At 38.8% G+C, this 264,198-nt stretch overlaps 3 protein-coding genes and 1 long non-coding RNA gene across 6 annotated transcripts; 3 read left to right on the plus strand and 1 right to left on the minus strand.

Annotated features, from left to right (window-relative positions):
* Nucleotides 1-42,369: 42,369 nt before the first annotated feature.
* Nucleotides 42,370-141,052, minus strand: LOC306641295. Its single transcript, XR_013758113.1, has 3 exons — nt 140,905-141,052; nt 134,269-134,419; nt 42,370-42,489 (listed from the first exon to the last, which is right to left on the minus strand). It is a non-coding gene; the product is annotated as an uncharacterized lncRNA (long non-coding RNA).
* A 1,059-nt stretch (nt 141,053-142,111) lies between these two features.
* Nucleotides 142,112-143,782, plus strand: RRS1 (ribosome biogenesis regulator 1 homolog). Its single transcript, XM_079104130.1, has one exon. It carries the CDS (start codon nt 142,232-142,234, stop codon nt 143,327-143,329), a length of 1,098 nt encoding a protein of 365 aa, XP_078960256.1. The 5' UTR covers nt 142,112-142,231; the 3' UTR covers nt 143,330-143,782.
* Nucleotides 143,783-144,838: 1,056 nt separating this feature from the next.
* Nucleotides 144,839-176,625, plus strand: ADHFE1 (alcohol dehydrogenase iron containing 1). Of its 3 annotated transcripts, XM_079103611.1 has the most exons (14): nt 144,839-144,986; nt 148,751-148,788; nt 150,572-150,618; nt 151,953-152,006; nt 152,180-152,334; nt 152,494-152,690; nt 154,380-154,457; nt 155,668-155,773; nt 160,838-160,990; nt 163,556-163,654; nt 166,109-166,187; nt 166,434-166,530; nt 169,381-169,538; nt 175,962-176,625. In XM_079103611.1, the coding sequence occupies exons 1-14, from the start codon at nt 144,928-144,930 to the stop codon at nt 176,043-176,045; spliced, it is 1,404 nt and encodes a 467-aa protein (XP_078959737.1). In that variant the 5' UTR covers nt 144,839-144,927; the 3' UTR covers nt 176,046-176,625. The 3 variants fall into 3 exon arrangements, with proteins under 3 accessions (XP_078959737.1, XP_078959738.1, XP_078959739.1); XM_079103612.1 differs by lacking the exon at nt 148,751-148,788 and having other exon boundaries at nt 144,891-144,986; XM_079103613.1 differs by lacking the exons at nt 148,751-148,788; nt 150,572-150,618 and having other exon boundaries at nt 144,903-144,986.
* A 17,847-nt stretch (nt 176,626-194,472) lies between these two features.
* VXN (vexin) lies at nt 194,473-220,112 on the plus strand. Its single transcript, XM_079105279.1, has 6 exons — nt 194,473-194,877; nt 199,449-199,504; nt 208,483-208,636; nt 213,650-213,711; nt 216,885-216,976; nt 219,198-220,112. Exons 1-6 carry the CDS (start codon nt 194,811-194,813, stop codon nt 219,379-219,381), a joined length of 615 nt encoding a protein of 204 aa, XP_078961405.1. The 5' UTR covers nt 194,473-194,810; the 3' UTR covers nt 219,382-220,112.
* The last annotated feature ends 44,086 nt before the right edge of the window (nt 220,113-264,198 follow it).

Genomic DNA, 264,198 nt, shown 5'->3' on the forward strand with positions numbered 1-264,198 from the left:
CGGACACAAACCCAAATAAATACAATTTTCTCATACTAGACAAAGGTGCCAAAAATATGCAATGGATAAAGATAGCCTCTTCAACAAATGGTGCTGGGAAAACTGGAAATCCATATGCAACAGAATGAAACTAAACCCCTATCTCTCACCATGCACCAAAAATCAACTCACAATGGATCAAGGACCTTGAAATCAGACAGAGACCTTGCATCTTATAGAAGAAAAAGTAGGTCCAAACCTTCACCTTGTTGGCTTAGGATCCGACTTCCTTACAGGACTCCCATAGCACAAGAAATAAAAGAAAGAATCAACAACTGGGATAGATTCAAACTAAATAGCTTTCTCTCAGCAAAGGAAACTATTCAGCAATACGAAAGAGAGAGCCTACAGAGAAGGAGAATATCTTTGCCACTCATACTTCAGATAGAGCACTAATTTCCAGAATATATAAGAACTCAAAAAATTCTACTCCAAGAATACAAATAACCCAATCAACAAATGGGCTAAGTAAATGAACAGACACTTCACAGAAGATCTACAAGCAATCAACAGATATATGAAAAAATGTTCAACATCTCTAGTAATAAGAGAAATGCAAATCAAAACTACACTAAGATTCCATCTCACCCCAATTAGAATGGCGATTATCAAGAATACGAGCAACAACAGGTGTTGGCGAGGATGTGGGGAGAAAGGTACACTCATACATTGCTGGTGGGATTGCAAATTAGTGCAGCCACTCTGGAAAGCAGTGTGGAGATTCCTTAGAAAACTTGGAATGGACCTAACATTTGACCCAGCTATCCCACTCCTTGGCCTATACCCAAAGAACTTAAAATCAGCACACTACAGAGTTACTGCCACATCAATGTTCATAGCGGCTCAATTCACAATAGCCAGACTGTGGAACCAACCTAGATGCCCTTCAATTGATGAATGCATAAAGAAACTGTGGTATATATATACAATGGAATATTACTCAGCCATAAAGAATGATAAAATTATGGCATTTGCAGGCAAGTGGATGAAATTGGAGAATATCATGTTAAGTGAGATAAGCCAATCTCAAAAATCCAAAAGAGGAATGATCTCACTGATAAGCGGATGATGACACTTAATGGGGGAGGGAGGGGGACAAGAATGGAGGAAGGAGGGACTGTATAGAGGGAAAAGAGAGGTGGGAGGGGCGGGGGGGATGAAAAAATAATGGAATGAATCAAACATCATTACTCTATGTAATATATGAATATGCAAATGGTATGCTGTTACTCCATCTACAAACTGAAACAACATGTATCCCATTTGTTTACAATAAAAAAATAATAAAATCATAATTTACTGCTTTGGCAAAAAAAAAAAAAGAATTATGTAGAATACAAGAAAGAGGAGACGAGGTTTCAAGATGATGTCCTAGAGGGTGGCTGCATTTCATGTTGCTCCAGGACTCAGGATTCAAAAGAGGAGAAATTGAGAGACTTGGGACCAACTCAAAGCAGCCGGGTGAGTCTCTCCCGTTGGGGAGGCGTCCCAGATGGGGCGGTAGTCCCGGAACGCATGGAACTTTGTGAAGTAGAGCTGCCAGCGAGACGCCCCTCCCCCCGCTGGAGCAGTGAACTCGGACAACTGGGAGCATCGTAGAGGAGGCCGCTCAGCACAGCGCTGGGACTCGGAGCCACCACTGGGGCTCCGGAGACTGCCTAGGGGAGGAGCAGTGAGGAGAGCTGTGTGGACTCAGGACACTGGGGCCTGCCCTGAGGAGGAGGAGGAGGAGCGTGGCCGCTTGGATTCGGAGTGACTACACCAGAGCTACAGGCAGTTGCCAGAGGAGAAGCTGCGCGGCGAGCTGTTTGGACTTAGAGCGACCGCTTCTGAACACCGGGGCCTGCCCTGAGGACGAGGAGGAGGAGGAGCGCGGCCGCTTGGATTGGTGGCTATACCAGAGCTACAGGTGGTTGCCAGAGGAGGGGCTGCGTGGCGAGCTGTTTGGACTCAGACCACTTCTAAACACCGGGGCCTGCCCTGAGGAGTAGGAGGAGGAGGAGGAGGAGCCCGGCGGGTCGTGTGGACTCGCAGTGACTGCATTAGAGCTCCAGGCGGCTGCTCAGAGGAGAAGGCGAGTGGTGAGTTGTTTGGACTTAAAGCAACCGCTCCTGAACACAGGGGGGCTGCCTGGAGGAGAAGCGCGGTGGGTCACTTGGTCTCGAGTGGCCGCACAAGAGCTCACGGCGGCTGCCCAGAGGGATGCGGGCAGGGGGTCACGTGGATTCAGAGCCACTCAGAGTGACCGCATCCTGAACACCCGGGGGTTACCTGGAGGACGAGGAAGAACATAAAGGGTCATTTTGACTTGAGTGATTGATTGCCCTGGGCTACGAGTGGTCGGTGGGAGAGGAGGCACGCAGTGAGTTGCTTGGACTCCGAGTGACTGCACCGAATACTGGGCGGCTGTCTGGAGGAAGAGGCGTGTGGCGGGTCTCTGGGACTCAGAGCGATTGTACGGGGCCCCAGGTGCTGCTCAGAGGAGGGGCCGCATAGCCGGTGATTAGGTGTAGAGGAGGGTCCCAGGATCTAGAGGCTTCTTGGTGGAAGAGCCGCACAGAGACAGGCTTAGGGCAGAGCGAAGGTTGCAGGCCTGCAGGCTGATAATCTGAGGAGGGGGCAGCCTAAGGAGATTCATCTGCGAAGGGTGAGGCTCCCAGGCCAAGGAGGTAGGGCCGGGCCCCTGGGAACTTTGGAGAGGAAGGCAGCCCAGCCCAGGCGGTAGCTGTAAATTGAGGGGAACCTCTAGGAGGGAACTGACCAGCGAGACCTCCCCACTGGGTGAGTCTCCCTGCTGGGTGAGGTTTCCCCACAAGGACGGTAAAACCAGAGACACAGGCCCAAACAGGCCTTGCCTCAGCCTGCACCCTAGTTCCCCTTTGGATGAACATTGGTCAACAAGTGGAGGCACCTCTGCCCACTAGCAGGGAATATACCCCACCTGAAGGCCACCACTCCTAGAGAGGCAGATTCCTTGTGGAGCACCGCATTATCAACTTCCTCCAAGACGTCAGCCTACTGAAGGCTAAGAGGGGATATAATAGAAATCTTCAGGGACATTTTAAGTCAATAAAGGAAATCTGCAATATCTCAGCGGTCCACTGACACCTGAACAATATGAGAAAAAAAGGAAAGAAAATGCTGCAAACAAATCTAGATGTTACATCAATAAAACCCAATGACAGCATGGCAGAAGAAATGACAGAGAAGGAGTTCAGAACGTACATAATTAAAATGATCAGGGAAGCAAACGATGAGATGAAAGAGCAAATGCAGGCATTGAATGATCGCACCAATCGACAGTTAAAAGAGCAAATACAGGAAGGAAAAGATCATTTCAACAAAGACTTAGAGATATTGAAAAAAAACCAAACAGAAATCCTTGACATGAAGGAAACAATAAACCAAATTAAGACTCCATAGAAAGCATATCCAGTAGGATAGAACACCTGGAAGACAGAACTTCAGACATTGAAGACAAAATATTTAACCTTGAAAACAAAGTTGAACAAACAGAGAAGATGGTAAGAAATCATGAACAGAATCTACAAGAACTATGGGATATCATGAAAAGGCCAAATTTAAGAATTATTGGGATTGAGGAAGGCTTAGAGAAACAAACCAAAGGAATGAACAATCTATTCAATGAAATAATATCAGAAAATTTCCCAAATCTGAAGAATGAAATGGAAAATCAAGTTCAAGAGGCTTATAGGACTCCAAATACACAAAATTACAACAGACCCACACCAAGGCACATTATAATGAAAATGCCTAACATACAAAATAAAGACAGAATTTTAAAGGCTGTGAGAGAAAAGAACCAAATTACATTCAGGGGGAAACCAATACGGATATCAGCAGATTTTTCAATCCAGACACTAAAAGCTAGAAGGGCCTGGAACAACATTTACCAAGCCCTGAAAGAAAACGGATGCCAACCAAGAATCTTATACCCAGAAAAACTTACCTTCAGATTTGACGGTGAAATAAAATCCTTCCATGATAAACAAAAGCTAAAAGAATTTACAAAAAGAAAGCCGGCATTACAGAACATTCTCAGCAAAATATTCCATGAGGAAGAGATGAAAAACAAAGAAGCAAATCAGCAAAGGGAGGAATTATCATATAGGAATTGTCAAATAAAGGAGGAACCAAGTTGTGTCAAACAAATAAATAAATAAAATTTAAAAAATGAACCAAATGACCAGGAAACCAAATCATATCTCAATAATAACCCTGAACATTAATGGCCTAAATTCATCAATCAAAAGACATAGACTGGCAGATTGGATTAAAAAGAAAGATCCAACAATATGTTGCCTACAAGAGACTCACCTCATAGAAAAAGATACCCATAGAATAAAGGTGAAAGGATGGGGAAACACATACCATGCACATGGACTCAGCAAAAAAGCTGGAGTATCCATCCTCATTTCAGACAATGTGGACTTCAAGCCAAAGTTAGTCAGAAGGGATAAAGAAGGTCATTTCATACTGCTTAAGGGAAGCAAAAATCAGCAAGATATAACAATCATAAACATCTATGCCCCAAACAGTGGCTCATCCATGTATGTCAAACAAATCCTTCTCAATTTCAGAAACCAAATAGACCATAACACAATAATACTAGGTGATTTTAACACGCCTCTCTCACCACTGGACAGATCTTCCAGACAAAAATTGAACAAAGAAACCATAGATCTCAATAAAACAATCAATAATTTAGATTTAATGGACATTTATAGAATATACCATCCAACCAAGAGCGAATACACATTCTTCTCAGCAGCACATGGATCCTTCTCTAAAATAGACCATATATTATGCCATAAAGCTAATGTTAGCAAATACAAGAAGATAGAGACACTACCTTGTATTCTATCAGATCATAATGGATTGAAGTTAGAAATAAATGAAAGAGTAAAACAGAAACTATTCCAACATCTGGAGAATAAACAACATGCTATTATATGATGAATGGATAACAGAAGATATTAGGAAGGAAATTAAAAAATTCTTAGAGGTAAATGAGAACAAAGAAACATCATATCAAAATCTCTGGGACACTATGAAAGCAGTACTTAGAGGGAAATTTATTTCATGGAGCGCATTTAATAAAAGAAGTAAAACTCAAAAAATAAACGACCTAACACTACAGCTCAAAGCCCTAGAAAAAGAAGAACAGACTAGCACCAAAAGTAGTAGAAGACAGGAAATAGTTAAACTCAGAGCTGAAATCAATGAAATTGAAACAAAAGAAACAATACAAAAAATTGACAAAATAAATAGTTGGTTCTTCGAAAAAATAAACAAAATTGATGAACCTTTAGCCACACTAACAAAGAGAAGACGAGAGAAAACCCAAATCACTAAAATTCGAGATGAACAAGGAAATATCACAACAGACAGGATTGAAATACAAAACATAATTAGAAGCTATTTGGAAAATCTATACTCCAACAAAATAGAAAATTTCGAAGACATCAACAGGTTTCTAGAGACATATGAATTGCCTAAACTGAACGAGGAGGACATACACAATTTAAATAGACCAATTTCAAGTACTAAAATAGAAGAAGTCATCAAAAGCCTACCAACAAAGAAAAGTCTGGGACCAGATGGGTTCTCAGCCGAGTTCTACAAAACCTTTAAAGAAGAGCTCATTCCAATACTTCTCAAAGTATTCCATAAAATAGAAGAGGAGGGAACCCTCCCAAACTCATTCTATGAAGCCAATATCACTCTGATACCTAAACCGGACAGAGACTCATCAAGGAAAGAAAATTTCAGACCAATATCCTTAATGAACATTGACGCAAAAATTCTCAATAAAATTTTAGCAAATCGCATACAAAAACATATTAAAAAGATAGTGCACCATGATCAAGTGGGTTTCATCCCAGGGATGCAAGGTTGGTTCAACATCAGGATATCAATAAATGTCATTCACCATATCAATAGACTTAAAGTCAAGTATCACATGATTATTTCAATAGATGCAGAAAAGCAATCGATAAAATACAGTACCCCTTCATGCTCAAAACACTAGAAAAAATAGGGATAGTGGGAACATTCCTTAACATTGTAAAGGCCATTTATGCTAAGCCCATGGCTAATATCATTCTAAATGGTGAAAAACTGAAAGCATTCCCCCTAAAAACTGGAACAAGGCAGGGATGCCCTCTTTCACCACTTCTATTTAACATCGTTCTTGAGACTCTAGCCAGAGCAATTAGACAAACCAAAGAAATTAAAGGGACACGAATTGGAAAAGAAGAACTCGAACTATCCCTGTTCGCTGATGACATGATTATATATTTAGAGGAACCTGAAAATTCCACCAGAAAACTCTTAGAACTCATAAGTGAATTCAGTAAAGTAGCAGGTTACAAGATCAATGCTCATAAATCCAATGCATTTTTATACATAAGTGATGAATCTTCAGAAAGAGAAATTAGGAAAATTACCCCATTCACAATAACATCGAAAAAAATAAAATACTTGGGAATCAATCTCACAAAAGAGGTGAAAGACCTCTACAATGAGAACTAGAGAACACTAAAGAAAGAAATTAAAGAACACCTTAGAAGATGGAAAGATCTTCCATGTTCTTGGATAGGAAGAATTAATATTGTCAAAATGGCCATACTACCTAAAGTGCTATACAAATTCAATGCAATTCCAATTAAAATCCCAATGATGTACCTTACAGAAATAGAGCAAGCAATTATGAAATTCATCTGGAAGAATAAGAAACCCAGAATAGCTAAAGCAATCCTTAGCAGGAAGAGTGAAACAGGGGGTATTGCAATACCAGATCTTCACTCTACTACACAGCAATATTAACAAAAACAGCATGGTATTGGTACCAAAATAGAAAGGTAGATCAATGGTACAGAATAGAGGACACGGATACAAACCAAAAGAAATACAATTTTCTCATACTAGACAAAGGTGTCAAAAATATGCAATGGAGAAAAGATAGCTTCTTCAACAAATGGTGCTAGGAGAATTGGAAATCCATATGCAACAGAATGAAACTAAACCCATATCTCTCACCATGCACGAAACTAAACTCAAAATGGATTAAGGACCCCGGAATCAGACCAGAGACCCTGCAGATTACAGAAGAAAAAGTAGGTCCTGATCTTCAACATGTCGGCTTAGGACCAGATTTCCTTAACAGGACTCCCATAGCACAAGAAATAAAAGCTAGAATCAACCACTGGGATAGATTCAAACTAAAAGCTTTCTCTCAGCAAAGGAAACTATCAGCAATGCGAAGAAAGAGCCTACAGAGTGGGAGAATATCTTTGCCAGTCATACTTCAGATAGAGCGCTAATCTCCAGAACCTATAAAGAACTCAAAAAACTCTACTCCAAGAATTCAAATAATCCAGTCGATAAATGGGCTAAGGAAATGAATAGACACTTCACAGAAGATCTACAAGCAATCAACAAACATATGGAAAAATGCTCAACATCTCTAGTAATAAGAGAAATGCAAATCAAAACCACCCTAAGATTCCATCTCACCCCAATTAGAATGGCGATTATCAAGAATACGAGCAACAACAGGTGTTGGCGAGGATGTGGGAAGAAAGGTACACTCATACATTGCTGGTGGGGCTGCAAATTAGTGCAGCCACTCTGGAAAGCAGTGTGGAGATTCCTTAGAAAGCTTGGAATGGACCCTCCATTTGACCCAGCTATCCCACTCCTTGGCCTATACCCAAAGGACTTAAAATCAGCATACTACAGAGATACAGCCACATCAATGTTCATAGCTGCTCAATTCACAATAGCCAGACTGTGGAACCAACCTAGATGCCCTTCAATTGATGAGTGGATAAAGAAACTGTGGTATATATATATACAATGGAATATTACTCAGTCATAATGAATGATAAAATTATGGCATTTGCAGGCAAATGGATGAAATTGGAGAATATCATGCTAAGTGAGATAAGTCAATCTCAAAAAGCCAAAGGACGAATGATATCGCTAATAAGTGGATGATGACACATAATGGGGGGAGGAAGGGTTAGTGTTAGGGTTAGAGTTAGGGTTAGGGAGGGGGGCAAGTATGGAGGAAGGAAGCTCTGTATAGAAGGAAGAGGGGTGGGATGGGTGGGGGGAAGGGAAAAAATAACAGAATGAATCAAACAACATTACTCTATGTAAATTTATGATTACACAAATGGTATGCCTTTATGCCATGTACAAACAGAGAAACAACATGTATCCCATTTGTTTACAATAAAATAAAAAAAAAAAAGAGGAGAAATTAAAAGTTGAGTAGGAGAAACCAACTGCATGGAACTGGAAAGCGGGAGGACATGGAGGATTTCCTAGTAAATACAGACAATGCAACATGACTCTACACTAAGAGGTCTACAAATCAATCAATTAATATAGAAAAAGTTGGATTGCTGCTTAGAGATGTCCCCTGGGAAAGACCCCAGGGTCTTCGGGACTCACAGCTGAGTGTTACCTGACCTCTCACAAATTCCAATTTTGTTTCTAATGTTCATGATTGAGAGAAAAGAGATGACTTTCCTAAATTCATTTTATGGTATATCGAAGCCTGATAAAGTCAAGATATTTCATCCAATGAAGGATGTCCTTGTTTATATAAAAGACCATTTTGTATATAAAAAATAAATAAATAAATAAAACTCTTGAATTGTGTGACCTTATTTCAGTTACTTAACCACTCTATATTTCCATTCCTCTGCTGTTTAAGGCAAGGATGATAATCATATCTACCACAATGAGCTTTTGTGAAGATCACATGAAATAATATAAGTGAAGTACTTAAAATAGTGCCCAGAATACAATAAAAGTTATTTAAGTGACACCATACTGTTTTCCACAGAACCCTCATACAAGCACCTGAGAATATCTCTTCATGTAAGCCATCTAGATTTGATGGCATCTCTAGGTCTGGAATCTACTTCTGGGAAAATCAGGCTGGTGCTTGTCTTATCTCACACTGTGTTCATCAGGAAAGTAAATGTAAATATGTCATGATTACAACACAATGAGGTCAGCCTAATGAGAAGACAATACGCAGTGTTACCATCTCCAGCTCCCTCCTCTATTGTCCGTCCTGTGACTCACCACAATTGTACTCTTCTCTTAACTCAATTCTTATTCTCTACAGAACTGATTTTACTGATTTCTTCAATTAAAGTTGTCTTTTCTCCCTCCCTATCCAGCTTTAAGCACTCTGTATTTGTTAGCTAGCTTCTGAGCAAATGCACTCTGCCTCTCCATGCAGTCTCCAGTCTTAGCTAAGAACACATCATCCTGATGTTTTAAACCAGAGCTCACACATCCAAACCTCACTCATCAACACCATCTGTATAGCCAGCTGCTTCCCTCCAAGATCTTCCTCTATTATCTACATCTGAAGGTAGGAATTATGAATAATGATAAGAGACACTGTCCATTTTGTGCTGTTATAACAAAATAACACAAACTGGGTAATTTATAAATAATAGACATTCATTTTGTCATAGTTCTGGATGCTGGAAAGTCCAATATCAAGGTGCCACTAACACAGCCTCCCCCATTCCAACAAAAGGAGCAAATACACTCCAGGGACCTTAAGTCATAACTTGTTAGCTATTATAAGCATGGTATATAGTTTTCCCCGTTTGTCCACCTTAACGCTCAGTTCATCAAACACCAAAAGCTTGGTATGTGCCAAGGTAAATCATTAGGGCCAATATGCTCTCAACATGTTGGTAAACAATCTAAAGGATAAAGTTACTAAGGAGACACCAAAGTGGCAAAATCCCAGGCCCTTAAGTGGTTACTTGCCATGATTTGTGTTCTCTTCCATTTCCCATCCAGTGTTCTCTTCACAGCTACAGCTACTTATTCCTATCTCAGGGCAAAGATATTTATACAAGATGCAACATCAACATCAGAAACTAAAATTTGATTCTAGGATTGCAGACTTACCTTGTAGTGTCCCTCAGAATTAAAGGTGACCTCAAAGGAAAATAAAAGCAGTTTTGAAATACACGTAAAACCAATTAATATTGCTAAACCTGAATGCCCTTTTGCAAACAACACTTCCACATGAATAAAACTAGCTCTCTCCCTTTGTCCTGAGAGTCAGCTTTAACACTCTCTTGGTCAGTGCTGTGTCTCCCTTCTGCTCAAGCTATAAGTCCCAATAGAGTCTTGTTCCCATTGCAAGTGCACTTTTATCTGATCCTTCTGATGGAGCATATGAGGACCCACCAAGCCAGTAACATCAGCATCTGACAGCGATCTTCTTGGTGCATCCTAATATGGCAGAAGGCATCCTACAGCAGAAGCCATCCTATGGTAGAAAAGCAAAGAGAGGGCAAGAGAGAGCAAGAGAGCAAACTCACATCAAGCCCTTTTACAATTGGCATTAATTCATTCATGAAGGTGGAGTCCTCCTGACCTAATCACCTTTTAATTCCATCTCTTAATATTATTAGAATATCAATTAAATTTCAACATGAGTTTAGGAGGGGACAGTCATTCAAACCACAGCAGTCACTGTTATGATTTAGATATGAGGTATCCCCCAAAAAGTACATGTGTGAGACAATGCAGGAAGGTTTGGAGATAAAATTATTAGTTTATGGAAGCTATAACCTAATCAGTGGATTAATCCATTAGATAGATTAATAATTTGAAAGGACTAACTGGGTGGTACCTTTAGACAGGTAAGGATGTGGCTGGATAAAGTGGGTCACCGAGGGCATGCCTTTGAAGTTCACATTTTGTCCCTGGCATCTCTTTCACTCTCTCTCTGTGCTCCTCTGCTGCCACGAGTTGAGCAGCACTCCTCTCACCCTCCTGCCAGGATGCTCTACCTTATCTGGGGCCCAGAGCAATGGAGTTGTCCAACTAGGGACTGAAACTCTGAAACCGGGAGCCCAAAATAAACTTTACTTCCTCTAAATTCTTCTTGTCAGGTATTCTGGTCACAGGAATTAAAAAGCTGACTAACATAGTCACTTTTTGCTGAATGCCTACTATATGCCAGGGAGTGAGCTCAGGACTTCTCATTCTTGATCTCTGATCCTGGTATCATAGGTATTAATATTACACTTGGGATTTCTGATGCAGTGTTCTCCATAAACTCAAAGACAAGAAAATTAAAAATGCATTCAGAGTTACACTGTTAAATCAATACAAAATAGACCAAACACACTGTCACCTTCAAAACCCAGAGAATAAGGTGTCTTAAATTGGTTGACCATTCTAATGAAAGAATGTGCCACAAAAGCTATAGCATAAAGAAACTAACCAAAAGTTGGTTGATCCAAGAGTCATTCTCAACTCTTTACTCTTTCGTCAATTCCTACTGTATGGAATCCAAAATCCAAACACCTGCCTTCCCAGCTGCTATGGTTTGTTCCCTCCAAAACTGAAACAAAGTTACCACTGTGGTAGGCTGGACTCCAAGTGGCAGCTCTGAGATTGACACATTTTAATCAGAAGGCACTCTCCTTCATTGCTAACATTCTGGGAGCTTCTCCATCCCTGGCTGATTTCCTTATCCCTGCCCATACATCCAGGAAAATTCCATTCATTAAATTATCTTCAATTGACCATTTCAGCATACCATCTATTTCCTGATAAAGTCCCAACTGATGCAACAACTGAACAAATATCATTGACTGTAGTGGCTTTGCTCTGATAGAGAAACTAACCACTCCAACCAGACCCATAAGGCAACCCTTGAATCAAAAGCTTACGAGCCAGACCCTTCCATTTCCTTTTATGTCTGCAGCTGACTGGGTAACTTGGTCTCCCTGTTAAAACCCTGTTCCACCCCCTTCTATCCCACCCTAACCAAAGAAAAGAAAAGAGCATCCAGGGAGAGTCAATAGATATATCAAACTTTCAGAAGAAAAATGGAAAAGTGGGAAGAACTAAACATTCCACCTAGTTTCATATTATATTCCTAAAACCTAGTACATGCAGTCATTAAGCACAATAAATATTTCTTCAATTAATGAATTGAACATGGTAAGGAATCCCTCTCTGTTCACCTTCCCACCCCAGGCCAAGAAAGGAAGAAAAGCAGAAGTGGAAAGGAAAAGCCTCCCTATAGTTGTGCTGAAGAGAGAAGAAGGGGGCCAGCAATTGATAGGTAACCCAAGTAGTTTGGAAAAATTTTCTATTACATATCAGTGTACACAGCCTCCACTAATTTTAATCAAGTTATCAAAATCTTGAACTTCCTTATTTGCATTTGGCATTACTTCTCCTGTTTTATCTTAGGTTCATTCAGAATTCTGACACTCTGAGATTTGAGAAGAAACTTTTCCCAAGCTTGGTGGTCAATATACATTTATCTTTTAGCAGGAAAATTAATGTATGTGGAGTCCCAGTTTCTGATGGACTCCTGTCCCTTATTTCTGTACTTCTTTGTTGCATTGAGCTCCCAAGAGAGTTTTTTCTTCGGGGCTTCCCTTGCTTGGCAACTTGGGGGGCCACCTAGGCAATCTGGGCTTCTATTCTGGCACCCTGTGCCATTTAGACCATCTATCCCTACGCCTTCTATGCTTTTGTTGCTGCCAGGACCACTATTTGCTGTCGTCAGCAATTTACCAGCAATCAGTAGCAGTTAGCAGCAGCCTGAGTTGACACATGTTATAAATACTCACAAAACTCAGATGGGGAAATCTCTGAGAATATTAAAGAATAGTTTACCTGTTCCCATACTGCAGTTGCAAAAACAGTCTCATGCCTACTTCCCCAAAACTCTAAAGAGGTTTCCTGTGTACGCTAGATCCTATAAACTCATAAGAGCCAACCTTTCTTTAGAGCTGGCAACATATTTTTCTGGCACTTCCTCCTTTAAAATGATTTGGAATATCCAGGTGTAGTCAGGTGCAGGTGGCCAGTTTCATGCTGTCCTTGGTCATAAAGGCTACATTAACTCTTCCCTTTTGAGTGAGCAGCTACTGGTTTCCCTGGCTGTTCAGTCTGCAGACAGCCACTGTGGGACTAATCAGTCTCTGATTGTAGAAATCAATCCAATAAATCACCTTTATAATAATATGTGCATTCTATTGACTCTGTTCCTCTAACATGTAATATAGGGTTATATGTATAACCCTAGTACAGATGCTTAGGAAGAGGCAAGGGATGACACCGAAGAAGAATCAATGCAGGCAAAAGGCAAGAGATTCTTGGTGAATTCTAGCCTCTTTCACCCACTATCTCTATTACCGTTAAAAAAAAAAAAAAAAAACTCAGAAGAATAGAATTTTAGAAATAGAAGAGAAAGTCAATATCAACTAATCCCATATATTTTATAGACAAATAAGCTAAGACCTACAGAGAGAAACTGTTGGGTGACCATACAGCAAGTTAGGACAAGAAGCAATATGTAGATGATGACAGTAGCTCACACACAATATTTTATAGTCCATCAAGCTCTTTCACTTAACATATTTCAGTAGAGTGGAAGAAAGTGAACAAGTCAAGAGTTAAACTGAAGTATGTTTCAGCTGCTGCTTGACTGGATACTTTAGGACTCTCATTTTCCTTTCACATCTACAGGACAAACAGAATGGATTACCAACGCTCTTCCCAGATCTAAGGTCTGCATTTTCAGAATCTCATTTTGCCTCATCAAACAGAAACTTCCTCTATAAGGACCTAAAGCTATAGTTCTCCGAAGGCTTTCAGGGTGACTCTTTAGCCTACTCTTAATCACAAACCATTTATCACTTAAGTACATCAACCACAAATATTTAACATCACTGGTGAGGGTTCATTTTATGTCTCAATATAAGTGAGTCATGGCATGCCCAGGTATTTGGTTTAACATGATTCGGGTTAATACCAACACTTCTCAAATTATTCCATGAAATAGAAAAGAAGGGAACCCTTCCAATTTCATTCTATGAAGCTAGTATCACCCTGATAACAAAACCAAAAAAAAAAGACACATCAAGAAAAGAAAACTTTAGATCAATATCCCTAATGAACAAAGAGGCAAAAGTTCTCAATAAAATTCTGACAAATCACATATCACTAAAACATATTTTAAAGATAGTGCACCACAATCAAGTGGGGTTCACCCCTTGGATGCAAGGTTGGTTCCACATATGGAAATCAATAAACATAATTTATCACATCAACAGACTTAAAGACAAGAATCACATGATCATCCCAACAGATGCAGAAAAAGCATTTGACAAAATAGAGCACCCCTCATGTTCAAAACACTAGGAAAACTAGGGACAGTAGGAACATAGCTCAACATTGTAAAAGTTATCTATGCTAAACTCAAGGCCATTATTCTAAATGGAGAAAAACTGAAAGCATTCCCTCTAAAAATTGGAACAAGACAAGGATGCCCTCTTTCTCCACTTCTATTCAACATCATTCTTGAAACTTTAGCCAGAGCAATTAGACAGAAGAAATTAAAGGGATACAAATAGGAAAAGAACTCAAACTATCACTATTTACCAATGACATGATTCTATATTTAGAGGATCCAAAAAATTCTACCAGAAAACTTCTAGAACAAATGAATTAAGCAAAGTAGCAGGATATAAAATTAATACCCCAAAATTAAATGTGTTCCTATACATCAGCGGTAAATCCAGTGAAAGATAAATTAGGAAAACTACCCCATTCACAAGAGCATCAAAAAATAAAATAAAATATTTGGGAATACTAAAGAAAGAAATTGAAGAAGACCTTAGAAGACAGATAGATCTCCCATGCTCTTGGATAGGCAGTATTAACATTGTCAAAATGGCCATACCACCAAAAGCATTATACAGATTTAATGCAATCCCTATTAAAATCCCAATGACATAATTCATAGAAACAGAAAAAGCAATCATGAAATTCATTTGGGAAAAATAAGAGAACCAGAAGAGCCAAAGCAATCCTTAGCAAGAAGAGTGAAGCAGGAGACATCACAATACCAGACCTTAAACCTTACTACAGAGCCATAGTAACAAAATGGCATGGTTTTGGCAACAAAACAGATATGTTGACTAATTATACAGAATAGAAGACACAGAAACAAACCCACATAAATACAGTTATCTCATACTAGACAAAGGTACCAAAAACATACATTGGAGAAAAGATAGCCTCTTCAACAAATGGAGCTGGGGAAAAACAGAAATTCATATGTAGCAAAATGAAATTAAATCTCTATCTCTCAACCTGCACACAACTCTACTCAAAGTGGATCAAAGACTTAGGCACTAGAAAAGAGATCCTGCACCTAATAGAAGAAAAAGTAGGCCCAAATCTCTACCATGTTGGCTTAGGAACTGATTTCCTTAACACAAGACTCCTAAAGCACAAGAAGTAAAATCAAGAGTCAATAAGTGGGATAGAATCAAACTAAAAAGCTTCTTCATAGCAAAGGAAATAATCAATAACATGAAGAGAGAGTCTAAAAAATGGGGAAAAAAATTCCCACTCATCCCTCAGATAAAGCATTAATTTCGAGGATATATAAAGAACTCAAAAAACTTAACACCTAAAAAACAAATAATCCAACCAATAAATGGGCTAAGGAACTGAACTGACACTTGACAGAAGAAGAAATATAATCAATCAACAAATATATGAAAAAATGTTAAACATTTCTAGCAATTAGAGAAATGCAAATCAAAACTCCACTGAGATTTCATCTCACTGTAGTCAGAACAGCAATTATCAAGAATACAAGCAAAGATAAATATTAGTGAGGATGTGGGGGAAAAGGTACACTCATACATTGCTGGTGGGACTGAAAATTGGTGTACCCACTCTGGAAAGCAGTATGGAGATTCCTCAGAAAACCTGGAATGGAACCACCATTTAACCCAGTTATCCCATCCCTTAGTTTATACCCAAAGGACTTAAAATCAGCATACTATAGTGACGTGGCCACATCAATGTTTACAGCAACTCACTTCACAATAGTTTAGCTATTGTGGCATATATACATGATGGAATATTACTCAGCCTTTAAAAAGAATGAAATTATGGCATTTGCAGGTAAATGGATAGAACTAGAGATTATCATGCTAAGCAAAATAAGCCAATTCCAAAGAAACTAAGGACTAATGTCTCTGACATGCAGAGCTAATTCACAGTGGGACAGGGGGAGGTCTAGGGAAGAATAGGGGTACTTTGGATTAGACAGAGGGGAGTGTAGGGAGGGGCATGGGTATGAGGATGGGAATGATAGTAGAATAAAGAGGACATGATTACCTTATGTGCATATAGGATTACATGACCTGTGTAACTCTATATCATGTACAACCAGAAGAATGAGAAGTTATACTCCATTTATGCATGATGTATCAAAATGCATTCTACTATCATTTATAACTAATTAGAACAAATTTTTAAAAGGAAGTAAATTTCTGTTGTATAAAAAAAAAATCTATGCTCTCAAGAATAAAAAAGGGAAAAAATAAAAACATGATTCTGGGTACGTGTGTGAGGGTATTTAAGAGTTAACATTTGACAGGAATGGTGGCACACATCTACCAACCAGTTACTTAGGAGGCTGAGGAAGGAGGATCACAAGTTCAAGGCCAGTCTGGACAACATAGCAAGACCCTGTCTCTACTGTCATGTATAGCTAATTAGAACAAATAAAATTTTTAAAAATTAAATTAAAAAAAAAGATTGAGGATGCAGATCAGTGGTAAAGTACCCCTGGATTCAATCCCCAGCACCACAAGATAAAGGAGTAACATTTGAACAAGTAGAATAAAAGCAGATTGCCCTCCCCTGTGTGGGTGGGTGGGCTTCATTCAATTCACTGATAGCCTGCATAGGACGAAAAATGCTGAGTCAGGGGGAGTTTACTCTCTCTCAGCCTCTCTATCCTTCCAGTTAAGACACTGGTCTTTTCCTACCGTGGGACTCAGACTTGGACTGGAACTTATAAAGGCTCTCCTGGTTCTCAGACCTTCAGACACTGAGACTATATCCCTAGGTCTGTTGGTCTCCAGCTTGCCAACTTTGGGGACTTAGTCTCCAAAACTACATAAGTCAATTCTTTTTAATAAAGATGAATAGATAAGAGAGATAAATAGATAAATTATTTTGGGTTCTCTGATAGAACATTACTAACACAATCACTCTTACTGAAACTATCTACAATTAAACAAAAAAACAACGTACATCCATAATCTCTAGAAATCCCTCTGATCCCCAAGAAGTCATTATCTCTATCCAAACTGAAATTGTTTCATACTATGCACTCAAAGGCCCAAAATAATAACTTTCTTTTCTTTTTTAGTTTACATTTGGGCACTGAAAATCTATAGAGAGTTTTCCACAAGAAAGAAAGAAATGCATCATAACTTCTTTCTCATCATCAATTATTAAAGGTATTTGCAGAAGAGTGGGCTAACATTTCTTAGGAAATGCATTCAAGCCTACTGGTAATTCTCATTATGGGGTCAGGAGCACAATATTAGGGGCCTTTCATCTTATCCTGAACAGAAGGAAGCGGCTGTCACCTACATAGGATTGAAGATGCAGGCAGCAGGAACTGCTCAGCAGAAGAAAAGGATCCCTCAACAGAACTGATCATGTTTCATGCAAATGCTCTGAGAAACAAGGGAAAAGAAAAAACAGAAAATGTAACTTGCTAAGTTTTCAAAAATAGCATTTATTTAAAAATAATAATAAATAAGGGTTATATGCTTCACAGCACTGTGCACCAGTATGGAATCCAAGCAGGGAAAAAACTCTGTCCCTGTAATCGGAAGTTTGTGGTTTGGGGGATGGGGGAAATTTTAAAAAATAAAAAGAAGAACACAGAAGGCAGAAGGAGAGAGATGCCACAAACCAGAATGTGCTGAGTTAAAAGAGAAAAAAAGACCATTATACTGAGTGGTCATGACTGTTGCTGTGCACAGGGGCAGGACTTGACTAGAGTGTTGGTGCTCTTAAGTCACCATTGGCCACCTAACTTCCACCCTGAGTTCTCCTTCTCTTAATTATTTTCCTCACAGCATGTATTACCCTCTGGTTTTAATGACATTCTTCCTTCTCTTTCCTTGCTTCCTGCGTGCCTGTCCTTATTCCTGTACTTGTTTGTGTGTATCCCTCATTAAAACAAAAGCTCCATGAGAGCAGGACTTTGCCTTGTTCTCTTCAGGATGTAGAATAGTGTCCAGCATAGAAGAGGGGCTCAATAAATGTGGGAAGTCAGGAAGAAAAATCAGGCATGCAGGAAGCAAGGAAAGAAGGGAAGGAGGGAGGAGACTATCCAGAGAAAGGAATTTGACCCCCTACTCATCTTTATTTTATATCCTAGTGAAGCTCCAAAGAAGAAAGGGAGGGAGGGAGGGAGGGAGGGAGGGAGAAAAAAAAATAAAGAAAGTCAGCCTGAAAGTAGAAGAGGATACATCAGTCATCAGGGACTGAAGGAGACCAGAGCAGGGGGTAACAAGGGAGACAGGAAAACAGAAGTGTGGGTGGATATAACTAATGCACTATATATGCACGTCTAAAAATATCATAGTGAACCCCATGCACTTATATAATTAGTATATGTTAATAATTATAGTGAAAATATTTTAGAGCATAATTTTTATTTCAATTTTAAAACAAATTGCTTGATTAATTACCAAGTACTTTACTGACAGGCTGATGGGGCCACTCAATAAGGTCAACCTAAATTTCTTTCCTGTCAGAAGGTATGCCCAGAAGCATTACTCTTGTGTGGCATCACCAGAAACTTGCTCGAGTACCCTGCATCTTAGGGTAACTTGAAATAGTTAAGAGGTAAAGGAGTTTCCCAAATTCTGAGAAGCCCACTTGCTTTTTGTCTGGTAAACTACCAACTACATTTACCAAATCCTGAGAAACCCACTTGCTTTTTGTCTTATAAACTACCGATTTCACTTTGGCTTGAATCAAAAGGAGACACTGAGCACAGGCTTTAAGATGACTGCAGGATAATAACAGTGGCAAGAATATGGTAAGAAGAAATCCAGAACAGTGTGGATCCTGGCAAACAGCCTTGAGCAAACTGAATATATGAGGAATTATCAGCTACAAGATGGTGATGGACATATTTTGGTCTATCTGTTTATCTTTTCCCCTCTTTTCCTGGAATATCACCTTTTTTTTTTTTCCTGGGACTTGTGTGGAATTAATTCAGTTGGCCCTCTCCTGTAGCACTGGGGGCAGAAACAAGACATAGTTATGCCCAATAAAATACCTAAACTTCTTGACCACAGTGATCCAAGAATGGTCATAGCCCAGGTTGAAGCAATCAATTAAAATACTCTCTATCCCATTTTCAAAGAGATGTTAAGGAATACACTCTTTGTCAGGACACTGGGTTTGCTAGGCCAGTTCATGGGCAACTGGAAGCTATTTTGGAGAAACGCCACATGGAGATAAGTCTAAGACATGGGGAAAAAAGAGACACACACAGAAAGTTCTGATGACTTATTTTGAATGTCTGAATCCAGTCATATCTGAAGGTACTCATCAGAATGCCCCATTATATGAGACTAAAATACCTTTTTTGCATAGTCTAGTTTTTCAAGCTTCTATTGCTGGCAATTATATCATTAATATAAGTACCAAACCAAACATTAAAAAATTTCCTTCCTTGGGAAGCACCCACTTTAAGTTATTAGTTTAGAGTCATTCAGGTAGGAAGTATAAGGCGTTATTCTAGATACTAAAGGACTACTAAGATGCATTTTTTCACCTGTTAATAAGCATTTACTTATTTATTTTATCCTGAATTATACACAAGACTTAAGTGCTGTGGATATAGACATTATTATAACACCTTTTTTGTTGAGGGTGGGGCTTGTAGGACACCATAATTTAGGAAAACATAAACAAATCACTAAAGACTGCAAGTGTTTTGAAAGTTCACAGCATGAGGATATGTTTAGAAATTACTTCCAAAATCTGAAAAAAGTATAAAAATCAGATAAAAATGTCTTAAAAAGTAAAATGAAGTGAATTTGAACTTATTAAGATTATTCATTTAGAAAGACTATACCTAACAGAAGTGAATTATACACAACCTCTGATTTCAGATTAATTGAACAATATATATGTCAGATGTATTCAATTGAAACACTTGTCCCTGGATATTTATACTAAAATGCACTAAAACCAAAAGCCAAAGTATCATGTTAGTTAGTAGGAAATTGTTCTAATATATGCAATAAAGGGGAATTGAAAGTATTATTTCCAAATCAATTGCACCATATAAAAAATTCAGTCAAATATAATCCAAAAAATTGTGATGAACTCCTCTCATCATTTTTTTACTTTCCATTTTTTCTAATAGAACTCAATGTTTTGGATATACACATCAAGAGGTGATACAAAACCAAAGTTGGTATGATTATGGTTAGCCTGAGCATATTGGAAACTAAGGAGAAGCTAAATGTAGTTTGCAGTCCATGGATTACTTTGAACAGCAGAACCAGGTTGAATTATGCACTGCAAAAATAGGAAGTAAATTTGGGGCAGAATGGTCACCAACAATATCCAAACAACCAATGGAAAGGTAGTATCTATGACACCAAATTTATTTATTGAAGAATCAACTGAAGAAAATGACCCACAGGGACAAATTGTTCAGTCAATCTCTTAATTCTCATATCTCTATTTTCCATTTCATAGTGATCTTATGGAAGAGAATAACTTATCATTAGAAGAAGTAAACCTTCAAAAAGAAAACATTAATGTTTCTTTATAAATTAATTTCAATATTCTAGTGAATATTGCAGGAAATTGATATACTAAATGAGTAATATTGGGAGCATTTAATGCAATAACAAATCTAAAATAACTTCTCTTAGAGAAAAATATTTTCTCAAAAAAATTTTTTTTGAGGTTCATGGTTTTAGAGATCTTAGTTCATAGGTGGCCAACTCTGTTGCTCTACACCCAAGGTAAGGCAGAACATCATGCAGAAGGACAGCAGAACAGGGCATGACTTCCAGGAAGCAGAGAGAGTTATTTCCTCAACATTAACCTATAATAATCCTATGACACAAAGGCATGCAGTAATTTAATCTGGCTATTACTCTTTTAACAGCTTACATTTCTATATACCAATATGATCATGAAAAAAAAAAACCTGTTTTTAAAAATGATAATCACAGTTACTTCAGAGAAAATGGAGTACTTAGGCATAAATCCAACAAAGCATATCCAGGTCAGTATCCTGAAAATTACAGAAGTCTGACTTTTTTAAAAAAATCAAAGACCTAAATATATGGGGACATACATACCATGTTCATGAACTGACATTTCAATATCTTAGTTGATCATAGATTTAATACAGTTCCTATCAAAATCCCAGCAAGGATTTTTGTACATACAGACAAAATTATGTTAAAGTTTCTATGGAAATACAAGGAAAAGAATAGCTAAAACAACTTTCAAAGGAAGAACGAAGTGAGAGGAATTGTTCTCCCCAATGTTAAGTTTACTATATAACTACAGCAACTGAGACATTATGGTATGAGCAGAGAGACATACAGATCAATGGAACATAACGGAGAGCCCAGAAATGTACCCAAAAGAATATGCCAAGTTGACATTTTACAAAGGGGCAAAAGCAATCCAATACAGGGAGGGTAACCTTTCAACAAATAGACCTAACACAATTAGGCATTCAAAGACCAAAGGAAAAAAAGAAAAAGAAAGACCTCAACCTAAAGATTACATTAGACAAAAATTAACTCAAAACAGTTTATGAACTTAAAGGTAAAACATAAAACTAATTGACTTTTAGAAAAAAACAGAAGAAAGTTCTTCTAGATATAGAGCAAGATGTAGAGTTTTTAACCTTGACATTAACAGCATAATTCATAAAAGGAAAATGGACAAATTGGACATCATCAAAATTAATAACTTTTGCTCTGCCACTTTGGAAAACTGTCTGCATTTTCTTAAATGATAACATAAAGTTACCATATGACCCAGCAATTCCACTCCTAGGTATCAACCCAAAAGATATGAAAACACATATCCATATAAAAACATATATATAAATGTTTATAACAGCATTGTTCATAATAATCAAAAGTAAAAATAACCCAAACATCTATCAATAGATGAGTAGGTTTAGAAAATATGGTACACCCATATAATGGAATACTATCCAATCATAAACAGGAATGGGTACTGAGATATGCTACACACTTGGATGAATCTTGAAAATATTATGCTAAATGAAAGAAGCCAGTCACAAGACTGTATACATTTATCCTTTCATTTATGAAAGTCCAGAATAGGGAAATCTATAGAAGCAGAAAGTAGATTAGTGGTTGCTTGAAGGGGAGGAATGGTTAACTGAAAGGGGGTGTTAGCTAAAGGTACAGTGTTTCCTTTTGAGTTCATTAAAATGTTCTGTAATTGATTTGTAATTGACAGTGATGGTAGTTACACCTATCTGAAATGTATTAAAAACTGTTGAGTTATACAATTTAAGTAAGTGAATTGTATAATACATGAATTATTTCTCAGTAAAACCACTTTAAAAAAACTGAAAAACTTCAGGAAGAGGATAAAATGGCAATCTACCCACTGAAAGAAAATGTTTACAAAGCAATAACCAACAAAAGACAAAGAATTCTCAAAACTTACCAATTTTTTTTATTGTAAACAAATGGGATACATGTTAACTTACCAATTTTTTAAAAGCAAATTTAAAAATAGTCAAAAGCTATGAAGGGATATTTCATTAAAAGGGATATGCAGATGTCATTTAATTATAGGTAAAGTATTCTGCACCATTAGGCATTAGGCAAATGCAAAATAAAACTGCAATACAATATCACATGTTTTAAAAAAAGATAATACCAAACACCAGCAAAAATGCCGAGAAACTATACATTGCTTTTTAGAATATAAAAGGGTACAATCACTGGAAAACAATTGACTCAGGATTTGGACTTTTGGACATTTATTTCAGAGAAATTAAAATTAAAATTCACACAAAAAATCCTCTTCAAAAAGTAAATCATGGAATTACTATATGGCCCAGCAATTCCACTGCAAGGTATATACCAAAAAGGTATAGAATAGAAAATGGGATTCAAACAGATACTTATGTGCCAATTTTCATTGCAACATTATTCATAATAGCCCAAAGATGAAAGCAATCCACTTCTATCAATGACAGATGAATAGATTAATAATATATGGAATTTTAGTCATAAAAAGGAACAAAATTTTGATATATGCTATCACATGGAAGAATCTTAAAAACATACTAAGCAAAATAAGTCAGACACTAAATGACAAATATTATATGATTCAACATATATGAAATATCTAGAATAGACAAATTCATGGAGACAGAAAGCAGACTAGAGATTACCAGGGCCTAAGGAAAGGAGGAAAATAGGAAGTTATTGCTTAAGAGTTTCTAATTGGGGTGACTATTCATTGAAATGAATAGTGGTAATGGTTGAACAGATTTGAATGTAATTAGTATCATTAGGTTATACATTTAGAAATGCTTCAAGTGACAAATTTCATGCTATGTTTCATCACAGAAAGAAATGCAAAATAAAACCAAGCAAATAAAACTAAACATCTGCTTACTGTATAATGCATCCATTTAACCCTTAGGCATTTATTTCAGAGAAATAAAACTTATATTCACACACACACAAAAAAAAAACCCTGTATATCAATATTCCCAGAAGCTTTCCCCATAATAGCCCCAAACTAGAAATAACCAAAATGTCCTCTGAAGAATGAGTTGCAAACAGATTAGTGCAACCACACCATGGAACACTATTCAGCGATAAAGAACTATTGAGGCATTCTCTGGATATCCTGGAAGAATCTCTAGAGAATTATGCTGAGTGAAAAATACCAGTCCTAAAAGGTTGCATTTTACATGATCCCATTTACATACCATTATTAAAAAACAAAATTATAAAGATGAAGAAAAGATTCATGGTTGCCAAAGTTTGAAAGGTTGAGAGGGAAGGAAGGAGGTTGCTGTGGCTATAAAAGAATAACCCAAAGTATCCTTGGGATGGAACTTCTCAGTATCTTAACTAGAGTGCTGGTCACATGAATCTACATGTGATAAAACTGTCTAGAGTTAAAAATACATACAAACACACACAAATAAGTGCATGAAAAACTGGTGAGATGTGAATAAGGTGGATGGATTATATCAATGTCAATTTCCTGGTTGTGATAGTCAGCTTTTTCATCACTGTGACTAAAGGACCCAACTTGAACAACTGTAGAGGAGGAAAGGTTTATTTGGGGGTTCACGGTCAAGATCTCAATCCCATAGATAACAGGCTCCATTCCTCAGGGCTCAAGATGAGGCAGAAAAACATGGCAGAAGACTGTGGCAGAAGGAAGCAGTTTACATGATAAAGCAGAGAGAGAGGTCTCCACTTACCAGATCCAAATATATATATATACCCCAAAGCCATGCCCCCAATGTCCCACCTCTTCCAGCCACACCCTACCAGCCTACAGTTAACAGTTAATCCTTATTAGGGTATTAATTAACTGGTTGTGTTAATACTCTCACAACCCAATCATTTCCCCTGTGAGCCTTCTTGAATTGTCTCACATGTGAGCTTTTGAGGGACACCTCATAGCCAAACCATAACAGATAGTGTATAAGAGTTACACAAAATGATAGCATGCGGAGCAACTCAATGCAGAGTACAGATGGTCCTTGACTTAGGACAGTTCAATTTGTGTATGTGTGTCTTTTTGTTTTACTTTACAAAGGGGTTATCAGGATGTAACTTCATCATAAGCCAAGAAGCATCTGTATATTGAATCTCTCTGTATTATTTCTTACAACTTAGGATCAACAATTATTAATCTATAATTATTGTAAAATACCATAAATTATTCTAAAATAATAAGATTCTTAAAGGAATACATACAGTATGAACCCATTTGTGTAAGATTTTTGGAATGGCAAAAATAATCTATGGGGACAAATCAGAATAGTGAGGTGTCACAAAATGACGAAGAAGGAAATCTAAGAGACCTTTCTAAGGTGATGGTAATGCTATTATCTCGATATGTATTTGGGCATATGTATTAATCAAAACTCACTAAATGTTACATTTAAGGTTTGTGATTATCACTGAATATTAAATTTACCTTAAGAAATAACTAAATAAATATTGAACCCTAATGATATGCCTACTGAGTGAAATATTTAGAGGTAAAGTATATTAATGTCTGCATTAAAAAAAAATAGTGATGGACTGATAAATGGACAGAGATGGACACATGTATAGTTAGGTAATAAAGTAATTTTAAAATATTAAATGTGAAATCTAGGTAATAGGTATATTAACATTCACTGTAAAATTCTTTCCATATTTATTCATGCTTAAAATGTATGGTACAGTGATGGGGGATGTTAGGAGATACTCAATAAATATTAGTTGAATTTGGTAATAAAGATGGCATGAGAGCATTAAAATTAGGTGGCAATTTATTAATTCTTTTCCAGGTTAAATACATAGAGAGACAGAAAGAGAGACAGATAATTTAAGTTTGATCCATTCAGTGTTTTCAGTAAACTAAGGTAAGTGGGGAAGAAGGGCAGGATGGAGGGAATTCATTTTGCTAGCAGGGATTATAATGGTGGCTTCCCAATTATAAACCATGGGTTTGGTTCTGGGGCCAGAAATTCTAACCATGGCTTTCTGATTTGGCTGAAACAGCTTCCTAATTGTACCTTAGGCAATATGGCTTCGGAGCCAGAACTGCACTGGCAGCTTTCCATTTCAAACATAGCTTCCCCTTGAAGGAAAAGAGAAAGCTTTCTTGGGGGTCCAGTCCTTTGTTGCAGTTTTATGAACCATTCACAGAAATTCAGTATGGAGTCTATTTTTTCAACCTTTTCAAAAGTTATGTAAATGATTAATAAAATAATATATTCTTTTTGTTTTAAGGGAAAAAGAATAAAACTGAAAGTCTTATATACAATATTTATTATAAAGCTACGGTAATTAAGAGCATATGGTATTAACATAGGATAGAAAAACAGGCCAACAGAATACGACAGAGACCCCTGCAAAATGGAGACACATGTGGATGCTTGTTTTCTGACAAAGGTGACAAAATACAACAGTGAGGAAAGTGGCCTTTTCCCTAAATGGTGCTGGGTCAACTGACTATCCATATGCGGGGGAAAAAAAGGGAATCTTGACCACTATTTTATACCTAACACAAAAATCAACTCCAGATGAATTGTTGATCTAAATATGAAAAGTAAAGCATAGGAAAATATCTATGGCATTCAGGGTTGTGTGTTTTGGGATTAAGACCAGCACCAATTTTTAATACGTGTTTCGGGTTAGAATGCATTGCTAAATGTGAAAAAAAAAAATCAGTGACCTTTGATTTATATAGATCCATAAACACAAAAATTGCCTGGCTGCCCTGCTACAGCAGCTGTTGATTACACTTTTCACCTTATCCCTTCAAAAGCAGGAGCAGAGTGATTGATTAGGTCAGGGACCATGAACAGCTAAATGGTTTAACTCATCACTTCCCTATTACACAGGCCTGTGGGTACAGGTGATGAAACACTGACCTTAAAATGTAATCTCTGGGCTTCACAACCAGTGGAACAGAAGAGATTTAAAAAAAAAAAAAAAAAAAAGGCCTATAAGGAGATGGTGCCAAATCTGCTTGGCTACATGAATAAACTGTCAAAATTGAGGATCAAATCATTTTATAAACACTTAGAACTTTTCAAAATCATTTCTTCTCAAATTTCAAATTCTTCATTACACTAATCCTTATTTGCTCTCTCTTAGAAGTTAACTATCCTTAGAGGGTCTCAGTGGGATTCTTTATTTTATTTTTTATTATTATTATTACTGGGGGAATACTGGGGATTGAACCCAGGACGCTTAACCACTGAGCCACATCCCCAACCCATTTTTATGTTTTATTTTGAGATAGGGGCTCACTGAGTTCCTTAAGGCCTCACTAAATTGCTGAGTCTGGCTTTGAACTTGCCATCCTCCTGCCTCAGCCTTCCAGACCACTGGGATTACAGGTATGTGCCACTGTACCTACCCTAGCTAATTAGATTATGGGGGTACCTACAGCAAGTAAGCCAACTAGAATCTCGCTCAACAATCTAAACAGAGAGCCACAGCACAGAATCACTGTGAACTGATTCACATTGAAGGCCAGCTTCTCCAGTAACAATGGAATCCCAAAATTCTCAGAGCTGTCCTGCTTAGCCTCTTTCTGTACCCAGGTTATTCTGGTTTTCCTAGAATTTCATGAGTTTTCTCTTCATTAGTTTAGGTTCCACAAGAGTCCTAATTAGATCATCATCATTTAGTCATTGAACAACCTTTTTGAAAATCTACTATGTTCCAGCAATATAAAAAAAATTTAGTGGGTAAAAGCAAACATCAAAGCATGTACCCCCACAAATACATAGTGCCAGTTGTAAAAAGTGCTACAGCAGAAAAGTATGGAGCTAACTGTGTGTGTAAAGCACTTGGCACAGGACTTGGCTCCTAATTAGGTTCTGAGTGTATATTCTTTGTTCATATTCTCTCTCGGTAATAGTCCTGGCATAGTGCCTTCCCAGTTGAGGCCAATATAGTACCAAACTGCTCTAATCAGCTGCTAATTTACTTTATTTCTTTAGTCTCTGCTGCCAGATTATTTTCCCAAAATATCACTTGCATTAATGCTGCCTATTTGTATCCCATGCTCAAGAATTTGGACTCTTTCCTATACAAGTCAGCCTCAGGTCTTAGAAGAATGAGATGGAGGTAAGCAGGATTGTTGGTCATCTGCCTCCTCACTCCAAAGGAAAATGCCACAAAGGTGCTACCCAGGGTGGTGGAGTGGTAAACAGATGTCAGGCCACTATAGCACTATTTCCACTGAAGTAAATAAGAAATCTAGTAGTCCAAACTGCCCAGATGAGTTTTAGAGAACGGGGGAAGTAAGGAGAAAAAGAGAGGAGGACTGAGGCAAGCACTGGTGTATGAGTCAGTTTTTCGTCAATGTGACCAAAATACCTGACAAGAACAACTTAGAGGAACAGAAGTTTACTTTGGCTCACAATTCCAGAGGTTCAGTCCATGCTTCAGAGTCCAATGCTCTGGACCCAACGTGAGGTAGCACTTCATGGCAGAAGACATGATGGAAAGAATCTGTTCCATTCATGGCATCCATGAAGGAGAGGATGGGGAGGGGACATAGGGAAGAAGAACCCTTCCAGAATGTGCCCCCATTGACCCACCTCCTGCAGTCCTGACCCACCTACCTACAGTCACCACAGAGTTTATTCAAACTAGAATGAACTAATTAGGTTACAGTTCTCACAATCCAATTATTTCACCTCTGAATATCCTGCATTAACATAGGAGCTTGGGGGGTGGGGGAACACCTCATATCCAAACCATAACACCTGGAAAGAGTGCTTTGATCATGCAGAGCAAACTTCTACAGAAATGGCCATTTCAATGAAAAAAACTCAACCATCTCCTCCATCTTCCTCCCCAGAGTACCAATGGATATGTGGATATTGAAGATAGCCTCTTTAGGGAGCCCCAGCAAATGTCTCTCTACTTTCTCTTCTCTACTACTGCTTCTCTTTCTTCTCTTTCATCCCCCAGGGTAAAGCATCTGTGCCATTTACTATGGCTAAATAAAAATAGCAGTCAATTGCATAATGTTATAACAAGGACCTAGCTGGTTTACAATAGGAATGAAAGCTACAGGAAAATAGGGTTTATTCCTGGAATGATAGAACATAAAAACTTTATTTTATTAATCATACCATCCTAGGTAGAAGCAAAACACACTTTATGAAAAAAAAATCATTACTGTTTATAAAACCAAATCCAAGTTTACCCTTGAAGGAGTATAAGTTTAATGGAAAACATTCTACTCTCCAGGGAAACACTAGGATATCTACTAAATGGCAACTTTGAAATGACCTAAGACTTAGAAATATTGCTTATAAACTGACACTTAAATGCACAGCTCCTGGACTGTCAGCTATTTTTTCCCTCCAACTTTTAAATATAAGTTAAAAGCAATTCTCAGAGGAAGTTCAGGAAATGGGCAGAATTAAAGCACTTTAGCAGAATTAAAGAATTTCCTACCTCCACAGTGGCCAGTCAATCCAATGCATTAAAAATGTTTTGAGCATCTCACTCTAAGTCCAGGAACCTCTACTTTCCTCCTTATTGCCAACCTGAATCCTACCAAGCACAGAGGGTGCTTGTCCTTGGGGTCATGGGTTTGGATTCCAGCTGCATGGTCTGCTGCCCTCCCACCACTGACCTTTACATTCTACCATGCCTTCCTCAGGAGGTCAAATGGAGAGGAGCTGATTTAAAGATTCTCAAAGACTTTTTCTGGTTGGTGACAATTTCAAAAGCTATTGTAAAAAAAAAAAAAAAAAAGAAAGAAAGAAAGAAAAAAATCTTTCATCCTTAAAGTCCTGGGAACTTGACAGAATAAAGCAGAAACATTATAGGAAAAAATGAATGCTACTTATAATAGATCTCAAAATTAAACTCATATCTTTAAGTCTGAGGGCAGAAATCCTTCACTCAAGCAAATTCCAGCACTTAATTTGGAACAGTATTCAAAGACTAATACCACACAATATTTTCTGTTAAGGAACTCACCATCTAACTATATCTGGGAACAATATAAGTTTATACAGAATTTAAAAAGTACTTGTGTTGTTTTGGTCCCCACTATGCCCCTCTGATAAGAGAGCCCAATTTTGCCACCCTCATTGGATTCAGTCTAGGTGGCATAAGTGACTATAGGCATTCTGCTCAAGATCAAAACTTAAGTCAAGTGGACACCAATCATTGTGAATTATGTACAAGATGCTATGGAAACTTGGGAAAGGACTCAACTCTGTCATGAAATGTCAGGGAAGCTTCCTAAAGGAAACAATGCTAGATTTGACTTATGATAGCTGTAAGCTCGGGCACGGCTAGTGGCCAAATAAAATCAGACAGAAAGCAGCGGAAGCAAGCTTTATTGGAATTTGGCTCTCGGGCGAAATTCCCAGCCCCCTGGGGTACAGGTCAGGGTAGGGAGCGGGAGAAAATCGCACATGGCCTCAGCTGCCCAGGGTCTTTATAGGCAGGAAGGGCGGGGGTTCTGCTGAGTGACAGGTGGAGGTAAGGGTCAGTGATTCGTAGCCGCGCACTGCCCTTTCCCTCAGTTGCTCCGTTCTCCATCATATAGTCGCCCAAATTCCAGCCTAACAATAGCCAGTTCAGAGTTAGAGAAACAATGTAAAAAATGATTACATTCTACGAACAGCATTTGCAGAAGAGACACTGGCAAATTTTTTTTAAAAACTGGATTGCAGCTAGTTTGACTGGAGTAGAGGTTAAACATGAATATATTATATATTCCAATAAAGAGTTTAAAAATAATTTTGATGTGGGGCTGGGGAGTATCTCAGTGGTAGAACACTTGCCTAGCATGTGCAAAGTACTGGGTTCATTCCCTACCATTGCAAAAATAAAAATATTTTTGATGATCAGGCCTCACTGTACACCTATTGAATTAGAATCTCTGGGACAGAGCTAGGTATAGGTCTTCTATAAAAGTTCTCCTGATAAGCCTTCTCAAAGACAGAAAACCAGAACTTGAGGTAATAAAAGACCAACACCCTTCCTTACACAGCAGACCTTTCACAGTCTGGTCCTAGAGTTCACAATTTACTTTTTTTATTTAAGGTTTTTTCCTTTTTTATTTTCATAGAGGCCATTCAAATCTAGAAAGATTGTTTAGATGGTATTGAAATTGAAATAAATGATCTTAGTATCACAAGGTAAAAACTGTTAACTTATTTTGTATATTTCAACACAATTTACTTTATATAACTCTCATCCCTTTTATGTTTGGTGTCAACAAAATAAAACTTCTTGTAAATCCTCAAACATGCCACATTGCATGTTCATCTTTGTAGCAGGGCTGCCCTCCTCCTGGTTGGTCAACCGGGCCCAGCTCAAATCCCAGTTTCTCTGGAAAACTTTCACTGCCTCCACTGCAGATGAGAGTTACCTTCCCACGTCCCCCAGCACCTTCTCCCTTGGTTCATTGATGCAACCCTCTTACTATTGTTTTGCAATAGTTTTCACATCTTCCTTCACAACAGACTCCAGGAAAGGATCTTGTCTCACTCTTGTTATCTCTAGCCTAGGCGTATGATCATTACCTGACATGTATTTGTGCAAATATGGCAAGGAAAAAGGAATTCATTCACCTCTTCTTCCTGGTGGACATTATTATACTAGTCATTGTGTCTTCTACTTAAGTAAAAAACCTTAAGATTTTTAGAACTCCTTTATAGGTAGTCATGCAAACAGAATTCTTGCTTAAAATTGTTAAGAACCAGCTACTCTTACTTCGTTTTGATCTCTTTGGATGAGTTCAAAGTTGAGGAGGTGGGACACATTGCCCTGGATCGGGTCATCTTTTCAGTGTTTCACGTAGCAACCTCTTGTTCTTGGCCAGGGTTTGAGATTATACAAGAATACACAGATCATTAGTTTGGTATCAACTAAACACAGGCCCTTTAGAGACAAAAGCTGCATCTTACTTTAAATTCACAAGCCATAACATGGTGTCTGGCTTGAAGAGAAACTCAATAAATGTACAGGAAATAAAGTAGTATATAAATCTTGGTCCTCTTGCCAAAATATACAGAATATTTTAAAAAGTTAGTCTGCTCTCACATCCTTCTTACAGTTGCCACCATCTTTTATACCTCTCAACTTTCCTCTTTTCTTCTACAAATATTTATCGAGAACCTACTTTGTCAAGGTGCTAAAATACAGCAGTAAATTTTTTAAAATACTACTAATAATCTCTGTCCCCACAGAGCTATATCCCAGGTGGGAAACAGACAATGAAAAAGAAAAACAATAAATATCATTTTAGATACTAGTTCCTTGAGGGAAATAATCAGGGTGTTGGAATATAAAATTTCTGGGTTGAGTAATCCCAGTAGAAGCAGCAAGAACTTTCTAGGGCCCAGCTAAAAATAAATGGCCAGGGAAATACCTTCCTTCCCCTCTGGGCCTAATACCCTCTCTGAAAGATACCAGGCAGCTAAAGAGGCCCAGGATTTCAATACAATAAGCACTCAGCCCAGGAAGTACTCTTTGTTGAGGACCCTAATCATATTGGATGAGGGCTTACCCTAATAATCCCATTTTTATTATATTGTGTTTGAAAAGATCCTAACTTCAAGTAAGGTATCATTTCAAAGTACTAGGGGTTTGGACTCTAAAGGGGTTTGGTGAGGGTATGTAGGTGACAAAGATCCTCTTCTTCACCAAACTTTCTCCTTTGAACATCCTTATAAAATTAGTTTTAGCAAAGTATTCTTCTAAATCAGTTTAATTTTTTTTAAAAATCAACTCTTGATATCTGGTTAGTCTAGATAGCTGATCAGGCCCCTTATCCTCTTCTATATGCCAGGTGATCACCCTGGCCTGTCTTCAGTAAGATTCCTTTTAAGTCATCTCCCCTTATGCTAGATGTTTCCCTTAATAATTTTTCATTCATTGATCCCCACCCTGCTCTATGGCTATAAATTCTCAACTACCCCTGCAATATTCAGAGCTAAGCCCATTCTTTTCCCTGCTGATAAATCCCATGGCAGAAGTCCCTCTTCCTATCATGATGAACCAGAACAGTCTTTCTTACTATGCTTTAACAAGTATCACTGAATAATATTTTTCTTTAACAAGGGACTACAACACAGTGTAGTCCAAATTCTTTGTTTTATCCAGTGTTATAGTCTCCCGAACTAAAACATTTTTCTCCAGGGCTGTTAGTGAATAATGAAAAGGACATACTTGATGTTGGCTACTTGATATAAAAGCTATCAAAAGATGGACAGTAGGAGGGAAAAAAGAAGAGAAGCTGCATGCTGAATAACTGGAGGCTAATTATAGGCATTTGTACTTTCCAAGGGAAATAAACTGAGCTATCACAAACATGTCAACATTACCTTCAGATTCAGTGTGACAAGAGTTTAGGCAAAGGGCAGTTGTTCTTCCTACTGTCAGAAACAATCTCAAAGTATGCCAGGTCTCAGACACAAAGTTGACATCTACTGAGAGAACATTTGTGTTGGTCCCTTCAAATCTATCCATCCCCTACACCTGCTACCATTTGTCACATTCAATGGCATTGCAAATAGTAACAATCATGTGGATCCTGACCTGAAAGTTACCATACTGATGCAATCCTCTTCACAGACATTGAATTCCCTAGAGTACAGGCTAACACACATTAAGAATTATAAGGTTTTAGAACTTATTTGGGGTAGGTGTGGACAGCCGATAAATGGGAAAATAAAGTCAATGTGCTCTGGAGTTGGAGTCATAACAACAGAGAGAAGTCATTCCATATCAACTGTCACGTAATGTCAAATGTCCGCATGTTTCACTCCTCCTCTCTGAATTTTTTTCTATATTTAAGAAACATTTATAATGTCCTTAATATGTGTCAGGGACACAACAGCTCTACAAGATGGATACAACTTCTATTTCCATTTTACAGATGGGCTCTTCAGCTCAATAACTTGACCAAGGTCAAACAGCCAAGTAATGAAAAAGCTCATATTTGAACCTGGCATCATAGTTTCAGAATTCACATTTTAGCCATCAGGCTTTGTGGCCTGTACATGGACTTTGAGGTGAGAAAGTCAAGGTGGGAGATTTCTAAAGTCACATGACAGGATTTGTTTAGACATGATTATGGAAGCAACTCCTTAGTGTTCAACCCTAAATTCTGAATATATAGACACTATTAGGAGCAACACTATGAGATACATATTATTTCTATTCCCATTTCACAGTTTGATAAATTGAAAGACACAAAGAATTTAAATAACCTGTCCAATGTCACTTATAACGTATCCTCAAAATAGTGCTAGTTGTTGAGAAATATAACCATGGTAAAGAAGGTTCAGCAAACAAGGTAGCCATAGTTCCTGCCCTAAATGAGCTTATACCACATATGAAGTATGTAAAAAAGCAATTGCAACACTATGGTAAAGGCCAAGGTAAAGCCTTGTGTAATATGTGAGCACATGGAGGCAGTAGCACATGGACCCCTCCTTTGGGATCCTGAAGTGACTTCCTTGGGGTCTGATATTAAGGCTTAAATTTGAACAGTGAATTAGGCAGGCACAAACATTTTTTAAAAGGTGAGAAGATATTACAAGGAAAGAAACTGCACTTGTTCAATCAGGAAGCAAGACAAATAAAAGTGTTCGTTCCAGGAATTGAAAGGCATTTAGTATGGTTTGTTGTGTGGGATGCAAGGAAAGAGAATGGAAAGTGAGATGGGAAAATAACAGTTACATCTAAGAGCAGAGCTGAGTTTTAGGAGACAGAGTAACTAGAGCAGGTATACATTTCAGAAAGGCAAGGCTCTAGAGTATGGATTGATAGAAGGAAGATTAGAGATAAAGAAACCCTCCTGGGAATCACCATAGTAAACCCAGCATAATATATAGTGAGGGCCAGAATTAGACTTAGTGACTGATTGTTTATAGTGGGAGGAAAAGAGAAAAGTGTCCAGAGGACTCCTAAGTTTCCGATTTGAGCAATTAGATAAATAATGGTGCCATTTTCTGGGTAGGGAACACCAGAATAGACACTAATTGGAGACAGCAGTAAAAATGAGTTTCATTTTGAACATATTTGGTTTCATGGGCCTGTAAGACCTCTAAAAGGAAAATGATAGATCAGAGCCAGTTAGAAATGTAGACCTGAAGTAGTTTTTAGAGATACCAGCAAACAGGTAGACATGGAAGCCCAGAGAATGGACATATTGGCTAGAAAGAATGAATTAAGGAAAACAGAAGAGAGCTTCAGGAACCATCACAATTTAAGAACTAGCCAAGAACAGCAGCCTAAAAGCAGATTATGGAGAAGGAGGAAGGATCCCAGGAAAGTGAGTATCATGAAACCCAAGGAAAACCGAAGGAGGACTTTTTACACTATTTTGTGCTCCAGAAAGGTCAATTAAGATAATGACTGAGATGTCATTTAACCACCAGAGTAAACCACACTGCAGAAAGCAAAATACTTGTTTCTGAGTGTTTTTTGGTAAAATAACAAAGAGCTATCTGAAAAGAAATGGAAAACTCAATAATCAATCACCTGTGCCCTTCACTATTCTAGATGTGGCTGGTAATTTGAGACCTAGGTGATTCTTGCAACATAAAGAAAAAAAATCTTCAACTTTATTTGGAGGCATTCTCATAATAGTATCTAATGCTAAACTAATTTTCTATCTTTGGGTTCTTTGTCAGAAATTTCTAAAGAAACCACATTACAGTTATAGACAAAATTGAATAAAAATGTGAAAGAGAAAACTGACTTAAGATTCCTAATGTTCCAATGAAAGAATGGACATTTTTTTAAGCTGTCTGAGGTCACCCTGCCAGTTATCTTAACTCCCTAAGGTCACCCTCCCAGTTATCTCAACTCCCTAAGGTCTCCCTCCCATTGTCTCAACTCCCTAAGGTCACCCTCCCAGTAAAGGGAACAAAGCCCCTAAAGCTGTTCCAAGAAACAGCCCCAAACAGAGAATAAAAGGGTAAATTGAGCCAGATAGCCAGATAGTGATCAAACAGAATGATTACCAGAAACTATTGACCAGAATCTATGCCCTGTTGTAAAACATTGTGAAACATGTTGTATGTTATCAGCAAACCCAGACCCCCTTTGAAATTTCCCGGCAGCTTTGTCCCCCTTTTCCCTTTCATGTGCGACCCCTCCGGATGTGTGGTTTCTGCCTTTATAAACCTACAAGATTTTCTGCTAGGGACTCCACTCCTCGAGTTGGGTCCCAGCGCGCTGGAATAAACACCTCTTGCGGTTTGCATCAAGTGACGCCTCCTGCGGTTGATTGGGGTTGCCATCCATCCATGGGACAGAGTTGGGGTTTCCTTTTTGGGGGCCTTACACCAACACTGCCAATGTTCTAGTGTCCTACATTTTCCCATTCCACCTCCCAGGACACCACGATCCATATAGGCAATAGTTTCCACAGCTGTGTGGGCTGGCAGCCAAGTAAAAACTTTCCTCTATATTCTTTCCTCCCTCTACCCTACAGGAGTGATATATCAGACACATCTTTCCTCTCACCCTCTTCTTTAGAGCCCCATGAGTGTGAGAGAAACCAGTCAGAGGCACTGTAATGTAATGAACAAAGCTATTGCCTTTAGGATCAGAAAACCGGGACTGAGTCCCCAGTTTCACCACCATTTGGCATTTGGCAGTCATTTATCCATTAATCTCTATGAACTTCATAATACCTACTTCTCAAAGACATACAGATTAAAATGAATGTGGGTAGGTAGAAAATTATTTTATAATGTAATATAGGCTCATCTACAACTCAGAATTTTTTGCAAAGTTGAAAGCTTTCTAGTATGGAGTCAGATTTGTTTTGGTATTTGTTGAAATTATGAAGCTTTTTCATATAAGTTTCTGTGAGAATGTTATTTCTGAAACTCGCTGAGTGGGAAAACATTTTGTCTCTGGGTGGGCTGAGTCCTGGGTGTGTCTGACTCAGAGAAGGCTGATAAGCCCCAGAGGAGGAATGTCCTGCTACTTCCTGTATCAGCAGCCTTGTATAGAAACAGCTAACACCCAGTGACTTGATGGTATTTTACTACCTCCAAAATCTTCCACACACAGGATGTGAAAATACTCCAGAGTAGCTATTCCAAAAGCATAATATCAGAACAGATTAAGGAAGAGTAGATATGGAAAATCCAATTGTCTTCTATTTAGCCAAATATGAAAAAAAAAATGGTTAAAATGTAAAACAAGGTGACTTCTTTTTTTGTTTTGAAAAATAGCTTTCATGAAAGTATGTTAATTCTATTAACACATAATGAATTACTATGCTGAATTAATGTATAATTTTTTAATTCCTCAGTTTTATTTTCTAACGGGATTAATATTAATAGATATGAACTGCATCAACAAAAGCAAGGAGACTCAATAATGTTTAAGACTAAAGGGGTCTTCAGACAAACTGAAGACTGCTATCCTAGCACAATGCTAGGCAAAATGGAATTTCAAATTTTTTTATTGAAAGATTAGCCATTTGGAAATTGCTACTTGTTGTCTGGTTGCTAACTGTAGTGACATTGAGTTGCCTTGAAGTTTGCTTTTCCTGGACTGTCACCAGAATGGCCCCAGAGTCACTCAGCAGACACTGAACTGGGATCAGGGCCCAAGTCTCTCACCCCACCCACATTCCATTAACAGAATAAGCTTAGAGATTCCCAAAGCCGGTGGGTAAATTTGTATAAGAAGCCCGCCCAGAAGCTTTACAAAAAAGAACTGAGAACCCCAACTCCTTTCAGCTTCAATTACCATAACTATCAACTGACCACTGCTGGCAGGCAGGTAAGCTCAATCATGGTCCTCAGAGTGACTCTGAGGTCATGGGTCATATGCTCAACAGGGTTCTCACCAGACCACAGAGGCAGTTAACTCTAGAGAAGAACCTGCTGATCAATGAACAGACTTTAAAAAGCCATGTTGATAAAGAAAGTTTTCACAGAGAAGCTGGGGCTGGTTGGACATGGGGCATCCATGGATGAAGAAAGAATTGCTCTTCCCCACCCTGACCCAAGGCACTACTGCTAGAGCAAGGAGGCAGTGGCAGGAAGCTTGGTATCGGACAACCTCCATATCCTCTTGCTTTCTGTGGCAGAAAGCCCTTGAATGATCCTACTAGATGCTCAGAGAAGGGTGGGGATCTCATGCTCAGTGTACTGACCATTTTACTCTCTTCAAGGCAACATTAACTAAGGTTGACAGCCTGGATTAAACCCCTAGGGATCCCTAGGTTTATTCCAGGCTGTCAACCTTAGTTGGCAACACTACCATATTGAAGAATTAAATTGCTAACACAGGAACTTTTGGATTTTGGGGTTTTTTGTTTGTTTGTTTGGGGTTGTTTTTTGTTGTTGTTGTTGTTATTTTTTTTTGGTGGTTATTTTTCCACCAAAATTTTTTATTGTTGTATTATAGTTGTGCATAATGATGGGATTGTTTTTACATATTCATATATGCACACAATATAACATTATAATTTGGTCAATATCACTCCCCAGCACTTCCCCCTTCCCTCCCAGCCTTCCACCCAATCTACTGATCTCCCTTTGATTTTCATGAGATTCCCACACACTCCTTTTATTCCTTTCTCCTCTCTAGCTTCCACATATGAGAGAAAACACAACCCTTGACCTTCTGAGTTCATCTTATTTTACTTAACATAATGGTCTCTATACCACATTTTCTTTATCCATTCATCAAGGGACACCTAGGCTGGTTCCACAGTTTGACTATTGTGTACCATGCTGCTATAAACATGGGTATGCATATTTCACTGTAGTATGATGACTTTAATTCTTTAGGATAAATACCAACCAGTAGTGTAGCTGGGTCATATGATGGTTCCATGCCTAGTCTTTTGAGGAACCTTCATACTGATTTCCATAGTGGTTGTACTAATTTACAATCCCAAAGTGTAAAAATGTTCCTTTTTCTCCATATTCTCTCTAGCATTTATTATTATTTTTTTTCTTGATGACTGCCATTCTGACTGGTGTGAGATGAAATCTCAGTGTAGTTTTGATTTGCACTTCCCTAATTGCTAATGATATTGAACATTTTTTCATATATTTGTTGGCCATTTGTATTTCTTCTTTTGAGAAGTATGTTTAATCATTTACCCATTTATTACTTGGGTTATTTGGGGTTTTGGTGTTAAGTTTTTTGATTTCTTTATATAGTCTAGATATTAATCCTCTAGCAAGAGTAACTAGAAAAGATTTTCTCCCATTCTATAGGTTCTCTCTTCACAGTCCTTGTTGTTTTCTTCACTATGCAAAAGCTTTTTAATTTGATGCCACCCCATTTATTAATTCTTGGCATTATTTCCTGAGCTTTAGGGGTCCTATTGAGAAAGTTGTTGTCTTGCCTCTATGCTGGAGTCCAACACATAAACTTTTGAGGGACACAATTAAACAACAGCTGTTGTGTACTCTTTTGGGTCTTCATTAATTTTTGGAGTTACCCAAGGATTCATCTAGTCCTTTCCTAGTGAGGTGTAAGTTTCATTTTCCTAGGATTTGATCATATAAGTTAGGTTTTAGTTTGCATGTATAGGAACACAGGGACCTCAATCTAATGAATTCTCAATTAATTATTTTAACAATGGGAATAAGCAGCACTTCCTTGTGAAAGTTTAATTAAATGACTTATATAAAGTACCTACAGCATCACCACAAAAAGTGTTCTTATTATGATGTAGCCTAGGGACACAAGGGTTACACTGACTTCACTACAAACCAGACAAATAGTCCTTAAGGAAAGATTTTTCTACATGTTCAAGCTTCTCCCATCAGTACAACTGACAAGTAAGCAGCTGCCTGCCAAATTAAAGTTGGATCATGATCATTCTCAAGAGCAGAAAAGTTATCCTGATTGGCCATGTGCCAGGTGCTATTCTAAGTCATATATAAATATTCACTTAATCTTCAAAATAACCCTCTACTAGAGGACTTTACCTACTCCCATCTTACAGATGAGTAAAGTGAGAGACAGAGAAGTAATTTCGCCAAAAATCACACAACTGTAAAGTAGTGGAGCCAGGACACAAACCAGTCAGTTTGCTGGAAGGCCCATGTCCACTCACTTATTTGTGCTATCTTAAAATCAAGCCATACCATGAAATGTAAACTGTGATAAATCCCATCTCATAAGTACTGACCCTAACTAAGAAACAGGAAATTGATTGGTTATTACTAATTTAAAGGAGTTTACCTTCTCAAAGAGCCAATTCCTGATAACTTCAAAATCATAGTATGAATCAGATTTAACTGATCTTATTTAACCACTTCAGTTAGTAATGCTTTAAATTTTTGAACAAAACTAATAATATAGTAATAAGTCTCAGAACTTTCTATATCAAAATATGGCGCCTTGGTATACTGAATATTTTAAGCTGAAGGAATTTGAGAGAGAACATGTGCCAGGTGTCTCTGACCATCCCCCATCCTTTTCCATAAAGCAAATCATAAAACCTAGGAAGATTTTCTGAACTTTCTTTTAAGCAGGTTATAAAATCCTCCTGTGAGAGCTGCCCTCCCTATACCCAGAAAAAGAAAAGAAAATTCTTTTTTCTTTAGCAAAAAGCAAATAGCAGAAAGAAAATTAACAAATGGGCCTGGCTAAGTTTCCCCCAGTTTATTACACTTACCTCACATTCTTATCACAGTTCTCCAATGACTGTCCACTCTTTATCAAACCTACTATTTAAAAAACCACTCAAGTTTAATGGTTTCTTGGAATCTTCATTTCCTTATGAAGGCTCCCCATGTCCAAGTCCAGAAAACTCATACCAAACCAATTTGTGATCTTTTGTCTTGTGAAATATATCTTTTGTTGTTAGGGGCCTATGCCATGAACCTAGGATGAAGAAAGGAAAATATATTTTCCTCCCTTCTGTTACCTTTTTAAATTATTTCAGGAAAAACATGAGAAGTTCTTTTCAGATGAGTTATTCTTCTTGGCTATATGTGGTCAGCGCATCAACCAAAGAAGGAAGTTATGAAAAGGAACTATTAATCCAGGCATAGGTACAGGAATCGAACATATCAATCTCTTTGTTTTTTGAGTTTCTCCTGGTCATTCTACTAATACCTTTTCCTTTCTCTTGCTGAATAGTTGGTTATTTTGCTTTTTAATGCTTGTTCAGTGAATCCAGCTATGTTGTTAGATGACCTCATTCCTAAGACATTGTTTGGTCCTTTTCCTAGGTGGATCTCAAGAAGTTACTTAAACACATATTACTTCTCATGATCCCCTTGAAATAAGACAGGAGAAATAAGAAATAGGTAGAAAGGAGACACAAAGGAAGGACAAAGAAAAAGTTTAATTCAGAAGTTCCACATATATTTCCAGTTCTGTTACCCCCTAAATCCATCTCCATTCCAGACCTGTTACTCCCAAATTCCTAGAAAATCTGTAAATCTACCTGTATACTGTTGATTAGTACACCAATAAGTCAATTAGGCAAAGAGAAATAGAGTATCTTGAGGAACCTGTAATTTAGGAGACTTTCTGGTATTCTCAGATAATGAAGACTTTATGAGCCTGAAGATCCTGAGACTGACCAGATCACCAGAACCCATCTTGAGATCACTGTACTGATATCATTCCTATATACCTTTCCATTCCTACCCCTTGCCGATTTTCTATAAAAAAAGAGCCAGGAACCCAAAAGCACATCTCTCACTCAAGATGACCCATGTTCTCCCTTGAACGTGTATTTCTCCCTTTACCCCCAAAGCATCTCTCTCTTGAGGTTTCCCCCATTCTTTCTTGAATATGTACCTACTTTCCTGAACAAATCTATGTCCATGCCTCTGACTGGCCCATGCCAAAATTCTTTTTTATCATTTAGGCCAAGAATACCCCCACCCTCCTGTAACACCCTGAGAAGCAGACCCCCTCTGAGATCAGAGAAGAGTCTGGGGTCTAAATGAAAGAAAATATCATGAGAATGGGGGAATTTGAGGCCCCTGCCCTCTGCCTGAGACTTTGTAGTTGCCTGTCCAATGAGTGTTTGTTTGGCCTCCTGGGTGATTTTCCTTCTCCTCCTCCTTGGGTTTCTTCACACTTATCTAAGGTTGTCAGGATATTTGAGTGAGACTATAATTTAAGTTCTTTACCCTTAGTTTTCTTCTTTCTCTTCACTTCCCTTCCACCATCTCAGCAGAAGCAATTCTCCAAAATACTCTAAAAAAAAACTTTAACCAAAATTTTCTCATGTGGTAAAACTTGTTACTAAAGATTCTACCCCAGATAAAGCAATGTATCAGTTAATAATACAATTTGGGAAGCAATTGGTCCTTTGTGTCTAAGCCAGTCATTTCCTACCTAAATCACAGATAATATAAATGGCACAGGTAAGAAAACCTGAGATCATTTTTTAGATGTACATATGGATTTAAAAGTAAAATAGTATGATGTCTATAAAGTGTTTAAATAATTAAAAAAAAAATAAATGAAGCAAATATGGTAATGTAAATTTAAAAATCTAGGCAATGTATATATTGCATGTTATTATACTACTTTCTCTCCTAATTATCATATTTGATTTTTTAATCAAAAAATTATTTAATGAATAAAGAAAATATAAGAATATAAGAAGAAAAAAAAGATATGCTGCGATATAGGACAAATTCTGATGGCATACCCTATGGTTCCCTTTAAGTCAATCCTTTGAGTCCACACTGTAGGGATCCAGTTTGACATTTCTACAGCCATCTTGTATGTGAACACCATCTTGCACACTAGGTGATCCTGGCACACATTTCAAATCCTACAGAATAAAAAAGTCATTAAGATAGGTGAGTGATTCATGCTGGCCACTGACACTCAGAAACATGGCAATGGGGTTGAACCCATGGCCTCATTCATGCTAGGCAAGCACTCTACCACTGAGCAGCCCCCACTACCACCCCAGCCCACTCAAACTATTTCTTAACTGACATTTGACAAGCAAACAGTTTTCGAGAAAGCCCAAGACATTCCAGTTGACCCCAACCCACCTCTGTCTAATTTAGCATAGTATCCTCCTGTCTCACTGCCACCCAAGATATGCTTCTGTCTGTAAGTCCCTAATAAATTGCACTCTGTGCAGTCCTGGATTTGTCTACCTCTTTCTTCAGTCTCTTAGCACCTTTTGCCTCTGGCACCTAGTTTTTGCACCCTGAGTTTTTCCAAAACACCATACCAACAGGATGTTTGGTGTGTGTATTTCCAAAGACTTTATTATCTCAACAAAACTAAAACACAGTGGGCTTGGAATATAGCTCAGTGGTACAGCACTTGCCTAGCATCTAAGAGGCCCTGGGTTTGATTCCCAGTATTAAAAAGAAAAAAAAAAAAAAAAGAAAAGAAAAACCTAAGGCATGCAACTTGTCTGCTCATTGTACTTGATGGCAGCTAATTAATTATAGTTCCAAAGTTGTAGACAGGGCACTCCAAGGTAGAGACAACTGTGTGTTCTGAGTCTCTCAACTATACACTGACCTACCAGAACCAGGTAGGATCAGATAGCTGCAACTGCAGATATTTCATGATACCTGGCAAAGGCTACGCTGCCAGGCCTTTCTTAACACTGTCCATGTTTATTCTCAACACCTTCCTGTGCTCAAGCTTTCTCTAACCCTGGATGTCCTCCATCCTTTTCCCATTTTCCAAATCCTGTCTTTCCACATTCAACCAAATTAACATACTTTAGTCTTCAATAAATCAATGACCACACTTATCCGCCTTTGTTGCCACACTTTAGCCAGGTTTGTTCTCTTCTGGATAAAGCAGCAGCTATCATTCCCCAACCTCCACACTGGAATAACTAAGGTTGGATTACCCAAATATAACTTTTGACAGCCAGCTGAAGAGACTTTGGACGTTCATCCAAAGGTAAGCTATGCAGGTACTGGTGGGCAAGGTAAGACTGACATCATACAGAAACTTTACCATGTCAATAGTCAGGACCCAAGATGGAGGGTGATCTGAGACCCCCCCATAGGACTTGGAAAAGAGTAACATAACTGGCTAGTGGTATCTCCCACGAACAGAGGTAGAGAAAAGTGCCACGTTGGAGCTCAGAAAATGATACCCCCAAATTATGCCATTTTAACATGTTGAGTGTTTTGAATAAGAGGAAAACCAAGGTCTCTCTGACTCTCTTGCCTCCCTGTCTCTTAGGCCTCCTTTCCTCTCAAAGTACAGGAAGGTGCTTTCTCTTAAGTTCTTCTATTTACCCAAAGGTTGAATCCTGCAGAAGATTGATTCCCAGAAAAGAAGACTGGAATTGATACATTACCAAAGCGTAGAGGAACTTTTTCCCAGGCTATGGTATATTCTTCAGCTCCATTTATCTCCCCTCAAAGTCATTCACTATCCCTCTGAAGGTGCTTACCACCCCCACTTCTCTCTCCCCTAAGAGGAAAGGTATATAAACTTCTAGATCTCATTGGGTTATTCAGTATTTGCTTTGTTGAGATGTTTCCAAGCACATAATAATCATGTACACATTTTCTCCTGTCAATCTCTTTGGTCAGTTTATTTCAGAAGACTCAAGTTGGCTTCAAAGGGCAAAGGGAAGTTCCCTTCACCCCTATAGCGAGATATCACATTATTTGCCATCCCTGACTCAGTCTGTAGGATACCAAGAGTTCACTGTAGCATATAACAAATAGAAATGAAAAAAGCTAAGGGGATTAAAGCATCTACTAGATGATTCACTTTGCATTTAAGGCTTTGGGGAAATGCAAGAGCAATCTGGAAAAATGAAATCTTAAATCATCTGCCACTAATACCACAGCAATTCATTAATGTAACTATTGCCTTGGGTCACCATTTTATTCACTTATCTACTCATTTATCCCTTCACATCCATTCAACAAATGTTTACTGAGCAGCCACATCAAAGTTTATAGCAGCTCAACTCACAACAGCTAAATTATGAACCAACGTAGGTGCCTTTCAACAGATGAATGGATAAAGAAATTGTGGTATATATATATATATATATATATATATATATATACACAATGGAATATTACTCAGCCTTAAAGAAGAATGAAATTATCATATTTTGCCAATAAGTGGATGGAGCTGAAGAATATCATGCTAAGCAAAATAAGCCAAACCCAAAAAAACCAAAGGTCAAGTGTTTTCTCTGATACGTGGATGTTAATTCACAATAAGGCGGATAGTGCTAGGGAAGAATAGAGGTACTTTGGATTAAACAGAGGGGAGTGAAGGGAGGGGAGGGGTATGGGGGTAGGAAGAATAATAGAATGAATTGGACATTAATACTCTATGTACATATATGACTACACAACCAGTGTGATCCTATATCATGTACAACCAGAAGAATGAGAATACTCCATTTATGTATGATGTGTCAAAATTCATCTACTGTCAAGTATAACCAATTAGAACAAATTTTAAAATGTTTACTGAGAACCTACTAAATGCACAACATACCAATAGAAACAAAATTTAGGGGATGCCACAGCACAGTAGTTAAACACTGGCTCTAAATGCCTCACTTCAAATCCTGACTCTGCCACTTACTAATAAGTTTCCTAAAGTTACTTAAAACAATGTCTAACACATTGAAAACTCTCAACAAATGTCAGTGATTATTTTTAACATCATCATCATCATGATCATCTGGGGATGATAAAGAGAAGCTAGTGATCTAGTAGAGGAATAAAGCACAGGGTGAAGAATGTATCTACTTTGTTCTCCACTATATTCCTGGCCCATAGTAGATGCTCAATAAATATTTTTTGACTGATAGAGTTACTGAATTAGTAGTGAGAACTTATAAAGAGAAAAGTGGAGTATAAAGGGATCCAGATAACTGAGGGGCAACAATCAGTCAACCCCTGCATGAGTGTGTGTTGAGGATAAAAAGTTGTAGTCACCAGAAAAATCAGTATTCACTTCAATATTTTGAATCCTACCAACATCAAAAGAATATAATTTCAATAGATATTTTTAATGCATTCCATAATTAATTATATGAAGGTTTTAAGATTTTCCATGAGTTTCAGTGAAATTCAGGAAATTTTAGTATATATGTAATTGTACAAAGCAATGAAATACTTTCTCTTCTTTTCTGTAAAGGCACAGATATATTTTCCAATTCATTTTTTGCTGTAGCCTCCAAAGGGGAATTCAAAGCTTGCCAAACTCAAATATTGTTAGAACTCAAACAATTTTAAAACTCCAAGGAAGACCAGTTTTTAATCACCTCTGGGATGTTCACTTTCAGTAAGGATATTTAAGGCTAAAAAAGAATAAGTCCAAATATAGCTCTAAGATGTTGAGCTATCTACTTTTGTAACTCTGTTGGTGATAGAATTGTTGTTGCCTTGTGAAATCTTTCTGCAGTTTGACCCTTCTCAGCAGGAACTTGATTAATAATGCCCTTAATTGCTTTTCCTCCTGCCCTCACAGCTGGTAGGAAAAGTGATGTATATCACAAAAAAGACTGAACCCAAGTTTTAAGGACAGAAAGGAAGTAGGTATGTGGTTGTTGGGCTCTGCCTTCTTCCTACATGGTGGGAGGCTGTGAAGCCTCTCCCAAACTAAGGACAGGAGCTCAGCCCAGCACTGAGCAGCCTCAGGCCTCATTGTGATTGTAGGCCAGTCTATAACTGACAGAAAGGCTTTGGAGAGCCCCAGTCTTTGGTCCAAGCTTCCCCATCAGCTTCACAGACCTTGAGAGCTGTGAGCTAATGAGCCAATGAACTGGGTTTCCTTCCTCACATCCTTTACTGATAATTAGTTGATATAAGAACTTAGTGACTCAAAATACTTTTGAGGTCACAGGGAACCATGAACTTTCCAGTGTAGTCAATCATTTCGAGTGTTCAGTAGGAGTAAAAACTACACTGATGGTGTTATGACTCAGTGGCTGTGATGAAATCTAATCAAATGGGGGAAGCAGTTGGGAGTGGAGGGAGGGATGCTGGGCAGTGAACATGACTTTGATTTTGAAAATGATTTATTTTATCATTTGAGGTAATTCAGTAGCTTTCCAAAAAGACAGATTGAAGTTATGTGATTAGTTTCCCCAGACTAGTGAAATCCTTTCTGATAACTTTATTCTTTTGCTTTTAATATCGACTCTTTATAAGAAGTGGTGAGACGTGGAGAAGAAGTGAAAGATTGGGACAGCCTCAAGCAACAGATTGTCTTGAATTTAAAGAAAGCAAGTCTCCAAAATCTCAAGAGATCTCCTGCCAGATCCACCAGGACTTATTGATTGTAAAATATATCAATGGTTGGAATGATTGGAAAATGTATCTTGTGCCTTCTTTGATGTAGTTTACTTAAGTTCACATCATATACTTTATGGAATCCAATTTTAAAATGCCCCATTGGAGATACAGAAAATGTGGTATAGATGCACAATGGAATACAATTCTGCTTTAAAAAGTGGGGGGTGGGGGGGGGGGAGGAATTCTGTCATTCATGACAACATGGATAACCCTGAAGAATGTAATGCTAAGTGAAATAAGTCAGCCACAGACAGGCAACATTTCATTGTTACCAGAGTCCCTGGGTGAAGGCCCCAGCTACAGTAGTTCCAACAGACCAGGTTTAGCTACCTGTCACCCAATGTGGCAATCAAAGAGACAAGCAATTGTAAGGTGCAGGAAAGGAGCTTTTAATCAGCACAGTCATGCCAGGGAGAACAGATGGGTACAATGACCAAAGATCTGTCTTCAAGGGACAGACAGAAACTTGAGATTCAATAGAAAAGTGGAGCAAAGGCAAAGGTTGGGGCGTTGTATGGGAGTTTTTGTGTGGCTACCATAAGTCATTCTGGTCTTCCCATGGTGTGGTTGATCATTATCTCAAGATGGTTCTGTGAAGCTCTGAGAAGGTCATCATCATTTGAGAGGGCAATTGGTTGCCAAGTTAAGGTGACTGCACCTGCTTAGCAGGGGCCATCATGGGCCAATTTCTCCTGCTTGATGTGGAGGTAATCCCATCATGAGGTAATCTGCTCTACAAAGCTCCCCATTACTTGGGTATAGTTTAGGTCCCTTCTCAAGATGCTTATCAACTGGCCTGCTGTTCCTGGAATCTAAGGTAACTAGAGAAGAAAATGGCTTAGAAGGAAAAACAAAAGTTTAAAAGGCAAATGGAGTCAGAAAGGGACAAAATGGAGTTGGTTAGGTCGATAACTGACCCTCCTTCTTCATGATCTCACATATATGAAGAATCTAAAAGATTTGAACTCAAAGAAATAGAGATTAGAATAATGGTTACTAGGAGCTCAGGGGTTAGAAGAGAGAGAAAAAGGAAGTGAGGAGTCATTGGTCAAAGGGTATAAACATACAGACAGGAGTAATATGCTTTGAGATAAACTGCACAGCAGGGTGATGATAGTCAACAACAATGTGTTATATATTTCAAAATAACTAAGGACATAAATGTTCAATGTCTCACCACAAAATGATAAGTAATCAAGGTGATGGATATTAAAGTTTGATTTAATCATTCTACACTGTTATATATATCAAAATTTCACATTAATATCACATTGCACCCCATAAATATAATTATGATTTGTCAATTAAAATATTAATAAAAATAAAGTAAAAACAATTTTTTAAATCTTCCACTTGATAGGTCAGTTGTCTCAATGTTTCTTCCCAGCCAACTATCCCTGGTGATCCAGGTACCTTACTCCACAATTGTGAAAACTGAACTCCAGTTTCTACCATCAAATCTGCATACCCCAATTTATTTCAGGTTCTGTGGAACAAAGCGTCTTCCAGTTAAAAGAATTCACCCATCCTCTCAAAGTAGTGACTTGCCCTTTATATTATCTACAAAAGTTCTTCAGGTTAAAAATAAGAGAAATCACCTGGTTATAGCCAAGTTTTTGCTGTGTGTGTGACTGGTGAGAAGAGGTGAGAGGCAGAGCATAGAGATGAGGCAGGGGTAAAGTCCTTCCCGAACAATGGGTTCAATAAATTATATCTCATATTTATAACTGAGAGGTCTCAGGATTATTAGTTTTAAACTTTCCAAAGACCAATATCCTTCAGAAAATTGAGAAAAAAGAAATACACTGTTTCTATGACAGTAAGGAGATAATCTAAATCCATATGTTATTTTTACTGATTATTATTTTCTTTCATAGTTAGAATATTAACAAAAATTAAATATGTGATAGCCCATAAAAAGAACAACAACTTTCACATAATTAATGTCTTAAAGACTTGGCTCTCTGATCATAATGCTATTTTAAAATCAAAAATAGAAGGTTAATTTTTCTAAAACAAAATGCCTAGAAATTAACTTTGTTTAAAGCAATAATTTAAAAATATTTAAAATGGAATAATAATGAAGATTTTATAAGTCAAAACTTTGTGATACACAGCTAAAGTTGTACTTGAAGAAAATTTATGGCTTTAAATTATTTACCAGAAATTTCCATAACATCTATCACAGTTGTACCAAAATTTTTAAGTTATAGGTCATTTAACTTTAAAAAGTGTAATTAATTTTCAACAATAAAATATAATATATTGCAAAATAAAATTTTTTACCAGGAAACAAATACCAAAAAATTGGATGAGTTGGGGTTAGGAATGTAGGTAAATTGGTGGAACAATGGCCTAGTGTGCATCAAGCTCTGGGTTCAATCCCCAGCACCACTACACACACACACATACACACACACACACACACACACACATACACACACAAATAAATAAATAGGTGATTAAGGATCCAGTTTAAAAAGATGAGAGTTACCGAGTAACCCCAAAGAAGAAGCAAAATATAAAGGCAAAAGGGAGGGAAAAGATAATTTTAGAAAAAATTAAAAGATTAACAAAACTAAAAATTAATTTTTGTAAGAATAATAATACAGTTTTGGCAATAGTGAACCAAGAAAAAAAGAAAGTATAATTTAAAAATACAAAAATAAAAACTACAGAAGAAATACAAAATACAAAAAGAAAGAAAATACACAAAGACACGACACAGGTTTGTTAAAAGAGAATTATGAGCAGCTAAACACTGACAAAATTAAAAACCTAGATAAAATACTTAGAAAAATAAACTGCCAAATTTGATGGAAGAATAAATAATAAATTTAAATATACAAGTAAATATAAAAAAAAAAAGAAATTGAATCCTCTGGCCTCAGCCTTCCAAATCCCTGGGAATATAGGTATGTACCACCACACCCAGGCCAGCTGTTTTGGTTTTCATTTTGTTTTTTGTTTTTAAGAAATTTAAACTTACTCCAAGTTTATGTGGAAATGTAAAAGTTCAAAAATAACTAAGACAATTGAAAAACAGAGGGATAAATAGGAGAGTTTACCAAATAGTAAGACATACTATAAAGCCAAAGTCTAAAAATATGGTAGTTTTGTCACAAGAAAAACATAAAAGAAATGACAGGAACAGAACAAGAAAATCAAAGTGAGGAACCTAATATACAATAAAGATGGCACCACAAATCATTAAAAGATAAATTATTCAATTGCTTTTTTAAGAAAACAGCTAATCATGTGGTGAAAAATAAAAGCAGATTCCTAACTAACACCTTAATCAAAGGTAGATTCCAAACTGATTATATATGTACATTTGAGAGATGAAATATCAAATGTTAATGAAAGAAAACATAGAAAATGTCTTTGTGATCTAAGAAAAAAAATGATAACTTTTATTATCCTAAACTTAATTGCTCTTTTAAACAGAAGATACCCAAAATGAAGTTAGCAAATTATGAGAGTAAGATATTTTGTTTCTTAAGCTGACAAGTGATTAATAAATATAATATATAAATCCTGCAAATAAGATAAAGAAAACAAGCCAAAGAGGATAAATGTACAAAGGTCATGAATGGGCAATCAATGAAAGAGAAAACTGAAAAGGCTAGCATATAGAAATGCTTTCCAATTCATTGGTAATATGCTCCAGTATATGCAAGCTCTGGCTACTACAAGAATTCAGCACCACATCACTATCACCAAAGTCCACAATTTACATTAGAGTTCACTGTCAGTGTTGTATATCCTATGTGTTTCAACAAAAGTATAATGACATATATTCATCATTATAATGTCTACATAATAATTTCACTGCCCTAAAAATCTTCTGAGCTCAACCTATTCATCTCTTCCTTCTCTCTACTCCCTGAGAACCATTGATCTTTTTACTATCCTCATAATTTTCCCTTTTCAAAAATTTCATACAGTTAAAATCATACAATATGCAACCTTTTAAGTTTGGTTTCCTTTCTTTTGAAAAATTCATTTCATGTTCCTTCATGTCTTTTTGTGGCTTGAGAGTTCATTTCTTTTTAGCCCTGAATGATATTCCATCGTCTGAATATATCACAGTTTATCCATTCACCTACCAAAGGACATCTTGGTAGGGCTGTTACAAATATCCATGGGCAGATTTTTGTATAGACATGAGTTTTTAACTTCTTTGGATAAATTCCAAGAAGTGTAACTGCTGGTCATATGGGTAGAACACAATTTTCCAAGAACGTGTTGCACTTCCTAAGTGGCTATATGATTTTGCACTCCCATCAGCAATTAGTGAGAGTTCCTGTTGCTCCACACCCATGTCAGCATTTGTTATTATCAAGGTATAAATTTTTCAGGACATAGAAATCACTAAGTATTAAAAGAAAAATTGAAACACTTGCTTCATAAAATTTAGAACTTCTGTTCTTCAAAAAGTCATCATTAAAAATGAGAACATGGGGGGGGTGTGGCTCGGAGGTAGAGCACTCGCCTAGTATGTGTGAGCCCCTGGGTTTGAGTCTCAGCACCACATAAAAAATAAATAAAATAAAAATATTATGTCCATCTATAGCTAAAATTTTTAAAAAATGAGAACAGTAGGATAAAATATTCACAATGGGAGGGAGAGAGGAAAAAAATATTCACAATGCATATAACCAGCAAAGGACTGATAAGCAGAATAAAAAAGAATTCCTATAAATTTATAACAAATGGGGCTGTAGCTCAGTGACACAGCACTTGCCTAGCACATAGGAAGCACTGGGTTCAATCCTCAGCACCAAATAAAAATAAATAAAATAAAGGCATGCTGTCCATCTGTAACTAAACATTTTTAAATTAATAACAAAAAGGCAAAAAGGTTATAGAAAATAAAAGAACAGACACTACAAAAAGAAATATATACAAACAGTCAATAAATCATGAAAGTTTTCTGCATCCCTTTGGTCATGAGGGAAAAGCAAATTAAAATCACAATGAGTTACCATTTCATATTCACTAGGGTGATTACAATTAAAATGACAGTGGCAAATGTTAAAGAGGAGATGGAATAATTGAAGATTTTAATATTTCTGGTAGTATGGTAAAATGATGAAAACATTTTGGAAAACTGTAGTTTCTTAAAAGTTAAACATACACCTACTCTATGACTCAGCCATTTCTCTCCTAAATATTTTCCTGGAAATAACTGAAACAATATGTACCCACATACACACACACAAGACTAGTACATAAAGGTTCAAAGTAATGTTATTCATAATAGGTAATAAACTGGAAACAATCCAAATTCCCATCAACAGTAGATATTCAAACTATGGTTTAATCATATAATCAAATACTACACAGCAATAAAGGGATAAGCTATTGATAACACACAACTGAATGAATTTCAAAATCTAGGTTGAGCAAATGAAGCCAAACATAACCAAAATACAGACTGAATAATTCTGTGTATAAAAAGTTCAAACACAGGCAAAAAAAGTTATGGCAGTAGAAATTACAACCCTGTTCACATATGGGGGTTGGAAGTTAACTGAGTACATCAAGGAACTCTGTGGGGTGATAGAAATGTTCTATATCTTAATCATGGGTATCTCCTTTGTAAAAAGACTTCAATGGAGCTTGTGTCACTACAGGCGAAAGACTGAGGAAGACTGAGAAAGACTGTGGCAGTAAGAAAACATACATGGTTCTCTAGAGGAACAGAATCAAAAAGAAATATGATTATAAAAAGGAGGGTTATTAGAATGGCTGTCTGCAGCTGGAAGAACCAGTAGCTGTGCAGTCCAAGAGGCAGAAACCCCAGAACAAAAGGGATCAACAGTGCTACTCTAGTCTGAAACCAAGGCTTCTGGAAATTCCCTGGAGAACCACTGGTAGTCTACTTTGGAAGAGTGAAGAAGTGAGAGTCCAATATCCTCAGACGACCAAAGCAGTAATCAAGAACACATTCAAGAAGAGCCGAGCTTGCATCTGCATCTGCTTCCTTGTTCTTCCAACTTTTATTCCATTCAAGCCAACATCCTATTGGGCAATGCTGCCCAAGCTTAGGGAGGGTCTCCACTTTGGTTCACTATCCCACATTCCCATCATTCCTAGACACACCCTCATTGACACACCCAGAAGCCTCTTAATCATAGGCATCTCTTAATCCAATCAAGTTGATGTCTCGTCCAGCGAGTACAATGAAGACTCAGCTCTCAGATGAAGTTTTAAGGTCTTTATTTTTATGGGAGAGCTTCTGAGCCGAGTGCCTGGTTCTTCTTCCTCCTCCACCGCCGCCATCTTCTTCTGTCGCGCAGCCGCTGCCTCTCTTCTTCTCTCGACACGCAGCTGCTGCCTGCCTTCTTCTTCTCTCGTCACGCAGCTGCTGCCTGCCTGCCTGCCTCCGCAGCGTGAAGTACGCAGCTTTATGGGATGTAACAGCCAATCACCTTAAGGGGTCAGGCGTTTGGCTCGTGGAGACTTAATGGTGGGTAATGAGGACATGTACTGATCACGAGCTAAGCACGGATGCAGAGGAGATCAGTCAGCCAATAGAAAGCACCTCCTTAAAGTTGTTTTTCTTTGCGGTTGGGCTTCTCGGGGCCATCTTAGGGCGCTACAGAGCAGCAGTCTCCAACAGTTGACAATTCAAATTTACCATTACAATGGTTCTAGCGTAAACTTCTGGGTCAGTTTCAACATTAAAGACAGGCTTGAGATCATTCTTCCAGAAATTTTTGGCAAATAGAAATTTCATTAAGCCCCATTTTTTCATTTTTTCTCTTTTCATTATACAGGTTAAGTATTCCTTACCTGAAATGTTTGGGACTATAAGTTTATCAGATTTTGGATTTTTTAATTTTGGAATGTTTGCATATATAATGTGATATCCTAGGGATGGGATCCAAGTCTAAACACAAAATCCATTTGTGTTTTTATATACAGGTTATACACATAACCTGAAGGTAACTTTATACAGTATTTCTAGTGGACCTGCTGTTTTCATGGCAACATGACATGTTGACATGTGAGATCAAATGTGGAATATTCCACTGAGGCATCATGTTGGTGCTCAAAAATTTGATTTTGGAGCATTTCAGATTTTGGGTTGCAGGATTAGTGATGTTCAAACTCGTTCTCTTACAAAATAATGAAAAAATTTTAAAAACTAGTATGTGAAGCTCAAAACAGAACCAGAATTTTATTAATAGTAAGTAATTAAAAACACAAGGTATAATATGACCATCCTTTTATCTATTAGCAATGCCTGTGAATCTGTTATAAATGTAAATGAATTCCCTCATATTTCACTGACTGAGCTCATCTCCCCTTACTTAAATAATTATAAGCACTGCCTAATTCCCTTATGAAAGTCAAATTATAACTGTTATCCTCATTTCACTTCCAAAGGGTTACTTTTTAAAGCCTTAGTAACTAATGTAAATATATTTAGTGCTCATCATTAGTCATTTCATTTCATGTCTGTCCTATTCCAAATTTTTTAAAGTGTAACATCATTTAGTTGTCTATATCCCATCATCAATTATTTTTCCAAGCAGGATTCATTAATATCCTGAACTTATGCATATTGGAAATGTCTTTCTGTTATACTTATTTGTGAAAATTGATATAAAATTCTTATCTTTGGACTCTGTAAAATTTACTTCACTTTTCTAGCATTTAATGCTGCTATGAATAAGCCTGAAGCCAAACTGGTATTTTTCTCCTCATTAGCTGATTTCTTTCTTTGCTTCATTGACTATTAAAGATTTTTTTACCTTAAAATTTAATAACTTTACCATGATATCCTGTGTTAATCATTGCATATTCATTTTTTTCTATAGAATAGATGCTTTCTAAATTTCAGGAAATTTTTCTTCTATTATTCCTTTATATGTTTTTCTTTCTCCATTTGTTTTACTTATTCAAATAAATTGTGCTCTGCTTCTGTTGGATTCTTTTTTTCTGTCTTACATAACTATCATCTTCTCTCTGGTTGATGATATAATTGATGATATTTGTTGGTGCTTCTTTTTCTGTTTGAGAGATGTTTCTCAAAACTGTTCTATATGTCCTTGACCTTTCTGTCCCAACAGTATCTTATTTCTTGATTTGTTAGAAATTTATTTCCAGAGCTCTGCTAGCTCATTCATTATACCTCTGAGTAATTATTTCTTTCTTGAGCACCCTTTTTTTTCCCCTAGAGACCATTTTCCCATTAATTTCTCTGAGAACACAGAGAAGAAGGTGTTTACCTGAAATCTTCTCTTTATTGGGACAATTCAGCTGAATTGTAATCTTTATCTGTTTTATTATTTTCTTCTCTTCTTTTAATGGTGTCTGTAAATAGATCTCATGCTGAATCTTTTCTGTTTATTATTCAATATCAAGTATAATTCTAGTCAACAATGGTCTTTAGTAAAACAGTATGTTGAAGAGTGATCTTGGGCAGGCTAGCAACTTTAGTTTTAGTACATTTTGTCTTATCACTTCCAATCAAGTCTTCTGGGGGAAGATCTCCTTTAAATTTTAAGACTTGTTCCCTCAGTGTGGACACATTGCCCTGAATCAAGATAATGAAGCCTAACAGTTCACATGTCTTTTGGTCTTTTGCTTGGTGACTAATAACTCAGGGACTCTGGCAAGAGCTGTAAAGCTGATTGTAGCTTCCCTGTATTTCTCCAGGTAGTTTCCCCAGGTTAGAAAAATCTAAAGAGCAATATTCACCTTCCAGAATCTTCTTCCATTGGCTAGAAGTTTCACTGTTTAACAGAAACCCTCCATAACTTGTTTGGCATTCTTTCTTAGCTTCATTATAGATGAATATTCTTTTTTCCAGTATTTGTGTCCAATATGACAATTAAAAAAAAAGAATTATGTGTGTGTGTGTGTGTGTGTGTGTGTGTGTGTGAGAGAGAGAGAGAGAGAGACAGAGACAGAGAGAGATAGAGACAGAGAGATGCTGGCCTCACAGGGAGAGAGATGCAGGGCCTCACACATGCTAACATGATAGATTTTAAGGAGAACCAGGAAGTAAATACTATTTGATTCCACAATCTTTTACTGGGACTCCTCCTTTAATTTGTTTACATGTCTGACTCTCCCACTACACTGGGTTCCCTTTGACGGCAGGGATCATGTCAACAGTGTATATATCCTAAGTCTAATACAAAAGAGTATATATAATAACTATTCACTGAAGGAAGGAATTAATTATTAAATACTGAATGATATTGTTTTATGTGCTAAAAGCTGTCCTATTTATTAGGTGTATCATAGAAGAGCTAATATTACCAGTAATGAGATGGTCAACAAATGTCTGTTTTTTTCAGGAATATAATGTCAGTGAGAGAGAGAGAGAGACAGATAAATAGATAGACATACAGATAAAAACAACTGGAAGCCTTGAGCCCTTTGTTCCTCTCTGTGTATAGACAATTATCACTATTTATAGGTTTCATATTTGTCAAATCACCCACCAGTTAAAATTACTTGTGACTCCCAAATAAATATAGGACTTTCCTAGTTATTTGGGACCTGCACAGAGCAGATACAAAATTACTACCTTGATATATATGCTTCCATTTGAGGTAGAACAAGGCAATACTGCCTCCTTGTTTTAGCTCTCATATTGTAAATAAGTGTTCTTTCTGTGGTCTATTTACTAGTATGATTTTGAGTTTTATTTTTTTTGTTAGTGATTTCACTGCTTGAAATGGCCTCCAAGCATCGTGCTCAAGTACCATCTTGTATTCCTAAGTGCAAGAAGGTTGTATTTACCTTAGGGAAAAAATATGTGCATTAGATAAGCTTCATTCAGGTATGAGTTACAGTGGAGCTGTCTATGTACATCGTTAATGAGTCAATGATGTATGTCAAATAAAATATTTTTAAGCAGAAACACAAATGAGACAAGGTTATTGCTATAGTTCAGGTGTTGAATGTCCCCCAAAGGAAGGACTATGTGTTAGAGGCTTCATCCCCAGGGCAGTGCTACTTCACGGTGGTAAAACTTTTAGGAGGTGGGGCCTGATGGTGAGTCCTTAGGTCATTGGGGGTGTGCCCTTGAAGGGGGTAATGAAATCATGACCCCTTCCTCTTTTGCTTCCTGACCAGGAGGTGAGCAGTTTTGCTCCACCCCTGGATCCCCACCATGATATGTTGCCTTACCACTAGCTCAAAGCAACAAGGTCAAATAAACCTCTAAAACTATGAGCCCAAATAAATCCTTTCTCTTTTGATTATCTCAGTTTGTTGTTATAGTGGTAGAAAGCCCAGGAACACAGTTATGTATTGATCACTTAATGCAAATACTGAGACCAGAGACTCACAGAAATCTAACTGTATTTCCTATAGGAGCAATAATTCAATATTTTATAATTCAGTGTTTGCAGTGCTTTCTAGAACATTAACTTCCAAAATAACAAGAATAACCCATCTTATCCCTTCCCATGGCTTTAAAAAAATCATATACATGCTAAAAATTTCCAAAGTTACATTTTGAGCCTAACAAAACACTCAAAGATAAATTCATTTAAGCAACTATCTTTTGATATTTTACTAAGATATGTAAAAAGTGTCTCAAAGTGGCTCAAAACAGAATCTTGATGTTCATCCTTCCCACAAACATATTTCCCCCAGTCTTCCCTATATCTATAAAGGTCAACTTCTTTTACCTACTTGCTCAAGCCAAAACAGAGCCATCCTTAATTCTTCTCTGTCCATCACCTCTATGTACTCCCACAGCAAATCCCAACAGCTCTCCTTCTCTCCAAATTCATGTACTTATCTCTGCATTCATTGCTACCATTTCAGTTCAAGCCATCACCATGGCTCTTCCATGTTTCTGCAAGAATCACCCATCTACCTGACTGGTTCCACCCTGGCTCCCTACAATTCATTCTTCAAAAACACAAAAGTAATGCATTTAAATGGAGATCAGACTGTTACCTCCCTGCTTAAAATTTTCTATCGTCTCTTCATTGTACAGAGGACAAATTCAAATCTTTTACTCTAGCTAATAAGCCTCTAAACAATCCATTCCCTAATAATATCTCCAAACTTTTCCCCAACCATCTTCCCCTTACTTAACTGTTTCCAGAAAAACTGACTTCATTTATGTGAGCTGATCACCCCAGGATAAGGCTGTCAGATTTAGCAAATAAAAACAGAATGGCCAGCTGAATTTTAGATTTAAAGAAATTTTTTTTTATATAAGGTATACAATATTTTGGACATACACCAAAAAAAAGAGTATTCATTATTTATCTGAAATTCAACTGGGCATCCTGTACTTTATCAGGCAAGGCTTTTCTCTGTCCTAGTTGCTTTGTACTTGCTGCTATTCCCTTTTCTGTAGCTCTCTACTCCCAGATCATAGGATGAATTTTCCTTTCATTCCAACACAGTGCAAACATCACCTCCTCAGAAAAGCATTCTCTAGTCACGAAATTTACAAGGTTCCCTTATACAAATGTCCCCTTGACCCAGGCACTATCTCATTATCATTTTTTTTTTTCCTTCTTGTATCTAAGCTTTATTAAGGCAGGAACTTTGTCCATTCTATTTACTCTTGTAATCCTCATTGCCTACAACAGTATCTGTTATGTAGTAAATGTTCAGTAGGCATTTGCTGAACAGATGAACACCTCCTGATAGACTAGCCTAGTCAACATTTGAATAAACTGTAGTGAGTACAAGGTGATCAGACCTCTACTTTTGAAAAGGACAGAGGACACCCATTAGAAGTAGCCATAAAAACTAAGCATATTACTTGAATCATAGCTGTACCAGAATTATTTTAGTTATAGATTTCTCATTGGAAATATAATAAGAAATAAAGTGTTAGTTAACTTTCTGTTGCTATGACAAAATACATGAGATATTCAACTTTAAAAAGGGAAAGGTTTATTTTGGTTCATGTTCTCAGAAGTTTCAGTCCATGGATATTTGGCTGAGTTGATACTGGACCTGTGGCGACCAAGCTTTCAACTTCTCCAATGTCATTTGGAGGACATTCAAGATCCAAACTATGACAGAAAGGAAATAGCAATTCTAATTTTGGGTGATGACCTGAATCTTTCAAATTACTCTCCCTTTTGACAAAAAAAAGCAAGCTTAGAATTTTTAAGAAATCAAAGAAAATTGTTACTAACTAAATGGTTAATAACTGCTTGTTTGAAATAACATATTAACCAGAGGTAAAATGTTTGACATAATAAAAATCTATTTTTTAGAGACAATTTGAAGCAACCCTCTTGAATATAAATCAATATATCTCTATTTCCATTTTTAATAATAATAGCTAGTATTTATTTCACATTATATGTTTTAAAAAATATTTTCAAATGTATAACTCCTCTGGATCGTTCTAAGTGATTAAGTCTAATCGAGACTACAATTTTTCTATATTCAACTACCATAAAGGAATCAAATTTAATATTACCTTTGTTTTTATGATATCCCCATAGAAACCCCAGGTAAAATATCATTCCAATTAACAACAATCTATCTATAAAGCAATTTTCAAGAATGCTTTGCTGCAAAAAAAAAAAAAAAAAAAAAAAAAAAAACAACTGCCTTCAAAAGCCAGCTTTTTAATTCTAAAGTCCTACTGGTTTTCATTTACTTGGCTCAGAATAGTGTTAATGCATATTAATTAGGATTTCCTGATTTCTACTTTTTGCCTTCATTGTAAAAAGGAAACTAATTATTAGTTATTTAGGAAACTGTCAGTGAAAGAGAATGCCAGAAAAGATATTATACAACACACATACAGATTCCTTAAGAGCATGGCCCTCTGTTCTCATACTTTATATCCCTATCACTTGGTTCCAAGCTTTCAAGCTGAACAGCCTTTAATTCCTCTTCAAGATAGCTCAGTAGAGGCTTAGTGTGAGTTGCTCCCCTAACTATTGAGAGTGGTTAATACCTTTGGCACAGGGGTGATTTCATCCAGGGTTATGGGAGCAGTTTCCTTTGCTTCTTCATCTTAATCTTCAATTCTTTCTCAGAGCTGCTGAATTAATTGCCATTGCTCCAAGCACACCCGGCAGTCTGGTAGCAGACAAACCACATGACCACAGAATGGATAATTTAGGACATCAGCCCATTGTGGTGTGTCCCCAAAGGGAAAATAACTGGAAAAGGCCACCGTGTTAATTTATCCTTGGCCTTTTATGACATCCCTATAACACTTGACTCAATACATTTTTGTTCTCTTTGTGCCAAATAATATAACTACTTGGCCCAGAGAGTTAATTATTCCAATTTACATGAGCTTTATCACTAAGACCCTCAGATGATCAGAGATATTGTTTCGGCACTAAGCCCATCCATTCACACTGACATCTTCCTATCCCTATCTGCATAAAGTAAAACAATCTTGTCTTTTTTTCATCAGGCTGTCTCTTCCATCTCTTTCTGATGGCATCAGCCCTGCACTGAATTAAAGAGACAGAGGAGATCCTGACAGTTACCCATCTGATTCAGACAAGGGGACCTGAAGACTCATTCACTCACTCACCCAATATATATTTATTAAATGTCTATAAAGTGTTGTGCTAAATACTGTGGGAAAAACAGATAATTCAGAATCAGGATTTATCCTGCTCTGAAGGGGTTCAGAAGTAGGGGTTAACTGCCTACTGATAGAGATAAAACATACATCTTAATAACTACTATAATATCAGGAGAGAGTGGGACATAATCCATTGAGAATCAAAGCCTCCATTGAGAGGTAAAGACAAACAGCCTTTGGGTGCTAGCTGATGGATCTTACAAAGCTTCAGAGAGAAGATGGATTTGAGGGTAAGTAGGGTTTTGGCCTTGGTGAAGGAAGGACACTGAAGCTGAGCTGTGGCCCTAGCAAAGGCTCAGTGCTGAGACAAAGCACCAGAACATACATCATCTCCTGAAGGTTTAGAAAGCACCAAGAGTCATGGACTTGGGGTCAATGCCATGGGTCCTGCCCCAGCTTGTCTAGCTTTTGGACCTATAACCTTTGTTGCTTTTTTGTTTCTAGTGCTGGGGATTGAACCCGAGGCCTCACACATGCTGGACAAGTGTTCCACCACTGAGCTACATCCCGAGCCCTTCTTTTATTTTATTCTGAGATGGGTTCTCATTTAAATTTCTTAGGACCTCACTAAGTTGCTAAGGCTGGCCTCAAACTTGCAATTATCCTGCCTCAATTTCCAAGTTGCTGGGATTATAGCCATGTGCCACCACACTCAGCAACCTTACTCACTTCACTCCTCTGAGCTTCAGTTTCCTTCTATAGAATAGGAAATAATTATTGTTCTAACTTGCTTGCCATTGTGCATATTGAGCATAATCGTAGTTGAACTCATGAACCCTTTACTCAAGACCCTCCTCCACATTTGCCCTGCATCCCTGCCTGATTTCTTCCCCCAGTTTTCCTTACTTTGTATTCAATAACCCATCCTCTCCCAATGGAAAAATAATAAGAATCTCATTAAATAGTTACCCTACTTCTTCCAAGAGTGAGTCAAGGCAGTATTGCTTTCCTTTTGAAGATGGCTCCAGATTGATAATCTAGCTAAAACTATCCACATGCTTTCATAAATTCCAATGAAAAACATAAGCCTTCCAAATTCCAGCACATTGGAGCTGGAATTTTTGGTTTTTCTTTTAGTGCTATTTTACTGTGTTAAAAATATTAATGAGATGACCTATTCATGGGCCAAAAGTCAAAGACATAAACATCCTCAAACTATTTCTTCTGATGATCAAGTCTGGATTTCCTTTAACTCTAAGTTATAAATTTAAAGCAATTATACACATATAATGAGGCTTACACTAATACATATATAATCATCATCATAGGAGAGCTGAAAAATAAAAATATCCATGCACACTAAAATATGTATACTGTTGATCTTGATTATATGAAATTATACATCAACAAAAGTACATATTCCTGAGGAAAAGACCTATATACAGCAAAGGGGAATCCTTAGGGGCATGGTTTATGCTTTTCATTTTTGTATTTCCTATACATGATACAATGCCTAGCATATGATAGTCACTGGACAAATGGATGAAAGAGTGAAAACTGCATCTCTAATCCTTCCAAGTCCCAAATTCTATTAGAAACTGGACATTCCCTTTGGGGACTTTAAACTCAATAGGTTACAAACCAAATTCATCATGACCCTCAAAAATATCCTCATTTTATGATTTTCTATTAATGATACTGCCATTTTCAGTTACCCAAGCTCAAATCTGCATTCAGTTCCTCGTCTCAGTCCCTTCACAGCAGTCACCAATTCCTGTAGATGGTTTCTCTAGGATAACCCTCATATGTATTCTTCCTTTCTTCATTCATCTCCATTGCTGATCTCTTAAGACATGAACCAGTTTCTTTCTATGACAGTGCTCTTTTGGCTTCTTGCTGGATAAAGGTGTTTTTCTTTGTCAGACAAGTTATGTAAATTTAAAAATTTTAGAAAACACAAATAACCACTAAAAACAAAACAAATTTTAACACTGCTAGCCTTTGGGTATGTGTCATTCCAGATTTCTATACACTTAAGTTAATATCTGTGTTTATCAGTCATTTACAAATATCTTCTTTCAAAATTGAGATCTGTAAGGGGATAGGAGTATGAACTCAGTGGTAGAGCACACACTTAGCAGGCACAAAGTCCTGGGATCAATCTCTAGCACTTAAAAAAAATCTATATTCTTTTTTCTAATAAATATGTTGTGAATATGTTTTTGTTTTCAGGAATATGGTGCCACATATTATCTTTAATTATAGAATAGTATTTCTTTTTTATTTGTTCTAATTAGTTATACATGACAGCAGAATGCATTTCAACTCATTGTACTCAAACAACACAACTTCTCATTTCTCTGACTGTACACAATGCAGAGTCACACAGTTAATGCAATTATACATGTACATAGGGTAATAATGTCCATCTCATTCAACCATCCTTCCCACCCCGCCCCCTGCCCCTCATTTCCCTCTGCCCAATTCAAAGTTCTTCCATTCTTCCCTGCCCTTCCCCAATTGTGGATCAGCATCCACATATTGGAGAAAACATTTGGTCTTTGGTTTTTTGGGGATTGGCTGATTTCATTTAGCATGATATTCTCCAGCTCCATCCATTTACCTGCAAATGTCATAATTTCATTCTTCTTTAAGGCTGAGTAATATTTTATTCTATTGTGTATATATAACACATTTTCTTTATCCATACACTAGTATTTCATTATCTGAACACAACATTAAATAACCTCTCCTTCTAGGATGGTTTCTTGGTTCATTTTCTGTTGCTAGTAATACAATGCCAAAGACTAGGTAAGTTATAGAGAAAAAAACTTTATTTTGACTCATGGTTCTTGTCCAAGGGTAAGAGGCCACATCTGGTGATGATCTTCTTTTTGGCAGAATTCAAAGGCTGCACAGACATCACATGTTAAGAGACAGGGAGTATGCAAGAGACCTAGCCAAACTGACTTTTATAGCAGTCCCACTCTTGAGATAACCCATTCATCCATTCATTTGTTAATCCAGTAATCAAAAAAAAAAAAATGGTTAGTCCCTTCATGAAGGCAGAGTCCTAATCCCCTCTTAAAGGTCCTATCTGGTCCAACTTCCTAATCTCTTATAATGGGGATTAATTTTTAACATGAGTTTCAGAGGGTACAACTCATATTCAATGATAGCAATTGGTTTAAATTTTTTAAATGCTAAGATGTAAAGATTTTTCTCCCACTCTGTAGGCTCTCTCTTCACATTACTGATTGTTTCCTTTGCTGAGAAAAAGCTTTTTAGTTTTAATCCATCCCATTTATTGAGTCTTGCTTTTATTTCTTGTGCTTTGGGAATCTTGTTAAGGAAATCTGGTCCTAAGCCAACATGATGAAGATTTGGATCTACTTTTTCTTCTATTTGGTGCAGGGTCTCTGGTCTAATTCCTAAATCCTTGATCCATTTTGAGTTGAGTTTTATGCAGGGTGAGAGATAGGGGCTTAATTTCATTTTTGCTGCATATGGATTTCCAGTTTTCCCAACGCTTTGGTGAAGAGTCTATCTTTTCTCCAATGTATGTTTTTGGCACCTTTGTCTAATATGAAATTACTGTACTTATGTGGGTTTGTCTCTGTTGTCTTCTATTCTGTACCATTCATCTACCTGTCTCTTTTGGTTCCAATACAATGCTGTTTTTGTTACACTGCTCTGTAGTATAGTTTAAGGTCTGGTGAATCTTCTGCTTTACTCTTCCTGCTAAGGATTACTTTGGCTATCCTGGGTCTCTTACTCTTCCAAATGAATTTCATGATTCCTTTCTCTATTTCTATGAGGTACATCATTGGGATTTTTATTGGAATTGCAATAAGAGCACTAATCTCCAGAATTTATAAAGAACTTAAAAAACTTAACACCAAAATTACAAATAACCAAATCAATAAATGGGCTAAGGAACTGAGCAGACACTTCACAGAAGATGTTCAAGCAATCAACAGATATATGGAAAAATGTTCAACATCTCTAGTAATTAGAGAAATGCAAATCAAAACTACCCTAAGATTTCATCTCACTCCAATGAGAATGGCTATTATCAAGAATACAAGCACAATATGTGTTGACAATGATGTGGGGAAAAAGGTATACTCATACATTGCTAGTGGGACTGCAAATTGGTGCAGCCACTCAGGAAAGCAGTATGGGGGATTCCTCAAAAACTTGGAATGGACCCCATTTGACCCAGCTATCCCACTACTTGGTTTATACCCAAAGGACTTAAAATCAATATACTACAGTGACTCAGTCACATCAATATTTATAGCAGCTCAATTCACAACAGCTATGAATCAACCTAGATACCCTTCAACAGATGAATGGATAAAGAAACTGTGGTACAGATACACAATGGAAAATTACTCACCCATAAAGGAGAATACAATTATGGCATTTGCAGAAAAATGGATTGAGCTGGAGAATATCATACTAAGTGAAATAAACCAATCCCAAAAAACCAAAGGCCGAATGTTTTCTCTGATAAGTGGATGCTAATGCATAATGGGCAGGGCAGCAGGTAGAGAAGAATGGGGAATGCTCAATTGTGTAGAGGGAAATGAGGGGAAGGGATGGGGCCTCTGGGAAGAAAAGATGGTGGAATGAGACAAACGTCATTACCCTATGTACATGTATGATTACCCGAATCCTGTGACTCTACATCATATACAGCCAGAGAAATGAAAAGTTGTACTCCATTTATGTACAATGAATCAAAATGTGTTCTGCTGTCATGTATAACTAAATAGGATAAACAATAAAAAGAATGCTAAGATGCATGTGTCTGTGTGTATGTGTGCGTCTATGTATATATCACTAATGACAACTAGATTATAAATTCCTAGATAAAAACTGCTAAGAGCAGCGCATGAGAATTGATATTTCAGTTTTAAAAATCTGCTTATTTCCTGGCATTTTCCCCTTCTTTGTCATTACCTTTATTCCCACCACAGTGTCAGGAACATAATTAAGAACTGACTGAATACTCTTTGAACCAAAAAGTGAACCAAATTCCTAACACTCATATCTTATTCAAATGTCTCCCTATGTACTTTTCCTCACTACCTACCTAAGAATGAAGCCAAATGTTTATGTACATATATGAATACATAGCAGTAAAACTCCACATCATGTATAACCATAAGAATGGGACCCTAAGTAGAATGTTATATTCCATGTATGTAAAACATGTCAAAATATACTCTACTGTCATATATATCTAAAAAGAATAAATAAAAAAAGAATCTCACATTTTAAAACAAAAAAAAGTGATGAGCTCAAACAGAACTGTAGAGGACATAACTACTATAAATACTTTCTTCACAAAACACTGCAGCTGAGGGCTGGGTGTGTAGCTTAGTGGTAGAGCACTTGCCTATCACATATGTGGCCCTGAGTTTGATCCCCAATACCACAGTATAAAAAAAATTTTAGATGAAAAGTAATAATAATTACTCATATATAATCCAGTTACCATTTACAAAAGAACCTAATATAAGCTATGCCAAGTACATATCCTATTCTATAAAGAAAACCTTATTATCCCCAATTTATACATAGTGGTTAATAATATTTTGTTATGCCATTCCTCTTTTTAATAAAGATGGCTATCTACATTTTTTAATTCAAAATTACCTGTTGCTAAAGTGGAGGGAAGAGTTAAGGGAGAACTGTCCTTTAGATATATACCACTATGCTGATTACAGGAAATTAAACAAAACAATACATCTCCACAAATAATATGACTCCTCACTGTTTCCTCAAACATAGTTAATTTTTATTATTAATTATTATTTTTTAAAGTAGGTCATACTTGTGGACAGTTTATCAAGTTTCAGGAACTTTTCTACAAATTTATTTAGTATCTGCTAAATGCAGATAGTAATCCTAGGTGCAGTACTAGGCAACAGAGCAGTGAGAAAAACAGGCCAAATCACTGGCTTCATGGAGCTTCCATTGAGGAAGGCAGACAATTTGAAGATAAAGAAGGTAAGTATAAAGCAAATGAGATTGTAAAAGTTGCTAAACGAAAAAAGGGAAAATAAAGCAGGAAAAGGGATATGATGTTCTCACTAATTCTCACAGCAACTGTATGCAGAACAGATTATTGTCATATTTTAGAAACAAGAAATAAGGAAACACAGGTTAAGTAACTTGCTCAGATTTTATGAAGCTAAAGTAGATGAGCCTTGGATTACCCAGGGGTCCCTTAGAGGCTTCAGATCCCCCCATCTCACATAATCTCTATCTACTCCAACCAAGCTTTGAAATGGGTAACTGATGTTTTCTTAGTCTTATGTAAAGGGTCCTGGCATACAGTTTCAGAGTTCTAACACCTACCAAATTGACATATCACCCTACCATCACCTCAGTCATTGCTCTGTAGAAATGATCACCCCAGAAAAGACAGTCACTGCGATAAATGAAGGGCAGAGCTGGAATATGATTTGCCAAAGTCAACCACAAAGAGAAAATTATATTATCACTCATTCTAAAAACAACCCTTGAAGACAAGTAGGATTATCCCAATGGGGACACAAACATCTTTACAAACAGCAAAGACAAGCTGCTGGCCCAATATCACCAAGTAACAACAGCTGATGCAGAGTACCATCCAACATCTCTCTGGTTCCTGAAGCTAAGATTGACAATGGCTTCCAGTGTGTGTCAAGATGCTTTCTCAGAGTCACATCCTCTAAAAAAGTTGGCCAAAAGGAGAGGTGTTCTTATGTCTAAAGTAATTTTTTACTCTCTGAACAACATATTGGGCTCCCACCCCCATTTTTTGATTAACAGAGCAAGAACTGTTCAGTGTCTAAGCCATTTTGCTATAGGAAGCTTTGATTTGAAAATAAGACAAGTAGTTTCAGTGCTGTCATCAACAGAAAATTAGAGGATAAAAAGAAATCTATTTAAATGGCTTTTAAATATTCACAAGGAGAGCCATCAGGTCTTTGCCCTGTTCTTCTCTGCTGTCTGCCTTGCCCAAAACTCTGTCACATCAATGTAATGACCCAGAGGCTGTCGCATTAGCAAATGCTGAATCCAGTCACAGAAGCGTAGCCTACAATCGTCTGATGGTCTAAGCTCTTGCCTCCCACAGGAACTTGTTTCTTTAGAAAACTGACTCAATAAAGAGTCTTTAACGTAGCTTCTCTCAAACAGCCATAAGACAAGATGTCCTGGAGACCAACAAACATATAAAAAAAAATGACAATCTTCTTTAAAAGAAGCCTATGATAGAATATAAGTTGGTATAATCCCTTTGAATACAATTTGTGAAGTGTATCAAAATTTAAAATATCTATTCCCTTTTGATCTAGCAGTTTCTCAACTAGGGCACTTATCAGAACAAGTGTACAGACATATAAGCAAAGGTGTTTGTGGACCCACTCTGTAACCTGAAAAATGGCAAAGTATGCATCAATAGAGGAATAGTTAAATAAATTATCATTCATCTATACAATAGTACATACTGTTCAGTGAATAAAAATAATAATATAATTGTGTCTTAACAAGGAGAAGGGATCACAAATATTATTGTGCAAAAAAGTTGGATGCAAGGCAATATATACAGGATGATCCCATTTAAATAAAATATACAGATATAACTACATTTTCTTTTAAAAAACCAGAATGGTACACACCAAACAGCTCACAGTTAACTCAGGGAAGTAAGAGAGGTTGGAGCTGGAAAAGAATAGCCCATCACTCTTTACTGCACACAGTTCTATTTCATAGAAGTTTGACAAGCAAATGATATTTAAAATTTGTAAACTATAAATTTTACTTTTGAGAAAAATTAAGCAAATCAGATACAGACACACTAACAAAGTTTTAAGCATATAATTATACATATCATTTCAGCCCTTTAACAGAATAAAATTAAATGTAATAATAGAATTATGAAACTTTACTCTGGAATTTACACTACCCATTTGATCTCAAATCATTTAATTTTATAAATATATACTAGGTGCTCAACCTTACCAATACAACCTTAGTATTATTTTCTTTTTGGATTCATGAATTCCCTCAGAAGCTGGCACACCTGCCTGATAGGCATTTTCACCTGGATGTTCCAATGGATTTAAAACTAACATGTCTAAAGCCAAATCTATCATCTCCCAAAATATCCTATTATCTTCTAAGAATGTTCTCATTTTTTCTACCAGCCAGGCTTGAAACTCTCATTCCTGTTGAGAATTTCTCTGTCTGGTTACCTTAGCCAAATTGGTGGTCAAATACTCCATTCTTCATCCACAGTATCTTACATTACACTTCCTTCTTTTTGCCATTCCCAAGGTCAGCCCCTAAATGCAGGTTTTCCACCTTAATGTTACCTTGTATCTTTATTAATTACCTATAACACTGTTCTGATGTACACTTGTGTGCCACCATACTCTATTCCCATCATATCCTACCCGCATGACCCCTTATAGAACATAAGTTTCTCAAATGAAAAATTCACGTTCTTTTAATCTCAGCACCCGGCATCCAGTCTCACACACAGTGGGTACTGGATTAATACCTTTCCAGTGAATAAACAGAAGTATTTAGCCTTATTTCTAGCAGGTTTACCATTTCCAGTTTCCTTATCTGCCACCCATTTTCTTCAATATTCCTTCCTAGTTATAATAGCAACAGCAGCAGCATTGATAATTTGCTGCTTCTCAGATGAGAGAATAATCCTTTCAAATTCAGTCATGAATGGAATTTAAAGTGTTTTATTTTTATATATTCAATGATTTTTCAAAGAAAACTTGAAAAATTTAAAGCTATAGAAACTAGAAACATTCCAGTGGGTCTTAAACTTCCATGAGACACTTACAAACACTAGAGATGAGCATTTCTGAATCACTAGTTCTCTTATTTATCAATCTTTAAATATTATTTCATGAGGAAAATGCATATGCATTAGGAATAGAACCATGTAATTTACAGATCATTTTGAAATAGCTCTCTATGATTTTAGCTTATTAGGGGTTGTTATTATTCTATTACTCAGGGATTATTAGCACATTCTGCTAGCAGTATAGATCACGTAGTATCAAGTGACAAGGGAAGAACATGAAGTATCCCAATTATGATTTCTTTTAAAAAGAGTTGTCATTACCTTCTCCCTGGAGTGTGAACTATAACTTATTAAGTCTGAAAATGCTATAACCTTTTTTCCATTAAAGGGGCTACTGCAAGGGAAGAGGAAATTACCTAAATAGAATTAATAGCTAACATTTACTATATGCTTACTATGTGCCAAACACAATTCTAAGGACTTTATAATAAATTCACCAAATCCTCACAGTCAGTACCCATATGAGAAAAGCTTACTGTATTACACACGAGGAAACTGAATACCAATTGAGGTTCAGTAACATGTCCAAGGTTATATAGCTTCTAAAAGACAACCCAGGTGTGGCGCATATGGAAATGCACCACTGGGCCCTCACAGAAAGGACATGTGTCAACCACTGGGAGTGTTGTCAACTCCTTTAGGCTCAGTTTCAGCTACAGAGGGAGCCTTGCCTAAAAGTATGCCTTTCAGAGGGCAACCAGAAAAAATGGCTAAAAACAGAGCTAGAAGGGTCTGGCCTTTTCAGTTCTCAGGGAAAGCTGTAATGCAGAGCATACACTCCAGGGTCCCCCATGGGGCTGGCCAAGGCTTTGCTGGACCTGCCCTATAGTTCCACTCCTCCCCCCTGCCCAAGTCTGCTTCATTCCTCTCCTCTCCACAGGGGTTGATCCCTATTGTTTTTTTGCAAGCCAAACTGTGTCCAGAACCTCAGCCTATGACATCAGGATTTAAACAAAATTGTCTTACCCCACAGTCCTCACTCCTAACTCTCTACTGCCTTCCCAGACCAAATGACAGACAGAAGAAATCCATACATCATTCCAAAGCTGCTATCTTAGCTAATCATGTCTACCTCCATTTATACCAAAAATTTGTTAGAACTATTGAACATAAGCCATGTTGCACCACATTTTGACCAGAATTCTGGAAGGAGGAGGGAAAAAAAAAAAAAAAAAAAACCTGAAATATTTCCTAATCTCTAAGACAATATCACACTCCAAAATATAGTGTTATGCACTTTTAATACCCAATATAGACTTGTTATTCTTAATTCTACAATCATCTCCCCAATCCATATCCTTTTCTCTCTCTTTTCATTGTATCCTACCCACTGTTTCCAATGTGGACTAAAGGTAGGCATGCTGACAAATGGTAAGGTTTCCATTCACTCTAAATGGCTGATTATACACTCAATGTCCTTATTCAATAACCTTAAACTTTCAACTTTTTGTTGGAAAATTCTAGTATGCAAAGGAAACAACAGTGAATTTACCTACTTTCTTCCTATATATTAATGGGACACCTTAGGAACAAAAGCTAAAAGGACTAGCAGAGCCCAGAAGTTCCTGGAGAGTTTTCCTAATATCACAAGGTCCTGGGTAGAGCACAAACATACCTCCCAAATTCTCGTGGAATGGTCATATGGGCACTGGTGAAGTATATTGATGAAAACCCCCAAAATACTTATCCTTTAATATAAATTCATTTTATAGATTCCATATTTCTAATATTTATACTAATAATGCAAATAGTGAAGTAATTGCCAGAAGTACTGGTACCTATTCTTCATGGTTCACCAGGAGGGTTCACATAAGTCACTTCCGATTTCTGTTTCTTCACTGCCAAGAGCCCACAGCTAGCTCTGTTCACTCTTGGGAAAGATTTAGTCAATGCCCACAGAAGGTCTTTGATGAAAAACAGGCCAATGCTTCTCAACCACTGGGTCAAAAATCAAATTATTAACACTAGAGATAATGCACCAAGATAAAGAACATGGGTAACTTAAAAATTTTTTTAACGAATTAAAAGAGTACCTAGTCAGAAGGAAAAAGACTGGGAGAGAAGACAATAGCACATGACAGATTCCAACATATTTTTAGAAGATGGAAATAGGGCGGAAGCTAACTGTCTTAAAAGAATGGACAAAATCCTAATTTCTTACCTACAGAAAGTGAATTCAGGCCAGACAAGAGCTCTGTGCTTTGCACAGTCACTAAGAAGCTCAGCACTTAAAAGTAAGAGTATGGGGATGAGGTTGAAAATAGGCTAACACCTTAAAAAACCTGAATTGATGAGCTGATTTCCAGCTTCCTTTCTATATAATACAGCACAGCAAGAAGACAGAGAGGACTATGGGAGAGAGGCCTTGAGTCAGGGGAAAAATGGACTAACATATACTGTCTGATATGTTGGTGATCTTAGAAAAAATATGAGCTGTTGCCAGCATAATACAGCACCCAGTTTTATAGAAAACTATTTTTATAATTAGGAGTACACTCTAAAATAACAATAGAAGTATAGTACAGTAAATACATAAATCAATAACATAGTCATTTCTACCATGATCAAGTATTAGGTACCATAATTTTATGTGCTATACTTTAACAAATGACAGTGCAGTGCTTACTTACACCAGCATCACCAGAAACACATGAGGAACACACTATGCTAAAACATAAGGTTGGCTCTGACATCATTAGGCAATAAGAGTTTTTCGGTACTACTATAATCTTTTTTTTTAATTCCTTTTTATTGTAAACAAATGGTATACATCTTATTTCTCTGTATGTACATGAAATAGAGGCATACCATTTGTGTAATCATATATATACCAAGGGTAATAGTTTTTGCTTCATTCTGTTATTTTTTTTCTTCCCCACCACCCCTCCCACCCCTCTTATCTATCCTTCTATACAGTCCCTCCTTCCTCCATTTTTGCTACCCTCCCACCCCCCATTATGTGTCATCATTGCTTATCAGTGAAATCATTTGACCTTTGGTTTTTGATTGGCTTATCTCAGCATGATATTCTCTAATTTCATCCCTTTGCCAGCAAATGCCATAATTTTATTATTTTTTATGGCTGAGTAATATTCCATTGTGTGTGTGTGTGTGTGTGTTTGTGTGTGTGTGTGTGTGTGTGTGTGTATCACAGTTTCTTTATCCATTCATCAACTGAAGGGCATCTAGGTTGGTTCCATAGTCTGGCTATGGTGAATTGAGCAGCTATGAATATTGATGTGGCTGTATCTCTGTAGTATGCTGATTTTAAGTCCTTTGGGTATAGACCAAGGAGTGGGATAGCTGGGTCAAATGGTGGGTCCACTCCAAGCTTTCTGAGGAATCTCCATACAGCTTTCCAGAGTGGCTGCACTAGTTTGCAGCCCCACCAGCAATGTATGAGTGTACCTTTTTCCCCACATCCTCGCCAACACCTACTGTTGCTAGTATTCTTGATAATCACCATTCTAATTGGGGTGAGATAGAATGTTAGGGTGGTTTTGATTTGCATTTCTCTTATTACTAGAGATGTTGAACATTTTTTCATATATCTGTTGATTGCTTATACATCTTCTTCTGTGAAGTGTCTGTTCATTTCCTTAGCCCACCTGTTGACTGAGTTATTTGTATTCTTGGTGTAGAGTTTTTTGAGTTCTTTAAGATTCTGGAAATTAGCGCTCTATCTGAAGTATGAGTGGCAAAGATTTTCTCTGTAGGTTTTCTCTTCCCATTGCTGATAGTTTCCTTTGCTGAGAGAAAGCTTTTTAGTTTGAATCTATCCCAGTTGTTGATTCTCGCTTTTATTTCTTGGGCTATGGGAGTCCTGTTAAGGAAGTCGGATCCTAAGCCGACATGTTGAAGATTTGGACCTACTTTTTCTTCTATAAGATGCAGGGTCTCTGGTCTGATTTCAAGGCCCTTGATCCATTGTGAGTTGATTTTGGGGAAGGGTGAGAGATAGGGGTTTAGATTCATTCTGTTGCATATGGATCTCCAGTTTTCCCAGCACCATTTGTTGAAGAGGCTATCTTTTCTCCATTGCATATTTTTGGCACCTTTGTCTAGTATGAGAAAATTGTATTTATTTGGGTTTGTGTCCGTGTTCTCTATTCTGTACCGTTGATCTACCTGTCTATTTTGGTGCCAATACCATGCTGTTTTTGTTACTATTGCTTTGTAGTAGAGTTGAAGGTCTGGTATTACAATACCCCCTGCTTTCCTCTTCCTGCTAAGGATTTCTTTAGCTATTCTGGGTTTCTTATTCTTCCAAATGAATTTCATGATTGCTTGCTCTATTTCTGTGAGATACGTCATTGGGATTTTAATTAGAATTGCATTGAATCTGTATAGCACTTTTGGTAGTATGGCCATTTTGACAAAATTAATTCTGCCTATCCAAGAACATGGGAGATCTTTCCATCTTCTAAGGTTTTCTTTAATTTCTTTCTTTAGTGTTCTGTAGTTCTCATTGTAGAGGTCTTTCACCTCTTTTGTGAGATTGATTCCCAAGTATTTTATTTTTTTCAAAGCTATTGTGAATGGGGTAGTTTTCCTAACTTCTCTTTCTGAAGATTCATTACATGTATAAAAATGCATTGGATTTATGAGCACTGATCTTATATCCTACTACTTTACTGAATTCACTTATGAGTTCTAAAAGTTTTCTGGTGGAATTTCCTGGTTCCTCTAAATATATAATCATGTCATCTGCAAATAGGGATAGTTTGAGTTCTTTTCCTATTCGTATCCCTTTAATTTCCTTGGTCTGTCTAATGCTCTGGCTAGAGTCTCAAGAACGATATTGAATAGAAGTGGTGAAAGAGGGCATCCCTGCCTTGTTCCAGTTTTTAGGGGGAATGCTTTCAGTTTTTCACCATTTAGAATGATATTGGCCACGGGCTTAGAGTAAATGGCCTTTACAATGTTAAGGAATGTTCCCACTACCCCAGTTTTTTCTAGTGTTTTGAGCATGAAGGGATGCTGTATTTTATCAAATGCTTTTTCTGCATCTATTGAAATAATCATGTGATTCTTAACTTTTAGTCTGTTGATATGGTGAATGACATTTATTGATTTCCGGATGTTGAACCAACCTTGCATCCATGGGATAAAACCCACTTGATCGTGGTGCACTATCTTTTTAATATATTTTTGCATGCGATTTGCTAAGATTTTGTTGAGAATTTTTGCGTCAATGTTCATTAAGGATATTGGTCTGAGATTTTCTTTCCTCGATGTGTCTCTGTCTGGTTTAGGTATCAGGGTGATGTTGGCTTCATAGAATGAGTTTGGGAGGGTTCCCTCCTCTTCTATTTCATGGAATACTTTGAGGAGTATTGGAATGAGCTCTTCTTTAAAGGTGTTGTAGAACTCGGCTGAGAACCCATCTGGTCCCAGACTTTTCTTTGTTGGTAGGCCTTTGATGACCTCTTCTATTTCGTTGCTTGAAATTGATTTATTTAAGTTGTGTATGTCCTCCTCATTCAGTTTAAGTAATTCATATGTCTCTAGAAACTTGTTGATGTCTTCAAAGTTTTCTGATTTGTTGGAATATAGATTTTCAAAGTAGCTTCTAATTATGTTTTGTATTTCACTCATGTCTGTTGTGATATTTCCTTGTTCATTCCGAATTTTAGTAACTTGAGTTTTCTCCCTCTTTCTCCTTGTTAGTGTGGCTAAGGGTTTATCAATTTTGTTTATTTTTTCAAAGAACCAACTATTTATTTTGTTAATTTTTCCGATTGTTTCTTTTGTTTCAATTTTGTTGATTTCGGCTCTGATTTTAATTATTTTCTGTCTTCTACTACTTTTGGTGTTGGTCTGCTCTTCTTTTCTAGGGCTTTGAGCTGTAGTGTTAACTCGTTTACTTGTTGATTTCTACTTCTTTTGTTGAATGTGCCCCATGAATTAAATCTTCCTCTCAGTACTGCTTTCATAGTGTCCCAGAGATTTTGATATGATGTGTCTTTGTTCTCATTTACCTCTAAGAATTTTTTAGTTCCCTTCCTGATGTCTTCTGTTATCCATTCATCATACAATAGCATATTATTTAATCTCCAGGTATTGGAGAAGTATCTGTTTTTTATTCTGTCATTTATTTCTAATTTCAATCCATTATGATCTGATAAAATACAAGGTAGTATCTCTATCTTCTTGTATTTGCTAACATTAGCTTTGTGGCATAGAATATGGTCTATTTTAGAGAAGGATCCATGTGCTGCTGAGAAGTGTATCCACTCTTTGTTGGATGGTATATTCTTTAAATGTCGTTAAGTCTAAATTGTTGTTTGTGTTTTTGAGATCTATGGTTTCTTTGTTCAATTTTTGTTTGGAGGATCTGTCCAGTGGTGAGAGAGGTGTGTTAAAATCACCTAGTATTATTGTGTTGTGGTGTATTTCTGGAATTGCGAAGGATTTGTTTGACGTACATGGATGAGCACTGTTTGGGTCATAGATGTTTATGATTGTTATGTCTTGCTGATTTATGCTTCCCTTAAGCAGTATGAAATGTCCTTCTTTATCCCTTCTGACTAACTTTGGCTTGAAGTCCACATTTCTGAAATGAGGATTTTATACTCTGGCTTTTTTGCTGTGTCCATGTGCATGGTATGTTTTTTTTCCCATCCTTTCACCTTTAGTCTGTGGGAATCTCTTTCTATGAGATGACTCTCTTGCAGGCAGCAAATTGTTGGATTTTTCTTTATAATCCAATCTGCCAGTCTATGTCTTTTGATTGATGAGTTCAGGCCATTAACATTCAGGGTTGTTATTGAGACATGATTTGTATTCCTGATCATTTGCCTCAATTTTTTTTTTTTTTGACACGACTTGGTTTCTCCTTTATTTGGCTATTCCTTTAGGCTAGTTCCTCCCTTTGCCGATTTACATTGTTGTTTTTCATCTCTTCCTCATGGAATATTTTGCTGAGAATGTTCTGTAATGCCGGCTTTCTTTTTGTAAATTCCTTTAGCTTTTGTTTATCATGGAAGGATTTTATTTCACCGTCAAATCTGAAGGTAAGTTTTGCTGGGTATAAGATTCTTGGTTGGCATCTGTTTTCTTTCAGGGCTTGAAAAATGATGTTCCAGGCCTTCTAGCTTTTAGGGTCTGGATTTAAAAAATGCTAATATTCGTATTGGTTTCCCCTTGAATATAATTTGATTCTTTTCTCTCACAGCCTGGAAAATTCTGTCTTTATTTTGTATGTTAGGTATTTTCATTATAATGTGACTTTGTGTGGGTTTGTTGTAATTTTGTGTGTTTGGAGTCCTATAAGCCTCTTGAACTTGGTTTTCCATTTCATTCTTCAGATTTGGGAAATTTTCTGATATTATTTCATTGAATAGATTGTTCATTCCTTTGGTTTGTTTCTCTAAGCCTTCCTCAATCCCAATAATTCTTAAATTTGGCCTTTTCATGATATCCCATAATTCTTGTAGATTCTCTTCATGATTTCTTACCATCTTCTCTGTTTGGTCAACTTTGTTTTCAAGATTAAATATTTTGTCTTCAATATCTGAGGTTCTGTCTTCCAGGTGTTCTATCCCATTGGTTATACATTCTATGGAGTTTTTAACTTGATTTATTGTTTCCTTCATTTCAAGGATTTCTGGTTGTTTTTTTTTTTTTTTTTTTTTTTTTTTTTCAGTATCTCTAACTCTTTATTGAAATGATCTTTTGCTTCCCGTATTTGGTCTTTTAACTGTTGATTGGTGCGATCATTTAATGCCTGCATTTGCTCTTTCATCTCCTCCTTCATTGCCTGCATTTGCTCTTTCATCTCCTCGTTTGCTTCCCTGATTGTTTTAATATGTACATTCTGAACTCCCTTTCTGACATTTCTTCTGCTGTGCTGTCATTGGGTTTTATTGATATAGTATCTATATCAATAGATATAGATATTGGGACATTTTCTTCCCTTGTTTTCTCATATTGCTCAGGTATCTACCCCTCTAGTAGTGAAACTCTGGGATATTGCAGATTTCCTCTATTGACTAATATTGTCTCTGTAGATTTCCAATAACTCACCTCTTAGCCTTCAGTAGCCTGAAGTCTTGGAGGAACTTGATAATGAGGTGATCCACTAGGAAGTTACCCCTCTAAGGGGTGGTGGCCTTCAGGTGGGGTATATTCCCTGTCAGTGTGCAAAGGCACCTCCACTTGTTGATTGATGATCGGCCAAAGCGGGACTAGACTGCAGACTGGGGCATGTCTGATCTGGGCCTGTGTCTCTGGATCTGCTGCCCTGGTGGGAAAGTCTGGCCCAGCAAGGAAGATTCACCAGTGGGTAAGTTTCTCTGGGCAGCTCTCCTCTGAGCAGTTCCCTTTCTGTCCAGAACTACCACCTGAACTGGGACGCCCTCCTTTGTGCTGTTCCCAGGGGTCTTGATCTACCGCCTCGGCTGGGGAGCCTGTCCCTGTGTGGGACTCCCTTTCTGAGCAGCCCTCCTCTGCTATGTTCCTGGGGACCGGAGCTACTGCCTGGGCCTCGGACCCTCAACTCTGCGTCTAAGCCTCTCGCTGTGCAGCCCTCCTCTGCAATGCTCCCAGTTGACTGGGTTCTTGGCTCCAGCAGGGGAGTCTCACTGGGCCACTCTACTCCACAAAGTTCCCTGTGTTTCAGGACTACTGCCCTATCTAGAAAGCCTGACCAGTGGGAGAGACTCTCCTAGTGGCTCGGAGTTGGTCCCGAGTCTCTCGATACCTCCTCTTCTTGACTCCTGGGTCTTGTCAAAGGTCCTCTAGCCTCCTGTAGGTGTCTCAGGAAGGGAGCCGCCCTTCTAATGATGATGGCCACGCCCTCAGGAATAATCCAAAATGCCTGCACCGGACTATAAAGAAGCCTCTGGCTAGCTCCGCGATAGCAACAGACTTTGGCGTGGTGGTCAGACGGGGTTGCTCAGTGATGGCATCTGTGCTTGGCCTGGTGGTTGGGCGGGTAGGCTGCCGGCCACCTAGCTCCACAAGGAAGGCAGGCGGTTTGGGTGCCCGCCTGCTACCTCCGCAGTGCAGGCAACCTGACTCACCCGCCAGCTCGCTCTGCAACTGCGACCTCTATTATAATCTTATGGGACCACTGTTGCAATACAGTGTATCATTAACCTAATGTTGTTATGCAATGCATGACTGAATACACTGGTGCTACTGTGCTGGCCTCGGGCAGCTAATATCCTGATGAGTAAACTGCAGCCATGGCCAGTTCCTTTTTCCCTAGTGTGTGACCCCCATATTTAACTTCCACTCAAGTCACACACAGAGCTCTGTTGATCATAGAGAGATTTTAATAATATATACCTTGACAGAGTTTATCAAATGTATGTAATGACTTCTTTTGAAAAATAAAGGTATTTTAATGCCTAAGTAAAAATAAAGTTTCTATCATATTACTTAGATATCAACAAATAAAAACTTAAGAAACTATAGAAACAAAATAAATTTACGAAATAAATAAAACAGAAGAGGTAAGAAATTGGTCTCTAAAATCAAAATGTGTGAGCTCAAACTCTAGTTCTACCATTTATTAAACTGAGTCTTTCTGAATGCTATTTAAACTCTCCAGAGTTTAGTTTCTTAATTTGTAAAACAAAGATGATACTAATCTCTATTATATAAATCACTTCAGGATTAAGTTAAATAATCTACGTAAAGTATTGAGTACTCAGTTAATGTTAGTCATACAGTAACATTACTTGTATTACTATAACACCAAATAAAATGCAGATTGAATTGATGTAATACAATACATGATATTTTGCTGAAACCAAATAACCAACATGAATAAGGTACTGAGCTACAACATAGGGTTCTTTTAAGTCCCAAACTCATGAACAAACCATCTGTATGATGATTCAATTTACCCACTATATTCCTACTACTGGGAAAAGTATATTCACTCAGTGCCCCGTAAGGGCATATGACCTTGGTCTAGAGTGAAATACATCATTTGTGCCTTGTCTTCCTCTATTCTATTCTTTTCAGCTTATAACAAGGTAGTATCTATCACAAAGGTAGACTCTAAAACTGTGTATCTATATCGGAAATAAGATGGTCATACGGATAAGCCAGAAAAATGTTTATAACACATTTATTAAATGTCATCAAAATGAAAACATAATCAAGAACCTACCAGCAAAACTTCTGAGAAACATTAGCCTGTGGGGGGAAGCCAGGAAGAAAACTAATGGTGTTTTTAATATATTTATATATTAAATGAATTTATACATTAAATGAATAACCAGTTATCATAAGATGAAAATTAATAAATATAAATGCAAACTCCTACACTCATATCCAAAAAATAAATAATAAAAGTATAATTAGAAATAAATATCCTGATAAGAGCACACACATATATTAAGAACCAAGAAGCCAGGCACGGCGGTGAATGCCTATAATCTCAGTGGCTCAGGAGGCTGAGGTATAAGGATCACAATTCAAGGCCAGCTTCAGGAATTTAGCAAGGCCTAAATAACTCAGTGGGACCCTGTCTCAAAATAAAAAATAAAAAGGGCTGGGAATATATCTCAGTGGTAAAACCACCCTTGGGTTTAAACCCTAATAAGGGAAAAAAAATAGAACCAAGGGATTGTTTCATCAGCAATAGTGTAACATACTTGACAGAGAATGAGTGAGAACTCAGACACAATTTCAGAAGCAAAATCTCCAATACAAAGGGAGTTCTCTGCTCCATACAGGTGGGATCATACCTAAAGTCATCTATTTGCCGCCAGACAAGGCCCTTTAATAGGCTTCTAGACACCTTAGAATGACTGTATTTTGATAATTAAAAGCATAGAATTTAAAATCTGAAAAAACAGAAATTGGAATTATCAGTTCCAGCAACACAGGCATATTGGTGCACTACTCTGGGCTTTAGCCTACTTGCCAAATGCAGATATTAATAACATGTATCTCATGAGACTGTTGTGAGAATTAAATAAAAATACCTGGTAATATTTACTAAAATCTGAAGGTAAGGTGCTAATAAACACAATGCCTAGCAGGGCCTCAAGAAATAGTTGAAACATTTTTAAGTACATTGAATAACACAGGACAATGATTTTTCTTTGAATTTGTTTCATATAAGAAGTATTAATAGAACTTGGAAGAATTAGCTGTGAGAAAGTTATCTCGAAAAGAACAGAGGATTGCTACATTCAATTATTTGAAGGTTGTTACACAGATGAAAGAAGTAGGACTAACAAGCAAAGTTACAGGGAGACTTTTTTTTAACTCAACCTAGAATAACTATTCAATGATAAGTTCAAAATCTAACCTGCTGCCACAGGAAGTGGTATTTTTCACAGTAGAGGGAAGTTCCACATGTACCCTGAGATCCCCTATTACTCCTCTAGTACAAATATCTCTGCGAATGAATCAAGTTAGCAGTCATTTCAAGACTGCAGAAGTCTAAAGACCAAAATTCTGTATCTGCAAGTCCCAAACCCTGTCCTTTGTTCCCTAGGCTGATAGTATTCACTTTTACAAACTGAATTAGCCAAAATCATACATTTATTTGGAGAAAAATTGGGAAGATGTTATGATCCTAAAACAAAATCATTGCCTCCATCATTGTGTATAGCCCAAACAAAGCCCATTTCCTTTCCAGATTAATCTCACCCTGATCTGTACAAACTTTTAACCTCAGGCTCAGTGGCATTTAAACAGTCAATTGAAAGTCTAGCATTTTTGCTGCTGTCGGCATACTGTACTTTTGTTAATCCAGACAGTAAAGAAAGAATCCATCCATAGAAATTTGACGGTAGCAGCTTTTAGTTTACTAAAAGAATCTGTTTATTTACTTATTTATTTATTTATTTATTGCGCTAGGGACTGAACACAGGTGCTCTACCACTGAGCTACAACCTAGCTTCAAAAGAATTTTTTAGCCTTTAATGCTGTCCAATGGAATAGGTTGCATCAGGAAGAGTAATGGCATTGTCAGTGCAAGGATTAGAATTGAGTGGAATGGGTATGAAAGGTTCATACTTTATTACCTTTAAAGTGTCTTCCAAACAAAATAAATCTATCTTTCCAAGTATATAATGGTATAGTAACTTTCCATGGAATCAAGGGGAAAATCTTACCTGGATGTATAAATAAATGAATCCTGATTAAAATGATACACACGTGCATTTGCTATACACATTTTAATTTAGAAAAAAAAAACCTTTAGTTTTAAGTAATGTTTTTCTAATTTTCTTCACCAAGTAGTAGCATGTTTTAATGATAAATTATTTCAGCACATTAAAAGAAAAAATGAGTTTTCTAAGAATACACAAATAGATGGCAAAGAAAAGTCTTTGTTTAAAGAAGCTTCAAGTGAAATCCCAGGATGCCCACTACATAACATCCTCCAAAAAAGTGTGACAAACTTGACTTTGATCCCTGGTTCAACTTTCATGCCATGAAAAAAAAAAAAAATTACCCAGTAGGACATGAAACTCAACAAATAGAACATAGGTGGACACCCGAATGTATATTTAAAAAGAAGCTTACTGTCAGATCATCCCAAAACTGTACCCATAGTAAAACTCTGCCTTTCTTGTGCAAAGAGCAATGGATATCTGTCAGTATCACCAAGCACTTATGTAAAGATGCACATGGTGGCTTTTGACACACTTGCTTCATATTTTTAAGAGTACACACCCCCTCCAGAGAATGTTCATTCTCTTCCTTTACAAAGAGAATGATAATCTCAACCCCTGGCTTTTCCTTTTTAACAAACAGCAACTCGCACATAAGCTGAAAAAAAGTCATTAAATGTACTTTCTTTAGTCATGCAGTAATTTAGTTGCCATGGTAATCTTTGGCAAACTTGAAAAATACTTTGAATGGGTCATTTCTAATGCTTGTTTCTAAAATTCTAGAACTTTAAAAAGTCCTGGAGGACAAAGAAACTAAAAATGCTTTCCTCTTCAATGCCTAACCATAGACTCAGTGAATACAGCACAGTTCTTCACAATATGATATCCATTACACTTCTGACAATGATCACTCTATTATATCCCACCTCAAGATCATTCTTATAGCTATCCATCTCTTCCCAAATGAGTAAAAGCACTAACTTGGGTCTCCATGGCAGAGTAGGAAATTAATTCATGAAATAAGCACTTTCCTATAATAGCCCACAAAGCTTTTCACAATGAACATTGTCATTTTGACCTACCATCAATAATAGAGAGACAAAGTATACTCTGAGGCAGTTTAACAAAGGAACAGTTGACAACTCAGGATTTGAACACATTCAGGCTGCTACCCAAGGAAGCCAACGTTCAACAAGAGGCTCTAATGATTCACGGCTCTACCTCGCTCTGTTCATCAACCATGTCAGGACTCAAAATGTTTCAGAAAACACTGTCTGGAAGACTTTTTGGCTAACAGCTACATTTGACAACTGACCTTTAGTCTTTATTTCACATTATCATCCTATCATTAGCCAAGGATAATACATGAACATTTTTCAAATATGACTTCATGGCCCAAAGATATTCTAAAGACTTTTCTTCTGAAGAAAGCACTATTATTAGCTTTAACCAGACTCAGGTGACTCTATCCTGGATTTTTAAAAAGAACTTAATTACAATCAAAGGTTTCACTGGAGTTGAATAATCAGTCACACACTATTTGTTTCCTTTTTCCTAAAGATCTCTGTTAGTCACATCAGAAAAGGATAACATGAGCTAAAGCAATACAGGCTGTATGGTAGAAAAAGCACTGACCTGGAAGACAAGAGACTTCTCTGACCTTCAACAGACTATTTCATATCCCTTGGTCTATTGCCTAATCTGTAATATAAGAGAACAGAACTAAATAGAGGAGGGTATGTGGTTCCAGTTAGCGTAGCTGGAACAGAGGAAGGAAGATAAGATTTGGCCAAGAAAGCAGAGGCCACATTATGCCTTAAAAATTCTGATATTTACCCTAAGAGAACCAGAATTTAATCTACTGAGGGATTTAAGTAAGGGAATAATATGTTTTGGAAAGCTCACTGTTTGGAGTTTGGATCGGCAATCAGAGTAGAGACATGGAGCTTAGTCATCATACTATCATAGTCTAGATGACATATTGTAAGTGCTTACACTAGAGTCATGAAAATGAAGATGAAAAAAAGAATGGATTTAAGAGGTATTTATATAATGCTTTAGTTCATTTGTGCTGTTATAACAAAATACCTGAAGTTGAGTAATTTATTAAGAACAAAAATTTATTTCTAAAATTCTGGAGGATGAGTCCAAGATCAAGGTACCATCTGATTTGGTGTCTAGTAATGGCCTGGTTACCATGTCCAAGATAGCCATGTTCTCCAGAGGGGAGGATAGCTCTGTGCACACATAATGGAAGGGGTGGAAGGATGAGAGAGCAGCAAACTCCCGCTGTAAAGCCCACTCATAAGGGCCCCTAATTCCATTCATGAGTGCAGAAACCCCATGAGTTAATCACTACCTAACACCATACCTCTTAATACTGTTGCATTGAGGATTGCTTCAAAATGAATCTTGGAAGGGAGACCATCATTCATGCCATACACAGATAGTGGTAAAAAAAAAAAACAACTTGGTAGTAGAGGGTAGAAAGGACTAGTAGCTCCAAAGTTAAGGGCTGGTTGGTGATGCCATTGACTGGGTCAGAAAACACTGAAATCAGAGCCAGTTTAGGATAGGTATAGAAGAAATCTTACAAGTTCAAGTTTGGGCAAATTAAGTTAGAGGTGTTTCTAACATATCCAAATGGGAAAGCCGAGGTAGTAAATGAGTCTGGAGCTTAAAGAAGGGAACTGAGCTGGAGGCATAATTAAAAATTCATTGGTGTAGGAGGAAGAACAGTAAAGTAGAAGAAAGGGACCAAGGAAGGGAAGAGAGTCTGGGAAGGAAACTGGAAATACTGGGGAATGATATTGACCAAATTACATTGTTACATTGTGCACATGTACAAATATGTTACAACAAATCCCATATGATATATAATTACAATGCACCAATAGAAATATGGGAAAAAAGGATTTAGTTGTTGGGTATATTCTTCCATGTTACAATAGAAACTGCTATAAAAATTATCTGAAAGTACACTTTTGTTACTAGCAATAAGCTAAATCTATTAATTTTTTTAAAATTCATTGTTGTAGCCAGGCACAGTGCTGCACGCCTGTGATCTCAGTGGCTTGAAAGACTAAATCAGGAGGATTGCAGATTTGAAGCTAGTCTGAGTGACTTAGTGAGCCTGTAAGCAATCCAGTGAAACCCTGTCTCAAAATTTAAAAAAATAAAATAAAAAGGGCTGGGTTGTGGCTCAGTAATTAAGCACCCATGAGTTCAATCCTAATCTGGTACCAAAAAAATTTTTTTGTCATTGTTACAGAAAAGCAACTAAAGCTCTGGGTATGGAGCAAGTTGAGAATAAGAAAAAAGAAATCCTGGAGTCAAGCTCTGAGGAGCTCTGACATTTAATCACTGAAGGAACTGAGAAGGGAAAAACCACATAAGTGAGAGGAAAACCAGAAAAGAGTGGTATAGAAGATACATGGGAAAGTATTTTCTTGGATGGAGAATTCAATAGTGAAGTAAGTAACCGAAGGTCACTTATGATCTTAACTTTTTCAGTGAAGGGATGAGTTTATAAGCAAGATTTGAATTAGTTGTTTCATTTTAAAATTCCACAAATTTGCACATAGCAATTTACCCTAAAAGAATCTTAGATAAAGGGAAGTTACAAAAAGACCCTCAAATGAAATGATGTCTTTAAAAAAAATTTTTTTAAAGATTGGATTCTGAGTAGTATTCTGTTAAAGAACCACAAACAAAAACTACAGTGGATTTTTTATTTTTATTTTTTATTTATTTTTTTTGGGGGGGGTGCTGAGGATCGAACCCAGGGCCTTGTGCTTACAAGGCAAGCACTCTACTGACTGAGCTATCTCCCCAGCCCCTACAGTGGATTTTTACATCCCCATAGGCAGTACCCCTTGTTAGAGAATTTAAACTCCAATCAAGTATAGGATAAGTCTTTATGATTCACAATCCCAACAAATCTTAGGACTTTATGATATCATGTTGGCAGGGTCTGTGACAGGTAACCACTGAATATATGCAATTGACTTACTGAACAAACTTCGGATACTTAGACATCACAGACATCTGAGGAGCACATTCCATATCTAAGAGACTATGTTAGGTACTAGAGCACCAAGAAAAGGTGTGTAGTCAGTTCAAACCAATGGAGGAGCCTGGGGGGCCTTGCCTAGATATGACATCATGCTTACTCTCTCCCAGTCCATAACATGGGCCAAATGGGACATAACTGTTTTGGGGAAGTACTGGAGCCTGGTTCAAGAACCTCCTTAAATAGAATGAAATGATCCTGGAGGCAACAAACACCTCCCTCCTCTCCCAAGTCTTCTTTCACCATTTTGCTTATTACTTATTCACTCACTCTTTCTTTCATTCATTCTTCCATCAGTCTCTAGTCCTTCAACTACATACCAGGCTCTAGGAATTCAATGGTGAACAGGACAGACATAGTCCTTAACCTTGAGAAACTTACCAATGAGAGGCTATCTATCCAACAGTTCAGGACATATTTTCCTGCACCAAGCTAAGAGATTAGAAGACTTGATTGTCGGAGTGAGCTGATGAGTCAACCCTGCACGGACTGTTGTGTTTAAGATCAGTCCACCTGTAGCCATTATGGGAACTGGTTGGGGAAAGAGTGAGAAAGCTTCTGAGGAGCCATGAGGTAGGTGAGATTGGAAGTGTTGAAGGGTATGATAAGGCACCAGCAGCAAATAATAATAAATAATTATTATTTATTTAATGATTCTATAATTAAAGAATTATTCTACAATTCTTTTAGAATTATAGATACTGCAATTTGGAAGGGACCTTTGATGACAGGTCATCTCCTTTTCCTCCCCATAGAGGGCTCCCCTCTACTGTAGCTCCTGCATTCATCCTGTTCTACGAGGCAGCTGATTTCACACTGATCAGTAGTGCTATAATGTTTAGACCCTATCCTAACCCTCTCTTTGGTCCTGGATCATCTGCTTATACTTCTGCCCCTGTGGCAAAGGCTATGTCACTACATCCCACAATAGACCCAATTCTGCCCCAGTCCTGAACCAATCTTTTTAAAACAAAGATCAATAATCCTACCTTCACTGGATTGTTAAAAAGTACTCAGCATGGTGCTTTATCAAACTGACTGCTTCTTGTTTCCCATTCTTCCTACCTTGGCCCCAGTTCTTCTGCTTTACGTGATCCTGGGACACTTATTTGCCACTAGAGGTCCTTCTAGACTAAACACCTACCAACAAGTTCTAGCACCTTAGCTGGGCCTGTTTCCTGCTTCTGGAGCTCCTTCCTCCTCACAGAGCAGGACAATGATCTGTACACCTGTTTAGAACATTCACCTATTAAGTCTTAAGAATTGGGCATCTTGAGTTCCAGTCTCCATTTTGATACTTTCCAGCTATGTGAGCAGAGGAATATTGCTAACTACAGCCTAGGAGTCCTAAGCCATAAAAAGTGGGTGATAACACATATATTTCATGGTGGGGTCAGGATTATCAAATTAGGTGATAAGTTGAGAACATGCTGGAAATCATGGAGCATAAGGTATACCCTAGATTTCCCTACATTCCCTTTCTGCAGAATCAGACAGACCCTGGACCATGGACATTCTTCCAACTGTGACAAAACCTGGATTGCAGGTTCTACTCTGACTTCATGAGCAATACTAAATACATCATCCCCTTCTTCAAATACATGAAACCAGCCATCATATCAAATGACGGCCCTTCCTGAAGGCTCTCCTTTGGTTCACTCCTATTTAGTAATACCACCTCTTAAATACTCCTTTTTTCCAGCAATGGCACTTTCTCTCACAATAAGCTTCATTTTCTTTTATTTATTTTTTTTTTTTAATTTTTTTATTTTTTTATTGTAAACAAATGGGATACATGTTGTTTCTCTGTTTGTACATGGCGTAAAGGCATACCATTTGTGTAATCATAAATTTACATAGAGTAATGTTGTTTGATTCATTCTGTTATTTTTTCCCTTCCCCCCACCCCTCCCACCCCTCTTTACCCTCTATACAGTACTTCCTTCCTCCATACTTGCCCCCCTCCCTAACCCTAACTCTAACCCTAACACTAACCCTTCCCTCCCCCCCATTATGTGTCATCCTCCACTTATTAGCGATATCATTCGTCCTTTGGCTTTTTGAGATTGGCTTATCTCACTTAGCATGATATTCTCCAATTTCATCCATTTGCCTGCAAATGCCATAATTTTATCATTCTTTATGGCTGAGTAATATTCCATTGTATATATACCACAGTTTCTTTATCCACTCATCAATTGAAGGGCATCTAGGTTGGTTCCACAGTCTGGCTATTGTGAATTGAGCAGCTATGAACATTGATGTGGCTGTGTCTCTGTAGTATGCTGATTTTAAGTCCTTTGGGTATAGGCCAAGGAGTGGGATAGCTGGGTCAAATGGCGGGTCCATTCCAAGTTTTCTAAGGAATCTCCACACTGCTTTCCAGAGTGGCTGCACTAATTTGCAGCCCCACCAGCAATGTATGAGTGTACCTTTCTCCCCACATCCTCGCCAACACCTGTTGTTGCTCGTATTCTTGATAATCGCCATTCTAATTGGGGTGAGATGGAATCTTAGGGTGGTTTTGATTTGCATTTCTCTTATTACTAGAGATGTTGAACATTTTTCCATATGTTTGTTGATTGCTTGTAGATCTTCTTCTGTGAAGTGTCTATTCATTTCCTTAGCCCATTTGTCGACTGGATTATTTGAATTCTTGGAGTAGAGTTTTTTGAGTTCTTTATAGATTCTGGAGATTAGTGCTCTATCTGAAGTATGATTGGCAAAGATATTCTCCCACTCTGTAGGATCTTTCTTCGCATTGCTGATAGTTTCCTTTGCTGAGAGAAAGCTTTTTAGTTTGAATCTATCCCAGTGGTTGATTCTAGCTTTTATTTCTTGTGCTATGGGAGTCCTGTTAAGGAAGTCTGATCCTAGACCAACAAGGTGAAGATTTGGACCTACTTTTTCTTCTATAATCTGCAGGGTCTCTGGTCTGATTCCGGGTCCTTAATCCATTTTGAGTTTAGTTTCGTGCATGGTGAGAGATATGGGTTTAGTTTCATTCTGTTGCATATGGATTTCCAATTCTCCCAGCACCATTTGTTGAAGAGGCTATCTTTTCTCCATTGCATATTTTTGGCACCTTTGTCTAGTATGAGAAAATTGTATTTATTTGGGTTTGTGTCCGTGTCCTCTATTCTATACCATTGATCTACCTTTCTATTTTGGTACCAATACCATGCCGTTTTTGTTACTATTGCTTTGTAGTAGAGTTGAAGATCTGGTATTGCAATACCCCCTGTTTCACTCTTCCTGCTAAGGATTGCTTTAGCTATTCTGGGTTTCTTATTCTTCCAGATGAATTTCATAATTGCTTGCTCTATTTCTGTAAGGTACATCATTGGGATTTTAATTGGAATTGCATTGAATTTGTATAGCACTTTAGGTAGTATGGCCATTTTGACAATATTAATTCTTCCTATCCAAGAACATGGAAGATCTTTCCATCTTCTAAGGTGTTCTTTAATTTCTTTCTTTAGTGTTGTATAGTTCTCATTGTAGAGGTCTTTCACCTCTTTTGTGAGATTGATTCCCAAGTATTTTATTTTTTTCGAGGCTATTGTGAATGGGGTAGTTTTCCTAACTTCTCTTTCTGAAGATTCATCACTTATGTATAAAAATGCGTTGGATTTATGGGCATTGATCTTGTAACCTGCTACTTTACTGAATTCACTTATGAGTTCTAACAGTTTTCTGGTGGAATTTCCAGGTTCCTCTAAATATATAATCATGTCATCAGCGAACAGGGATAGTTTGAGTTCTTCTTTCCCAATTCGTATCCCTTTAATCTCTTTGGTTTGTCTAATTGCTCTGGCCAGAGTCTCAAGAACGATGTTGAATAGAAGTGGTGAAAGAGGGCATCCCTGCCTTGTTCCAGTTTTTAGGGGGAATGCTTTCAGTTTTTCACCATTTAGAATGATATTAGCCATGGGCTTAGCATAAATGGAATAAGTTTCATTTTCATCAGATTGCTCCTTCTATCCTCCTCTACAAACTTCCAATTAAAAAGACTAAACTAAAGTCTTCGTTTATGGGAAGCAAGGGGAGGAAAGTAAGCAGAAACATCCAGTTAAAGTTCCTGGTATGCTTGTGCCACAAAGGGTGCTGCTGCCTGAACAAACCTCATTAGCTTTCCAGCTGCCTCTGCGTGTGTATCCTTCTATTGACAGTGATTATGCAAATGTGATATTTGTTTTAATGAGCACATCAGGTGTGTTTTGCTGTAACATTATATATGATTGACTGTGGTATTAAAGTAACAACTTGTTGACAACTGCATAGGAATAGCTAGAGCTATAAAAATAAAGGTCTGGCAAACTTTTTCTTCTAACAATAGTCCAACCCATGCTGGACAACAGAAGTCCAAATATTCTATAAGGCAATTCCTATGACATGAAAAAAAAAAAATCCAGACATGCAGAATCCATACCTAGTCATTTCTGCCAAACTCCTTTGGAGGCATGAGAGTAGCTGGTACTCTGGCCATCTGTCTAATGTTAGAGAGGTCATCTAAGATAGGAGCTTTCTCCAGAAAGTCCTGGGGTTGGGGAAAGGGTATACCTTATTTTCAAAACAGAATGGCAGAGTGATTGTGAACAAAAAGGAGAAGACTGGCACAGTGATTTTGGAGTCAGAACACACCTGGGTTTCTGCCCTGTCTTCTTGTGACATCTTAGAAAAGTCACTATTGATTTTGGTTTTCTTATTTGTAAAGTGCAGGTAAAGGATAATGCCTAATTCATGGGGTGTTGTAAGAATTTAATGAGGTGGAAACTGCAAAGTACATGGGTCAATAAGTTGTTGATTACAGGCAAGGACTACAAAAGGAGTTTACTTTCTGTTCTGTGTCTTAGTTGATAGGGATAATACTTTAGATTTGCCTTCCCATATTTTCCTCCCACCTCCAGCTTCAGTTCTCCCTATCCTGATACATTCTCCATGTAAAATTCAAAATGGCCAACTCTCTTCTGAAGAATACCATTGGGGAATTGCTGAGCTGTCCTCTCACAAGCTCTGATAGTTGTATGGAGGAATCAAGGGAGAAGCTTATTATAAGGAAGGATCTCTTGCCTACTCATTACCTGTAGTTGACTACGGAGGCAGAATGGTAGCCTGCAGGAAGAGCCCCAGTCATTCTCTAAAACACAAGGAAAACACCAAGACTGAGTCAATGACCAAGATAATTTTGACCAAATTCCATATTCATGTCTTTGATTTTACCATATGACCCCTGCTTATTGCTCTGATCCTGCCTACCACAACACACACCTCTTAGTATTTCACCGAAATCATACAAGGTTGGATAGTGAAGAAGTAACATCACAGGTCACCAATTGACCACTTCAACTTTTTACTCCTGACTCTGAATAAAGGTACAATGGAAAACGAATAAACAACAAAAAAATTGATGAAATATCTGCATTATTTTGACAAATTACAGTAAGTCAGAAGGTCTTTGAGCATTTCCTATTGTCAAAGAGGCAAAATCACTAGATTTTTTGTTTATTTAAACAAATGGGATACATGTTGTTTCTCTATTTGTACATGGAGTCAAGGCATACCATTTGTGTAATCATAAATTTACATAGGGTAATGTTGTTTGATCCATTCTGTTATTTTTTCCCTTCCCCCCCCAGCCCTCCCACCCTTCTTTCCCCTCTATACAGTCCTTCCTTCCTCCATTCTTACCACCCTCCTTATCTCTAACCCTACCCTAACCCTAACGCTAAACCCTCCTACCCCCCATTATATGTTCTCATCCGCTTATCAGCGAGATCATTAGTCCTTTAGTTTTTTGAGATTGGCTTATCTCACTTAGCATGATATTCTCCACTTTCATCCATTTGCCTGCAAATGTCATAATTTTATCATTCTTCATGGCAGAGTAATATTCCATTGTATATATATATATATATATATATATATATGTGTGTGTGTGTGTGTGTGTGTATATATATATGCCACAGTTTCCTTATCCATTCATCAACTGAAGGGCATCTAGGTTGGTTCCACAATCTGACTATTGTGAATTGAGCAGCTATGAACATTGATGTGGCTGTATCTCTGTAGTATGCTGATTTTAAGTCCTTTGGGTATAGGCCAAGGAGTGGGTGAGCTGGGTCAAATGGTGGGTTCATTCCAAGCTTTCTGAGGAATCTCCATACTGCTATCCAGAGTGGCTGCACTAATATGCAGTCCCACCAGCAATGTATGAGTGTACCTTTTTCCCCACATCCTCGCCAACACCTATTGTTGTTTGTGTTCTTGATAATCGCCATTCTAATTGGGTAAGATGAAATCAAGGGTAGTTTTGATTTGCATTTCTCTTATTACTAGAGATGCTGAACATTTCTTCATATATCTGTTGATTGCTTGCACATCTTCTTCGGTGAAGTGTCTGTTCATTTCCTTAGACCATTTGTTGATTGGGTTATTTGTGTTCTTGGTGTAGAGTTTTTTGAGTTCTTTATAGATTCTGGAAATTAGCGCTCTATCTGAAGTATGAGTGGCAAAGATATTCTCCCACTCTGTAGGCCCTCTCTTCACATTACTGATACTTTCCTTTGCTGAGAGAAAGCTTTTTAGTTTGAATCTATCCCAGTTGTTGATTCTTGCTTTTATTTCTTGGGCTATGGGAGTCCCGTTAAAGAAGTCTGATCCAAAGCCAACGAGTTGAAGATTTGGACCTACTTTTTCTTCTATAAGATGCAGGGTCTCTGGTCTGATTCCGAGGTCCTTGATCCATTTTGAGTTGAGTTTTGTGCAGGGTGAGAGACAGGGGTTTAATTTCATTCGGTTGCGTATGGTTTTCCAGTTTTCCCAGCACCATTTGTTGAAGAGGCTATCTTTTCTCCATTGCATATTTTTGGCACCTTTGTCTAGTATGAGAAAATTGTATTTATTTGGGTTTGTGTCCATGTCCTCTATTCTGTACCATTGATCTACCTGTCTATTTTGGTACCAATACCATGCTGTTTTTGTTACTATTGCTTTGTAATAGAGTTGAAGATCTGGTATTGCGATACCCCCTGCTTCCCTCTTTCTACTGAGGATTGCTTTAGCTATTCTGGGTTTCTTATTCTTCCAGATGAATTTCATAATTGCTTGCTCTATTTCTGTGAGGTACATCATTGGGATTTTAATTGGAATTGCATTGAATCTGTATAGCACTTTTGGTAGTATGGCCATTTTGACAATACTAATTCTGCCTATCCAAGAACATGGAGATCTTTCCATCTTCTAAGGTTTTCTTTAATTTCTTTCCTTAGTGTTCTGTAGTTCTCATTGTAGAGGTCTTTCACCTCTTTTGTGAGATTGATTCCCAAGTATTTTATTTTTTTCAAGGCTATTGTGAATGGGGTAGTTTTCCTAACTTCTCTTTCTGAAGATTCATCACTCATGTATAAAAATGCATTGGATTTATGAGCATTGATCTTGTAACCTGCAACTTTACTGAATTCACTTATGAGTTCTAAAAGTTTTCTGGTGGAATTTCCGGGTTCCTCTAAATATATAATCATGTCATCTGCAAATAGGGATAGTTTGAGTTCTTTTCCTATTCGTATCCCTTTAATTTCCTTGGTCTGTCTAATGCTCTGGCTAGAGTCTCAAGAACGATATTGAATAGAAGTGGTGAAAGAGGGCATCCCTGCCTTGTTCCAGTTTTTAGGGGGAATGCTTTCAGTTTTTCACCATTTAGAATGATATTGGCCATGGGCTTAGAGTAAATGGCCTTTACAATGTTAAGGAATGTTCCCACTACCCCAGTTTTTTCTAGTGTTTTGAGCATGAAGGGATGCTGTATTTTATCAAATGCTTTTTCTGCATCTATTGAAATAATCATGTGATTCTTAACTTTTAGTCTGTTGATATGGTGAATGACATTTATTGATTTCCGGATGTTGAACCAACCTTGCATCCATGGGATAAAACCCACTTGATCGTGGTGCACTATCTTTTTAATATATTTTTGCATGCGATTTGCTAAGATTTTGTTGAGAATTTTTGCGTCAATGTTCATTAAGGATATTGGTCTGAGATTTTCTTTCCTCGATGTGTCTCTGTCTGGTTTAGGTATCAGGGTGATGTTGGCTTCATAGAATGAGTTTGGGAGGGTTCCCTCCTCTTCTATTTCATGGAATACTTTGAGGAGTATTGGAATGAGCTCTTCTTTAAAAGTGTTGTAGAACTCGGCTGAGAACCCATCTGGTCCCAGACTTTTCTTTGTTGGTAGGCCTTTGATGACCTCTTCTATTTCATTGCTTGAAATTGATTTATTTAAGTTGTGTATGTCCTCCTCGTTCAGTTTAGGTAATTCATATGTCTCTAGAAACTTGTTGATGTCTTCAAGGTTTTCTGATTTGTTGGAATATAGATTTTCAAAGTAGCTTCTAATTATGTTTTGTATTTCACTCATGTCTGTTGTGATAGTTCCTTGTTCATTCCGAATTTTAGTAACTTGAGTTTTCTCCCTCTTTCTCCTTGTTAGTGTGGCTAAGGGTTTATCAATTTTGTTTATTTTTTCAAAGAACCAACTATTTATTTTGTTAATTTTTCCGATTGTTTCTTTTGTTTCAATTTCGTTGATTTCGGCTCTGATTTTAATTATTTCCTGTCTTCTACTACTTTTGGTGTTGGTCTGCTCTTCTTTTTCTAGGGCTTTGAGCTGTAGTGTTAACTCGTTTACTTGTTGATTTCTACTTCTTTTGTTGAATGTGCCCCATGAATTAAATCTTCCTCTCAGTACTGCTTTCATAGTGTCCCAGAGATTTTGATATGATGTGTCTTTGTTCTCATTTACCTGTAAGAATTTTTTAGTTCCCTTCCTGATGTCTTCTGTTATCCATTCATCATACAATAGTATATTATTTAATCTCCAAGTATTGGAGAAGTTTCTGTTTTTTATTCTGTCATTTATTTCTAATTTCAATCCATTATGATCTGATAAAATACAAGGTAGTATCTCTATCTTCTTGTATTTGCTAACAGTAGCTTTGTGGCATAAAACATGGTCTATTTTAGAGAAGGATCCATGTGCTGCTGAGAAGAAAGTGTATTCGCTCTTTGTTGGATGGTATGTTCTATATAAGTCGGTTAAGTCTAAATTGTTGATAGTGTTATTGAGATCTATGGTTTCTCTATTCAATTTTTGTTTGGAAGATCTATCCAGCGGTGAGAGAGGTGTGTTAAAATTACCTAGTATTATTGTGTTGTGGTCTTTTTGATTTCTGTAATTGAGAAGGATTTGTTTGACATACATGGATGAGCCAATGTTTGGGGCATAGATATTTATGATTCTTATGTCTTGCTGATTTATGCTTCCCTTAAGCAGTATGTAATGTCCTTCTTTATCCCTTCTGACTAGTTTTGGCTTGAAGTCCACATTATCTGAAACGAGGATGGATACTCCAGCTTTTTTGCTGTGTCCATGTGCATGGTATGTTTTTTCCCATCCTTTCACCTTTAGTCTATGGGTATCTCTTTCTATGAGATGAGTCTCTTGCAGGCAGCAAATTGTTGGATTTTTCTTTATAATCCAATCTGCCAGTCTATGTCTTTTGATTGATGAGTTCAGGCCATTAACATTCAGGGTTATTATTGAGATATGATTTGCATTCCCAGTCATTTGACTCATTTTTGTTTTTTGACATGATTTGGTTTCTCCTTTATTTGGCTATTCCTTTAGGCTAGTTCCTCCCGTTGCTGATTTGCATCATTGTTTTTCATCTCTTCCTCATGGAATATTTTACTGAGAATGTTCTGTAATGCTGGCTTTCTTTTTGTAAATTCCTTTAGCTTTTGTTTATCATGGAAGGATCTTATTTCATCTTCAAATCTGAAAGTAAGTTTTGCTGGGTATAAGATTCTTGGTTGGCATCCATTTTCTTTCAGGGCTTGGTAAATGTTGTTCCAGGCCCTTCTAGCTTTTAGGGTCTGGATTGAAAAATCTGCTGATATTCTTATTGGTTTCCCCTAAATGTAATTTGATTCTTTTCTCTTGCGGCCTTTAAAATTCTGTCTTTATTTTGTATGTTAGGTATTTTCATGATAATGTGCCTTGATTTGGGTCTGTTGTAATTTTGTGTGTTTGGAGTCCTATAAGCCTCTTGTACTTGGTTTTCCATTTCATTTTCAGATTTGGGAAATTTTCTGATATTATTTCATTGAATAGATTGTTCATTCCTTTGGTTTGTTTCTCTAAGCCTTCCTCAATCCCAATAATTCTTAAATTTGGCCTTTTCATGATATCCCATAATTCTTGTAGATTCTCTTCATGATTTCTTACTATCTTTTCTGTTTGGTCAACTTTGTTTTCAAGATTAAATATTTTGTCTTCAATATCTGAGGTTCTGTCTTCCAGGTGTTCTATCCCATTGGTTATGCATTCTATGGAGTTTTTAACTTGGTTTATTGTTTCCTTCATTTCAAGGATTTCTGTTTTTTTTTTTTTTTTTTTTTTTCAGTATCTCTAACTCTTTATTGAAATGATCTCTTGCTTCCCATATTTGCTCTTTTAACTGTTGATTGGTGCAGTCATTTAATGCCTGTATTTGCTCTTTCATCTCCTCGTTTGCTTCCCTGATTTTTTTAATTATGTACATTCTGAACTCCCTTTCTGACATTTCTTCTGCTGTGCTGTCATTGGGTTTTATTGATATAGTATCTAGGTTTGTTTGGGACATTTTCTTCCCTTGTTTTCTCATATTGGTCAGATGTCAGTGGGACTTTGTGAAATTGCAGATTTCCTCTATTGGCTTATAGTGTCCCTGTAGATTTCCAGTGTTATCACCTCCCAGCCTTCAGTAACCTGAAGTCTTGGAGGAACTTGATAATGCAGTGCTTCCGAAGAAAGCTGCCCCTAGCCTGCTACTGGTTCCAGGGCTTGGAGCTGGCTCTGTGTGGAAAGGCTCTCACTGGGGGGCCTGCTCCGAGAAGCTGGCCATGTGGGAGGAGCCCACTGCCAGAGTGCACAGGGCTGACTGGGGAAGACTCTAGCTGCCCTGCCCTACTCTGATAAGCCGCCCGTATCCGGGCCTGCCACCCAGGCCGAGCTTCACCGGGTGGGGGAGACTCACCCCGTGGCTCTATTTTAGTCCAAGTCTCTCAATGCCTCCCCTTCTTGAATCCTGGGTTCTGGAATGACTGGAGATGCAGTCACCCTCTAGTCCGCCATCTTTATCGCCCCATGGAAAAAGCCTGCAGCCAGAGGGGGTAGGGCCGCCTGGAGAGGTCTCTGGCTGCCCTGCCCTGGTCCCAGAGGCTGCTTGCGGGTCGGAGCTCTCCACTGGCTTGGCGATTTGTGGCTGGCTCTGTGTAGAAAGGCTCTCACTGGGCAGTCTGCTCCGAGAAGTTAGCCTGGAAAGGCGCTTCCCGCCAGAGGGAGCCGGGCTGCTTGGGGAAGTCCCTGGCTGCCCTGTCCTGGTCCCTGAAGCAACCTCAAAATCATTAGATTTTGAGAAAGTCTAAGCATCAACAGGGTCAAAAAGTCTGACCTTCAGTCTTATTTTATTTCCAACAGTCTCCAGTTCTTTTATAACTCTGGGATCAGTACTAAGAGAACTGAGAAGAGTTCACCCTGATTTCTTTATGCTCTTTTGGAGAATTTCTGCTCAATTTCCTCTTCTCAGAATGTCAAATTCCTTCTATCTACACACAAAATCACTTGCTATATGAACTAAGGTCATCTACTCTTTGTACCATCAGTGGACTTGTGATAGTTTCAGGACTTGATCAGCTAAGATTAGACATGAATTTAGTCTATGCTCTCCTGGTGTTTCCAATCTGTGCTGTTCTCATTTTAATATAAAATGAATTTACACATTTCAAATGCTGAAGGTGTTCTTGAAACTGAAATATGTGAAATATTTAAAAATGGTTTGACTTTAAGATCCACAAATAATCCAAAAACTTTTTAATAATTAAAGGTCTCAACCTCTCCCTCATGAAAAATTTAGCCAGAATTTCTAATGAAATAAAGTGATTGAACTTTAATTTAATTCATATAGCACAGGATTAAATTCCAAACCAAGTTGCTCAAAAATATACAAAAAGGGGCTGAGGGTATGACTCAGTGGTAGAGTATTTGCCTGGCTTGAGTGAAGCCCTGAGTTTCATCCCCAGCACTGCAAAATTAAACACACACATACACACACACATACACTCACACACGTGTGGCCTAAATAAATCATTGAGAGTGAACATTAAGGAATCATTTCCAAATCCCAAGAATGGATCGCGGAAGGGGCACTGAAAGAATCTCTAAAGTCAAACACAGCCTGGTGAAGCCCTCCTAAGTGGCAGCTCAGTAACACCCCATTCCTTACAGCAGAAAAAGCAACTTATCATCATAGGCTACTATTTTTTAATTTAAGAATAGCATTTAACAAGCTTATTTTAGAATCTGATTCATTATCATTTTTAGGAAATTTAATGGCCCTAAACCTTCTCCATACCATGTGTGATTACGCCTAATTAAAGTTCACATCTTTCGCAGAAAGGTGAGAGATCAGTTCTAATTATATGCACTAGTGTGATCAAGGACACAAAGCATTAGATTGCAGATCAAGAGGCCCAGGTTCTATTCCTGATTAGGTCACTACTTTTCTGGCTTTTCTTCACTGCCTCAGTTTTTCTATTCATAATATATGGGTATTAATGCCTGGCTATCGTCAGATTTCTTAGAATGAATTATGTAATCCCTACTCATTTAAAAATTACTGAGCCCAGATGAGTGTGCTAGGCACCATCCTATTTGCAATAAATACAATAGTGAACAAGAAAGACATAATTCATGATCTGACAAACTTTATATTTGTTCAAAATGTGTTTACTGCTATTCATTAATTGACATGACACTTTCAGGAACCACTGAGGATACATTAAATCACAAAATCAACCAAGATATCAACAAATATTGTTGAATCTTTACAATGTATAAGACATTGTACTAGATACAATAACAAAAAATGTCCTCACTTGACCCATGCAGAAAGAACAGAGGTCATACTCATCATTATACCTTGTCTCCTCAAAACTTCACATAGTCTCAGTGTTCAACAGTGTTCAGCATACACTTGTTGTATGAACAAATGTATGAGCATGTGCATGAAAAGCATAATCACAGGCCCTGCTCTCAAGAGGTTAGAGTCCAATAGGAAATTAAGGCATCTAGGCATCCAATGAAAGATAGTATATCATAAAATGATGGGAAGGACACAGAAGTATTTGAAGCAGGAACTCAAACTGATACTTGTATGTTCACAAAAGCATTCTTCACAATAGCCAAAATATGGAAACAATCCATATGGCCATCAATGGATGAATGGATAACAAACCTTTAAAAGGAAGGAAATTCTGAGACATGCTACAACAATGATGAACCTTGAGAACATTATACTAAGTGAAATAAATCAGATATAAAAGGACAAATACTATATATTTCCACTTATGTGAGGTACCTACAATAGTCAAGTTCTCAGAGACAGAAAGCAGAATAGAAGTTTCCAGGAGTTGGAGGGAGGGAGAAATAGGAAATTTTTGTTTAATGAAGAGAGTCTCAATTTCAGGTAATTGAAAAGTTCTGGAAATGGATAGTGGTAAAGGTTGCACAATGTGACTGTACTTAATACCACTGAACCATACACTTAAAAATGGTTAAAATGGCATGTTATATGTTATGTATATTTTACCACAATTTATTTTTAAAAGCCACAAAGGAGTTTGGAAGACAGGAAGAATATCTGCCTCAGATAACTAAGGAAGGGGCTCCTCAAGGTAGCCTCATTAGAGCTTGCTCTTTCATTGAAATTTGCCCACAAATCAAATTTTCATTTTTAACAATAACCAAGCACTCATTTTCATATGGCTCAACAGCTTCAAATGACTACTTATACAAGAAGCTAATCAGACAGATTACTCTGGACAGAGACACTAGAAATCTGAAGGTTTAGAGATCTGACAGCTTGGGGTAGGAAAAAACTTGCTTTTCATTGTACATTGATTTCTTTTTGCTTAAAGTACAACCACTAAAAATAATTTTAAAGCATATGACTTCTGATATTTTTCACAAAAAATTTCCAAAATTTAGTCTGTAGATCAATATTGTCTCAGTTTCCTGTAATTCTTTATTCAAAAGACAAAAAGACAATTAATGTTCCATATCAGAACTATTCATCAGATAATTACAAAAGCATGACCCTCTTCTGGAGACATCAATTTTGTTACTATGAAATTTGCTTTCCTGCTAATCACCCCTCAACACACCAATATTTATTTCCCATCAGTCAGAGGACCAGATTTAGGTATTGCTACATGTTTTTCAATTCCTTTTCTATTTCAAGCCTAAGTATAAGAATACCAGTCATGTCTGACTGGTGTCTGCAAGTCACTCTTATCTTTTGCTTACTAGGTGTCCCCTCCGTCTTTGGCTGCTATGGCTGCTTTATCAACCCCATCACCACAGTCTCTACACAAAATTCTTGTCATTCCACAGTTCTGTTGTATTATAGTTAGTTCCCACCAGGAATGTCAGCTCTAAGACAGAGATGATCTAGTTCACAGTAATATTTCTAGACCTTACAATAGCACCTGGCTTTGAGTGACTACTTCATAAATACTTCATGTACTTTACTCAGCAATTATTTGTTGAGCATCTAGTATGTGCCAAGCACCTTTATAAGTACTAGAGACATATGGGTGAAAATAAGAGATAAAAATCACTTCCCTGTGGTGCGCACATTTTACTATGGTAGAAAAACAATAAACATTAAATTAATCTATTCGTTAATGAAAAAAACAAATAAATAATCCAGTAGATTAATGAGGAGAGATGCTACAGAAAATTAGAGTGGGGAAAAAAGAATTGAAAATCACAGTAGAAAAGAAGAGTGGGGTCAGGCATGGTAGCACATGCCTGTAATACCAGGCTGAGGCAGGAGGATTAGGAGTTCAAGGGCAGACTCAGCAACAGCGAGGTGCTAAGCAACTCAGTGAAATCTGCCTCTAAATAAAATACAAAATAGGGCAGGGGATGTGGCTCAGTGGTTGAGTGCCCCTGAGTTCAATTCCTGTTACCCACCCCCAGGGGAAAATAAAAAAAGAAGGGTGGGAAGGGAAGGGGATCAAATTTTTAAAAAGGAATAAAAAAATGCCCATAGGCAATGTTTAAGCCAAGACTCAAAGGAGTGAGGAAGGGAGCCATTCAGAAATTCCTGGAAAGAGTACTACAAGCAGCCAGTACAATAAGGGAGCAGCTATTATAAAGGCTCTGTGACTTCAAGGAATACTGAGAAAGGACACTAGGCCTAGAGGAGAATGAGCGGGTGGGAGAAAGCTATAAGAAGTCAGCACAACTCAATAATACTAGGTGACTTTAACACACCTCTCTCACTACTGGACAGATCTTCCAAACAAAAACTAAACAAAGAAACTATAGAATTAAATAATACAATCAATGATTTAGACTTAACAGACATATATAGAGTATTGCATCCATCATCAAGCAAATATACTTTCTTCTCAGCAGCACATGGACCCTTCTCTAAAACAGACCATATGTTATGCCACAAAGCAACTCAGCAAATACAAAAAAATTGAAATACTACCCTGCATTCTATCAGATCATCATGGAATTAAACTAGAAATGAATGATAAAATAAAAAGTAGAAGTTACTCCAACACATGGAGACTAAACAGCATGCTATTGAATGATGAATGGAGAAAAGAAATCAGGGAGGAAATAAAAAAAACTTAGAGGTAAATGAGAACACTGATACAACATATCAAAATCTCTGTGACACCATGAAGGAAGTGCTAAGAGGAAAGTTCACTGCATTGAGTTCATACATTAAAAGAATAAAAAGTCAACAAATAAAATACCTAACATTACATCTCGAAGCCTTAGAAAAAGAAGAAAAAATCAACACCAAAAGCAGCAGAAGACAGGAAATAATTTGAATCAAAGCTAAAATCAATGAAATTGAAATAAAAGAAACAATTTAAAAAATTCACAAAACAAAAAGTTGATTCTTTGAAAAAATAAACAAACTTGATAAACCTTTAGCCACACTAACAAAGAGAATGAGAGAAAACTCAAATTTCCTTTTTTATCAAATTCATGATGAAAAATGAAATATCATGATGGATACTACTGGAGTACAGAAGGTAATCAGAAACTATTTTGAAAATTTATACTCAAATAAAATAGAAAATCTCGAAGACAATGACAAATTTCTAGAGATGTATGATCTACCCAAACTGAAGAAGGAGAACATACACAATTTAAACAGATCAATTTCAAGCAATGAAACAGAAGATGCCATCAAAAGTCTACAAATCAAAAAAGCCCAGGACCAGACAGATTCTCAGCCAAGTTCTACAAGACCTTCAAAGAAGAATTAACACCAATACTCCTCAAATTATTCCATGAAATAGAAAAGGAGGGAACCCTTCCAAACTCATTCTATAAGGCTAGTATCACCCTGATACCAAAACCAGACAAAGACACATCAAGGAAAGAAAACTTCAGACCAATGTCCCTGGTGAACATAGACACTAAAATTCTGGCAAATTGCATACAAAACACATTTAAAAAACAGTGCACCATGATCAAGTGGGATTCAACCCCTGGGACACAAGGTTGGTTCAACATATGAAAATCAATAAACATAATTCATCACATCAATAGACTTAAACACAGGAATTATATGATTATCACGATAGACACAGAAAAAGCATTTGACAAAATATAGCACTTCATGTTCAAAACTCTAGAAAAACTAAGGATAGGAGGAATATACCTCAACATTATAAAAGCTATCTATGCTAAACCCAAGACCAACATCACTCTAAATGGAGAAAAATTGAAAGCATTCCCTCTAAAATCTGGAATAAGCAGAGATGCCTCTTTCTCCACTTCTATTCAACATCATCCTTGAAACCCTAGCCAGAGCAATCAGACAGATGACAGAAATTAAAGGGAAATGAATAGAAGAACTCAAACTATCACTATTTGCCAATGACATGATTCTGTATTTAGAAGATCCAAAAAATTCCACCAGAAAAACTTCTAGAACTCATAAATGAATTCAGCAAAGTAGCAGGATATAAAATCAATACTTAAATCTAACGCACTTCTATACATAAGCAATGAATCCACTGCAAGAAAAATTAGGAAAACTACCCCATTCACAATAACCTCAAAAAAATAAAATACTTGGGAATCAATCTAACAAAAGAGGTGAAAACCTCTACAATGAAAACTACAAAACACTAAAGAAAGAAATTAAAGAAGACCTTAGAAGATGGAAAGATCTCCCTTATTCTTGGATAGGCAGAATTAATATTGTCAAATATTAATTGTCAAATAATATGGCCATACTAACAAAAGATTATACAGATTTAATGCAATTTCTATTAAAATCCCAAAGATATAGAAATAGAAAAAGCAATCACAAAATTCATTTGGAAAAATAAGAGACCCATAATAGCCAAGACAATCCTTAGAAAGAACAGTGAAGTAGGAAACATCACACTACCAGACCTTAAACTATACTACAGAGCAACAGTAACAAAAACAGCATGGTATTGGCACCAAAACAGACATGTAGACCAATGGTACAAATAGAACACACATAGACAAACCCACATAAATACAGTTATCTCATATTAGACAAAAGTGCCAAAAACATACATTGGAGAAAAGAGCCTATTCAACAAATGGTACTAGGAAAACTGGAAATCCATATATAACAAAATGAAATTAAACCTCTATCTCTAATCCTGCACACAACTCAACTCAAAGTGGACCAAAGACTTGGGCACTAAAACAGAGACTCTGCGTCTAATAGAAAAAAAAGTAGGTCCAAATCTTCATCATGTTAGCTTAGGACCTGACTCTCTTAACAAGAATCCTAAAGCACAAGAAGTAAAATTAAGAATCAATAAATGGGATGGATTCAAACTAAAAAGTTTCTTCACAGCAAAGGAAACAATCCACAACATGAAAAGAGAGCCTACAGATTGGAGAAAATCTTTACCACATGCACCTGAGATACAGCACTAATCTCCAGGATATAGAAAGAACTCAAAAAACTTAACACCCAAGAAACAAATAATCCAATAAATAATAGGCTAGGGAACTGAACAGGCACTTCGCAGAAGAAAAAATACATGTGAAATACATGATCAACAAACGTGAAAAAATGTTCATCATCTCTTGCAATTACAGAAATGCAAATCAAAACTACTCTAAGATTTTATCTCACTCTAGTCAGAATGGCAATCATCAAGAATACAAGCAATAATAAAGTGTTGGCGAGGATGTGGGGAAAAAGTCACACTCATACATTGCTGGAAGGACTGCAGATTGGTGTAACCACTCTGGAAAGCAGTATGGAGATGTCTCAGAAAACCTGGAATGGAACCACTATTTAACCCAGCTATCCCACTCCTAGGTTTATACCCAAAAGATTTAAAAGCAGTATATACAGTGACACAGCCACATCAGTGTTCATAGCAGCTCAATTCACAATAATGAAACTATGGAACCAACCTGGACGCCCTTCAAAAGATGAATGGATAAAGAAAATGTGTTATATATACACAATGAAATATCACTCAGCCTTAAAGAAGAATAAAATTATGGCATTTGCAGGTAAATGGATGGAACTAGAAAATATCATTCTAAGTGAAATAAGTCAATCCCAAAAAACTAAAGGCCAAATGTTTTCTCTGATAAGTGGATGCTGATCCACAGTGGGGACTGGGTAAGGAAGAATGAAAGAACTTTGGATTATGCAGAGAGGAGTGAGGGGAGGGGTGGGGCAGTGGGCATGGTAAAGACATTAGAATGAGACAGACATTATTACCCTATATACATGTATGATTACACTACTGGTGTGTCTCAGAGCAATGAGAAGTTATACCAGAGGAATAAGAAGTTATGCTCCATTTGTGTACAATGTGTGAAAATACATTCTACTGTCATGTATAACCAATTAGAACAAATTTAAAAATTTTTTAAATATAATATAAAAAATGAAGAGGTCAGAGGATGAGGGTTGTTGCTCAGTGGTAATGCACTTGCCTAGTACACTGAGCACTGAGACCCTGGGTTCAATACTCAGCACCACATAAAAAATAAGTAAAATAAAGGTATTGTGTCCATTTACAACAAAAAATATATTAAAAAAGAAAGAAGAGGTCAGAGAAATCTTGAATCTCTCATTACTTTTTGGCTATGACTCTTAGTGATATGAAGATTCACTGCAAGACTTGGAGCAGAAGAAGGTCATACTATGGTTTTAACTTTAGAAAGACATTCTCGATGCCGTGTTGGTAACATAAAGGAACAAGAATGAAATAGAGAGACACACTAGAAGAACAGCAATAATCTAGGTAAGAGAGAGTTAAAACCTAGGACCAGGATGTAGCAAAAGGTGGGAGGGAAATGATCATATTCTAGAATCAAAGGAATTTGCTGGTCACTTGGATATAAGGCAAGAAAAAAGAAAGAATCAAGGATGACACCAGGTGTTTTGTTCTAAGCAGCTGGAATAACAGTGATGCCACTAACTGAAATAGAGAAAACTGCAGGTTTAGAGGGAGGATTTCAGTGTGAGTATGTGAAGTGGGAGACATCTAACAGACACAACAAAAGTGTCCAGCAGGCAGCTGGACACACACACTTGGAGTTCAAAAGATGTTCTAGGTTAAAAGTACAAACTTTGGAGTCATGAAAAGATGAATATAGACTCTGAGCAATGATAAAACATATTTTCCTTTCGAGCAATCTTAACATTTTGTAGTTGAAGGGCTTCCAAAGAGTGTGAACAAAATTATTTATCAAGGTAACAAGTCAAAACCTCACCCTCTGATGCTTCCCATTATTTCTTTTTTAAAGTAATGTCTCTCTAAAATGTGGTCTACAAACTCTCTCAATCAGAATAAGGCTACTTTTTGCATTAAGCTCCAGTAGTAATTTCATACATACTCAGATCTGAAAACCACCCTGTGTTTAGAACTCTAGGGCACAGAATATTATTTGGAAGCTCCAATGTTTATAACATCATGGGAATTAAGTGTGGATCAGAAATGATGCGCACAGCCTAAGGACAAGATCACTAGGAATCCACGATAACCAAGTTATCTAATAATATCCACAGACTTACACATGATGTTAAGGCACTATTCCAATATCCCCAATAAAAACTCCACATCTTTTTGAAGCAAAAGACAATGGATTTATTCTGTCCAGGGCCAGGGAAGCAGAAAGCAGACAGTTCTGCAGTCTCCAACCCTGAATGGGGTTGAGAGCAACTTAAAAACTAAAAAAAACCACACAGAAGTTGGGGGTGGGTGGGAGAGGCAGTTATAATCACAAGATACATTTCATAAAGTGGAAAGAATATTCTCAAAAATTGCACCTTTTGTACATACTTAGGAAGGCAAGCTTGCATTAACTCAATAGTTCAAAGATATTGTGGTCAGGGTGCAAGTGGGTGAGGGTAGAGATGTTGCCTTCTATGCAAGTGGCTTCCCGAGAAAAGGGGAGCTGATTTTACATAGGGTGAGATGTCTGAATAAAATGGGGACAGCCTGACCTAATTTTCAAATTAGTCCATAACAATGTGAATCGAATTTATCAATATTCAAAGAAATATTTTCTGGGCAAGCTTTTGATCCATTTTCTGCATCATCTCCTTAGCAATCATTATTATTTGCCTTTAAAATGGATCTCTCGGGGTTTTTCAAGATGGCGGCCTAGAGGGTGGCTGCATTTCGTGTAGCTCCAGGACTCAGGATTCAAGAGAGGAGATATTGGGACGCTTGGGACCAACTCAAAGTAGCCGGGTGACTCTCACCCCCTGGGGGGGCATCCCGGATGGGACGGGGGTCCCGGAACGCAGGAAACTTTGTGAAGTAGAACTGCCGGTGAGACGCCCCTCCCCCCGCTGGAGCAGTGAACGCGGACAGCTGGGAGCGCCGTAGAGGAGGGCGCTCGGCACAGCGCTGGGACTCGGAGCAGCCACTGGGGCTCCGGCAGCTGCCCGGGGGAGGAGTGTCGGGGAGAACTGTGTGGACTCAGGACACCGGGGCCTGCCCTGAGGAGGAGGAGAGGAGCGTGGCCACTTGGATTCGGAGAGACTGCACCAGAGCTGCAGGCGGTTGCCAGAGGAGAAGCCGCGCGGCGAGCTGTTTGGAATCAGAACGACGCTTCTGAACACCGGGGCCTGCCCTGAGGACGAGGAGGAAGAGGAGCGGCCGCTTGGATTCGGGTGACTACACGGGAGCTACAGGCGGTTGCCAGAGAAGGGGCTGCGTGGCGAGCTGTTTGGACTCTGACCACTTCTGAACCCTGGGGCCTGCCCGGAGGAGTAGGAGAAGGAGGAGAAGGAGCGCGGCGGGTCCTTTGGACTCGCAGTGACTGCATTAGCGCTCCAGGCGGCTGCTCAGAGGAGAAGGCGAGTGGTGAGTTGTTTGGTCTTAAAGTGACAGCTCCTGAACACAGGGGGGCTGCCTGGAGGAGAAGCGTGGTGGGACGCTTGGTCTTGAGTGGCCGCACCAGAGCTCCGGGCGGTGCTCAGAGTACCCGTGCAGCGGGTCACGTGGATTCAGAGCCACTCAGAGGGACTGCTCCTGAACACCCGGGGGGTTATCTGGAGAAGGAGGAGGAAAGGGGAGGGTCACTTCGACTCGGAGTGATTGATTGCCCCGGGCTACGGGTGGTTGGTGGGAGGAGGAGGCACGAAGTGAGTTTCTTGGACTCCTAGTGACCGCACCGGCATACTGGGCGGCTGTCTGGAGGAAGAGGCCTGTGGCGGGTCTCTGGGACTCAGAGCGATTGTTCGGGGCCACAGGTGGCTGCTCAGAGGAGGGGCCACGCAGCCAGGCAATTAGGTGCAGAACAGGGTCCCAGGATCTAGGAGGCTTCTGGGTGGAAGAGCCGCACAGAGACAGGCTTAGGGCGGAGTGAAGGTTCCAGGCCTGTGGGCAAATTCTCTGAGGAGGGGCAGCCTAAGGAGATTCATCTGCGAAGGGTGAGGCTCCCAGGCCCAGGAGGTAGGGCCGGGCCCCTGGAAACTTTGCAGAGGAAGGCAGCCCAGCCCAGGCAGTAGCTGTAAACTGAGGGGAACCTCTAGGAGGAAACTGACCAGCGAGACCTCCCCACTGGGTGAGTCTTCCCTGCCTGGTGAGGTTTCCCCACAAGGACGGTAAAACCAGAGACACAGGCCCAAACAGGCCTTGCCTCAGCCCACAGCCTAGGTCCCCTTTGGATGACCATTGGTCAACAAGTGGAGGCACTTCTGCCCACTAGCAGGGAATATACCCCACCTGAAGGCCACCACTCCTAGAGAGGCAGCTTCCTTGTGGAGCACCGCATTATCAACTTCCTCCAAGACTTCAGCCTACTGAAGGCTAAGAGGGGATATATATAGAAATCTTCAGGGACATTGTAAATCAACAGAGGAAATCTGCAATATCTCAGCGGTCCACTGATATCTGAACAATATGAGAAAACAAGGAAAGAAAATGCTGCAAACAAATCTAGATGTTACATCAATAAAACCCAATGACAGCATGGCAGAAGAAATGACAGAAAAGGAGTTCAGAATGTACATAATTAAAATGATCAGAGAAGCAAACGAGGAGATGAAAGAGCAAATGCAAGCATTGAATGATCGCACCAATCGACAGTTAAAAGAGCAAATACAGGAAGCAAAAGATCATTTCAATAAAGAGTTAGAGATATTGAAAAAAAACCAAACAGAAATCCTTGACATGAAGGAAACAATAAACCAAATTAAGAACTCCATAGAAAGCATATCCAATAGGATAGAACACCTGGAAGACAGAACCTCAGACATTGAAGACAAAATATTTAACCTTGAAAACAAAGTTGACCAAACAGAGAAGATGGTAAGAAATCATGAACAGAATCTACAAGAACTATGGGATATCATGAAAAGGCCAAATTTAAGAATTATTGGGATTGAGGAAGGCCTAGAGAAACAAGCCAAAGGAATGAACAACCTATTCAATGAAATAATATCAGAAAATTTCCCAAATCTGAAGAATGAAATGGAAAATCAAGTTCAAGAGGCTTATAGGACTCCAAATACACAAAATTACAACAGACCCACACCAAGGCACATTATAATGAAAATACCTAACATACAAAATAAAGACACAATTTTAAAGGCTGTGAGAGAAAAGAACCAAATTACATTCAGGGGGAAACCAATACGCATATCAGCAGATTTTTCAATCCAGACCCTAAAAGCTAGAAGGTCCTGGAACAACATTTTTCAAGCCCTGAAAGAAAATGGATGCCAACCAAGAATCTTATACCCAGCAAAACTTACCTTCAAATTTGACGATGAAATAAAATCCTTCCATGATAAACAAAAGCTAAAAGAATTTACAAAAAGAAAGCCAGCATTACAGAACATTCTCAACAAAATATTCCATGAGGAAGAGATGAAAAACAAAGAAGCAAATCATCAAAGGGAGGAATTATCCTAAAGGAATTGTCAAATAAAGGAGGAAACAAGTTGTGTCAAACAAATAAATAAACAAAATTTTAAAAATGAACCAAATGACCAGGAAACCAAATCATTTCTCTATAATAACCCTGAATGTTAATGGCCTGAATTCATCAATCAAAAGACATAGACTGGCAGACTGGATTAAAAAGAAAGATCCAACAATATGTTGCCTGCAAGAGACTCACCTCATAGAAAAAGATACCCATAGATTAAAGGTGAAAGGATGGGGAAAAACATACCATGCACATGGACTTAGCAAAAAAGCTGGAGTATCCATCCTCATTTCCGATAATGTGGACTTCAAGCCAAAGTTAGTCAGAAGGGAGAAAGAAGGTCATTTCATACTGCTTAAGGGAAGCATAAATCAGCAAGATATAACAATCATAAACATCTATGCCCCAAACAGTGGCTCATCTATGTATGTCAAACAAATCCTTCTCAATTTCAGAAACCAAATAGACCACAACACAATAATACTAGGTGATTTTAACACGCCGCTCTCACCACTGGACAGATCTTCCAGACAAAAATTGAACAAAGAAACCATAGATCTCAACAACACAATCAATAATTTAGACTTAACGGACATTTATAGAATATTCCATCCAACCAAGAGTGAATACACTTTCTTCTCAGCAGCACATGGATCCTTCTCTAAAATAGACCATATATTATGCCACAAAGCTAATGTTAGCAAATACAAGAAGATAGAGACACTAGCATGTATTCTATCAGATCATAATGGATTGAAGTTAGAAATAAATGAAAGAGTAAAACACAGAAACTATTCCAACATCTGGAGATTAAACAATATGCTATTATATGATGAATGGATAACAGAAGATATTAGGAAGGAAATTAAAAAATTCTTAGAGGTAAATGAGAACAAAGAAACATCATATCAAAATCTCTGGGACACTATGAAAGCAGTACTTAGAGGGAAATTTATTTCATGGAGCGCATTTAATAAAAGAAGTAAAACTCAACAAATAAACAACCTAACACTACAGCTCAAAGCCTTAGAAAAAGAAGAACAGAACAGCACCAAAAGTAGTAGAAGCGAAATAGTTAAACTCAGAGCTGAAATCAATGAAATTGAAACAAAAGAAACAATACAAAAAATTGACAAAATAAATAGTTGGTTCTTCGAAAAAATAAACAAAATTGATAAACCTTTAGCCACACTAACAAAGAGAAGACGAGAGAAAACCCAAATCACTAAAATTCGGAATGAACAAGGAAATATCACAACAGACAGGATGGAAATACAAAACATAATTAGAAGCTATTTTGAAAATCTATACTCCAACAAAATAGAAAATTTCGAAGACATCAACAGGTTTCTAGAGACATATGAATTGCCTAAACTGAACGAGGAGGACATAAACAATTTAAATAGACCAATTTCAAGTACTGAAATAGAAGAAGTCATCAAAAGCCTACCAACAAAGAAAAGTCCGGGACCAGATGGGTTCTCAGCCAAGTTCTACAAAACTTTTAAGGAAGAGCTCATTCCAATACTCCTCAAAGTATTCCATAAAATAGAAGAGGAGGGAACCCTCCCAAACTCATTCTATGAAGCCAATATCACACTGATACCTAAACCAGACAGAGACTCATCAAGGAAAGAAAATTTTAGACCAATATCCTTAATGAACATCGACGCAAAAATTCTCAACAAAATTTTAGCAAATCGCATACAAAAACATATTAAAAAGATAGTGCACCATGATCAAGTGGGTTTCATCCCAGGGATGCAAGGTTGGTTCAACATCAGGAAATCAATAAACGTAATTCACCATATTAATAGACTTAAAGTCAAGAATCACATGATTATTTCAATAGATGCAGAAAAAGCATTTGATAAAATACAGCACCCCTTCATGCTCAAAACACTAGAAAAAATAGGGATAGTGGGAACATTCCTTAACATTGTAAAGGCCATTTATGCTAAGCCCATGGCTAATATCATTCTAAATGGTGAAAAACTGAAAGCATTCCCCCTAAAAACTGGAACAAGGCAGGGATGCCCTCTTTCACCACTTCTATTCAACATCGTTCTTGAGACTCTGGCCAGAGCAATTAGACAAACCAAAGAAATTAAAGGGATACGAATTGGAAAAGAAGAACTCAAACTATCCCTGTTCGCTGATGACATGATTATATATTTAGAGGAACCTGGAAATTCCACCAGAAAACTCTTAGAACTCATAAGTGATTTCAGTAAAGTAGCAGGTTACAAGATCAATGCCCATAAATCCAACGCATTTTTATACATAAGAGATGAATCTTCAGAAAGAGAAATTAGGAAAACTACCCCATTCACAATAGCCTCGAAAAAAATAAAATACTTGGGAATCAATCTCACAAAAGAGGTGAAAGACCTCTACAATGAGAACTATACAACACTAAAGAAAGAAATTAAAGAACACCTTAGAAGATGGAAAGATCTCCCATGTTCTTGGATAGGAAGAATTAATATTGTCAAAATGGCCATACTACCTAAAGTGCTATACAAATTCAATGCAATTCCAATTAAAATCCCAATTGTGTACCTTACAGAAATAGAGCAAGCAATTATGAAATTCATCTGGAAGAATAAGAAACCCAGAATAGCTAAAGCAATCCTTAGCAGGAAGAGTGAAACAGGGGGTATTGCAATACCAGATCTTCAACTCTACTACAAAGCAATAGTAACAAAAACGGCATGGTATTGGTACCAAAATAGAAAGGTAGATCAATGGTACAGAATAGAGGACATGGACACAAACCCAAATAAATACAATTTTCTCATACTAGACAAAGGGGCCAAAAATATGCAATGGAGAAAAGATAGCCTCTTCAACAAATGGTGCTGGGAGAATTGGAAATCCATATGCAACAGAATGAAACTAAACCCATATCTCTCACCATGCACGAAACTAAACTCAAAATGGATTAAGGACCTCGGAATCAGACCAGAGACCCTGCAGATTATAGAAGAAAAAGTAGGTCCAAATCTTCACCTTGTTGGTCTAGGACCAGACTTCCTTAACAGGACTCCCATAGCACAAGAAATAAAAGCTAGAATCAACCACTGGGATAGATTCAAACTAAAAAGCTTTCTCTCAGCAAAGGAAACTATCAGCAATGCGAAGAAAGATCCTACAGAGTGGGAGAATATCTTTGCCAATCATACTTCAGATAGAGCACTAATCTCCAGAATCTATAAAGAACTCAAAAAACTCTACTCCAAGAATTCAAACAGTCCAGTCAACAAATGGGCTAAGGAAATGAATAGACACTTCACAGAAGAAGATCTACAAGCAATCAACAAACATATGGAAAAATGTTCAACATCTCTAGTAATAAGAGAAATGCAAATCAAAACCACCCTAAGATTCCATCTCACCCCAATTAGAATGGCGATTATCAAGAATACGAGCAACAACAGGTGTTGGCGAGGATGTGGGGAGAAAGGTACACTCATACACTGCTGGTGGGGCTGCAAATTAGTGCAGCCGCTATGGAAAGCAGTGTGGAGATTCCTTAGAAAACTTGGAATGGAACCACCATTTGACCCAGCTATCCCACTCCTTGGCCTATACCCAAAGGACTTAAAATCTGCATACTACAGAAATACAGCCACATCAATGTTCATAGCTGCTCAATTCACAATAGCCAGACTGTGGAACCAACCTAGATGCCCTTCAATTGATGAGTGGATAAAGAAACTGTGGTATATATATACTATGGAATATTACTCAGCCATAAAGAATGATAAAATTATGACATTTGCAGGCAAATGGATGAAATTGGAGAATATCATGCTAAGTGAGATAAGCCAATCTCAAAAAGCCAAAGGACGAATGATATCGCTAATAAGTGGAGGATGACACATAATGGGGAGGGAAGGGTTAGAGTTAGGGTTAGGGAGGGGGGCAAGTATGGAGGAAGGAACTACTGTATAGAGGGTAAAGAGGGGTGGGGAGGGGTGGGGGGAAGGGAAAAAATAACAGAATGAATCAAACAACATTGCTCTATGTAAATTTATGATTACACAAATGGTATGCCTTTACGCCATGTACAAACAGAGAAACAACATGTATCCCATTTGTTTACAATAAAAAAAAATAAAAATAAAAAAAATAAAAAAAAAATAAAATGGATCTCTCTTGCTCTGAGTTGTAACACCTTTGGTTTGGATGAGCATGTTTCAGGAAACATAACTACAGTTCTGCTGTTTCTCAGCCATATTTAATTCTCTGGTGTCAACATTTAGAAACCAAGAAAAGCTTTCTAGTTCTGTCTGACCTTGACTTTTTTTCCTTTTACTATTTTTTGTTTGCTCAGCACACTATTTTGGTTAATCAAACAAACAAACCCACCAGATACTTAGAAGGATTCTCCAAGTTCCCTTTCAGAAAAAAGGTAGTTCAAGAAGATTATACAAACACATTAACAGTTTCCTTAGGTAATTATTTAAAACCCAGGTTAACCTATAGTTACTAACTAGGGTTTCCAAATTTTCCAGATCAGGGAAGCCATAAACCCAAAGACTACGACAAACAGAATGTGAGGTACCTAACGGCTGGCACTCCAGAATGGCAGGAACCAGTTGTGCTAAATGGAGTCTCCTCAACATTCCTATTGGTTGTGGCTCATCTGACTTTTCCTGCCTGGCTCTTTTGATATTGGAGTTATCATTCTTACCTACATTAAACATTTCACTGGTCCAATACCCTGAAATGACACTTTCAATCTACTTATCACAAAAGAAAAGTCACCTGACTCAGCATGCTATGCCAGCCAGAATCTGGTATCAAGGACACTTAGAAAGCATCTGCACCCCTTTTAAATCATAAAGCCCAAACCTCTGATATCTCTAGGGCTTTTTTCCAAAATACTAAGTATTTCTGACTTTAGCTCTGCTGAACAGATTTACATTTTAAATTATAGTGGTCACTTTTCATTTGTCTCAAGTTCTAAAATAATACATTACATTTTTATAATTAAGTCATGCAAAACATTAATATGTTTGATTTATAGGTTGCACATAAATTCAGCAAGGGTGCACAAGGACAGAGTTCAGAACAGAAATAAGAGATCATAAGGAGCAAGATTAAGTGGTTTTAAAGGAATCTGCGATCACTGGCCCAAAGCATCTTCAAAATGGGCTCACACTTGATTTTCATAACCTAAAGAGAACAGAGCCAAAAGAGAACAGAGCCCAAGAGAAGGAAGGGCAAACTGTAGAGTCATAAAGTGCCAACTCTGAGCCCTTTCTGGGAATATCCCAGGCCCCATTCTGGCTTTGTCTCTGGTGTTGGTAGAAAGAGAACACAGTCCAGATCCCAACCAGAGACTGTAATTGGAAGTCTCAGTTTCCAAAAAGAGGCCCACCCTTTCCATTGTATGCAAAAAAGGCCACAGCATCATCAAATGAGGAGAAATTAACATCGGCTAAACTGTAGAGCTTAAGACTCTTTCTTGGCAAGCAGCAAATTTGTAAATTGCTATGATTTGGATGTACTTTGAGGGTGACCCCTAAGGGTTCATGTATTAGAAGCACAGTCCCTGAAGTGGCAATGTTGAAAGTACAATGGACCTTTAGGAGGTGAAGCCTAGTGATTGGGTCACTGGGACACTGCCCTTAGAAGAAATGAACATGATTCCCCTGGAGTATCAGTTAGTTACTTCAAGAAAGTTGTTATAAAAGGGCAAGACTAGCTGCTTCCCAGTCTCTGTGGCCTCCTGTCTCACCAAGTGAACTTTTCTTATACATGCTCCAGCCATGATGCCAACTGCCATGATGTGACACAGCTGGGGGATCTTTAAAAGAGCCAAGCAGATATCAGGACAATGCTCTTGAATCTCCAGAACTGTGAGCTACATAAATCTCTTTATGATGACTGCCTTTCTTGTTTTACACATGAGTGAGCCATACATTGACAATAAAGAACATTGGGGTATATTAGGGTATGATGAATAGGGATTAAATACATATGCCAAAGTGTCTGGGATGCTCTGCCATACTTTTCATAATAGATGCCTTCCCATGGTGGTATTTTATTTTCAGTTAACAGTCCCTACAGTGCAGGTGTCTTTTTTCTCTTGGCACTTGCTGTTTTATTGCATTAGACATTCACCAAGTATTTGTTGACTCATGACCGATACAAGCTAGCAAAGGGCAAAAACAAAGATAGCCTATTATATGTCCATTTTCAAGACTGCAAATAGCACAAGATGCTGTCATGGAGAGGTTTAGTAGAAAAGCTGCAGTGTGTGGTTTACACATATGGCTAACCTGGGAGCTATAAACAGGAAGAAAAATCATGAAATGTAAAAAATGTTCTTAACAGTTATTTGCTTAGAAAAAAATTGAGAAATCGAGACTTAGAAGGTATTGATAGTGTCTGCTAAATTGTCTGTGATTAAATATATTATCAAGGGAATAGACCCTTTTGTTGAATACTGTAAGAAAATAGCTTTAAACATAATATCAAGAGTAGGGAAAAAGAGAAGAAGAGTTATTTGGTAAAATACCTTTCTTAAAATTATAGATGCCATTTCCCTTTTATTTCTATAGCTGTTGAAAGACAAAGAAGCAACAAAAACAAAGTCTCTAAATATTTCTAGCAATATTTTTTAAATTCAAGGATACAGTATTATCTTATTCGGTAATTTTTTTTACAACAGCTACATGAGATAATTTACCTCAAAGGATCTGTTTTTTTTTTTTTTTTCTTAAGGATCTGTTTTAATAAAAACCTAGAAAATAATTTTATTCCTCTACAGAAGCATTTCCAATTAGTCAATTATGATAAACCCTAACCTGGCTGAGCAGAGGACAACAGCCTCCTGCCACACCTGATTAGGGGAAATATCACAGTGTGATGCTGCAAGCCATGGGAAAGAAGGTAGGCACTGTGTGTGTGTGTGTGTGTGTGTGTGTGTGTGTGTGTGTGTGTGTGTGTGTTCTCTCCAAGAACCCACAAGAAGCAGAAACAAAAGCTTCAGTGCAACATTACAACTATTGTCTTTAGGCCAGACTAGGAAGAATGTAGCTCGAGGTGACTGGCTCTCCTTCCTCTCTAGGTCCAGTCACCTCAACCTTCTTCTATCCCACGCATGTCTACTGTTATCTGCTCGGCCAACTGCCATCCCTCTCCATAGTTCAGGCTTGCATCATTTTTCCCTTGAATTAAGGCAGCTGTCTCCTATATGGATTCCTTGCTTCCAGTATCTTTCCACTTGACTGCTACAAGAGTAAACGTTTCAACAAACTATAGGCTTAAATTACTTCATTCTATCTATTACAGGCTCCCTAATGCCTGTAGCTCCTGGAGAGCAGGAACACTGCCTTTCTCACTCCTACATCCCCAGTGCCCCGTACAGAGTACTAGCACATAATAGATTCTCAATAAATGTTGTAGAATAAATATAGAACAAAGCATGACATGCACACCCCTTCACAATCTGGCCCCACCTACTCTTTGTACCCTCATTTCCTGCTGTCCCTTCAAATGATTCAGAAACTCTAAATTACTGTGTGCTCCAAACACATGACATACTTATACGTTTCTGATCTTTGATGGGGCTACTTGCTTTTTAAAATACTCCTCACCCATGATGAAAGGGATGGGGATGTGGCCCAGTGGTAGTTCTTGTCTAGCATACACAAGGTCCAGGACTCGGTTCCTAACACTACAAAAAATAATACTAATAAATTAAAATATTCCTCATCCATTTTTATTCTGTCACCTCCCAAATTACCTTGTGAAGTTCAGACTCATACACATTTCAAGAATGAATGATGAATGAAAAAGTGAACTAACAATTCTCCTGAAGTACCTGCTCTATTCCTACATCTCACTGGCAAGAATTCTATATTCCCACAATTCTAGACTCACTCTTTCTGTTTTGGATTTATATTATATCATATGCTAATATTAATTATAACTAACAGACTGTAAACAAAACTAAGTTTCCTTGTTTGTTTTAAAAATTGTAGTAGGCAGACAGATTCTGGGGTGAAAACCTGTGCCCACATTTCTAATACTCTTGCTCTGATTTCTTCCACTTTCTGACAGAATATACAGAAATGAGATAATATATCATGTGTTCAGGAAACAAGAAAAATTCAGAACTTATAAAACACTATGTATGGAGGAGGAGCAGGAAAGTGGGTGAGAAAGGAAGGTTTGGGCTGAATTATGAATGCTTCCATCTATCATGGCTTATTCAGTAACATTTAACAAGCAAACTAAATAGCTAATGAGGAAATAGGAATAGGAAATAGCTAATGAGGAAATAGGAAATACCCAAGCCTGAGGCAATGCTGAGACTGCCTAAGAGGGAATGAGAGACAGACTCTGTCTTCCTCAACTCTAAGGATCATGCTGCTCAAAGACACCCTAAATCCAACTCTAGATGGGATTCATCCCTCACCAGCTGACAGATACAGGCACAGAAACTTTGTAGAATGTAACTTGAACAGGTGGCTCCTATTCTGGCAAATTTTAATGGGAGAGAAAACCTGAAGAGAACTTTAATAAAAATGTTATACTGATTCTTGCATATATTAATTTAAAGGGAATAAACACGTTTTAGAAATTTTAAAAAATTACTTCTAAATTTAAAAAAATCTAAGAATACAACCACCAAAATAACACTATAAAACTAAAATATTAACCAGGATAGTATGCTAAAATATCAGCAAGGTCCAATAGAAAAAGTATATTACAAAAAGGGAAAAACACACACAAAAGGAAATTATTAGTGAAAAACTTATGTAAGTCAGTTTTAAGAAACCTATTATGCAAATAAAAATAAAGGCACTCCAGAGAAGACAAAATGTCACAATAAAAAAAAAAAGTAAGACCTTCTTGTTTGAACTTTATTTTCTTTCTCTTCTTTAGGAGAAGACAACATTTCAAATACCAGAGGCACATCAAGTACCAGGCATGAATAATGAAAGGGTTAGCCACATTCTAATGAAGTTTCTGAACTTCGGATATACACACTTCTAGAGTGAAGTTTCAGGTTACTTAAAACGATAAGAGAATCAGAGCTAGGATCATATTTCTCATTGATGATATTAGAATACAGAGTGGGAGAGAAAAGGAAAACTATGTAGAGACTTTAGAAAAAAGAGAATTGTGACCCAAGAATTATATGCCTGGCCAAAATATTGTTTATATGGAAGTCAAAGAACCCTCTTATTGTGGGTCCCCTGGACTTCCCTGAACTTCCCTCACCTTTTCTATACCTGAATGAATAATAAATCTTTGGATATCTTGCAATCATGGCTCTAGTGTGGTGTGTCTTGACATGGATACGCTTAAAGGGAGTGAACAGTAGAGTCAGTAGTAGGCGGAATCAAACCACTAAAAAAGAGTCTTCTTAATTTTTATATAATATGTTAATACAAAGAAGAGAGCATTTTTAAATATAAAAGAACTCAAAGTTTATATTACCTAAGCACTTTCTCTCAGGAAATCACTCAAAAGGGAATACCTCAGTCAGTCAAAAGAAAATTAAATCTAAACAATAAACTCATTATAGAATACCTAAGGTAAAAATACACTCTATTGTAATGTATATCTAAAAATATCAAATTTAAAAATTTTTAAAGAATAACATAAGGAATATAAGACATAATGGAGATTGTGAGTCTAGTAAAATACATGGTTATATCTAAATGTATGGTGATGTTATATGTATACATTTTTTAAAAAAGCACAGTTCTCAAAAGCAGAAATGAAAACCAAGAGAGTAAATACTGTCTTCAAAGTGCTGAGACTACAGTCAGTCTAGACATACATGTTCAACTAAACTATCTCTCATTTACTAGTTTAAACTAAAGGCACTCTCAGATAAATACAAACTGCAAGAGTTTGTCATTGGCAGAATTTCATAAAGATGTATTTCAGGAAGAAAAAAATTAAGCCAAAAGAATTTTTCAAAGCAGGAAGGAAAAATGGTCAAATATACTGATAAACATCTAAACAACCTGATAAATTGAAGCATATTTTCTATAATAAAAATGATGTCTAATTTAGAATTTTTAGAGATAAAACTAGAATACCAGCCAACAACAATAAATAATTGAGAATAATCATAATTCAGTATCTTCTATTCAGTAGGGAGTCTTAAGATATAAACCTTAGACTTCATTAAATTAAATATAAATTTTTAAAATGCAGAGGATACCTGGAAAAGAAATGCTTAACTTCTAAACAATTAGAAAAAGAACAGGAGAATGAACACAAACCATTCAAAACAGAAGAAAAGCAGGACAAATAAAAGGCATAAAGACAAAACAAATTCAAACACATCCTAAATTCCAATGAAAGTTAACGGTTAAATTTCTCAAGTAAGATAAGAATGTCAGTGGTTTTTTAAAACAATTATATAGAAATATGCCTAAAGACACACAAGAGTTGATCTAAAAGGAAAAAAGATATATATATATATATATATAGTGTGTGTGTGTGTGTGTGTGTGTGTGTGTGTGTGTGTGTGTGTGTATGTATTATTTTTTCCAGGAAAACACAGAGAACTGAGTGAAAATCAAAATGCCATATTAAAATATGTGAGAAGTGGGGAAAATGGGAAGGAATTCTTATATATTAAAAAATAAAGTCAGAAAATTAGTGAACTTAAGTAGAGCATGTACAAGTTTTTTAAAAAATAATTTAAAAATATAAGTTAAAAGAAAAATTAATAAAAGAACATAAATTAATAAGTTAGAAATGTATATTCAAGAGGTTATCAATTAAACCACAAAATGGATCTTTGTAAAAACTAATAAGATAGAATATACTTTGATAAACTTGATCAAGAAATAAATAGAAAAGTCTAATAATATTAGCACTGAAATAACAGACATAACTTACAGTTGAAGAGGAGAATTGATAACAATTTGATGCCAATAAACAAAAATTAGAGGAAAAGAATTTGTAGAAATTATAGGAAATAGAATTAGAACAAATTGTAGATAAAAAATATCTTACCAAGAATTATTGAAAAGAAGTCAAAGACCTCATTTTTTAAAATAGGAACAAAACTGAAATCACCTCACAAAGTAAATACCAAGTCCAAAAAATTGTATAGGTGAAGCCTACCAAATTTTCAAACAGATATTCCAATCTTATAAATATTCCTCCAGAAATTAGAAGAAAAGGAATACTCCCCTGTTTACCCAATGATATTCAATGATATTACTGTAACATTGATATCCAAACTACACAAGGATAGTAGAAAAAAAGAAAAATTATAAGCCCACATACCCATGTACAGAAAATGCAAAAATACAAACAAAATGTTCACAAATAAAATAGCATAAAAAACGATACATCATGATCAAGCCGGATTTATTCCAGAATGCATACTCTATGAAATATATAATTTATCATATTAACAGATTTAAAAGGAATTATATAATTACAACTTATATGGAACAGTTTTAATAGCATTTGGCCCTAATACATTATTTTTAAAATCTTTGAAAATTAGGACTTGAATAGACTGTTCTCACCTTATACAGGAAATCTACCAAAACCTATAGAAAACATTATTTTCTATGGTGAAGCACTATAGAAGAATTCCCCTGGGGCTTGGATGTAGTTCAGTGATAGAGCACTTGCCTAGTATGATCAAGGCCCTGGGCTCAATCCCCAGAACCCAAAACAAAAAAGGATTCCTCTGAAAATCAGAAACAAGACAAGGACACTTACAAGTACCCATCCATTCAACATTATACTGCAGAGCCTCATGAGTGGTAAAATAAGAAAATTAAAAAGTATTAAGGAGGCTCCTTCCACAGGGTGATCCAAGATGGCGAACTAAAGGGTGACTGCATCTCCTGTCGCTCCAGAACCCAGGATTCAAGAAGGGGAGGCATTGAGAGACTCGGACTAACATAGAGCCACAGGGCGAGTTTCCCCCACTGGGTGAAGCTTGGCTGGGGTGGCAGGCCTGGACAGGGGCAGCTTCTCAGAGCAGGGCAGGGCAGCTAGAGTCTTCCCCAGGCAGCCCTGCTCCCTCTGGCAGCAGTCTCCTTCCACGGCCAGCTTCTCAGAGCAGGCCACCTAGTGAGAGCCTTTCTGCACAGAGCCAGCTCCAAGTCCTGAAGCCAGCAGCGAGCTCTGGCCCACAGGCAGCCTCTGGGACCAGAGCAGGGCAGCCAGAGACTTCTCCAAGCAGCCCTGCTCCCTCCAGCAGCAGGCTCCTCCCACGGCCAGCTTCTCGGAGCCTTTCCGCACAGAGCCAGCTCCAAACCCCAGACCCAGCAGTGGGCTCAAGCCGGCAGGCGGCTTCAGAGACCAGGGCAGGGCAGCTAGAGACTTCTCCAAGCAGCCCTGTCCCTCTGGCAGCAGGCTGCTTCCACGGCCAGCTTCTCGGAGCAGGCCGCCCAGTGAGAGCCTTTCCACACAGAGCCAGCTCCAAGCCCTGGAACTAGTAGCAGGCTAGGGGCAGCTTTCTTCGGAAGCACTGCATTATCAACTTCCTCCAAGTCTTCAGACTACGGTAGGCTGGGAGGTGATATACTGGAAATCTACAGGGACACTATAAGCCAATAGAGGAAATCTGCAATATCTCAGAGTCCCACTGATATCTGACCAATATGAGAAAACAAGGGAAGAAAATGTCCCAAACAAACCTAGATACTATATCAATAAAACCCAATGACAGCACAGCAGAAGAAATGTCAGAAAGGGAGTTCAGAATGTACATAATTAAAAAAATCAGGGAAGCAAACGAGGAGATGAAAGAGCAAATACAGGCATTAAATGACTGCACCAATCAACAGTTAAAAGAGCAAATATGGGAAGCAAGAGATCATTTCAATAAAGAGTTAGAGATACTGAAAAAAAAAACAAACAGAAATCCTTGAAATGAAGGAAACAATCAACCAAGTTAAAAACGCCACACAAAGCATAACCAATAGGATAGAATACCCGGAAGACAGAACTTCAGACATTGAAGAAAAAATATTTAATCTTGAAAACAAAGTTGACCAAACAGAGAAGATGGTAAGAAATCATGAAGAGAATCTACAAGAATTATGGGATATCATGAAAAGGCCAAATTTAAGAATTATTGGGATTGAGGAAGGCCTAGAGAAACAAACCAAAGGAATGAACAATCTATTCAATGTAATAATATCAGAAAATTTCCCAAATCTGAAGAATGAAATGGAAAATCAAGTTCAAGAGGCTTATAGGACTCCAAACACACAAAATTACAACAGACCCACACCAAGGCACATTATTATGAAAATACCTAACATACAAAATAAAGACAGAATTTTAAAGGCTGTGAGAGAAAAGAATCAGATTATATTCAAGGGGAAACCACTATGGATATCAGCAGATTTTTCAATCCAGACCCTAAAAGCTACAAGGGCCTGGAACACCATTTATCAAGCCCTGAAAGAAAACGGATGCCAACCAAGAATCTTATACCCAGCAAAACTTACCTTCAGATTTGACGGTGAAATAAAATCCTTCCATGATAAACAAAAGCTAAAAGAATTTACAAAAAGAAAGCTGGCATTACAGAACATTCTCAGCAAAACATTCCATGAGGAAGACATGAAAAACAACAATGTAAATCAGCAAAGGGAGGAACTACCCTAAAGGAACAGCCAAATAAAGGAGAAACCAAAAAAAACCTCGTGTCAAAAAAAAAAAAAAAAATGAGCCAAATGATCAGGAATACGAATCATATCTCAACAATAATCCTGAATGTTAATGGCCTGAACTCATCAATCAAAAGACAGACTGGCAGATTGGATTATAAAGAAAAATCCAACAATTTGCTGCCTGCAAGAGACTCATCTCATAGAAACAGATACCCATAGACTAAAGGTGAAAGGATGGGGAAACACATACCATGCACATGGACACAGCAAAAAGCTGGAGTATCCATCCTCATTTCAGATAATGTGGACTGCGGCCAAAACTAGTCAGAATGGATAAAGAAGGACGTTTCATACTGCTTAAGGGAAGCATAAATCAGCAAGACAGAACAATCATAAATATCTATGCCCCAAACACTGCTCATCCATGTATGTCAAACAAATCCTTCTCAATTTCAGAAATCAAATAGACCACAACACAATAATACTAGGTGATTTTAACACACCTCTCTCACCACTGGACAGATCCTCCAAACAAAAATTGAACAAAGAAACCATAGATCTCAAAAACACAAACAACAATTTAGACTTAATGGACATTTATAGAATATACCATACAACAAAGAGTGGATACACTTTCTTAGCAGCACATGGATCCTTCTCAAAAATAGACCATATTTTATGCCGCAAAGCTACTGTTAGCAAATACAAGAAGATAGAGATTCTATCATGTATTCTATCAGATCATAATGGATTGAAATTAGAAATAAATGACAGAATAAAAAACAGAAACTTCTCCAATACCTGGAGATTAAATAATACGCTATTGTATGATGAATGGATAACAAAAAACATCAGGAAGGAAACAAAAAAATTCTTAGAAGTAAATGAGAACAAAGACACATCATATCAAACTCTCTGGGACACTATGAAGGCAGTACTTAGAGGAAGATTTAATTCATGGGGCACATTCAACAAAAGAAGTAGAAATCAACAAGTAAACGAGTTAACACTACAGCTCAAAGCCCTAGAAAAGAAGAGCAGACCAACACCAAAAGTAGTAGAAGACAGAAAATAATTAAAATCAGAGCCGAAATCAACGAAACTGAAACAAAAGAAATAATCGGAAAAATTAACAAAATAAATAGTTGGTTCTTTGAAAAAATAAACAAAATTGATAAACCCTTAGCCACACTAACAAGGAGAAAGAGGGAGAAAACTCAAGTTATTAAAATTCGGAATGAACAAGGAAATATCACAACAGACATGAGTGAAATACAAAACATAATTAGAAGCTATTTTGAAAATCTATATTCCAACAAATCAGAAAACCTTGAAGACATCAACAAGTTTCCAGAGACATATGAATTACTTAAACTGAATGAGGAGGACATACACAACTTAAATAAATCAATTTCAAGCAATGAAACAGAAGAGGTCATCAAAGGCCTACCAACAAAGAAAAGTCTGGGACCAGATGGGTTCTCAGCCGAGTTCTACAACACCTTTAAAGAAGAGCTCATTCCAGGGTTTCAAGATGGCAGCCTAGAGGGTGGCTGCATTTCATGTTGCTCCAGGACTCAGGATTCAAAAGAGGAGATATTGAGAGACTTGGGACCAACTCAAAGCAGCCGGGTGAGTCTCTCCCATTGGGGAGGCATCCCGGATGGGACGGTAGTCCCGGAACGCAGGGAGCTTTGTGAAGTAGAGCTGCCGGCGAGACACCCCTCCCCCCGCTGGAGCAGTGAACTCGGACAACTGGGAGCATCGGAGAGGAGGCCGCTCAGCACAGCGCTGGGACTCGGAGAAACCACTGGGGCTCCGGTGGCTACACAGGGGAGGAGCGGCGAGGAGAGCTGTGTGGACTGAGAAAACCAGGGCCTGCCCTGAGGAGGAGGAGGAGGAGCGTGGCCGCTTGGATTCGGAGTGACTATACCAGAGCTACAGGCAGTTGCCAGAAGAGAAGCCGCGCGGCGAGCTGTTTGGACTCAGACCACTTCTGAACACCGGGGCCTGCCCGGAGGAGTAGGAGGAGGAGGAGGAGGAGGAGCGCGGCGGGTCGTTTGGACTCGCAGTGACTGCATTAGAGCTCCAGGCGGCTGCTCAGAGGAGAAAGTGAGTGGTGAGTTGTTTGGACTTAGAGCGACCGCTCCTGAACACAGGGGGGCTGCCTGGAGGAGAAGCGCGGTGGTTCGCTTGGTCTCGAGTGGCCGCACCAGAGCTCCGGGCCGTTGCCCAGAGGACACGTGCAGTGGGTCACGTGGTTTCACAGCCACTCAGAGCGACCGCTCCTGAACACCCGGGGGGGTTACCTGGAGGAGGAGGAGGAACGGGGAGGGACATTTCGACTCGGAGTAATTGATTGCCCAGGGCTACGGGTGGTTGGTGGGAGGAGGCACGCAGTGAGTTGCTTGGACTCCTAGTGACCGCACCGGAATACTGGGTGGCTGCCTGGAGGAAGAGGCGTGTGGCGGGTCTCTGGGACTCAGAGCGATTGTACGGGGCCCCAGGTGGCTGCTCAGAGGAGGGGCCGCATAGCCAGGCGATTAGGTGTAGAGCAGGGTCCCAGGATCTAGGAGGCTTCTTGGTGGAAGAGCCGCACAGAGACACGCTTAGGGGCAGAGCGAAGGCTCCAGGACTGCGGGCAGATTCTCTGAGGAGGAGTAGCCTAAGGAGATTCATCTGCGAAAGGTGAGGCTCCCAGGCCCAGGAGGTAGAGCCGGGCCCCTGGGAACTTTGCAGAGGAAGGCAACCCAGCCCAGGCGGTACCTGTAAATTGAGGGGAACCTCTAAGAGGGAACTGACCAGCGAGACCTCCCCACCGGGTGAGTCTTCCCTGCCGGGTGAGGTTTCCCCACAAGGACGGTAAAACCAGAGACACAGGCCCAAACAGGCCTTGCCTCAGCCCGCAGTCTAGTTCCCCTTTGGATGACCATTGGTCAACAAGTGGAGGCACCTCTGCCCACTAGCAAGGAATATACCCCACCTGAAGGCCACCACTCCTAGAGAGGCAGCTTCCTTGTGGAGCACCGCATTATCAACTTCCTCCAAGACTTCAGCCTACTGAAGGCTAACAGGGGATATATATAGAAATCTTCAGGGGCATTGTAAGTCAATAGAGGAAATCTACAATATCTCAGCGGTCCACTGACACCTGAACAATATGAGAAAACAAGGAAAGAAAATGCTGCAAACAAATCTAGATGTTACATCAATAAAACCCAATGACAGCATGGCAGAAGAAATGACAGAAAAGGAGTTCAGAACGTACATAATTAAAATGATCAGGGAAGCAAACGATGAGATGGAAGAGCAAATGCAGGCATTGAATGATCGCACCAATCGACAGTTAAAAGAGCAAATACAGGAAGCAAAAGATCATTTCAATAAAGAGTTAGAGATAATGAAAAAAAAACAAACAGAAATCCATGACATGAAGGAAACAATAAACCAAATTAAGAACTCCATAGAAAGCATATCCAGTAGGATAGAACACCTGGAAGACAGAACCTCAGACACTGAAGACAAAATATGTAACCTTGAAAACAAAGTTGAACAAACAGAGAAGATGGTAAGAAATCATGAACAGAATCTACAAGAATTATGGGATATCATGAAAAGGCCAAATTTAAGAATTATTGGGATTGAGGAAGGCTTAGAGAAATAAACCAAAGGAATGAACAATCTATTCAATGAAATAATATCAGAAAATTTCCCAAATCTGAAGAATGAAATGGAAAATCAAGTTCAAGAGGCTTATAGGACTCCAAATACACAAAATTACAACAGACCCACACCAAGGCACATTATAATGAAAATGCCTAACATACAAAATAAAGACAGAATTTTAAAGGCTGTGAGAGAAAAGAACCAAATTATATTCAGGGGGAAACCAATACGGATATCAGCAGATTTTTCAATCCAGACACTAAAAGCTAGAAGGGCCTGGAACAACATTTACCAAGCCCTGAAAGAAAACGGATGCCAACCAAGAATCTTATACCCAGAAAAACTTACCTTCAGATTTGACGGTGAAATAAAATCCTTCCATGATAAAAAAAAAGCTAAAAGAATTTACAAAAAGAAAGCCGGCATTACAGAACATTCTCAGCAAAATATTCCATGAGGAAGAGATGAAAAACAAAGAAGCAAATCAGCAAAGGGAGGAATTATCATAAAGGAATTGTCAAATAAAGGAGGAACCAAGTTGTGTCAAACAAATAAATAAAAATAAAATTTAAAAAATGAACCAAATGACCAGGAAACCAAATCATATCTCAATAATAACCCTGAACATTAATGGCCTAAATTCATCAATCAAAAGACATAGACTGGCAGATTGGATTAAAAAGAAAGATCCAACAATATGTTGCCTACAAGAGACTCACCTCATAGAAAAAGATACCCATAGAATAAAGGTGAAAGGATGGGGAAACACATACCATGCACATGGACTCAGCAAAAAAGCTGGAGTATCCATCCTCATTTCAGACAATGTGGACTTCAAGCCAAAGTTAGTCAGAAGGGATAAAGAAGGTCATTTCATACTGCTTAAGGGAAGCATAAATCAGCAAGATATAACAATCATAAACATCTATGCCCCAAACAGTGGCTCATCCATGTATGTCAAACAAATCCTTCTCAATTTCAGAAACCAAATAGACCATAACACAATAATACTAGGTGATTTTAACACGCCGCTCTCACCACTGGACAGATCTTCCAGACAAAAATTGAACAAAGAAACCATAGATCTCAATAAAACAATCAATAATTTAGATTTAACGGACATTTATAGAATATACCATCCAACCAAGAGCGAATACACTTTCTTCTCAGCAGCACATGGATCCTTCTCTAAAATAGACCATATATTATGCCATAAAGCTAATGTTAGCAAATACAAGAAGATAGAGACACTACCTTGTATTCTATCAGATCATAATGGATTGAAGTTAGAAATAAATGAAAGAGTAAAACACAGAAACTATTCCAACATCTGGAGATTAAACAACATGCTATTATATGATGAATGGATAACAGAAGATATTAGGAAGGAAATTAAAAAATTCTTAGAGGTAAATGAGAACAAAGAAACATCATATCAAAATCTCTGGGACACTATGAAAGCAGTACTTAGAGGGAAATTTATTTCATGGAGCGCATTTAATAAAAGAAGTAAAACTCAAAAAATAAACGACCTAACACTACAGCTCAAAGCCCTAGAAAAAGAAGAACAGACCAGCACCAAAAGTAGTAGAAGATAGGAAATAGTTAAACTCAGAGCTGAAATCAATGAAATTGAAACAAAAGAAACAACACAAAAAATTGACAAAATAAATAGTTGGTTCTTCGAAAAAATAAACAAAATTGATGAACCTTTATCCACACTAACAAAGAGAAGACGAGAGAAAACCCAAATCACTAAAATTCGGAATGAACAAGGAAATATCACAACAGACAGGATTGAAATACAAAACATAATTAGAAGCTATTTTGAAAATCTATACTCCAACAAAATAGAAAATTTTGAAGACATCGACAGGTTTCTAGAGACATATGAATTGCCTAAACTGAACGAGGAGGACATGCACAATTTAAATAGACCAATTTCAAGTACTGAAATAGAAGAAGTCATCAAAAGCCTACCAACAAAGAAAAGTCCGGGACCAGATGGGTTCTCAGCTGAGTTCTACAAAACCTTTAAAGAAGAGCTCATTCCAATACTTCTCAAAGTATTCCATAAAATAGAAGAGGAGGGAACCCTCCCAAACTCATTCTACGAAGCCAATATCACCCTGATACCTAAATCAGACACAGACACATCGAGGAAAGAAAATTTCAGACCAATATCCTTAATGAACATCGACGCAAAAATTCTCAATAAAATTTTAGCAAATCGCATACAAAAACATATTAAAAAGATAGTGCACCATGATCAAGTGGGTTTCATCCCAGGGATGCAAGGTTGGTTCAACATCAGGATATCAATAAATGTCATTCACCATATCAATAGACTTAAAGTCAAGAATCACATGATTATTTCAATAGATGCAGAAAAAGCAATCGATAAAATACAGTACCCCTTCATGCTCAAAACACTAGAAAAAATAGGGATAGTGGGAACATTCCTTAACATTGTAAAGGCCATTTATGCTAAGCCCATGGCTAATATCATTCTAAATGGTGAAAAACTGAAAGCATTCCCCCTAAAAACTGGAACAAGGCAGGGATGCCCTCTTTCACCACTTCTATTCAACATCGTTCTTGAGACTCTAGCCAGAGCAATTAGACAAACCAAAGAAATTAAAGGGACACGAATTGGAAAAGAAGAACTCGAACTATCCCTGTTCGCTGATGACATGATTATATATTTAGAGGAACCTGGAAATTCCACCAGAAAACTCTTAGAACTCATAAGTGAATTTAGTAAAGTAGCAGGTTACAAGATCAATGCTCATAAATCCAATGCATTTTTATACATAAGTGATGAATCTTCAGAAAGAGAAATTAGGAAAACTACCCCATTCACAATAGCATCGAAACAAATAAAATACTTGGGAATCAATCTCACAAAAGAGGTGAAAGACCTCTACAATGAGAACTATACAACACTAAAGAAAGAAATTAAAGAACACCTTAGAAGATGGAAAGATCTTCCATGTTCTTGGATAGGAAGAATTAATATTGTCAAAATGGCCATACTACCTAAAGTGCTATACAAATTCAATGCAATTCCAATTAAAATCCCAATGACGTACCTTACAGAAATAGAGCAAGCAATTATGATATTCATCTGGAAGAATAAGAAACCCAGAATAGCTAAAGCAATCCTTAGCATGAAGAGTGAAACAGGGGGTATTGCAATACCAGATCTTCAATTCTACTACAAAGCAATAGTAACAAAAACGGCATGGTATTGGTACCAAAATAGAAAGGTAGATCAATGGTACAGAATAGAGGACATGGACACAAACCCAAATAAATACAATTTTCTCATACTAGACAAAGGGGCCAAAAATATGCAATGGAGAAAAGATAGCCTCTTCAACAAATGGTGCTGGGAGAATTGGAAATCCATATGCAACAGAATGAAACTAAACCCATATCCCTCACCATGCACAAAACTAAACTCAAAATGGATTAAGGACCCCGGAATCAGACCAGAGACCCTGCAGATTATAGAAGAAAAAGTAGGTCCAGATCTTCAACATGTCGGCTTAGGACCAGACTTCCTTAACAGGACTCCCATAGCACAAGAAATAAAAGCTAGAATCAACCACTGGGATAGATTCAAACTAAAAAGCTTTCTCTCAGCAAAGGAAACTATCAGCAATGCGAAGAAAGAGCCTACAGAGTGGGAGAATATCTTTGCCAATCATACTTCAGATAGAGCACTAATCTCCAGAATCTATAAAGAACTCAAAACACTCTACTCCAAGAATTCAAATAATCCAGTTGACAAATGGGCTAAGGAAATGAATAGACACTTCACAGAAGAAGATCTACAAGCAATCAACAAACATATGGAAAAATGTTCAACATTTCTAGTAATAAGAGAAATGCAAATCAAAACCACCCTAAGATTCCATCTCACCCCAATTAAAATGGCGATTATCAAGAATACGAGCAACAACAGGTGTTGGCGAGGATGTGGGGAGAAAGGTACACTCATACATTGCTGGTGGGGCTGCAAATTAGTGCAGCCACTCTGGAAAGCAGTGTGGAGATTCCTTAGAAAACTTGGAATGGACCCGCCATTTGACCCAGCTATCCCACTCCTTGGCCTATACCCAAAGGACTTAAAATCAGCATACTACAGAGATACAGCCACATCAATGTTCATAGCTGCTCAATTCACAATAGCCAGACTGTGGAACCAACCTAGATGCCCTTCAATTGATGAGTGGATAAAGAAACTGTGGCATATATATACAATGGAATATTACTCAGCCATAAAGAATGATAAAATTATGGCATTTGCAGGCAAATGGATGAAATTGGAGAATATCATGCTAAGTGAGATAAGCCAATCTCAAAAAGCCAAAGGACGAATGATATCGCTAATAAGTGGAGGATGACACATAATGGGGGGAGGGAAGGGTTAGTGTTAGGGTTAGAGTTAGGGTTAGGGAGGGGGGCAAGTATGGAGGAAGGAAGCACTGTATAGAGGGAAAAGAGGGGTGGGAGGGGTGGGGGGAAGGGAAAAATTAACAGAATGAATCAAACAACATTACTCTATGTAAATTTATGATTACACAAATGGTATGCCTTTACGCCATGTACAAACAGAGAAACAACATGTATCCCATTTGTTTACAATTAAAAAAAATAAAATAAATTTGAATTCAATAAAATAAAATAAAATAATCAAAAAAAAAAAAAAAAAAAAGAAGAGCTCATTCCAATAATCCTCAAAGTATTCCATAAAATAGAAGAGGAGGGAACCCTCCGAAACTCATTCTACGAAGCCAATATCACCCTGATACCTAAATCAGACACAGACACATTGAGGAAAGAAAATTTCAGACCAATATCCTTAGTGAACATCAACGCAAAAATTCTCAACAAAATCTTAGCAAATCGCATACAAAAATATATTAAAAAGATATAACCCACCACGATCAAGTGGGTTTTATCCCAGGGATGCAAGGTTGGTTCAACATCAGGAAATCAATAAATGTCATTCACCATATCAACAGACTAAAAGTTAAGAATCACATGATTATTTCAATAGATGCAGAAAAAGCATTCGATAAAATACAGCATCCCTTTATGCACAAAACACTAGAGAAAACTGGGGTAGTGGGAACATTCCTTAACATTGTAAAGGCCATTTATGCTAAGCCCATGGCTAATATCATTCTAAATGGTGAAAAACTGAAAGCATTCCCCCTAAAAACTGGAACAAGGCAGGGATGCCCTCTTTCACCACTTCTATTCAATATCGTTCTTGAGACTCTCGCCAGAGCAATTAGACAAACCAAAGAAATTAAAGGGACACGAATTGGAAAAGAGGAACTCAAACTATCCCTGTTCGCTGATGACATGATTATATATTTAGAGGAACCTGGAAATTCCACCAGAAAACTCTTAGAACTCATAAGTGAATTCAGTAAAGTAGCAGGTTACAAGATCAATGCTCATAAATCCAATGCATTTTTATACATAAGTGATGAATCTTCAGAATGAGAAATTAGGAAAACTATCCCATTCACAATAGCCTTTAAAAAAATAAAATACTTGGGAATCAATCTCACAAAAGAGATGAAAGACCTCTACAATGAGAACTACAGAACACTAAAGAAAGAAATTAAAGAAAACCTTAGAGGATGGAAAGATCTTCCATGTTCTTGGATAGGAAGACTTAATATTGTCAAAATAGCCACACTACCAAAAGTGCTATACAGATTCAATGCAATTCCAATTAAAATCCCAACCTTACAGATATAGAGCAAGCAATTATGATATTCATCTGGAAGAATAAGAAACCCAGAATAGCTAAAGCAATCCTCAGTAGAAAGAGCGAAGCAGGGGGTATCGCAATACCAGATCTTCAACTCTACTACAAAGCAATAGTAACAAAAACAGCATGGTATTCGTACCAAAATAGACAGGTAGATCAATGGTACAGAATAGAGGACATGGACACAAACCCAAATAAATACAATTTTCTCATACTAGACAAAGGTGCCAAAAATATGCAATGGAGAAAAGATAGCCTCTTCAACAAATGGTGCTGGGAAAACTAGAAAACCATATGCAACAGAATGAAATTAAACCCCTATCTCTCACCCTGCACAAAAATCAACTCAAAATAGATCAAGGACCTTGGAATCAGACCAGAGACCCTGCATCTTATAGAAGAAAAAGTAGGTCCAAATCTTCAACTTGTTGGCTTAGGATCCGACTTCCTTAACGGGACTCCCATAGCACAAGAAATAAAAGCTAGAATCAACAACTGGTATAGATTCAAACTAAATAGCTTTCTCTCAGCAAAGGAAACTATCAGTAATGTGAAGAGAGAGCCTACAGAGTGGGAGAATATCTTTGCCACTCATACTTTAGATAGCGCGCTAATTTCCAGAATCTATAAAGAACTCAAAAAATTCTACACCAAGAATACAAATAACCCAATCAACAAATGGGCTAAGGAAATGAACAGACACTTCACAGAAGAAGATGTACAAGCAATCAACAGATATATGAAAAAATGTTCAACATCTCTAGTAATAAGAGAAATGCAAATCAAAACCACCTTAAGATTCCATCTCACCCCAATAGAATGGCGATTATTAAGAACACAAGCAACAATAGGTGTTGGCAAGGATGTGGGGAAAAAGGTATACTCATACATTGCTGGTGGGACTGCAAATTAGTGCAGCCACTCTGGAAAGCAGTATGGAGATTCCTCAGAAAGCTTGGAATGGATCCACCATTTGACCCAGGTATCCCACTCCTTGGCCTATACCCAAAGGACTTAAAATCAGCATACTACAGAGATACAGCCACATCAATGTTCATAGCTGCTCAATTCACCATAGCCAGATTGTGGAACCAACCTAGATGCCCTTCAGTTGATGAATGGATAAAGAAACTGTGGCATATATATACAATGGAATATTACTCTGCCATGAAGAATGATAAAATTATGGCATTTGCAGGCAAATGGATGAAATTGGAGAGTATCATGCTAAGTGAGATAAGCCAATCTCAAAAAACCAAAGGACAAACGATCTCGCTGATAAGCGGATGATGACATGTAGTGGGGGGTGGGAGGGGTTAGCGTTAGAGTTAGGGTTAGGTTTAGGGTTAGAGTTAAGGAGGGTGGCAAGAATGGAGGAAGGAAGGACTGTATAGAGGGAAAAGAGGGGTGGAGGGATGTGGGGGGGAAGGGAAAAAATAACAGAATGAATCAAACAACATTACTCTATGTAAATTTATGATTACACAAATGGTATGCCTTGACTCCATGTACAAACAAAGAAACAACATGTATCCCATTTGTTTACAATTAAAATAAAGGTATTAAGTTTGGAAAGGAAGAAACAAAAAAAAATTATTTATAAATTATTTTATACACAACAAAAACTTAAAAATAAAATTACACACAAACACCATATATGTATATAAACACATATATATCCATAAAAACCTCCTATAAACATAGAAACAGTCAAAGGCTACAAAAGGAAAGAAATAAATATATCAAAAAATAAAAGTAAAAACATATGAGATTGCCATTTTTTTTTTTTTTTTTTTTAGCCACAGCACTCACAAGAAATAAAAAGATTGATATTAAATTGGTACAATCCTTTGGGATAAGTAATTTTTGAATGTGCATCAAAACTAAATATACAAATATCCTTTGATCCAGGTGTTTTATTACTCAGAATGTGTACAAAGAAAGATACACAAATATTCTCATTGCAACTGTGTCTAATTTCCATCTATAGGAATGCATTCACATTATGAAATGCTATGCGGTTATTGAAAAACTTAGGTATTTATCCACTTTTACTGAAAGAGCTATAAAACATTGTCAGAGATAGTAATACTTACCCTATATTATATATCCTCCTATTTCTAATAATCCTTACAGTTAGGTGAGGCCACGTGATTAGTTCTATCCAATGGGCTTGAAGGGAAAACAGTGTGGTATCTGGGCTGGGATAGCAAAAAGTCCATGTCCTTCTCTCTTCTTGCACTTCTTCTATGAAAACAACAAAGGATGGTGCAGTAAGATGTGAAACCTCCAATAGCCTAAGTCCCTGAGTAAGAGACCCCATCAACACATGAAATACAAATGAAAAATACACTTTCGTATATTTAAACGAGTGGAATTATGGCATCAGTTTGTTACTCTGGTACAACCTAGCCAATCCTAATTAATATTTATCATTATAATAAGAAAACAAAGGCAAATCAAAACAAGAGTATTCTCCTATGAATTTTTAAAAATTATGTATGTGTTTTCTTATACAGGATGTAAATTTATCGAGAGTAAATTTTTATCTTGAGAAGGGGATGTAAGAGTCCCAGGAAGAGAATAGAGAAAATGATAAGGGATTCTATGCTTTTATATTGCTTGAGTTTTTCAAAAGCAGATTGTTTCTTAAACATAATCTAGGATTACTTTCAAATCTTCTGACATTTCACACATCAACCCCATTGATAACTCCTTTCTACCTATCTTCCCTCCCTCAAATTAGAGTAGAAAGGCTTCTGATTAAGAGGAAAACGTTAATATAATCAACTTGGGAAAGGGAAAAAATGCATTAGTATTGTTATCTGACAGCAAGTTTATGGTTCCTATCACTCTTCTTCTGACAATGCCTGAGATCAACAAATTAATTAGACTGAGAGAATCCAATTTTGTTGTGTTATGAACACACTATCAGAACACTATTAGAAATGAGTCATCTAGTCTACCCTCCAACATTCAGGATTAAAGGAAAGTCTAATGAGATCTCTAATGAAGGATGCCTGTCACAGTGAGAATAAACTGGGGAAAGGAGAATATGATTCTTTCGAAAATATTCATTTTAGGAGATGCCGATTCTTCCCATTGATTCTTTTAACGATTCATTCTAAAGTACTTTTTCACTACATTTTTCCTGCTATATTTTGTTACTCTTTTATAGATTAAAAAGTTCATGACATTATTAACTACTGCAAAGAAAGCTTTGCACTAAGTAAATGGAGATGACTTTTTATCTTTAAAATGTATATGACTAAACAAGTTTAATATTTTGCCTTCAAATGAATATAGTACATGAAATTTGCAATGTACCTATGTATTATATTTGAATCGTCTACAACTACTTTTGCCTCTTTCAAGTTCCTACTACAATACTTAGAATATAATTCACATTTGACTTCAGATCTTCTGTATGTAGCCTTCCATGGAGTTAAGATAATAATATTTGACTAATTTTAAAAACCACAGTTTTGTTGTAATCACTTGCATATGAGTTATTTTTTAGAGAACAATTTGAACCATAGTAAGAAAGAAAAAAATAATTCCAATTATATTAAGTTCAGATTTGGGTACCTTCAAATGAAAGGACTTCAACATATGAGTGTGAGGACAGGGTGGGCAGGGGGTAACGGGGGAATGACGCACAATACAGCCCGTAACAGTCAGTGCAGAATGAGAACTTGATGAGGATTTGAACCAAAGTGTGTGACTTCAGAGCCTAAACTCTACTCTACTGCTTTATGGTAGTTTGGTTGCTATATTTTTCCTGGCTGCTATGTACTTAGTTTGATTTTCCTACTAGACCAAAAATTCCTTGAGGGTAAGGACTTCATCTCATTCACGCAAAAGGTATTTATTGAGCATTAGTCAATCATTCTGACACTATTCTAAAATGTTCTAGGCACTACAGCGACTGCATGACATGACAAAGTTGCTATTCTCAAAGAGTTTACTTTCGAAAAGTGACAGACACAGACAATAAAAAAATAAGTAAATGTTATAAAGACAATAAAACAGGATAATGGGATGAGAGTAGTGGCTTCTTTAGATGGTGTACTAACACACAGGAGCAGATTTTCAAATTAAATTTCCATGAACCAGGAATCTTATGTAGTATCAGGTTTCGTTAATAATTCAAAGGATTCAGGCAACAAGGAAGTTCACAATAAAAAGTCTGAGATATTCAGTGAAGTTCCTCAGGTCCTTCAATGTCAGACATACACTCTCTAGCTTAGAAAAATACCTGAGGTTTCTAAGTGGAGATTCACAAATCACCTCACACATCAGAAGAATGTTTACATGACAACTTAAGAGGAGGTTTGTAAAATAGGGAATATTGGTCAAAAACTTTAATGCTTCCGCACAAAGAACACACTGTTAAAAAAAAAAAATATTAGACTACTTGAAGAACATAGGCTTTTAACAAAAGGATCATAGTAATGAATTGTAAAAGTTACCTACGGAAAAAGAGACCCTTCATTTTTCAGATGAATAAACTAAGGTCTGAAATATAAAATGTTTCCATCGAAATACATAGGCTTTCCAGAGAAGGAAAGTCAGGACCTACCACAAGAAGTCAGTTTCCTGAGCTGAAAATTCATACTATCTTAAATAATGAGACAAGGGAAATAAATATTGAGAAATACCAAGATCATTATTTATATATTCCAGATAAAAAGTCCTACTCAGGTCTTGGGAGAAAGCAGCCACTCCACAGTCACCAGATCTTCTATATCACCAAGTAGGCTGGGTAAGCTGGATAAGATTTACAGTGCATTCTCAGATGCTGACGAGGGTACAGTGACACCTACTTTCCACTAAGGCAAAATTTTTACTATGTAAAAATTCAAAGCTCTTCATAGGCAAATGTACCATGTTTGGTAGTTATACTATCCACTTCTACACTACTTGTACAAAATCTCTATTTTCTTTGTTCCTTTTTAAAATAAAATGATGGATTTTTAGTATAGATTTCTGACTAAAATTGAGGCACTTGAACACAAATTTTCTCTATGATTAAGAAATTTTCTAAATTAAATTTTTCTTTAAAGTACTTGCAAAATAAAATTATAAATCAGTAAAATTGAACCATGTGAAAATCACATAAGAGATTTAAGGGCCCTTTTCTGCTATTTTATCAAATTACTGGCACATTCAATTTCCTAGACAAAAATACTAAAAAATTTTTTTAAAAAAACTGCAGGATTAAAGAATGGCTGACTCATTTTAACTGTCACAAAGAGACAACTGAGAAACATCTAGAAAATAAATCCAAGTTAATGTGATAACAAAGAATGAAGAAACTGCTTTAAAAAAAAGAAGTTTCACTGACCAAAGTAGCTATGAATGAAGGAAATGAAAGATATTACTTTGATGTCTTTAACTTTCATATTCCTTATGTGGGGAAAGGGGTGACCTCTCTCTACAGGTTCACTTTTGTAAATAAGAAATTTCACAATTGTTGCTACAAAAATATAATTGCTGACTTTTTGCTCTGCATCCCAATTTTTACTTTCTAATGAGGAGCATTCTTAAAGCTGTGGAGAAACAGACAAAATGAAAAATAAGAGTGGATTAGAAATACTTGAAAAACAAGCAGATTATTATGACATGTGTGTTTTTAAAAAGTTATTTGAGGCCAGATCATGAGCATCCAAGGCCAAAAATAATTATTACTCTGTTAAGTATAGAGGAGAGTTTGATTTGGATAGATCAATGGAAGATAAATTTTCAGGAATGTCCTAAAAAGAGGTGGGAAACTGTTAAGATGCTCCTAAGATCATTCCCAAGATATCAATAAAGGTCCTAGAAGCAAACAGGTAGAAATCAAGCTAGATATTTTAAGAGAGACAAAGAAAATATTTACAAAGATGTGAGTCCAATGTAAGGAAACCCACGAAGAACAGTAGCAAAGAATAGTGGTGCTACAATGGCAGAGAACTATAATCACCCTAGGTTACCTGATGGGAGCTGTGGCCTACTGATGCCACAAAGGCTTTTTGATGGCCTTCTGATGGTAATCTGCAGAGGGCTGAGGGCATGTGTGTACTGACCTCACTCTCTACACCTTCTGATCTGTCACTCCTTCTGGCTGGTCAAACCCAACTGGAAGCCAAGGGCAACGAGCAGAGTAAAAAGAGGATCTGAAGAAGCAGATGGAAGAGATACAGTATAGGAGAACATAGGTAGGGCCTCTGTTATGGCTTGGATATGAAATGTCCCTCGAAGACTCATGTTGGTCCCCAATGCAGTAATGTTCAGAGGTAGGGCTTTTGGGAAGTGATTGGATCATGAGGGCTCTGACCTCATCAATTAATTAATCCACTGAGGAATTCACAGCTGAATAGATTATTAGGAGGTGGTAGGAAAAGTAGGAGCATCATTATATATTCCAAATAACTGTTGGAATTACTAGAGGGAGTTGGAGGGGAGTGGGTCCTTGGCAGTATGCCCTAGGACCTGATATCTTGTTCCTACCCACTTTTTTTCCTTTTGCTTCCTGACTGCCTTGAGGTGAGCAACTTTCTTCTTTCTTTTGTCATTTTTTTTTTCCTTTTGGAAGTACTGGGTGTTGAACCCAGGGCTTCGTATATGCTAAGCAAGCATTCTACTGGTCTACCACTGAGCTATATCCCTGGCCCTCCAACAAGCCCTTCTTCCATAATGTTCTGTCTCAGCCCAGGCACAAAGTAATGCAGCCTGCCAACTATGGACTAAAGTATCTAAACCATGAAGCCAAAATAAATCTTTCTTCCTTTAAGTTGTTTATTTCAGGTATCTCGGTCATAACAACAAAAAGCTAACCGATTTAGCCATGGCAGTGGGGCTGGAAAGGGTACAATATAGAGACAACCCTCACAGAACTTTTGAATTGATTGGATTTGGAAACAGGAAATGTCAAGACTGACTTCACCATTTCAAGCCCAAATTAGCTGACAAGAATAGATGATAGCATCAACTGAAACTGTTTATACTAACATTCATATTCTCATTGTATTCCTCAGTAATCAAAGGCCTCTATCAACATTTGTTTGGGGGTAAAATGATGAATGGATGGATGATAGAATAAATGGATTTGAGAGAAAATTATGTTATATAGTTTAAGACATACTTAGCTTGAAATATGGTGAAACGCTCTGGCAAGAGTTGGAAATTTCAGCCTAAACCTCTAAAAAAGAAAGGAATAAAGATATAACTCTAGAACTATTTGCACAAAAAGAAATAGAAATATGTGGACAAAAGGCATTTGAGATATGTGAATGGATGAAATGTCACACAGAACGTGTATAGAGGGAAAGAAAGTAAGGTCTAATGACCACACTTGGGGTCTCTGAATTTATAGGACTAAAGGAAGAAGGGGAATAACAAGACAACATGTGCCACCATTTGCCATACTACTAAAATATATTCACATATATTTATACATTTCTTGACACTGTATAGTCTTGCCTGAAGTATGATATAAATGCAAGCTAGAGACCACCACCCATTCACTTGTCTCGGTAAGATATTTTTGAGACTCCCACATCCCAGTCTTACTACTTTTACTCAACTTGAATCTAACACAATGAACATTAATGTTATTTTAATTCAGTTAAGCCTATAATGCTTATTCTTTCAACAGTAATGTATTGAATACTGTTATATCCTAGCACTATGTGAAAGTGAAAGTCAGTCTCCAGACTTCAAGGAAATTAAAATCTATTTGGACTATAAAACACTAGTGAACAAAAAACAATTAAAATTCAATTAAGAGGTGACCTGTATGAGCCAAACCAAATAGCATTTCATCCATTGAGAAAAAGCAATCCTTGCTCTTTTTCCCTAATTCAGAAGACCGAAAGAGGAGCTAAATCCTACACAGTTGTACTTTCTGTTAAAAGTTCAATCACACTGTACAGTAAATTTCTCTTTACCTATATTTCTTTTCCTGTGTTCCAAAAGATCTCAATTATCTTTGTATCTAGTGCCTGTCACATGATGGGCATTCAATTAAATGTTCACTGGGTGAATTAATAAATCAGCCAAGCCCAAAGCAGCTGAATCAATATCTTTAACTGTCTTCTAGGCAAATCCCCAAAGCTTTAAAGTTCAAAGCAGCTACCTAGTAACTGCTACGTTCTCCAACATAATCCCCTCTTAACCTGGTCCTTATTGAAAGGAAAACAAACCTTGCAAACCACATAATCAGCAGTATCTCTTAAACTTGAAAGTATACACTAATCACCTAGAGATCTTATTAAAATAAAGGTTTTGCTAAATTTCAGTAGGGAGGAAGCCTGATAGTCCACATTTCAAACAAGCTCCCAGTAATGCTGTTTTGCTGGTCAGTGGACCACACTTTCTTTTTCTGGAGTATCAAAAACTTGGATGGCATTGCAGAAGATACATATGTAGTCTTAAAGCCAGAGTGAAGACCCTGCTCCCACATGTCCTAGTTGTATTACATAAGTCAATAAACATATTTATTTTACTGAGTTCTTACTATGTACCAAGAATTAATGTTTCATACTTATTAGCTTATGAATAGGGCTTAGGTTAAACAAGCTGTTCAACTAGAACTAGTAAATGGTAAGCTGAGGCAGATTAACCCAAGAAACCTTATATTTAACTACTATATGACACTGCCTAGTTCCCCACCCATGACAAAGATTAAATAACAATTAGTATTTAGCTAACTTTTATTGAGTATTTCTATTCCCTTGGGGTGTATTTACCTATTTATCTTCATAATATCCTTAGGATGTAAATACCATTAGTATCTCCTCCTCCCCCTCCCCCTCCTCCTTCTCCTTCTTGTTCTAATTAGTCCTAAGAGGCAGTAGAATGCATTTTGACACATCATACATAAATGGAGTATAACTTCTCATTCTTTGGTTGTACAAGACGTACACAGGTCCTGTAATCACTTATGCACATAGGGTAAAAATGTCCAATTCATTCTACTTTTCTTCCTATTCCCATACCCCCTCCCCTGCCTTCACACCCCTCTGTCTAATCCACTGTACCTCTATTCTACCCTAGCCCCCCACCCTTATTGTGAATTAGCATTCGCATATCAGATAAAACAATAGGCCTTTGGTTCTTTGGCACTGGTTTATTTCCCTTAGCCTGATACTCTCCAGCATCATCCATTTCCCAGCAAATGCCATAATTTCATTCTTTTTTAAGGCTGAGTAATATTCCATTGTGTATATACACATTTTCTTTAGTCTGTTGAAGGGCACCTAGGTTGTTCCATAGTTTAGCTATTATGAATTGGGCTGCTGTAAACACTAATGTGACTAGTATCCCCCTCTTAAAGGTTTTTTTAAAGGTCTAACCAAGTTAAATAGCCTAGCTGAAGGTCAAATATTGCCACAGCCAGAAACTAGAACCAAGCGGCGTAACTGCAGAGTCGGGTTCTCTTTTACCAGGAAAGTCAACTCGCTGGGGTCGGTGCACAGGAGCAACAGTTCAAGGTGGTGTAACTGCTAGCCCCACTCACTGGCAAAACGACCTTTATGTATGTCTGTGGGATGTCGTTCGGCTTACACCCAGGACCCCAAAGCCGGTTTTGACTCTGGTACAAAGACTTGTCTCGCCCCAAGAAGGGGTGATTAACTAAACGTCTTAGATTTATATGCAAATAAAACTTTAACACCGATTGGATCAGTAACTCACATTTCCGCAGCCCCAGAAATTTGACCGGCCCGCGTCCTAACCCGACCGCCCCCGGGGACCGCCTCCTGCCTCTGCATCCTGGGAGTCGCAGTCCCAACTAGTCCCCGGAACTTGTAGTCCGCGCTCGCGCCGGTTCCGACTACAACTGGGCGCGAGCCAAAAGGTCCCTCTGCTAATCCTATCAGCTCTCCAACACCGCCCTCTGCCGGCCTTTCCTTCAGTCGCTCGATCACAAGCGGTATTCGAGTACCCCGGAAGCGAACCTTTCTCTTCCGGGTTGAGCGTCCGGGCGTCTGCACGTGGGTGAGTTACCTGTACTAGGGCCCCTGCTCTTATGAAAAGTAACTATTAATCTCAAAGAAAAAGAACCGAGCCGGAGCCATGGAGGGTCAGAGCGTGGAGGAGCTGCTGGCAAAGGCGGAGCAGGACGAGGCAGAGAAGCTGCAACGTATCACAGTGCACAAGGAGCTGGAGCTGGAGTTTGACCTGGGCAACCTGCTGGCTTCGGACCGGAACCCCCCGACTGTACTGCGGCAGGCCGGACCCACGCCGGAGGCCGAGCTGCGGGCCCTGGCACGGGACAATACACAGCTGCTCATCAACCAGCTGTGGCAGCTGCCCACGGAGCGCGTGGAAGAGGCGCTGGTGGCCCGGCTGCCCGAGGCCACCACGCGCCTGCCGCGTGAGAAACCGCTGCCACGGCCGCGGCCGCTTACACGCTGGCAGCAGTTCGCGCGCCTTAAGGGCATCCGCCCCAAGAAGAAAACCAATCTGGTGTGGGACGAGGTGAGCGGCCAGTGGCGGCGGCGCTGGGGCTACAAGCGCGCCCGGGATGACACCAAGGAATGGCTGATCGAGGTTCCGAGTGGCGCCGACCCCCTAGAAGACCAGTTCGCCAAACGGATTCAGGCCAAGAAGGAACGCGTGGCCAAGAACGAGCTGAACCGGCTGCGTAATCTGGCCCGTGCCCACAAGATGCAGCTGCCCAGCGCGGCCGGCATGCACCCTACTGGGCACCAGAGTAAGGAGGAGCTGGGCCGCGCCATGCAGGTAGCCAAGATCTCCACCGCCTCTGTGGGGCGCTTCCAGGAGCGCCTCCCTAAGGAGAAGGCTCCCCGGGGTTCAGGCAAGAAGAGGAAGTTTCAGCCCCTTTTTGGGGACTTTGCAGCCGAGAAAAAGAACCAGTTGGAACTACTTCGAGTCATGAATAGCAAAAAGCCTCAGCTGGATGTGACGAGGGCCACCAACAAGCAGATGAGAGAAGAGGACCAAGAGGAAGCCGCCAAGAGGAGGAAAATGAGCCAGAAGGGCAAGAAAAAAGGGAACCGGCCGGGTCCTGGAGGCAAGAGGAAAGGCGGCCCGCCCAGCCAGAAAGGGAAGAGGAAAGGAAGTTTGGGAGGCAAGAAGCCTTCCGGCCTACCTGGTTTAGGTGGCAAGAGGAAAGGAGGACAGCACCAAGGAGGAAAAAGGAGGAAGTAACACTTCACCCTTGGACCTGTTCTGTAAAGAAAGTACTGTATGCTAAATATTGCCTTTTATGTACTGTTGCAGGGCGGGGTGCAGAAAAGGGACCGATGTCTTCATTGAGCTTGAGGTTGAAGGGACAGAATTGTCCTACCCTCAAGAAAGTATCTAAGTGTTCGACTGTACAAAATAATGCTTTTCCCACAAACGAGACTTTAGCTAGTGATGAGTATATTTGAGGATGCAAGAATTAGGAAAATGATTTGGTCATTTTACCTTTGGATTATGGGGTGAGGAAGAGTTGGTTATATTTTAGAGACTTCTACTAGATTAATTTGTATTTGTTATTTTTGTAACAAGCTTTTATGCCCATCAAATCTGGAAGGGGAGAGGAAAGATGACATTTTCCTAAGTTGATTTAAAGACACTGTTGTGAAGATTATTTAATAAAGATGTGTCTGTATCTAGCATTGCTTTTAACTTTTTGACCATTGTAGAAATTGAAGATGGTGACCTGGATAGCTAGTACAGATTATTTTTTTACTTTCTAAAAAAACAAAAGCAGTTAAATTATACTGCTTTCAGCAAGGCCACTTTTATCAGAAAAACTCACTTATTTTGGTATAAAATATAATGTTAAAAGTATAACACAACTGAAGGCTTTTGGAATACTTGACACTTTTCAACCAGAACATATTGACAGTTATAAATGATAAATTTGGGCTACCCTACAAATAATCATAATTAACCTTGTTAATCCAGAAAATACTTATCTTTCCCAACATTGATAACCCCAGTTTAAAATAAAGCTTAACTAAAAATAGTCTGTTCAGAGGAGATACCCACAAAATCCTTGATTGGAACATTATCTTTTGATTCATTTGCCAAGTTGGCCTGTTCTGGTTTGATTGGGAGGAAAAATATTTAAAGCTGTTCAGGATCATTCTTTCCAGTCTAATTTTAAACTTAGTAAACTCATCTCTACAAATCTTAATCTGAAAATAACAGTAGATCCAGAATCTGGGAGGCTTTTTTTGCTACTTAGAGCTAAAAGCTACCATGCTCTTTTTGGTCTGAACTTTAAAATTATGGGATTTTGTTGCTTATTTGGGAATTTGTTTTTTAAAGCTTTCTTGATTTAGCACAGGGTATGGCACTGGCCCTGTAATTCAAGGAAGAGAGGGGAAAAAAAAGAACCTCGGACTTTTTTGCAAGGTTCAAAGTTGAAATCCAGTGTCTTGGTAATTTTACTCTGAAAATAATTTTAAAAGGCAAGGTAGCACTTTAAAGAATGTCCTTTCGCCAAGTCCCAAACAAGTGAAAAATAAAGACTTTGGAGTGATTCAAAGCGGGACCCCAGACCCTAGCGAGCAGTTGCGGCCTACGCAGTTTCAAAAAGGTAAACGGTGAGAGTAAGCGCTGGAACTTTCACAGTCCTGATTCCGACTGCCCGCGAGAATATGGTCTAAGTGCCACTGCGGGCTGCCACTTGGCCCAGTGACCTAGCAGAGCAGGAGGGCCGAGTGGGCGGAAGGAAGGCGGCGACCCGGATTGGCGGGCAGCTGGGGTGGGGCGGAGCTGTGCAGAGAAACGAAGAGGACTTTCTCCCAGCCATGGCCGCTGCCGCCCGGGCCCGAGTCGCGCACTTGCTGAAGCAACTGCAGCGCGCAGCGTGAGTGCAGGCCGGCGGGCGGGCAGGGGCCGGAGGATGCCACCGCGCCCGCGCAGTCCCCGGCGCAAGATCCGCCTGGGCCCTCGCAGTCTTCCACCGGTTGCTTTCAAAAATGTAGGGAAGCAGGTACCGCGGTGCACCGGGGTACGACAATGTTGTCACAGAATGGCACTTGCAGTCTTGCACCGTGCAGTGCGTCAGATTTTACTCAGTTTATCTACCATTAAGGAAACAGGTCCTGAGAAGATGGGGCCTGGTCCCACATTGTGGCAGGCAGTGCACAGCTGGGCACAGTGACCAAGATAAATTAACATATCCAATCGATACTTATTTATTGGGTGTGTATTACATATCATATGTATATATATATTTAGGTTCTAGGGACAGACGATGAAAGACTCGGGCAGTTTAAAGTCTAGTGGGGCACATAAGGGTGCAGACATTGGGATGAGAGGACAGATGGAGAACTGGCCTGGGGCAGACCACAGCAGAAAGGGTGTTGAAGGGAAGAAACCACGTGCAGTTACACTTCCTGACACAGTCTGACCCCCTCCAGAAATTCGAGGTACATAGTAGTTGCTTGATAAATAATGTTGAAGGTCCAAGTGCACTTGTGGGCATGGGAGAACATGGGAAAGTTTGAGTTAACAAGTGGAGATAAATAGAGAGGAAAGGAGGCGAACTAGAGAGGAATTTCAGACAGAGGGAAGAGCAACACCAAGAGATGCAATTCCAGGATCCAGAAGTAAAGTCTGGTCATACCCTCAGAGGAAGAAGTGAGAATGGAGAAAACAGATGGTGAAATACCACAAGAAAACAGCTGACCCTGGGCACTTACCATGGCAAGGCACTGTCCATATACTTTACATGTACTATTAATAGCAGTAACTCTAACCCTTAAAATAACCCTATAGCATACTGTATTATTAGCCTCTATTGTAGATAAAGAAAAGCATGAAAAATAATTTGTCCAGTGTCACAGACCTAATTTGAATCCAGATGTTGTGGTTTCACGGGCCTTGTTCTCAAGCCTATGCAAAAAAAATATAAATTGTGTTCTATAGATAACAGCTACTAAAGCAAATATTTCTAACCCTGAAACATTAATACCTTGAGATGCCCCATGGTAAAGAATTCCATGGCCATGTAAGTTTGGGCAACCACTGACTGCTGTTTGCTGTCTTGGAGAGTCAGAATATACATTAGCACATAAAGGGCCCTGAGAAGACCTGAAGGAAGGGGTGGCGGAGGTGTTTAGCTGTGTTAAAATTCTTTGTTCTAAACCTATATCATGCGACTCTTTATCACACACTATTTATAGCCCTTAGAACCATTTTAATGCAGAATATGTTTATGGAATGGTTGCATGAGAAAGGAGTGTGGCATGAGTAGAATTATTTCAGCACATTCTGGTGGCAGTATGCAGTGGAAAGGGAAGACAAGGTGTGGACTGAGACTTGACAAGAACTATAATGGGGAAGAAGGATCAGTACTGCAGATCGCACCTGAAACCTGGGGCCTTAGAGAAAAATTCCCTGGGGAACTAATGGGAAAGAATAAGTTATCCAGAAGACAGAGGAAAGTATGTTTCAGGTAGGGAAATAACAAGGGCAAAGTCTAGAGGGGGAACGGAAGGGGAAGAGGGAAAGGGATGAGAGAGAAAGAGATGTAGCTCATTCAAGGAAAAGAACAAAGTTAATTTTCCAGAAGCTAAAACCCAGAAATGGAGAAAGATGAGGTGCTAAAACTGAAGAGGTCAATGGGGCCATTCAAGTAGGAGCAGGTCTAAACTTTATCTGCCATGGAAGTAGCTTTAAACAAGAGAGTGACACCCTGTCTGATCACACTGTGGAAAACAAAGGTGACAAAGATGCAGCCATGAGAACCCAGTTAGGAAGTTAGTAGAAATCTATCTGGATGAGAGATAGCAGCAGAACCAGAATAGCAAAGACCCTGAGAAAAGTGTTTGGATTCAGGTAGAGATATTAATATTTGGGGCCTTGATGTGTGGTAGTCCATATAGATAGGGTAAGGGAGAAGGAAGGGCCAGAATGGCTGAAGGCAGCCTAGGATCCAACCCAGCATTTAAGAAATGGGTAGAGGGGGAAACCAGTCAGAGGAAGAACAATGAAAAGAAACCCAAGTGAGAAGGGAGTCCTGGAAGCCAAGGAAAGCGTTTCACCTACTCCAGGGAAGCTGGGGGTAGCTCACAGCATTCAGTGCTGCTAGAGTAAATACTAGGAGGATCCAGCCTGAAAGCCAGGGCTTGCTCATGCAGCAGCCTGATTTCTGGAGCCAAGGAATGGTGCTGGAGGCAAGAAAATGGAGCCAGCAAATGTAAGCCAGTAGGGGAGAACCAAAGGGTGAGCAAGCCTGAGAGTTTCAGGCATGAAACTCTTGATGATGAGAAGGACCCAGTGAGGGAGAGAGCACTGGGAAAATACAACAGATTGAGATCCCCAGAGGGAAAGAGGGAACAGGACAGGAACCTCAAGTAAGGAGTAGAAAGGATAAATTGAGGTATTGTCAGAGTTAGAAAGAAGTAAAGGAGAAAGAAAAGGAGTAGGAGGGAGGAAGCACGCGGTCCCAGGAGCCTTCGCGTTGGAAAGCTTTGGGTGTGGATATTTTTCTTTCCTTTGCTGTTCTTGTCTTTGGAGGTTTTAACGCGTGATATGTTCTGGAAAGTAAAGCCCCACTGTCAAAGAGTCATCCTCGGCCTGGCCTGCTTTCTCATCCCCTGCGGGAACCCGCGGCTCAACTGGGACCGCCAGGTGGCAGCCTTGACTTAAAATATCTGACTGGCTTCCAAAGTCTCTTTTGACTTCACAATTCTCAGGAAGTTTTGAGAACTTACGGACCATTGAAATCCACCCTTTTCCTTCCTCCATCGTTCTTGCTCTCGGATGTTTTAATTCCAAATTTGAATTTTGGCGGGGTGGGAGAAGGAGGATGTCATGCACTTAAGCATCTACTGGGAGCTCACTCTAAGACCGTCCTGCGGGCGTAAAAATAAACAAAACCCAGCAGGAGAAAGAAGGCAGAGAAGGAACCGTGCAAGACAGGGAAGGGAGAGAAAGTTTCCAAAAAGGAGGACATGGAAAATCTGTAGAGAAGCCGACTGGGGAGTGAGGAGAGATAATGAGTTTAAGGGAGCACAACGCCCCAGCGTGAGCGCCTGGGGGCTTCCCAAGACCCGGACAAGTGCATGGAACCTGAAGATGCAACTGGGCCAAGAAGAGTGGGGACGCCAAGGGGTGACAAGGACGCCTGTGGGTCCCGGGAGGACGACAGTAGGCACGGGTCCGGGGCCTGTTTGAAGAAAGACTTTAAACACCCTGAAGACGAGAGGAAATTTCCATCGTGGCAGGGGGCGGGAGGGAGGTGAGCAAGAGTAGGAGCACATGAACCTTAGGTGGATTTGATCAAAGCTCTCAACTTGTATGAGCTGAGAGCTTGAAGGAAATCAAGAACCCCATCTTGAATCTTGCGTACTCCCAGAAAGCTTATCTCAGCTGCCCGCAGGCATTTAATAGGAGCTGCTAGAATAAACGAATTCAAGGAAAAATGATCCTTCAGCTCTGTAAAGACTCTGGGTCGACTTTATCCATCCTGATCACTGGATTTTTGTTTGTTTGTTCCCTATTGTACAGGGCCCCGCCAATTATTGTCAGTCCGATTATCTCTTAGTACTATAATGCAATGTGAGAGTTACTTTAAGTCTTCTTATTTGTGGGTTTTCAAGTTACTGTTTTTCTTTTCCATAGATGCAAGTGCCCAGCACATTCTCATACTTACTCCCAAGGTAATACATTTTGTGTTTTTACACTAGACACAACTTTGGTTTCTACAGTTGGCATTTATATTACATCTGGGCCATGTGTAAAAACAGAACATCAAGGAGTGTGAGAGAGAGGAAGGTTGATGAAAACAATGGCCTTTTCTCTGGGTAATTGGTAGTACTTCGCTCCAACATGGAAATGAGCTGATTGTATGCTACTGATGATGTGTTTGGACCAACTATATGTTTAATGCTATTTAAGTAGACAGAATATTTGTTAATGCTAAAAATTCTTTGATAGTGTTTTAAGAATGTCTAGGTTTGGACTAGGGATTAGGCACAGTGGTGGAGCTGCTTGCTTAGGATGGATTTGTTCCCTAGCACTGAAAATTTTTAAAAATGTCTAGTTCATCAAACAGAATAAAACAAGATGAAGCCTTGGAAAGGTTGTAAGACATCTCTAAAAGAAAAGGGCTAAAGAATAAGGTGGTTCCTAGAATGAAAAATCTTATTTGTATCCATTTTAAAATAACATTCTACATTTTAAAAACTAAAAATAATGACAAAAGTTTTCAGTTCCCACCAGTGTCTTAATCCTACCAAACTCCATTGTCCACAGAGCAGCAGGAAGCTGACCATAGCTTTAGCGTGTCCCCCGAATGTCACAAGAATTACTGACACAAAACCTGATTTTGCCTCTTGGAAGAAAAGGTCACATCTAAACACTTGGTGGGTGGAGGGGAAGTAGAACAAACCAAGGCCTTTTTTCTTGCCAGATGTGTGGCTCACCTTTCAGAACAATCCACTAGGCCTTCCAGTACTGGAGGCCTCTGTGGTAGAGGCATTCCCAGTCTATGAAGCCCTCAGAGCTTAGCAAACCTCTTCAAGTGGTTTGCTCTAATCCTTGGTTAGTTTTAACAAAGAATTTATTATTTGGGGAATTTGCTATTTGGGGAATAAAATCAATAACTTAGAGAAAAATAATCTCACGGTTATCTAGGACCCAATTTATTGTTTTACCTAAACTTTAATTACAGGAATAATAGTAATAATAATTTCTTTAAAGTCTATAAGGATTAAAGAAATTTGAATTTTGATAAGGGTGTCTTTGCCTCAAGGGAGCCAATGTTAAGATTGTTATCTAGTTCTAGGCTCTTTCTTAAAAAAAAAAAAAAAAGAAAGAAAGAAAGAAAGTGAAAATTATTCTGTAGACTTTTATTTGTTTTATGATTGACCAGGACTGATATAAACAAATAAAGAAAAATAAAGATAAAATTCATCGATGGGGTCCTCTTACTATTCCAATATGACAGAAAATTGCATATGCTTTAATGAAAACCTGATACTTAGCAAGTAAATATCAGTTTATAAATTTTTTATTAAATTTCATCAAGGAAACTAGATTTTTAAATATGAATAAGCTTGAGAAATGTAAATATCTTACTGTGATGTTATATTTGTGAAAAAAATTGAAATTCAAACAAATTATTACAATGGCTATAATAGTGTTACTACTAGTTGTTCTCAAATAATAACCCAACTCAGAGAATTCTTTTTATACATTATGTTTTCAAATATTTTTTAAATTTCAGTGGAGGAAATTTTAAATCACTTTATTTTTATAAAATCAGCATCAAGTTAGCATTAAATTCTGTCAATATGTCGATTTCTTAATTTGATATGAAACCTGATATATTGTAGGCAAGACTTCAAGGAAGACGCTAATGTTCACTGCTAAGTTATACTGTCAAAAAAAATTATGCTTTATTTCTGAGGCCTACTCTGATACCTATTTCTTCATTTTCAGCTCCTGGACTTTCATCTTCTGAGAAAACAACAGATTATGCCTTTGAGGTAGATTTCATTGACTCATTCTTTCTTTTATGAATGACCTGGAAAATATAACTGTAGTATTTTGCTAACATATTAGCATTTCATTTGAAATCTCTTATAAATTGATGTTCCACGATCACTATTTGCTCAAGCCCTTATCAGCAAAGTACCTTGTGACGATAACAGAATATAAATTTTCTGACAACATAAGTAATGTCTAAAATTCTATCTTCTATACAGCCATTAAAATAAAATAAGCGTTGGAGATGTAACTCAGTGGTAAAGCACTTGCCTAGTATACATGAGACCTGGGCTTGCTCCCCAGACCACATAAATTAAAAAAAAAAAAAAAAAAAAAATACTTCCCATTTTACACATTCTCTAAATTATATATGCTATCTGTTAAATCTTCTGTAGTTACAATAATCTCCAAAGAAGTCAAAGTAATTTGTTGAAGCAAGAATAAAGGAGTGATTAACTTTAGTGCATTTTGATCACATTGTACATAATTACTTGTAATTATTTGTTTAGTCCCTGCCTCCTCCTAATCCAGAAGTCATAAGTTGAAATGTCACCAGATGCTCATAGAGCACAAACCCTGTGTAAAAGGTATGGCCTCCACGCAGCCCCACAAGTTTTCTGCCCCCTGAGGATAGCCCCAGTGTTTCCAGATTATTCAAGAGAGATAGAAACTGAGGTAGTCAAATTGGATCTTTTTAATCCTGATTTTAACAGTTATTAGGCAATTTTTTAAAAGAAAGAAAACAATTTAAATACAACATGGATCAAATAAAATATCTTTGGGCCAAAAATGACCCATAATTCATCAGTTTAAAAGCTCTTTTCTCATCTGTAAACCCTATGAGACCATGTTTCTCTTACTAGTAGTTGTGTTACATGAACCTAGCCCAGTGCCTGGAATATAGCAGACTGTTGTGCTGGGTGAGTGGGAAGATAGTAGGATACATACAGATACACATGGGCATAGAAGAGTGGATAGATGGATGGAATGATGGATGAAGGGGCAAAAAATGTACACAGGAGGAAACCTTTAGTGGGAAAGTAAGAAATTAGAGTTAATTTAGATATGGAGGTTGGGGAAGGCAGAGATTTAAAGTTGAAGGAACAATTGAGAGTTTAGGATGTCCTTGAAAAAGTCAAATATATAATTGTACTGTGACTGAAACCAAAGTTCCCTTAAAGAAGTGCGAGGCCAGATGATGGTGACCTAGACAAACATACTAAGGAGTATATACTTCATTCTTTAGGTAAGGAGGAACATTTCAGGTTTTCAGAAATGGAGTAGCCAACTCTCTGATACAATCTACACCAAAATCTTCTTTTCTTTGTTTTAGATGGCTGTTTCAAATATTAGATATGGAGCAGGAGTTACAAAAGAAGTAGGCATGGCAAGTATTTGGGATTATCTATAATCTTCTATGAATGTTACATATCTTGTAAAACAAGGGCTAATAGATAATCACATCCTTTATGTTCAAAGATGTACAATATTAAGTTTGCCCCAGAAGTCTATTTCAGTTTCAGTGCAATCATACCTAACAAAATTTTGTTTTAATTGTAGGACCTACAGAACATGGGAGCTAAAAATATTTGCTTGATGACAGATAAGAACCTCTCCCGACTCCCTCCTGTACAAGTAGTTATGGATTCCCTAGTAAAGAATGGCATCAACTTTCAGGTTTATGATGATGTGAGGGTGGAACCAACAGATACAAGGTAAATTTGTTGAGAGTTGTTTTTATTTATTTACTTTAGGCAGAAGCCAACACATATCACTATTGGTGAAACTTGCCCAAGGCCTTATTTAATGGCATAAGAATGATTTTTGAAAAAAAAAAAAAATGTAACAGTGGTTTTTATTTCCACTTCTTCAAGCTTCAAGGATGCAATTGAGTTTGCCAGAAAGGGATCTTTTGATGCCTATGTTGCTGTGGGTGGTGGCTCCACCATAGACACCTGCAAAGCTGCTAATCTATATGCCTCCAACCCTCACTCAGAGTTCCTTGATTACGTCAATGCCCCCATTGGAAAGGGAAAACCCGTGTCTGAGCCTCTTAAGCCTCTGATTGCAGGTAAAACTGTTGGCTTGTTTGCTTCGTTTTACAATTGGCAAAAGACTTTAGGAAAGATTCCAGCTAGTAATTTTAGTGTCTGTGTTTCTAAAACTTTCTGATCGTTTCATTTCAAATCAATGCTTCATTTGGACCCCAGAACAGATGGCAGTTCATTCGTTTTGAAAATTCTGATCTTCATTATTGCACAGATAGAGACAATTTGGGTCAGTGGGAGGAAGTTTGCAGATTTAGGCTATGAAGTCACTATGCAGAGGAGGGGAAAGGTCCTCATTGACATTTGATTAGATCCCTCTGTTGGCAGGCTTGTCCTCTAAACCCATCTGTTTTGTCCCATTTTGCCAGCCACTGTGAAGTTTAAGGAGAACATTTGCTGTTATTTTTCAATGATTCAACCCTTTTTTCCACATAATGGCTCTTCAGCTGACCTCAGGCTTTGTCTCTTCCCAGGGACATGTGGCCAGCATGGCCACATCATTCTGGATGACATCTGCTCCATGGCTTCTCAGGGCACAAACACACAAATCTGAAGCAAAAAAGAGTTTGTGTGTTCCACAGAGGACCTTGGAATTTTCCAGTCTTTTCTTCCCTCCCATTTTTATGACTGTCAGCATATTATTATTTAAAGTTGTATAGCTAAAATGCACTAACTGGTAACTGAGAAATACCCTCAGTTCAAGTTTTGTCCTCTGTTTTCCCCCTCTCCTGCCCCTACTGTGAACAGTCCCTGTGATGGGACACCAGGGAGTCAGTGGCAGATGAACTGCATTGATGGGAATGAGGAACCAGCAGGGAGCAGCATAATTGGGGTCTGGCAAATGGAACCCTCTGGTGAAACTGTGTCAGCATCACACAGAGGGGTGATTAGTAACATTTAGAAACTTGACAGAACTACAAAACCATGGAGCCCAGCAAAGGCAGAGCACTCCTATGCCTGCTGCCAAGAGGGAATAAAGATGTCTTTTAGAGACAGCAAATGTGAGTGTTCTTACAGAGGTGTAGAGCAGCCTGTATTTGAATACCCAGCTGCAGCTACTTGAGCTCTGGCACTGGCAGAGCCCAAGGTTCCCTAAGGCTAATCACTGTTAATACAGACAGACATTCACACAAATGATTAACACACATGCATGTTAGTGCAAAGATATGCATGTACAAATACACAGAAACATACATGCATTTCACTGCAGACAGATGCCATACATATTAAACACCCCTGTTTGTACAGATATAGACAGTATACATATTAAACATTCATGCATGCTAACCATACATGCATTTTAATGCAGACACAGACATCATGTCTGCATATGAACACCAACACAGAGATCACACAAACACGTTAAATACACATGCATGTTAATGCAGGCACAGACATGTGCTCATTAAACATACATTCATGCAGCAAGCACAGGCATGATACATGTTAAACATACATGTGCATTAATACAGACATCAACATACTTGTTAAACATATAGAGTAGAGATGTACACCTCATACATGCCTGTCAATGCAGGCACATCATGCATATCAGGTTGACATACATGTTATATAAATACAGATATCAAGCAAGTAGCAGTGTCAGCAAAGCTTCCTTCTCTAACTTGGTTCTTTATTTCTAAGGCTGAATTAAATATTTCCGTTTACCTTTATTTAGCTGCTTTATTAAAATTAATATTATTTTGTTCAAGTCCCAACTACCTCAGGAACTGGGAGTGAAACAACTGGGGTTGCCATTTTTGACTATGAATGCTTGAAAGTAAAAACTGGTAAGAACTTTGCCCATAATTCTTTTAATGAATTCTCTCTTCTCTTTCAGTCCCACTCCCTTTTCTTTCATCCCACTATTTAGAAATCAAGAAGTTGTGTAGTTAAGGAAAGAATATATGCATATACACGTTTTCTTTCTTTTTCCAAGTACATGTAAAAAATAAACTTTTTTTTGAGAATTACCTACAATTGCATATTGAGATACCCTAGGTCTTACTTGGCCTTTCTTCTGCTCATGTTAGTGACTATGTTTCAATAATAAGTGACTGTTCCCTTTCTTTTTTTATATTTTAAATCAATTTTATTGCAATGTGATTTTTATATAATACAATGCACACATCTCAGTGTCTGCTGTGGTGAGTTTTGACAAATATACGTGCTGTGTCTGCACAACCCTGATCAAGACATTCCCACTACTCTAGAAAGTTGCCTCATGTCCATCTCAACTTTTCTCTCATACCCCATTTCCAGGTCACCTCTGCTCTGTTTTTGTCTTAGTGATTTTCATCCCATCTCCTCAATTTGTCCTTGACTCTGGCTTATGTGTTAGGAATACCCTTCTCCTTAAATCTGACTCAGTATCCTGCTTCCAGGCCTTTGTAACTGAATAAGTTGACATTCAACTGCAAACTTAGGGTAACTTCTTTTTAATTCTATGATCCTTTGACATTGTTAAAGATAGTAATAATTGCCAACACTTAGTTCTGACTTTTACATTATACTCTCTCATTTGATCCCTGCAACAGCTCTGGGAGGGATGGAGGTCTGTTATTTTCATCTAGTTTTATAGGGAACTCAGAAAGGTTAGGTGACTTGCCCCAAGACAGAGTTGCAAAGCAAGGATCATTGGTATGCTAGTAAACAGTAAACTAGTTCTCTGGAATTTAACAATAAATGAATAAAACCTGATTTGCAGTGTTAATCAATTTCAGTGATGTAAATATTCCCAGAACGTCTAGTGACATCACTCTTCCAGGAACTGGGATGAGATTACATTTGGCTCCTGGGATATAGGAGCACCCTAACCCAACATTGAAAAACACAAGTTTCTGATTCCACATCTCTTTCTACTGTTCCTTGCTGCCTCCCTACTGAGAATGAACCTTTTCTCATACTGTTTTTAGAATAATGTACCATCCTAAAGTTATTTAATTTTTTAAAAAATGGTGCCCATGACTTCCGCCTTTATTAAAAATCCTTATGTTTCAGGCATTGCTTCACGAGCCATCAAACCCACACTGGGACTAGTTGACCCTCTTCACACTCTCCATATGCCTAGCCAAGTGGTTGCCAACAGTGGCTTCGATGTGCTCTGGTAGGTACTGGTGACACCTGGAGGGACTTTTTCTTTTTATTTATTATTTTCAGCACATTTTTATTGGTACATTATAGTTGTACACAATGGTGGGACTTGTTGTTACATATTCATACATGCAAACAGTATAACCATATAATTTGGCTATAATCATTTCCTTTCCCTTCCCTCCTCTGGAGGAACTTTTTCAGTACCAAGTTCTATGGACAGTATTTTATTGTCTAAGTGCCTATTTGCAGATGCCTCTTGCATTGGCTATCATTATCCCCTTCCATAGATGACAATATTGAAGGTAAAGGTGATCATTAAGTATGCCAGTGTGAGCTACAAACCTGCTGTTCAGGATGGACTACCCCAGTCACAGCCATGGCCACAGGGTGACAGATAAAGGAGCACATGAGGTGGCATGCAGTGACTCAGGACCATGCTACCTTGCCTTTATGGCCAAACACACTAGGAAAGGCCCATGGCTGCACCACAAAAGAGGGCAGGGATGGGAGCAAGTGTCTCGGGAAGTCGGCCCAGATGTGTATACTGTGTCAGCACTTGACACACACCACTGCTTCCTTGCAGCAGTGTGTAATATGAGACTTTCACTAAAAGAAAAAGAAAACTAGATTTTTGGATGGTTAGTGACTTGCCCAGAGTCTCACTGTGTGATCCTTTGGCTTCAGCTGCAATGTGCCAAAAGCTCCCAATCAGGGTTTCTTTTTGTTTGTTTGTTTGTTTTCTTTGTGGTACTGGGTATTGAACCCAGGGACACTTTACCACTGAGCCACATCCCCAGTTCTTTTCTAGATATTTTTTTTTTTAGAAACAGGGTCTCACTGAGTTGCTTAGGGCCTCACTGAGTTGCTGAGGCTGGCTTTGAATTCACAATCCTCCTGCCTCAGCCTTCTAAGCTGCTAGGCTTGTGCCACCACTCTGTCATGAGACGGTTTTAATAAGTTACCCAGACTAGCCTTGAACTTGGATCCTCCTGCCTCTCAAATTGCTGGGATTACAGGACTGAGCCCAATCACGGTTTCTATCACAGACCTCACTCCAAACTCCAGGCCATTAGTTCCAGTAGCCTCACAAGGCCCCACAGGTGCTTCCCATTCAGTATGTCCCAAACCACCCTAATTCATCTATCTACGTGTGCAGATTTGTCACTTATTCACATATCTGAAATTAGGACATATCTTAAAACCTATGACCTGGTGCTATGGTTTTTGCCTTCAGCAGCACATTTTGAAAAAATGGTCCATCTCATAATGCATGGCATCCTGAATTCATGAGATGCGATATTCTCAACCCATACTTCACAGTTTCTCTGGGGTCCACTAGCTCAGCAAGTAGCAGGACTTTAGTATGAACTTCTCCCTTCCTTCATGCCCATGCTCAGTCAGCAGAGCCTGTCTCTTGTCCTACTTGGATCTCTTATATCTGCTCTGTCTTCTCAAACTTCATTGTTCCTAGTTGGTTCTGATCTGCCCAACTACTGCCTGGGTTATTGCAGCAGTCTCCTCATTGGTTTTCCTAATTCCATCCCATAGTTCTTCCATTTGTCCTCCATTATGGCCTCAACGAACTTCCACATCGCAATATGACCATCACACACAAAGGAACATGCACACATGTGTGCATGTACACATACCTCTCCACCTTACAAGTTTTTCAGGAGCTTTCCATGCCTACGACCTGAAGGCCAAATTACTTGGCCCTGGCATGTCCCAGTGCTCTGCTATTTATCTGCTTGTTTTTTAATTACACATGAGCATCTGTTCCTCAACAGAGCCCTTGCTGGCCCTTCCCTCTTCTTTCAATTACAACTGACCACTCATCCTTTGCTGCTCTCCTGGGTGGCCTGTTCATTTCTTCTGAGATACCCTCTCTTCACTTGCCTGTATCCACACTGCATTGTGAATTTGTCAAAGACAAGGCCATCTTACTCTCTTCTCTAGGTCTTCCCTGGCACAGTGATCATCACATGACAGGTATTGAAATGATTACTGTTAAATGACAGTCACACAAGCAGGAGATAACATTGTTAGGATCCATGCTAGGTCTATCCATATCTCTGGTCTGCTTTTCCCACTATGTTCTGCTGCCTGTCAAGAGACTATAGAAAATTGCATCCACTTCCATTCTAGTCAATATTATCAGAACTTTGATGAGCTGTCTCCTATTTACTTAGAAATAAGGGAAATAAGATTGTTTTCCCTAACTATGAAGTACATAATAAATATACATCATGGGCCAAAGCCATCAGTTTTAAAGGAATAACTCACAGGCCCAAAGACTTCACTATGAACCAATGCAGAAAGCAGGATAGAAGGAAGGAGAATGATGGTAGTTTTTTGTGTTAGTCAACTTTCTATCTTGATAACAAAGTGTTTGAGACAGTCAACTTAAAAAGAGAAAAGGTTTATTTTGGCTCTCTGATAGAGATTTTAGTCCATAATCACTTGGTCCTGTTGATTTGGGCCTGTGGCAGCACAGTACATGATGGTGAGAGTGCACAACAGAGGAGGCATGTTCACCTAATGGCAGCCAGGAAGCAAAGAGAGATAGGAAGTGGTTGAGATCCCAATCTCCTTCAAGGGAATGCCCCTGATAACCTAACTCCCTTCCAATAATCCACCTCTTAAAGATTCCACCGCCTTCGAATAGGGCCAACAGCTGGGAACCAAGCCTTCAACATATGGGCCATTGAGGAACATTAGAGATCCAATCTGTAATGTTGCTTGTCTGAACAAGAAAACACTTGGCCCAAGGAATCTGCCTCTAAAGCCCTGTGGCCAATTCTAACTATGGACACAGCTATGCATTAAACCTTGGGGATAATTCCCCTTGAGAGGACTCCATGGGCCTCTGATCACAAATCGACCATCACAAGGCTTACCTGTAGGGAAAAAAGATGCTAGGAGACTCTGATGTCTGTCACCCTCAGAGGTTCCATTTCTCATTGTAAATCAGTAATGTGACTTCCATGTTTCACACATAGTTTCTGTGAGCTTAGCATAGAGAATCTGCTCCTGGGAAATAGGGATTCAGATTCTTGGATTCAGAACCTAGACGCAAGCAAGGCGTGCTGTGAAGCCACAGTCAGATTCTAGGCGCTGGTGAATTCACCACTGCCCCATGGGTATATGTCATTCTTGCATTCTTCACACATTTCCTACTTAGACCCACATAACATCCATCTATCAACTGAATTTTTTAAAATTTCTAGCACTTTTTTCAAAAGATAGCTCTCTCTCACATTAAAAAAAGAGTAACCCTTATAACATTGAAACTATAATTCATGGAAAACATAGTTCATGTTACATTGTGTCCCAGCATCATTGATCTAGATGGCTTTGTCTAGTCTCTGCTTCTGCAATAAGGAGCTAGACTCCGGGAAAGGCCAGCAGATAAGGCAACTCTGAAGTCTAGTTCTTAAAAAAGCCAATCCTGGGTTTGAAACACATAAGAAAAAAATCATCAGATTTATCAGACCAAGAATTAATAATAATAGTTAATAATAAGTTTTAGAATGTTCCAGGCCTATTTTAAGGGCTTTATAAGAGTCAACTCATGTAGTTTTCACAGCTGCCTGTGAAGCAGCACTATTATTTATCCATGTCTTTGAGTCATAGGAAGGGTGGTGCCTCACACCTGGTCTATAGCAGGAAGATCTGGTGCCAGGATTTACAGCTGCACAACTGGCCCCAAATCATGTGTTCTTACCTTCTACAATGTACTTTTTATTTTCTCTCATACTTTTTTTTTTTTTTTTTTTTTTTTTTTTTTTTTTTTTGGTGGTGGTAGTCCTGGGGATTGAAACCAAGAGTTCTTTAACACTGAGCTACATTCCTGGCCATTTTTATTTTTTATTTTGACACAGGGTCTTGCTAAATTACCCAGGCTAGCCTTGAACTTGAAGTCCTCCTTCCTCAGCCTCCCAAGTTGCTAACTGTAGGCGTGTGCCACCATACCCAGCTATTACACTGCAATTTTTTTTTTTTTGTACTGGAGATTGAACTCAGGGATGCTTCAACCACTGAGCTATATCCCCAGCCCTTGTTATTTATTTATTTTTATTTTGAGACATGTCTTACTAAATTGCTAAGACTGACCTCAAACTTGCAATCCTCCTGCCTCACCCTCCTGAGTTCCTAGGATTAAAGGTGAGCACCACCACAACTGGCTACACTGTACTCTTAATAAGAGTCCATATAATTATGATCATCCTTTGGTAATGTGGCACTTGACCTATGCTAGGTATAAAATGGTGACTATCTTCTACAAAAAAGTCATTTTTTAGATTTAGTGGTTTTTTTAATGACTCAAATATTCAATAATTCAGCATCATAAAGATTTATTTATACTGGAAAAGAGTCATGTAATTTTTTAATTAACTTTATAATTTTTAGATATTTTATTGGTGCATTATATTTGTTCATAAGAGTGGACTTCATTGTTACCTATTCATATATGCACATAACATAATTTGGTCAATTTCATTTTGAGCTTATTTTTAATTAAAACACAAGAATTGCACATATTGATGGAGTACCATGTGATGTTTTGTTACATGAACATATTGTGTGATCAGGTTAAACACAGATCTCTTTAGCACTGAGATCACAACATATTCCACAATATGTCCATTTAGTCTATCTGCATCTTCTCAAGAATTTATCATTTCTTTATGGCAAAAAAAAAAAAAAGTTCAGAATCCTTTCTTTCAGCTTTTTGAGATGTACAGTACATAATTACTATGTATAGTTACCCTACTGTGCAATAGCACATGAGAACTTGTTACTCCTATTTAACTGCAATTTAATACCCTTTGATAATCAGCCTTATACATACTGGTCAAAAACACGGTAGGGCTGCCAATATAAATCTGACTATATTAATTTCTGTGCTATGTGATGACTGTCATGGACAAGAAGCTAACTGGTGGAATATGTTGTGATCTCAGTGCTGAAGAGCATATCCACAGTGGAGCGAGTTCTGGTTTGGGATTGAATGTGGGAAAGTAAGAAAAAAGATAATGTGTTCATTCTGTGTATTTTAAATATTTCTCTTTAGCCATGCACTGGAGTCATACACTGCCCTTCCCTACCACATGCGGAGCCCCTGCCCTTCTAATCCCATCACACGGCCAGCGTACCAGGGCAGCAACCCAATCAGTGACATTTGGGCAGTCCATGCACTGAGGATCGTTGCTAAGTACCTGAAGAGGTATGCCACCCTGAGGGGATAGAGATGGAGCATAAAAACTACACTCCACCCTCACGAGAAACATGGTGTACCCTATATTGAAATAATCCTGAATGTATCTGTCTACCAGTTCAGTCCATAGACATGGACAAGCACTAGTGACCTCTGAAGAAATCCAAGGGATGGCAGGTGAAAACTGGATCCTTCCGTCTGAAAAGGCAAAGGCCGCCAGTAGACAAATGGAAGCTCCTAATTTATGAAGATGCAGATAGACTAAATGGAGGTTTATTCTTCAAAGCCTCAGACTGAAATTAGGATGAGGGGAGATGTCCTTGAAATTTGGCTCCCCAGGTGGAAATGAGAACCTGCAGGTAGATGTTGGCTGAGCCCACATCTAGGGTGGAAGCTACCCATTGAGCAAACTCTCATGAACTAAATTTAAGAAATAAATATGTAGAGATTACTGATACAGGAGATATAAAAGGCTGAAAATTTAAAAGAATTCCTAAAAAGTTTTGCAAGATTTAAGAATACAAATACGGTCCTGTGCAGTGGCATACACTTGTAGCCCCAGTTATTATGGAAGCTGTGGCAGGAGGATCACTCGAGCCCAGGAGTTCAAGGCCAGCCTAGGCAAGACAGAGAGACCCCCATCTCTAAATAAAATTAATTAAAAAAAACTGTAAAGAATGCAAATACATACATAAAAGCTTTTATAGTCATAAGCTATGAGAGAACAAAGAAGATCTATGGTCATCCCTTTGAGCCATTGGGGCATTGATTTCAGGACCCTCTGAGACACCAAAATCTGCAGATGTTCAACTCCCTTTTATAAAATGGTTTAGTATTTGCATAGAACTGGCACACAATCCCACATATACTTTAACTCTTTCTCTTTACTTATAATGTCTAATATAATGCAATGTTATGTAAATGGTTATCATACAGTATTGTTTAGGGAGAAACGACAAGAAAAAAAAATCCCTGTAAGTTCAGTTCAGATGCCATGGTTTTGTTCTCAATATTTTCAATGCATGTTTGGTTGGATCTATGAATGCAGAACCCACAGACTGACTATACTTAAAAATGACAACTGAGACATTAAGATATATGCGAAGTCAAACTCATTTTTGTACTAATACATAATGCAGGGTAAGGGCACAGGCAGGTTAACCCTAGATATGGATGTGATGCTCCCTCTGGCCTTGATCTTAAAAGTTCCACTGGATAGGGGGAATTTATTTTTTTTTTTATTTATTTTTTTTTTTTTTTTGCAGTGCTGGGGATCAAACCCAGGGCCTTGTGCTTGCAAGGCAAGCACTCTACCAACCAAGGCAAAGCTATCTCCCCAGCCCTCTTTTTTTTTCTTTTTAACCCAGAGTCATTTATCACTAAGCCATATCCCCAGCCCTTTTTATTTTTTTATTTTGAAACTAGGTCTCACAAGGTTGCCTAGGCTAGCTTTGAACTTGCAATCCTCCTACATCATCCTGCCCAGTCACTGGGATTACGGTCTTTTCAAGCATTTTGTAGTAGAGCCCCCGAGATACAGGGAGGGACACTGAGCTGTTTCAGACTCCTGAGAGAAGAACCACAGAGAAGCACAGCAGCATTGCACTAGGTAGGTAACCAGGGAGCCAGTTGTTTGACAGGGACGGAGGGATCGGCAGAGTTATAGTGAGAGGTAAAGGAATGAGATGGACAGAGGGAAGGCTGCAAGTCCCATCATCAGGTGCTACACCTTGTCATTAGAGAAATAAGGAAGTTACACTGGGTTTGGAGAAGGAGGCACAAGCACCTCTCTATTCCAAATAAAAGGAGAAAAGAAAGACTATGGCACATTTTTCCCCCCCACAGGAACCCTCACTTAAGGTAAAATTGAGAAACACCAAGAAGTGGTTCACTTGCCAGCCTTTGGGCTTCCTCTCTCAGGCAGGGTTTCCAAGCAATGTGTGCAGGAGGGCTAAGCTGAATCTCAAAGGGCCTTTGAGAATTTGCTTTTGCACAGTGGCACGAGACACACAGAGCAAGCAATGGCTCAGCCTACAATAACATCCCATATGCACAATAACAGTATTAGAATTGATGTGCAGTTTCCACCGGTACCAAAAGAGGTCCCCTCCAATTTGGGTCAGTGTCACATGAAGAAAGATGACTGGGTGAGCTGGGGTTAGACTGTAGATAGCCCAGGGCGACGGGCTCAAGGTGCATTCTGAGAATATGTTTAAGTTCATTCATGGCTGCTGTCAAGGTCACTGACAAATGAAGAAGAAGAATGAGTCTTAGGGCACTTTCCTAGAGCAGCTCTCCCAGTCCAAGGATCAGGGCTTTGCTTCCCCTGGCACTTTTATATCACATTAGCAGCTGACAGCATATTTATTATGCCTTTGGTAAAACCATTGATGAGAAAATATGTTTCCCTTTGGTTTTCCTTTAAAAGACAAGACGTCATTTGAATAACTTGCCTAATTTTTCTTCCTACCAAGCAGCATTTCTAGCCCCGCCCCCATCTCTTCTTAAGGCAGCTCTTTATTAAATAGAAAATGCCAATGTTGTGTTGTTGTTTGGTACTTATATAATTTACAGGGCTGTCAGAAATCCTGATGATCTTGAAGCAAGGTCTAATATGCACTTGGCAAGCACTTTTGCTGGCATTGGCTTTGGAAATGCTGGTGTTCATCTGTGGTGAGTGAATATGAGATTTTATTTTTTTACTCAAGTCATTTCTTTTAAAAACAAATATTTATAATTTAGGACTAGTGGTAAAATTTAAATATGGAACAAATTTAGAAGGAACAAATTTAAGGTCCCTAAGTATTCTTTTAATTAGCAAGGAATTTATAGGGTCATAGTTTTTTTTTTTAAACAGCTATTAAAGATATAACTCATATACCATGCAATTCACCCATTTAGAGTGTATGATTTAATAATTTTTAGTATATAAACAAAGTTCTTGAATCATCAATTTTAGAACATCTTATCCCCAAAAGAAATCTCAGACTCCTCAACTATCACCCATGAATCCCCCTACCTCCCTAGTATTAAATGACTACTGATCTACTTTCTCTGTTATGTTTCTCTATTCCCTATTTGATATGATTCTACTTTCTCTATATATAGATTTCTCTATTCCATATTCTATACGATTTCATTTATGTTGCCTTTTGTATCCAGCTTGTTATAATTAGCATGTTTTCAAGGTTCAACTATGTATCAGCATTTCATTCTTTTTATTGCCAAATAACATTCTATTGGATGAATATACCACATTTTATTTATACATTCACCAGTTGATTGACATTTGGGTTGTTATGAGTTGGGGTTATTATAAATAATGTTGCTGTGAGCATTCCTGTACCAGTTTTGTGTATACACATTTTCATTTCTCTTCTTTTATACATAGGAGTAGAATCATATGGTAATTCTGTGAGATCATATGGTAATTCTGTGTTTAAATTTATGAGAAACTTACAGAATGCACCGTTTTATATCCCCACCAGCAGTGAATCAGGGTTCTGATTTCTCCATAGCATCACCATGTGTTGTAGATTTTTAAAACCTCAAATGCAGGATTTTTTCCCTAATCGCTCACAGACAAAAAAGAAAGGGATCAGAATCTTTGTCAATAACCCAGAACTGATCTGTTTTATAGGAACTTCTTTGATATGTTGCTTTAAAATTGAAAAACAGTGAGCACTGAGAACTAAAAATGGGCCTTCGCTAGGGTGAGTGTAAGGAAATAGTCATCCTCAAACTCTGCTGCTACTGAGAACATAACTTGGTTACACCTTTCCAAAAAGCAAATGAACAAAATGTACCCAGAGCCAGAAAAATATTTATACCCCTTAACCAACTAAATCATTTCTAGGAATCTAGCCTAAAGAAATAACCATGATATGATCCACAGATTTCCTTATAAGGATATCCACCTAAGTGTTATTTATAACTGAAAATTTTTATTACAACCAAATTTCAATAGTTAATAGTTAACTAATATACAGTACTTAAAGAATAAAATCAGTCCAAAATAAAGAATGAATAAAATAAGACCATTAAAAATAATGTTTTTGAACAAATTTATATGGGAAATTTACAAAGAATATGAAGTAGCAAAAGCAATGCATAAAACTACATGCACAAATAAAATTATAAATTAAACATATGTATAAAATGACTAGAAGGAAATAGGACTGTGGATAGTTTTTATTTTCTACAAAGGGCATAGACAATTGTTAAAATAAAAGCAATCAGGCTAACATTTTGAATATTGCTAAAAAGTTACCTTTGAGACCTACATGAATCCTATCATATCACAAAAGCACACCTGGCAATAATTTTCTGAGCCTAAGACAGGTAAAACACATTTCAAAGTACCTAATGACTCAGATAATCAATAACTTCTAGTTTGTTTCATGAAGGAGGGGCTGGGAGCACTCTTTTTTTCCTTTATTCATATAGTTCACCAAAATAATTCATTCCATGAAATGTAAGTCTTTTGATAAATAAGCACAAAGTCATCCAATAATCCATTTTTTTAAAACTACAGATCATTTTACTCATGAAAAACATTTCATTTTCACTATATTAATTGTAAATATATTAACTCATTACAATACTTACCTTCTGAATCGTTTAGTAAACTATAACATCTTCCAATTTATTCACTAAGAATCCAAGAGGATATAAAGTTATTTTTTCAGTAAAAACAAAAACTATGATGCCTTTTCCTGATGACAACTAAATCTAAACAAATCGTAGGTAGAATTTAAGCAAGAGAAATCAGTTAAATTAGAATTAACATAGCCACTCAGACTAGACTAACACATTATGATTCAATGCCATTTCAAAAGAATGGTATTTGAAAGTATCTATCAATCATTGGAGGGATGAATCACAGGTGGTCCAGCTTGCTTGTTGTTGAATGGCATACAATTCTATGACCATTCAAATATGGATATTTCAGAGGTTTGATTAATGAATACACTGACCTTGGAGTGAATCACAGTGCTCCTTACATCCAAAAAAAAAAAAAAGAACATATATCTCTGGTAAAGGGCTCCCCATAAGTGTGTCTTTGTGTAGTTGATATGAATTCTGATATCTATATGTCAACATAAGTATTTATTTTTTCTTTTCTAGCCATGGAATGTCCTACCCGATTTCAGGTTTAGTGAAGACATATAAAGCAAAGGATTATAATGTGGATCACCCACTGGTGGTAAAAATAATTAATAATGAATTATTTAATTAAATCCTATATGCCTCACAATTTCCATAAGTATATTTGTTGATTCATTGTGTAGTGCTGGGGGTTAAAACCAGGGCCTCATGCATGCAACCTCTGAGACCACTGAGCTACACTCCCAGCCTATACATGTCAAGTCTTGACTGTGTGGAATATAGGGTAAAGAAATACCCAGAGAATGCAGGAGGAAGAACAGTTTTGCTCTCTGTCTTTCCACAGCCCCATGGCCTTTCTGTGGTGCTCACATCCCCTGCAGTGTTCACGTTCACAGCCCAGATGTTTCCAGAGCGGCACCTGGAGACAGCAGAAATATTGGGTATGAACCATTAGTCATAAATCTGTGACCCACACAGGTGGAGCATTTCCTAGGATTGCTTCTGAAGGAAACCATAAAGAATAATACCAAAATATGTTGCTTTGGAGTAGGTTAAGAAAATGTCAGTGACTTGCTCAAAGCCCTATCTAGCACTAAAATACATAATTTTTGTGTTTCTAAGAATCTGATAAGAATGAAACAGAATCAAATATTGATTCTTTTAAATTTGTGGTAATATTATTTTCTCTGTTTTCATGCCCAAGGAAAATACAACTCTGTACCTACTATTAATTTATAATTGGTTTTTGCTAGGTGGAAAAATCTGGAAACAACAGTAAATTCCCAATCACAGAGAGTCTGAATGAGAAACTTTATTAAAAAGATCCCAAATGAACTGTTTGCCATGCTGTAGGATAAATAATATCTATAATAAGACATCCACAGTGCCTTCTCAATCTTACCAGAAATAAAAATCATATTCCAGATAGCTGTAGTGGAAAGTAAAATGTTGGTGTTTTTTTCTGAAACGAGAACTCTTTTAAGCAGACTCAGGTATTTGATCAATTTGCAAACCACCTTATTCCCCTACTTGTGTTTAGGGTGGGGAAGGAAAGGCTAAAAAGAAAACTTCATTATGCTGCTCTAGCTCCAGCCGTTGGAGAGACTATTTCCAAGGAGGTGGGAACGACCGCAGACATCCTCCGTGAGGGCAGCTTCCCCTCGGCTCCCCTCGCACACTCGCCCATTTGTGCTCCCAGAGTTCCAGGAGCTGCGCCGAGCATGTTAATGTCAGACACCTAGGACCCAGAGCCAGCCCCAGGCTTGATTTCCAGCGTGTGCTGTGAGAACAAGCCACCAACTTTACCAAGATCTCTTGTCCCCTTTCCCTTTTAGATGGGAGATGTCGTCAGCCACAGGCTGGGACACAGCTACCTTTGTAAATATGCAAACGGTACAAATGGTGGAAACATGGGGTGGGGGAGTAAATTGCAGGCTGCATTCATGAAAAATGGGAAAAATATTAGAGAACTTAAAGTTCACATTCCAGACAGCCATCAACATTACTGAGAAAGCTCTTCTCTAACAGAGGTTAGATAAAAATCCAGGCTAGAAGAACCCATGAGTTTTTCTTATCACACAGGAAATTTTCATGTTATCCCATATGTGGCCATTAAATATTTTGATTTTCTATGTTATCTCAGATTTCTCAGATTTTCTTAGGTTTAGGACAATGTATTCTCTTTCTTCCTTCTCTCTCTCTCTCTCTCTCTCTCTCTCTCTCTCTCTCTCTCTCTCTCTCTCTCTCTCTCTCTGTCCTAAAAACACTTCATAGGAAAACCCAGAGATTCTGATGATGTGTTTTATGGCAGCCAGCCTAGAACATAAAAACATCACAAACCCTGCGTTGTGTATCTCCTGTCCCTAATCCATGTTTTAGCTGCTGCTGGGTCACACGGATTGGTCATGTCAGGCAAAGTTACCTTCCATCAAGCTGCTCTCCAACTGGCCCTGGACCTGGTTCAATTTACTCCTTTTCCTAGATTACTAAAAAGTTTTCACTCCATAGAAAGGAAAGCTTAAACCGATTTAGTAATATGCTTCAACATGCAGGTCAAGAATACATTCTAGTGTCTTTCAGAGGCACTTGGATAAACTTCATGCAGTGCTACCTTCTGTTTACAGAACGCTTCGCTTCCTGGTAGTGAAGGTATCCACTCAAAAGATGGGGAGCAGGACAGGTGCTAAGGGTTGGAAAGTCATTCCTCTGGGAATTTTCGCCCTCCCTGAGGACAGAACCCCATGGTTCTTCCACACTAACATCTCTGTGATTACGAGGATTAGTTATTAATTATGGGAAAATTCTGTCCTTTCACACCTCCAAACCTTGGCAACTGCACCTCTTCACTGATATCATTATTATCTATACATGAAGCACAGTTTTCTAAGAGGCTTCGTGTTCTTGCTTCTGCCCAACTGGTACTGCAATATTTATTAAGAGGAAATTTCCCTGCCATTTAGCAATAGAGACCAAAATAAGAAAGTTTTCTAGCTAGAAAGAGGAAATATTTCCCTCCTTGGTCACTGTAACACATTTTTGTCATACTATTTTCTTCCTTTTGTCATAATATTTTCTTCCTTTTTTTAGCAGTTAATGAGGGAGTTTGGGTATTTTTTATATCCTTGACTCACAAGATGTTTGCAAAGGGCTCCTTCTCCTCTTCCTTCTCCTCCTCCTTCTCCTTTCTTCCTCCCTGCACCTCGTGTTCTAACCCAAGGCCCTGCACATACTGGGCAAGTGCTCAACCACCGAGCCCCATCCCCAGATCCAGGCCTTATCTTTTTTTTAAGATGTTGCCATGAGAAAAGCCATTGAACATGTACACCTCTAGATGTCAGCAAATTCCAAGCCTTGAAAACCACATAAGCTGTGTTTCGCCTACAAATGCTCCTTCCTCCTCTCTCAGCGCCAGCCTTCTTTTCGGTTTCCTTTCTTTATCTTTTCTGTTGCCTCTGTTCCTCTTCGTTCCCACCGCACAAGGGCTGAGCAGGTAGGAATTGGCAGTTTCTTGGAAATGTGAGAGTCAGTTTAACAGCCCTGGCAGACTTCTCTTGCAGAGGCCCTTGGCTTCTCAGTCTGGCCTTGCCAACATGTCTTCTGTGGGATTGATCACTGACCATTGGTCCACCTCGAGGGAGGCATAGTGGTACCTTCATCCTCAGCGTTTGGAAATGGCAAGAGTACACATTATATATCCGATTGATCTGGTGCCTGAATGACACCCGGAGCCTGTTTCCTCTTCCCCCTCCTCCAACCCCCTCTCTGCCCAGTCTACATTTCATGTCTTCTAGGAGCAGACACTCGCACTGCTGGGATCCAGGATGCTGGGCCTGTGTTGGCAGACACACTCCGGAAATTCTTATTTGATCTAAATGTTGATGATGGCCTAGCTGCCATTGGTTACTCCAAGGCCGATATCCCTGCATTAGTGAAAGGAACATTGCCCCAGGTAAGAGGCACAGCACACTCTGGCTAAGAAGCACAGAACTTCCAGAAAAACATGTTCCATTTAGAGACGCAAGGTTCTCCAGCAGGTCTCAGGTTTCCTCCATAGCAATTTTCCCTTGGGAAGGGGGCCCAGGCTCCTTTGCCTTTATGTTATTCCGTAGAACTGTGGCTTAGGTGAGGATTTTATGGTAAAACTGAAAGGATTCTTTATGGAAATTCAAGGCAAAAACAACCCAATTGACCTCAAGCTATGGCAAAATTTTCCTATTTCTCCTCTTTTAAGCTATTTCGAAAGAACTGCTAATATTATTTCCCATTATAAAGTGTTACAAATTCCTACTATTTTGTGACAAATGGGCATGCTCTTTAAGTTGAAACTATTACAAAATTGTGTTTGAATGAATTTGGGAGATTGTATATTTTATACAAATGTGTGTTTCTCTGGGTCTTAATTCATTTACTTAAACTTCACTAAAGAATGTGAAATGAGCTGCCATTCTTTATTTGGCAGAATCATAATAGATGTATTAACTTTCCTCTCCCAAGAATCTCATGAAGAGAGTCGATCCTTTGTTGGACCTCTCAAACCGGTACATCAGATACTAATGGGCCAAGACCCTGTTCACTGCAATTCCTCATAAAGTAGAGAACTCAGAGCCAAGAGTGCTTAGTTGGTGGGCCACACCATGTTCACCATGCCTGGAGTGATATGGCAAAAGCAGGGATCATTTCAAATATTGTGGGGCTCTTCTGTCAAAAGTTAAGGCATTTGTGGGCCTCGCCCTGACCTTGAAACAAAGCTAGCTCTGGAGTATCCACTCACAGGGCATCCTGCGTACTATAGGCAGCAGTGCTCTTTTCTCTCTTCACTCCAGGTAGCAAAGGCTTTGAACTAACTACTTCATCCCCGTTTGTCAGTGTGTAGAATTGATAGTCTCACCACTCACGTAAGATATTTGTATAGATCTGGCTCACAGGTTCATATTTCCACGGGAGCCATGTAGGCAATGAACAGCATTATTTAATGCAACAGGGAGTAGTGGAGACTTTGGTAAACTGGAAAGCATGTGACCCATCTAATTGGGTGAGCAGCTATTCTGCCACTATTATCACCAAGCAGAAATTCAGGTCCTCCTGTTGGTAGAACTCCCAATTCCAAGAAAAATAAGCAATCCAGATGTTTCTATTGAATTTTCCCTGGTTTCCTTATATATAAATGAAACATGGACCATGAACCACCAGTTTCCCTGATTTAGATTAAGGTTCAGTGAATCCAATTGCATCTAAAAATGTAAATGAATGTGAAAAAGTGGAGTCTCAAAGCCCCTGAACCAATTCACAAGTCCTTAGTTCTAACTCATAGTCCAAGAGACAAAACAGCCAAAAAATAAGACCTTGTGAGTCCATCACAGTTACTCCTCTTTATTCAAACCTACTAGACTCTAAGTTCCCAGAAGGCAGGAATCTAGCACCTAGTACAACCTAGTAAACATGTTACATAAACACAAACCTGCAGCCCTCTCCTCTCCTCCTACAGCCTCCATCCACGTGAACTTAATAGCTGGACGGTGGTAACTTTTGAGATGTTTCCTCAGAATGGCTAGGACTCAGCCAAAGTCAAGGGAACCATGAAAGCCTGCCCAGGGACACTACAGACTGAGTGGTCACGCTGATTTTAACGTAGCTTCCAGCTTTATAGCACGGTTCCAATAACACTATTCATTCTGCAAGGGCCCTCTTTAAAGCTATGCTTATTTAACCCAGGACAGTATTCAAAAATATGTGTTGTCTACTTCCAAGAATGGTATCTATGATTTTCAGATGAAACTAGATGGTATTCTTAGCCATTTAATAGCTGGTGACAGTGCACTTCCCAGCCATCAGCACACATTGGCAAGTGTTTACTATCCTAATTCTACTCTGCTCAGACCTTCACTTTCAAGAGCTATTCCAGACTAACATTTAGATCCAGACTAACATTTGAGACCATTCCACTAAAATAGTAAGTTAATTAGGTATCATCCTGGATGACTTCATGTACATGTCATAGAGAGAAACCATAGAAGCAAAAGTTTAGACAAAACAAATTTCTTAGTTTCACAAAAGATGGAAGGTAAATGGAATCTTTTGAATGTAAGTCATGTCATAAAGTAGGAAACCAGATTTTCCTTGATCTGTATTCACAAAGCATCCCCAAGGTGTATACTGCCTTTCCTCCTTTGATCATGTTTTCAAGATTAGGAGAAACAGTTGAATTTAGTTAACTAGCACTTGTTCCATTTGGGAGTCAATGTGATAGATATTTGCATGTATTCATAGACTCCCAGGACTTTGGAGGGGATCTTAGAAATGAGCTTGTCTATTCTGCAGATGAAAAATCACTGTGTGGGGGTTGTTTTGCATTTTGGCAGCAGGAAACATTTTTCAGGAAGGCTATTGCAACTTCAGAATTTTACACATATAGTAAACTAATCTTCACTTTTTAGTGTCTACAGGATTTAAGGTAGTAAGGAGGATATACTGCTCCCTGTAAAGGACATTGCCAGAAAGGTTATTTCACATATTTGATAAAGGTTCTTTTATGTTCAGCAACCAGGGATCAGTTTTCTCTGGAAGAAACAACCAGGCCAGTATTCTTGACCAAACACCACAACCCATACTGGTGGCAGCAAATAGCAGCCCTGTGTACAGAGGCTTCCAACTGCCATAGCCAGACTGCAAAGAAAGCAGGCAAAAATAAATTAATCTTCCAAGATGAATTTCTGAAACCTCTGGAAAGAAACATTTACATTTCAAATCAAAACATTTCATTACTGAGGAGAGCTGCCTACCCGAATGAGCACTTCCCGTGTAGACAGGACAGCTGAAATGTTGTTATTTTATGAATGTGCTAAAAGTAGAAGTCTGAATTTACTTCAGTGCCCATGTTAATCAGTTGTTCTTTGGTCTTACATGTCTATAAATAACCTCACATTGCTTAACACATCCTCATTCTGAGTTTAGCTTTCATATGGCATAGTTGATATGTCTAGCAAGACATCACAAAATTTGCCCACATTTAACCACTCTCTGGGGGTTAGAAATGTGAAAGAGAAACTCAGCTCAGGCATGGCCTCAGGTCTTCTGAGAGTCTTGAACTGTGTGACCATATATCAACCATACCATGTGAAGGGACTGTGAGCTCATCAGATAAGACTCATTATAACAGAATAATGTGAAGATCATCGTATGTGGCCATAGCAAATGCTGAACTTCACCTCTTGACTGTGCCAAAAACATAGATAAATGATGGAAAGAAAGAAAGAAAGAAAGAAAGAAAGAAAGAAAGAAAGAAAGAAAGAAAGAAAGAAAGAAAGAAAGAAAGAAAAAAAAAAAAAGAAAAAATCACTAACAAGCCTTTGCCATGCTATGAATTTCCAAAATCCCTTAGGGTCTGGAGGATCTGCTGCGATATAAAATTCTGCTTTTGCCTCACTCATATTCATCAATATTGTCCCCCACCTTCTTCCAAATTCCATCCATTCATCCATCTTTTTTCATTTATTTTTAATTGTGGACATATATACATAAAACATAAAATTTACCATTCTAATCAATATTACACATACATTTCAATGCTATTAAGTATATTCAGTGTTGTACAGCCATCACCATTATCAATTTCCAGAACCTTCTTTTATCATCCCAAACAGCTATACAGCCCTTAAACAATTCCCCCTTCTCCAAGCCTCTGGTAACCTCTGAATTTGCCTATCCTAGGTACCTCATTTAAGTAGACTCACACAATATCTGCCCTTTTGTGACTGACTTATTTCATTTACCAAAATGTCTACACTGTTCATGCATGTTGTAGCATGTGTCAGAATTTCATTCCTGACCATGGCTGAATAATATTTCATTATATGGGTACATTTTGTTTATCCATTCACACGTTGATGGACACAACTTGTGTCTACCTTTTGGCCATTATGAACATTATGAACATCTATAAACATTGGTGTGTAATTGTCTATTTGAGTCCCTGGTTTCTTTTGGTTATATACCTAGGAGTAGAATTAGACCATATAGTAATTCTACATTTAACTTTTTGAGGAATTGGTGAACTGTTGAATCATTTTATATTTTCATTAACAATACAAGCAGTTCCAATTTCTCCACATCTCCACCAACACTCATTATTTTCCATTTTTTAAAATAGCCCATCCCAATAGGTATGAAGTTGTATCTAATTGAGGCTTTGATTTGCATTTCCCTGATGACTAATAATATTGAGCATTTTGTCATGTGTTTATTGGTTATTGATATATTTTCTTTGAAGAAATATCTAGTCAAGCTATTTGCTCATTTTTTTGAGTTGTTTAGGGTTTTGTTGTTGTTGAATTGTAGAAATTATTTTAAAATTCTGGATATTTGTCCCTAATTATGTATGATTTGCAAATATTTTCTCCTGTTTTGTGAGTTATCTTTTCCCTCTTATTAGTGTCTTTTGATGCACAAATTTTTAAATTTTGATCTAGTCCAGATTATCTGGTTTTTCCCTTGTTGCCTGTGTTTTCCATGTCCTGTCCAAAACATCTTTGTCAAGTTCCAAGTTGTGAAGTTTTCCCGCTCTGTGTTCTTCTAAGTGTTTTAAGGTGTGTGCTCTTATTTATAGGGTTTTTGATTCATTTTGAGTTGATTTTTTAAATGTGTTCTTCTTTCTTTTCATCTTCCTTTTACCTGAAAAATGCTTTTTGAGATCTACCGTCTTGATGCATTGTTGGGGATACAGTAAAGAGGAAAATAAAGTCCTTTTCTTCAGTTCTGGAGCTTAGCAAGAGGAGACAGGAAATGAACATCTATAAATAAGATATGAACAAAATAATTCCAGATAGTGATAAGTGGTGTGAAGGAAAACCTGAATGTTGAACTAGAGAGTAACCCTGCAGGGACGACGTGGCAGGAGCTCCAGCGAGGGTGGTGAAGTCCTGTGAGAAGTCCTCTGCCTGGATGTGTCAGCTGTGTGAAGACTGGGCAAAGCTCTGCAGGCAGAGGGGAAAGGCCAAACATGCAAAAGGAACAGTGGGACCAAATGAGATGAGCCAATGGGAGAGGAGAGAGCTGGGGTGAGAAGCAAGACCAGACCAGGGCAGCCTCAGAGATTATAATTTTACTCTAATCACAACAGGGAGATTATCCAAGAGCTTTAAGCACTGGGATGGGGTGATCAGATTTAAGCTGGGGGGAATCATTAGGGCTGCTTTGGAGAAAATTACCTCTAGGCGGCGATAATGGAACAATAGTGGAAACAGCCCTTGTAGGAGGCTGTCGGGCGCACTGGAGCGTGATGGTGTCTGCAGCAGGAGGTGAGAAGTGCTCTGATTGGGGGATTCATTCTGGAGGCAGGTCAAGCAGACTTGCTGGTAGGTTGAACTTTCAGAGCAAGGGAAAGAGAACTCAAGGATAGCTCCTAAGTTTTCTTCTGAGCTACTGGGTGTCATTTCTGAGCAGACTCTGTTCACTCTTGTTCATGTAACCTTTAAGATGCCAGTATCTCCCCTCCCCACCATCTTCATTAACTCAACAACTAACTCTTGAACATCTGCTTTCTGTGTGCCAAGCGTTCTGGTCACCACTAGGGTGTAGAGCAGTGAACACAACTGAATTCTCCCCATAGTGAGCCTCCCTGTTTACCAGGTATGCTCCCAAACATGTGCCTGTCACCAGAAAACAGACCCAGAAACCCATGAAAGTGGAGCCCCTTACTCATTTAGGCCACGTGGGAGTCATCATATCTTCTAGTCCCCTATCCCAGAGGGATCACAGAACACTGAGGGAATAAAAATAGCCATAGGATGTACAGGTTGTCTTTGCTAACTGGACTCATAATAATCATTGAAAAATTAGGCAAATCACTAAACTAGTTTGGGAAAGAAGAGATAAAACCTTAGTTAATAGAAAAAAAGGAATCACTTGTTGCACATAGCCTAATGGCTCATGTCCTACAGAATTCCTTTTGAATATACCATAAGTCCATGTTGCAAAATATATGGTCTTGGAAGTCAAGGACAAATAGTTTTGTTTTCTTTGGAGGCACTCTCTGTGTCTGGAACAGGGCTCTCTGCACTTGGGAAACTGGCACAGGTTGTTGACAGACCCAGTTTGGTTGTTATAGAAGATGTTTTCTGTGTGGCTGGCTTGGTTCTATACATTTGTCCAGTGCAGAAGGCAAAGGGCAGTAGCTTTTGAAAGCTCCTTGGGAAAGAGGCATGTCTTGGTAAGCCTCTGAGTTGGTAATTAGCTAGTAAAAACCATACAAGAAATGATTTTAAAGATATGACTATTATCAAGTTATTGTTTCTTAAGACTATTTTAATGTACATAACATAGTAACTTTTACAGTTTTTTGCAAGACCTGAGTAACTCCTTTTACTTACTGTTTCAGGAAAGGGTCACCAAGCTTGCACCCCGTCCCCAATCAGAAGAGGATCTGTCTACTCTGTTTGAAGCATCAATGAAACTATATTAGTTGTCATTTTAACTGAAAGAAAATCATCCACTATAGCCCTGAAAACAGAAGTTGACGGCTAGAGCACTGTCTTTTCATCTCTTCACATAATTTGCCTGCTACCAGTTTGAATGTGCTAGATAAAAATTTATCCTACAGGAGAGTCCCTGATGTTTGGAGTCAAGTTATTTCCATAAAATAAGCTACACAAGTGCTCACTATGTCAGACCCCTGGGCCACACTTCAGGTGTTAGTGTTCCTGTGCCAAACCCCACAGAACACTCTGCCTCTATTCCATGTGTCAAATGGGCAAAAACTCATTATTTATCAAATATGTACCTATACTCTGCCAGGAACTGCATGTCTAGAAATTTATCCTGTAGAAAGATTAGTACAAGTCTATAAAGAAATATGATGAGATGTTTTGGGAAAGATTTTTTTAAGTAACAAAAAATTGAAACAATCTAAATATTCATTAAGTCATCACATCTTCTAGTCCCCTACCCCAGAAGAATAACAGACCATTAAGGAAATATAAATAGCCATAGGAAGTACAGGCTGTCTTTGTTGACTTTACTCGTAACAATTTTTGAAAAATAGAGCAAATTACTGAACTAGTTTGGAAAATGAGAAATAATTAATAGTATATAGATTAATAAATCATTCATCATATATAAATAATCAATTAATAAATCATTAATAGTATACAGATGAATAAAACCATGATGTATTAAGCAGTGGAATACTATGGAATTATTAATAAGGATGAAGTAAATCTGTTGGAAATGTCTATTATATAATGAATGTTGGAAAAAAGTTGTAGAAAATTATGCTTTGATATAATCCTATTTGTACTTTTTCAACTATGTGTCTACATATAGAAAACATAAACATATGCCTATATATAGAAAAGATGCACAACAAAATATGAAAAGTTATCATTGGAGAAATGGAATTTGGGGTATAGAGAATTAAAAGAAAATATTCACTTTGTATTTTATAAGCATCTATTTTGTTTGGAAACAAGAAATTTTCTTATTTTAAAAAAAGGAGAAAGAGAGGATAGAGGCGTAGTTCAATGGTAGTGCCCAAAGGTAAGCAAAAGACTGTACCAACAGAGTTTCGGCTACACCTTGAAGACCAAATCTAGCTAAAGTTCCTTCTACCTTTTCAGGAGACTCATTGAGTATCACATGAGAAGTTGTACGTGAATGAGGCAGAAAATAGGAAACTCTTGGTTAATCTGAGACCCGTAGGAAACTTTAGTAAAAGTTGTTATTTCCACAATCTCGGAGTGCTGGGGACTCGAACCCAGGCCTCCCGCATGAGAGATGGGCTATATGGCCTGCAGTAAAAGTTGTTAATGAGTATATCAAAATACATGTGGCATAGCAAAACTATATGTATGTGTATGTGTATTATACATTATATACATACACATGTATACAACTTTATATATACATAGATGTATGTGGAATTTTCCCTCCACCCTCCCCCAAAAAAGAGTCCAGATTAATTAGAGAATTCTTGCAGTATAGTTATCCCTCTGTATCCTTGGAGGATTGGTTCCAGAATTCCACACAGATACCAAACTGTAAATACTCAAGTCCCTTTATAAAATGGCACAGTATTTGCATATAACCTATGAACATCCTCCCATATACTTTATATCATCTCTAGATTACTTGTAACACCTAATACAATGTAAATGCCATGTATGTGCTTGATCTACTGTACTGTTCAGGGAATAATGACAAGGAAAAAAGTGTGTTGATGTACAATCATTAAAGGCCTAACTTCATAGTACATAAACAAGACTCAGACAAAATTCCAACAACTAGTGCAGGAGGGAGACTCAGGATCTATGAACTAGCAGGAGGCTCCTGAAGGATGTGTCTACACACCATCCACTAGATTCAGTGTATGGTTCAGTGTGCAGCAAGTTCAAGTTTTTCTCTTTATAACTTTCCGAAATCTTTTCCCTCAATATTTTCAATCTGCAGTTGGTTGAATTATGGATGTGGAACCCACAGATACAGAGGGCTGACTGTGTATTCTGCAGTGTGATATGGCATCTTTAGGAGACCATTAAGACTAGGGGTCAATGGCCTTGGGTTTTGCCCCAGTTTTATCTGAGGATTTATTCAACCAAAGCCTCTTCCAGCTTGAAAATACTGTGACTAAATCTTCTACATTATCTATTTCTCAAGGTGAGATTTTGAATTTGGGGGATTTAGTATAAAATATTTCGAGATATAAAAATGAATTCTGTCTCACTCAATGTTTGATTCCTTTCCTAACATTTGCCAGATGTCTGAATATGACTCACCAAAAGAAGTATTTGGTATTCATATTGACGATGACTCTGTAGAAGAAGAATTTAAAGGTCAAGCATAAAGAAACAGATTTAAAAAAAAAAAAAAAAAAAAAAAAGAAACAGATTTAGGAGGTCTTAATGGTTTTTTATCTTGATACCCAACATTTTGGTCCCTACTGTTCAAAAGTATTCTTTTCTTTTTTTGTGGTACTGGGGATTGAACCCAGGGCTTATACCACATGCTAGGCAGGTGCTTTACCACTGAGCTATGTCCCCAGCCTACAGTTTAAAAATCTGAAAAAGATGTGTTTTGTGACTTACCATCCATTTTTAGTAATGCCTATTTATATAAACCAAACATTTTCATGTTGCATAGACAACAGTTAAGTGCATTTTCCTAGTTTCAAATTCCATGTTCTATTGATTTCCTTTTTACAAAAAATTCTTAAAGACCCGCAACTCCACTTGCATGGATTAATTCAAGGCAAGGAAAATTTTTAAAATTGTACTCAAGAGTTTGTTTAATACTACTTTCATAGAACTATCATACATGACATCATTTTCTTTCAAAATATGTACACATTCAGCCAGGTGTAGTGGCACATGCCTGTAATCCCAGAAACTCCAGAAGCTGAGACAGGAGGACCACATGTTTGAAGCCAGCCTCAGCAACTTAGCAAGGCCCTCAGTAACTTAGTGAGACCAAATATATATACACAGAGACATCCATGATTTATTTTGTGATATAAAACACTGATTTGTTCCAAGTAAGTCATGTTTCTATGATTTATTGTCAAGTGCCCAATAAATAGCTGACACATTATTTTGCCCTCCTGTCTCTTCTCCATGCATAGGAAGGGCTGTTGGGCTTGGCATTGTTTGAGTAGCTGTGGACACAGCTGTGGGGTGTTTTCAAGTGGTCAATGAAGTAAGGCTGCTCTTGTAAAAGGCAAGTACAGTATCGAAATAGAGCGCACGCGCACAAAAATTGCTTTTTTGACCTTTTAACCCTGAGAAAGATTAATGGTTGTTTGGATTAGAAACTGTACCCTAATGAGGCACTGTTGCCTCTAGGGAAGGAGTATGAAGAAAGAGGACTGTTCACCTCCGGGTCAACACTACACAGGCTGCCAGTCTCTGATGACCAGCAACCCCAAGCTAGACAGCTGCTATGGCTCTGCCATTAAGTGCCTACTCCTCTGGGAGCTATTGGGGGACCAAGGCCATCACCATCACAATGGCGTGGGGGAGGCAGTCTCCAGAGCTAAGACACAATGAATGGACAGAAATCGGTTCTTGAGGCCCTAGGTTGAATTACTGGCAGCTGGAGATGGGAGGGTCTACCACTGTTTTTCCAACTACGCCAATCACTCTCAGCATAAATGCAACCCCCCCACCAGCAACTGCAATAACTGTGTGAACTCCCTCATTAAGCTACATTCAGGACAGTTAACTTGAAAGTAACCCATTTCATTCCTTCTGACTTTCAATATTTGCTTTTTAATTTGGGTGCTTCAAATTGCTTTTCAATTTACAATGATTAAAATGACTATGAGAGAAAAGAAAGAAAAAAAACTACTCATCATCCCATTACCCAAACACAGCTGTTAACATTTGATATATTTTCTTTCCGTTTTTTCCATTTGGATGGTGTAGTCTTCAGTTTTTTTCTCATAAGTCATGACATTTTAAGCATTTTCCATGTTACCAGATAATCTTTGTAATCATTATTTTAAAAGATACATGATAATTAATAGAATAGGGTTTCAATAATGTATTCTTATTAGCCACAATTTAGATTGCTTCCAAATTTTTACTCCCACCATAGCATAGCAATGAACAAATGAATAATGTATATGACATTTCCATATTTTAAATTAATTTAATAGGTTATTTCCCTGAATTGAATTTTTATATTTTTATGGGTCTTGATTCATATTTTCAAATTATTATGCAGTACTTCACCATTGTTTTAAGTGTTGCTTCTCCTCTCTTTCAATCTTACTTCTCTTCTAAGTAAATACTAGAGCAGAGTGACAAGAAATGAGACAAAGTTCATTCACATGAATGGACCAGGCTATGGTTTTCTTTTGTAGTACAGTTGAACAGGATGCTGAAGTCCCTTATGCAACATGGCATAAGTATTTTCACATAACCTATGTGCATCCTCCTATATACTATAAATCATCTCTAGATTACTTGTAATACTCAAGACAATGTAAATACTATGTAAATAGTTGTTATACTATACAGTTTTAGGGAATGATGACAAGAAAAAAAGTCCAGACAACATTGCAAATCACCAATAACTTCACTCTGGAAGCTAAAAAATCCGCATTAAAATCCAACACAATTTCTCACACTGGATAGTGAAGCATTTAAAAATAGGAATTCAGTGGATTTTCTGACAATGTCTGATTTCAAAGAGTGTCATACTATCAGAGCCGTATAAGGTTTCTTCACAGGCTGGTTGATTTGCAGGCAGTCAGCTTGGAATGAGCCATGGTAAAGAACATTTCTTCCCTACCACCCCCGCTGCCGTTGGCCTGGCATTCAGTGAACTGGGGGTGGCACTGGTACTAAAGATGGCTGCAGCAGAGTTTTGGGGATGCACAATTCAGGGGCTGCATCTTGTAATAGGCTTCTTGTCGCCAGAGTTCCAAGGAGAAATAGGGCACCAAAGGATGAGACAGGCAGCACAAGTGTGTTGGATACAATTTTTCCTTCCTGAAGATTTTTGATCTGCAGCTGGTTGAATTCACAGATACAGAATGCACACATATGGAGGGCCAACTCTATAACTTAACAGTTTATATGAACCAATCAAAATTTTCATATAAACTTGGGAGATTTATTTTGGTTTTACATCATTATCTCTTAAAGAAAACTATGAATCAGTAAGTCTACCTCTTTGTTTTTTTTCCTTCTTGATTCCTCTATGAGTCCCTAAGCCTACAGACCTGTATTGTTAAATTCATAGTCTTCAGTTTTGCTGGCCAAAAAGGGGGGAAACCAACATATAAATGTTCTCCTTTTTACAAAAATGTTCTTTTCTATAAACTGTCTAGGCCTGCATTGTGAGAGAGGGAGGAAGATCAAGGAAACAACCTTCCAAGGGTCTAAGTAGCTCCTCTCATCAGAAACTTCTGGAAGCTTTGCAGTTTTGCACACAGGCCTCATGATAATTCTTACAATATTTTCTGGAGACCAGTAGGAGCTTTATACCATGCACTGAATATAAGAAAACAATGTTATTAGGCAAACCACTATTTTGTATTTTAATCATTCTGGTAGGTTTGCAATGAGCTCTTTTTGTGTAATTAATTAATATTTTTATAATAATTTGTGATGTCAAACATCTTTTCATGTGATTTGGCATTTATATATGCTTTCCAGTGAAATGTCTGTTCTTATCTTTCACTGATTTTCTAATTGGTTTGTTTTTTTTACTGTCGAGTTTTAAGGATGTTTTAAATTTTCTCTTATTAGGGCTTTCACAGAGCAAAAGTTCTTAATTTGATGAGGCACACTTTCTTTCTTTTTTTTTTTATGCATCATACCTTTAGCGTCAAGTCAAAGAATTCTGCCTAGCTGTATATCTCTAAAATGTACTCCTTAAGTTTTTTCCTATAAGTTTTAGTTTCACATGTAATCTACTTTTTAGTTAATTTTTGTATAAGGTGTGTTTCTGTGTATGGAAGTGCATCTATGAATAGTTCCAGCACCATGTGTTCATTTGTTGAAAAGACAACCTTTCCTCCATTTTTTTGTTTTTGCAACTCTATAAAAATCAGTTGGGCATATTTGTGTAGATATACTTCCAGATTATTCTTTTTTATCAATCCATGTGTCTATCTCTCTGCCAAAACCATACCGTTTTGATCACTATAGCTATATAGTAAGCCTTAATATTAAATCCTTCTACTTCTTATTTTTTAAACTTGTTGCTGTTCTAAATATGTACCTTTCAATGTAAATTTTAGAATAAGCTTACCTATGTGGGAAAAAAGTCTTTCTGGGATTCAATAGGAATTGCATTAAACCTATTGATAACTTGGGGAGAACTGGCATCTTTAATAAGTTGAGTCTACCAATCCACAACACAGTATATCTCTCCATTTAGGTTTTCTTTCATTGATTTCATCAGCTTCTTTTAATTTTAAGATAAAGAGCCTATATGTTTCGTTACATTTATACCTAAGTATTTCCTCTTCTTGGGAACAATAGTGATTGTATTATGGTTTAAATTTTTGTTTCCATATGCTCATGTTAGTGTTCAGAAATGTTATTAATTTTTATATGGTGATCTCCTATCCCACAACCTTGAGGTACTCACTTATTAATTCTAGAAGTTTTGTTGCTGATTCCCTGGGATATTCTACAGAGATAAGCATGTTACCTGTGAATAAGGATACTTTTATTCCTTCATTTCCAATTTGTGTGCTTATTCTTGACTTTGCACTGGCACAATGTTGAGTAAGATGGGTAAGAGCAGACATCCTTGTCTTGTTCCTGATCCTAAGGGACTCTTTCACATTATGATGCTAGCTGTAGGTCTTTTGTAGATGCTTTTTACCAAATTAAGGAATTTGTGTCATTTTTTAAATTTTTATAACACAGCAAATTTTATTACTCTCTGATAGTTATGCTTAGATAATTTACTAGAGTTAGGTTATTTTTGTAATCAAGGGACACTTCCATTAAAATCCCCTTTAGGTGCCCATGCAGGTATTTCTATTTAACAGTTAAACTTTTTAAAAATAGAGACTCACAGTGGTAAAATCCCTTGCCCAAATCTGTCCCACAATCAGCTTTGTCAGACTAGGTCCTAAGGTGTTCGTTCAGTAACATTTATTACAAACCTAATGCCAATAGTTTCTTTGAGCCCTTATATGATAGATACTATAAGTATATTAAACTTATGTCATTTAATTCTCAAAACAGCCTAATGAGGCAGATGTTACTATTACCCCCATTTTGAGAAATATAAAGCCAAATCTTCGAAAGGTTATATAACTTGACCACAGTCACACTGCTAGCAAGTAGTAGCAAGTGATTTGGTCTTGCTCTTGACAACCACCCACTTCCAGGTTCTGGGCTGTAAAGATGAATAAGGTACAATCCATCCACTTAAAGAGCTCACAGTCTATCAGGGAAACAGTCTGCACAGTCACAGTTTGATTTCTGAAGAAGCAGTAGCCTCAGTTGATAAGCTGATGGTTAAGTGGAAGGAAAGAAGGAAGGGAGGGAAAAATCCATTATCCTGATTCCTGGAGCAGATCTAATGTTCATCTTAGCTTATGTAGAAGTGAGTTTCTTCTAATAGAAAGTGCTTTCTATTTTCTAAAAGTAGAATGAGTTCCTTAAGCCAATCATCCATCTGCCTGTGGTCATCCTAATCAGTTGGTACACTTATGCTGGGCAACAATGACTAACAACTATCCAATGTAAAGGAAGTGTATTAGTCAACATTTTTGTCACTGTGACAAAAATACCTGACAAGAACAGCTTAGAGGAATAAAAATCTATTTTGACTCACGGTTTCAGAGGTTCAGTTCATGTTTGACTGACTTCATTGCTCTGGACCCAAAATGGGGCAGAACATCATGGTGAAAGGGTATGGACGAGGAGTAACTGCTTTATTCATGGTGACCAGGACACCGAAGAAGGAAAGGAGCCACAGGGAAGATAAACCCTTTCAAAGCACAGCCCCAGTGACCCACCTCCTCCAGCCACACCCACCTGCTACAGTTACCATCCAGTTAGTCTGTTCAAACTAGGATGAAATGACTAGGTTACAGCTCTTGCAAGTTAATCATTTTACCTCTGAATATTCCTGCATTTACACAGGAGCTTTTGGGGGACACCTTCTATCAAACCATAATGGAATACCAAGATAGAAAAGATGATAAAACTAGTCACCAAGAAGAGTAAACCTTCAGTCCTACAGAATAGTCAGACTCAGCCACATATATATCAACCGGAGCAAGGTTTGCTGTCCAAGTATCTGTGACCTCTCTGTTCCCCCAGACTCCCACCATCTCATAAGACCTCCCAACACTGAGTTCATTCTTCTTTTGCAAAGATTCTTATCATCAGGATGGCTTCCTGCAGGAAGAGACTCCAGGAGACATTGTGCAGAATGTTTCCCCTCCTTTCCACTTTGTCCCTCTTCCCTCCCAGTCCCTAATATTCTCTCCTTTTACTCTTCTGGTTTTCCATTCTGTCATGCTATGACCAGGGGGCTTTACTCAGTCCCTGTTATGGATTATATGTTTGCGTCTTCCCCAAATTCATATACTGAACCCCTGAACCCCTATGTTTTAGCATTTGGAAGTGGGACTTTTGGAAGGTGATTAGGTTTAGATGAAGTCGTGAGGATCTCCATATTGGGATTAGTGACCTTAAAAGAAAATGAAGAATCAGAAGTTCTCACTCTCTGCCAATAAACACATAATAATAAGTTGGCCACCTGCCAAGCAGGTAGAGTACCCTCACCAGAAGTGAATCAGCTGGAATCTTCATGTTGGACTTCCCAGCCTCCACAACTATAGGATATGAATATTAACCACCAGGCTACGGTAGTATGTTGTAGTAGTCCAAGTTAAAAAAAAAGAAAAAAAAAAAAAAAAAACAGTCCCAAAGAGGAAAAAGAAAACAAAATGAGTTAACATTGAGCATAGATTATATAAATGCTATTCTAGATGTTTCCTCTATATTTTTAGTGTTGTCATTTCAGCAATTATTATTACACCTGTCTCTTCACCCACACACACACAGATAGACAACTCTTGGTTCAGGACCTCACCTCTTGCCTGGATTTCTGCAATAACCTTCCTAATGGTTTCCCTACCTCCATTTCTTAATACCTGCAATTCATTTTCCATCCTGAATTCAGAATGGTTTTGATAAAACACAAATTGCTGACCATGTCTTCTCTTAATTAAAATATTTCAGTGGCTTCTCTTGGCCTCCAAGAGAAGGCACATACCCTATAGCATACATTCAGGGCTATCGTGACCTCACCACTGCCTCCCAGGCCAGCCATCTATCTGCTATGGAGCTTTCATTATAGTCACACTGACCTCCCCAGCTTCCCACACACTCAGAACTGCCTTATGTCTTCAAAGCCTTGGTTAAGCTACTCTTTCCAAACCATAATACAAACCCCTGCCCATTCTTAGCCCTCTCATATCCCTACCGTTCTCCCTAGGGAAACCAAGGAACTTTAAATGGAGGTCTCCTCTCCATTCTCATGATGCCCTCAGTGTGCCTCTAACCCTATGTTCAATCATTTATTTCCTTATTCATCTCCCCTTCTAATCTGTTGATGAGGGGCAAAAGACCTTGTCTCAATCACAGTAGATCTAGCATGAAAACTGGTATATACAGTTGTAAGTCATCAGCATGTGTTTGAAGAATATAATGGAAAAGAAAGAATGGCACAACCAATCTAATTTTTCTCACTCAGATAACTTTTCATTGACCAAAGTCTCAAACTTTGTGTGTGTCTGCTACCAGGGATTGAACTCACGGGCGCTGGACCACTGAGCCACGTTCCCCAGTCCTATTTTGTATTTTATTTAGAGACAGGATCTCACTGAGATGCTTAGCACCTCACTTTAGCCAAGGCTGGCTTTGAACTCATGATCCTCCTGTCTCAGCTTCCTGAGCCTCTTGTATTACAGGCATGTGACACCGCACCCAGCATCCAAAGTCTCAAACTTTTTGAATGCATAAATATGAAGTCTGTGTGCCCCAGGTCCTCAGCTATCTCAGATGAGTGGCAGAACCATCATCTCTTGCCTGTAATATTCTGATATAAAAACAACCTGGCAAAAAGCAAGAAGTGTTTTAGAATTCACTTTTTAAAGTCCTGGTTCATGGCCCAAGAGAATGCTAGGGGCAGCCTGGGGGATCCACAGAACTTCTCCTTTTACATATCAGTGTACAGAGAACCTGTGCGCTGAGCCAAAGAGGAACAATTTTATAAAGAACAGATAACTATTTATCCACACCAAAGAAACTAGTCCTACCAGAAGCAACACCATTAACATCTTGGCAGTTTTTCCATTATGAATCTGACATTTTCTCCTTCTTCAAAGTCCAATTTGAGTGCTTGTGATATTTTTTACAAATAAAATAATAAAACCATCAACACACAGTAAAAGCTATGCAACATTTATAATGAAGCGTCTCTAGAGTTATACTTTATGTTAAAGAAAACATTGAATACTAGACCTTCCCTTTTAAATCCCTTAAAACCTTGGGCTTTCGAATGAGTCAAATTCTTCTCTAGGATCTTAATTTTTATGTGACTTCTTATTACTTTTTTATCCCTTCTAAAACTCTAAATCCCTTCAACATAGCTTCAACTCCTTCCACAGCTGAACTGGCAGCAGGCTGATCTTTTTATTGGTGGGTAATGGATTTAGTTTGATTGCTGACATGGGAACAATGAGAGGATAAACAATTCCTTTTGCAGCCATGAAATTCCCCATCTGTTGAGTGCATTCATGACTGAAGAGCACTGGGCAGAGACAGATGAATGAGCCCGTCATGCCTGATGTTAATGACATCCGTCATACAAGCTGAACATGTGGCTTCATAAATCAAGAGCTAATAGCAACTCCGGTTGCTCATGTCATTAACAAGTCATCCCAAGTTACCCATTTAAATATCTGGGAGTTTACCATAATGTTGAGAGCCTAGAGACCTGCCTTGTGCTTCTGATCTCATCAAAAAATAGAGGTAATTAAGCCAAAAAATCATTCTAGGTTAAAGAAATAAAAATAACTTTTTCAGATGCACACTGAAATATTTGCAGATGAAACCATTTGATGTTTAGAACAGGTTTCAAATTAAAATTGGATGGGAGTGGATGGGAGGATAAGTGAAAAAAATATTGGCCATGAGTTTATCACATGGTTAAAGCTAAGTGGTGGGTGCCTAAGAGATTATTGTACTATATTCTCCACTCCTGCACAGTTTTAAAATTATTCACAGTCCAGGCACAGTGGTGCATGCCTTAATAGCAGTGGCTCAGGAGGCCGAGGCAGGAGGATTGTAAGTTCAAAGCCAGCCCCAGCAAAAGCAAGGCACTAAGCAACTCAGTGAGACCCTGTCTCTAAATAAAATACAAAATAGGACTGGAGATGTGGCTCAGTGGTTGAGTGCCCCTGAGTTCAATCCCCAGTACCAATACCCCCCCCAAAAAAAAAAAAATTAAAAATTCTTTATAACTGGAAAATGGAAGCTTCCATTATTTCATAAACATTTTTGTCCAGTTTTGTCTTTTCTCAAAAAAAAAAAAATGTTCATATAACAGTTCAAACATTTATCAAGCCAAAGAAACCATCACCAGCAAACACTTCAGAGGGGAGACCAAGCAACATCCACTGCAGTTTTTCAGGGACCCATTCACCACTCCCACTCCAGTTCTAAGATCAGAATTTGAGTGTGCTCAGGAAGCCTACAGCCACACCCAGCCCTTCTCTCTTTTTATTTTTTTGGTGTGTTACTCATTGTTGCCATGAATTCTGCATTTTGCAGCTTTTTTTTACATGGATGCTCATCTTAGGTGTTTTAATTTATGAATTGTTGAAAAAGTGGAAAATGAACGAACAATGGGCAAAGCAAACAAAGACAGGGAAGTGACAGTGCTTTGAGCAAAGGCCTGTTCAATTAGCTTCTGTTAAGCAGATCCTCACCCAGGCACCTTATTCAAGTTCAGCTGGATTCCCCAGAGAACGTTGTAGATATGTCTTCATTAGTCCTGATACTGTTGGAAAGCCTGAAGGGGAAAAGGAAAGAAATCTGTGTCTCTGGGCATCCCTAATCCCCAAATTCTATACAAACAGTGTTTCTATAATTTACTCAAGATAAAATCACCAAGTATTCTGCCCAACACTGTGCAGGACATGGAAATTCCCACACCGAATATAGCGCACAGCATTTTGCAGAGCAGAAGTACAATTATATAAGCCATCGCTACTCGGTGTGAGGGTTCAATGAAATACAGGCCTCTAATTTGACTTTGGGAGTGCTGCTGGCGCTGAGAATGTCAAGTGCAAAATCTGGGAGCCAATGGAGAAATTTGGTAGTCTGATGAATCTCTAGAATTATACTCTACAATATGGTAACCATTAAATGTAAAAAGCTATTGAGCTCTTGAACTATGACTAGTCCAAATTGAAATGTGTTGTCAATGAAAAACACACATCAGGTTTCAAAGAAGCATAAAAATTTTTTTCATGAGCCAAAAATAAGACTTTTCATTAAAACTTTTTTAAAAGTTCTATCTCATTAATGATTTTTCATATTGATTATTGAAATGATAATATTTGGGCTATATTCAATTAAATAAAATATCTACTCCTTCACTTGAACTTCCAGCTGTTTGCTGTGGTTTGTTTGTTTGGTTTTGCTGTGCTGGGGAGCAAACCCAGGGCTTTGCACATGCTAAACAAGTGATCTACCACTGAGCTACACCTCCTGCCCCTGGACTTCCAGTTTTTTTTAAATTTATAGTTGCCTTATATATGACTTTCTATCAATTCCATCTATTATGTACTTTACTTGTTTTTTGTTTTTTGTTTTTTTTTTTTTTTGGTTCTGGGGATTGAACCCAGGGCCTTGCTTATGCTAGGCAAGTAAGTATTAAAACACTGAGCTGCATCTCCAGCCCATTGTACATAACTGCTCAAAAATTTTTACTTAATGTTTCAAGTTTTTAATTCTACACACTGTATATATTTCTACTTTCATCCCTCTCTTTAAATAAACTTTATGCACTTATTTTTTAAAAAGAATATACATAGAATATCCATTTGCCAAATTTCCTGCCCTGAAAGCAACCATTTCACAAGTACTTTGTATTTCCAAATATAATTCTATATTTGGAATTATATTGAATTAAAAATACACATATGACTAGATCTTTTCCCAAGCACTTTGTATTTCCAAATATAATTGTATATTTGAAATTATATTGAATTAAAAATACACATATGCCTAGATCTTTTCCCAAGCTCTCCAATTTGACTTCTAAGAATTTATCCTACTGATACAGTTGAACATGTGTGGGAGATACATATTAAGGGTATTTGCTGTGATGTGATCAGCACTAGAAACAACGAGAGTAATCTAAGTGTATTATGATGTGTTCATACTACTCATTAATGTAGAATTCACGCACAGTGGCTCATGCTTGAAGTTCCAGCTACTCAGGAGGATGAGACAAGAAGATTGCTTGAGCCCATGAACGCAATATTTGCAACATCACCTCCTCACCTGCAAATCTTTTCATAACGAAAAGCATCAATTTGCATAAGGTAAAGATTGAAACTATCTCTCTTTCTCTCAGAGGAACTAACAGGATAAGGTTATACAAATGCCAAAATTACAAATATATTTCCTGTTTCACAATATAAGCCACAGAAGATTAAAGAGAAATTTCTCAAAGGCCCACAATTTGGTGTCCTGCAAGTCTGCAAAGCTTGATGTCTGGGGTGCTGGGCAGTCCAGAACTTGGGCATCCAGGTCAGGGTCTCTATTTTGTAAACCCACCATGCGGGGCTGTGGGGCTCATGTCAAAAATGACTGGCACATAATAATTGTTCAGCAGTAACATCATCTACACAGTGTATGGCACATGATGAGGTTTGAGACATGCAAAGTGAATGGATGAACACTGTAAAGCACAAGCCAGGTGTAACATAGGCCACCATTCAAGAGCTGCCACCCCTCCATTTGGCAACTGGATCAGCATCCTCTGATTGCTTTCAAAGTCACATATGCGTGGGAACAACTCCAGAACTTCAGAATCAGAAAGAACGTCCGTGCATGTGGACATTTACCAAGATGCTTAGTGGTTCTAACATGCAGCCAGGCAACCACAGATCCAAATCTTAGATGAGGGCTCCATGAAAACTGTTCACCAAAGGTTCTCAAACTTTAATGAAGATCAGAATCCCCTGAAAAGCTCCTTCCCACCCCAGAAGTTCTGATTTGGCAGGCAGGATGGGGTCTGAGAATTTGAAAGTCTAACAAGCTCCCCAGAGATGCCCATACTGTTGTCTGGTGACAATATGAGGACCACTGTGCCACATCCAGAGCTCTGGACCCTAGCATATCTTAACCACCAGCGTGCTTTTAAACATCTATGCCTGGGGCCTAGATAATTGGATTGATTGATTGATTGATTGATTGATTGAGCTAATCAGATTTAAATAGTCTAGGGGAAGAACTGAGATCCTTATAATTTTAATGCATTCAGATCAGGAACTTTTTTTCTCCTTAAGTGAACTCTTTTCTAACTCCAAACTGTGCCCTGGGACCAGCAACGCCCCAACCTAGACTGTTGAAACCAGAATCTGCATTTTAGCAAGCTCTTCAAGTAATTTATAGACATGCTAAAGTTTGAGCACAAGCCTAAATTTCAACCTAAATGTAACTTCCTTAGTAAGGATTTTTTTTCTAGTTGAGCATGGTGGTTCACGCCTGTAATCCCACAGGCTTGGAAGCCTGAGGCAGGAGGATCACAAGTTCAAAGCCAGCTGCAGCAATTCAGAAAGGCCCTAAGTAACTTAGCAAGATCCTATCTCAAAGTAAGTAAAAAAAAAAAAAAAAAAAAAAAAAAAAAAAAAAAATTTAAAGGGCTGGGGATGTGACTCAGTGATTAAGCACTTCTGGGTTTAATCTCTAGTACTGGGGGAAAAAAAAAAAAAAGAAAAAAAAAAAAACAGAAAGAAAGAGTTTCTTCTAAGTGCCTTTGATGGGGCAGATTTCTAGAGCTCTCAGGTTGGAGAAACACAAATACAGCACCACTCAGTGCTTCCAAGTATCCAGTCAAACAAGTAGAAAGCATTTTTGCAGAGTCTTCAGGAAAGAAAGTTGTGTGTTGATATCAACCTACTGCTTTTTGAACAAGCACAGAAGCCAAATGGAAATATCACCATAAGTGGGAATCCACGTACCATAAGCTTGGAACCCTCAGCAGTGAATCCCTGAAATTTAGGGGAAAATCCCAGACCAGACCAGACCAGACTTGACCATAGGTTTAGCCTCATCCTAGACCTGGGTTGTCATGAGCTGTATAATCACTATTGTGTGGATTATAGTTTGCATTCTAAATGAGGACTCAGCCTTTACCCCTCCAAGGATTATCAAGTACCAGGGCAAGGAGGGGCCTAACATGGCACAAAAGCCAGACAGTATCATTTTGGCAAATATAAAAATGGATTAATATGGGCTGGGGTTGTGGCTCAGTGGCAGAGCACTTGCCTAGCATGTGTGAGGCACTGGGTTCAATTCTCAGCATCACATATAAATAAATTAAATAAAGATACATTGACAACTAGAAAAAATATTTTTTAAAAATGGATTAATATAAAGTATTGCCAAGGGTGTGGGGAATAAGCTTCTCATGTTCTATTGGTGAAAGTGTTCACTGAGATCTGGGGATATAGCTCAGGGGTAGATCACTTACCTAGCATGCACGAGGCCCTGGATTTAAACCCCAGCACCACAAAAGAAAGAAAGAAAATGTTAACTGATACAGAATCTTTGGAAGGCAAAAATTTTGGGGAAATCCCTCAGAACTTTAAATGTGCATATGTTATGACTTCACTTCCTGTAACGTAGCCTTTGGGACTATTAGATGTGTGTAAAGACACATACTCAAAGATGCACTTTGCAGCATTGTTTCAAATTTTTAAAATGGAAATAAACTAGATCAAATAAGAAACGAGTGCATAAATTCCTATTATTCAGAGATCTCTTACCTAAGTATTAAAAGAATGACAACTATATACATGTATATGTAGTACAACTCCATTTCTGATTGTTAAAAATCACATATGCATATACATATAATATATATTTATGAAAAAGCATGGAAAAAAATCTGCAAATAGACCCTTCAACCTCCCACAGTGGTTGCTTTTAGGGAGTGGGACTATATTGAGGGAAGTGAGCTTCACTCTTTCAGAATACCGTTCTATAATTTTTGAATTTGTTATAATAATCCAGTATTATTTTTATTATTTAAAAATATTTCAAAAAAATATTTCAAACAGGTAAAAATTATTTCTTAAGAACTGTTTTTCTCTAAGTGTTTTTCCTTATATCAACCCATTTAATTATATATTTTGGGCTCATTAATTAGACATCATATAATATGCTATCACTGATTTGGTTTCAGTTTTCTTAGATAAAACCTAAATCAATCTGGACCACGTGAAATTAAATCCAGGTAAGCCTGATTGGCTTTTGGATTTCCCCCAAAGCATTCTTAGTTTCAGTTTAGTACCAGGTCCTGGGAACTCCATTTGTCTTTTAACCCCTCCTCTTTAATATTGCCTCTTATAGAGAATAAGGTTAAACAAAACCCCAGATTCCTTTTTAATAAATTGTCACTAAACCGGGTATCCCAGATTCTGTACCTGAGTGTCTATTTTTATAAACATAAAGACAGATGTTTACATTTCATTTTGTTAAATTTCACCTTGTAGATTTCAGTACTGCGTTCTGATCTGTTAACATAATTTTAACTCAAAAGGAAATTTGTCGGATGGAGACTGAGCTATCTCACTAACCCTAATATGGGAATGATGCTTAGCCTGAGAGAAGCAAGGCAGGAAATAGGCAATACTTTATCCCTTCTTATCTCTGTCTCAATTCCCCCACGCCCACCCCCCATTCCTCCCAACACTCCTTTCACCCCTCCCCTCCCCCACACCCTCCCACTGGTCCCTGCTTACATACATACAGGACCACAGACCCACCAAATGTGGGCCTTGGTGTAAGAATTTACTTCTTCCCCAGCTAAAACTCTTTACCCTGGATTTTCATTCAGGACCCAGGTGCCTTCCTGACCGGGTACAGTATTTCTACTGGCTTCTCCTCAATCACCCAGATATTCAGAGTTCACACCTTTCCTCTGGCCCCAGAACAAAGCTCAGTGTCAGTTTCCAGAAGGCAGCAGTTTGAGTTTGATGTTCACTCTGGACCAATCAAATACGACCAAAGGACAAGTCCAAGCAGAACAAATATGGCTTCTTATGCCATTCTCTGTGGCTGGGTGCAGTCCTCAGAGAAAGAGATGTAATATTGATAACCACCTGATGAATAGTAAACCGCCCAAATTCGTTAAATATAGAAATGTCAGTGGACTTTAACTCCATGTCTAACATATTGTGTATGAGGTACATCTAAATTCAAAATAAGGGCAAGGCTTCATAGGTACAGGACAGCGTATAATTCAGTGGTTAAGCTTTAGAGTCAAGCTAGTTATGAATCCCTAATTCTGCACTAACTAACTATTTTAATCTCAGGAGAGTTAATCTCTTTTATGGAAACTATCTATAGGAAAGTTTCCTCACCTACACCTATAACATGACAAAAATAATAACTCATTTCATGGGGTAGCTTTCAATATTAAATGAGATTATATATCAGGCTATCTAGCTCGCATTTAGTAAATGACAACTCTCATTAATATCACCATCAGTATTATTAAGAAGTAGTGAAGCTGTAATGGTATAATAAAAGGCTTTGGGTTTGGCATGATACATTTATTAACCATAACCTTATTTTTTGTGTGTATAGCTATAGATACTAGAGAGGGAATGTATAGGGAAAATATAGAGTACACATAGGATATATAGGACAGTATATAGCATGTATGTAATAATAGGATATAAAAAATAAATATGTAGGATAAATATAATAGGATATATAGTATAATAAAAATATGCCCTTCCTGTTAACTGGGCTCCTTGAGTGTGGGGCACTGCCTGTTCCACATCTCTGTAAGCACCCGAAGGGTTGCACAAGGAGACACTAAACACACGATTCTAGAAATGTCAGCTTTTCATGTAATGGTATGAGGTGAAAATGCTCTGGAGAAACAGTCCTTTTGTTTAAAATAGAAACTTTGAAGGAAGCCAAGTTAACACATGACCACTGAATGTCTAGTTCTTCTGGGGTGGGAGTGGGGGAAAACAAGTCCCTGCATTTCTGAAATGAGAAGGCAATTACTGGTATCAAAATTCACATTTCCTTTTCTGTGGAAAAAAATTCTCCAGTCAAGCCTGGCGCTAAACCGAGTAGGCGATTTCACTTCACCGTCACTTCACAAAAGACTTCCAAATTCACTGCGGCAGACACCGCAAAATAAAAACGTTAAGTACATCCTAGCTGGGAGGAGACGGAAGCCTCCAGGCTCAATCAAAGGTTTGCAATAATAGGATTCATAAAAAAAAAAAAAAAAAAAAAAAAAAAAAAGACAGATGGGATTAGAAAATGTTGCAGTGAAGACTGGAATGAGATGAGCTCACAGCCCCAGCCTGTCTTTTGTGGACCTACACAATGATCCGAGAGCCAGACTGGATTAGGAAACCTCGCGACTAGGGGTCCAGAGACAGGCTGCCGGTTCCCAGACACTTGGGGGAGAGAAGGCTGAAACGATGCATCAGATTTACAGCTGCAGCGATGAAAATATAGAAGTTTTCACCACCGTGATTCCTTCCAAGGGTGAGTACAATTGCCCTTGACTTTCCCTTAGCGTGGCATCTCATGCCGGAGGGTGAGGACCCTCACGTGCTGTTGTACTCTGGGAAACCCTCGGGGCCCTGAGGTCGGATGGATCCTCGGTTTGGATGGCATTGGAATCTTTTTTCCCCCTTGTTAAAAGGAGACACAAGGATAAACATCAATCATTGACAAACAATCATCTATCAAGAGGGAGGGAAATGAGGGCTGTTAAATACTCCTCATTTCCCATTTACTCAATACCGGCAACCCAACAGGCTGAGTCAAAGTGACAGCCAGTCATTGTGAAAGAAACAGGTATGAAAACAAAATTCCCAGGACAGCTAGACAGATTCATTTTCTCCAGTGAGCAAGTGGCTTCTGAAAAGAGAACCAGCTGGCTCAAAAGTATAATTCCTAACTCTGCCATGAAATATGAGGAGAAATGTACCCAGCAGTGGTCTGAAGTCCAGTGAAGCAGCTGAATAGTGTCGGGACCCCAGGCTTCATAGGTACAGAACCCCACAAAACCCCACAGAACCCCCCGGGGTCATCCTGCCAAACCCGACCTGGACCTACATGCCCAAAGGTGCAGCCTGAGAGCCTTGACCTTATCAGGCCCTTTATCAGAGTTAAGTCCCAGGAAGGGCTTTGTGTGAGCTCGGTGGATCCAGAATGTCCGGCTCCTGGGTAGTTCCCTCACCCCTCCAAAGCAGGGGGCTCTCTCTCCTGTCGCCTCTGTTCCTCTGTTCTGGCCCTTAAGACCCTGTTTTACCCGGAGAGCCCCTGGCTCAGGCTCAGCCCTGGTCTCATTGTCAGACGTGAATGAAGTGGGCTGGATGTTTACTGGTGGTGAGTCCTCATTCAAACAATTCCTTTCTTCCTCTTCTTCCTCCGGTATCAGCCTCCGACAGGGCCAGGGCTCAGGGGGGAAGGGCAAGACAGCCTGGCCACAAAGAGACAGCCAGCAGAACATAAATTCAGTTTTAGACATCTACTTCGAGAGAGAGAGAGAGAGAGAGAGAGAGAGAGAGAGAGAGAGAGAGAGAGAGAGGAAAAAAGAGTTGGGAGTCTGCCCACATGTAGGAGTTTAAATTTCCTCTGCAGATTCTGAAAGTCAAAGCTGACCCTCTGGCCCAGCAGTTCCATTTTTGGATAAAAAGCCCAGGGGTACTCTCACTTGTGAATGCTCACTCACAGTGGCATCCATACTAAGAGGATAAAAATGGAGAATAACCTAAATGTCCATGAAAAGGGGAATGGATAACATGTGGTGCCATCAAAGTATGAAATTCTCCACAGTGGTCCTCAAAAATGAAATAGATTTACATGAGGATGGACATAGATGGATTGTTTTTTATTTTTTGTGATACTAGGGAGGCAGCATGCTAGGCAAACACTCTGCCACTGAGCCATATACCACTGGCCCCATAGATGCATGTTAATTAAGGAGGGAAAAGAATCAAGTTGAGAAATTATACATGAATGATAGCATTTCTGTAAATTTGGAAATATAAAATAATTCTGTATATTGTTTATGGTTACATATCTGGAGAAAAGTATTAAAAAAATAGACCAGAAAGATATAGATAAAATTAGTGATCTTAGGAGCCCTGGGGAGGGGGAGAAGTAGAATCATGAGAAGTTTAGAAAGGGGACCTAAATTTTCCTCTAATTTTTTATTTCTTTTTTATGAAGAGAAAACAAATTGGAAGCAAAGATGAAAATGTTTAAAATAATGTCTTCCTTCTGTAATTAAAAAATATTTAAAGGGAAAAAAAAGCCAGTGACAAAGTGGTTAAGAGAATGCTGTGCCATTTCTGTGCTATGTGAACAAGCTGCATTTCCACTTTTTTGGGGGGTGGGGGGGTGCTGGGTATCAAACCCAGGGCCTTGTGCTTATAAGGCAAGCACTCTACCAACTGAGCCATCTCCCCAGCCCTGTGTTTCTACTTCTGTAACAGTGAGGAGCAGAACTCTAGCTCCCAGGATTAGTACAGGGAATAAATGAGCTAATATATAAAGTCTAGAACAGTAGCTGGCATGTAGGAAGCACCATTACATCACTTACATTCTAATTTTACTGTCAGTGGAGCAATGAATATATTCCAAGATAAATATTTAATACTATATTCCTTCCTTGCCATTTTCATTCATGACCTCTTCCCAGTATTAAACCCAGTACTCATCCATATTCACAGACATTTCACAGATCAGAGAGTTCCTCTCTAGAAAAGGCGTATTTGGGGTTTTCCACTGGATCATACATGGGTGGAGTCCACCCCTTCCTCTTCTCCCTCTGCCTCCTGTGGCTTCTCAAAGCCTTGGAGCAGAGGTCTCTGGGTGAGGGAAGCCAGTGCCAGCAGGCCTGAGTCACTGCGGATGAGATAGGCCGTGGCCCTAACCCTAACCCACATGTCCCAACTGCAGAAATGAAAGTTGTCTGAACTTTACCTAACAGGAGTCATCCTCCCAGATGGGCCCACTTCCAAAGGCAATGGGTCAGCCATGATGATCCATGTGCAACAACCCAGACTTGCCAGGCACAAGCAGGGCAGTGCTGCCTAATGGTTATAAGTGTGGGCTTTGTTCCACCTTTTACCCAGTGATCCCTCTACCCCACAGTATCCCCATCAGTGGAGTTATGGAAGAGTATAACTTTGCAAATCTCAACATGAGCTAGTAGTACATCCACCACTTTTCACATTCCTCTTTCCAATCCGCACATGTTGGGTTCAGTCTGATATCTTTAAAAACTGATCCATCTTGATACCTCACAAAAATATGGCAATAGAAAATGGTGTGGTATTTCTTAAGCATTTTAAAGGCACAGGACTTCAACCAAATCTGTAACTGAGAACATGTGTGTCTTTTCACTTTGTAGAAAGAAAAGAGAGCCCTTTAAGGAAAAAAAATTTTACAGACACAATTCACAGTAAATATAAAAGATAAAGGTTGTGGTTTTACTAAGAAGTTATACCAGAAGTTATTTCCTGAGCTGTACAGAGTGGATTCATTTCTGGGGTGAACAGTACCATGGCATCAAAAACAATTCTTTTGGTGATAAGCAACACTGGGGAGAGATAAGTGAGGGGAATCAGGGAAGAGCAGGAGGACATAGGGCAAGTTTCAGGAAGCCCAGAATGTCTAGCACAATGCTACAATCTCCAGGCATCGACCTATTCCTGCCACGTGCCCTCATCATGTTAGCAAGATCCTAATAATCACCACTAATTTATGGGAACTTGCTCTTTGCCAGGTTTGGGCAAGGGTTTTATGAAGTTTAGTTCATTTAATCCTTGACAGAACATTCTCAATTAGGTGCCATTGTTATTCCTGACATTATTATTTCCTGTCTTACACATGGGGATAGTGAGGCTTCCAGAGGGTGAGTAATTTGCCCATCACACAACTGGCAAGTGGCCAAGTTTGAATTCACACCCAAGTGGAGGGAATCTGGAGCCTGGCCTATTAACCAGCGCACTGTACCTCAGGCTTCGGGCTGTGAGGGCTTTGCAGAAGAGAACAAGGACAGCACTCATGTGTCACTCATCTGATATGTGATAAGGAGTCATTTCAGTTCTACGCAGAGCAGGGACATGGTGGGATTTCAGTTCCAGTAAATCACCCTAGCAACAATGTGCCTGGGTGTCTCCATTTGCAATAAAATTCACACTTTGTCCCAACAAATTAATATAAATTTTTATGGTTAATTGGTTTCTTTAAACTGTTTTTTTTTTTTTTTAATTTGGTAAAGTATACCTGTCACAGAATTTACAACTTAAACCATTTTAAGTAGTCAGTTTCAGTAGCCTTATGTACATTCACAGTGTTGTATAACCTTCGGTCTTCAGAAAATTTTCATTGTCCTAAATTCAAACTGTTCTCATTAAACAACAACTCATCATTTTCCACATTCCTCCAGTTCCTGGTAACTACCATTCTGCTTTCCACCTCTGTGCATTTGACTACTATAGGTACCTGGTGTAAGGGAACAATAACAATTTTGGTCCTTTTGTGTCTCACTTATTTCACCTAGCACTTTTAAAGATTCATATGTAGCACCTGGCAAGGTGGCACACACCTATAGTTCCATTGGCTTGGGAGGCTGAGGCAAGAGGATCACAAATTCAAAGCCAGTCTCAGCAAAAGTGAGGTGCTAGGCAACTCAGTGAGAACCTGTCTCCAAATAAAATACAAAATAGGACTGGGGATGTGGCTTCAGTGCCCCTGAGTTCAATGTCCGGTACTCAAAATAAAATAAAATAAAAAGACTCATATGTAGCACATTTCAGAATTTCATTTCTTTCCTAGGATGAATAATATTCCATCATATGACTATATCACAATTTGTTTATCCATTCATCTGTTGATGGGCATTTGAGTTGAATTGAGTTCCAACTTTTAGCTGTTGTGAATAAGGCTGTGATGAACTTTGGAGTAATCAAGTAACATCTTAAATCAAATGGACCCCTGCTTCCTCCCATCCTCTCCTCTATACCCCTGTTCCAGGTCCAAACCTCAATGTTTTTACAGTCATTCTCTAAAACTATTTTTTAAATCTCTCTTTGCAGTGTCCAGTCCAGCCAGGAGAAGAGTCAAAAGCTCTCAACACCTCTTGACCAAGAATGTAAGGAACCTTTAGTTTTGATTCTCTTCGACTAACTTGCATTACAAAAGCAATGCTGGCTTCCTTACTCCCACACCCTCTATAATAGGAGTGTTTTCTATGTCCCGTGTGTTTCTTGCTGCAGTCTTTGTCCTCCACTTAACCGAAATAACTGACAAATGTCCACCAGAGCCCTGAAGTGGACTCCCCTGATCTCTTTTCCCTAGACACAGAGAGTAAACCCTGCTCTACATGCACATTTTGTTCTTGTTTAAACAGAATCCGTGATATGGACATAGCATCTCTGACTTACCTGTTCTCTGATCGCTGGCATTACGGTTCCACTTTTCACTATTATAAATAGCACAGCAATGAAATAATTTGTAAAACATACTATTCTTTTGGATTAATTCTTTGGTGCATAGATCCCAAAGTAGAATTAATAGGTAAAGGGATGAGAATAGTTTTATCCACTCGTCCATCCATCCATACATACATATGTACACGCACACATTCATCAAATATTTCCCTTTCTGCAATGTGAAAGATATTGTGCTAGATGTGGAGATGTGTTACTGTTTTTGAATATGGTTTCTGCTTATAGTTTTGCCACATCCTTCCAGAAATTCTGAACAAGTTTCGAGCTTTCAGCAATGCTTTTCCATTGACCTCCAACCTCACACAACATTGGTTTTCATTTTTTATAATGTCTTGCTACTTTAATATGCATATGCAGTAACTTGAAATTAGCTTACACATCTTTAAAGCTCAATAATGTTATGTGTTTTACATTTTATATATCCATTTCTTTATGTAAAAAAAGTCCATATACCTTTGTACTTTAAAAAGGAAACTAATTGCTTCTTAGTTATACTGGAGTTTCTCTATCACATTTTTCATAAAATACTATTTTGATTTATTAAGTATGTCAATTTTTCAAAGCCTATTCTATATTTGGAAAAAAATGTTGAGTGTACTGGGAATGAAATCGAGTTTTGCTTGTTGTTTCTATATATATATATATATGTATTATGTTTTTAATTCAAAAAGAAGTGTGTGACCATTATAAAATGTCAAACATTGCAAAGATATAAAATATAGGATCACAAAATCCTGAGACGCTGTAGAATAGAATGGTTAGCTATGTGAACTTTGGAGTCAAACTGCCCAGGTTCAAATTCCAGTTCCAAGTCAGGCACAGTAGTGCACACCTGTAATCCCAGAGGCTTGGGGATTACAACACTGAGTCAGGAGGATTGCAAGTTCAAAGTCAGCCCCAGCAACTCATTGAGGCCCTAAGCAACTCAGTGAGACCTGTCTCTAAATAAAATACAAAAAAGGGCTGGGGATGTAGTTCAGTGGTTGAGTGTTCCAGTACCAAAAAAAAAAAAACAAAACAAAACAAAAAAAAAACCCTGCAGATCTACCCATTCTTAGTGGCTGTAGAGTATACCAATGTATAAAACAAATATCTGGAAGTTTTTAGATTCATTATTTAACCATATCATCCATAAATAGGGTTTTTCCATTTTTTCTATTAAGAAAATGCCATAAGAAATATTTCTGAAAATATTTTTATTTTACTTATCTTCAAAATGTTTTCTTTTTATTTAGTTATACATGACAGTAGAATGCATTTTGACATATCATACATACATGGAGTAAAATCTCCCACTCTTATGGTTGTACATGATGTGGAGTTACACTGGTCATGTTTTCATATATGAACATAGGAAAGCTATGCCTGATTCATTCTACTGTCTTTCCTAGTCTCATCACCCCTCCCTTTCCTCCTCTATAGCCCCTGTCCAATCCAGTGAATCTCCACTCCTCCCCGCCTCATTGTGAGTCAGCATCTGCATCTCAAGAGAAAATATTCAGCCTTTGGTTTTTTGGGATTGGCTTATTTCACTTAGCACAATCATCTCCAGTTCCATCCATGCCATAATTTCATTCTTCTTTATGGCTGAGTAATATTCTATTGTGTATATGTACCACATTTTCTTTATCCATTCATCTGTTGAAGTTCACCTAGGCTGGTTCCATAGTTTAGCTAATTGTGAATAGAGTTGCTATAAACATTAATGTGGCCACATCACTATGGTATGCTGATTTCAAGTCCTTGGGTATATGCTGTGGAGTGGGATAATTGGGCCAAATGTGCTTCCATTCCAAGTTTTCAGAGGAATCTCCATACTCCTTTCCAGAGTGGTTGCACCAATTTGCAGTTCCACTATCAATGCATGGGTATACCTTTTCCCCCACATCCTTGCCAACATTTATTGTTGCTTGTATTCTTGATAATTGCCATACTGACCAGAGTGAGATGAAATCTCAGCAAAGTTTTAATTTGCATTTCTCCTGTTGCTATCAATGTTGAACATTTTTTCATATATTGGTTATCATTTGTATTTCTTCTTCTTGGAAGTGTCCGTTCTTCAAAATGTTTTGAAGATAAATTTATAGCTATGAAAATGCAGGACCAGAGAATATGAACATTGAAAACAAATTGTAGCCATTGCCAAGTTCCTAACAACTATGTTTTAAAGCACCTTTTCCAGAACAGCATACTAATACTGTGTGATATCAGCGTTGTTAAACTTTGACAATTTGATAGGTGATGAAAATGTTCTATTGTTTTAATCTGTATTTCTTTTTTTTTATATTTTATTTTTTTAAATTTATTTTTATTGTAAACAAATGGGATACATGTTGTTTCTGTTTGTACATGGAGTAACAGCATATCATTTGCATATTCATAAATTTACATAGAGTAATGATGTTTGATTCATTCCATTATTTTTTTCCTTCCCCTGCACCCCTCTCACCCCTCTTTTCCCTCTATACAGTCCCTCCTTCCTCCATTCTTGTCCCACTCCCACCCCCCATTAAGAGTCATCATCGGCTTATCAGTGAGATCATTCCTCTTTTGGATTTTTGAGATTGACTTATCTCACTTAACATGATATTCTCCAATTTCATCCATTTGCCTGCAAATTCCATAATTTTATTATTCTTTATAGCTGAGTAATATTCCATTGTATATATATACCACAGTTTCTTTATCCACTCATCAATTGAAGGGCATCTAGGTTGGTTCCATAGTCTGGCTATTGTGAATTGAGTCGCTGTGAACATTGATGTGGCTGTATCTCTGTAGTGTGCTGATTTTAAGTCCTTTGGGTATAGGCCGAGGAGTGGGATAGCTGGGTCAAATGGTAGGTCCATTCCAAGTTTTCTAAGGAATCTCCACACTGCTTTCCAGAGTGGCTGCACGAATTTGCAGCCCCACCAGCAATGTATGAGTGTACCTTTCTCCCCACATCCTCGCCAACACCTGTTGTTGCTCGTATTCTTGATAATCGCCATTCTAATTGGGGTGAGATGGAATCTTAGTGTAGTTTTGATTTGCATTTCTCTTATTACTAAAGATGTTGAACATTTTTTCATATGTCTGTTGATTGCTTGTACATCTTCTTCTGTGAAGTGTCTGTTCATTTCCTTAGCTCATTTGTTGATTGGGTTATTTGTATTCTTGGTGTAGAGTTTTTTGAGTTCTTTCTATATTCTGGAAATTAGTGCTCTATCTGAAGTATGAGTGGCAAAGATATTCTCCCACTCTGTAGGCTCTCTCTTCGCATTGCTGATAGTTTCCTTTGCTGAGAGAAAGCTTTTTAGTTTGAATCTATCCCAGTTATTGATTCTTGCTTTTATTTCTTGTATTTCTTTTTTAATGCAATTCTTCATCTTTTCATAGATTTATGGATCATTTCAATATTTTCTCTCTATGGGTTTCTTACTCTGGTCTTTTGCTTATTTTTATGTTGATTGCATGCCTTTTTGTAAAGACTTTTGAGAATATTTACACATTAAGAAAGAGTGATCCAACAATTTACTGTTTAAGATGAGCTTTTTGCAAATTTCCAGAAATACATTGATCTAATGTTGTTTTACTTTGAGACATAAAATATATTTTCTAAAATAATTTTTTACTTTATTGGAAGAAAAAAAAAAAAAAAAGAAAGACAAGGGCTTTTAACAGGTAGAAATTTTTATTGTAGGGCACAAGATTCTACTCTATCTCATGGTCCCTGAAAAGTCCAAAGTCTAGAAGGAAAGTTCTGATCTTCAAGAAACAGTGGGTGAGGTGCTGCCAAAAATGGAAAGGGAAAGGACTGTTTGTAGGGAATTTGGATTTTAAGAAAATTTCACAGTAGATCTTTTGGTCTTTGGGTGGAGAAGCTAGGTTCTTAGCATCAAATGTTCATTCTTTCTCCAGATAGATGGTTCAGTGATGCCCTCTGGCCTTCTGAGCTCTCTGAATCTCTAATTTCCCCTAACAGTTGCCCAATCCCTCCTCTGCTTTTAAAATCCAGCCCCAGCCACACAGTGCATGCAAATTAAAAGAGACAGTTCTCCTATTCCACCTCACCTCCACCTTTTACAGACGGGGAAAGTGAGTCCCAAGAGGAAAGAAGTCTGCTCTCATTCCCCAACCAACTGGCTCTTGGCTTCCTTTAGAGGCCTTTTTGTCTTCTCTAACTTGGTGGCCTGGGAGCAATTGTGATTGATTATCTTGCTTGGGAAAACTCATCTTATTTTGCAACGTACCAATCAATATTTACAACTTATTTTGGTTGGGAATTCTTGTTTGCATCTCCTCCCACTCCCTGGGCTACTACGTGGATGGATGTCAGTTTCTTTCCTTCACAAACATCTCTTTCCTCTCCAAGCTATCCTTAATGTCACAGCTTTCTTCTTCTCTGACTTCTCTTGAGTTGCATCTTTTCCCAAACCCAGAGCACAGTCACACGCTTCCCTGGACACACTCTCCTGTGTCTGTCTTTCTTTCTCCCTCCCTCCCTCCTTCCCTCCCTTCCTTTTTCCCATCCATTCTTCCTTCCTCTTTTTGATTCTTGGTTACTTTATTGACATCCTTATCATTCTGATATCCACGGATGTCATAGGAGTAGCTCATGGGAATAAGCTTATGCAAAGAGGAGTGGATCAGTTAAAACTTTTGGCACACCGGAGCCACTTCCTCTGTGATTCACAGCCTCTTCACAGTGAGCAGAATGACTGTCATCAGGAAAGATGGAAAAATGAGATTGCAAATGTTACATTGTCCCCAGATTTCAAGCTTGTGGGGGAGGGACTTGTGCAATGAGCTCCTGATTTTTTGAAATGCACTGAGCAATCAATTACACTTGAAAATTCTTATCTGGATGTAGGCACTTGTGTGGGTTTTATGAAGAGCATTCGCTTAGGAGTCATGAAACCACGGTTCACATTGGCTCTGTCTCTTACAGCCCTGTGATCTTGGTAAGGCACATGGCCCCTCTTGGCCTCATTTTTCTTCTGTATAAAATCAGAGTTGGACTAGAATGTTTCTGTGGATCCTTTCAGCCCCAAATCATGATGAATCTCCACCATCTAGGTCTTGACTGTCTTTTCTAACTCCATACCAGCCCTCTAGGCTGGCAGATAAACCCAAGTGTAGATCCAAGATGTCAGAGGATGGAATGAATCCTTAGGCTTGTGGGTTAGCCTGCATCTTTGCTCTTCCTATTTCTGACCTCCTCAAGACCAGCAAGGATGCATCAATTTATTATAGTAATGTTTGTGGCTCCAATATATTCCCTTATTTCCGTAAGCAGTTTAATGACCTAGGAAAGGAAAATTCTAGCATTAGAATTCTAGCAATTTCCCCTTCTTTCCCTTTTCCATTGACACCCATCACTCCCACCCTAGCTTTCCAGTCTTACCCTATTCTCAGGGTACTAAAGAGCCTGCTCTCAGACTACTTTGTTTCAAGATCACCAATAGCAAGCCTAGACTGTGTCCTATAGACCAGAACATGAACCAGGCTATCAGAAGACTGCTATTGGCACTTGGGGGAGGGGCTGGAGAGATACCCTAAAGAGGAGCTTGGCCCTAAGTGGTGACCTTGGAAGGAGCTGGCCTCCCCTCCACCCCAGGAAACTTCCTTCATCCACCCAGCTGCTGGGGTAAGCAGCCTATGCTCCTCCACTCTCTTCCTTCCATCTCCCACCCCACTGTGCAGGGAAGGGATGGGAAAGGAATGCTGAGCTTGTGGCATTTCTTGTTCCTGTGGGGGACCATTTGTCTCCCCTTTAAAGGAGGAAATACTGGAAAGCAGTGGTATCTCCTCATGGACTCCCCAGCCTTTCCCATCCTGCCTCACTTTCTTCTTCCATAGGGTGGTTGTGAAAACACCACACAGGTTCTCACTCCTCTCTCAGAGGATTGCTGAGCTTGTGGGAATAAAATCAAGCATATCTGTGATGAAAGGTTGACAATAAAGAGCCCTTAGAGTGCAAATTTATTCCAATAATATTAAAGATTTGATTTTTCTCCACTGAGCTAAAATACTACCCTGTTCCCATATTTTTAAAAAATCATTTTTGCTTCATCATCTGCCCAAAAGCAACAGAATTGTTATGCGTGGATAACTGAAGGGATCTCCATTCTGTCTAGGAGATTCACATTCCCAGGGGTTCCTTATGCCATGTAGTATATGTATCCAGGGCATAGGCTCAGAACTACCATTAAACCAGGAAATTCCAGTATCCTGAGTGACATCATGGCAGCGATCAGTGCTACAAGGAAGGAAGGAGAGCAGAGATGAACAGCTCACACAGAATGTGAGTGCGAAGCACTTACACATACACACACACACACACACAAGCTGACCTAGGGTGGATCAGTGCCACCCTCAGCCTGCACTGAAGACATGTTGGAAACACAACAAAATCACCTTCAGCATTGCACAGAGAGAAAAATAAAAGGGATTTTCAATGCCAGTGAAGAATCCTAAATGCTCCTGAATTTTCTTCAGCTTTTCCCAAGGCACAGAATGGGTAAATCTGGGTCCTACAAGGGAACCAAGAAGAATGAATAACCCATTTAAGATCAAATGTCAGATATATCAATTTTTTAAGTGAAAGACTACTTGTGGAAAACTAAAGCAAACAATGACAGCTTCTCTTATTTTCCTCTGTGGGAGACATAAAAATCTGGCCTTCAGAAGACTTACAACTACTCTCGGGATTGTATATAAATATATGGCATGAAAAAGAACAAAATGTGCACTAAAAATCCTACTAATGATAGGCTTTTACTATGCCTCAGTTCAGTAAGGGTCAGCATTAATATCCCCTTTTCACATAACTGTTAAGTGTCAAAATTGGAGTATGAACTCAGGTTGGCTTGACCACAAATGAAGCTTTTATCTTCATTAATAACCTGATAGCTGGGGGAAAATAATTATTGTCTTAACTTGCATTTAATTATTAATGTTGTTCAGCATCTTTTCATGCTTATTGACCATTTATATTTCTACTGTCAATTACCAGATCATATTTTTGCCTCATTTTTCTATTTTTTCCAACCTTATTGATTTGTAGGAGTTTTATGAACATAGGGATAATTCCCCATTATATGTAACAAATGTTTTATTGAACTATATTCTATTCTAGTGTTAGTTGTTGTTTAATATATGGCTTTGATCTGGCTGGTATTCGTTTCCAGAAATGAACAGAGATCTATTTTCCCTAAAGGCCTGATATTTATTCCAATAATATTAAATATTTAATTTTTCTCCACTGAGTTTAAATACTACCCTGTTCTCATATTTTAAAAAACCAATTCATTTTTGCTTCAGCATCTCCAAAAACAACAGAATTATTTATGTGTGGACAACTGAAGGGGATCTGCCAAAGGCTAGACTGTAAGGGATGAAACTGCCTCACTCACAAATACACAGTGAGCACAAGATCTGGTACAGACTGTGCCCTTGCAGAACAGCTGTGGAAGGAAGAAACAAGTGAATGGGTGAATGAAGACCTCAGCAAAGCTGCAGAATATCGGAGGTTCTAATGAGGTTCAGGGAGTGAGGACATTCAGAATGAATGACCCCAGTGTCCTGCATATGGATAAAATATGCAGGATCTGAGCCCAGACTGCTAAGACTCCCTTCATGACTCCTGATATTAAGATAAAATGGCTGCTATTATTTGTCTCAGGTTTTTACATGTAAATTATTTCAGTGACTTAAGTACATTTGTCCTTCTGTATCCTCAATATTGGTACCCCCCTGGATACCAAAATTCACAAAGTTTGAGTCCCTTATGTGAAATGGTGTAGTATTTCCATGCACATAGCCCCTATACTCTAAAGCATCTCTAGATTACTTATATTACCTAAAACAATGAATGCTATGTAATCAGTTGTTATACTGTATTGTTTAGGGAATAACAAGAAAAAACCACTATGTTCAGTAATGACACATTTTTTTTCCCTTGGTGATACTGGGGATTGAACCCAGGGGCACTTTACCCCTGAGTTACATCCCTAGCTGTTTTTATTTTGAGATACAGCCTCTCCAAATTGCTAAGGCTGGCCTTGAACTTGTTGTGATTCTCCTTCCACAGCCTCCCAAGTAGCTGGGATTACAGACTTGTGTTAACACTCCCATTTTGCCAGCAGTTTTTGTGTGTTTGCTAGTTTTCTTTTTTAAAACCCGAGAATCAATTGGACCTCATGTCCTCTTCCTAGGTCTTCCTTTAGAGCATCCAAAAAGCTTTCCTCTGCATAAGCAAGGATGTCGGCCACTTAGCTACAAAGACCATAAGACCCTGTTTTCCAGGACCATTCTCCTTTCAAATAGCCTGTCCTGTTTTATCAAAACACTTCAGGCCATGGGGCAGTTGTCTTGATGGCCCAGACTTGAGTCTGTAGAGCAACCTCCAGAACTTTCATTTCCTTGCACCATGACACTATTTGACAGTCTGAAGTCAAGTAAACCATTTCTATTCAGCTTTGTACCCAATTTTTCTTGCTGCTCCTTGCATTCACTGGAGTAAGTCCACAAAATTCCTTGTCAACACAAGGTCCATCTTGCAAAGCTCCAGTGCTGGCGCCACAGGTCTTGAGTCGGGGGAGAGGAATAAGCTGACTGTCCCTCTTCCGCCCAGCAGGTGGTGATCGAGTCGGACCTCTACACGTCCCGGCCCCTGGAGCTGCTGCCGCACCGTAGCGACCGTCGGGACGCAGGCGAAGGCCGCAGGTTCGGGCGACTGCAGAACGCTCGTCCTCCCGGGGCGCATCCCGCCAAAACCCCCTCCAGACCTGGTAAGTGAGTCCCAGGCTCAGTTCCTAAACCTTGCTGCGCGCACTGACCTCCGTAGAGCAGGTTACGCTCCTACGCGTCCTGTCTGGCGTTTTTCAGAGGCCCTTTGCCAGCCACAATCACTGCAGGTGAGAGGAGCGCCTTCCGTGTGGGGCGCCAGGTGATAAACACCTGCGCCTTTCCGACACAAATGCTGTTTCCCTTACGAAAACACCTGATCTCAGGCCTCACCTACAGCAGCCCAGCGTAACACCTGCCTGTAAAACACGGGCTTCTGCGTATGCACACAGTGAAGATGATCTTCTCTACCATCTTGCTCCACGGGGAGCAGAGCTGTATGCAAGGGGTGCAAATCCTTATGATCGGGGACGTGAAAACCTTGTCCCTTGAAACGTGAAGTGAAGGAAGCTCACATTATTTACTTAGCTCTGTGTGTGTGTGTGTGTGTGTGTGTGTGTGTGTGTGTGTGTGTGTATGTATGTAAATGTTACAAGTTCTTCCTACACTACCACCTTAAAATCTTGTCCCCGTGGGGGGCTGGGGATGTACTTCAGTGGTAGAACACTTGCCTTAGCAATCTCAAGGCTTTGAGTCCCAACTCTGGCATTAAAAAAAAAAAAAAAAAACTTACCAATTTACCAAATTTGACTTAATCTATAAAAAGAATTTAGGGGCAAATCTGTTTTGAAAACTGGAAACTTTACAATCTTACCTTGGATACTGTTTTTTTAAATGGCTTCCACCCAAGCAGTGAAGTAGGATTCTGCCTGAGGCCCACTCAAGTCTATGATGACATTTAGCTTTTAATTGCTGGTTTAGGATATTTCTGTTATGCCTACAACCTGTAGTTATTCATATTTTAACTCCAAAAATACACAATAGAAAGTTCAGGATGTCCTTCTCAAAACTTTTGGGCATTAAAAATGTTGTATTTTATAAGAACTGCAATATGACTCCCTTGAGTACGTCCTTTCATCCATCTTCTCTTCCCATCCACCCATGACCCTCTTGTTTTGTCCTGTTATTTTGTTTTCGTTTTCCCTAGTGCAGTGCTAGGCTAGACTTCTAAGGTTTCTTTGGTCACTAAGAACCTGATCCTGCCCTTATAACTCTATGTATAAAAACACACAAATTGAGCTATATTCTCCAGTTAAGTGATTGTGTATATGTATATGTATGTGGATGAAGGCATTAGGAAAACCACAATCTGCCTTGCAAATTAAGAGGAGATAAGATTTTTCTCTGTGTCTATGTATAGGTGAGTGGGTGGATGCATGTGCGTGGAAGAAAAAGAGGCAGAATATTTCTATTTGCTACCAAATTAAAGTGAATTTAGAGCCATGCTTCTGAAAAATTAGTGTGCAAAAGAATCACCTGGGAGTCTTGTTTTTATGCAGGATTCTAATTTAGGAGAACTAGGTGGGCTCCAAGATTTTATGTTTCTAACAAGCTCTCTATGATGCCGGTGTTGCTGCTCCAGGGACAACAGATTGAATAACAAAGATTTCGAGATGATTTGTAGTAGAAAAGATTTAGAGATGTGGATCCTGGGAACAGTAGCACCAGCTGGAAGTTTGTTGAAAATGCAAGTTTTATTGAATCAGAAACCTCAGGGTTATGACACATCAATCTGTGCTTTAATGTGCACGCACATATACACATACACACAATTCTTGTGCATACTGGAGGTTGAGAACCTCTGATCTACCACAGTTGCCCCTCTGCTAATTCATGGAAGAGGAAACTGAAACCATAGAAACTCTTTGACTTACCCAAGGTCACACTGCTTGTTAGCCACAGAGCCAAGATGAAATCTCAGGTTCCTGGATTCCCTAGCTAGTGTCCCTTCCCCCAGGGAATAATGTCTTCCCAACCATCTAGTTTTAGGGTCACTTTCATACCTTTCTAAGTGGTTTGTGTCAGCTTGAACTGCCTGAGTCAGTCTTGAAAGACAAGAGCAATACTGTAAAGAATCTGCCCAACACGTGACAGCTCATGCAGGGATGTGCTAGTCAGATTTAAAAAAAAAAAAAAAAAAAAAAAAAAAAGATTGAGCTGGGCATTGATTCAATTTCTTCTGCTCCCCCAGTCTGATAGATTCCAGAGAGGATGGAATGGAGGGAGCTTTTCTGCGACAAAGCCGTATCCTGAAGCTCTCCAAATAAAAGCTAGACACCAATTCATAGGTGTTGAGTTTCACTCCCTTCTGTCAGAAAGCTATATATCTCTGAGGATCTTGGATCTAGGGACTTGCTTTTTTGTCTGAACCATAGGAGAAGGCTCTTGGATGCTGTGGCCTTTTCACTTGGGATAGAGATGCTTTGAGGAACCTTGGGAACCTCAAGGACTCTGAAGTCAAAGACCAAGCTCTCAACATGAGGCTCAAGTGCCTAGAAAAGAGATAGTTCCCACCTCCTAGGCCTGGAAAATCAGTTGTCTGTGGGACTGGAATGAAATGTGCCAGGGCACCTCAGAACCGACTTGCTCAGACAAATTGAAAGTTTCTTTCTCTGCTGGAGCAGTTATCCATCATTCCAGCAAGTCTGGACCCAGTAAGGTCCCTAACACCCTCTTGTTCTGCCCCACCCCTTTCTACACTGAACACAGACAGTGTCAACTACTAAACAGATAGTCCTCATCTTGCCCTGTTGTACTTACCTCAAGGTACACAAAAGATTCCCGGCATCTCAAGTATGTGGAGAACACTGTCAATGAGGGGCCTCAGAATCCAGTTCCCCTCCCTCTACAAGGCTACCACTGTGGTCCTCCTGAAGCAGAAATCTTCCCTGTCATCCCTCTGCTTTGAGCACCTCCCACCTTCCCTCTAGGCCATGCTGACCTCTCCCAGTCCACCTCTAGTGACACTCCTGTCCCCACCATTCTATAAATCAGGTAGACAGACTGAGCTGCAGTGTAATTCTGTGATACTCCATTATATTCTGCTTACCTGGACCTTCACTGGCACTTTTCTCTTTTTGGCTACCTTTCCTGTTTCTCCCCACCTGGAAAATGCCATCCCTTCCCAGGCTGGGCTCCTTGGCCAAGCTTCCTAAGACCTGCAAGACCACCAAAGAAGTCTCTTAACTACTCCATAATAGCTTCATCAGAATTGTTATGGCTCCCTAAAGTTTCAGTTTCCTCAACTAGAAAGTGCGAACTATTATATTTGCCTCTTAGTGTTGCAATAAAGATTAAATGAGATACAGTGGTCCCTTGGTATCCCTGAGGAATTAGTTTGAGGACCACCCACCCCAGATGCCAACATCCACAGATGCTTAAGTTCCTTATATAAAATGGGTGTCATGTATGCAGATAACCTATACTCCTCCAGCATACTTTAAATCATCTCTAGATTACTTTTAATACCTAGTACAATGTAAGTGCTATGTATATTGTGTAGGGAATAATGGCAAGAAAATAAGTCTATTCAACCAGGCACTCTAATCCCAGCAGCCCAAGAGACTGAGATAGGAGGATCACAAGTTCGAAGCCAGCCTCAGCAATTTAGTGAGGCTCAAAGCAACTTAGCAAGATTCTGTTTCAAAAATAAATAAATAAATAAATAAAATGAGATGAGGGTGTGACTCAGTGGTTGAGCATCCCTTCAATCCCTGATACAAAAAGAAAGAAAGAAATCTATTCAGTAAAGATACATTTTCAAAAATATTTTCAATCTGTAGTTGTTTGAATCCACTGATGCAGAACCTGTGGATATGGAGGGCTCACTGCATTCATGTGAATTATGCTCAGCACAGTACCTGGCTCACAGAGACAAAGCTATGAGCCACTCTTATTAATTATGCCAGACACCATTCATTATAGTTTGGTATTAGTAGTGTTTAAATGAAACCCCCTTAGATCAATTCAGTTTAGTAGAGTTGGGGTTGCGGATATAGCTCACTGATAGAGTGCTTACCTCAGTACATAAGGCCTGGTTTGATCCCAGAAAAGCAAAATAAATAAATAAAAATTTTGTAGAGTTTATTTGAGCAAAATAAAAATAATTCATGAATTGGTACTTCTGAGAATTCCAACCAACAACATGATCATCTAACATTTATAACTACTCAGAGGCTGAGGAAGAAGGATCACTAATTTTGAGGCCATTCTCCGCAACTTAGTGACCTTGTCTCAAAATAAAATTTAAAAGATTGGGTATGCACCTTAGTCGTAGAGTAAGTGTCAACAGGTTAATCCCCAGTAATGCAAAAGAGAAAAACAAAAGAAGAAAAAGAAAGAAAGAAGAAGCAGCTGCAGGCTTCATGGAAATTACAAGTAGATTGGGGCATCTGGAATAAAGGTATTAGAAGATTCTCTGATATAATTCATCTTATATGGCCAATATCTCAGAATTCTGATCCAATGAACTCTGGTTCTTCCACTATATAGGCTGTACTTCCTTCTGCAGACACAACCTCTCTGCTCATTTCTAGAGAGTTGTCCAGAGGTTCCATGTTACCAAATTGATCCCAGGTTCAGAGACCTGATAACCTCTTTACCCTCTCATGACCTGAGGTAAGGCCTTAGAAAAGAAGAAGGAGCTGAGGGCACATTCTCTGACCACTTTCTGCATGCAGACATAGTGCTAAGTGCTTCCACATGTGTGGTTTTTAGAAATTTACTATTTTTAGAGCAGTGATAGGTTCATAGTAAAATTAAGCTGAAGGTGTACAGATTTCCCATATATCCCCCTCCTGCCCCGACACATGCACAGCCTCCCCCAGCTATCAATATCCCCCACCAAAGTGATATGTTTGTCACAACTGATGAGCCTACATTGACACACTGATGGTGTGTAGCTCTTAGTTCCAGTCCCTGCCCCCTGCCCCAAGAAGAATGACAGGGATGCAGGGACCCCACTTGGCAGTTTCCATAACCTGACCTTACTGCCTGGTTTTACTGCTTGAGAAATTTCTTTCTGTGATTGATTGGCTAAAAAAATAATTGATGCAGAACCAGGGGGAGGCAGAACTCTGAGTACAACTGAGTAATATCTTCTCTGTTCAACTTCACAGTAGGGATTTCTGAACCCAAAGCATCAAATCTGTGTGGGAATCGAGCATATGGAAAATCACTGGTAAGTAAAAAATAAGCCTGGTTAGTTAGAGCTGTTGTGCTTTAAACTTCTTACCATGTCTGTTTCTCCCATGCGGTAAAGAGAGACTAAGTGTCCTTTGCTCAGGCCTGAAGATTATTAGAAAAGCATAACAGGTCTTTGCTCCTAAAAGCTGTTAGTTGACTTTGCTTTGTGTGCTTGGGGCACATCACTGACTGCTTCTCTTTTCTGCCAGAAATTTAGTTCTTAGGGAATCAGAAACTGACCCAGCAGACATTTCATTTATGGGGGAAAAAAACTGGTTTTTAGCATAGGCCCCTCCAGGTGAACATACCTAAACCAGGTGCAGCATTAGGGATAAAGAGATATAAGGTTCTCAAACACTAGTGTTTAATCAGCTTAGATTACTATTTAAAAAAATACCATAGACTTGGGGACTGAAATAACCCTTCCTCACATTTCCGGAGGCTGGGAAATCCAAGATCAGGTGTCAGCAGATTCAGGTTCTGGTGAAGGTCCTCTTCCCGAAGTGAAGATGGCTGCCTTTCCTCCATGAGTTCATGGAGAGAGAGAGCTCTGAAATCTCTTTTTCTTCTTATAAGGGTCCTAATCCCATCATAGGCATTCTACCCTGATGATTTCCTGTAAGCCTAATCACCTCCCAAACTCCCCACCTTCCCATATCATTACATTGGGGCTTAGGCTTCAGTTTGAAAGCCCATGACCACCAGTCATCTCAATACAGAGACACCTCTGGGGCATCTGCTGGAGGTCCAGTTCCCTCAAAGCAGACTCTGGGATTTGGAGTTTGAGGTGCAAGATGCATATTAGGAATCAGTACCAGTAACAGTAATGAGGAAGCAGGGTTTGGTGGAGGGAGTAGCTGAACCATGATGCAAATCCAAATTCTCCTGTTGGGGAATGCTAGGAAAAGCATTACCCAACCACGTCAATTTGAATTGGGCCAAAATGGTCAAGCTTTTATGTTCCCTCTTCCTATCCGTCCTTTGGGCAAGGTGACCCTCTGCAGCTGAGGCACACTTGAAGAAGCTGAGAGCCTTCTGCTATTCACCCTCTGTCCTTCCTTGAACAGGAATTAGGTGGTACATCTCCACATCTCTCTCTTATGTCATCTTCTGGGTTTGAATGCTGGGTTCCCTCTGGTTTAGCAGGGTCAGCAGTGGCTGGAGGTGAGGTCAGCTCAGGCACCACAGGACCTTTCAGTGTCAGCTCTCAAGATGTATACATGGTACAATGTGAGAAGTAGAAGAGACCCCACAGGTTGCCTGGGACAGTCCCTCCTCTCTACAGAACAAATTGCACAGAGATGGGTTCATCACTCCTGATCTGGGCAGGATACCTAATCCAGGAATCAGTCGTCAGTATACTAGGAAATCCACACAAAGGAGGGGATGGGGAAAGTTGTTGTTGGGTTGGGGAAGGGCTTCTCCAATCTTAAACTCAGGGAAAAGTGGGGTGACTGGGCAATTGCTGCCTCAGGTTGTGACAGAACGGCTGCCCTTGCCTGAGTCAAAAAGATCAAGGTTAAGGGGAAGAGAGTAGCTGATGGCCTTGGACTGCCTGCCCCCAGACCTTAGGGTGGGCTCAGACAGAACCCTTGGCAGGGAGGCAGTTGCAGTATCTAGCCAGAAGAAGCTGGGGTGGTATAGGGTAGTGATGGGGATGATAAGGAGGTGGTAGTGATGAAAAGGAGGAAGAGGCAGCATTACCTCCAATCCTGGAAACGGTGGAGCTGAGTCCCACAGTTCAGCAGAGCTTCATTACCCTAGAGCAGGAGAGCAATCCAGAACCCATGCAACTAAATCTGAGTAAATAGTGACATGAACGGGGTGAGATGGGACTAAGGAAAGTGAAGGAAAGGAGTTCAGAACAAGGGCTTTTCCCCAGAGCTCAGTGGTGTGTGTACATTTGCATGGCCACTGGCACCATGGGGAGGGAGTGCTTGGGAGGGACCACAAGGTGGCACAGTAACTCTACCTACAACCTTTGGCCAGCTCAGGAGAGAAGGAGGTAGCAAACAGCAGTGCCCTTGACCTGGAATTTCCCAGCAATTTCAGGAATGTGATGACTTGAAACCTTTGACCTGACTTGGGGTGGAAGAACAAAGCATAATGTGTGTCCTTTGACAAGCAACCTCTGGACTTAGCTCTGGTTAGGCCATCAGTTAATTTTCAATTCAGTACGTGCTCCTGAGTCCTTACCATCTTCTGTGGAAGGGCTGAGTCAGGGCTACCAAATGGGTTAAGTCCCAGACTCTGCCATTCACTATTCAATCTTTCTATAGACCAAGAGACTGGACAAACACATGAAGCAAGTGGAGAACCATAAAAAGAGTGGGTGGGATGCCATAATGTGTCACATAGGCAGTGCTCAGGAGACTTGTCGACAGAGAAAGAGCAACTTGGACCACAAGGGTGAGGGAAGGCTTCCTGGAAAAAGCTGCCTTGAAGGGCAGGCAGAGATGAAGACTTGATCCAGAGCTGTGAATAGTATTAAGGAATGCAGCCCACTCCTGCTGGAACAGGAAGTGGATCTAATGATACACATGGGGAATAACAGAAGGCTGGGCTGCCATCGATAAGGTTGAATCCAGTGTTGTGGAGCCTTCAAGAGCAGACTGCAGAGTTGGCCTCAATCTGCCCTGCTGTGGAAAGTTCTGGCAATTCTAGAGTCAGGAGGGGTGTAGGGAAGGTAGCAGTTCTAATCAACAAATAAGGAGATCTGAGATGACTATCCCTTGAAGGCTGCTACAGAACCATTAGAGAGGCTGACTGTAGTGTAGGCAGCTTATTCAAAGCAAGAACCTGCAGGACATTGACAACTGACACAGATGATGAAGGTGGGAGGGTGACAGCTCTCATGTAAGTTTGAGTGGCACTCTCTCAAGTGTCTCTAGGCCAGTAGTTCTGAAAGTGGGATCCCAGGACTAGCAGCACCTGGGACACTGTTTGCAATGCCGATGCCCAAGTATCTATCAGATCTGCTGAATCAGACACTAGAGGTGGGGCCCAGCACAGTTATCACAAGGCCTCTAGGGGCATCTGATGCTGGATAAAGGGTGAAAGCTATTGCCCAGGTAGGTAGTAGTCTCTCCAGTCATCCCCCTTTCAAATGGCTCCCAGGGTGGGAATATGGACACATACTCAATTCCCTCTCCTCTCCTCACAAAACAGATTCCTCCAGTGGCCCGGATCTCAGTGAAATCTCCAGCTGCAGCAGAGGTGGTAGCCACAGGCTCAGAGAATGGAACTGTTCTAGGAAGAGGGTAAGAACTGTGCCTTCCAGCCCTGCCAACTGCAGGGCTCCCCACCCGGTCCTGGTCTTGTGCAGAAGAGCAACAGGTGGCCTGGTTTTCTGACTCTCAAAATATTTTTAAAAAAAAACCCTTGCCAGCTGTAGATTACCTTGTAATGAGGGCCATAATCCTGGGTCTGGGTAGTGCCTCATCAACTGTTTCCCTGGGATTAAGCTGAAATGTTTTTCATGGTTTCCACTTCATTAACACCACTCCGTAGGCTTAGAGAATTGTCACTCGGGAGGGTTTTTGGTTAATTACATGAACGTAATTGCAAGCCATGCTCCGAACCTCCCGTTTGCCCAATGAATTTGTTTAGGGGGCCCTGCCTGTAGGTAAAGAAGTGTATAAAATACAGTGATTTCAAACCAAACTATAACCCCAGTGCTCCTGTTCACTCTGATCCAGCGCCAGCAGCTAGGGTAGCTGGAGTGTCTATTGCCCCAGTGCCCTCTCACTGCCTTCAATGCATGAAGACAGCAAGAGTCTGCAATTCAGTGGGGACGTCAATACCCCCACTACTGTTTTCCACACTGCAGATAGCAGGCAAGTGGTTAGGGGAGGATGAAGGGCGTGGGCTTTTTGACAGATCTGCTTCCTAGCCTGGCAGCTCCACCTATTCCAGCTTCAGGCAAGTTATTCTGCCCCCTACATTCTCATCTATTTAAAAACAAGCAGAAAAACAGGAAAGTCAGGAGGAGTACCCATCTCCAGTGGTAATTGTGAGAACTGAGTGAAATCATGTGCTCAGAGTTTAGCTCAAACTGCTGTTAACATTTTTCAAGAAATTTCCAACCCAATAATTGGGAAACAGTGTTCTTGGGAAATTGTTCACTGCACATCCAAAAGACCACGTCTTAGTCCATTATATATTATTTTTCTGCTACTAACACAATACTGCAGACTGGGTGAGTTGTAAAGAAAATAGCCATTTGGTTCATGGCTCTGGCCCAAGGTCAAGAGAACTGCCTCTGATGATGGCCTTTTTGTTGGCAGAGCCCCTGGCAGCACATGGTATCACATGGCCAGAGGCAGGCAACATACAAGAGACCTAGCCAAATTTTTTTATGGCATACCTACTTCGGAGATAACCCATTAATTGTAGGAATGAATTAATCCTGAGGTCAGGGCCCTACTCATCTCTTAAAAATATTGCCTGACCCAATCTCTTAATGTCTCATAATTGGAATTAAATTTTAACATGATTTTAGGAGGAAAAAACTCATAATTTAAACATAAATTGTAAAAGATCACACGTTTGAGGCCAACCTCCACAATTTCATGAGACCCTATCTCAAAATAAAAAATAAATAAATAAAAAGGGCTGAGGGTATGACTCAGTGGTGGAGTGCCCCTGAATTCAATCCTTAGTTTAAAATAAAAAATTATGTGTCATTCAATGTATTGGGACTTAGCTGGAGAAAAGTAAAAACAAAACAAACAAAAAAAAAACAAAAAAAGTCATTTGGCTTGTATTACATTCTAGTTAACAAATCCTTCTAAGTGGTGATAGCTGTTGCTGACAGTTCAAGTAAACCAGCAAAAACATCACTGTGTCTTAACAGAGGCCAACTTTCAGGTCCACATAGCTGCATTGCAAAAGGTTCTCAAATGACTCTTTTCTCTTTAAACTCAGTTCTTCCCGTTCCTGGACCCTGGGTGTTGTAAAAATCCCTTTTTTGCCTAAAAGGAGCACCCAAGGAGATGAACACTTCCTAAAGGTCTACAATGTGCATGTGCACGGATGCTTAATTATCTCATTTTCCTCTTCACAAAAGCCCCAGCAACTAGGTGAAATTATCCCCACTGTGATAAGAGGAAACAGGTTGATAAAGGTTATGTCACTTACCTGAGTCACTCAGTAAGTGGAAAGCAGGATTCAACCCACAGGTTCATGTTCTTTCTGTGGCAGATGCTTTGGGTCCTCTACCCTTTCCAGCAATATCGCTCACATGGAGTTGAAGAGGGGTGGGAAAATAAATGTTTTACAAGGTCAGACCCCAAGGAGTTGGGATAGGAGCAGAACTTGGGATTCCCTTGCCCTATGGGAGCCTCCCCCAGGGGTACATTTCCTTGTGGGTCTCCACAAAACCCCTTCAGCTATGCAGAGCTCGATCACAGGATGGAGAGGCAGAGGAGAGGGTCCGACTCAGTGAAGTGATTATCTTACCCACCCCTGGCTTTTCTTTAGATCCAGACATCTCAAGAAGATGACGGAAGAGTATCCAACTCTCCCCCAGGGTGCGGAGGCTTCCCTGCCACTGACAGGCAGTGCTTCCTGCGGTGTCCCTGGCATCCTCCGAAAAATGTGGACCAGGCACAAGAAGAAGTCTGAATATGTGGGAGCCACCAACAGCGCCTTCGAGGCCGACTAAAGGTGACCCTTCCCAGGTGCCTTGCACTGGCTGAGGTTCACAGGACAAGGGAAGAAAACTTGAGGATTGGGACTGAGCCACACTCACCTGTACTAGTAGCTGGTCCAAACATCATTCTCCCTCACTAACTGATCACCCCGGCTTTGGGCATGGAAAAGGAACGGTCCCTTGAAGGAAAAATAAAACTGTTGGTCTGAAAGTTACTTTGGGAGGTCATAAAGTTTATTTCCCTATCCTTAGGCATAACTATACCAAAAGCAAACGTTGTCAGCCCATTTTAAAGAACTACAAGGGAGAACAAAGGCAATTCCTCTGTTTTCCTTGTGGGCTTTTCCAAAATGTATAATTTCTGACATGAATGTAAAAGCTTGACATTTGAGGGGTTTGTAAACCCCATGGTTCTCACTATTCTCGTTTCATGTTTATTTCACCTAGATGAGGTACAAATTTTAAGGACAAAGCACTAGGTATTTACTGAATAGTTCTAACATCTACTTGGCAGTGTCATCAAAATCAGTTCTGATGGTCATTTGGCATGATTGCATGAATTCTCTGTTCTTTTATGTGCAGTTTTTCTATAGAAAAAGATTAAAATTAAATGTTAATATTTTCTTAAGTGGCATAATCTAGTAGAATTAACAATACCTTGATTTGGTACAATGATTTTTAACTTTCAAAAGTGCTTTCCCAGCCATTATCTCTTCTTATCATCACAAAGCCCCACTTGAAAACACACACACACACACACACACACACACACACACACACACACAATTATTTCCAATCTACAGATAGGGAAATTGAGGCCTCCAGAACTTATATGAATAGACACAAGATAGTGGGATTAGTCATCAAGTCCTCAACTTCCCTCAGCAGATTCCCTGCTGTGCTTACACTAGCAACTGATTTGAGGAACTTTTTAAATGGTGGGCATATGTCTCTGGGGACAACCATGAAGCAAAGAGTCTGATAAAGTTAGAATATATAAGTGATTTGAATGAACTAGACCATTGCATATTGGTCTAGAGGTCAATAAGAGTCAAATACCCATTGCATATGGTTTGACCTAATATATAATATTACACTGTCCTCTGTCAATGGAAACGTCATTATCAATTCCATTTTCAACATCAGTAGCCTTAAAATTATCCCATAATAATAATGGTAATAATAATTATCATTTATTAAATGCCTACTATGTGCCAGGCATGATACTGAGCACTTTACACAAATTATCCTAATCTTTCCAACAGCTGAGTTAGGTGGCTTTATCCATTTATATATAGACACCAGTTCAAAAAGACTAAATGATTAGTCTGAAGGCACCTAAGATACATAGGTGTCCAGCTTCAATGCCTCCTTCACACGAAAGAGTTCAGTACATAGAGAAGGACTAGGGTTAGTAATGAATTTTTGTCTCAAGCATTAAAACTAATGGATTGGTAGAGGCTGTCTGGAGTGCTATATGGAGGAGGGATCTGAGCTAAAAGAGTGCAGTGGTTGATGAGTAATGCCTTGCCTGTGAAGGGGATTAGTGACAGGCCTTGAATAGACCTCATCTGTGACCTGAACTCTGCCTCCAGAAGGCTTGTTTTCTAATTAAGAGGTTTAAATTAGTTCAACCTATTTAATGAAATCAGAAATTTTGTGGTAAAATTTAGCCTGTGACTGTGTTAGAAATTGCCATGTCTTGGTACAAAGTAGAGTTTGACCATTCAACATCTCAGACTCAACTGACATTTCTGACTGCTTCACTGTGGTATGTCTTGCTTTGTGCTCTTTGAATTTCCTGTTTCTGTATCTCTGGGTAAATTACAAGAAGGTGTGGTGGTGGGTAAGAGGCCTGGGCTTCTGAGCTTTCACCTTGCTGATCTCTGCCTTCAGACACTGTGCTAGACTCTGAGCACCTGACCCCAGCATCCAAACATGATTTGGAAACTTGTGTTCAAGGGCTTTTCACTGAGGGGCTAATCCCAATGAACTGTCCAGTGTCCTACACAGCATAGAAATTGGGGTCCAGAACAAAGGGAACAAAGAGGTGATCTTGCTGGACCACACAGTCTCCTACAACTATTTATTTTAACTTATTTAATTTATAACTGATGTCTTTTATTTGTATGTGGCAGCTGAAGATCTATGTAGGATGGAATGAACTTATTTATTTTTAACTTATATATTTCATGGTGAAGTGTTTGCCTTGTATAGAACATTTGGCAAATTCAAATAAAAATAAAGTGTGCTTTGTGACATTAATAACCACCAGAAGAGTGTGTCTAAGACTCCCTCATTGAACAAGAGGAAGATTTTTTACAAAGGGAAAGACTTATGGATCTAGACTTCACTGCTCTTTGAAATGAAAGGGATAATTTTTTTTATATGAAATAAAAATAAAGGGAAGGTAAGAAAGAATCTAGCATGTTCTTTCCATCCTAAGGCAATGTCTGGTTTTGATATTACAGGCCATGCCCAAGCAGTTAATACCAGGGCCTCTGCTGATGAGTCCCTGACTAGATGACCTGACCTCTTAGGGTCTCTCTGTCCTCCTTGCTAATATGACCCCTGAGTTCCCACCATAAACTTCAGGGGATCCAGTGGTCATCCCCAGTCTTCTGGTCTCTCATTGCTGATCAGGGAAGATGCAGACTTCCTCCTGTGTACCCACCATGTTTGACCTTACTGGATATGGCCCCCATGACTCATATCACAGCCACTTGCAGAAGGACGCCAAGGCTCACTGCAGACAGCTGTCCGGGAATGACCAACCCTGGAGTCTTCTCATGCCATTGGCAACAGGGTTTCCAGGACATTTAGGGTAATAACATTGCCTCTGTTAGGATCAGGGCCAGTCAAATGTTTCAGTTCTTACTTGAGAGCTCTTCGGCGATTCCCCCACCCTACCCAGCACCAAGGTTGCCTGTAGAGCCGGCAGATGGGCAGTGGGTAGGAAAAGCAGCACCAGCCAAAGCCCAATTTTAAAAGGAATCTTGTGACACGTTGTCTCTGACACTAAATTGGCAGAGACCGAAGGACAAGGAAAGATACAGGCAAAGATGATTCTTCTAAGGATTAGAATTTGCATTTTGTTTTTAATTTCTTATCACAATGTCAGCCTGCTCCGAGAGGTTTGTGGCAAATGCATCACTATGATGCACAGGGAAAGAGATCTTGCTCTGCAGCCTAGGCCACTTGCCTCCACACTTAATTTGTCATTTTGTCACATTGGACCTGGAACAGGGCTCATGCCTATTAATACCCTTTGTTGGGAGGAAGCAGGAAGATTTGGCAATAGTAGCAGAAGAAATCTGACGTTTGGCACCATCGTGGACATGGTAGCTGAACCTGTGCCTACCTCATTCCTGTTCCCTTTTGGGGGTCTGTAGAGAATCCAAGCTGAGAGCATTGTAGAGTCCCACATCACAGGCACTCCCCATAACCCTTCTGGAGACCCAAGTGCTATGTCCCAGTTCTGGGCTGACCCAAAGAAGAACAGTTGCCATGAATCTAATCCTCCTTTTCCAAGTGACCAGAGCTTTATTTGTGAACCTAAGAGGGTCCTGTGCTTTTCCAAAAGGACAGAATATCTGGATCCTGCCCAGCCCCAAATAGGCAGGGGTACCCAAAGTTCTGAGCAAAAGCTGACCAATGCTTGGAGCTCCATTCACAAAGAAGCAATTTGAAATTCCTATTTAACCCCAGGATCCCCAGGGCATTCTTCAGGAAAAGACCCCACTTCAATGTCAACCCACTTTGCTGATGTTGGACTCTACTGAGCTAAGGATTCGACCTATCCAGGCACTTGAGTGATTGGCAAAGGGGTGGGGGAACAACAGGAGTTCAGCAGCAGCCCCTGATGAGTAAGACACTGCCATTTCTGAAATCACACATACCACATGGAGTGCTCCAAGGTAACAGCATTCAGATGAAGGGCAAGGGGCAACATGAACTATGAAAATAGTCTCTTGGTGTCATTCAGGACACTAGTTCTGGCCACAGCAAAACTATGGGAGAAGGCCAGCTTGTTCTCAGTTTCTTAGTGTACACCTCCCAATCTCCCCTTCAACCACCCACCATCTTCTCAGTCACAAACACACACCCCTACCTCCTCTGTTCCTTGTTCCAGTTTCCCCCACACTGTGTGTCTTACACTCTGGTGGGACCCAATCCCTCACAGTGTCCTCTGGCCATCAGGAATCCCACCTCCTCCATTCATTTGGGACCTTCTGTCTTGGGTGCACCATGCTCTAAAGCCCTGATGCCCAAAACACTGGTTATGTGAGCTGGAGATGCTGTGGAACTCGTGGAGACTCAGCTTCCTCAGCATTTGAAAAGAAAATGTCATATCTTCTTCCAAAAGTCCTGGGAAAGATTAAAGATATCAACTGACATGCAGATGATAAGCACCAATGTGGATACACAGTTATGAAAATGCAGGAGTATTCCATGCTGGTGGGCAATGATCAATGCCCAGAGCTCCCCAAAGAACACCCCTTACGTCCCCCTGTTCGCACTGGTCATTTGCCTATGCTCTGCCAGTTGTTAAAATTCTGGACTGTCCTCTTGAAGACAACATGTTTGAGTGTGCCTGTCATGTAAGCCAGACTATCAGTCATTTGTACCTTAGTGTAAGTAGATGGAAAATGGAGATGAGGTTTCCTTATGTACTAGAAGCCAAATGGAAGGGTGGAATGATGAGAAAGGGGAAGGTTGGAGACCCCATGGTAGGAAACTGCAGGCTGCTTCCTCCACCTAGTCTAGAGACTGACTTCTCCCCAGCATTCAGATTCTTCGGATTCAAAGTACAACACACCCAGAAGCAAACATCCTCTGTGAAGAAGATAAGAAATAGCCCTGACAGGTGGTCCTATAGGGTGTCTGCACCCCCTCAGCCCAATAACCATGAACCCCCTGGATAGCGTAGAGGTGGGAAGTCAGGTACAGAGGCCCAGCCCCATATTTATTGTAGAGAGAGAGTTTCACTGGTCAATCTGCTTGAAGTTCTTCAAGTCTCTATTTTGCCTCATCTATGAACATGAATTAAATTACCTGCCCAGTCAACCTCACAGGCTGATGAAAGATCACAGGAGAGCTAGTACATAACAAGGCTTTGCACATTGTGAATTACTCTTCTAACATATGGTGTTATGATTACCCACTCCATTCAGAAAGAAGCAGAGCTGGCGTGGGGAGAAATGACTCAGGCAGCTGAAGTCAGGAGTGAGGGCTAAAGAGCTAGTCAGGGACTGAAAATAGAATAGTCTTCAGAGTCCAGGGGCCAGTCTCCTCAGTGACTGTCAGACAGGGTCTCCAGGTTACCTGTTTCCTGCTGTGTCAAGTGGAGCTGGTGCCTGAAGTCTAAGGTGCCACATGCCCTACCAGGCTGCTTCAGCCAGTGACTCACAAGTGGAGGGTGGTGACTACTTGTTTGAATTCAAACAACTCTCTCTCCAGGAGCTTGCCTGCTTGCTGCCAAGTGCTGCCCTTGGCCTCTTGCCTACATTCCCCACCGGCAAAATTAGCCCTCAGATGAAACCGACAAAGCACATTGGCCCAGGAGACCAGAGGCACTGCCTGTTTGCTCCAAGCCCAGAAGAGGGAAGCCAGTCCCCCATTCTGCCTCACCCATGCTCCAGCCCCTCCATTCTGAAGCAGGTGACAGAGCTAGGTACCCATAGGACTGAAGCACTGCTGAGGGATGGGGTCTGATGGAGACCAGCCTGTTTGGGTGTTACTAGGCAGATATTGGCTGTTTCACAAACACACACTCCTCCAAGGCAATCTAACTGCTTGCTCAGGCCAAGGAAAGCAAGGTAATAACTAAAGCAACAGTGACCTCACCAGGAAAGCAGGCTCTGCAGTCTCATACCCAAGTCTCACATCCCCAAATAACTTAGGAGAGTCATGTGTCATGAAAAATCCCCAGGCAGCACCACCCTGCAGGAGGAGCAGGTGCCAGAGTAGAAGCAGACTGGCAGCAAGAACAGAGCTCCCCACCCCCTGCTGTCTAGAAAGACCACCCTCCTAGGGATGAGAAGCAGGAGGTGGAGAGGCTGTCAGCCTCAGGAACCTGCCATCTCATAAACAAGACAGAACTCTCTCTCCCTTGGCTCTCCAGGGCCTGACCAGGCTCTCTCCAGCAGGCTGCCTCACAGCTGCTGGGAGCTGGGTGCTGCCACAGAACCACATTTCCCCATCTGCTACTTGTTCTTCCTCAGGATGTGGTGGAAGCTGAAGATTAGGAAGGAAGTAGGAAGTAGCGAGGAGAACAGATGCCTGAATGTGTTGGCTCTTTATTCCCTGCTTCTCTAGCCCAAGAAGCAGGAGGATAGAAAGCCATCCCCAGGTTCCAGATGGGCAGATTCACCCTCAGGCACTCAGGGCTGGGTGCCAGGATCTGCCTGAACTCTCAGGCTAATACTACATGTCTTCCTGGGCCCTCCAGTTGGCGTGTGGTAGACTACTGTCCTTTAAGACTAAGGCAACTGTGTGAATACGGACTAATGTTTATTGTTTGATGTGCCAGGTACCGTGCTAACTGCCTCAAATGCACTAGCTCATACAGTCCTCTGAGCAACTCCATGAGATGGTTCTTCCATTTACCCTTCAGACTTTTGGAAGGGTGGAGACTCCTTCAGTGTTCTTGACCAGACCCACAGCTCCTTTTCAGAGACAAAATGCTGCCATTGCCTCCAGGAGGCAGAGGCCAAGGAGGCCCTCAGCCAGCCCATTACTCAGCAGGTGAGCTGATTACAAAAGACAGCGGCTCAGTTGTCATCCCAGTGTCCAGGGCAACAGCACAAACAGTGTGCAGCCGCACAGGTCAATGCCCTGGCCTCCCTCGTGTAAAATCCCCAGTGGCGTATGCAGCGGGACGGGGCAAGGCACAGGAAAAACAGGTAGAATTCTTGATGTGAGAACATTTCTCCAGCCTGGAGATGCTTCTAGCCTACTTACTCTGCCTGCAAGTGCAATAAAAAAACCCCACTGGCCTAATTCCCACCCACATGCTTTTTTTAGTGCTAGGGACCTCCAGAAGGAGACCCTCCTCCAGCACAAAACCTAAATTTGTGACAATTATTTCAGAAACGCACCTTCCTCCACAATTTAATGCTGAGTTTTGAAAAGTACACTTGCTTTCCCTACCAAAAGAAAAAAAGTAAAAGTCATCCTAAGGAAACACAGAATTAACAGTAACTAACTTGGGCCCAGAGTGGTTAGTGCACTCCTGTAATCCCAGCAATTTAGGAGACCAATATAAGAAGATCCCAAGTTTAAGGCCAGCCTCAGAAATTTAGCAAGGCCCTAAGCAACTTAGCAAGACCTTCCTCTGGGTTCAATTCCCAGTACTAAAAGTTAAAATTAAAATTAAACACACACACACACACACACACACACACACACAGTAAAAACACCTAAATTGGAAACTATTGGGCAGGCAAGAGGTTAGGAAATGTGTTTCTAGAAGAAATGAGCTGGAAATTAGTATGTGGGAATTTGAGGGTGGCAAAAAATAAGAGAAAGAGTTCAGGAAACAGGATAATTTCAGACAGGAGAAAGTCACAATTCAGCAAACAGTGCTGGACTCTGGGATTGCAAAATGAAATGCTCTTTGCTCTTGGACAGTGCACTGGTTTAATTTGCCAACATAACAAATTAGATAACCATATAGCTTGTGTTAGGCATTTATATGTCCTTAAAGAAATAAAAGAGCAAGCATCTCACAGAAGAGTCAGGGACACTTGAGTTGGTATTGAAAGATGAGTACAGTTTTGTTAAGAAAAGAAAGAATAGGGAACTACCAGCCTTCCAAAGAGAAGTCAATTAGACAGGACCTGAAGAAAAGGTGCCAAAAAACTTGTTCGGAGAGACTTCTCTTACTGTGAGAGCAGGAAGCATTTCTAGGCAGGATGTTTGAACATTTTGGCAAGAGGTCTGGGGAATGGCAGCACAGGTCAGCCTGAACTCAAGAGGATAGTGAACAGGGGAAGAAAAAGAGAGAAGGAAAAAGAGGGAGGAGAAGGAGAGAAAGAATAGTTCTGACTGTACTCTGCATATGGGTTCTCATCCTAGATTGCTTACCTATAACATGGGGTCAAAAATTACTTCTCTGCAAAGTTAGGGTAAGAATATGCATATGGCTAAGTTATCCAAAGTAGTCAAACTCACAGAAACAGAAAACAGAACGGTTGTTGTCATGGAGCTGGAAAGAAGGGAGTTGTTCAACAGGTATAGACTTTCAACTTTACAAGATGAAAAAGTTCTAGAGATTTGTTGTACAACAATATGAAAATACTTAACACTATTGAATTGTGCCCTTACAGTTAATATGCTAAACTTTATTACGCTTTTTTTAAAATCAAAATTGTGTCTACTTCCTGGCAGATTTACACACGTGGTTTAACACAATAAAGGAATAGATAAATAAGTAGGCAGTTTTTAAAAAATTTAAACACCCTGTGCACATATGACCTCTCTCCAGGCCAGTATCCCACCATATACTACTTCTTCACAATCAGTGAATGTCTGGGACCCAGCAGGGCAACAAGCCAGCTGCTTCTGTAGATGCTCAAGTCAGGGTTGGATATTTCTGGAAATGTCTTATTTTCCCTACCAAATAGTAGTCCTTTAGAGGCCAGGGCTGTGTTGCATTTTGCTGTGAGCAAGAGCATACAGGGCCTCGCAATAAGTATTTGCTAGATATATGAAGAAAAAATAGCAGGAGAAGATGACACTAATTTTATAATTTAGAAAAATATAAAGACTATATGACAAAACATTTATAGAAATCCCTTTGGAAATGGGATTATGTGAGGGTTTTTTTGGTTATTTTCATAGCAAGGATTTCTTTCTTACAATAAATGTCTATTATTATAAGATAAAAAAGAGGAGTATTTTGTTCTGACTGTTGTGTTTGAATATCCAGAGCTGGTAGTCACTGAGATGATGAAACAGGAATTTAAGCTCATTCCTTTCAGTAAAGGAATCATACCCGTAGGAAAATCAGGCCCCTGGAGAAGACCTGGGCTACAGTGACCTGTCCCTCTGTCCCTCGGAGTCCAGCAGATAGTTTCTCATGTCAAAGAATCATCTTGTCGGTCCTAAGTCCTTCAATGTGGAAGAAGGCCCAGTATCCAGGAAGGGATGACCAGCAGGCCTTGAGGCAGCAGAGATTGTACCCAAAGGCCAGGGTGGTACCTATGCTGGTGGCAACAGAGGAGTCTTCCAGACAATTACATTGGGTAGGCCAGAGAAATGAAGCCCATGTCTACTCAGGGAACTTCCCAAGGTCATGGTTACCCTGTCTTTTACAAAGTATGCCAGAGGTTTGCACAAAACACAATTCACTCTTGGGCAAATTCAGCATCGGCTGTGGAACAAAAGAGTACTAAGACCCTCCATCCCAAATCACCTCTTACTGTATCCGACAAGAAGGCCTCACATCCCCACTGCCAGAAGGATCCAAGGGTAACAGCACATTAACCCATTAGCACATCAGTAAAAACAGAGTCTCAAGGGATTGAGAGGCAAGACTTGTGTATTTTTTTTTTCAACTTTTCAATTTTATTTTAACTTTTTTGTTTTACAAATTCAACAAATTGCTTAATTGTGATCGATGTACTCGTGCAATTTCAAATGACTACAAAAATGAGATTAGTGCTTAATTTCTTTGGCAAAAACTGAATGACAGTAATGCTAGAAACATAATTTTGCATTTCAGCCACCCACTAGTCTTTCTGACACAGACCAACAATGACTTTGTTTTACCCGGAAGACCAAATCTGCTTTCTTCATTCCCCTACTGAAAGCCTTCAATGAACAAACCACAACTGTTGCCTATCCTCCCGTGTCCATGCAGGTCTCTGGACCTCATCTCTGGGGCTGGCCAGTCCCACCTCTCATCTGATGGGGATCTTTCCTTGCACTGAGTCTCTCTGTTCTCCAAGGCCCAACCTGGAGTTTCCTTCTTGGTACTCCAGGCAACAGGGCTCCGCGTCCCTTTCTGAATACCATCTCGTGACTCCGCGTTTTCCTCAGAGCCCCTTTCTTTCTCCATGTGAGTTTCCTGGGGCCTCATCCCTGTGCATGAAGTTCTCCCAGGGACTTTCATCCCACTGTCCTCCATTCAAGTCACAAGCTGCAGGCCTTGTCTATTTTGATAGGAGGAACAAGTTGAACAACATCGACAATAGTTTTTCTCAAACATGAATGATACACAGACCTCTTTTATAGAAGTAAATCACTTGTTTTCCCATTACTGACTCAATTTACTTAATATGTGCAGATCACAATTAGGTAGAAAAAACAAGCTTCTGAAAGTTAAATATGGACAAAACTTCAATATCAACAAAATCCAAATTACATGATAATTTTAACATGACAGCTTGAATTGTTTTGCTGGCTCTAACTCACTGTACACAAAGCTAGCTAGTGAGAGAAATGCAATCATGCTGTCTGCCCCCACCACCACCCCCAGTTCTCTCTATTTAAGTACCGGGAAGCCTCCTTGTGTCAGCCACTGTCTCATCACGTGACCTTCTCTGGGCTCCAACCCATCATCCACTTATTATGTCCTCCTCCTTTCTTCCCCTATTAGCCTGGGACAATTAGAAGAATTCTTACCTACTTGACACCTGTGCCACTCACTGTAAGTACCAACACAATCCAGGCCCTGAAAGAATGGCTGTTACTTCAGTAATAAGATGATTTATTACCTGGATAACCCAGAAGACTATAGATCTTCACAAATGAGAGCACCTATTTAAAAATTCTTACTGATACCCCAGTCGATCTTCACTTAGAGAATAGACTCAAGTGAAGAACCAAGTTTAAGGAATCTCAATATTTAATTGTCCAATTTCTACTTTGCTTTTCTAGAGATGATTTCTAATATCTTCCTGCTTGCAATTTTGTTTCTAATAGCTGTAATTTATTAAAAAATTTCCAACACTAAAAATTTTTCACTCTTCATTCATTGAATATTTTCATTAAACATTTGCAACTGATTTTAATCTAAGTGCAGCCAGAAGATGTGTTAACTACAAAAAGGTCACCAAATTTACATTAGTTGCTTCACTTCTGTATGTATGCAAGAAAACTTGGCAGAACACATGAAGGAAATTAATTTAGAAGAAATAGCATTTGATCTAAATGAAAAGTCATGCTTTACTGAGTGATACGTAAATATATACCTCCTACAGCTTTTAACAGGAAGGAACTTTCTACTGCTCTTCCTGACTCCTCTAAAGCTCTGGAGACCGACATTGGTGAAGAGAAACAGGTTTATTCAAAGCAAGTCTTGAACAAAACAGAGGAGACTTTTCCATCTTCAGAGGGCCCAGGAGTTCAGTGGGACAAAGGGCAGGAAATATACATAAAATATACATAAGTAGGTTTAGCCACACTGTGCTAGTAAAAAAAAAAAAAAAAAAAAAAAAAAATATATATATATATATATATATATATATATATATATATATATATCACTTTCAGGTTTTGGGAGTTTTTTTTGGCACCCATCTGGGACCAGGGGGTAGCTGCTGAGCATAAGGAAATTCAGATGCAAAAAAGCAGTTATCAGGGAAGCTGGGAAGTAACTTTTAATTTCAAAGAGGCTCTGTTACACAGCTGAACATTTTTCTGCTCAGTCTTCTCAAAAATACAATAAATTTTTGAAGTAGAAGTCAATGGATGTCTTCTGCTTCTCCTGGTCAGTATGTCACCAAGCCCTCCTTTATTGTGGGTAATAAATGTTGACAAAACTTTCTGTAAGCTATATATTAATTATGGATGATCCTGAGACATAGTAATCTGCTATCAAATTTTTCTTTTCCAAACCTAGAACTCCAAGCACTCTATCACTAAGACATACCCCATCTTTAATTTGTCATTAAGCCCAGATTTTTCATTTTTTAATTGATTAGTGACAGAAAGGTTTATTGCAAAATTTCAAAAAGCATTACTAAATGTATTAGTTTCCCATAACTAACTATTATAACTAGTTACCACAAAGTTAGTGACTTAAAACTACATGAGATTATTATCTTATAACTCTGGAGGTCAGTAAGCCAAAATCAGTCTTATTGGACTAAATTCAAGGTGTTAGCCAACCTGGTTCCTTTGCATTCCTCTTGAAGTCTCTGAGGGAAGAATCTGATTTTTTGCCTTGTGCATATTCCAAAGTCCAGTTACATTCCTTGGCTCAGACCCCTTCCTCATATCATCCCACCCTCTCACTTTGATTGCAACATCTACTACTGACTGCACTCCTATCTCACTCACGTAAGGACCCTTGTGTTATGGTTCAAATTTGAAAATTTCCCTAAAGATTCATATGTTGAAGGCTTGGTCCCCAATGCAGCAATGTTCAGAGGTTAGGTTTTAGGAAATGAGTAGATCTTGAGAGCTCTAACTTTGTCAGCAGATTAACTCATTTATGGGTTCATAATTTGAATGGACTATTGGGAAATGGTGGAAACTAGGAGATGAGAATTAGTTGAAGGGATTGGGTCCTTAGGGTCATGCCCTTGGAGGCTGTGTCTTGTCCTCAGCCTCCATACCACTTCCCTGATATGGTGAGGTGAGCAGCTTTGCTCCACCATGCCTGTTTACCATGATCATTCTGACTCACTTCAAGTTCAAAGTAATGGAGCCCGTAGACCTGAGAGTAAAACCTCTGAAACTGTTAGCCAAAATAGGTCTTTCTTCAGTTTTGTTTTTTTTTTTTTTTTTGGTCTAATATTTTGTCACAGTGATGAAAAGAAAATATAAAACTTAATTACATCAAACCATATGGCTAAATCAGAATAATCTCCCCATCTCAAGATCCTTAATTTAGTCACATCTACACAGTTTTTTTGCCATGTGAAGTAACATATTCACAGGTTCCTGGGATTAGGGGACACAGATATCTTTGGACACTGGAGGAGACAGGAGAGGGTACTTATTCAGCCTACTACTCTATGCAATATAAAAACTAGATGTAGATTTGCATGATACAATAAATGATATAAAAAGGTAGCAAGATCTTTTCAACTATTCCCTATATTCTTTAAGGTGTTACTGCTCAGCCCCTATTTCCCAAACACATCTAGACTGTATTTTTTCTGTATTTCACCTTGACTGGTAGCCTGACACTTTGAACATATGACATCACATAGGCCAAGATATGGATCACTGCACACCTGACTGATACACTGAGTTGCTGACAGCAATCAATTATCTGCCTAGGTCAGAGGAAATCGATTGTCCCTACTGCTCCTTGTCCAAGAGCATTTCACTTTGTTAGTGAACAGCTTGCATGCTGTCCTTGAAAATGGAGCACTAGCTATGCTGCATCTGGAAAACTTGAAGAGATGAAACAGGTACACCTGGCTGCCTTTCAGATGTAACCAGGTGATGAAGGAAGAACTCTGGCCACCACACTGTGTCTCACATGCTACTCGCCAGGACCAGAAACTGGAAGTAGAGGTCTCCAAACCCACCCCTGCTCCTTTGTACCAGGAATAATAATACCAGGAATAATAATACCTCCTTTAAGTAAGTCTGGGACAAATGCTAATCAAGGCAAGGTACCAGAATAAATAAGAAGCAGAGACCATCCAAAGCAAACCAGGACCTGTAATTTTACCCAAATAAGTGAAAGAGATTTTAACATTTCCTTTAAAATTAGAAAGAATGCCCAGATTTAGCAAAGCAGTGACAAATAATAATTGAGATTAACAATGTAAATTAGTTGCTCTAAATTATGTATCACTTTTTCTATAATTAGAAATTAATAATAACTTATTTTACAAAGGAGACATGTTTTTTAGAAGAAAAATGCAAAGAGGCTGATTTGTAGGCTGATTTACATTCTCTGCTATTCATCAATTAAGTCTAAACAAGAGAGCTCCTACATTAGCAACTACCTAAATTGCAATAATGTTAGGCATAACTGTGCATGCCTATAATCCCAGGGACTCAGGAGGCTGAGGCAGGAGGATTGTAGGTTTGAAGCTAGCCTCCATAACTTAGTGAGTCCCTCAGCAACTTGGCCAGACCCTGTCTCAAAATAAAAAGTAAAGAAGGACTGGAAATATAACTCAGTGGTAAAGTGCCTCTGAGTTTAATTCCCAGTACAATAACTACACCAAGCAATAGTAAGGCAATTCAAAGTCTATTAAGTAATAACAAATAGTAACTCCCCTTTTCCACCTTTTTCTCTCTAGGCTTCTGACTGCAGAACACTTGTCTCCCTTTCCTCCATTCATGGCTGGGTTTTCTTCCTGATCCCATGCTGTAACTATAGATGTCCCTGGAAACGGAGGCCCCAGCCTTTTGTTTCTCTTGCTTCACAGTTACCTTCTGGAAGAATTTGCTCTTGTAGCATTACCTACCATCCATCTAACTAAAGTTACATCTCCTTTCTTGAGACCACCCAAATTCCAGAACTGAGCATTTTTTTTCTTCAAGTTTCAGCTCATGTTTATCTCCAGATCTCACTGATATTTCCTTCTTGTGATTTCTAATAACATTTATAATCTATAACAAACACTTCAAAATCTAATTTTATACATGCCTAAGTTCTTCCCTATACATTTCATGGACGTACATTTACTCCGTTTCTAACTACAGAGAAAATTCTTCCAGCCAAGAAGTGAGGTCATTCATTCATTCATCCAACAACTATTTATTGAGATTCTCCTCTGTGCAAATCCTGATCTAGATACATAGTAATCAAAACAAAGATCCCTAACTTCTTGCTGCTTTTATCTTAGTGAAGTATGGTAGAAAGATGAGGTAAAGGTGAGGAGTGAAAGAAAATGGGCCAAAAAAGTAACAAGTAGATTGTAAATAGGCTATAATTAAGTGGTAAGTATTCAACAACCTTGTGTGGCTAGTAGCTATTATATTGGACAGTATAGGTTGAGTGTCTTCATTTCCTGGAGTTTGTTTAATTTAATCTGGAAAAAAAAATGTCAGAAATAAATCAAGCTGCCATATTAGTATTCATTTTCTCAGATGCAAAAGAGTTCATGAACCCATATTTTTTCATCCCACAATGCATGTAGTGTGGGAGTAAGAGAGGGTCACAGGTAGATTTGCTTTTTGTTATATAAAAAGCAAACAACAGGGTGAGCACATTGGCAAATTCAGGTGCAGGCAGCTCTCGGGGCCTTCAGGGCTGTGTTCTTAAAAAAAGATTCAAGAAAACAAATTGTCCTGCAGACTCCGAGGGCTATTACAAAGAAGTTCCAAAGACATTTGTGAGGTGATGTTACCTGACAAATAGACTCTGGCTGCCAACTCTCCTGACGTTTGGCTGCCACCATTTATAGGAGATTTTTGCTTCCTATTTTACTCTCTGTTCTGTATTAGTCTTATAATTTATTTCTTTTTAATGAAATTCATATATAAGTCCAATATTTGTATGGAAACAAGGCAGGCTGTCACACAGATATATATCTGTACTTGGAGAGAATCTCTCTGGAGGGATATTTTAGAAACTGGCAGTGATCATTGCCTCAGGGGTGGAATCTTGGGGACTGGGGAGCAGTCTTCACAATATACGCTTTTGAACTCCGAATACTTTTTTTGCCAAAGCATCTTAACTTTTTTTATCTTGCTTTTAAATTTGTATTTTAGCTTTTTATATATTTACCAAAAAGTGGGCAGAGTACAGAGAGCTCCCACATATTCCCTCATCCCTCCACACGTTACAACATCTTACCTTAGCAGGGTATATTTGTTATGATCAATGAGTCAATACTGATACAACATTAACAAAACATCACAATTTACATTAGGGTTTGCTCTCGGCGTGTACATTCTGTCAGTTTTGACAAATGTGTAATGACATGTATCCACTGGTAACATCAGAATTGTTTTGTTGCCCTAAGCACCCTCAATGCTGTCCTATCCATCCCTCCCTGCCACCCCCAAATTACAAGCAAAAACTCTCCTTTGTATGGTCTCTAGTTTTTCCTTTGATTTTTTTTTTAACTATGTGTCTCTTTACTTATTTTTAAACTTTTTTAACTTTACAAATATTTTTGAAATGTCTGTTCAAACTAGGTTAGCTTCTCAGGGCACAACCTGCAACTCATATCATAAAGGAATTTAGCAATATCAACTAACACCAGTGCAAAATATGTTAAAATAATTATTAGAAATATGGTTGAGCCTCTTCTGGACAACTTATTGCCGAGGACAGCCTATTGTTATCTTAGATAACTCTCCTCTCTATCCTCCCTGCCCCTTCTAGTGTCTGGAAACTAATTCAACTGACATAATCAAGAAACTTGGGGCGGGGGGGCGATCCAAGATGGCAGACTAGAGGGTGACTGCATCTCCAGTCGCTCCAGAACCTAGGATTCAAGAAGGGGAGGAATTGAGAGACTTGGACTAAAATAGAACCATGGGGTTCTCCCCCACCCGGTGAATCTCGGCCTGGGCAGCAGGCCAGGATTCGGGCGGCTTATTAGAGTAGGGCAGGGCAGCTACAGTCTCCCCCAGGCAGCCCTGAGCACTCCAGCGGAGGGCTCCTCCCACAGGGCCAGAATCTCCAGCTTCTCAGAGCAGGCCCCCCTGTGAGAGCCTTTCTGCACAGAACCAGCTCCAAGTCCCTGAGCCAGCGTGCAGTGAGCTCCTGCCCACCTGCAGGTTACTTCAGAGACCAGGACAGGGCAGCCAGGGACTTCCCCAAGCAGCCCGGCTCCCTCCAGCAGGAAGCGCCTTTCTAGGCTAGCTTCTCAGAGCAGACCGCCCAGTGAGAGCCTTTCTACACAGAGCCAGTCACAAGTCCCCAAGCCAGCAGAGACCTCCAACCCGCAAGCAGCCTCTGGGACCAGGGCAGGGCAGCCAGAGACCTCTCCAGGTCTCTCTCCCTGGAACCAGTAGTGGGCAAGGGACAGCTTTCTTCGGAAGCACTGCATTATCAAGTTACTCCAAGACTTCAGGCTATTGAAGGCTGGGAGGTGATACACTGGAAAACTACAGGGACACTATAAGCCAATAGAGGAAATCTGCAATATCACAGAGTCCCACTGACATCTGACCAATATGAGAAAACAAGGGAAGAAAATGTCCCAAACAAACCTAGATACTATATCAATAAAACCCAATGACAGCACAGCAGAAGAAATGTCAGAAAGGGAGTTCAGAATGTACATAATTAAAACAATCAGGGAAGCAAACGAGGAGATGAAAGAGCAAATGCAGGCATTGAAGGAGGAGATGAAAGAGCAAATGCAGGCATTAAATGATCACACCAATCAACAGTTAAAAGACCAAATACGGGAAGCAAGAGATCATTTCAATAAAGACTTAGAGATACTGAAAAAAAAACCAAACAGAAATCCTTGAAATGAAGGAAACAATAAACCAAGTTAAAAACTCCATAGAACACATAACCAATAGGATAGAACACCTGGAAGACAGAACCTCAGATATTGAAGACAAAATATTTAATCTTGAAAACAAAGTTGACCAAACAGAAAAGATAGTAAGAAATCATGAAGAGAATCTACAAGAATTATGGGATATCATGAAAAGGCCAAATTTAAGAATTATTGGGATTGAGGAAGGCTTAGAGAAACAAACCAAAGGAATGAACAATCTATTCAATGAAATAATATCAGAAAATTTCCCAAATCTGAAGAATGAAATGGAAAACCAAGTACAAGAGGCTTATAGGACTCCAAATATACAAAATTACAACAGACCCACAACAAGGCACATTATTATGAAAATATAACATACAAAATAAAGACAGAATTTTAAAGGCCGCAAGAGAAAAGAATCAAATTACATTCAGGGGGAAACCAATGAGAATATCAGCAGATTTTTCAATCCAGACTCTAAAAGCTAGAAGGGCCTGCAACAACATTTACCAACCCCTGAAAGAAAATGGATGCCAACCAAGAGTCTTATACCCAGCAAAACTTACTTTCAGATTAGACGACGAAATAAGATCCTTCCATGATAAACAAAAGCTAAAAGAATTTACAAAAAGAAAGCCGGTGTTACAGAACATTCTCAGCAAAATATTCCATGAGGAAGAGATGAAAAACAACCATGCAAATCAGCAATGGGAGGAACTAGCCTAAAGGAATAGCCAAATAAAGGAGAAACCAAATCATGTCAAAAAACAAAAATGAGTCAAATGACTGGAAATACAAATCATATCACAATAATAACCCTGAATGTTAATGGCCTGAACTCATCAATCAAAAGACATACACTGGCAGATTGGATTAAAAAGAAAAATCCAACAATATGCTGCCTGCAAGAGACTCATCTCATAGAAAGAGATACCCATAGACTAAAGGTGAAAAGATGGGAAAAAACATACCATGCACACGCACACAGCAAAAAAAGCTGGAGTATCCATCCTCATTTCAGATAATGTGGACTTCAAGCCAAAACTAGTCAGAAGGGATAGAGAAGGACATTATATACTGCTTAAGGGAAGCATAAATCAGCAAGACATAACAATCATAAATATCTATGCCCTGAACATTGGCTCATCCATATACGTCAAACAAATCCTTCTCAATTCCAGAAATCAAATAGACCACAACGCAATAATACTAGGTGATTTTAACACACCTCTCTCACCGCTGGATAGATCGTCCAAACAAAAATTGAATAAAGAAACCATAGATCTCAATAACACAATCAACAATTTAGACTTAATCGATTTATATAGAATATACCATCCAACAAAGAACGAATACACTTTCTTCTCAGCAGCACATGGATCCTCCTCTAAAATAGACCATGTTTTATGCCACAAAGCTACTGTTAGCAAATACAAGAAGATAGAGATACTACCTTGTACTCTATCAGATCATAATGGATTGAAATTAGAAATAAATGACAGAATAAAAAACAGAAACTTCTCCAATACTTGGAGATTAAATAATACGCTATTGTATGATGACTGAATAACAGAAGACATCAGGAGGGAAATTAAAAAATTCTTAGAATTAAACGAGAATAAAGACACATCATATCAAAATCTCTGGGACACTATGAAGGCAGTACTTAGAGGAAGATTTATTTCCTGGGGCACATTCAACAAAAGAAGTAGAAATCAACAAATAAATGACTTAACACTACAGCTCAAAGCCCTAGAAAAAGAAGAGCAGACCAACACCAAAAGTAGTAGAAGACAGGAAATAGTTAAAATCAGAGCCGAAATCAACGAAATTGAAACAAAAGAAACAATCGGAAAAATTAACAAATAAATAGTTGGTTCTTTGAAAAAATAACAAAATTGATAAACCCTTAGCCACACTAACAAAGAGAAAGAGGGAGAAAACTCAAATTACTAAAATTCGGAATGAACAAGGAAATATCACAACAGACACGAGTGAAATACAAAACATAATTAGAAGCTATTTTGAAAATCTATACTCCAACAAAACAGAAAACCTCGAAGACATCAACAAGTTTCTAGAGACATATGAATTACCTAAACTGAACGAGGAGGACATACACAACTTAAATAAATCAATTTCAAGCAATGAAATAGAAGAGGTCATCAAAAGCCTACCAACAAAGAAAAGTTCAGGACCAGATGGGTTCTCAGCCAAGTTCTAAAAAACCTTTAAAGAAGAGCTCATTCCAATACTTCTCAAAGTCTTCCATAAAATAGAAGAGGAGGGAACCCTCCCAAACTCATTCTATGAAGCCAATATCACCCTGATACCTAAACCAGACAGAGACACATCGAGGAAAGAAAATTTCAGACCAATATCCTTAATGAACATTGACTCAAAAATTCTCAACAAAATGTTAGCAAATCGCATACAAAAATATATTAAAAAAATAGTGTACCACGATCAAGTGGGTTTTATCCCAGGGATGCAAGGTTGGTTCAACATCCGGAAATCAATAAATGTCATTCACCATATCAACAGACTAAAAGTTAAGAATCACATGATTATTTCAATAGATACAGAAAAAGCATTTGATAAAATACAGCATCCCTTCATGCTCAAAACACTAGAAAAAATAGGGGTAGTGGGAACATTCCTTAACATTGTAAAGGCCATCTACGTTAAGCCCATGGCCAATATCATTCTAAATGGTGAAAAACTGAAAGCATTCCCCTTAAAAACTGGAACAAGGGAGGGATGCCCTCTTTCACCACTTCTATTCAACATCGTTCTTGAGACTCTAGCCAGAGCAATTAGACAAACCAAAGAAATTAAAGGGATACGAATTGGAAAAGAAGAACTCAAACTATCCCTGTTCGCTGATGACATGATTATATATTTAGAGGAACCTGGAAATTCCACCAGAATACTCTTAGAACTCATAAGTGAATTCAGTAAAGAAGCAGGTTACAAGATCAATGCTCATAAATCCAATGCATTTTTGTACATAAGTGATGAATCTTCAGAAAGAGAAATTAGGAAAACTACCCCATTCACAATAGCATCGAAAAAAATAAAATACTTGGGAATCGATCTCACAAAAGAGGTGAAAGACCTCTACAATGAGAACTATACAACACTAAAGAAAGAAATTAAAGAACACCTTAGAAGATGGAAAGATCTTCCATGTTCTTGGATAGGAAGAATTAATATTGTCAAAATGGCCATACTAGCTAAAGTGCTATACAAATTCAATGCAATTCCAATTAAAATCCCAATGACGTACCTTACAGAAATAGAGCAAGCAATCATGAAATTCATCTGGAAGAATAAAAAACCCAGAATAGCTAAAGCAATCCTTAGCATGAAGAGTGAAACAGGGGGTATTGCAATACCAGATCTTCAATTCTACTACAAAGCAATAGTAACAAAAACGGCATGGTATTGGTACCAAAATAGAAAGGTAGATCAATGGTACAGAATAGAGGACATGGACACAAACCCAAATAAATACAATTTTCTCATACTAGACAAAGGGGCCAAAAATATGCAATGGAGAAAAGATAGCCTCTTCAACAAATGGTGCTGGGAGAATTGGAAATCCATATGCAACAGAATGAAATTAAACCCATATCTCTCACCATGCACGAAACTAAACTCAAAATGGATTAAGGACCCCGGAATCAGACCAGAGACCCTGCAGATTATAGAAGAAAAAGTAGGTCCAGATCTTCAACATGTCGGCTTAGGACCAGACTTCCTTAACAGGACTCCCATAGCCCAAGAAATAAAAGCAAGAATCAACAACTGGCATAGATTCAAACTAAATAGCTTTCTCTCAGCAAAGGAAACTATCAGTAATGTGAAGAGAGAGCCTACAGAGTGGGAGAATATCTTTGCACTCATACTTCAGATAAAGCGCTAATTTGCAGAATCTATAAAGAAATCAAAAAACTCTACACCAAGAATACAAATTATCCAATCAACAAATGGGCTAAGGAAATGAACAGACACTTCACAGAAGATGTACAAGCAACCAACAGATATATGAAAAAATGTTCAACATCTCTAGTAATAAGAGAAATGCAAATCAAAACTACCCTAAGATTTCATCTCACCCAATTAGAATGGCAATTATCAAGAATACAAGCAACAATAGGTGTTGGCGAGGATGTGGGGAAAAAGGTACACTCATACATTACTGGTGGGGTTACAAACTAGTGCAGCCACTCCAAAAAGCAGTATGGAGATTCCTCAGAAAGCTTGGAATGGAACCACCATTTGACGCAGCTATCCCACTCCTTGGCCTATACCCAAAGGACTTAAAATCAGCATACTACAGAGATACAGCCACATCAATGTTCATAGCTGCTCAATTCACCATAGCCAGATTGTGGAACCAACCTAGATGCCCTTCAGTTGATGAATGGATAAAGAAACTGTGGCATATATATGCAATGGAATATTACTCTGCCATGAAGAATGAAAAAATTATGGCATTTGCAGGCAAATGGATGAAATTGGAGAATATCATGCTAAGTGAGATAAGCCAATCTCAAAAAACTAAAGGACAAATGATCTCGCTGATAAGCAGATGAGGACATATAATGGGGGGTAGGAGGGGTTAGCATTAGGATTAGGGTTAGATTTAGGTTTAGGGATAAGGAGGGTGGTAAGAATGGAGGAAGGAAGGACTGTATAGAGGGAAAAGAGGGGTGGGAGGGGTAGGGAAAAGGGGAAAAAATAACAGAATGAATCAAATAACATTGCCCTATGTAAATTTATGATTTTTAATTAAAAAAAAAGAAACTTAGGGAAAAACTGAGGTACAAAGAAAAGGTAAAAGAAAAAACTGAGATATTTGCAAATCTATCATTAACTGAAAGTCACAGAGTCTGGGTGTTGTAATGTAAAAAGCAAAATTAGAGGATGTGAGATGTAGAACTCTCAAGACTCTGGTGGATTCTTTTAAAAGAGGCAAAATTTCCCAAGGATGACAATATGCTTCCTGAGGACATACGTGTGGGAGATACATGATTGCCATGTGGTTACTTGTAGTTTTCCATCAGCTGCTGGACCCACCACATTCCTGTCCCCTACCTTAGCCCTCATCCCAACCTCAGAGGCCTTCTGAAGCATCACTAAGGAGGTGAATTTTGGGGACTGAATGAGCTCCCTACTTACTGTGCCCTCCAGTTTGGATGAATAAAACTCTTTAATTTTAAAAAAATTTTTTTTAGTTATTGATGGACTTTTATTTTATTTTATATGTAGTACTGCAAATCACATGCTAGGTAAGTGCTTTACCACTGAGCCCCAACCCCAGCCCAAAATAAATCTCTTTATTTGGTAACAAAATCATCTAAAATTTAGAGTTATGTAGGGTTTTTAATGACCTTTTTTTAGGCTTCTTTTAAAGTCTATACTAATGTGCTGTGTAAAACAATGATGCAAAATACCATATTCCCTCCCAGACTTTACCTCTTGTAGGACAAGAAACAGGCAGGCACAGGTAGAAAGACCACTGGAGGCTCCAAGCCATGTGAGGCAAAGGGAGCCTAACACCCAGAGATGCCATGGCCCTCTCATGTGTACAACTGGGTTTCCCTGAATTAATTACTCTCCACCAGAACAGAGCAGGTTCATGCTTCTCACTTTCCCTGTAGAGACCATCAGAATTTCTGAATTATCAAAATCAATGTTAGATATCAAACCACAATTATCAAAATCAATCTTCTTGTTTGCTTTGAAATATAAACTGTGATTTAAAAATCCTAGTGCTGCAAACAACACAGCAATGACAGCTTAAGTCTAATATCTCTTGCCTTCCTGCCAAAACACATCATGGTGAATCACCTCCAGGCCTGAGGGGTTTCTTGCAGAAATCAGCAAGGGGCACCATAAGTGCCAAACATGGGCCTGGGGTCTTCTGAAAGCCAGGAATGGGGACTAGGCAGGTGTGACCAGAGCAGGCAGACCAGCTCTCCAGTATAGCACCTCTTATTGGCAAGTTTTACAAGGTTAAGAAAAGCATCTGAGCCACCCTAAAGTCTGAATCTTCACAGGAAACGCCTGATGAGTTCACACAAATGCATATTCCTGGGTTTCACACTCAGCAATTACGATAGGTTAGGGTGGGAAATTTAAATAAAATAAGAAAACTTAAATAAAATTTTAAAATAACAGCAAGAAACTTAAATAAAAATTTTTTAAAAACTTAAATAAGATTAAAAAATAACACCAACGACAAATATCCAGGGGATTCAGATGAGAATGGTCCAATTGTTCCTCTATCTTATATAGGATAATAAATAAATAAAACTTTCACTCTTTCATTTTACTTCATTTCCCCACAGTTCATGTTTTTCAGAGAAATAGAATCCCAAAAGGTACCCTCACTTAAGTAATCAGATACATCATTGAATATTTACTTGTAATTTTAGCCTACCCATTTCTAGAATTGCTTACGCACTTCAATGCTTAAGCAGGATTGCCAAGAGAAATGAATGTTAGGGAAGTCTAGATCTGGGACCTCACATTCCACAAACATGTGAGTGGCTGCTATGGGCTCAGCATTTGTTTTCACAAATACTCTCAGGTCATCCTCCCAGCAACCACATTCTCTAAATGAGAAATCAGAGGCTCAGAGAGGTTCAATAACTTCCTCAAGGTCACAGAGATAGTGTGTTTGTGTCCGCTCTGATCCCAGACTGGCCCATTACCCAACAGCTGCAGTGTGTCTCAAACACTACACAAGTAAGCATGAAATCACTTATCTTTAGATTTAATTAAAGAAGAAAAACCGAAAACCCTTTGAAATTGTTTTCACTGGATGACTACATAAGTCTGACCAGCAACAACCCCTCTTGAAAAAGGAAATAATTTGGCTACTTGTGGTTTAGAAATATTGCCCCACCCTCAAAGTCATACCTACTGTGAGCGCCCTACTTACTGTGCCCTCCAGTTGAGTCATATTAGTGTACTAGGGACAGGAAAAAAGGGAAATTCCACTAAACATCTGAAGTCTTGATTCAGGAATGAGTGACTCAGATGCCGCTAACAGCCTCCATGCCCAGCCTATCATCCTTATTAAGAAGACTCATGCAATCAGCACGTGCTTAGCAGAATTTAGGCTTCCAGAGCTCCAACTTTCAGCAAACAGCTAAATCCTGGGCCCCAAACTTGCAGAAAGTCATGAGGCTGGCCCTCGGTGCTTTCATGTGTATGTTGAAGGTAATAACTAACTACTGCATGGAGAAGTTGTAAAGTAGGAATAAGATAGGGAGGTGAGGGACTGGGGTTGTGGCTCAGTGGTAGAGTGCTTGCCTAGCATGTGTGAAGCACTGGGTTCAATCCTCAGCACCACATATAAATAAGTGAATAAAATGAAGGTCTATCAACATCTAAAAGAATTTTTTTAAAGATAGGGAGGTGATGAAATTGATACATAGTGCTGGATTGATGTGAATTCCTTCTGGTTTGTCAGAAGAAAGGAAAATGTGTTGTAATGAACAGTAGGCGGTTAAAGTACTTCCCTGTTGACTTCATTCTTTGTGATTTGAGTGCCCACTGGGTGCTGAATTAAAAAGGAAGAAGGCAGGTGGAATCTCAGTAGAGTCCTAGCTGTGATGTAGTGTGAGAAATGAAGAAACACAGGTGTTGCAGAGGCAGAAGCCCAGGAGAAGGACTGACTCACTCATTCTGCCTGGGGCATCACAAGAACCCAGGGCAAACTGAGATTGTCTAAGATCAGGAGCAAGAAGTGAACAAAAGAGGGTTTTAGGCAAAGTAGCAAGGAAAAAAAAAAAAAAAAACACTAGGGAGGACTGAAAACGTTCTACAGGATTGGAAACTGGTTCATTTAATAGCAGCAAAGTGTATAAAGGAGAAGTGAAAGACTAGACTGAGAAGAGGGAAAGGACCTAGAATGTCATACTAAGCACTTGTTTGTGACTCTGGATAGCAGTGGGGAGGCATTGAAGCTCACCAGGAGAGTGGAATGCTCTAAAGAGATCTCTTAACAGAAAGCTCTCTGAATGACAGGCAAGTTCTGTGGATGAGAGATGATGGTAGTACCAAAATGATAGAAAATGAGCAAAAAGAAACAAGGATGAAGAAATAAGAATTAAAGGCTAATATCCTGGATACTCCACGGGTTCTCTAATTAGCACTTGAGTAATCACAGGGATTACAGGGAAAAGTCCCCAGAGGTGCATGATACTAAAATTTTACACATGGTGATTGTCATATGCTAAGCAGCATGTCCTTTCCAATGACACATCCCAAGTGTGATTGGGAACCCACAGCATCCAAAAGGACATTTGGTCCAATCAGTTCAAAATGGCACCTCTCTTAGGCCTGAGGCAGCTCCTAGAGAGGGAAGTCTCCATCCCTCACCTTGCTTATGTCACCCCTGCTTTCCTTTCCTGGACTTAGTTTTCTCTGAAGGGCACAGTCATGCCCAGGAATACAGTCTTATAGTTATGCTTGTCCACTTATTTGTTCATTCATTAATTCACTTTACCAAACATTTATGAAGACATACTCCCTCCTGCCAATATGAAGTTTATAAGAAAAAAATATAGAGAAATAAAAGGAAGCCATGACTTCTGTCTCATGGCAATTACTTCTAATGCCTAGCATAGCTATACAAAACATAATCTGTTGCATTGGGCTTTAAGTACAGGCCAAACCAAGATATTATGAAAATTTAAAAATGAGAAAGATGATTGAAAAACTTAGGTTCTGCCAACAATTAGAAAATTATCCATAGATCTTTGCTTCTTAGGTGTGGTCCATAGAACCAGAGCAAAGGCACCACCTGGGGGCTTGTCAGAAATGCAGAATTACAGCCTTTACCTAGACCTACTGAATCAGGATCTGCATTTTAACAAGATCCTTTGGCAGTGTATATGCACATTCACACTGCTTCCGAAGCACTGCTTTAGAGCCCCTGGATACTAAAGTTTGCTTTAAATATAGTATTTAAAAAAGTAAGCAATAAGCAGATAGTGATCAAAACTAAACTACCTGTATTGTAAGATTAGTCTAACCATAACATAATCTTTCAAAATTAGTACTTCTTTTCCTTAAGTACATCTTATATTTCCAATTCTTCCATTATTCCTCCTGAGAGGGATGCAGGTGTGTGAGTCTCAAAGATGAAAAGAGAAAGGGGAAAATAGGTCCTCATTGGGAAAGAGTTCGGGCTGGCAAGCTACCAGCAGATTCAATTTAAGGAAATAAAGCCTGTGTGCTTTGAGGTGGTCAGGAGTCATTTGCTCTTAGATCTCCATTTCACCTGCTTTGCAGCTGTCCTGCTGTGTTACCACCTCAGCACCAGTGCATGCAGTTTTGTGAATTTCATTTTACATGTCAATCAAGAAACATCTGAGTACCTACTAAGTGCATTGCATGAGCTACATGCTATTAGGTACCTAAAGACATGGTCAAAGACGTGCATAAATAATTCTAGGAACAGGTAGAAAGCAAGTAATATCAAAAGAGAAATACAAACCAAAGACTGAATGTTCAGATAAGGGAAAGAAAATTTCTGGCTCAGGAGACACAGGAAGTTTTCATGAATAATGCAGCAGAAACAGTTGGGCCTTGAATAGATGAAGAGAACTTTAAGTGGTAGAGATGAGGCTAGGTCATATTTTAAAGGTCTTTTAGGGCTGGAGGTATAACTTCGCGGCAGAGCACTTGCCTAGCATGTTCAAGGCCCAAGGTCTGATCCCAAACTCCACAAAAATAGATATAGATATAGATATAGATATAGATATAGATATAGATATAGATATAGATATAGATATAGATAGATATAGCTAGTTAGTATAAAGGGCCTCTAGCCCTGAAAAACAATGATGGTGGGGAGATAGGTTTTCCAGAAGAGATGAGAGAATTTTTGGTATAGAGAGAGAGAACAGTGAAAGAGAAACCTTCAGATTAGGTCCCAGGTAGCCCCATATGTCTAAATGTGAGCAGTAGTGAGTCACCAAAGATTTCTGAGTTCAGGAGTGACATGATCATGTCTGGGCTGTGGATTTTTCATGCACATTTACAAGGTGTGCTTGGCTGGTAAGGGAGTGAGTGGAAAAGGGTAAGAATTATGAGACTCTTCCTACGACTTCCTATAATTTCCAGAGTAAGACATAGTTTTTATTCTCTTCCATCATGTTTTCTAGCCCACTACCCATCCCCCCCACTTCCTGCCAACCATGCAATCAACAGACACTCAATATCTCAAGTTGAATCCAGCCCCCACTGAAGACTTGTCTAGGGTGGAAAGTAGCCTGAGCCCTGTTCCCAGGAAAACAGTCACAGAGCAAGGGGTGCTATGATGGTAAGTAGTAAAGCCACTGTTTTATCAAAGTTGGGGTTTCTGTGATTATCACCAGGCATGCTCATCACCCAACAGGTGAGGAAAATCAGATTTAAAAAAAAAAAAAAAAAAAAAAAAAACCCTCATTTGACAGTAATTTCCTTTCACCGGTGTTCATTTCTGGGTATTGTTCTAAGAAGAAACCTTCAGCCCCTTTCTCTGTGAATCTGATTCCTCTGATCCTGCTATTTCTGCTTTCTAACATTAGTCAAGAACTTTGGAAACTGGATAGAAACCAAGGACGCTTTTGCCAACTCTTTTAATGGAGAAGAGAATTTACCTGTCGACTGCAGTCAGCCAAGCCTAGAATACAGACTTTGTGAAAATATATCAAATGTAAAGCTGGAGAAGGGTCCCTGCATGTTCCCATCCCCTTGAAAGTGGGGGCTTCTGAGTACCTAGGTCCAAGGCCGCTGTGTTTCCAGGAAGGATTCAGTCCTAGGCCGCATCCTGGGCTGCAAGCCAGTTGAAGAGGACCCTCTCACAGGACTGCCAGGTGGTTAGCACCTCTGACCACAGAACCAGGCCGCCCACTACACAAACCTGCATGGACAGCCCACCTGTGCTCTAACTGCATCCCAGGTTCTGTTTTCACTTGTAAAAACAAAAAGCAACAGGATCTTAAACTGTTTGAAAGAATTTTAACTCAAGAAAATCCAACTTATTCTGCTTGAGCCTAGACCAAAGTACAAAGAGACTGGTTGAAATCACTTCCTCAAAGGGAGCTAAGTGAGACACGCTCAGTTGCTTCCCCAGTGGAGGTGAGAAGGAGTTATTCTTTTTTCTTTCCCAATCCCTGTGGAGAAGCAGTGTGTGGTGGAAGTAACGTCCTTCCTGATGAAGTATGTGGGGCTTACCTCCTCTCAAAAAGAGAAATAAGGACACTGCCTTCTCTAAGAAGTGGTGCCCCCCCCAGTTCTCCCCATGTCAAAATATCCTCTAAGAGTCTTAACTTTCTTGGGCTTTGAGTCAAACTTACAAAGGAGAAAAGAGAAATGCCTTTCAAAGAAGAGATCAAAGCATTTCACAACATAAAAGATCATGGCAGAGGTTAGCGGTTGTAGCTCAGTGGTAGAGCTCTTCCTGGCACGTGTGAGGCACTGGGTTTGATACTCAGCGACACATAAATATAAATATTATGGAGATATTGTGTCCACCTACACTAAAAAATATTTTCTTAAAAAGTCATTGGCAGATACCTCCTTTTGACTTGGGCTTTCTCTAATCACCTATGCTAAAAGGTAAGCCAGAGCTTCCGTTTTCAGAACAGTCTTGGTCAGTCTGAGGGCAGAGCCTGACTTTGGCTCTTCATGTATAGAAACAAGGCAGGGCTCACAGCCTGGGTCAGAAAACAATGAGGCCAGGATTGGCTTCCCAAGGGGCAAGACAAAGGACAGATGAGTAGATTTCTGTCACCAATCAAAAGAGCCTTCTGAGAGTACTAAGGGCTGGACTTTAGGAAAGCAGTTTTTCTCCTAACACTTATATAGTAGCATCCAATGAAAATGCAGTCCACAAACATAATTTTACTTTTTTGGAAGCCACATTAAAAAGAAAAGATGAGAAAAAAAAAGAAGAAAAAAGAGAAATATTTTAACATCTTTAGCCCAATGTATCAAAATATGATCATTTCAACATATAATCAATATGTAAGTTGTTTAATATTCTTTTCATACTAAGTCTTAGAAATCTGGCATGTGTTCTATACTTAGAGCACATCCCAATTCCAACCAGTCACATTTCAAGTGACAAAATAGCAATGTGTTGTACCAGTTAATTGTACTGTACCTCTCAGAATTAGAGAGGCAAAAAAACTGGAAAAGATAATCTAAGGCTATCAATAATATAAGGGAAAATGCCTATCTATTACAGTAAAGGAAGTGGGGGGAGAGTGGCCAATCCTCTTGGAAGAAGGCCATTATAAGTACTGAAAGGTCCATCATTTGTCACCATTAAACTCACCATCTTCATCATTATCACCCCTAACCAACAACTGATTTTCACAGAGTTTATTCCTGACCCTATGACTGGATATTATTCTCTGCTGATTAGCAATAAAGAAACAGTCAGTTGACTAACAGTTGTCCAAGGACACACCATGAAGGAGAAGTGAGGTAGGATTCAAGCCCAGGGCTCCTGACTCCTCACACTAGCTGTGTTATGCCAGGAGACAATCACTGAAACTCTAAAAGTATCTCTGTGATGTTGTTCTATCTCATCCCACACACTTTCACCCATTCAGGAGATCAATCACACACCACCTAAAGGCGGATGGACATCTTGAGCATATCCCAGATGGTGTTTTAGGATTGAAGGGTTAGAGGGGAAGGCAAGATCTAAGCAGGCTGGCCATGGGTAAATGTGTCAGAAGTAGCTTTTAGAGTACCCCCTGCAGGGCCTTTTCTCTTTGCCACACTGCCTCAGTAGAGACCCTATGCTGTGTTTCCATTTTGGTCTGCATGTCCTCTCTCTCATACTAACTGACTTCTTCCAGTTCTCATACCCCAAAGTACTTTTGGGCTGAGAAACTTTAAATACCCACAATGCTCCCTGCGTCAGTGATAAGGTGTGCTAATGCACTGAACTCAGGCCACCATTGCAGATATATGGGAACTTTCTAGAGAGAACACCTAAACCTAAGGGGACTGAGTCAGTAGAGCCCCAGTTTAGAAGACAGAGGGGGCTTTCATACACTCTCTCCTTGGGTCCATTGGCCCAGGACAGTAATGTTCTAGAACTGAACACTTTGTTCAAATTCAGAGCATTTACCACTCTGTCTGAACAGTGGGCAAGCTACAGGCTTTACTGTATCCAGTTCGGTTAGATCTGGAAAAAGGGCCAGGCCAGAGGACAGAGGCCAGGGCATGTGGCTACACATAGGGCAGGGTTCTGCCCTGCTACCTGCCTCTCTTACACAGGCCATAAATCCACACCTGGGAGAGCACTGCCCTTAATTCCCACTCTGGCCAAGAACACCGAGCCAAGATGTACTTGGGGAATTCTCTTTTGTGATCCGGAGTCTCATTCCTCACCGAAGTTCTGTCTGTCTGCACGTGCCCACCCCCGAGGCTCTCCTGGGGGGCAGACTCTGCATGGAACACAAATCCATAATCCATCCTCACGGACACTCTTTTCATTCAAAAAGTCCTCCTAACAATGGCCAGCCGGTGCTCACCCAAGTGCAAACATCGCTCTGGTCTCTGCCCTCAAAGGCCAGATGGATACTCCCCCTCATTTGTTGGCCCAGATCTGACAGAGCAAATAAATGGCTTTTATCCCAGAAGGAAAGAGCCCAGTTCTGAGCGGCAACCCCGCCCCCGCCCCCACACAAAGTCAAAAACACATTTGTCCGAAGAAACCTGTCACAGAGAACAAGTTCTTTTATTTATTTATTTTCGGTTTCTCTTCCCGCCAAAATGTCTGGCAGCAGCCGCAGCAGCCGCAGCAGCCGCAGCAGCAGCAGGGTCCACGGGGAACCCTGCCATCTGACCTGCTGGTGCCGTCCCTAATTGCGCCCCATCTGGCGTCTGGCAAGCCACAAAGACCGGCGCCCGCCCGGCCGCAGCCGCAGCGCTCAGTCGGTTTCAGTCCGTTGTGCATTTGTGCAGCTCCGGCTGCGGCCGCCCCGCGGCCAGCCCGTGACGCGACACACTTTTGCAGGCACTGGGCCAAGGGGCCACACGCTGCCGGCTCAGGACCGCTGCGAACTCTGCGGAGCACTCCCGGGTCGCAGGGCAGACAAAGTCTGTGCGCCCCCCATCCGCCCTCATCTGCACTCCCTGGGCTTCCAGAGGACATCTCGTCAGCTGAAGGACTGACAGTTGATGTGGTGGACGGCCCTCTCGCAAGACAAAGGCATGTAGGAGCCTAGGAACCCATCCAGAGTTGCGCATATGTGCTAGAGTGTGTATGGGCTCTAAATCAAACAATTCAAATCTCCTTAGACAGTCTTGGGAACTCCGATATTTAGAAGTTGGACGTAGAAGGAGACAGGAAGGAAATCAAGAAGGGAGAAACAGAAAGAAAGGAGAAAACCAGAAGGGATCTCAGAGGTGAAGTGAAGGAAAGGATCCAGGCAGAAGAGAGAATGACTCTGTCAATCGCCCCTAAGGAGGAAGAAGTCAGATATTAAGGAAGTAGGTTGCCAAATGAGGCATTGGATTGACCAGATGAAATTTTATCAGAATGAGAGGGAAAGTGAGGAAAAAGAGTTTTGACTGGAAGAACTGAAGAGAAGTGAAAGTTTTGGACAGGGTGTGGGTCAAGGGAAGGTTGTTTTCAAGGTAGGGAACATCTCCACACTGTTGCAGACGATGAGAGTGATCTGTCAAAGAGGGAGCAAATGATCAGGTATTGAGGAATGTTGGAGAGAAAACACTTCAAGGGTAACAAGCTCAGATAGATGAGAAAGCATGGGGTCCAGCTCCCAGGGAAGGTGGCCCACAGAGTGAGACTCCAGCAGTCTATCCTCTACCAAGGGAAAGAAAAGCAGAAGAGGGGTGGGCCTTACCTCTTAGTAGGTGGGGGAGGTGAGTGAGGTATTTCTGGCTGGCTGTCACAATCTTGTCTAAAATATAGCCCAAGTTGAGAGGAATGGGGATCTATGGTGAAGATCTGGAGATCCTCCAGAGAAGGGAAGAGTTGGTCACCCAGAGGCACAGGGTAAAATCAAGCAGCAGCTCTACAGGGGATTACTTGAGGTTTGTGGGCATCATGCCTTTCACAGGCCAGTTGGCTCTCTTGTGTGTTTCCTCTGCATTAGGTACTTCGGTGAGGAGCCAGCCAAGGAGACTTGACCAAGGTGATGCAGAAAATGTCAGGGGGAGAGCCCTGCAGAGCATTTTTGGCGTCAGAAGATTGGGTCTGATGTTCTTCAGCATCTTGCTGGATGGAAATAGCTTCTCTCACCCCTGCCTAAAGTCTATTCTGACTTTAAGACTTAATTTGGTGGTCACATCCTGCAGAAAACCAAGGGAGGTACTGCCACTGAGCACATGAAGTGTAATTATAACTGTGAATCTGTTTCTAAAATTAGACTAGGAGTTCCTTGAGGGCTAGGAATGGGTTACCTTTATCTGCTAGATTTCTAATACAGAATTTAAAAAATATTAGGAGCTCAACAAATATGTGTTAAGGAAGGAAAGCAGGACAGAAGGAAGAAGGTAGGGAGGGAATAAGTTTCTTTACTTTAGAACTGAGGAAATCAAAGCTCAGAACAATAAACATGGCTGCTGATTCCGAATCCTACTTATAAAAACAGTCAAGAAGCCAGGTGCAATGGCACACACCTGTAATCCCAGCAATTTGGGAAGCTGAGAAAGGAGGATCACAAGTTCAAGGCCAGTCTCAGCAACTTTGCAAGAGCTTGTCTCAAAATGAAAAATAAAAAGAGCTGGGGTTGTAGCTCAATGGTAGAGTGCCCCTGAGTTTGAGTCTCAGTACCATAAAAAATAAACAAATATAACCAAGAGTTTTGTATAACTATTTGCTTTATCATAAGACACATGATTAGAACTACAGAGACTGTGCACATGATTGCTTTATGTTTCTTGTCCCAGGGTAATTATTATAGCACCACATTTCAAGCTCCAAATATCCCCAATTTAGATGATAAATTATACAGTCACTTCAGTTACAGCTGCTCTCAAGTCAACCAAGACCCTTTGTGTCACCCTCCACTGAAAATATGGTTCCCATGGGCACCTCAGTATGTGGATGGAATTGTCAGTATACACTGAGTACTGAACTGGTGTGGGGTGATTACAGGAGTCCAAGCATTCAGAACAATCTGGAAACTGAAAATTCAAAACCTTTTCATATGTTTAGTATCAGAGTCTTACTTTAAGCTATCCTTCTATAGCCCTACAGTATTATACATTAGTGTGAATCAAGTTATATCCTTTTGCTCATATTTTCTGTCACAATTTTATTGGTTTACGTGTGTGTGTGTGTGTGTCTCAAACAAAACTATATTTTTTTTCCTTTTGTAGTTCTAGGGCCTTGCATATGCTAGGCAACTATTCTACTGGTGAGGTACATCCCAGTCCCCAAATAACTAACAGCTTTATTAAGGTATATTTTAGGGGCTGGGGTTGTGACTCAGCGGTAGAGTGCTCGGCTCACATGTGTTCGATCCCTGGCACCACATAAAAATAAAAAAAGTAAAGGTATTGTGTCCATCTACAGCTAAAAAAAATATTAAGAAAAAGGTATATTTTACTACATACCATAAAATTCACTCATTTTAGGTATTTGACAATTTTTAATATTCAGAGTTGTGCAACAAACACCACAGTAAATTGAATTAATTTTATTTATAAAATGGAAATCATGTATATCTTGAGTTTTTTATTATCAAATTTTTTACTACATGTAACCCCATTCCTAAACATATCTTCTTAACTCTCTCTACCTCTCCTCTCTCTTCCCCTTCCTCTCTCTTTTCTCTCAATGCTTCAATTTTGTAAAAACTTATATGTGTCTCAGGAAATGACTTCAACCTCAAAAATATGGGAATTATAAAATAATGAACGTGCTCTTGAGCATATTATTTTAGAAGGTTTTTTCAGAACACACTCCATCTTATGTTTTCATGAAAAGGGTGGGAGGAGGATAATCATAAATGAGAAGATAGCTCTCTCCTTACAATGTAGGAGAAAGTCGATAGCTGACATCTGATGATTTAATTAATAGCCCAGAGACATTCTGCTTCCAGGGTTCCTCTCCTCACTATCACTCATTAGACCTCCCTAGCTAGCTACCTAGGCTTTGTGGCTATAACTAAGTAGGCATCCGCCTTGTCATTTAAAGCCATTTTCTCAGGATTATAAGAGAAGAAAATCCATGCAGCTGCTGGGAATGCACTAGGTCTTATTTTCCTGTGGGCCTCTTTCATTTCCACCACAGATCAACATTCTGTACGAGGGTCCCAGATTTAAAATTGATAATCAACTTCTGTTTCATCACAGAAACACTATCATGACTACAATGCCCAATTTAACTGAAATTTACCACTACCATGTTCTTATGTATTTAATATCATAAAATCAAGGACTCTGCTAACTAATGTAAGAGGCGTTTCTGATATCGATGTTCCAAGAAAACTTAATAGCAACAAGGGCTAAATCTCCTTTCTCACCAAGTTTCATGTCATAGTTCAAGGACCACAGAATATATTCTCCTGTGTCACCCTCTTGAGTCTTTGGGATTACAGGTGCCCCATCACACCCAGCAAAAATTCAATACGTTTTTCTACAAATATTTATTGAGCACTAACGCTATGTCAGGCACTGTACTACACGCTTGAACTATGGTAATGTCTAGAGATGGTTTCCTGCCCTCTTAATCAGCCTCACCTCTGTTATTTGGGTTCTCTATTCTGAGAATTTAAACCAGGATTTCTATTTACAATGATTTGTTTTCTTGATGTAATAATACAATGGTTAGTCATTTGGCCAAAAGGAATGCCTCACCTTTGTAGACAATTTAGTAGTTCATGGACACATATACAATCATCTCATTTTATTTCTACTCAGAGTTTAGTAAGGATATGCTATTCTCATTTCATAAAAGAGGAGGCTGAAATTCAGAGAGGTTAAAGTAAATTTTTACTAGTGTCAGATCAAGGACGAGGATCCTGGTCTTTCTGAGCCCTCAGCTAATTTTATCACCTCCTTGATACGTAAACTTACAGATAATGATTATGTACTATACATTTCAAAAACTATAAGAAAGGATTTTGAATGTTTCACCTTAAAGAAATGAGAACTATTTGAGGCGATAAATATGTTTAATCTGATTTAAATATTATGCAATATATACAGGCATCAAATCTTGCATGTACCCCATAATAAGTACAACTTTTAGGTTTTTATGTATCAGTTAAAAGGGTTTTTTTAATGCCAGGTGTTCTGGCACATGCCTGTAATTCCATCTTCTGAGGAAGCTGAGGTAGGAAGATTGTAAATTTGAGGCTAACCTCTGCAATTTAGTGAGACTCTGTCTCAAAATAAAATTAAAAGGACTGGGCTATAGCTCAGTGGTAGAGCGCTTGCCTAGCATGGCTGAGGTCTTGGGTTCAATTTCGACTTCTGCAAAAGAAAAATTTATTTAATTGACAAGTGAAACTTGATGTGGAGCATTATTGCCTCTATTCTAAAAGAAGGGTGTGTGTGTGTGTGTGTGTGTGTGTGTGTGTGTGTGCGCGTGTTTAAGCACAGTCAATGTCAAACACTTGCTGCAAAAGAAATGCAACCAGTGATATTTGGAAATAAAATTATTCTATCTTTCTTTTTCCACCAAAATAATATAAATCAGATATCAACACCTTGAGAAAAAAATTATTCAACACATTTATTTTAATTTGTAAATTCAATTGTTGGTAATTTAGTTCTTGCTTTATGAAACTCTTAAAATTTAAACAATTAGCGTTATAATTTGTTAAGCCAGTAAAATATTTAAATGAAAGCAACTCTTCTGTATTTCCAGTTGTGTCTACACTATCGGAGTAACTTAGCATTTCAGAAAATGTTGGAGGGGAAAAAGGAGAAGAAAAAAATCACTAATCCCCAAATTTTAAGATATTCCTCTTAACTTGAAAGTATTTCCTTTCAGTCTTTTATTAAATACAAAGATTTACATTATTGCAATTACATGCTCATACCCTGGTTTTAATTTTTTTTCACCTGATGCTCATTTATATTTTTCTGTGTTTCTATATAACCTGAAAACAGAACAGGTCTTTGAATCAGAAAATCCAAATTCAAAACCCAGCTCTACGACATACCACCTATAATGCAAAGGTAGATGGAGGTTTAATGGGACCCAAAGCTTTTACAATTTGGGCAACAATTTGTACTTTAAAATTCAAAATTAAGAGCAGAATTGATTATTGCTTTTGGAATGAAAAAGGAAATCACAACACATTTCTTGAGATATCAAGATTTTGATCTTCTGAGAGGCAGCTTACCAGAAATGCTTATACAGAAAATCTTGCTGATTGCAATCTTGTTTTTTCTCCTCCGTGAGACTCCCTATAATACTCACAGGAACCCATGCAAGTGGCAGCCCTGACACATAAGCTTCATTCCTTTGTGTGTATGTGTGTGTGTGTGTGTGACAGGATTGAACCTGGGGCACTCTACCACTGAGCAGAGTAAAAAGGGCAACAGCCCTTTTTATTTTTTTATTTTTAGATGGGACCTCCCTTAAGTTGCTGAGGATGGCCTCCAATTTGCGCTCCTCCTGCCTTAGCCTCTCAAGTTGCTAGGATTACAAGCATGCCCCACCATGCCTGGTTCATTTGCTTCATAATAAATTCACCTCTGCCAGTATGATCTTGGGCAGGTCAAATAATTTCTCTGGTTTTCAGTTTGCTTGTCTATAAAATGGAATCATTACATCCACCCAAAGAGGTTACAGTTAGGACCACAGGGAACCATGCAGAACCAGGGCAGGGACTGGAGTGTGGCTCAGTGGTAGAGTGCTTGCCTGGCATGTGTGAAGCCCTGGGTTTGATCCTCAGCATCACATATGAATAAATAAAATAAAAGGTCCATTGACAACATAAAAATATGTTTAAAAAAGTAAATAAGTAAATAAAGCACAGAGCACTCCCAGGCCAGTTCTTATTCCCCTAATGCCAGTGGTTAGAAGGCAAAAGTGGTACACTGCTCTGGTTCCTTGGAGAGACCACCTCTTTTTCATTATATTATTATTACTTTTCTGCAAACAATCTATGACGTCCCTTCTTATGTCACATTTAATGAATATATAGACTTAGCAGATTTCGATTTTTTATAAATCCTTCTCTAGCAGCTTATGACCAAAGTAAGAGTTAAATAAAGGAACACATTTTTTCCATTTGATTATTTCTTATGAAAACGAGGCCTAATAAAATCTGATTTTATTATTATTTCTTATCCCTGGATGCATTGAAGCAATTAGAAAAGAGGTTAGAGGACTCAAGAGATTCAACGGCTCTGGTCCGTGAGCAGACGGGCCTTTCATAACTTCGTAGTTTTTAATTCAGGTCAGTCTCTGATGAATTTCCTGCCCAAGCTGGTCTGCCAATGGAACAAAAGCCTGGAGATGTGCATTTCACGCCCCAATGGAGGTGCACATTGCCCTGGGCTGGCCTCTCTGGTGGCCTGCAGTCATCAGAGAGACTGGCCACCCTCAATAATTTGGCTTTTACAAATCATTACAGGGAAATCCACTTAGGCAACGTAAAAATGCTTTCCTTCATACCACTGGGACACTACTACTGTCCTTTAATCTTAAAAAGTGCCCAGAAAGGTTTCTATTAACTATTTCCTACTATTGCTCCCTCACTAAGAGAGATATCCTTTCCTGTGATGACTTTTCTAAAAAGCTAGAAAAACCCTGAAAGTAACCACAGAAGTTGATCGTCCATTCCACAATTTACAAATAGATCCATCCAAGGACCATTTGCATAGCTGTATTTTACCTAATAGCTAATGACTCTGAAAAATAATGTGCAAGCTTATAAAAGATACTAATATTCCAACAAGGGAATTGTGCCAGGTTATCTTATTCTAGTTTAGACAAGGAATCTCTGTTTAACTCCTGCCTTTTGTGGGGGGGAAAAATTCATCTATTAAAATGACTTGACTTCAACCTCAGCTCAAAGTTACCTCACTTTACATTATAATGGAAGAAAAGGCTGGGCAAAGTGGCACTTGCTTGTAATCCAGGCTACTCTGGAGACTGAGGCAGGAGGATTGTAAATTTCATGCCAGCCTGGGCAACTTAGGGAGTCTAGGCCTCAAAATTTTTAAAATAATAAAAAAATAAAAAGGTCTGGGATGTAGATCAGGGGTAGAGTGCTTACTTACCATGTGTGAGACCCTGGGTTCAATCCCCAGTACCACAAAATAATAATGATAACGACAATGATGATGAAAAACAAAGTTAGAAATGAAGGAGAACTACAAGGTAAATAAGAAAGATGAATCCAAAACAGAGACTGGGCGTCATCTCATAAGCAGATTTGGGGTGACAGAACAGGAAAATGGGCCATATACAACATTGGAGTGATGCAGAGAACAAGTAAGTTATTTATTAACTAATTTTGAATAGCAGGTGGCAATGTATCACTTTTACTTCCCATGATTTCTCTAAATCTTTAGTTTTCTTTTTCTCATAAAAAAGAATATACTACATGTTTAAAATACCTGGAGAGAGCTAATACACATAAGCAAATTTCCCTAAATATTCAAAGTGTCTAGTAATTGTCCAAATTACTCAAATTGACCTCAAATCTTAGGTTAAATTGCTGAAGCTGGTGGCATGTGCCTATAAACTCAGTGACTCAGGAGGCTGAGGCAGGAGGATTGCAAGTTCAAGGTCAGCCTCAGCAATTTAGCAAGGCCCTAAGCATTTTAGTAAGACTGTCTCAACATAAAAATATAAAATAAAAAGCTCAGTGGTTAAATGCCCCTGTGTTCAATCCCCAATACAAAGAAGAAGGAGAAGGAGGAGAAGGAGAAGTTTAAATTAATAAAAGTGGAGAAACAAATACCTGCTGAGTCAACTTTGGATGCTATGGTAAACCTCATGATTTTGCCTCTGTTCAGATATTTGGCCCACCTGTTTATGCTCTAGCCAAAGGCATTATAAATTTGGACCAATCTCTACTACTATTCTTCCCAAAAATTAAATCCAACTTTCTTCTCCACATCTTGAATTTCAATTTCCATGTTCTTCAACCACTAGGCTGGATGGATTGTATTATCATTTTTTGCAATACCAGCATACTTTTATGAATGATGATTCCTAATAACAAAAATTGTGCCCCAACTAGTACCAGCAAAGAATGCTTCCTACATTGTACATGGATATATTTTTATTGGATAAGTGAACAAACATTACCAAACCCCTCTTTCATGCTTAAAAGAATGAAATTAACCTAATTTAGGACTGGGGATGTAGCTCAGTAGGAGAGGGCTTGTCTATACATGTGCAAGGATCTGGATTCAATCCCCAGTCCCACAAGGAAAAAAAAAGTACCATAATTTAATGGGGGGAAAAAAAGAGCATTTAAGAGAAAATCCACCTTCCATGGGGCTATCTGGATAGTTCTTTACATTGACTACAATTTCTGAGTATTATGTAGTATGTTGTATTCACTCCATTATTCAAAATTTGTCCATGGAACATGTATCTGCCAAACATATAATTCACTGTATTCTAATAGCCTAATATGGGAGACTAAATAATGACCTCGTCAAAGATGTCAACATCTGACTCCCCAGAACCTGTGGACATGCTACTTTACATGGTTAAAGAGACTTTGCAGATGTGACTAAGGATCTTGAGAAGAGGAGATTATCCTGGATTATCTGGATGGACCCAAAGTAATCACAAGGGTCCTTAAAGAGTGAGGCAAAGGGAAATTTGACTGCAGAGGAGGAATGTCAGAGGGATGAAGCATTAGAAGACTCTTATATTTCTGGCTTTGAAGACAACAGAAGGGGCCATAAGCCAAAGAAATGGATCCTCCCCAAGAGCTTTCAGAAGGAATGCAAGCATGTTGTCACCTTAACTTGAATCCATTGAAACTCATTTCAAACTTCTGCCATAAAAATTATAAGATAATAAAATTTGTGTTGTCTTAAGCCATTCAATTTGTGATGGTTTGTTATAGCAGCAACAGAAACCTAATACAGCAGAAGATAGTGCAATAGACTTTAAAGAAACTAAGGTTCTGTTTCAAATTTCTGTGATCCAAAATAATTGAGCACTGTGGATTGAATAAAATGAGTTGATCTTCTTTGAGCAAAAATGAAAAAATGATGGGTCAGATGGCTAACAAGAAACCAACCCAAAATATAAGTGTATCAAGAGAATCCATTGTAAACTATTTATTACATTGTTTATAAGTAAGGAATTTGCCTGATAACTACCACTATATGCCTTTCAACTAAGAGTTTTTTTGTACTCTTTTAATAAACTCGAAAGCCTCATAAGGCTTAATAGTAAGAGTGAACATAGTATATTAGCAATTACAGTAATGAACCTAAATGTGTACGCTGGGTTTGATTTTTCCAGATTCACTATAATTATAAAATTATAAAAATTTTATTAAAAAATTGTATTTTATAAAAAATTATAGATGATTGTAGAAGTTTATATCAGAAGTGGTGGAATGAGACAGACATCATTACCCTGTACATGTGTGATTACACAAACGGTATGAATCTACATCGTGTACAACCATGGAAACAAAATGGTGTACCCCATTTGTGTACAATGAATCAAAATGTAGTCTGTAAAAAATTTAAAAATTAATTAATTAATTAATTAATTAATTAAAATAAATAAAATGTTTAAAAAAAAAGAAATATCAGCAGCTGGAAATTATCAACCAAGAGGTCAAAAGAAAGGAGGTCTAGGAACTGGCTTACCCAGGCCAGGTGCAGTAGCACATGCCTATAATCCCAGCTATTCCCAAGACTGAGGAAAACTTGTGAAAGTTTGAGGCCAGCCTGGGCAACTTAGTGAGATCTTGTCTCAATATTTAAAAAGAGCTAAGGGTGTCGTTCAATGGTAGAGCATTCGCCTAGCATGCACAAAGCCCTAGGTTCACTATAATTACCCAGTACCACACACACACACAAAAGAAACGAAAAAGAACGGGTTTTGATCTTCCCACATACCCAACCAGTTACCACAGTTCTCATGTGCCCTCCTGAAACTTTAAAAGATAGAGAGATCATATCCAGGTATGCACTTATGCCTCCTGCAGCTGTGCCCTCTGATCTTAAAATGTGTTCTTACAGCAGACCCCACTAAAGCACACAGAAATGGTGTTTTTTGTTTTTTGTTCCTATTAATTATACATGATAATGGAATGTATTTTAACATATTATACCTTTATGGAGTATAACTTCTCATTCTTCTAGTTGTACATGATGTACAATTACAGTGATCATGTAATCATATATGCATATAGGATAGTAATATCCAATTCATTCTATCTTTCCTATTCCTATTCCCCCTTCCTTTCTTTTGTTCCCCTTTGACTAATCCAAAGTACTTCAATTCTTCCATCCCCAACCCCTTATTGTGAGTTAACATCCACATATCAGAGAAAACATTCAGTCTTTGGTTTTTTGGGATTGGCTTATTCATTTAGCATAGTATTCTCTGGCAGAAATGATTTTAACAACAATTTGGGGGGGAAACAACAACACAGAAACAATGACAATCACAAATAAGGGACAGACAAGGCACAATGGGAATTCAGAAGGGACAGAGTGACTTCCAGTTTGAGGGTTATCCTGTTTTGTTCCATTAACCATTGTTCTTGATAATACCTCCCACTTCCTGGATTCTCCATTCTTTCATACCCATTTGACAAATGGACATTGCTTCTGCTTCTGATATGTGGAACCAACCTCACCTTGCAGTGTGTATCACTATGCCTTTATGCAGGACTTCTGCCTGTGGCTGTGTGTCCAGCTGAGGGAGAAAGTAGGGACTGAATTCATACTTGCCAACCTAAAATGAGTCCTCCGTGCTATTTGTCAGTTCCATTGTGTTTCCCTAATCAAATCCTTTCTCATTCTTCTCAAGTGTTATTTCAAAAATTCTTGATTCTCCTGAGATCACTAACCATGTGTCCACAGCAGTAGTCTTTCCTTGTACTCTCAGCAGATGATTCTGCCTATTTCACAAACACACTGAAATTAAGGGATTGCCTCTTCTATCAGGTATCTTGGGGCAGGTCTTGCTTCCTGGAAAGCCCACTTGCAATGATGAATCCATGACTATAAAGACTTGATCTTCTCAGCTGGACTTGGGACAACTGGAAAGGACTTTGAGCCTCACAGCTCCCCACAGAGTTTGACTGAGGCCTTAACTGAGACTGAGACAGTTCAATTTCTCACTCTGCCAATACTGCTTCATCCCTTCCTCAGGTGTTAATCACCTGAGCACTAGCATCCTAGACAAGTTCCCATGGTCAATAAGGAAAAGAACTGAAATTAAAATCCAGCTCCAGAGTCAGAGAGGTAGGAAGGTTGGGAGGGATGGCAATAACTACATTGTTCTGTTGTAGCCTGAAATAGGTAGTGTTTCTTTTGAATTACAGAAGATTTTTCTTTGTGAGTTCCTAGTAAATTAGAACTGTGTTGTCCATTGTACAATAGTTATTTGCCACATGTGATTATTGAGCCTTTGAAAGGTGACTGGTCTGAATAGAGATGGCTCTAAATGCAAAATGCACACTGAACTTCAAAGACTTAGAATAATGAATGCAAAATACCTCATTGATAGTATATATTAATCATGTTAAAATTATAATATTTTGGATATATCTAAATTTTAAAAATGTAGAAGCCCTCTTAGCTGACATTATTTGCACGCATAGGTAACTGAGCAAAAGTGTTCAGTAAACTGATAAGAGGCCTACCCAGCTCTGAATTGACCTTGGGAATAAAGAATGTGGGTAAATTGAGTGAATTAAATGAATGTTGGTTAAGAGAATGCCAACTTTATTAACCAGGACAATAACACATGGTGTCAGAGAAAAATGCAGTCGCTAAGATACAAAACAATGGTGGAACACATGAGGTAGATAAATATTTGATGACAAGTGACTTGGTGACCATAGATATCTTAGTGGGGGTGGGAGTCAAAGTATAAACTTTAAAGTGGAGAGAAGAATCTGGGCAAAGGAAGAGATGGGGAATTGGGAGTATTAAAAAGAATGTTGTCTAGTTTGTCTTGAGTCAAGGGTTCATGCAGTGGGGCAGAGTAAGTTCTCAATACATAAAAATATGACATATAATCACTCCAGAAAGCACTCATTTATGTAATGTAGAAATTTAGCATAATTTAGTTTGCCATGAGAAATGAGGCTAGAATGTGCTAAGAATAATGGCAATAAGCTGCATGCTGATTTTGTAGAATCAGAAGTAAGCATATAAATGATATAGTATAAGGAATAATTCATTGCATTTTGCTCTGGCTAAGCATTTTTTATTTTCCTCTGTTATCCAACCTAGGCTCAATTTTAGAGTCATTATTGAAGCATAATGTACATACAGAAATGTGCACATATAATTAATAGTGGAACTTGAATTTTTACCAACAGTGAACATATCCATGAAATCAGCAGCCAGAGCAAGAAATGGAGCATTGCAGCATCCCAGAAACACTCTTGTGTCCCTTTTAACAATCCTCCCAAGCAGGGTAACTGTTATCCTGACTTCTAATAGCGTAATTAGCTTTGCCTGTTTTTGTACTTCTGCATAAGTCATATACTATGTAATCTGTTATGCCCTATGCTTAATTTTAAAGAATCAAAACAAGTCTCAAATGATTGATTTCTAGATTGAGCTTTTATTGTGAGTTTGGATAAGCCTCTTAACCTAAGCCTGTTTCCATATCCATAAAAGTGGATTACAACAGTGTTTGCCTCATAGAATTATTGTGAGGATTAAATGAGATTGTGTAAAAGGTTTAGCATAGAGATTGGCATATGGCTGCAGCAGCTACAATGAACTCAAACTTTTAGTCTGTGCAAGACTCCAGTGAACCACCTAACCACCAATTCTGCATACTGGAGGGAAAAAATCCACCCTCTCTGGGAAGAGTCAACCTTTCCTCGATGTACAAATGAGTAGCTACACATGTAATAGGAAACTTGGCTACTTAATACATCTAATTTTTTTTTTTTTTTTTTTGCCAAATAATATTTCTGTCATACACTTATTCATTTCCCCTTTTAGAATGTCAGCTTAAGGGAAAGGTACTATTTACCACAGTATCCTCAGTAACTAGCCCAGGGTATAGTTAGTGCCCAGTTAAGCTGAATAAATAAATAAATGCTAACTGTAGTAGGACTTGGGAAATTATGTCAGCATCTGCTCAAACCTTTGAGCTATGGTTGGCAAAATTACAGTAGTTCAAACAGAGTAAAGTGAATCTCCCTCTTTCCCTGTGCTGGCCAGGAAAATCTAATCAAATAGAGCACATTCTGTACTTGGAACTTGAATAAGCACACCAGGTCAGAGAACTTCAGAAATAAGAGCAGTACATTACACT

Source organism: Sciurus vulgaris (assembly GCF_902686455.1).
Source record: "Sciurus vulgaris genome assembly, chromosome: 1".
NCBI lineage: Eukaryota > Metazoa > Chordata > Mammalia > Rodentia > Sciuridae > Sciurus > Sciurus vulgaris.

What these genes read in the sequence shown, in the direction of transcription:
- RRS1 (XM_079104130.1), top strand. Translation starts at nt 142,232, where the DNA reads ATGGAGGGTCAGAGCGTGGAGGAGCTGCTGGCAAAGGCGGAGCAGGAC.
- ADHFE1 (XM_079103611.1), top strand. Translation starts at nt 144,928, where the DNA reads ATGGCCGCTGCCGCCCGGGCCCGAGTCGCGCACTTGCTGAAGCAACTG. An exon ending in ATGCTTGAAAGTAAAAACTG is followed by an intron (nt 154,458 to 155,667) that starts GTAAGAACTTTG and finishes CTTATGTTTCAG; the next exon opens with GCATTGCTTCACGAGCCATC. An exon ending in GTTGCTAAGTACCTGAAGAG is followed by an intron (nt 160,991 to 163,555) that starts GTATGCCACCCT and finishes TATAATTTACAG; the next exon opens with GGCTGTCAGAAATCCTGATG.
- VXN (XM_079105279.1), top strand. Translation starts at nt 194,811, where the DNA reads ATGCATCAGATTTACAGCTGCAGCGATGAAAATATAGAAGTTTTCACC. An exon ending in CACCGTGATTCCTTCCAAGG is followed by an intron (nt 194,878 to 199,448) that starts GTGAGTACAATT and finishes CTCTCTTTGCAG; the next exon opens with TGTCCAGTCCAGCCAGGAGA. An exon ending in AACACCTCTTGACCAAGAAT is followed by an intron (nt 199,505 to 208,482) that starts GTAAGGAACCTT and finishes TCCGCCCAGCAG; the next exon opens with GTGGTGATCGAGTCGGACCT.